Source organism: Setaria viridis, chromosome 7 (assembly GCF_005286985.2).
Source record: "Setaria viridis chromosome 7, Setaria_viridis_v4.0, whole genome shotgun sequence".
Lineage (NCBI taxonomy): Eukaryota > Viridiplantae > Streptophyta > Magnoliopsida > Poales > Poaceae > Setaria > Setaria viridis.
The window spans coordinates 20,429,640-20,701,476 of record NC_048269.2 but is presented as its reverse complement, the minus strand read 5'-3'; the positions used below and the strand labels follow the sequence as shown (position 1 = coordinate 20,701,476).

The 271,837-nt window shown below is 48.5% G+C and overlaps 37 protein-coding genes, 2 long non-coding RNA genes, 1 other non-coding gene and 4 pseudogenes across 75 annotated transcripts; 18 read left to right on the top strand and 26 right to left on the bottom strand.

Moving 5' to 3' along the window:
- Nucleotides 1–3,500: 3,500 nt before the first annotated feature.
- LOC117862482 (uncharacterized) lies at nt 3,501–8,656 on the bottom strand. Of its 4 annotated transcripts, none has more exons than XM_034745967.2 (14): nt 8,160–8,656; nt 7,331–7,396; nt 7,170–7,236; nt 6,915–7,054; nt 6,506–6,607; nt 6,363–6,422; nt 6,149–6,249; nt 5,976–6,057; nt 5,557–5,649; nt 5,365–5,429; nt 4,968–4,980; nt 4,800–4,880; nt 4,124–4,232; nt 3,501–4,055 (listed from the first exon to the last, which is right to left on the bottom strand). In XM_034745967.2, the coding sequence occupies exons 1-14, from the start codon at nt 8,292–8,294 to the stop codon at nt 3,976–3,978; spliced, it is 1,194 nt and encodes a 397-aa protein (XP_034601858.1). In that variant the 5' UTR covers nt 8,295–8,656; the 3' UTR covers nt 3,501–3,975. The 4 variants fall into 4 exon arrangements, with proteins under 4 accessions (XP_034601858.1, XP_034601857.1, XP_034601856.1 ...); XM_034745966.2 differs by having other exon boundaries at nt 3,501–4,026; nt 7,188–7,236; nt 8,160–8,645; XM_034745965.2 differs by having other exon boundaries at nt 3,501–4,026; nt 8,160–8,640.
- A 2,518-nt stretch (nt 8,657–11,174) lies between these two features.
- On the top strand, nt 11,175–13,867 carry LOC117863006 (uncharacterized). Of its 2 annotated transcripts, XM_034746573.2 has the most exons (3): nt 11,175–11,732; nt 11,964–12,123; nt 12,292–13,867. In XM_034746573.2, exons 1-3 carry the CDS (start codon nt 11,713–11,715, stop codon nt 13,789–13,791), a joined length of 1,680 nt encoding a protein of 559 aa, XP_034602464.1. In that variant the 5' UTR covers nt 11,175–11,712; the 3' UTR covers nt 13,792–13,867. The 2 variants fall into 2 exon arrangements, with proteins under 2 accessions (XP_034602464.1, XP_034602463.1); XM_034746572.2 differs by lacking the exon at nt 11,175–11,732 and having other exon boundaries at nt 11,752–12,123.
- A 5,237-nt stretch (nt 13,868–19,104) lies between these two features.
- On the bottom strand, nt 19,105–21,631 carry LOC117865331 (histone H3.3). The gene is made up of 5 exons (XM_034749498.2): nt 21,478–21,631; nt 20,161–20,254; nt 19,853–19,929; nt 19,666–19,756; nt 19,105–19,565 (listed from the first exon to the last, which is right to left on the bottom strand). The coding sequence occupies exons 2-5, from the start codon at nt 20,230–20,232 to the stop codon at nt 19,395–19,397; spliced, it is 411 nt and encodes a 136-aa protein (XP_034605389.1). The 5' UTR covers nt 20,233–20,254; nt 21,478–21,631; the 3' UTR covers nt 19,105–19,394.
- A 6,718-nt stretch (nt 21,632–28,349) lies between these two features.
- Nucleotides 28,350–31,292, bottom strand: LOC117865875 (uncharacterized). The gene is made up of 5 exons (XM_072295310.1): nt 31,237–31,292; nt 31,059–31,145; nt 30,886–30,953; nt 30,602–30,795; nt 28,350–29,536 (listed from the first exon to the last, which is right to left on the bottom strand). Exons 1-5 carry the CDS (start codon nt 31,290–31,292, stop codon nt 29,468–29,470), a joined length of 474 nt encoding a protein of 157 aa, XP_072151411.1. The 3' UTR covers nt 28,350–29,467.
- Nucleotides 31,293–33,882: 2,590 nt separating this feature from the next.
- On the bottom strand, nt 33,883–36,301 carry LOC117863057 (uncharacterized). The gene is made up of 5 exons (XM_034746638.1): nt 35,992–36,301; nt 35,780–35,851; nt 35,603–35,670; nt 35,333–35,526; nt 33,883–34,214 (listed from the first exon to the last, which is right to left on the bottom strand). Exons 1-5 carry the CDS (start codon nt 36,174–36,176, stop codon nt 34,131–34,133), a joined length of 603 nt encoding a protein of 200 aa, XP_034602529.1. The 5' UTR covers nt 36,177–36,301; the 3' UTR covers nt 33,883–34,130.
- Nucleotides 36,302–38,973: 2,672 nt separating this feature from the next.
- Nucleotides 38,974–43,686, bottom strand: LOC117863872 (uncharacterized). 24 transcript variants are annotated; one of them, XM_034747755.2, is made up of 11 exons: nt 43,372–43,686; nt 43,090–43,231; nt 42,703–42,804; nt 42,320–42,435; nt 41,674–41,942; nt 41,497–41,587; nt 40,322–41,413; nt 40,154–40,217; nt 39,644–39,979; nt 39,465–39,503; nt 38,974–39,380 (listed from the first exon to the last, which is right to left on the bottom strand). In XM_034747755.2, the coding sequence occupies exons 1-7, from the start codon at nt 43,483–43,485 to the stop codon at nt 41,042–41,044; spliced, it is 1,206 nt and encodes a 401-aa protein (XP_034603646.1). In that variant the 5' UTR covers nt 43,486–43,686; the 3' UTR covers nt 38,974–39,380; nt 39,465–39,503; nt 39,644–39,979; nt 40,154–40,217; nt 40,322–41,041. The 24 variants fall into 24 exon arrangements, with proteins under 24 accessions (XP_034603646.1, XP_034603653.1, XP_034603650.1 ...); XM_034747762.2 differs by having other exon boundaries at nt 38,974–39,371; XM_034747759.2 differs by having other exon boundaries at nt 38,974–39,365.
- A 920-nt stretch (nt 43,687–44,606) lies between these two features.
- Nucleotides 44,607–46,197, top strand: LOC117863871 (uncharacterized). Its single transcript, XM_034747753.2, has one exon. It carries the CDS (start codon nt 44,747–44,749, stop codon nt 46,022–46,024), a length of 1,278 nt encoding a protein of 425 aa, XP_034603644.1. The 5' UTR covers nt 44,607–44,746; the 3' UTR covers nt 46,025–46,197.
- Nucleotides 46,198–57,857: 11,660 nt separating this feature from the next.
- Nucleotides 57,858–66,052, top strand: LOC117865233 (uncharacterized). Its single transcript, XR_004642496.2, has 2 exons — nt 57,858–58,214; nt 65,749–66,052. It is a non-coding gene; the product is annotated as an uncharacterized lncRNA (long non-coding RNA).
- LOC117865232 (E3 ubiquitin-protein ligase ATL31) lies at nt 58,388–61,581 on the bottom strand. Its single transcript, XM_072294803.1, has one exon. It carries the CDS (start codon nt 59,986–59,988, stop codon nt 58,813–58,815), a length of 1,176 nt encoding a protein of 391 aa, XP_072150904.1. The 5' UTR covers nt 59,989–61,581; the 3' UTR covers nt 58,388–58,812.
- Nucleotides 61,724–63,915, bottom strand: LOC117865231 (pentatricopeptide repeat-containing protein At5g09450, mitochondrial). The gene is made up of 2 exons (XM_034749384.2): nt 63,546–63,915; nt 61,724–62,723 (listed from the first exon to the last, which is right to left on the bottom strand). Exons 1-2 carry the CDS (start codon nt 63,864–63,866, stop codon nt 61,818–61,820), a joined length of 1,227 nt encoding a protein of 408 aa, XP_034605275.1. The 5' UTR covers nt 63,867–63,915; the 3' UTR covers nt 61,724–61,817.
- Nucleotides 66,053–67,124: 1,072 nt separating the features above from the next.
- LOC117865352 (uncharacterized) lies at nt 67,125–73,834 on the bottom strand. Of its 3 annotated transcripts, none has more exons than XM_072294806.1 (6): nt 72,308–73,834; nt 72,122–72,235; nt 71,977–72,018; nt 71,708–71,861; nt 71,303–71,404; nt 67,125–67,476 (listed from the first exon to the last, which is right to left on the bottom strand). In XM_072294806.1, the coding sequence occupies exons 1-6, from the start codon at nt 72,734–72,736 to the stop codon at nt 67,403–67,405; spliced, it is 915 nt and encodes a 304-aa protein (XP_072150907.1). In that variant the 5' UTR covers nt 72,737–73,834; the 3' UTR covers nt 67,125–67,402. The 3 variants fall into 3 exon arrangements, with proteins under 3 accessions (XP_072150907.1, XP_072150905.1, XP_072150906.1); XM_072294804.1 differs by lacking the exon at nt 67,125–67,476 and adding an exon at nt 70,424–70,984; XM_072294805.1 differs by lacking the exon at nt 67,125–67,476 and adding an exon at nt 70,424–70,984 and having other exon boundaries at nt 71,708–71,837.
- Nucleotides 73,835–73,985: 151 nt separating this feature from the next.
- Nucleotides 73,986–76,277, bottom strand: LOC117865353 (dihydrofolate reductase). The gene is made up of 6 exons (XM_034749527.2): nt 75,865–76,277; nt 75,557–75,655; nt 75,413–75,454; nt 75,157–75,286; nt 74,488–74,589; nt 73,986–74,259 (listed from the first exon to the last, which is right to left on the bottom strand). The coding sequence occupies exons 1-6, from the start codon at nt 76,111–76,113 to the stop codon at nt 74,156–74,158; spliced, it is 726 nt and encodes a 241-aa protein (XP_034605418.1). The 5' UTR covers nt 76,114–76,277; the 3' UTR covers nt 73,986–74,155.
- A 5,464-nt stretch (nt 76,278–81,741) lies between these two features.
- Nucleotides 81,742–82,893, bottom strand: LOC117862999 (uncharacterized). Its single transcript, XM_034746560.2, has one exon. It carries the CDS (start codon nt 82,791–82,793, stop codon nt 82,233–82,235), a length of 561 nt encoding a protein of 186 aa, XP_034602451.1. The 5' UTR covers nt 82,794–82,893; the 3' UTR covers nt 81,742–82,232.
- A 2,923-nt stretch (nt 82,894–85,816) lies between these two features.
- LOC117864231 (polyadenylate-binding protein RBP47) lies at nt 85,817–90,492 on the bottom strand. Its single transcript, XM_034748261.2, has 6 exons — nt 90,046–90,492; nt 88,738–89,191; nt 87,482–87,537; nt 87,271–87,401; nt 87,084–87,180; nt 85,817–86,248 (listed from the first exon to the last, which is right to left on the bottom strand). Exons 1-6 carry the CDS (start codon nt 90,412–90,414, stop codon nt 86,093–86,095), a joined length of 1,263 nt encoding a protein of 420 aa, XP_034604152.1. The 5' UTR covers nt 90,415–90,492; the 3' UTR covers nt 85,817–86,092.
- Nucleotides 89,141–96,840, bottom strand: LOC117864736 (probable carboxylesterase 12; annotated as a pseudogene).
- Nucleotides 96,841–99,933: 3,093 nt separating this feature from the next.
- On the bottom strand, nt 99,934–101,183 carry LOC117865253 (probable carboxylesterase 13). Its single transcript, XM_034749410.1, has one exon. It carries the CDS (start codon nt 101,114–101,116, stop codon nt 100,157–100,159), a length of 960 nt encoding a protein of 319 aa, XP_034605301.1. The 5' UTR covers nt 101,117–101,183; the 3' UTR covers nt 99,934–100,156.
- Nucleotides 101,184–116,551: 15,368 nt separating this feature from the next.
- LOC117862387 (uncharacterized membrane protein At3g27390) lies at nt 116,552–121,530 on the top strand. Its single transcript, XM_034745844.2, has 9 exons — nt 116,552–117,157; nt 117,291–117,399; nt 117,668–117,863; nt 117,970–118,103; nt 118,442–118,730; nt 118,823–118,929; nt 119,037–119,214; nt 120,411–120,853; nt 121,044–121,530. Exons 1-9 carry the CDS (start codon nt 117,031–117,033, stop codon nt 121,210–121,212), a joined length of 1,752 nt encoding a protein of 583 aa, XP_034601735.1. The 5' UTR covers nt 116,552–117,030; the 3' UTR covers nt 121,213–121,530.
- A 2,600-nt stretch (nt 121,531–124,130) lies between these two features.
- LOC117864381 (probable protein phosphatase 2C 40) lies at nt 124,131–129,151 on the top strand. The gene is made up of 9 exons (XM_034748460.2): nt 124,131–124,868; nt 124,976–125,147; nt 125,372–125,522; nt 125,606–125,669; nt 126,239–126,346; nt 126,773–126,898; nt 126,984–127,231; nt 128,253–128,455; nt 128,540–129,151. Exons 1-9 carry the CDS (start codon nt 124,632–124,634, stop codon nt 128,572–128,574), a joined length of 1,344 nt encoding a protein of 447 aa, XP_034604351.1. The 5' UTR covers nt 124,131–124,631; the 3' UTR covers nt 128,575–129,151.
- A 3,160-nt stretch (nt 129,152–132,311) lies between these two features.
- LOC117865057 (probable fucosyltransferase 7) lies at nt 132,312–135,456 on the top strand. Its single transcript, XM_072295000.1, has 2 exons — nt 132,312–132,835; nt 133,061–135,456. Exons 1-2 carry the CDS (start codon nt 132,603–132,605, stop codon nt 134,532–134,534), a joined length of 1,707 nt encoding a protein of 568 aa, XP_072151101.1. The 5' UTR covers nt 132,312–132,602; the 3' UTR covers nt 134,535–135,456.
- Nucleotides 135,457–136,959: 1,503 nt separating this feature from the next.
- LOC117863405 (zeaxanthin epoxidase, chloroplastic-like) lies at nt 136,960–141,283 on the bottom strand (annotated as a pseudogene).
- A 3,541-nt stretch (nt 141,284–144,824) lies between these two features.
- Nucleotides 144,825–147,270, top strand: LOC117863403 (probable fucosyltransferase 7). Its single transcript, XM_034747093.2, has 2 exons — nt 144,825–145,154; nt 145,365–147,270. The coding sequence occupies exons 1-2, from the start codon at nt 144,929–144,931 to the stop codon at nt 146,834–146,836; spliced, it is 1,698 nt and encodes a 565-aa protein (XP_034602984.1). The 5' UTR covers nt 144,825–144,928; the 3' UTR covers nt 146,837–147,270.
- Nucleotides 147,271–150,871: 3,601 nt separating this feature from the next.
- Nucleotides 150,872–152,793, top strand: LOC117863404 (galactoside 2-alpha-L-fucosyltransferase). Its single transcript, XM_034747094.2, has 2 exons — nt 150,872–151,127; nt 151,212–152,793. Exons 1-2 carry the CDS (start codon nt 150,941–150,943, stop codon nt 152,687–152,689), a joined length of 1,665 nt encoding a protein of 554 aa, XP_034602985.1. The 5' UTR covers nt 150,872–150,940; the 3' UTR covers nt 152,690–152,793.
- LOC117863406 (mitochondrial uncoupling protein 3) lies at nt 152,783–155,539 on the bottom strand. The gene is made up of 2 exons (XM_034747096.2): nt 154,941–155,539; nt 152,783–153,549 (listed from the first exon to the last, which is right to left on the bottom strand). The coding sequence occupies exons 1-2, from the start codon at nt 155,307–155,309 to the stop codon at nt 153,013–153,015; spliced, it is 906 nt and encodes a 301-aa protein (XP_034602987.1). The 5' UTR covers nt 155,310–155,539; the 3' UTR covers nt 152,783–153,012.
- Nucleotides 155,540–156,191: 652 nt separating this feature from the next.
- LOC117863401 (zeaxanthin epoxidase, chloroplastic) lies at nt 156,192–163,289 on the bottom strand. Of its 2 annotated transcripts, none has more exons than XM_034747091.2 (16): nt 162,568–163,289; nt 159,617–159,779; nt 159,445–159,519; nt 159,269–159,369; nt 159,056–159,171; nt 158,718–158,929; nt 158,511–158,602; nt 158,204–158,318; nt 157,874–157,977; nt 157,642–157,687; nt 157,501–157,565; nt 157,300–157,389; nt 157,160–157,214; nt 156,983–157,071; nt 156,806–156,893; nt 156,192–156,651 (listed from the first exon to the last, which is right to left on the bottom strand). In XM_034747091.2, exons 1-16 carry the CDS (start codon nt 163,044–163,046, stop codon nt 156,556–156,558), a joined length of 1,986 nt encoding a protein of 661 aa, XP_034602982.1. In that variant the 5' UTR covers nt 163,047–163,289; the 3' UTR covers nt 156,192–156,555. The 2 variants fall into 2 exon arrangements, with proteins under 2 accessions (XP_034602982.1, XP_034602983.1); XM_034747092.2 differs by lacking the exon at nt 162,568–163,289 and adding an exon at nt 160,235–160,719.
- Nucleotides 163,290–164,364: 1,075 nt separating this feature from the next.
- On the bottom strand, nt 164,365–168,549 carry LOC117865530 (mitochondrial phosphate carrier protein 3, mitochondrial). The gene is made up of 6 exons (XM_034749756.2): nt 168,039–168,549; nt 167,308–167,669; nt 167,189–167,232; nt 165,112–165,326; nt 164,900–165,024; nt 164,365–164,803 (listed from the first exon to the last, which is right to left on the bottom strand). The coding sequence occupies exons 1-6, from the start codon at nt 168,333–168,335 to the stop codon at nt 164,755–164,757; spliced, it is 1,092 nt and encodes a 363-aa protein (XP_034605647.1). The 5' UTR covers nt 168,336–168,549; the 3' UTR covers nt 164,365–164,754.
- A 432-nt stretch (nt 168,550–168,981) lies between these two features.
- LOC117863256 (F-box protein FBW2) lies at nt 168,982–171,611 on the top strand. Its single transcript, XM_034746893.2, has 2 exons — nt 168,982–169,811; nt 170,740–171,611. The coding sequence occupies exons 1-2, from the start codon at nt 169,084–169,086 to the stop codon at nt 171,269–171,271; spliced, it is 1,260 nt and encodes a 419-aa protein (XP_034602784.1). The 5' UTR covers nt 168,982–169,083; the 3' UTR covers nt 171,272–171,611.
- Nucleotides 171,612–173,521: 1,910 nt separating this feature from the next.
- Nucleotides 173,522–175,446, top strand: LOC117865446 (gamma-glutamylcyclotransferase 2-3). Its single transcript, XM_034749646.2, has 8 exons — nt 173,522–173,784; nt 173,883–173,959; nt 174,254–174,304; nt 174,622–174,678; nt 174,759–174,799; nt 174,879–174,950; nt 175,065–175,144; nt 175,239–175,446. Exons 1-8 carry the CDS (start codon nt 173,661–173,663, stop codon nt 175,310–175,312), a joined length of 576 nt encoding a protein of 191 aa, XP_034605537.1. The 5' UTR covers nt 173,522–173,660; the 3' UTR covers nt 175,313–175,446.
- Nucleotides 175,447–175,877: 431 nt separating this feature from the next.
- Nucleotides 175,878–178,073, bottom strand: LOC117865443 (aspartyl protease 37). The gene is made up of 2 exons (XM_034749644.2): nt 176,961–178,073; nt 175,878–176,865 (listed from the first exon to the last, which is right to left on the bottom strand). Exons 1-2 carry the CDS (start codon nt 177,473–177,475, stop codon nt 175,992–175,994), a joined length of 1,389 nt encoding a protein of 462 aa, XP_034605535.1. The 5' UTR covers nt 177,476–178,073; the 3' UTR covers nt 175,878–175,991.
- A 146-nt stretch (nt 178,074–178,219) lies between these two features.
- LOC117865445 (aspartic proteinase nepenthesin-1) lies at nt 178,220–180,116 on the bottom strand. Its single transcript, XM_034749645.2, has one exon. The coding sequence runs from the start codon at nt 179,726–179,728 to the stop codon at nt 178,388–178,390; it is 1,341 nt and encodes a 446-aa protein (XP_034605536.1). The 5' UTR covers nt 179,729–180,116; the 3' UTR covers nt 178,220–178,387.
- Nucleotides 180,117–181,462: 1,346 nt separating this feature from the next.
- On the bottom strand, nt 181,463–187,833 carry LOC117864008 (uncharacterized). 3 transcript variants are annotated; one of them, XM_034747966.2, is made up of 6 exons: nt 187,246–187,833; nt 186,866–187,121; nt 184,708–185,399; nt 184,527–184,613; nt 182,088–183,059; nt 181,463–181,964 (listed from the first exon to the last, which is right to left on the bottom strand). In XM_034747966.2, exons 2-6 carry the CDS (start codon nt 186,960–186,962, stop codon nt 181,914–181,916), a joined length of 1,899 nt encoding a protein of 632 aa, XP_034603857.1. In that variant the 5' UTR covers nt 186,963–187,121; nt 187,246–187,833; the 3' UTR covers nt 181,463–181,913. The 3 variants fall into 3 exon arrangements, with proteins under 3 accessions (XP_034603857.1, XP_034603859.1, XP_034603858.1); XM_034747968.2 differs by having other exon boundaries at nt 184,527–184,595; XM_034747967.2 differs by having other exon boundaries at nt 186,866–187,106.
- A 1,276-nt stretch (nt 187,834–189,109) lies between these two features.
- Nucleotides 189,110–192,524, top strand: LOC117865157 (uncharacterized). Of its 2 annotated transcripts, XM_034749293.2 has the most exons (3): nt 189,110–189,303; nt 190,564–190,662; nt 191,291–192,524. In XM_034749293.2, the coding sequence occupies exon 3, from the start codon at nt 191,303–191,305 to the stop codon at nt 192,218–192,220; it is 918 nt and encodes a 305-aa protein (XP_034605184.1). In that variant the 5' UTR covers nt 189,110–189,303; nt 190,564–190,662; nt 191,291–191,302; the 3' UTR covers nt 192,221–192,524. The 2 variants fall into 2 exon arrangements, with proteins under 2 accessions (XP_034605184.1, XP_034605185.1); XM_034749294.2 differs by lacking the exon at nt 190,564–190,662.
- A 185-nt stretch (nt 192,525–192,709) lies between these two features.
- Nucleotides 192,710–197,316, bottom strand: LOC117865156 (uncharacterized). The gene is made up of 3 exons (XM_034749292.2): nt 196,007–197,316; nt 195,522–195,894; nt 192,710–192,988 (listed from the first exon to the last, which is right to left on the bottom strand). Exons 1-3 carry the CDS (start codon nt 196,868–196,870, stop codon nt 192,852–192,854), a joined length of 1,374 nt encoding a protein of 457 aa, XP_034605183.1. The 5' UTR covers nt 196,871–197,316; the 3' UTR covers nt 192,710–192,851.
- A 1,744-nt stretch (nt 197,317–199,060) lies between these two features.
- LOC140223351 (probable transcription repressor OFP9) lies at nt 199,061–200,386 on the top strand. Its single transcript, XM_072295048.1, has one exon. It carries the CDS (start codon nt 199,398–199,400, stop codon nt 200,046–200,048), a length of 651 nt encoding a protein of 216 aa, XP_072151149.1. The 5' UTR covers nt 199,061–199,397; the 3' UTR covers nt 200,049–200,386.
- Nucleotides 200,387–202,726: 2,340 nt separating this feature from the next.
- Nucleotides 202,727–205,045, bottom strand: LOC117862746 (glutamate decarboxylase 2). The gene is made up of 6 exons (XM_034746252.2): nt 204,845–205,045; nt 204,555–204,759; nt 204,045–204,460; nt 203,697–203,950; nt 203,550–203,602; nt 202,727–203,456 (listed from the first exon to the last, which is right to left on the bottom strand). Exons 1-6 carry the CDS (start codon nt 204,934–204,936, stop codon nt 202,965–202,967), a joined length of 1,512 nt encoding a protein of 503 aa, XP_034602143.1. The 5' UTR covers nt 204,937–205,045; the 3' UTR covers nt 202,727–202,964.
- A 1,573-nt stretch (nt 205,046–206,618) lies between these two features.
- On the bottom strand, nt 206,619–208,708 carry LOC117866001 ((1S)-1,7-diacetoxy-luvungin A aldo-keto reductase). Its single transcript, XM_034750285.2, has 3 exons — nt 208,209–208,708; nt 207,708–208,134; nt 206,619–207,012 (listed from the first exon to the last, which is right to left on the bottom strand). The coding sequence occupies exons 1-3, from the start codon at nt 208,544–208,546 to the stop codon at nt 206,782–206,784; spliced, it is 996 nt and encodes a 331-aa protein (XP_034606176.1). The 5' UTR covers nt 208,547–208,708; the 3' UTR covers nt 206,619–206,781.
- A 17,539-nt stretch (nt 208,709–226,247) lies between these two features.
- LOC117863547 (deoxymugineic acid synthase 1-D) lies at nt 226,248–227,725 on the bottom strand. 2 transcript variants are annotated; one of them, XM_072295414.1, is made up of 3 exons: nt 227,348–227,725; nt 226,829–227,261; nt 226,248–226,721 (listed from the first exon to the last, which is right to left on the bottom strand). In XM_072295414.1, exons 1-3 carry the CDS (start codon nt 227,686–227,688, stop codon nt 226,494–226,496), a joined length of 1,002 nt encoding a protein of 333 aa, XP_072151515.1. In that variant the 5' UTR covers nt 227,689–227,725; the 3' UTR covers nt 226,248–226,493. The 2 variants fall into 2 exon arrangements, with proteins under 2 accessions (XP_072151515.1, XP_034603215.1); XM_034747324.2 differs by having other exon boundaries at nt 226,829–227,252; nt 227,348–227,719.
- Nucleotides 227,726–228,072: 347 nt separating this feature from the next.
- On the top strand, nt 228,073–230,698 carry LOC117863548 (uncharacterized). Its single transcript, XR_004642248.2, has 3 exons — nt 228,073–228,349; nt 229,153–229,224; nt 230,472–230,698. It is a non-coding gene; the product is annotated as an uncharacterized lncRNA (long non-coding RNA).
- A 1,215-nt stretch (nt 230,699–231,913) lies between these two features.
- LOC117863544 (non-functional NADPH-dependent codeinone reductase 2-like) lies at nt 231,914–234,588 on the bottom strand (annotated as a pseudogene).
- A 5,064-nt stretch (nt 234,589–239,652) lies between these two features.
- On the bottom strand, nt 239,653–242,895 carry LOC117863543 (uncharacterized). Its single transcript, XM_072295309.1, has one exon. The coding sequence runs from the start codon at nt 242,893–242,895 to the stop codon at nt 239,653–239,655; it is 3,243 nt and encodes a 1,080-aa protein (XP_072151410.1).
- Nucleotides 242,896–244,122: 1,227 nt separating this feature from the next.
- Nucleotides 244,123–248,103, top strand: LOC117863537 (laccase-19). Its single transcript, XM_034747313.2, has 5 exons — nt 244,123–244,413; nt 245,114–245,265; nt 246,255–246,496; nt 246,582–246,704; nt 246,822–248,103. The coding sequence occupies exons 1-5, from the start codon at nt 244,306–244,308 to the stop codon at nt 247,985–247,987; spliced, it is 1,791 nt and encodes a 596-aa protein (XP_034603204.1). The 5' UTR covers nt 244,123–244,305; the 3' UTR covers nt 247,988–248,103.
- Nucleotides 248,104–251,970: 3,867 nt separating this feature from the next.
- LOC117863545 (deoxymugineic acid synthase 1-D) lies at nt 251,971–254,983 on the top strand. The gene is made up of 4 exons (XM_034747323.2): nt 251,971–252,413; nt 252,682–252,925; nt 253,265–253,435; nt 254,194–254,983. Exons 1-4 carry the CDS (start codon nt 252,070–252,072, stop codon nt 254,272–254,274), a joined length of 840 nt encoding a protein of 279 aa, XP_034603214.1. The 5' UTR covers nt 251,971–252,069; the 3' UTR covers nt 254,275–254,983.
- A 1,570-nt stretch (nt 254,984–256,553) lies between these two features.
- On the top strand, nt 256,554–258,036 carry LOC117863542 (deoxymugineic acid synthase 1-D). Of its 2 annotated transcripts, none has more exons than XM_034747321.2 (3): nt 256,554–256,938; nt 257,034–257,457; nt 257,562–258,036. In XM_034747321.2, the coding sequence occupies exons 1-3, from the start codon at nt 256,598–256,600 to the stop codon at nt 257,787–257,789; spliced, it is 993 nt and encodes a 330-aa protein (XP_034603212.1). In that variant the 5' UTR covers nt 256,554–256,597; the 3' UTR covers nt 257,790–258,036. The 2 variants fall into 2 exon arrangements, with proteins under 2 accessions (XP_034603212.1, XP_034603211.1); XM_034747320.2 differs by having other exon boundaries at nt 257,025–257,457.
- Nucleotides 258,037–260,290: 2,254 nt separating this feature from the next.
- On the top strand, nt 260,291–260,429 carry LOC117866075 (small nucleolar RNA Z247). The gene has a single exon (XR_004642768.1). It is a non-coding gene; the product is annotated as a small nucleolar RNA Z247 (small nucleolar RNA).
- Nucleotides 260,430–267,819: 7,390 nt separating this feature from the next.
- LOC140223539 (uncharacterized) lies at nt 267,820–269,618 on the top strand (annotated as a pseudogene).
- Nucleotides 269,619–271,837: the final 2,219 nt, after the last annotated feature.

The following is a 271,837-nucleotide window of genomic DNA, read 5'->3' as shown; positions in this document are numbered from 1 at the left end:
ACAAAAGAAAAAGAGTAGTACTACTACAGAATATTTTTTTTCAAAAAATACTACAGAGTAAATATGAATGAACAAATCCTATAGATAGTGCTGATCAATAGCCTCACTATCTATAACACTATTTCCAAAATTGATATAAGGCCACATATATATGATATGATATATATGCCACAAGCATATTAGAAGGTGGTTGTAAAACATCTATTGCTCCACTTCCGCTTTTAGATGAAATATCTTTGTTTTCAAATAAAATAAAAGCCACTTTTAAGACATCAAACATGATCATGTTTTTAATATGATACTTTAATTAAAAATATCTAGCGAAAAAATATTTAAAATGGAAAGTGTTACTATGTATACTCCAGTGAAAGCCCATTCCATGATTAATGTGTTAACATCAACCTATGTACTCCCTCGCTTCAACAATACAAGTCATAATTTACAAAAAGGTACAGGAAGAAATAATTTTGAAATATGAAAATAGTTTTATAAATTTATCCAATGAGATCCTTTGACAAAGTGTTTACCAAAATATATAAAGTTTGACTTGTTTAACACTTGAATGAACAGATTAGTTCGTTGTATTGACAGTCAAAGCTAAAAAAAGGTTTGGTCAGAAGATCTAAAATAAATTTATACATAATTTTTTTCCCGGGCGCTGCATAACAATTGATGCGGAAGAAAGTAAGAAACTGAGGTATAACGATGAAGAGCGTAAGTCAGGTATGTAACGCCAAACAGAGGTGCACCGGCACCGCAATTCTGCATGAATGTGTGTGCACAGTGCGTAATAACAAAGGAATTATACAAATAGATCCCCTGAAATACATTCGGCAGTAAAAAGATTCTAGACACACTAGAAACTGACGCCCTTTTGTGGGTCCGATCTGTAGTTGTGCAGGAGATCTTTTAATTAAAAGTACCTACTGAGCAAAAGGATAAGTCTTTAGTTGTATTGCTCTCTAATATTTTGCTGGTTGGCAAAAATATTGAGCAAAAGTGCTCCATATATATCCAACTCTCCTAGGCCATATAAATAACTAAATATAACAATGGTAGAATGTAGCATTTGGTCTTTCAACGTAATTAATATAAAATAGGTAAAGTCAGATTTTACAGATACTACATTAACTCAACAATTCATGATATCAGGAAAAAGAGCACACGAATTATCACATTGCTGCATCAACCAAGTACTCTAAGTTGGGGGCAAAGTTGAGACTGCTATCAGGAAAAATTGACGTTTCACGGTTTCAGTAACACCCCAATCAGAATTTCTGATGTTGCCCAAATTTGTTTTAGATTGGTGGACAGGAGAGGGCACTGACGCTCTATTTGATGGCAACATACTTGATTCACGCCACACTTGGCCGTGCAGAGTTGTGCATCAAAGAAACATGGTGGAGGAAGGGAGATCTGGGCGCATGAGAAAAAGGGACGAAGGCAGCGTAATTGGATGAAGGAGGCGGCGGTAGCAGCTGTGCGTGTTAGCGCTTTCTTGTTCAGACATTGATGAGCCATTTTCTCAATTTAATTTGTGCAAAGATTGCTGTTGATCAGGAGCAAACTTTGACTCTACTATTGGATTATCGATAGATTATTCATTCATTTGGGAGTTCCGGGGTTGTAATGAATGACTGCAACATACTACAATGCTGCGTGCTGTTTTGTTGTTTTGAGCAGCTTCTGCATGAAAGGAAGTTGCTTCTGAACCTCTGATGCTTGCTGTTCGCTGTTGCCGGGCGCAAAGATACAGGCTCTGTCCTCTGTGCCCCTGCAAAACATCGTGGTCCACCGCAGTTGCTCCGCCGCGAGACAAAACCTCGCACGTTCCGGCCACCGCGGCGGCGTCGCGCGAACGGAGATTTCACGCGAATTACCTGCGTCGGAGCCCCCGAGTGACGCTTCTCGGCCGCGCCCCGGATCCATACGCGCAGCTGAGCCAGAGCTCGTCAGCCAGCATCACACGCCTCTGCTTCCATGCGATGTGGCTCTTCGCGTGGCTTTGCCCCGGCGCCAGGTGCTGCGCCCCAGCGCCAGGAGCAAGCGGGAAGCTCCACTCGCCGGAGCCCCAGTCGAGCACTCGGGCCTGCCTCCGCGCGCATCCTAGGGTCAAAACTGCGGAGGCGAGGATAGCGAGGTCGAGGTGAGGCACGGGTCGCCGCCGGCTGCTCGTCATCTCACTGCTGCTCGCCGCAGCAGAGGAGACCGCCCCGCTGCGTGAGGTTGAGCCACCGTAGCCCACCTGCGACTGGATCCTCTCGATGCCATGCACGAACGCCTCACCTCCGCTTCCACCACGCTTGCCACCGCGTCGCCGATGCCCAGAGGCCGCGCTCGCTTCCGCGAGGAGACGCACATGGCGAGGGGAGCGGGCGCCGGAGGCTGCGGCGCCGGTCCATGAGTCTCTGCTGTGCTCGGCGCTCCCGAAGGTTCGCTAGGACCGCCTGTTGCTAGAACCGTCCGATCGAACTTGACTGCGATCTAACGGCTGCAAAAGGAGGGCGACGTGGCCCAATACTTGCCCGGGAAGCGTCCGCACATTTCGTCACGTAGAGATGGACCAACTGTTCATCTATATTTTGTGCGTGCTTGGAATCGAGTCACGAGACCGGCTACCATCAATCACTGAGTTGGATACACCCACTAAACTTTAGCAACTATCACATCGGATGTTTAATACTAATTAAGAGTATTAAATATAGTCTAATTACAAAACTAATTGCACAGATGGAGTCTAATTTGCGGGATGAATCTATTAAGCCTAATTAGTTCATGATTTAACAACGTGGTGCTACAGTAACCATTTGGTAATGATGGATTAATTAGGCTTAATAGATTCATCTCGCGAATTAGACTCCATCTGTGCAATTAATTTTGTAATTAGCTCATGTTTAGTCTTTCTAATTAGCATCCGATCATTTGATGTGACCCTACTAAAGTTTAGCACCTCGTATCCAAACCATACGGTGAGTTGGCGACGGTGGGCACAGAATATACTACAACAAGCAGCAGAACCCACAAAAAAAATCTCGAGAAAGAAAAACGATTTTGGATTCACCATCCGACTTTTGTCAAGATCTCTATGCGACTGTGGTGTAACTTCTGCGGTCCAACTCACATTAACCAGCACTGTCATGCACGTATACAACCAAACAGAAACGAAAAGACAATGCCCGATGCCCCTCCCGAGAAATTGATCTTCTTTCTCATTTCAAGGATGATTTGTGGAGGCTGTGACATAGAGAACACAAAAATAGTGATTTGATTGTGCTTAAGTTCATTCAGATGATAGAAAATGGCCAAAGCATTTGGTCAGCACCAAACTAATACTACATCCGCTCTTCTTTATTTGAAGCTGGCTGGCTCAAATTTGAGCTAATGAACATCAAATAAAAGAGAACAGAGGGAGTATTATCAAGTATGTATTTGCATATGGCAATGCCACTCATTGTGTAATGAGTTGCTACGAAAGAGCAGTTTGACATCACCACCGGTACTGACCCATCGGGAAAAGGAACAAGACTCTGTGCTTAAAATGTAGTGTTATATGGCAGACTACATAAAAGGATTAGAGGAACTTAAGATAATGACAGCTACAATGAAAGATAATGAAAGCTGTAAGGAAAAGTGAGGGAAAGTCAACTAAATGGTCAATGTCAGCTAAATGGCAATTCGACTTAGAAGTGGATATATCTATGACAACTAAGGGACCCAAGGTAAGGCCAAGGACTACTATAACCTCAACAAGTTCCGCACTAAATACACTCTAGCACGGTAGCACATTGCCTCAAGGGATGCAGGTCACTTCTTCATTTGACCTGTCAACTGACAAGAGAGGAAATATGCATCTGGGTAAGACGCTGTGTACACTGAGCTTCAGTTTGAAGATGCATGAAACCTATCGTCAGATGATTACAGTAGAAGCATCATGTTTGCTTGTTCTTTCACGTCGGAATGATTCTTCATCACTTATCACAGAGGGGATATTCCATGTTCCATATGCGTGACCTGATATTTTTCCACCTGCAATAGGATGCCAAACATGACAGTGGCTCCAAAAATAAAAACCAATCAGATGAAGAAACAAGCCATGTCTTCTATATGAATAGAGAAGACAAACCTTCCTTTGTAGCTTCCTCACATCTTCTCCAGTAACTACCTGAGAGACTAGGGTCCAATTTCTTTGAGAAACTCTCATACTTCTCTTCAGCTTCACCTATGCACTTGGCCTACAACCACGGCACATACCACCATAAAGTTTCTACATTTGATTCATGAGCATATCTAGTAACTTTTTTGCCACCAATACAATATGACCTATTTCTGTAATATGGAGATGGACACCTATTCCAACGCCCAGTAGTTATTTACTCACTGGATTTTTAAACCTCCTCAAATTTCACATGAGTTCAGTTCACAATTCGTATCCATAAATGATTGCTTTTTGGCAAAGTGAATGATAATGATACAGAAAGCAAATCCATGAGTTATTATTGAGGTAAACAGGATGCATCAAATCAAGCTGACAACAAAAGTTCTGGGGGAAATCATATGCATTATACTGAATGTTATAGCAACATTTGAAATTCTGTATGGCTCAAAATCTATGGTATTGATTTTAGTTCAAACCAAAGTGTTTGCAGGATCAGACATTTGGACCTAACTTTCAGTTTACAGGATATAATTCTTAATAAAAAATATCAATAGAACAGCATATGAAATTTAGGAATATAATAGTGATGTTATCAGGAGACAAGTGCACCATAAATCAAAGATATAGAGTGCTTGTTGCTCACCAGCATATTTGGTGCCTCTGAAGGTCCATATATTGCAGCAAACATGCGAAGGATATTAAAAGTATTGTTTATCACATCATCCTATGAAACAAAATTGAACTACGTCAATAGATAGGCTCGCATTAGTACAACTAAGTTTCGAGTGACAACATCGGTAACACAACTCACCTCATAATCATACCTGCAAGATATTTTAAAAAGTCACTGATGTCATAACTTAAAAAACGAAATAAAGAAACAAGTATGGAAAAGGTGATCTGAAGTTTTGATGTAATTTGATTTATTATAGGATTTATGATAGGTAAAGCACAATTTCGTTGATAACAAAACCATTGTTCCGAGATAAATATAACATCACTGTATCGTATGTACAAAATTTAGACACGAAGTCTACTTCTATTTACAAATCCAGCAAATTTAGACCCATACAACTACAATTCTAGAGCATTTACAATTCCAGCAAATCGTCAATGATATGTTTTTAGAGATAACATAGGCAGTTCATACCATCCTGTGTAGAATATGCAATTATGCATGTACTAGGAAAGATTCAGAGCATACTCACAGGTCATCAGATATCTCAACCAAAAATTCTGAAATTGACAAAAAGTCCATATGCAATTCATTGACCTAAAAAGTGAACACCAGAGAAAATAATCCAGTGTTTAAACAACAGAAGTATGACTCAAGGAGTACAATTTAGTAAATACTAAATAATCAAATGATTTGAGATGAATTGCTAAAAAGGCATGCCTACCTGCTGACCAGTTAGCTGATACATCAAGAGATTAAGAACTCGATAATCAAATGATTTGAGATGAATTGCTTTCATCACATCGTCAATTGAGATCTAGAAGAAAAAATTTTGAGCACTATATTTAAGCTTGCCTAGAAGGGGGGAGTATTTCTCTATGAAATAACAACAATAATAATGCTCATTTTCATAAGTTCAAGATTGGGGTTTAGTTTTAGTTTGCGTGTTCTGATACTCTGTTATTTAGCATCCATCACTTGCTCTTTGAAGTATCTAGAATGTACAACTTTGCCAAGAAAAACTATTGATCGATCCAGCAGGTTTGATGAAATCCAACAGATGATGTTAACTATAACTCGATATTATTGGGTATTTGTTTTCAATTACAGTAAAAGCATGCAGCAAGAAATGCCTCTACATACCTTTTCATTTCTTGTTAATGCTTGACAAAGCTTCCGCTCTAAAGACCAATACTGAATGCCTGATTTGAGCTCAGTTTGCAATCTAAAAAAAGGAGAACATAAAATGAGTAAATCAATCAAATATCAGTGAATATTTTACATATGCATAAGTGCATAGAGGAGATTGTTCCAACCGATCTGTCATTAACCCCTGATTCTGAAGAAAACTGTCAAGGGGTTCAATCATTTGAGACAAGGATGTTTCATCGAAAGCTTCCTTTTTCCTTTCCAACTCCTGCACGTTAAATATGGTCACTGGACATGCTATAAATCTATAATACAAGACCTCATTCTGTATTTTCTGTATCTTATTTTACTAGATAACCAAATCAAATGCCTAAGTCTTACTTTTGATGAACTCCTATTGTCTGGGATTAGATTCAAAGAGTCCTCATTTGAAGCATCTAACTGCAACAAGAAATTATTGAGTTTGTTCAGTGAAAAATAGAAGCCATAAGAAGCAAGTTCATAGAAGATTTAAGGAGTAAAACCTGATATATATAGCTCTCTGTGAAAGAAAGAACAGGCAGATATTTGAAAATGGATTGTGGATTGTTAGCGTCCAATCCATGAAACATAAAGTACGATCTGCACTGTTTTTTTCAAGAAGAAAAGATATCATTATCTGAACTTCCCCCAGGATAGATTCATAATTAAGACACAAGGAATAAAGACATGCTTGAACAAGAAAAAATAAAATTTACAACATCGCATGACACAGTTTCTGTATAAGGCTAATAAAGAATCCATGACAATTTGCCTTGGTTTGACATGAACCTAATGCCACTAATCAGTTTCAGTAGTTTTGTTGCACATGCATGGCAGGATGACAAATAAAAGACAGTATGGATGTGTTGCAATTATATATTTTAGGGGTAATAACTGACAGAAAACACATACAAAATCTTCAAGCGTAGACTTTGCTCTTGTCATGGCATCAAAACCAACCATAGGCACAGCCTGAATGGTTGATTTCTCAGCATGCATCTTGAACTTCTTATTTGGCTGTAGTAAAGCTCCAGAAGATATATTTTGATCAGCTGCATTCGAAAGGGTCCTAATGTCTCATCAGAGTTTATAGTCCCAATCAACAAGAAATTTTCCAGATAAAGTCATAAGGTACAAGGAAGATCATCATTACTTCACAACTACTACCTTCCAGATGGTGACTACCTTCCAGATGGGTGAGATGGTGCACTTCTTCCATAGTATCAGGAGTAGCCTAATAAAAAAGGTCTCAAATATAATTTTATTCATAGCAAACATATATAAAAGTAAGGATAATGAATAAAAGTGGAAAAGCATCATAAGATTACCTTTCCTAAAAGCTCAGAGACCAATAGGAACTTATTTTCCATGGTAAGAGACTCAGATGGTTGCACCTACATAAAAGAGTTTCTGATCAACGAACTAATTTTGAGAGAAGTTATAAATGCACTTAGTATCCCATTTCAATAATGCTAGACATGTCAGCAGGGAGGGAGAGGGGTAAGCAAACTACTGCGAGGAATCAGATCATAAAAACAAGGTAATCAAGCAGCTGCAGTGCATTAATAATTCTTAAACGGTCAGGTCAGATAACAATAAGGCACAACAACATTCAATAAATTATGCAAAGCACCTGCACTGCTCATGGACATTGGGGCAAATCCGTCAATCGACAAAACTATAAGTTCAGTTACAGTCAATTTATGAATTTCGACGGACCATGCCTGCACTAGTGGTGTAACCTCACTCCACCTAGCTAACTGAACTAGAGAACAGGTACAGCTGTTGCTTGCCAAAAAAATTCAGACCAAGCAAGAGCAGGCATCACAATCAACAGCACCTACAGCAGTTCAGCACAACATAGACCATGATATCAAATCGATTAGAACTCACACGGCAACGGGCCACGCGAGTACAACACACACAACCGAAACCGTCCCCATCGAATCAGCCCATCAAAAATTCAAAACGAACAGCTCATTCGTGCATAAACACTTGCCATAAGTCCTAACTAAAGCCTCCGCAAGGCCATCAGCGCACCTGCAAGGATCACGTTCGCTACACAAGCAGCAAGAGCACACATAGCATCCACATCCCGAGTTAACTGAATCCGTGGAGACGGAGGAAGAGGGGCAAAGGGAGCGGGGGGAAACGTACCATGAAGAGGAGGAACTGAGCGAGGAAGCGGTCGGCGGCGGCGCCGCCACCGCTGGAGCCGGTGTCGCAGAGGCCGCGTGAGCTCATGAGGGAGAGCACCCTCTGCACCCTCTCGAGCTCCCGCAGCGCCTCCATTCCCGCCTCCCCCGCCGCTCCGCCACTCGCGCTCGGTTCGGTTCCGCTTCGAATTTCTAAAGTTTCAGGCCCTTTTGCATAGCTCCCGCTCTGAGAAAACTGATCCGGAGAACTAAGGTCTACCCCAGACTAGATTCAGTATGGATCTATACTCTCATCGTGAAGTTGAGGAGAAGTATTTGGCTGAGACAACAATTCCAGATTCAAAAACAAGAATTTTGGTTGGGATTTCCACTAGTGCCCTTGGTGTTAATGGTGTTTTCTTTTTTTTTTAACGTCGTGTGCATGGTCATCGTCCTGTTTTCTGTAACGTCATCCTATTTTTTTTTTCTCTTCACATTGCCGGTGGTAGCATACTCGGACGCCGAGTACCTGACGAAGAACGAATCCATGTATCATTCAAACAAAATTCATGAAGAAATGGAGGAAAAAAAATAAGGAGGGGAAATAAAACGGAAACGAGGCAGAGGTTGGGCTTGGGCCCCCGACGAGGGAATGTGCTATACGGGCTTCGATCTCCACGACCCTCCAGCTGGGCTTGGGCTATACGGGCCTCAAGGGGAATCAAATGGCTTTTCTTTTTGTTGTTTAATAAAGTAGCAGTATAGCACGAACTGCTACGAGTCTGAAACCTGCAACATTGCAACAATCACTGTACCTCTGACCAGAACTTCAAACTGTACGTAGCTCTTAGAAACATGCAACAATTTGTAATGTATACAGTTTCTTTTTTTTGAAAGATAAACATACACAGGCCTTATTTAGTTCACCCATAAATCCCAACTTTGGCACTATGCAAAAAGAAGATTCCCCATCACATCAAACTTGCGGTACATGCATGGAGTACTAAATGTAGACGAAATTAAAAACTAATTGCACAGTTTTGTTGTACTTTGCGAGATGAATCTTTTAAACCTAATTAGTCAATATTTGGATAATAATTCACAAATACAAACGAAACGCTACAGTATTACTACAGTAATTTTGTTACCCTAAAGTTGGGCAACTAAACAAAGCCGCAATTTCTTTTCTGGAGACACGACGGCAGCGACGAGCGAATTGCAACGCTTGGATTCCACAGGTCCAAAGTCCAATCCAAACTCACGCAATGGGTGTGTGATGGTGAAGGCACCTATTTTTCAGACGTCTGACTTTGACGTCCGTTCTGGGAGACGAATTCCAGCGCACGGAGGAGCACACGCCACGCGCGTGATTCCGGTCCCAACCTGCCAAACACTCCTACTCCATCTGCACCGTGCGTCCGTGCCGCGACTGCCGGATTGGTTCGCTCTCCTTTTCTGCGAGGCGACGCATTCCTGTGATCCTGTCCTGGGCAGCTGGGCTGCCACTCATGAGCATTGCCGCATACGCGTGCTAAACCGGGGATCCCAGCATGGGATTCAGGGTTGCGGATCCGAACTTGCCGGCCCAGAAAGCAACAGCTGACACTGACAGCAGCACCGTGAGGCCGTGACCACCTGACTGAACTGGAAGTTTCAGCCAGCATGGCTCCTCACTTCGACGTGCACTGATGCACATGCACATGCTGCTCATCCTTCCTCGCCTGGCATTTGCATGCAGATTGTTGTCGCTTTCTCGGGGAAGGAAGATTGCGGTGCTCGCCTGCTGGCCTTCCGTCGCCGTCGTCATGCGGCGATTGCAGGGGCCGACAAAAATCAATGGGAACCTTGGAAGAGTATGATAGTAGAGGGTCTGACAAAATTTGGCTCCCGTCGACTTTTACTACTACGTTTTACGACTTACTGCTACTTTTACATAAGCTTCGACGAGCTGTTGGATAAGAGTGTCATACGGAACAACGGCAAGCTTCGTGTTTGGCTCACCACGAGCCATGTGATGCTGAGCAAACAAGGATGGGTATCCGTTTACTTCATTCACTGCGAGAGCAAACAACAATAACTAATTGTAGCTTTGTCTGATAGAATCACATGGGCACCCTTTTTTATTTTCTTAAGTCAACACGACGTCATCAAACATAACCGTTGTACGACAGCTACGAAAATGGTCATTGCACGTAGCTGTGAGAAGAGTTACGGTAGTAGCTCAGCTTAGCACTTGCCAATATCCGTAACTCTTGAGCTCAGTATGCTGCCAAGATCCGGCCTGTACACTTGATTATGGACCTATAATTACGGGCGTTACGACATGTCGGTTTCGGTTTGATTTGCGTCGATCGTTTGCAATAACGAGGCCATCAAACACGTACGTTGCTGGTTCGTCCCACGATTATCCGGCCATCAGCTGATCTGATCATGGTTGACGCCATCAGTCTTCCTTCCACACCTAAAAAGGCGTAATGGCTTGGCCTGCTCATTTACTCCTGGTCACACCCCGAGCTTGATGCTGTCGGTTGTCCCCCCGTCCGGCCGGCCTCGAACTCCACAGTTTCAACGCGAATCGGATCTGAGCAAAGCAGAGCTCGCCCTGCCTCCAAAATACTCGTACGCTGAGGTGGACGAATTCTTGAGGTCTACTACTGCAACTAGATCTACATATGTATAAAGCGTAGGAAAATATACATGCAGAATTAACAGCAGGATCACCACCATCCCATTGACCGATTCACTGGCCATTCAACGATGACCCATGCAGCAACGATCCACTGAAAAGTCCGGGCCTGCCTACCGCGTTTCAACGATCAACAGTCAAGTTCGCCGCCGACCGCTCTTTACCGGCTCACCGAGACGCGATCCACCATCCTATTCCCACACCTGGAACGGGGCCGCAGCTTCCACGGATTTTTTCCGCAGCCCCACCGCCGCCACCACCAGCACCAAATCCACCAGAGTCCCCGGCGCGCGCAGGACACCGAAGACCGAACAACCGCGCCCCCCGGCAATTTAAAACCCGGCCCTCCACGCGCCGGTCGGCAGCCGGCAGGCAACCCACGCACACGACTGGCCCGTTCCGTCCCGTGCCGTCCCGCGCAGTGGTGCCCAGTCGAAAAACACCAGCAAAAACCCAAAACCCCCCGCAGAAACCGAGCCAGAACCACCGCCGTTGACCCCCTCTCGCACTCGCACGAACGCGGCACGCCCCGGCCTCGGCGCTGGGATCCAAACGCACACGACCCTCCCGCGCTCTCCTCCTCCCCACGAGAGTCCACGACCCGCCATTTGCGGCCCTCGCCCGCGACGACGCGCGCCACACAAGTAAACAAATCCGGGCCGGCCCCGGTTGTTAATTCCATTCCCACTCCCGCGGCTTCGCTTAAACGCCCCCCTTCTTCTTCCCCATCCCTCTCCGTCCATCCATCCTCGACTCGGCGCGGCGGTGGCCAGTGGCCTGGTGGTATTAATTGCGCCATGTTGCGCAGGACCATCTTCTATTCCGTTCCCCTCTGACACGGATTTCTTTTCCTGTCCTCGGAGTCCGCGCCGCCCCCCGCGTGCCCGAGATGCTGTCCGCCAGGCCGAGGTGAGACTCCAGACCTGGCTGACCTGCACCTGGCACCCCTGCCCGCCCGCCCACGCACTGGCGCACGCGCCTTCCGTCCCTCGCTATAGATCCTTCTTTCCCGGCTCCGCCGCTCGGGGATCTCTCTCCCTCCCTCTGTTCCATTCCCGCTCGCGGCGTGCCTTCTTTTTTTGTTTGACTATTTAGCCCGAGACGCGATTTGGTTCTGATGAGCTGGGATTCGCCGCGCAGATCCGGCTCCTTCGAGGCCGGGCTCAGGGTCAGGGCCGCCACCGCCACAGCTTCGTCGTCCGCCTCTGTCTCCAGAGAGCACAAGCAGCCGTCGTCCCCTCGTCTCCAGCGCAGCCGCTCATCCGCCGGCGGCCCCTCCAAGGCATCCCCGTCCCCGGAGGTATACTGCACTGGCATTTTTGTTGCGATCTCTTTACGTTACATTACGTTACGTCCAAAGCTGACGGCTTTGGGATGGTGTGATCAGTTGATCACTGATCAGGAGGGGTAGGTGATTGGTAAGTTGTTGTTTCTAACGGCGAGCGGAACTTTCCTTGCTGTTCGGCAGAGGCGGCGCGGCGTGGGCGGCGCGGGCGCGATGCAGCAGCGGTTGGCGCAGCTGGAGGAGGAGCTCCGGCGGGAGCGTGAGGAGAAGGCGCGGGCGCTGACAGAGCTCGAACAGCTTAGGAGTGATGGCGAGGGCGCCGCAAAGGGTGTCGCGGAGAAGGTGCAGCTCCTGGAGCGGGAGGTGGACAAGTCCAAGGAGTCGGAGCGCAAGATGCTCGAGTCGCTGATATACCAGACAAAGCAGCTGGAGCAGACCAAGATCTCGCTCGAGGAGGCCAAGCTGGAGATCGCCACGCTGCGGCAGGCCAACAAGGGCCTCGAGGCTTCGGCGGCGGCGGCCGCCTCCCGGCGCTGCGGCGTGGCGGAGCAGAGGAGCGTCAGGGACCTCATGTTCGGTGGCGCGGACGAGGAGATCAGGGTCCTGCGCGGCGAGCTCCGCACGGCGATGCAGGGCGAGGAGCGCAGCCGGAAGGCGGCCGACGACCTCTCCGTCGCGCTCTCCGACGTCACCATGGAGGCCAAGCAGGTCAAGGTCTGGCTCTCCGAGGCGCAGGCCGAGCTGGAGGCCGCCAACGCCGAGGCCGGGAAGCTGCGCGCGGCGCTGGACGCCGCCGAGGCCCGGCTCCGCGCCGTGTCCAACGAGCACGAGCGGTGCAGGCTCGAGGCCGAGGAGTGCGCCGCGTCGTGGAGCGACAAGGAGCGCGTGCTCCTCGACTGCGTGCGCGCGTCCGAGGAGGAGGTCAACCGGGCCCGCCAGGAGAACACCAAGCTCGTCGAGTCCCAGCGCGTCATCCGCGACGAGAACGCGCGCCTCCGGGACATCCTCAAGCAGGCCGTCGCCGAGGCCAGCGTCGTCAAGGACTCGCTCGAGCTCGCCAGGGCCGAGAACGCGCGCCTCAACGACGCCGTCGCCGACAAGGACACCGCGCTCCAGAGCCTCCGCCAGGAGTACGAGTGCGTCAAGGTCAGCGAGGCCGCGGCGCAGGGCAGCCTCAAGGAGCTCAACAACCTCCTCGCCGCGACGACGACGACGACCACGACCACGGCGTGCAGCACGCCCGCGTCCGCCAAGACCGCCCCCGCGCCGGACTACGGCTTCGACCACCGCCTGCCGAACGGCGGCAGCAAGAAAGGGACGCCGCAGTCAGCGTCGCAGCGGTGGATGGCGGACAAGCCCAGGACGCCGAGCAGCCGGAGGTACTCGATCGGCGAGCCGGGCAAGCTGAATGGCGGCTTCTCGCAGTCGGCGCGGATGGGGAACCTCAACCCCAAGGAACGGGTGTTCGCGTCGCTGAGCAACATCGCCGACCTCAAGTCCGCGGCGGACGCGGCCATGGACGACTTCGACGACGAGTTCGATCACATCGACGAGAGCCACTACGCTGACATGGAGGATTCCATGAAGCACAAGAAGAAGAGGCCGATATTCCGCAAGTTCGGCGATTTGTTCAGGAGGAAAAGCTTCTACAAGCCGAATCTAGCGCCAGTACACACACTCTGAAAAGTTTTCCAATGTAATGCTTGTAGTTCCGTTCTGTTCATCTGAATACACGAGAAATGAAAAGATTATTTGATCAGATCGCTTGTTTTTTGTTCTTTCCAGAGCCGTTGGCATCTTCATTTTTTTCTGCTGAAAGTAACAAACAGTTTGTAGTCATGGTAGTATGTCTCAATGGCTGACACAATGCTTGGAAAAGGTCGAAGCTGAAGGTGATGTAACAAAAATTGGAAGAAGTTGCGTTTGGATACGTTTCAGATTTTGAGTGTCATCTTTTTGACACTTTAGTTTCTAGAACCACGAAGGCATAGTCAAGTCGAGTTTGCCTTGAGAGCAACTCCAAAAGGCTGCTAATCTTACCTCAATATCTTCTTTAAGGAAAAAGAGAAAAAAAAAGAACTCCAACAGTCCATCTAAAACTCTCCAAAAGATTGACGATACGAAAAAAACACCCCTCGCCCCGCAAATATTCGCGACGCCCCGATCTTCCCAATCCCGCCCTCCCCTCCCCCCCGTCGCGCGCGTTTTTATCCTCGGGCGCGCGCACCAAGGCGTCGGCCACCACGCGCCGCCCCCAGTCGCTGCCCCGCGCACTGGCTGCTCCATCTACGGGCTGGAAAGCGCCCCTCCCGTAATCCAACCACCAATCCCAAATTGATTCCGAGGCGCCATAGCCTCCGCTACGACTGCGACGCCTGCGCCTTTGCTCCCTGTGACCAACCCAGCGGCCGGTGGCGGCAGCTCCACACCATCCTCGGGCCCATCACCCACCACGGCCTCCCCCAGCACCCCTATCGCCGCCAAGCGCGGCATAGTCCAGGCCGCCGTCGCGGTTACGCTTATGCTATCTTCCGGCGTAGCATCGCGGCCCAAAGCACGTCCCCTACGCCGGCGGCGTGCTATGGCGGCTCAAGCATGTAAACCAGCAGTGTTCCCGCCGCGTGGTCCGCGAAGACTGCGAGTTGCGAGCCCATGGTGGCTTACGTGGTCTTATAGTAGCCGTAGCCGCTATCGTCTCCGACGCGGTGCCGGCGCAGACGCCAGGGGATGCTGGGGCGAGGCCAATTCGAACCCAGTCCCAGCGCCGCCGCTGTCGCTGATCCCAACGTCTATCTGGTTGCTGTCGCCGAGAACGGCCCAACAGCATCAGCAGCTCCAGAGCGCAAAGGATTGTCTTCTGTAAAGCACGAATGAGCCACGGCAAACTGAGAACCAACATCACGGACAAGCAATCAGTTGAGTATTAGAAATGAGATTTCGGATCTCTCCAAGGTCAACGATCTGCTATCCTACTGTTGCTCCCGTCGCTACTAATGCCCAACGCAAGATGGAAGATCAAAAGGCAACAGAGGAAGCAGCAGATGGAAGATGCAGAAGCCAACAGAGGAAGCCCAATTATGATGACGTGGTCTTTTTTGAATTATTGGGGGGTAGTTTTTAGCGTTCTGCTGTGGGCTGATATGTTTTTGGAGGAGAAATTTTTTAGCATAGCCCCCAATACCTCGTTTTGGGGAAGAATTTTTTGGGAAACTCTTAGAGTTGCTCTGAGGCCACCATTTGTCAGCGCAGATGTTAACGGGGACAACATATTTTTCATTAGAGAGAAAAACAGCGCCCCGCGTAGCTCGAGCTGGGCGACATGGGCGACTCCCCCATCCGCCCACCTCAGCCTCCGCCGGCCTCGCTCCCTGGCTCCGCCGCCGCTGGAGTTGCCCACCGGAAGCCCGGTGCGCAGAGAGGAGGGCAACGACGGGGCCATCCCACCCTTTTCCTACCTTTTCCCCTCTCTCTTGAGCTCTTCCTCCACAGGCATGGCTGGCGTGGTGGTGCTCCGGCGAGGTGGGCATGGCTAGCGGCCAGATCCATATGGATCTCAGGTAGACAACGGCGTTGGGGACGTTGTCGAGGCACCCTCCTCGCTTCGGTGGTGGAAAGTCCAGGTGAAAACCATGTCCACGGTCTCTTGGCGGGCGGTGATGGCGTGTCTAGCGTCGTGGTCCTTCTTGAAGGCGTCATCTTTGGAGCTTCTGTTCTACCTTCCCCATCTTCACGGCGGCTTATGTACGGTGTCGGCGGTGCTCCCGGGGCAAAGATGGGTGGGTGCGGGTGAGAGTGGATCCCTTCTCTCTCCCTCTCCCCCTATATCCCTTCCGTGGAGGTTTTTGGGAGACCCACACTTTGTTGGTGTGTTGCTTGGCGTCGATGGTGGTGGGCAGTGTGCTGTATACTTCACTGTTAAGTCCGCGCGGAGCCAACTCGGTGCTAGGCTCCGACCTTGGTGGAATGGGCCGTGTGGTGGAGTGGATGGAGTCTTAGTCGACGACTTGAGGATCGGTGCAGATGTCCACGGTGGTGGAAGGCAGCCACGAAAGGTGATGTTAGCGCAGTGTCTTGAGGGCATGGCTTCTGCTTGGCGTTTGCGGGCGACGGTTTGGTGGGGTCGTGCGGTAGTGGTGACTACGAAGTTGACATGGAAGCTGGGGTGGTAGGAGGTGATCAGCAAAGGCGATAGGCGTTTCGCATTATGCCACAAGATGGTCCTTTGTTGGCTGCCGGAGGCCCCGTGTGACACTTCTGCTATCTTGACGAGGCAACTAGATTTTTGGGTACCACTTTGTATGACCAGACCTTGTTGGATGCTCCCAACAACGGGATGACCAGAGGCAGCTTCTCATGTATCAGCTTGGCAGCTTGCAGCGATCTATGCAGCTAGCCCGGCTTAGCAGGTGTTAGTCCGGTGTAGGACAACTCCATGAGGCGGCGCAAGAGGATCCGATGGCATGGTAGCTACATAGCTGGCAGCGGATCACGACGGCTATCCCTGCATGGCAGTGGATGGCTCGGTGTGGGACATCGTTTGCAACGGCGCTGGTGGTGATGATAGTTTATCCTCTGACGACCTTGTTGACCAGGTGATGGCGGAGCAATATGGTACACAGGTGGTGGTGGAGTGGAGTGTTTTTTGGTTGTGATCCAGCCGAGGTGATCCGACCGATCAGAGTTGTTGCTGTTGCCTTAGTTGAGTTGAGTTCCGCTGGTGTCGATGTCCCAACCTGACCCATCGGTGTTGCTTAGTTTGTTTTTTTAGCTTCTTTTTCTTTTTGCCTGGTTATGGCCTTCTAGGGGTATAATCTTGTATTTTTCTGCTATATTAATATAAACGCACACATCACGTGCCGTTCGTTTAAAAAAACATATTTTTCATTATGCCCCGAGTGACAGAACCTCCACAGAACATAGCTTGGAAATGAATTTGCACAAAATTATTTTCGTTTGCTTGGCTCGTAATGCCAAGAAAGGAGCATATTATCAGAGTAGTCTCTGCTGATACGTATTCTTAGTCCTACCCAGTGACCTATTGTTGCTTTCATATCCATTGTTCTCCTGACTTTTCTCAATTCACTGGTGTTTTCCAATGTTGATTTTCCTTTTTTACCTAGCAATATGAATTTCTGATGCGGCATGCTTTGATGTGTCGCCAACAATCCTTTCAGTGCAGAAAGCAACCTCTAAGTTGAGCCGACGTTCATCGATCCAAAAAGAATTTGCGCCTTATTCATCATCGTTTCAGTGATTACACCACGTAAATTCTGGTTGCAGGCTTGCAGCAGATACAGAAAAAAAAAGGATCGAAACGGAATGGACCGCGCTAACCTGTTCCTAGCATTGTGGATTGTTTGGTTTTTTCAGAACCCATCTGCGTATCAGAATCACTATTGGGCAGGCAGGGGAGACAGCATGCGTTTTGGTCTTACTCCATGTTTCATTAGATCAGACAAGCTCACCAGCCAACAAGGTTTTCTTAGCATTTCATCTACTAGAAAGGCCTCTTTGATCGTTTCCGCGATTGCAAAAAAGCGCAGATCGCTCGCTTCTGCTCGAATAGTGATCGAGCAAATCACGGCGCATGGCTCCTGACGTAAACCGAGCGAGTTAAGCTTTGTGCGTTGCGTTCAGTGCTGCAGCGCGAAGTAAAGATGGGCTACTTTCGGCGTCGGCTTCTACTCAGTGGCCCCTTCGGCCGGTCGGCACTCGGCACGGCAGGTTACTGCCGCCTGTAAACAAAATTGCTCATCATTCTTTCGCCAGCTAGTTAAAAGAATCAATCCGCATCTGGGATCCGTGACAAGGAGTCAAGGATGCTGTGATCATTACCACCGAGTAGAGGCCCTTGGCGAGAGATGTCGAGGAGGACTTGAAAACAAAGAATGCACACTCATGATCCTACGCCCATTCCTAAAGAGTCCACTGTACTTTCAGCTAGCAGCCCAAGCCTGATGAAACTGAGAACGTCGTTGCAAGAAAAGCGCTCCTATTCAAATGGCAGCAAGAATCATGATGAGTGCAGGAAAATCAGTGGGGAATATATGATGCTGGCTGGCATCGTACTTTAACACACCTTTACTTCGTTTCTTGAAAATCGCCGGACACGGCGTCGCCAAGCAATTTAAAGGTAGTGAGCTCGCCAAGGAGCAAATGTTGTTGAATGTTGATACATGCCGATGACTCCAAAGGGTGCCAGTTTTATTTTGTTTTTAGTTTACCTGAGCACGCCTCCGTCGAGGCGTGACCAAACGAACACACGATAAAAACTTGATCCAGTTTCAACGAAACAGGCCGCTGACCAACGGGCTCCGAGCGGTTTGTCACGTTTTTCGTATGTTATTACTGGGTTATAGAAGCTGCCTGAAGGCCGCTGAACTCAGCTAATTGGTCGAACTTGACCCTGACCGGGTGCGTTTTTGTGAACTTGGCAAATTGGTGGTGCCGTCCCTGTCCCTGAATATTTGCGTTGGCGGGAACTTGTCCCCCAGGATAGCTGCAGCCGGTGGTACAAAACTTCAGGCAGAGTATCAGAGAAGGGGAAGGTGCGGCTCGAGTCAGAGCAGGGAAGGTGAACACGCGGTAGCAATTGGGATGGTGGAAGACTGGAACGCCGGCCGGTCAGGCACGGCTGCATGGGTAAAATGCGTTGGTCGCGGCGCGTGCCAAAAGGACGCCACTTTCGGGTCTTTTTAAACACGACGGCAGCCTTCTCGCGCTGCTCCCCGCGATGATACTCAGCGGTTTGCCGGCCTGCGCTCCGCCAATCCTGTCGGTAATGGGCTGTCGCCTGTCGCCCAGCTACAAGCCGATCGCATGAGGACATCAGGACACAGAGAACTGGCCTTGATATACCGAAGCATGCGACAAGGCCAGCTTTGCACAGTCGTTCATGACTGTCAATCTGGATGGAGCTGAGAGAAGAAAAGGGGCACATCGACAGTTCGACACCACAGCAGTCCACAAACAGAACAATCTCAGTGCAACCAGAACTAACAAAATCTAAAAGTTCACAACTTGCTTGACATATCAATTTAAGGTTCAGATAAGCCTAGATACAGACCCATCAGGTGGATGGATGAAAACCAGCCGTTTCAGACAAATAGTAGAAGACGATTAAATCCTAAAACATACTAGAAAATACTGCAGCACCACCTAGCACAACGAACGAACACTAACTATTTCAGGGTTCAAAACACTGACAGACGTTAAGCACCAACATCACAAAAGCAGCCGCATCGAACAGATGCACACCAGAGCTATTCCCTGGAGCAGCAGAGAACCTAAGCCCTCTCACCACGGATCCTCCTAGCCAGCTGAATGTCCTTGGGCATGATGGTCACACGCTTGGCGTGGATGGCGCACAGGTTGGTATCCTCGAACAGACCCACCAGGTATGCTTCCGCGGCCTCCTGCAGGGCAAGCACCGCATGGCTCTGGAAACGCAGATCAGTCTGCACAAATACAACAGGAGGTTAAGAGAAGATTCTAGGTGTACTTCAGTGTGGCATTACATGACTTAGCACAATAGCAGTATGGTGACATATATCTCACCTTAAAATCCTGGGCAATCTCCCTGACAAGCCTCTGGAATGGAAGCTTCCTTATGAGCAGCTCAGTGCTCTTCTGGTACTTGCGGATTTCACTGCATAATAAGACACAAGATTTAGAATTTGCCAATTCAGCACAGATTTATTTCAAGTATGCACAATAGAGAGTCAAATGAACAACATTCACACACCGAAGAGCAACAGTCCCAGGGCGGTAACGGTGAGGCTTCTTCACTCCACCAGTTGTGGGCGCAGACTTACGGGCAGCCTGTCATAGAACAAAGTCCCATAGTAAATAACCGTTTTGCAAACAAAAACAACATAACCAATTCATCGAAGTCAGAAGTTTCTAATTAGCTGATAGAGCTTTTCCACTATAAAACAGAATAGGCTGAGTTGGTTTTCTTTCTATATCAATGATAAAGTAAAGTAATATGCAGGTAATTGTGGACAGTAACAAAAAAAGAATTCACATAAGAAAGCACAAATCATTACAGACCTTGGTGGCTAGTTGCTTCCTGGGAGCCTTCCCTCCAGTGGACTTGCGAGCGGTTTGCTTAGTACGAGCCATGTGTCACTAAGGTCTCGTTTACCTGAAAGAGCAAAAGTTGCAATCAGTAAATTGTTAGGCATAGATTGTTCCTGACAAATCAGTAAATTCAGTAGTATTGTAAGATGGACCCATAGAATCACCCAAAAATGTTGATGAGCTTATAAGCTATATTCTACAAACATGATCATTCATTTCACAACTATATGAATAATAAACAGCCAATACCCCAAATATTGCAAATATAATGATCTCCGGATAAAAACATGACAAGCACCAAAAAAGTTTCAATCAAAATTGACAGACTGCTATCCCATCCCAGGTTCTTATCATCAAATATCATGCCCCAACATGACAAATTCAAAAGCCTACCCATCTTCAGTTTTCACCCCAAAAAATGAGCATAGCAAACTAGTGATTCATCCTAACATGCTAATTGGAACCACCCCAGATGTTATATATCATTACTAAGTTATATATGTCAATCTCACATAAACAGTTGTGGTCATGCTGAGGTTTCAGCAAAACAAGGCACAGTACATCAACCTCATATACAATTAATGCAATATTAACAGCTTTTCAAAACACATTTAAATTACAGCATTGACACTTGTTTAAGTGTACCAACATCAGTAGAAGCACTGGTAAGTTAATCATATTTGACAAAACATTTAAAGTCACACAACATAACATTCCCACAATCTACATATCTATACAGAGAATAACTGTACGTTGAATACAAAGTTCAGGCATGATATGATTGTATCAGCTAAGCCACATCTCTAAACATCAGCCTAGCAGGTAATCAGCCGAATCTCAGTGTTAAAAATTCTCTAAATAAGGACCTATTTACAAACAAGATGTGTGATGCACGGAAATCATTCAATTGATACTACTACAGGCACAAGGAATCAAATACTTGCGGCGAACGATTGAAGCCTAACCACAGACCATGTATAACCAGCCGATTCCCAACTACACAGATCGGTAATCGCTAGCTAACCGAATAACCTGCACTGAATTAGCACAGGTAACCACAAGTAAACGAGATTAAGCATGAGCTAACCAAAAATCCGTCCGAACAACCTACGCTAATCACCAAAACCTAATCGTGCCAGGTATTCGAATTCGCGGCGCCCCCGCCCTTTTCTAAACACCAAACCTAGCGCCGCAGGGAGAAATCAGCACGCAACGTCGAAACCTCGAGCGAATCGTCAACCACAGGGATCGAAAATTCGTAATACGGGATCGAGAGAGCATGATTACCTCGAGCGCCGCCCAAATCCCAAATCCGCGGAGAGTGGTTTGCGACCGGCGAGACTTTTTTCCCCCAACCTGAGATTAAGAACTGGCGATTAAAGGCGGCGGTTGGGTGGGGGATTATATATGCGGACGGCCCAGGGTCGTGGTTCAAACGGACGGCCGAGATCGGGCGCTTTTGTGCTTGGCTCCGCGCGATCCGACGGTCAGCAGCGGCGGTTTCGCTGCGGCACGGATCATGGCTGGTAAAACTCGCGATCTTATTGGTTGGGACCTGGAGGACGGGGATAATTGATTAGGGTGTCGGATTATGGCACGCCATGTCACACGCACACGGCTAAAAGGATAACTTATACCACGAGTCATCATTTAACTGTCTGTAAGCTATTTAATTCATGCATAAAATGATGATCAACTATTCATTTGTGTGCCATCTTGTTGTTGCTTAATGTGTTATTTCACTACAACAAATATCCAATTAAACACAAGGGCAATATCCAATTCGAGACAACATGAATTTAACTCTAACATGGTAGTTGATAATTTTGGATTGGAGATAAGTACATAGAAAAACTACTGAACAAGTTTTAGAATTTTTAGATTTACCATTAATTTTCTAGGGATTATGGGAGATCCATTGAATGAATAGGTACAAGTATGATTGAGTTAACTAGCTTCTTCACTGTTCATCTCTTCCTTCTCGCATAATAGCAAAACGAGCAGCTCGCCCTCCAAGCAGAACGCCGGGGAGGAGGTCGACGGAGCCAGGAGCACACGGGTCTGCTCCTGGATCCAGGCCCTCCGATGCTGGCTAGTCTGATCTGCATGCACGATGTGGAGTGGTGCTCGGCCGGTGCGGCGAGGAGCAGGGCGTCACCAGGAGGCGCGGAACAGAAGAATTCCTCACTCGATCCGGAGGAATCGTCGCTTGGAATCGACGGTTCGTACAAGGGGCGATGTATTCGTCGGTAGGCATGGGAGCGCGAGCTCGAGCCGTCGACGGACGAAACGCCGGCAATCTTCTCTTTCCTCGGTTAATGACGTCCACGTCGGACTGATTCGCGGACGTGGCGCTAAAAAGACGAGGATCGGCTAACCGCCGTACGTGCCCTTAGTGGGATTGGCTAATACGAGGATGCCGTGTACGGTGGAGATTCCTTGTACGTACAGGAAGGCGATGTTCTGCTGCTCGTGTGGTGTCGAGAGAGAGGAACTTCCGGGGCGGCCTGCTAAGCTTTTGGGCTACATTCCTTTACCCGGCCGAGCCGAATACGCGAATCAAAGCCCAACCCAGAGAAGCACGGTGCCGGTTTTTTTTATTTTTTTATTTTTTATTTTAGTATTTTGCAAAAATATATAGCTAAATAAAAAAATTGCAAATCTAGACATGTACCGCAGAATCAAGCTACCGCTGGTTGAACTGGCGGTAACTTCCCTCCTTGCGTACACTTTCAAAATATCATAATTAATTCATATGAACTCGGATGGAGATAAACTTTATATGAAAATTGTAGAACTCAAAATATCATAACTAATTCATGTGAACTCAGATGGAGATAAACTTTATATGAAAATTGTAGATCTTGATGAGATCGAAGTTCAAATTTTTTTCATTTAGTATCATCTTGGTGCTCAAATAATCAACTTCTAAAATTTAGATCTGAAAATTGTGTCGATTATTGGAGCATAAAAATGGCACCAAAAGAAAATAATTTGAACTACAAAGTTGTAAATCTCATCGAGAGCTACAATTTATATATAAAACTTATCTCTATTCGAGTTCATATAAATTAGTTAAAATTTTTTGAATGTGTGCTGCCTAGTTTTAATCTAAAATTTGAATTTTAGATCTGAAATTTGTGTCGATTATTTGAGGATTAAGATGATGCCAAATGAAAAAAAATTTGAACTACAAAGTTGTATATCTTGTTAGGATCTACAATTTTTATATAAAATTTATCTCCATCCGCGTTCATATATCCATCCGAGTTCATATATAATTTTTTGAAAGTGTAGTGGAAGTTACCACCGGTTTAACTGGCGGTAATTTGCTTCCGCCATTTCAAACGGCGGTATCGGTTTAGATTTGCAATTTTTTGTTTGGTCATATATTTTTGTAAAATACTAAAATAAAAAATAAAAAAACTCGCAGTGTGCCCTTTTTGCTCGTAAACGCCACTTCGGGCTGAGATAGAACAAATGGGCCCCCGAGTCGAGAAGCGAGACAAACCAAAATGGGCCATCTGTGTGCCAATATCTCCAGAAGATTAATAAATAGCGCACAGTAGTAGTGAGGTTATCCTTTGAATCTTTGATGATTGCTGTAGTTGTCAACTTGTCATCAGGTGCAACTGCCCCCTACCTCCTGAGTCCTGACGGCTGGCATAAGTAATCGTATATAGACAGAATATGTCTAGAGTGCAAGAATGATACTGTATGATATGTTTATTTTTGCATGCCATCTGGTATCAGTAGAGTATCTGCTAACCTGCTGGAAGGTTGGCATGTTGGAGCTGTTTTCATATTGATACCTTAATTAAATTTTTCATTTTTTCCTCTGCGATTAAGTGCTTTCTTTGCTACACCACTCTACGACTAAGCTTGGCACTCAAGACTACTAGTACTCCTTAGCTTGTTTAGACGGCATCAGTTGCTTTTGCTGACATTTCGGTACATTTATAATTGTGTTTGGCCATTTGGCCTGATGAAGTGGTATACAGCCAAAAGGAAGCTGTCAGGAAGGTAATGGCAGACAGATCCAAGGAGAGCTGTATTCTTAGGATTGCTTGAAAAAAAATGAGTCGGCTCTTACAAAATAAACAATTAAGCACAACCAGCTCCTAAAGGACATCGACTTTACTATACCATTATATTTCTATGTAATGAACATAAACAGACCAATTTCTTTTTTCCCCTTTTTGCGCACAGTAACATCAGCATGCCATGCATTCAAGAACATCTGCTCTGCCTGCTCTCAGTTTTCAGCATCTCATCATCAGGACGCAGCAGCAAACCACAAACCACTACATCATTGACTTGGACCATTGAGTAGTATGTGATGCTATTTTCATAGATGTGTAGTAGTTAAGGAGGTGTTTGGATACGAGGTGCTAAACTTTAGCAGGGTCACATCGGATGTTCGAATACTAATTAAGAGAACTAAACATGAACTAATTACAAAACTAATTGCACATATGGAGTCTAAGGGACTGTTCGCTTCAGTTTATAAGCCGGCTGAAAAGCCGAAACGGCTGATTTGTTGTGAGAGGAAAACACTGTTTGATGGCTGATAAGCCAGCTAAGTAAGCTGAAGCGAACAGGCTGTAAATTCGCGAGACGAATCTATTAAACCTAATTAGTTTTGTAATTAGATTATGTTTAATACTCCTAATTAGTATCAAACATCCAATGTGATAGCAGCTATCCCTAAGTTTCCCTAAGTTTCATGAAATGCGATTTACTTTTGGAGCACATCTCCTCATTTGACAGGACAGAAAAAGGGAGGAGAATCTGATCTTTTTTCTCCCTCCCCCATTCCCCTAGCTGTCTCCTCCTCTCTTTCTGATCTCTGCTGACAGCAGGGACAGGTGAGGCGAGGCGCTGAAGCATCTTTTGAGATGACAGTATTCTCTTATCGCAACGAACCCCACCCTCGGTCCAACTCACGCACATGCCCCAGTGGCGCCGCTAGCACACAAGGGTCCACCTGGCATGTGGCCAGCACCGATGATAAACAGGGCGGACACCGTTCCTATTTCCTGATCTGCGATCACCAGGTGAAAGTGAAACCGTGAACGGCTTGCAGTTACAGAGAGCAGGTACAGTAACAGTGAATCGACCGCCATGTCAGCTTCTTGAACGGGGTGGAGGAGAGAGAATTGCAAGCTTGTCGCTGTCCCACGTCCTAGGGCCAACCACGTCCGGTCTCTCACGTCTCAATAATGGGCCGGTTCGCTTCAGCTTATAAGCCGGCTGATTTGTTGTGAGAGGAAAATACTGTTTGGTGGCTGATAAGCCGGTTGAATAAGCTGAAGCGAACAGGGCTAATGTCTCCCTAACTTTCTCCCTCGCTTCAGCAGTAAATTATTCATGTATAGGATCCAAGCTATCGTATGAGTTAGGCACGAACTAATCAGAAGTATTAAATATATAAAATTAATTGCATAAATGAAGACTAATTCGCGAGATGAATCTATTAAGTTTAATAAATTTATGATTAGCATATGGTTACTGTAGCATCACATTATCAAATCATACACTAATTAGGTTTGATAGATTCGTCTTGCGAATTAGCCTCCATATGTGCAATTGGTTTTATAATTAGCTTATGTTTAATCCTCCTAATTAGTATCTAAACATTTGATATGAGAGAAACTAAATTTTAGTCCGTGGAAGCAAATACCCCTTACTCTCTGTAAATGACGACTATTGGCTAATAGCCAAGCATTCAGACATTCAGTCTGCTGTTCCATTTTCTCATTTTCTTTTTGAAACTTAGTTCCAACTTCTCATTTCAGGGATGCCTTTCTTCACCTGGCAAATGGCAACAATCAAATCAACTAAAGTACGCAACGGTCGGCTGACAAGCTGGCCCCACCACGCCGAGGGCCCACATTCCAGAGAGCCTTGGCGGCTTGGCCCCGGTGTTCCTATGATCATGTACGGCACGATGTAGAACGGAGGAATCCGCGGTTAGAAAGCTCATCATTGATCCATTAGCGTTACCAGCAGCGTTGATTCCTCATAATTAATCAGGTTCCCCAAGCATAATTCCAACCGTGAAAACCTCTCAATAATGGAGCTCCAGACGTGCGAGGCAATCATGCTGGCAGGCAGGGGCAGCTGCATCGGCGCTGTCCTGCACTGCACAACGGCACAGCGGCCGCACAGCTCCGGGGGGGGGGCCTCGCAGCAAAAGCTGCCACCTTATAAGCCCCACGCCTCCGCACGTCCTCTTCCCCCCACACACCCCCACTCGCATTCCCTCCCACGAGCTCGATCTCACCGGAGCACAACCAAGGGAGGCCGAGAAGCGAGCCAGGGGAACCAAACTCCTCCAGTCTCCACCAACGATGGCCGCTTCTCACCTCGCCGTGCTCTCCGTGCTCGCCCTCCTCGCCGTCTCCGCCACGGCGCAGGCGCCCAGCGGCGCCCCTGCCGCGGCGCCCAAGGCGGCCCCGCCGACCCCTGCCACCCCGCCGCCCGCGATGGCGCCACCGACCCCGGCGCCGGTCGCACCGCCGACCCCTGCCCCGACGGCCGCGCCCACGCCGTCCGCGACCGCGCCGGCGCCCGAGGCCCCTGTGTCCTCCCCTCCCGCGCCCACCCCCGACGCGTCGTCCCCCGGCCCCTCCGCCGAGCCCCCGGCGTCCACCCCCGCCAACGGCGCCGCCGGCCTCCGCCCCGCCTTCGCCTTCGCCGCCGTCGCCGTCGCCGCGGCCGTCTACGCCTTCTAGATGACCCAGTGGTCCTGATACCCCTCTCCTGATGTGTTTCTTGATTGATCTCCCCCTCGCTGTTGTCTTGCTCCCCGCTTCTTTTCCGTCCTCACATTGGTGTATCTTCTCCGTACGAGCTGTTGTAATTATGATCATTGATTTAATTTATCCATTCCTCCATTCTTATTTTTAGCATGGTATACTTTCATAAGCTTTGAGATTTTGTTTTTGCTTCGACCTTTTGGTTCGTGATGACTAGCTAGACAGTTTTAGAAAACAAGAGAAGCTAGTCAGTACTCAGTAGTGACGTCTCACTAGCTCGGTTTAGAATCCAGACATTTTAGGCATGCGATCTGCATACTATGCTGTAGATCACACACAGGATCGAATTAGCCCTGCCGTGAATTAGTAGTACTGACTTCACTTGCGGCCAGGTCGGCACAGTCAAATTAACAATGGTACTTAAGGCCCCCTGAAGTTTAAGATCATGGCCAGCGACGTCCAAAAGCGCAGTCTTGTGTGGCAGCAGCGATCCGCACGTGAACGCAGGACGCCAGGTTCTGGTTCAAGCGAACTTGATCAGATCCGGTTCGGACGGACCAGAGGGTAGAAGAAAATAGTGTTCACAATTCACAGGTCACTACAGCTAGGAATTTGGTCCGTTCATCGGCAAAGCTGGTGGCCAGCACCGGATCCTTGTGCATGAATGTGACGGTTGGCCGTAGAGGGATTTTCAAATTGAAATCCGCACCAAATGACCATCGGCGCCGCTTCACGTTCGTTCGAGCCCATGAACTTAGCTTAAGCTCAGCAAATGATCGGATTACGAAAGAAAATTCATACGCAGTCTGATCCATCGCCACTGGTTTTGCGCTACAGTCTACCAGGAGTACTACACAGTACACACGTAGATCGCCCAGGCTGTCCTGCGCTCCTGTAGCCCCTGTCCCGTCCCTCTCGCTCCCGAGCTGGCCGGCGACCAGCCACCCGCGCGCCCAGTCGTCGTCCACGATCCAAACGGCAGCGACGACCAAGTAGATAGTCCAGCCGTCCTGAGGCCTGAGCTTCAGGGATGTTGGGTTAAGGTTTAGTCATGTAGCATCGGATGTTTAGATACTAATTAGAGTATTAAACATAGTTTAATTATAAAACTAATTACACAGATGGAGTCTAATCCGTGAGATGAATCTATTAAATCTAATTAGTCCATGATTTGACAATGTGATGCTATAGTAACCATTTGCTAATGATGTATTAATTAGGTTTAATAGATTCATCTCGCGAATTAGCCTAGAAGTTCCGCAATTAGTTTTATAATTAGTTCATATTTAGTCATCCTAATTAGCATCCAAACATCCGATATGACGGAGCAACTTTAACCCCTGTATCAGGCTATGTTTAGTTCACTCCAAAATCCCAATTTTGGCACTATGCAAAAAGAAGATTCCCCATCATATCAAACTTGTGGTATATGCATGGAGTACTGAATGTAGACGAAATCAAAAACTAATTGCACAGTTTTGTTGTACTTTACGAGACGAATCTTTTGAGCCTAATTAGTCAATATTTGGACAATAATTCACAAATACAAACGAAACGTTACAGCGTTGCTACAATAATTTTGATTGCCCAACCTCCATCACCCCCTGTAAAACTCGAAAGCTTCAAGCTTGCGAGCTACTGCGACGCGCAGTGGTAGGGCCGCGGCACGCCCAGGGCTGGTCGGCCCGATCAGGCGACAGCTGGGGTGATGGAGCGAGGCCGGAGCGGAGGAGAGGGAGAGGGGCACGCACGCATGTGCTGCTGGGCTGGGTTCGCTGCAGCTTCGTCTGACAGCACGTGCCAGTAGGACGCGCTGCCGGCGTCGCTCAAGGCGATGCCGTCCCAGGCGGCTCCCAGCGGCCAGCAGACCCATCACCCATGTGGGACGCGCCGCGCGGATCAGGGGCCGTTGCTTGATTGGCGCGAGCGCGAGCGCGAGCTCTGGCCTTTGTTGTGGCCTCGGGCCATGCGTCGCGCGTCAGCTGGAGACGCGAAGATCTGAGATTCTGAGCGACCTCCTGCTGCGGCTTCGCGTCGTCTAGTGTATATTGTGAAATGGGAACTGCTGCTCCATCGATCCGTGGTCCACTTGTAAGGTTCAGCCGCTCAGGGCATTCGCGCTCTCGCATCATTAAAAAACCCCCCGGCATTTTACCAATCCACCGTTTCACACTTTCACTCCAGTGGCAACGAATAAATAGTACTATTTTTATGGCGAACGGATGAGTAAAACTATTTGTCGGCAAAGTGGCGAGCAAATTTGCTAGCTCATGGTTCCTAGTAAGGTCTTATTTGGATCTCGTCATCTAAAATTTAGCTGTTTAGCTGAGAGCAAGCTAAACAATTAAACTTTAGCTGACAGGTAAGATACTGATTAAACTTTAGCTAGGGATCTAAATAGGAGCTAAAGTTTGGTGGGATTCAAACAGGAACAAGTGTCTGCAATGTTCTACTAAACAAAAGCTGCCTGATTTTCTTTTATTTCTCTCCTCTCCTTGAGCTCTGCTTCTCCAAGGTTACTCCTTGACGACCTTGTCGATTACAGGATCGACTATGGAATCGATCTTTTCCTTTATCTCGTCAACCTGCTCAATGATGTAAGTGATAGAGCTAGTTAACCTCGTACATACATATTGGCAAGGTGTAGTAAAGCTGCACATTATTATGAGGATATTAGTACTACAAATTGGTGCTATGGAAATGTGGCTACCTGTCTTTTGAAAAAAAAAAAGAGAAAATGTGGCTACCTAAAGAACTGGTGGTGAACTGAACATATGAAAAAAAAATCCACTTGATGCTCCTAGTTATTCTCGCTTTATTCAGCTTATACAAAATAGTTTACTTATTCCACTTGCAGTGTCCTTCACGACTAGCAACCTAGCTAGTGGTGACATGCAATGCAAGTCACTATCACAATGCTAGGAAGATTACAATCTACAAATCATCACGTATCTCCAGATACCGAATTCAGCAAAGAACAGCAGTAGCTGGTCCCTTGCAAGGCTGTACAATGACTCAATGAGCTCTAAGCAATAGCAAGTTAGCAATATCAGCAGCAGTCGTAATCGACGGTGAGGGCTTGTTTAGTCGACTGCGACACTTTGCCAATACGAGTGAGATGTAGCGAAGCCTGGCAAGTAACACCTTTTATAGCAAGAAAACTGTTCACCATAGACCAAACATGTTTATATTTTAAGGCTAGGAAAGTTAATTATTTGAGAGGATGAAAGAAAAACCTACAAAAGTTTGGCGAGCCAAAGAACTGGTAATATATTGAACACGTGCAAAGTAAATCAAACTACCCCACTCCTAGTCCATGCTCGTACTAAGTTATTCGACTTCTCACACTATTCAGAGGAGAATTTTTTTTCTCTCTCATAAAATGAATTTATCGTACCCAGTGACCAATTTTTTCTACATTTGAACTGAAATAACATGGTACAGTACTTGACATGCAAGCTGCAGTCACATTGCTAGGCAGATTACGATCGTTTGACTTGCAAGAACATATCAAAGAACAGCATCAGGTATTACTAGCTCGCAAAACCGTATCATGAGTTTTTAAGTAATACTCCTATATGGCGCAGCAGCAGCGACTGTAATCGAAGCCTAATTACTAATGTAGCAATAGATTGCGTAGTTAAACTAACCTTCTCGATCAGGGCCTCGGCTTTATCGGCATCTTCCTCGACCTCATCTGCGACCGCCTTATTCTTGGAGGCTGCCTGCTTGAGCATCTCATTGCCGGGGAAAGCGTCAGCGACCTCGTCGGCGATCTTCTCCGTCTCCTCTGCCACTTTGTCGATCACCTCGATCGCAGCCTCTGCTGCCTTCTCCACCTTATCTATCACGGGGAAAGTTGCAAAAAAAGTTTAGTCATATCATGTTGAGATGACTTGAAAAGGCGACGAATATTTGATCTCGGGTATACTACCTTTCATTGCTCTGAACTGTCTGTAAGCAGGTACTGCAATTATGGTAGCAACAACCAACCATTGGACCTGAGGAGGAGATTGGTTTTGAAAGCGAGAAGCCAATTAATCAAACAGATTCAGAAACACCTGAACAGTGATGGAACATGCAGCGATGTAACTGATCTTCCCTTACCACTGAGGAATGCCCGGAATGGGAAGATTTCCTCCTGACAGATCATTAAGGCCTGCACTAGCACTACCAGGATCGATTGCAGATATTCTGAAACAAAAACAGGTGAAATTTGACACGCTCACACGCAGCCGTTGTAGCTTTGCTGTACATGCCAAGGATCAAGGCAAGTTTGAATGACCGTTTGGTTGATCTTTTGGTCGGGAAGCGGGCATTGTTCATGGCTGGAGAGTTCATCGTTAAGCCGGTAAGACATAGCCGCTGATGAAGAGCCGATGTGGTGGTCACCGGTTTGTTCCGGCAGCGGCGAGGAGGAACGTTGCCCGTAGGCTAGGAGAGGGAGGGGGTAAATTAGGCAAACTTAAAATCCTTAACCTATGGCTTCCATTATTTGCTTCAAAATATAAACTAGATCATACTATCTAGATGTACAATCTATGGTTGATCTAGTGATTCTTCCCACCCAAAATAAGTTTTACAACCTAGAGCTAATTTTAGCAAGATACTCCCTCCGTTTCAAATTATAGGTCGTTTTGGCTTTTCTAGATACATAGATATTATTATGCATCTAGACAGAGGGTATATCTAAGTGCATAACAAAGTTTATGAATCTAATAAAGTCAAAACGACCTATAATTTGGGACGGAGGGAGTACTACTCTAGAAAGTAAAGCACCCAAGTTGCAAATATGAAATGCGGAAACGTAATGGAGTGGGTTAGAAAGAATGCAAACTCAGCGCGACGATTTATCTCGTGGTATCGGTAGGCAAATGCCACCCCTAGTCCACGTTGAAGCTCCACCAAGGATATGCTTTCGGTCACCAAATCTCTCCCGGTCAAGGTCCTAGACTCGCCACAAAAGCTTGTGCCAAGCCAGATGAGAAGTTTGCTACTGAGGCAAGGCTCACCACTCTCTCTTCCGGTCATCTTGACGCTGTATCCACTACGGAGCTTCTCCACGAAGAAGAGGGTCTCCTCATCCCCTGCACACAGTCGTCGACGCGCGTTCCACATCAAGCGGCGAGCCACCAAGGCTCCAAGGCGCCGGCACACCTTGTACACTTGTGGTTCACTCCTTGAACCTATCACAAGGCAGGCACACCTTGCACTCTCTCCTCTCTAAGCCTATCCTAGCACTAATCACTCTTCTAAGCTTGTGCTAAGCCTTTGATAGTATGTATTTTGCAGCATCGGAATAAGTGGTGCTACCGTATGCCCCTCCGTATTTTGGCCATAACTTCCAACTCCGAACTCCGATTTAAATGACCTCATACTTGTTGGAAAGCTTATGAAATTCTACACAAGATTCTCAAAAAATCCAGACCTTTTGATCAACTTTTAGCATCGGATAAATGACCTAAAATTCCAACACATACAAATTTTCAAGCATCGGACTTTCTGGTGCCCCCCTCACCCATTTGTCAACCTCTCTGAAGATTTTGACAAAGTAAATATGCAAACTCCGATGGTAGCATCGGATGATCCTGTGCATGCCCTTATATGTTCATCAAATCATCCGTTGAGTGTATTTTTGTAAGCGCTGGATGTTCCTCTGCTTAGTCCGATGGTACCATCGGAACTTCCTGTGCCCATTTTTTCGTACATCTTATTTTGGACATAACTTTCTACTCCGGAGTCCAATTTTGTTGATCTTGTACTCTATAGAAAGCTTGTGAAGTATTATATATGATTCTGTAGAAATACAAACCATTTGATCAACCTAAAAATAATTATTTATGAGACAAGTCCTATTCATTCCTCTCTTTGTTCCAGCTTCAGTATCTTTCTTTGTGATGCATCAACCTATGAAACTCTACAAGTGCTCATTCTTGATACATATGTTAATCCTAATAATAATATTGTCATTCAATTATCAAAATCACAATCATGACCTAGAGGGCCATTTTTTCTTACAATGAAGTGCCCAAGGTTACGGAAGGAACAGAAGAACGGAGCGTGGCCATGGGATCCGCTACGGATCCCCTTGTTCGTTTCTGCGTCGGGTCGTCATTCAGGGGTGTTTGGGAACACCCTATTAAAGTTTAACACCTATCACATCGGATGTTTGGATGCTAATTAGGAGTACTAAATATAAGTTAATTACAAAACTAATTGCACATATAATTCGCGAGACGAATCTATTAAGCCTAATTAGTCCATAATTTGATAATGTGGTGCTACAGTAACCATTTGCTAATGATGGATTAATTAGGCTTAATAGATTCGTCTTGCGAATTAGCACAAGGTTCTGCAATTAGTTTTATAATTAGCTCATATTTAGTCCTCCTAATTAGCATCCGAACATCCGATGTGACACTGTTAAAATTTAGCATCTCGTATCCAAATAGCCCCTCATTCTTCTGGACCTGCGATTCCATTGCTCTGTACGTGCGTCACAGTAGGCGGTTGTGTTCGACTGTTCGTCCAGGCCGACCCCCCTTGTCCACGAGCGGTGTGGTGAATAGCTTCGATCAGTAGGGTCGCCATGCTGTTTGGACTTTGGTGAGTACCTTCCCTAGCTTCTTCCATGTCGTGTAAAATGCCACACGGCCTCCACGCCACTGCTAGGCGCTGAATATGGCCGCGACAATGTATACATAAGCAGTGAGACTTTGAATTAATGATCAGCTCCCTAGAATAGATTTCTGTTGAGATACGTTTTGGAAAGGGAATTGTTGTTTGTGTAGTTGTGTGCAAATTGCAAAACAAACGATCGTTCGTGTTGTTGTGTCGTTTTCTGCATATAATGTGGCAGCCACACAGGTTATGAGCCAATGCCTGGTGACCGGTGAGGAGCAGGACATCGTCATGACTTAGCACACCCAGATGAGTATTGAACGCCACATGCACTGCTACGAGTAGAATTTGCATTCTTGTGGTCCGTACAAATTAGGTCAGCACTGTACAAGCACGTGATCAGAAAACATCAAATGAGGTAGACGGGCGCCATTTTTCACTCCTAGCTGCTTCTGCTTACTGAGATGACCAAACTAGCACGTGCTTTTTTGAAACATAAAAGGAGTAAAAATAAATAACAAGGAAAAGTGTGCGCTTCTTTAATTTGCGCATGCGAGCTTATTTATTCCTCTCCTCCTCCTTCACGACCTTGTCGATTATAGGATCGACTATTGAATCCACCTCTTTCTTTATCTCATCAACCTGCCCAATGCAATCGAGGGAAATGGTTAACCTCACTGTTTGTATACGATAATCTCAGGTGTAAATGCATTCGTCAGCCACCATAGTTGGCTACACCTCATATTGGCAAAGTGTGTCTTAACAAATGGCGCTTTTTATAGAAAGCAATGCAAAATTGTTCACTGCAACATGTATCAAATATGTCTGTATCACAAGCGGGGCTATGAAAATGTGGCTACCCAAAGAATTGCTAATAAACTGAACACATGAAAGAGAGAAAAAAACAAAGTTAAACTACTACACTCCTACTCGATGCTCATACAGTTACTCGACTTCCAACACTATTCAGCTTGGAATCATTTTATACTGTCCTTCCAAAATGAGTTTATTCATTTTACTTATTCCACTTGTCCTTCACAACCCGCGACTAGTGCTTAATATGAAAGTCACTATCACAATGCTAGCCGGACTACAATACTAGCAGGTATATCTCCAGATTCCAAGTACTGCAAAGAACAGCAGGTACTAACTAGCAAGATTGTGCAACGAGCTTTAAGAAATATCAACATCAGCAGCTGCCGTAATCCGAGTGACACGTTCTAACGTCCTATCTAGTTGACGACCACACTTTACCACACCTCATATTGGTAAAGGGTGGTAACACCTTCTAAGCAAGCAAACTGTTCATCATAGCTATTAAATTGTCTATAATTTTAAGAAAAAAGACTACAGAGATTTCGGCAAGCCAAAGAATCGGTGATTGCTGAACACATGCCAAATAAAGTCAAACCACCCCACTTGTATATATCCATGGCAGTACTAAGTTATTCGCTTTACGCGCTATTCAGCGTAGAAGCAATTTAATTTGGTGTTGCAAAATGAGCTTCTATATCCATTCCACTTCATAAGTCATAACCCGACGCTTTAGTTCCTTTTTTTCTCTTTTGAACTGTCATGACCCGGTGCTTAACGTGCAAGGTGAAGTCACTGTCACAAGTTGCAAGGCAGACTACAACCTACAGACCAGCACGTATCTCCAACTACCAAACATGGCAAAGAACAGCAGGTGGTTATAACTTGCAAGACTGTACCAAGCTTTAAGCAACTTGAAGCCTAACGTACTGCATAATTAAACTAACCTTCTGGATTAATGCCTCGGCTTTCTCGGCATCTTCCTCAATCGCATCGGTGACCGTCTTAATCTTCGAGGCCGCCTCCTTGAGATTTTCGTTGCCGGGGAACGCGTCGGCGACCTCGCCGGCAACCTTCTCCGTCGCCTCTGCCACCGTGTCGATCACCTCGATCGCCACCTCTGCCGTCTTCTCTATCTTATCTGTGTCGCCGCAAAAAGTTGCAATCAAAATGAAATTCACGCTAACACGAATGGTGAATATACGATCTCGATTTACCTTCCAATGTTCTGAACCTTCTATAAATTGGTATTGCAACTATGACAGCACCAACCAACCACTTGGCCCTGAGAAGCCGATAGGTTTCGAACGTGAGAAGGAAATCCGTCAAACAAATTTGGAAACATTAGAATCAGAACAATGAACAAGCAACTCATGCATCTGTTCTTAACTCACCAATGGGGCATGTTGGGAATTGGGAGGTTTCCTCCAGACGGATTTGCTGGGCCAGGACCAACTGCAGGAATTCTGAACCCAAATAGGTGAAATTTTATACACAAAGCCATCGTGCAGTAGCTGCATGAAACTTAATGTGCATGCCAAGATACAAGCTACTGCGAAAACGTAAAGTTTGGAAAAGAGGAGCTTTAGACGAGAGATGCACTTACCCTGTAGTCGTTCCTTTCATTGGGAAGGCATTGTTCATGCCTGAAGAATTCATCATTAAGCTGATGAGGCTTCGGCGGCGATGACACGAAGCGGAGATCACCGGATTCCCGTGGCGGCGAGGAGAAACCTTGGAGGTGTGAGGTGCCAAGCCTCCGGAAATAACAGAAGAACTTAGCGCGGCCATGGGATTTAAAGGATCACTACAGGTTTCTTCTACGTTGAAGCTACTCCCTTGTGATTATCTAACAAGGCTGTTGCTTGGGGCAGTATGCTTGTGTTGCTGTGTTCTATCTATATTCTGGGAGGCCAATAGCAGTATATGTAGCAACCTTGACAAGTAGGTTGCTTGTAAAGATGAGGTTGACTTTGAAAGGAGGTTGAACAAAACCTTACGGTATTTGTGACTGAAAATCAGCCGGGTCTTTCCTTTTTCATATAAGAGATAGTAGTTGTGTTTCCTTGTTGAAAACCATCAGGAATGAGAACCTAGATTTTTCAGAGGTAAAATTATTCTGAAAGATAACAACTGTGAACAGTATATGAGCAAGTCAAGATTCAAGAGTGTTTTCGACATGAAATAACTAAAATTAATAGGTGCGTGGAATGGGCAGATCTTACTATTATTTATTGGAGAGCCTCCAGGTGAAGTCACTAGAATCGTAGGTGGACATTCTAGAAAAAAAGAAAAATCCTAGAAATTCTCACAGAAAAGCAAAACATCTGGCCATCAATCGGTAGACTCAAATCATCATAACCATTGGATCTATTATATTTTCAAAAAAAATTACCCACCTATGCCATTATGAAAATAGCCTAAAATAACCCCCTAAATCTATATCTAAATTACCCACCTATGCCATTATATAAAATATACTAAAATAACCCCCTAATCTTCATCAAAATTACCCAATTATACCATTATAAACAATATTTAAAATAACCCCTTAAATTTGTAACTAAATTGCCCACCACTAATACTTAAAAAATAACTTAAAATAACCCTTAAATTTACATCTATATTACCCACATATGCTATTAGTAAAAATAAATGAGGTAACCCTACATTGGAATCAAATCACTTTAATTAAAAATATACATCAATATATGATTCTAAATCGTCTATTTCTTACGCTATGGTATATGATATAATAATTAAGGTATATAAGCATGATGTGTGTCACCATTTATAAAGATATAGAGGAAGTGAGGGGAATATAAATTCTTATGTTAAAATTATACTTCAAACTTAGAGTCCATTAAACAAATTCAAGCGCATATCTACGATGTAAAGTGAAAACTTAAAGATTATAAATGTGTATGAAAATATTATAGAGTTTGAAGTATAATTTTAACATAAGAATTTGTATCTATATCTTATAGATATATACTAACTAATCTATCACAATCGGATGAAGATAATAAGTATATATCTATATAAGTATTATGTTCAAATATTTAACAAATGAGAAGTAGCTCAAGATAATAGTTTTGTAGCAGTGTGGCCTTATTTTTTCCATTGGATACTCCACATTAGTTTTAGTTCTCACGGGATGCTAAAAAAGACAAATACTAGAAATTCTCACAAAAATCATAAATATCAAACATCAATATATCTTGTAAACTCTATTAATCATAGCCATTGATCTATTGTATTTTCTAAAAAGTTACCCACCACCATCATTATAAAAATATTTGAAAATAAACCCTAAATCTATATCCAAATTACCAAGCTCTTCCATTATAAAAAATAATATAATGTAACCACGTAATCTTCATCCAATTTACTCATGAATATCATTATAAAGCATAACTTAAAATGCCATTCTAATTTTGTATCTAAGTTACCCACATATATTGTTATTGAAAATAATCTAAAGTAAACACCTAAATCTTAATCTAATTATCTTCATGTGTATCATACAAAAATATCCAAAAGTAAACTAATATATGATTCTAAATTACCTATTTAAATTATTGTTAATATAGAAATACTAAATTAAGGTATGTAGGCATGACAAGTGTCACCATGTAGACCATTTATACATGTATGTGAGGAAGTGATGAAAAATATTGATTTTTATACTAAACACAATGTATGCAGGTGCGATACAAAATGAAAAAAGTGTGAATATGGATGAAAAAGTGTACAGAGTGATTACTAATTAAAAATCAATCACAACTGGACAAAGATAAGTGAACATTATATGAGTATTATGTTGAAGTATTGAAAAAAGAGAGTAGTAAGTAAACAATTTTGATTATTAGCTAGAAGTTTAATTTCAAAATAATTTTTAAATATAATAACTTTAAAATGTTGACCTGTGCGGGAGCACGTGTTGATGGACTAGTTTCTGCAAATTGAAAACCCAACGGTCAACTAATCTAACCGAAATGACTCTTTGCACTTGTATTTGTTCACGTTGCTTTTTATTAGAAACTGCAACCTAAAAACAAAATTGAAAATTCCATGGATGTGTGGTTGAAGAAAATCAAGCTAATGGCAAGAAAGGGTACAACGTGAATGAAAAGGCATATCTCGAGGATAACAGATGCAGGTAGATGGTTACCAGCAAGCACGTGCTTCTGTAAGAAGCCTGAGAACTAAGATAGGAAGTTGTTAAGACATCTTTCGGAAAAAGAAAAGGTTGTTGAAGACGAGGTATACAGTGTAGAAGAAATGAAAAGAACTAAAGAAGTGAGAGATCCATGAAAGTGTCGTTGCAAGCCAACACTTCTGCCATATAAAGTTTGAAACCCAAGGCAGTCAGGCAGATAGATTAAAATGTTTGAGGAATAAATCATCATGTCAGTTGAGCACATGCATCTCCTCATCACATATCATCGCTCGAGTAAAAACTTTGCCAAATTGTCAACAGATATTTCAACCACTATGATCTTCCCGCTTCTCAGTGTTGGACAAGCCTTTTCAGTTTAAGGATAGAGCTGCAGATAACCATTGGTACCTGTAGGGCAGTATGCTATTAAAGTAAGAATGGCATTGGCATTTGGCAGTACAGCCTTTATTTGCAGAGGAAAATAAATTTCTATGCAGACAGTTTTTTTTCCGTGACTACAAATGAGAACTGTGTATCTAAGAAGGAAAAATGATTTCGAATTTTACAACACGGGCGATCGGGCGCACTCACATGAATATTACACAGCGATACTATACGGCAGAATAGAAACCACCCTAGGCAGAGCACGACTAGGCCGCGCTAGTTGTACTAGAGATCGCTGTCATGCAACAGGCCATCCTAGGCCGACCAGCTTCGCTCCACCCTTGATCCACACACCACAGCAGCCCCTCTTCCATGATTGAGCTGACCATCCGGCTCATGTTGGTAGCCGGCTGGTTTTCAAAGACCCGGCCGTTCTGTTCCTTCCAAACCTTCCACGAGATGAGCAGACAGTATATAGCAATGAAAGGAAGCACTCATTGTTTCTGAATGTTGATGCAGCTTAAAGTCCTTACCATGCACAACAGTACTGCATCACCCCTTGCTTCTGTAATCTGCATGTCGCCATTTAGATTTGTGAGAATGGGATTCAGACAGCCCCAAGATTATAATTTACTGGGGCAGGTACAGTTTCTACTAAATTTAGCCATGCTTATGCTGAATATTCTAAGCCTTGTGGTCCTGTCCACCTTACCGTGTTGCTGTGCTCACCAGTAGATCGGCAAGAGCGCTTTAATCCATTTTTTTTTGTCTCTCTCTTCCCCTCTCCCTTCCCAGCTCACCTCCCTCTGCCTTTCTGCTGGCAACAAGAGACAACTGCGTGCACGGCCCTAAAGAGGGTGCCTGGCCACAATTCCGGCCCAAGCCTCATAGTGCTCGCCGCGAGCCATCTCCAATGCAACACGGCTACGTCTCCATCCCCATTATGCCTTCGCCTAGCCATATAAATTTCCCACTCTTCCTCAATTGCAGGCTTCCAAGCTGGATTCTATATTTCGGACTGCGTCTTGTGAGGATTAAATTGGAGGCTCTAATAAGTAATAGTAAGATTGAGGTTAAGTTTTAATTAACTGAAATTACTGCCTTAGTATTTTTCAATGCACTTTTAGAAACTGCAATCCAAAAATAGAATTCCATTTAGGTGAGATTGAGGTTGAAGCAAGTTAATGAGAAGAAAGGCAACAAAACGAATGGAAATGCATACCTAGAGGATATCAGATGCAGGTAGGTCGTTGCCAGAAAGCACACTTCTGTAAAAAGCCTGAAAACTAAGATATTGAAAGATAAAGAATACAGTACACACAAGCCTGAAAGGCTGAAAAAAAGATAGAGGTTGTTGAATGACAAAGTATACAGTATACTGTATACCTACCAATCAATGAAGCCAGCTCTTTTTCGAACAGCCAAGCCATCATCTTGTAAGCACAAGTAACAAATCAACATGTTTAGCGCATACAACACCTCATTACCGTTTCACTGATTGAGTAAAAACCTTCATATCAGACATTAAACAATCCTTCAACCACCACAATCTACCTGTTACTCAGTGCTGGATAAGACTATTCAGTTTAAGGATAGTGCTGCAGGCTATACCTAACCATGGTAATTACAGGGCAGGATGCTATTGAAGTAACAATGATGTCATCCCTCATCAGCACAAGCTTCTTTACTGAGTTGAAAATCAGAAATTTCTGGCACAGTATGGCATCGGAAGAAACTACTTCCTGTTTCTGAAAGAAACTACCTGACCCAGGTTCAGTTTTTTACCATCATCACACTGCATCACTCTTTGCTTCTATGCTACTCCTGACTTCATGTTTCAATTTTGTATTTGTGAAATGGGTTTCAGCCTGCCCCAAGATTAGTATTAATTGGGCCAGGTACAGTTTCAGCCAAGCTGAACCATGCTCATGCTGATTCCAAGACTGATGGTCTTGTCGGCCCAACCATATTTGCAGCACACACCACTAAATCAGCAAGAGATCAATTGATGCAAAGATCAAGTAACTTCTCTTGGTAAAATGTCCTCTGTTTTTCTAGGGAAGATGACTCAGATCAAACTGAACCATGTGTTGCATGAAAAATTGCTATCTCATGGTATTGGCATGGTCAAGGAAAGCAATTCAAAACGTCCATCCTCAACATTCTTCTCAGGATTGATCAAAATCTGGAAGCAGAATGGACTATTGCTGCCTTGGTTCAGCAGACATTTGATCATAATAAGCCAAATTTGATGGAAATTAGGCTTTTGTTCAGTTTTTCTCCTTTTTGCTATCTCTTTGTTGCCAGCGTCATCAATTGTACAAGAAGCGCTCATGCTACCTGAGTTAACATAGGTTTCTAACAGCATTTGGCTCTTGTAGCATTCAGATACATCATCTGCAATGATATTGGCAAATAAGATCTCCGCAGCTTTATTCCTTACAAGCAAAGGAACTTGTCCAGATTGGTCATAGACATATATCTGCATATGACGGTAAGATACTAAGATAGTATTACAAATCTATTTAACTACAAAAGAAAATTTCAGGCTGAAGGAAGTCTTACCATAAATGGCTTGTATATCTGCCCAGGAACATGGAGATACTTTGGGTTATTTGGACAATCTATTGCAAAAGTGTTTTCCCCTTGGAGGTTTCTGTACAGACATTCATTATATCATGAGAAGAGCAATATAATTCTTAGATGTATAAGAAGATGGCAGCATGAGAATAAGGTGCCTACTTGTGATATAGAGGTGAACCACATAACTTGCAGCCGGCAGTAATGAAATCTCTGACAATATCATTGTGCTCTTTCAAAGAATGTATGTCAATGACTGACAAGTGTCCCTTAGAGTGGGAGGCTGGTGAACTCAATAAAACCATCTTGGCAATACATGCATAAACATTCACATTACGTAATTTTCTCTGAGAGAATAGTTCTGATATACACAAGAAGTCTGTTGATTCCTTCTCTTTTGCTTCTTTCCAGTTCTTCGATGTCACCTGCAGCTGCAGCATAACACAAGAGTAAACTATGTAAGTGAGTAGCTTATATGCCGTATGGTACCGTGTAGACAGATTGACAATATATTCAACTTCATTCATACTAACTTGGGAACTTATCTACTAAGAATCATCAATGCCCTGAAGTTGTGGTTGAATTTTCAATTCATAATCATTGTAATTCCAAGGTGAGATGATGTAAAACACGAAAACCAAATGCAAAGCACCTGTATCGCCAAAATCTATAAACAAGTTCATGTAGATGATGGAAACTCATCAGTTGAGCCCCTAAGTGAAAATGCAAGGGCAGGTTCCAAGATGATTTGGGTGTGCAGTTTGACATACAACAGTTAAAACTGAAGGATAGTTACAGCAGATTTTACCTGCTGATTACTTTCGCCAAGAGCGCATTTAGTGCGTAGCGTCCATTCTGTCACTCTTCTTAGCTTTGCTTTTGGAACATCCCCCACTTTAGAACTGGCTATTAGTTCATCTATTCCTATATAGGAGTAAATTGCTTGGTTACAAACTAGAATGTTGATTCAGCAACGTGAAGCCATCAATAATTGTCAGTAACAAACAGAACTATGTATCCATTCAATCAACAACAATGTCAACAAAAGCCTTCCTCTCACAAGGCTAATGTATGTTTTCATGTTCCCCGTATGGTACAGATGGATATAGTTGCTTTGTGGTCAGAACATTGTGTTAAGGAGTGCACCAAAAAAACTTTCAGCGAAGAACTAAACCATCTGCAACTCTATACCTTCAGGGTTCATCAAGTCTTTAGAGTTCAACAGAACTTGGACTGCAGATATCTGAGAAGCTCTTCCCTCCAGGCCATTTCTAAACTCCACTATCTTAATATCTGAAACAAGATAACCAGAGGCTTCCAATGAGCAGCGGAGAGCAGCAGAGGTGTTGGGACATACAATGATACAAACAGTAGACGAATTCACAAAGCTCATATTGAATTCCGAAATAAAAAGGACGATCAATCAAAATCAAAGGGTGTTCTGGGAACAGGACCACAGCGAGTCACAGACTCACAGAAGCACATGCGGAAAGAGGAAACAGATTGCCATTATATTGATGCAGAGAAGCTTTTTTCATAAGAAATGTAGATATGCATAACCGACGATATGATCCTTACTTTGCATTAGTAAGACATCGCCAGCGATTATGTCCGAACTCTGCTTGGACGACCACATAGAGACACAGAAGCTGGACCGTGAATCGTCGCCGACTTCAACAATGGTCTTCTGATACGTCCTTCCAGTTGCAGCATTTTGCTCCTAGGAACGGAGAAAAACGAGATCGCCCCTCAGGATGCGTTCACATACAGAGCAGCACGGCAACACCCATCACTCAAATGCTGCTCCACCCTCCCCAAACACACTCTAGCGGAGGTGGATGTAGCATTGAGAAATACTACCTGGTGCGGAAGGACGCGGCGGACGGCCGCCAGCAGCTGCACGAATCCGCCGACATGGCTGGCGGCCGCCGAGAGGTCGATCAGCGGGCCGTACCAGCTCACAACTGCCGCCATGGTGCCGCCGCCGCTGGCCCGTGGACTAGGTCTCGGTACTGAGCTGTACCGTAGATCGGGCTCTGATCCACAGGCGGTCGGAGGGGACGGGCGCGGGGTGGTTGCTGCGCCCCTGTGCGAGCCGCCGCCGCCGCGAAAGGCCGAAACGGCCGGGGGAACCGGAATTGGGGGGACGAGAGAGAGAGAGAGAGAGAGAGAGAGAGAGAGAGAGAGAGAGAGAGAGAGAGAGAGAGAGAGAGAGAGAGACGAACAGGAGAGGCGTGGGCTTCGGCCTTCGGGGATCGCGGTGCGGAACAGATTCCGGATCCGGCCACGTTTGGGCCGGCAGAGACGGATTTCTGGGCCCACCGAACACGCCAAACCGGGAGGCCGGGAAATTGGGCTGTCTGACGAAGCTTTCTCGTCTAGAATTAAGGCCCGTTGAGTGTTGACTTGAGCTAATCTCAGCTACTCAAGCTTCAGCAGACTGACGTATAGTTGGTCAGTGCTGACGCGACCGCGGTAGGCCTGGGGTGGGGTGCGAGTGCGAGGCGGCAGGAGTGAAGCGTGCACCGTGCAGGACGGCGCTGGCGGCTGGCACGCAGACGCAGGGATCGGGGAGAAAGCTGGCGAGCACTCGGCGCGAACGGTAGTGGAGGTCTGGAGGAGCCTGCGTGGCTGCGTTGGGGTTTGGCCACAACTTGGCCAGGCTACCGGTGCGTTGAAGCCGTCCGGTGGGAGTGGCAAAGGTCCGACGAAGTGACGAACCCCCTCACATCGCAGCATGCCCGGCCACGTCACTCTTCCAGTCATCGCCCCGTCACCGTCAGGTCTACCCTCCGAGCTCACCGAGTCAAAAGTGGATTAAACGGAGGATGAAATCAAGGTTTATCCTTTCCGCGAGAGGGGAAAAAAAAAGCTTACTCCATGCCAGCACCAACAGTGACAAGCCACTGGCCGCCGGGCGTGGCAGGTTTTTCCACGCGCCCAGTCCAACTTGGCCACCAACCAAAGCCCCCCGGCCCCCGCGGCCGCCCGAGCCCTCGGCAGCCAGCCAGCCTCCCCCAGTCCACGCACCGGCACCGCCGTGCCGTCCCCGTCCACGCACTCGCGCGTCGCGTAAAGAAACCGAGCCCCGCACGCATTCCCGCGACCTTCCGAGCACTTTCCCCTCCCCGACTCCCCCTCCCCCGCCCCAGGTCTCCGCCTCCACCACCAGCGCCCCGCGGGCGACCCACAGATGCCGCCGCCGCGGCCGATCTGACGCGATCGATCCCCGGCGATGAGGCCTCACCGCCGGAGCCTCTTCCCGGTAAACGGCCCGGGCGCCGTGGAATGCGACGGGTACATCTGCACGCCGCCGTCGCCGCCGGTTCCCAGCTCCCCCTATCACGGCCCCGCCCCTTCCCCGGCGCCGGCGTCCTCCCCGATCCCAGCGTGCCCTCCTATCCACTTCCCGCCCTCGCCTTCTCCCTCCGCGCATAGGGGTCGGAGGAACCAGGGAGGAGGGATGCACGGGCACGGGCCGCCGCCGCCGCCCTCCGGCGTCGGCGGCGGAGGCGACGACCACCGGTGGCACTACGTCAGGTACGTGCTCATCGCGGTCGGGGTGATCGCCTTCGTCTCGCTGATCCTGCTCGGCGTCTCGGTCGCCGTGCGGCGCCGGCAGGTGCGGCGGAGGCGGCAGGCGCTCCTCGCACCGGCCGCCCCGCCGCCGGGCGCGGGGGAAGCCGACGACGGCTGGAACGACCCCGAGGGCGGAGGCGGAGGCGGGGGAGTGGTGCACCACGTCTGGTACATCCGGACCGTGGGGCTCGACGAGGCGGCGATCAACTCCATCGCCGCGACGCGGTACCGCGCCGGGGCGGGGCTCCTGGGCGCGGCCGACTGCTCCGTCTGCCTCGGCGAGTTCCGGGACGGCGAGCTCGTGCGCCTGCTGCCCAAGTGTGGCCACGCGTTCCACGTCCCCTGCATCGACACCTGGCTCCGGGCACACGTCAACTGCCCGCTCTGCCGCTCCGACGTGATCGACCCCGCCGTCACAGCGGCCACCGGGGACGGCGGCGGAGGCGGGGAGGCCAGCTCCGACACGCCGACTGATCAGGATGCGAACGACAACGTCGAAGCCGAGCAAGCGGCTGCGGCGAGCGACGCAATCCCGGATCACGAACAAGAGGACAGGGAGAGTGACCACCAAGAAGAAGAAGCTTCACCCGCAGTAGAGGACCAGCAAGAACGATCCAGCTCCCCGGATCCGCCGCCGCCGCAGCAGCAGCCGTTCTGTCCGCTGCCTCGTAACGTGAGGCGCGCGGCGTCCATGGACGCGGCCATTGTGTCAACCGCGGCAGAGGTCGCGGCACGGGAGCGCTTGCCGGAGGCAGCTCCTGAAGAGGAGCAGATCGGTGGCAGGCGGAAGCGGTCCTGCGCGAAGGCATCGGGTTCCGGCCATCGGAGCAACCTCAGCATCGACAGGCCGGCTTCAGGTGGCATCCCCAGGTCGTTCTTCTCGCGGCATTCGCGTGCTCGGAGCTCGGTGCTGCCGCTGAGCTCCCCGAGCTGAATTTTTGCTCGCTGCTAATAATGTTTCTCCTGTCGTTGATCCACGGCGCGATGTATTATGCTTCTGAAGCTTATGATCTCAAAAGCGAGGTTACAAGTAAAAAAACAAAATACGGTAAATGGAAGTTTGCAATCTGAGAAATACAATACTGTACAGCTCCGTTCTTCTCTGCAGTTTGGATTCAGGAATCGTCTTGATGGTGATGATCTGATTCTGTCTTGGTCTCCTTCGAGCGAAATTAAATATAGAGGTTCATGAATCTCCTGTTTATAAATGTGTGAGATATTCTTGTGTAGGTAGGAGGCAGTGAGGCACTGCATTCTGTCGGTTCCGTCTTTGTTTTCAGGCTATCTTTGTCCGAGCAGCTCTGGCCCGAGGCGATCGTTGGCCTGTCTTGAATCGCATGAAGAAATGCATCTCCGCATCTGGATTGGGCGTGCCTGATCGATCATTTGAAAAGCCATTGCGTTCCAGATGGCACCGGATTAGGCATGCCTGATCGTTTCCTGTACTTGACAGTATCCTCTCCTGGAGCTGGAAGTACAGGCAACGATTATCCTCGAAATGTCACATTCAGAGATAGGTTTGATTCCGAAATTTTGTTTCTGGCCCGGAGCCCCAATGTCACATCCTCGAAGTACTGCACTACTGCGCTGCAGCTGGCAACGACGTCTGAACTCTCAACTGCTGGAAGAATAGAATGGAAAATGCGGCGGCCGCCGGCAGAAGTCCCTGACTCGCATCGGATCGACATCCATCAGATCGCACAAATAATTCATGAATTGTTATTCAATTCCGAGGTCAGTACCAGAACAACTTCCGCGTGATCCGCACTCCGCACTCAGCGGATCAGCAGCTGGAACTGGAACTGGATGTCGGAATGCCAGACGCAATGGCCGGGTGCAATGGACTCCAAATGCGGCAGTGAAACATATCTCCAGTATGCTCGAGGATCTAATGTGCTTGGAAACAAAAGGAGCCAGCAATGTCACCGCTGCCTGACACGGTTGGGTCAAGGTTCACAAAGGCTGCCTTCGATGGACGACCCTCGGAAGGAGGTACCGGATGGGCAGCAGGGGCGGAGCCAGCCGCCGGAGTCACCGGTGTCAGTTGTATTAAACACCGGTGTTAACTCTATAGATAAACAGTGCATGACAGTGTTTTACCATGAGGGCTGTCGAGGAGGACGTTTGGGCAAGAGGGGGAAGGTTAAGAGGCTCCGGAGATGAGGACTGAGAGAGGGCGCTCCCCCTGCCGGTGACCACTTTGGTCCCGGCGTCCACTTCCCATCCGACGACGGTTACTCCGGCCTCGTCGGCCATCACAAGCTTTGCTCCTCCTCACCGACGAAGGTCACTCCGGTCCCGTTGGCCACACAAGCACTTCGTTTTGAGGTGATCGTTTCATCACCGCCCTTCTCTCTCCTTACCTGCTCTAGTTTGTCAAGCTTTGTTTCTTGCTGGTACTTGCTTTCATGGATTTCTCCAAGTTCAATTATGAATTAGGCAAAGCATTCAGCCAATCGGTCCTTAGCACTTTGGGCTCTCAAGTGAATTTTGATGGGAAGCTAGCAGGGCAGGGCTTTCACCTGCTAGCATCGTTTAGCAGAAACAGATTCAGGCTCTCAGAGGAATCAGTAAACACTTGCTTATTATCAGTCCTGGGGGCAAAGCTCACCTTTTCCTCGCAGAGCAGCTTGAAGATCAAATTTTTAAGTCTATGTAAGTACTCGAAATGTGGGTTTCATGGTCATTAATCATAGCCCCGTGAACCGTGAGCTTTTCAGTCTTTCCTTCTTTCTGCTAAATGATGTTGGCTTTTATAAAGCTCTTAAATTTGTCAAGAAGGATTCGGGTCCATATTTCACCTGGCACAAGGTTTATTCCAAAAATAACAAGAATTTTTTCAATGGCTCTATGAGGTCTTCTCCTGCATATCCTGCCGGGGCTAATAGCATACATGAGAGTTCATAGTTCTATCAGACCTGGAGGAAACCTGGTAATTTTAAAAGTAATATCTCTTTTGCTGATGCGGTAAAAAGACAATGCCTCTTTCGGGTGCTAATTCCATTCCTTTGGGTTCCCGGTCCTGGGATGTTTCACGAAAGCAGCTTCTGCTTCATCAGAATAATGAAGCTCAGTCTTCACTTCCCAAAGGTTTGCCCACCTTGAGAGTTTTAGTCTTCAGCAGACTGAAACCCCCCCAAACCCGGCATGCTGATTTCAAATTTGACCAACGGGCTACCTCTGGCCTGTCAAGAAATCCTGCTCTAAGATCTTCTGGAAGGCCTTTCACCAAGCCCGGTGCTGTTGTTGCAGGCCACCAAGTCCACCTTAAGAAACTCCCAACTGCTAACTACCCCAAGCATGCACGTATGGATGCCAGTTTGCCGACACTGTAATCAAAGGGGTCATTGGTTTGACTCTTCCCTTGGCGTCAAAACCTAAAACGGTTCACAAATGCGTTTACTACGCTGCCAAGCAGTAACTTCTCCTCAAAAATTACAACCGCTTTATGGCTGAAAGGCGCTGGGCTCAATTGGTTCAGGGATTGTTCACAAATGACAAATAGGCCCTCTCAAAGCCCACCAGTGTCCCCCTCTCTCCAAGTGCTGGATCTGGAACTACTGAGCACACGAAAGGTCACTACCCCTTCGTCTTCCTTCCACTCCCCTCTGCCACTGTTCCAGTCGCAAGTAAATCCCCTTCATTCCATTGACGAGTGCGGTGAGCAAGAGGATCAGGAAAGGGACATGACTTCTCTGAATGTCGACCCATCGCATTTGATGTTCCCCAGGTTCGCAAGAGTCATTATCCAAGGGAGACCCAAATTTGCAAGGGTGGTGGTTCCTAGGGCGGCACCGGCGAATGAGGATTTGGCAATCGTCACTATCTCCGGTTATCCCCCTGGTGAGATTCCATTTGCTGAGGTTCAAGCCGCTATTGTGGGGTTAGTTGAGGATGATTATGAACTTAGGCTACAAGAAATCCAAAGATGTCCTTTCCATCGGGCGCAAGCATTCGTTCGACTCAATAGAGCCACCGATATGGATGCCAGAGAGGTGGTCTCAGTTATACATTTGTCAATCACAATAGGGGACCAAATGCTAGGAGGGTGATGTTCAATAGGGAGTGCTAGCTCTTGCTGATTGGTTTCCTAATTGACTCTCGCAACATAGAGGACATCCGGGATTCTATTAAATCTTTTGGTAGGTTGATCTATTGGCAAAAAGATAGTGTTATGGCAAGGGTAGTAGTAAAAGCTAGGGTCACTGATTTGGAAGATATGCCTCACTACCTAATTATGTCGGAAGGGGATGACTTTGAGAGGGTTTCTATCACAGTTCAATGTGAAATTATTCAGCAAACTCTTCTGGGAGGGCAGCTTCGGGATGAAGACATACCTCATCCTGGATTCGAGGATAATTTCAATTTTCCCGGCATCCCGATGAACCAAAATGAGAACATTGGGCATCAGCAAGATGAACATGAACAACAGAATAACCTCATTGAGCTAAACCATCAACACCATCACGAACACATGGTGACTGACCTTAATAATGAACCTTTGGAAGAAGATCAGGTGTTTGATATCCAACAAGATCAAGACCTAATTCAAGAGGAGCCTTAGCAGGAGGAGCAACAGGAGGAATTGGACTTGCAATTGAGCCTTTCTGTGCCATTACCATCAGTCTCAAGCCCAGAGAATGACTCCTGTCACCAGGACAAGGGATCGGAGAAGAGTGTGGACCAACCAGAGCAAGACTGTCTTTTGGTCCCTGCAGTACTGGAGCATGACCTACAAGCTAATCAGCAGGAGGCTCGGCAAATTATCTTCGCCCTTGCCACCATCCCGCAACAACTTGCCTTTCCAGATTTGAATGAGATTGGACCTTTTCACCAGGATGGGGGCCCTGTGGAAGTGCAACAGGGCTTGATCCGCCAACAACCTTAGCAGCAAGAGATGTCTGGCCCAGAAGGGAACCTCGGACAAGCTAATATGGAGATTGATAACCACCACCTACCTGAGTTCCTCATGCCCATTCAACCTCATCACGACATTGAACAGGGACCGGATCACAATTTGCAACACCAAGTCAACTTGATTCTGACTGACATTGGCTCCAGTACAGAGGCAGATCCTGGATGGGCCAATTCGTACCGTAATAATCAGGACGAGCTTCCTGATCTTCGCCAACATTGGGCTCAATTCTTCTCTCCAGTGGGCTCCCCACAACAGATTATTCAAATCCCTTATGACTGGGCTCCTTTCTTTATTGCTAAGCAGCTGTCTCCAACTCACTTTGAATGGGCCAAATGGTTTCTGTCATCCCATGCATGGAAGTTTATGTTATCATACTTTAATAATCCATCAAGCAAGCCTTTCATACTACCATTGAAATGTCCTGAAAATGCTCAACCAGTTTGTACAACAGAGTTTTTGTCTATGCCTTAAGAGCATCAAGTCATCTTTCATTACTTTGCTACCAAAGATAGATAATCCAATGGGGGTTGGGAATTTCAAGCCAATATCTTTGCTCAACTCAGCCTTAAAACTTCTCACAAAACTTCTTGCAGAGAGACTACAAAAGGTAATAAAGAGATTAATCCACATAATACAATAAGGATTCATCAAGATGAGAACCATACATGATTGCTTGGCATGGGCTTATGAATACATTCACATTTGCAAATCATCGAAGAAAGAACTGGTAATTCTCAAACTGGATTTTGAGAAAGCCTTTGATAAGATAGAACACAAGGCAATTCTTGAGATCATGAAACACAAAGGTTTTGGACAGAGATGGGTGAAATGGATAGAATGCTTATTAAACTCAGGAACCTCATCGGTTTTGCTAAATGGCGTTCCTGGAAAAACCTTTCACTGCAAAAGAGGGGTTAGGCAAGGCGATCGATTATCACCCCTAATCTTTGTATTAGCAGCAGACTTACTGCAAACCATTCTGAACAAAGAAAAAGATCTGTCACATTTGAACTTACCAATCCCGGAAAGAGGCAGGTTCAGACTTTCCAATTGTACAGTATGCCCATAACACCTTGCTCATCATGGAAGCATGTCCAAGGCAGATGAGTCACCTTAAACAAGTATTAGACACCTTTGCTATGTCAACAGGTTTGAAGGTGAATTATACCAAATCGGTGATGGTACCTCTCAACATAAGTGACCAAACCTTACAATGTCTAGAAACAATTCTAGACTGCCAACAGGGGTCCTTACCTTTCACCTACTTAGGCCTGCCTTTGGGGACAACCAAACCAAAAATACAAAACTTCTTACCCTTAATTCAGAGAGTCGAGAAAAGGCTTAATTCCACATCGATCTACCTGAGTCAAGGTGGTAAATTGGAAATGGTCAACTCAATGCTATCCTCTTCGGCAGTTTTTTGCACATCAACAATCAAGTTACCCAAAGGTGTCATCAAACAGCTGGATAAATATAGGAAACATTATCTCTGGAGAGGGTCGGATCTCATCGAAAGCAACCTGGACGATGGTATGTGTTCCCAAAAAGCAAGGAGTACTGGGAGTGGTAAACACTCGGGCTCATAATGATGCTCTGCTACTCAAATTTTTGCACAAGTTCTATTCCAGAGCAGATATCCCATGGGTAAATCTAGCATGGGATAATTATTATCAGCAAGGAAAGCTTCCAGGACAGCAGCGTAAAGGATCATTCTGGTGGAGAGATATGGTTAAATTATTGGACAAATACAAAGGAATAGTGTCTGCTTCTCTGGCAGACGGCTCTACTATCTTGTTTTGGCAGGACTTATGAAATGGTATGATACCGAGTCAATACTATCCTAAATTATACGCCTTTGCCACCAATCAGAATGCCACATGCCGAGTTGTGTTCAACAACACAGAATTGATTAATGATTTTAACTTACCTCTATCAACACAAGCATATGAGCAACTCTGTCACTTACAACAAAAAATCTCTAGCCTTGTCATGGAAAGGGAACAAGATCAATGGTCATACATTTGGGGATCGACATAATTTTCCACGAATAAAGCTTATAAAGCAATTATGGGTCAGAGAAGGGTGCATCCTTCCTTCAAATGGATTTGGAGATCCAGGTGCCAAATGAAACACAAAGTTTTCTTTTGGTTACTGCTTATAGATCGTTTGCCAACAAGGGATATCTTGGGAAGAAAATGTATGAATCTGGATTCATTTGTTTTTGAACTGTGCATCCTGCAGAAAAGAGAAACAGTTAATCATCTATTCTTCAGATGCAACGTTGCAAAAATATGCTGGCAACACGTCGGTGTCACATACATATCCACGAGATCACACCGGAATATTATTGAACAAATCAAACGAAAACTGGGAGTTCCTTTCTACATGGAGATTATTATCTTAATGTCATGGAGGATCTGGACCACAAGGAACAACTGGTTGTTTAAATTAGACCCCTCAATCACAATCTGCAAATAGAAGTTCCTTGATGAATTCAGCTACTTACTGCTAAGGGTCAGACCAAATTTGGTGCATCTAATGGAAGTCTGGTTACATTCTTTACAAACGATCTTGACAACCGTGGCTTAACTTTCCTTTCTTTCTTTCTTTTTCTTTTCTTTCTTGTTGTTTCTGCTCTTTTTTTGTTAGCTTACTTTGTGAGACCTTTTTATTTTAATATATAACAGGGGTACTTCACCCCTATTGTTTTATCAAAAAAATAGTGTTTTACCACTGATTTTCAAGAAAACTATCGGTGTTACTCCTAGCTGACACTGATAAACAAGCCTAGCTCCGCCCCTCCGGAGCTAGCTCAGGAATGATGTTGGCTCAGTCCAGGCGGCTAGCGCTCGTTGGTATACATACTTGCCAGATGTGCTGATATCTGAAGCACTCGTTGCACGTGATGGCCTTCTGATAGCAGTGGCACAAGGCTACAACAAGGTTACATTGAAGTTGGATAATCTGTCGCTGGCCGATCTCCTTAAATCGGATGCTGGTGGAAACTCTATGATGGCTGATTCATGGCATGAGATACAATAGCTTAGTACGAGGTCATTTGCTCACTTTAGGCTTTCTTTTGTAAGGAGGGAGGCAGACTCTCCTGTATGTTACTGCCTTACTGGCTTGACCACGTTCCATCATGGCTGAAGGAAGTCACGGATAGTGATTGTATTCCTACTTGGGTTTGTTTGGATTGGTTTGAAACTATACCCTACCAATCCTGGGTGCACCCTCACGTCATTGGCTGCTGCTCGGTTCAACTGGCGAGTGTTGGCAATAGGATAAAAATTTTGGCTTAAATTTTGGTATTTTTCGACCGTGACCTACTACGGGAAACAGTTAAAATGCCGAGTGTTTTTATTTGCCAAGTGCTTTATTTCGGGCACTCAGCAACGGTAGTGTTTGCCGAGTGTTTCCGTGAAAGCACTCGGCAAACATTCTACACTTGGCATAAATTCTCCTTCCCGAATGTCAAATGGAAAACACTCGGCAAAGCCATAACCGACACTCGGCAAATCTTCACCACGTGACCGGCACGTGCGACATCCGTTAGGGGGCGTGCCGGACATTAGGCCTTTGCCGAGTGTCCATCACAGACACTCGGCAAAGTTCCAGGTTTGCCAAGTGCTTCGCTCGACACTCGGCAAAGTCATATGTTTGCCAAGTGTTTTCTTCCGGCACTCGGCAAACGCCTATGGTTGCCGAGTGTTTTTTGCGACACTCGGCAAAACCAAAACTATTTTTCCCTCCTCTACCCTCCACACTTTTTCTACTCCTCATGTACAACATTTGGCACTGCATGTTAGAAGGTGGTCTATTTCTTGGTCTGTTTGCTATATTTAATGAATTAATTTCATTTAGAGTAATTCGTTGATTTAAGTCAAATTTGAACTGCAAGTGATTGAAATAATGGAATAAAATGAGTGAAAAAATCATATTCATGTTAATGAGTCTGAATTGAGGTCTCATCCAGTAAATGAAAAGAAATTTCGAACATTTTGTTCAGAAAACACGACCACGAACGTGTGGCCGAATGATTTTTAAATTCTCAAAAAAAAACAAACAAAGTCTGAAAATCATGAGGTTTGTCAAGATGCCATGATATCATATGTGGAGGCTGTGGTAAAAAATTGAGAAGGTTTCGTACCATTTTTGACGTATGATGCTTACAAATCGAAGCATCTCCGGAGAAGATTCGTAGAAGTTGGAAGGATCCGGTAAGATTTTGAGTCCAACTGACACTTGAATTTGGGTTTGACTTCAAATTTTTTTTGTATAGGTAATAGACAACATAGATTGATTCATGTCAAATTTTGGGATCCGTTTGATAATTTTTATTTATTAACTGTAATTATATAAATTTAATAGATATAAATTCAATTTGAGCTATAACTCCATGAAATAATGGAATAATATTAGTAGAAAAATGAAATAGGCATTGTTTAGTGATTTTGACTAGATTTTTTCAAAGTTTATGGGGAAAAATTAGTAAAACATGTTATTGAAGGTTTACACATGAAATATAAGCGTACTTTGCCGAGTGTAATATCAAAACACTCGGCAAAGTAGCTATTTGCCGAGCATCTACTATTCAACACTCGGCAAACGTTTCCGCGAGCCCACCGCCAGGCGAAGCTACCGTTTGATAATTCAAAATAAAAAATAAAAAAGGGACTTTGCCGAGTGCCGGCGATCTAGCACTCGGCAAAGCCCCTAAATTAACCCCCGGCCGCCCGCCCTAACTCACGCGCACATGCACACACCCACACTCATGGCCGCGCCTCCCTCACCCTGTCCCCGGTGGCGCGCACCCGGCACCGCCCCGGCCCCGGCGTGCCCCGCCCGCTCCACTGATTCAGGTACTGTCATTTGTTATCTATACTAGGCATCAGTTTCTCCAAGCATTTAATTTTAATCTCCTTTGCCTCACTGTGTGGAGATCTTAGAGTATTGATGGGTTGATCATTTGAACAATATGCTTCTGTCAATAGATAAATAAATATATGTTGCAAAGAATTATTTGCTTCCTTTTGAGCTGTGTGTGGTTGGCGGCCATCGTGCCGTTAAATTGGAGTGGACCAATTCATGAGGGTAAGTAAATAATGTTTATACTTACTTTATTTAAGATTAATTAGGCTCAATTTCTTTTTTCATATGTCACACGCTTGATGATGTAGGTGCCTCCGTGGTGGTGCCGTGCGCATATCTGGTGCTGGGAAATGATGGTGGACGTGTGGTTGGAGAACCACCTTGCTTGCCAGCAGCGGCGTTTGCAGATGCCAAGTGCACCACACCATCAAGGCAGCCTGAGCCTTGATGAATATAGGGAAAATTGGGTATGCGACTTCAATTCTTTATTCTAACACTCAATTCTGCATAATTTCTAATCATTTTGTATTTTTTTGCCGCAGTCGTCGTCACATGATGGCCGACCTTGCTCCCAGCTCAAGGCATGGGTTCTGTCCAAAGAGGGCAAGGTGACGGCCGACATCGACTTCAACCCGGACGACCTGTCCGAGGCTTATAGCAATCCTAGCATCCACAACAGCGTCATCGAGTATACAGCGATGGCAATGGAGGTTCACGGGCAAGATTTCGATCCGAGCTTCGAGGATATTGATGGAGAAATTGTGATGAGGGTGGGAGGAGGCAAGAAGCATGGCCGGTATTGGATTGGCGACGGCGTAATTGACACGGCCTCTACTCCCACTCTCTCCCAGATCCGAGCAAGGAGCACGGACTCGAGCCCGGCGATACGGCCACGACCAACCACTGCCCAATTCCAGATGGAGGCTTTCCAGGTTCTTTCTCTTTCATTCATCGTTCGTTGGTTGTTATGTACTTTAGCTTTACATTGTAACATTGCAATGAAATATTGTAGGCCCAGGTGAAAGCAGCAAGGAAGCAACAAGAGGAGATGGCGGCGAGGATGGAGCAGATGGTTCAGCAGAGGATAGAGGTCGAGCGGAAGAGGATGGAGGAAGAAAATCAGATGAGGATGGACCAGATGTTCCAATACATGTAGAATTTTTCTTCGTGCATGGGTCAATCTTTGCCACCGCCACCGATGCTATTCCCTCTACCTCAGCCACCCACAACTACTCCTGCGAGTCACTTGACACATTGTGCTTAAGATATAATACTTTAACTTAGACAACTTTAGATGTTAGCTCAGAATGTCCTATCCTATGTGCAGAATCAATCGGCGGCTTCGAATACTCAAGACCAGGATTTATCGCAGTGGTCTCCTTGGCCTCCACGGTTTTAGGTTTTGCATTTGTGACTTGAACTTGGATGAAACTTAGTTGTGACTTGAACTTGGATTTATGGCTTGTTTCATGCTTACTTTGGATTATGTCTCTGACGTTTATGAATAATGCTTGTAATGGTGGTCGTGAATTATGCCTGTGATTATTTATTATAAATGCCTGTGATGATGTGTATTGTGAATTGAGTGGGGTCCGTTATACGTGACAAAAGAGGTAAAAAGGGGGTTACTGCCAACTTTGCCGAGCGTTACACTCGGCAAAGAGGGGCTTTGCTGAGTGTTTTGGCTTTAACACTCGGCAAAGGGGGCAGTTGCACCACGTTCTGGTGCTTTTTTGCCGAGTGTATTGGCTTAAACACTCGGCAAAGAAGCCATTAAATGCTGCGGTGACCCATGTTTGCCGAGCGCTAAGCCCCCGACACTCAGCAAACTTTAACGTGTTTGCCGAGTGCCAAGCCACCGACACTCGGCAAACTTTAAGGTGTTTGCCGAGTGCCATGCGGTCGGCACTCGGCAAATTTTAATGTGTTGCCGAGTGTCTTCCGTCTGACACTCGGCAAACTAGCCGTTACCCTGGACGCCGTTAACGTCCTTTTTGCCGAGTGTTTATCTTCGCCGAGTGTTTTTTACCTTCGGCAAACCTGTTGCCGAGTGACCGATGTTTGTCACTCGACAAACACATGTTTGCCAGCGGAAAATTCGTTGAATGCTAAATGCCGAGTGTTTTTGAGTCTACAGGCACTCGGCAAACGGCAAAGTTAATGTTTCCCGTAGTGACCGAAATTACTATTTCAGCTGACCCCCATCTTCCATAGAGAAGCCACAAACTGACCGCTCCTTTACACAGGAGAAGAAGCCGCCGTGGCTACTGCGACTATTGTCGATTGTTTTCTTTCGAAGACCAGTGGCTACTGTCTGTCAGTTTGAGATGCCCGAATGGCTTTGCTTCCCTGGCTCCCTTCGTCGTTTTGGGCTTTGGAATTGGGCCCCTAGTACTCTTGGCATGTGTTGTTGTGGACCAGCAGTTGCTATCGCTGGACGCTGGATCTGTTTGCCTGCACCTGCAGCAGTCCCGATCGCGCTGATCCAACCGAATGCGCTAGCCTGCAGGCTGCAGCCATCCTGACCGACGTAAGCGACAGTTCCGAGTGTGCCGTCAGCCACTCTCAGCCGGTTACGCTCATCAAACAGTCTAGCTCGTCAAAACGTAGCTGGGCATTCCTTCACACCGTATGAAACAGCAGAACAGGTTGACGTTGCTAGCTGCCATTTGTGAGTGAGTAGCCCGGTTCATTGGTGCATTCCAATTTTGTGGACGTTGGAAATGCGTATAGAGAGCTTCCTATGTCGCGTCGCAATGCCGAAAGGACCGAAAGCAGGACCGATCGGAACTCCACTGCTGATTGCTTCGCATCGCGATGCCAAAAGGACCAAAAGCAAAAGGGCATGGGCTGTGGCACGAAGAATCCCCCAAAATCGCGCTCACTTCGCCAATTGTTTTAGCATGTTGTGAGGGCCGAGGGGGCCGTCAGAGCGTCTCGCCGTCTCGACTAGCCAGTAGCCGCCCAAACACACAAATTTTGCACGACGGACGCGTGACCGAGTGGAGTTTCTGCTTGGCGCTCACCACCGATCGTTTCGCCACGCGTGCGCGATGCGTCCACGGCACTCGCACCTCGCCGCCGGCCGGACACAACACAACAGATGGCTTCGCTGCCGGCTTCCGCGCTCGTTTCACACATGGAGCTCGTTGCTACCTGTCTTCTCTCTTAAAATAAACACATCCCTGTGCCACGGACTCGCTGCCCCGGCGCCGCTGCCAAGAGACCCCGATCCGTCCTGGAGGTCGGGGCGACGTCAAGCGCGGCCGGGCCGTAGCCACTACGCGACGCGGCGCCTTTGAAAATGGCGCGACGGACGCGGGGCCCTCAGTCGGTCAGTCCTCTCTTATCCTCTGTTATTTCCTTGCCGTTTCTTTATGCCCGTCACTACTCATTGCACGGACCTTCCCCCTCCAAGCTCGCATTTTCTTTTCTTTTCTTTGTCCCCGCATGAATCTTTCAAAGTCAGATTGACACGAACCCAAACAAAAAGAGGAGGGACACATGTAGCACACTATACCTGCATGATTTTGCAGTCCCATTGCTGGGAAAGATCCTCATAAAGAATGGTTAACAGCGCAAATGATCTGGCTTAAAGCTGACGCTCCCAGCATAATGCTTCTCCCACTAACAAAAAGAGAGGCTATCGTTTAGGAGGATATCGGCCGTAAAGAACGGCAGTCCAAAGAGAAGTGAGAACCCTCCATGGTTCTTTGAACTCTTTACCCTCTCCTTGTCAATTTTTCAATCCCACAAAATCTACAGGCCACGCAAATCGCGAAAGCAACAAGTTTGCGAAATTCAGGCCGCTATCACGCTATCGCCAAATATTCCTAAACATAAACAAATACAAACGATTAGGAAAAAAAAAAAGAAGCACAAACTTGTCGGATTTTACAGGTCAAGCATTCCGACCGTCCCGCGGTGGGCAATCACGGCCGTCCCGCCGGCGGCGGCGTGGCCGAGCCCTTCCTGCTGGACTCGCCGCCGTCCCTTGCCCCCCTCGTGGACCCGTCCCACCCCTTCCGGACGGAGCCGTCGCCCCCGCCTCGCGCCCACGAGACCGTCCGGACCAGGAACGAGTGCCACCGGCGCCCGCCGTGGCTGCTCCCGCCGCCGCCGCCGCCGTTGCCGAAGCTTCCTCCCCCTCCTCCTAGGCGGCGTCCGCCTCGGGAGCTGCCCTCGGAGCTCATGTCGGAGAGGTTGATCAGGCTGGTGGCGTGCCGCAGGCGTAGGGACCGGAGCACCTGCTCACGCACGTGCTCCGGGAGCCGCAGCGTGAACCTCTCGTGGTCGCCCTCCTCCGCGGCGGCGGCCGCCGCCGCGGAGAGCGAGTGGCCCGTCGAGTGCGACCGCGGCATCCTCGCCGCGCGACGCGCGCTGCGCAGCATCTCGAGCTCGATGGCCTCCTCCTTCCTGTCGTCCTCGTCGCTGTCCTCCTCCTCGGAGTCCTCGTCCACCACGGGTATCGACACGGCCTCCTGCGGCGGCGAGGGCTGGCGCTGCTCCTGCGGCGAGGGGGGCGCCACTGCCACTGCCATCGCCACCGCCACCGCCGGCGCCGGCTTCTCGAGGTTGGCGCGGCAGAGCGGGCAGGTGACCCGCGACTGCAGCCAGGGGTCGATGCACTCCGGGTGGAAGGCGTGGGAGCAGTGCGGGAGCAGGCGGAGGTCGTCGTCGTCCTCGAACGCCGTCAGGCACACGGCGCACTCGAGCACGCCCTTGCCAATCTTGTGCGCCACCACCTCCCTGTAGGAGACGATGGGGAACGTGGCCACCACCGCGGGGTCCAGCCCGCGCTTCCCCCTCCTGGACGGGCCCCCGGCCCCCGCGGCCGCCGCCGCGGCCTCCCCGTGCGCGCCGGGGTCCGCGAGGCGGCACTGGTTGACGTACGCGCAGATGAAGAGCAGGAAGAAGAAGACGCTGATGGCCACCGTGATGAACGTCGACATGGTCCGCCCGAACGCCGTCTGCTGCTGAGGCGGCGGCTGAGGCGCCGGCGGCGGCGAGGAGAACGAAGTCGAATTCGGGGACGGCGCCTGCGCGTCGCAGACGGCCATGCCGGCGCCGAGGAGGCAGAGGACGAGGAGTAGCTCCCGCGTCCCCATCGCCCCTCGCGGAGCACACAGGAGCACGGAATTGGGTGGAGACGGCTCCACTAGTGCCAACGAGGTCTGCTGCGGTGGGATTCTCAATTCTGCTTTGACGACACGAGGAACCCTGTGTGCTCGCCTAAAATCCCCGGCCCGAGCTCGCCCACGCCGAGCTCTTCTTTCTTTCTCCTTGCCGATGGGTGCTCGCCTCTTTGCTCTTTCCAAACGTGCCTTTTCTTCCCCTTTTTCTACACCTGGACTGCTCCTTTTGACAATTTTAGGCGGCCACTGATGTGGTGCAGGCTTGGAGTTGAAGCTGCAGGCACTGACTGCATTCGCAGGACCAAAGGAGGATGTCAGGGCGTGTGCCGAGTGCTTGACCTTGGCAATATCCTATCCTACAGGTTTTGAAGGTTACCATTACCAAGGAGGTGTATATGGTGACGGTGCCAATGTGACGCAGCTGGAGAAAGGCCTGGAATGCTTGAAAAAAGCTCCGGTCAGTTGTAACTTGGAAAAAAACCGTCTCACTGGTCACTGCACGGGGAGGGGACAACCGGACAAGATCACAAGAGGGAGGATGCGAAGCGCGAGTCAAGCCGATTTGCCGAGCCGATGATGCCTTTCCGACAGCGTGGATTCGCTGCGCACAGTCTACGTGAAATCGGACAAAGGCCAAGAAGGTTACAAGAAGCACACACTGACTGGAGCACGTAACTGGGGAAACCGGGAAAGGACACTGCGAATGCGGGTCTGCCGCGATGGGATTCTGCTTTGACGACACGAGAAACCGGCGTGCGGATCCCCAAATCCCACACATATGGGGGTGTTTGGCACATGTGAGCTAAAATTTAACCCCTGTCATATCGAATGTTTGACACTAATTAGAAGTATTAAATATTGATTAATTACAAAATTAATTGCACAAACTCTAGGTTAAATCACGAGACGAATCTATTAAACCTAATTAGTCCATGATTTGACAATGTGGTGTTACAGTAACCATTCGCTAATGATGGATTAATTAAGCTTAATAGATTCATCTCGCGATTTAGCCTATAGGTTCTGCTATTAGTTTTATAATTAGTTCATATTTAGTTATCCTAATTAGCATCCGGCTGATAGCCCGCCTATCTCTTTCTTGCTATCCATGTGCGTTGGCTCTCTCCAAACCCGTTTCCCCTTCGTTTCTCGCTTCCTTCTGGATGCATCTTTTTGACTAAAATTTAGCGGGATGCATCTTTTTGACTAAAATTTAGCGAGACACTGCGTCACTCACTCTGATGCAGGGAAGGCACGTTTTTGTATTTGTACCGAACAAAGACTCGGCTATTAGGCGTGTGCAGTGTGCTAGTGCATGACACCGGGAATATTCTGAAGTTTCGGGGGTCATCAGAGCAGGTGTGCATGGTGATGATTGACAACGCATGAAAGGCCTCGAAACACTTGAAAATTCCCTCTGTCGCTTGCAACCGGTCTCGTTACGCACAATCATGGAACAACTCGCACCATCACCATCCTCGTGGCGAGAACGTGGAGCGTGAGACAAGCAGTGTGCGATCAGCAGGCCACAGGTGGTGTGGCTTCCGCCAGCGTGCAGTCGCTGTACCTGTCGTCTACGTGAAACTAAACAAAGGTGGTTAGGCCAGGAAGATCACAAGAAAATGTCGATGACCATACATAGTCTTCATGTGTCATCGTGCCACGGTCCTGGCAAATATATAATCAGATACGTACCTTGCCAAAAAAATAGCGTGCAAATTGCTTGGCGGGTCCATCATTTATTCCTTCACACAACAAAAACTCTCTGGCGATATATGATCAAGTCAGAAAGAAACTCGTAATCACGCGGCAACAGTTGCCCTGCTTGTCAGTATACAACTCTTTTGCAGCATCAGTTCTCTAAAACTCTCTGCAGTGTCGGTGAGGCCGGCATTCAGAAGAGCGTCGAACAGCCTGTTGCAAGCGGAGATGTCGAACTCCGGAGCTTTGGACCGCTGCCACTGGTCGACGATCTCCCCAGCGTCCTTCAGCCGCTCGCACATCAGGTAGGAGGAGATCACGCAGATGTAGTTCCGGCTCGTCATCCGCTGAGAAGTCATAAGCATCGATTTCCATATGTCCTTTATCCTCTCTAGGTTGCCCAGGCCGGCATGTAGAAGGACGAGGAAATCGTAGGTTATCCACTCCCTCTGGCTGATCTTTGCCTCGGCTTCCACCAGTGAATTTCCAGAGCCAACAAGCTGACTGGCGTCAACGTAAATAGAGGCAAGTTTCCGGTACAGTGACCATCCTTCTTTGGACTTTGGATCCTTTGACATCTCGTCGAGAATTCCTTTGAAGCCCTCGAGATCCATGGAAGCAGCAGCTGCACTGACCCGGAGATTGTAGGTGAAGAGATCTGGAGAAACATTTTGCCTTTTTAGTTCTTCAGCAATGACCTGAACTTTATCCAGCTCCCCGACAGAAATGTACAAGGTCATCATTTCATTGTAAACCAGGACATCCATAGACAGGTTTGCATCCTTCATTCTGCCAAACAGCCTTTCAGCTTTGTCTGTCATCTTTGATCGGGCATAGGAATGCAGAAGTGCTGTATAGGCTTGTAGAGATTTAGCTTCAGGTGGAAGCTTCTCAAAGAAATCTTCAGCCGCATTGGCACCAAAAACTCTGGTAATCAAGTCAATGCGCATTCCATAGTCACTCTCAGATAAATCAGATTCGTGATGTGTCTTCATCCAGTCCGCTACCTGTAAAATGTGCAGTTAATAACTGATGCTGCAATTTGCAAATTTTTTTCTAGAAGGGGGAAAGATAGCAACAATTGACAAAACAGAACCCTTTGCTAGAGTATCAGCAGAAACAACCAAATAAAACAAGGGAATGAATATGTGCATCTACAGCGAGGTAACAGTCTGGAAGAGGTTTCTTTTTCAGGGTTAGCAAAAGTTACCATATAAGATCATGACACAAACCCATTTGGCTATTATGTTGCCAAAAAAACATGATAGCTAATACCAATTAGCATTAAAATGGCACAACAAATGCAAAGATAAATTCAATTGACGAAATGTTGTTTCCTAGTTATAAGATCATAGCTGTAGCCTCTGCCATCATACCGAAGTCTTAAGACTAGATGCTCATCTTCATAGCCACCCTAATCAGTAACAGCCAACAAGGAAGGAAGCTAACACAAATACAATTGAAATGCTAAAGCTTCCTAGACCTAGAGTAATAGTGCCCAATATGGCAATATGTAGCATCAAATTCCTGTCAATTGTTTAAACTAACCCACAGCAAAACCTACTTAGAAAACCTCGACCTGTTTAAGGAGACAGATGCATCTGCCGCGACAGTATAAGTCTGCAATCAGGCTACCACACAATCTTAATTATCCAGCTAAATAAACCTACATCGCGTGCACGTCATAACCATTTCCAGAACAAAGGAACATATCACATCAGAGCGCTCCACAAGAGCGCTCGCTGCACGGACAACGCACTAAATCCTTGCAGGCAGAGGCAGGCAGAGCAATTGGAAGGGGTCAATGGTTCTGCGGGCGGGGACCGAACCTCGAGGGCGTGCTTGTACCGGCGGACGCGGCTGAGGTCGCGCGCGATGCGGCGGAGCTCCTCCGCGGGGGCGGCGCGTCCCTCTCCGGACCACCTCTCGAGCGCCGCCGTCGCGCTCCGCTTCGCCAGGCCCAGCCGGAAGATGCGGCTGCGCAGGTCGTCGCCATCCTCCTCGCCCGTAGCCGCCGCGGCCGCGGGGGGCGGGGTCGTCGCGGCCTCTGACGAGAAGGGGCCGCGGCCCACGAGGACGGAGCGGAGGGGCATGCCGGAGCCGCCGGATCGCTTGGCGCGGGCGGCTGCTCGGGGAAGCACCGCCGCCATCTCGTCGTGCGCTCCGCAGCGTGTGATGTGTTCCCTGTTCGAGCGAACCCGTGCGAAATGGACAGTGATTCCATCTTGCAGGGCCGAGCCGTTGTATGGTTGGGCAGTCTGGGCCGCTATGTTGGGCTGGACTGCAACCACGATGGGCTGCCTAGACGTCCATCTCGGGTGGGCCTAGGCAGTGGGCCCCTGCTGCTGTACACGGCCCGGCGATGCTCATCTCTGTCCTCTCCTCCGCCCGGTCTCTTCGTCTGTCATCTCCTACGCCTGCAGTCCTCCCGGTCTCCTCGCCATGGACGAAGATCTCCAACCTTGATTATGCTTTACGCACACTCCGTCCCTAACCGAGGCGAGGTCAGCGTTCTTGTACCCGCTGTCGCGGCACCCGTTCTTTCCCCATCCGGCCGTCGCTTCGCCGCTCCCGTAGCAACTTTTAACGCCACCGTACCGGCCCGGAGCCCACTCGGTCCTGCGAACGGCCTTACGCGGCTCACGACTCCGCCCCCAAGCCTCATCACGCCCTTGCACCGACCGCCGCGAGCCAATCCTCCGATCCACTCCATGGAAGACGGGTACGTCTCGGTCCTCTCTCACCATTCCAATCCCAGGCAGGCAAGCTAAGCAAAACCACCGCCCCCGCGCCATGCAGCGCTCCTGTCACTGTGCCCTTCGTCACCCACGAAAACCCCCGTCCTCGGGCCGTCCTGCGCACAGTGCGCACGTCGACGCGACGCTGCACCACGCACCCGGGTCCCGGCCGGCACCACCGAACAGTGCTGCCGCCCGGCCGCCCCGAGCCACTCCACTGCCGGAGCCGGACCAAACCTCTGGGCTATAAACTGATGCCATGTCCTCTGCTCTCTCCACACCAAAGCTCAGAACCCCTTTCTTCTTCCTCTCCGGTGAGAGATCAAACATGACGAGGAGCAACGTCAGCAGCCCAGTCTCCATGGTATTCATCGTGTTCGTTGTGTTCGGGTGCCTAGCGCCTTGTAAGAATACAGGCACCGTGCACATTGTGATATATGTTCTATAGTTAACGTTGTTATGCTAGAGTTAATGACGTGTCATGGACTCATGTACGCATATATACGATCAGTGCACATCATCAAGGATTCAATGGACGTGGTGAACAGGTAGATATTTGCATAAAAATGCATAATTGGTTTATGCCTTCAATAACCACACGTTGCCTTTTGATTTTGAGTAGGCTCGCAATTCAGAACACATCAGTTTAGAATAATGGGTACCTTCCACGGCAACGTTGCCTTGTTTTTAGGTCTCCAGATACAGGTATATCGCTGGAGACGACGCTCTTATTAGCAAGCTATGGGCCTAGGAGAAAAGATCCATGCTTTGCCTTTGCGAAAACACAAGTAGTACATCCACCACCGCAGCTACATCTACCTGACGAAACGGCATTCCCATAAGGGGGAGAGGGAGAGAGATCGAGAAGCTGTTCAGATGCTTGAACATGATCAATGATTGCAGTTTGTATTACAGTAGGACTCCATCAAAAGGAACACATGATTTTTTTCCCTCTATTTACTAGAGTTTCTATGGGCCGCGTTTGGAATAGCTTAAATCCTACTTATATATGGTCAAAATAAGTTAAAACTAGCAGCCAAACGGCTGCTCCCATTTATACTAAAACGCAGAAGTTGGATTGAACTCGCTTCTCAGAAAGCGCTTCTTTCATTTTTGTGCGGCTTATTTGAGAAGCACCTCTCCCCCCACTGATGTACCAAATAGGGCCATGATTTCCCGTTTATGTCTTCTATTTTCCTACTTCTAGGACTAATTTGGCGCCTCTAGTTGTTTTTACACATATTTGATAAATATGCATATATATCATTTATTGATGGGCAAAATAATCATATAGGTTCTTCAAGACTACTAGAGGATGGAGATACAAGAAGCTGTCAAAAAAATCGTACCTACGGTCGACAACGAGTCATCGTTAGATCAGAGCAATGTCTACTTGAAATTTTGTTCGTTATTTTCTTGTGGGAAGTATGACTGCTACTGCTGCATGGGCAAAAGGCCTTGTTACGGCTCGTGGGATGAGTGTAGGGCCGCGTGCCCTACGTGTAATCCCCAATGCCCACCTTAGACATTGCTTGTCTCAGTATTTCGCCAATACTGTATTGCTGCATAATGCAGATAATGTACAAGTAGTTTTCGTCCATCTTCAATGCTTTTATCTCTATTTACATAGCGCACCATGAAATACTGTGACGAGTCATGGCGGAGAAAGAGAAGGAACCTTGAGAAAGAAAAAGAATTGGCCATGGCAGGAATACGGTGACTAGATCGTTGGATGTCCATCCTACAGTCCACATCGATCGACTATATAGTTTGGCTCATTTTCAGTTGCTTCAGGACACAACAGCTCTTTTTTTCCTGCCTACTAATGCTTTTTTTATGAATGCAAGTGCAAAGCCGCATGACCAAGTGAAAATTATGCGATGCGACTAAAATATGGCCAAACGGTTAGTCCTGTGGATGTAAAGCCAAACGGTCAGGCCCCACGCATGCATGCATGTATGGTTGTGTGAGTATGGCACTATGCCGTGTGTTTGTTGTGTAAGTCTTTCATATACTCTATCAAGGAAATTGTTAATCCTGGCATACACTATGTTCCTTGATGAATTGTGGTACAATAGGAATTAGAGAAGAAAATAGAATTCATGTTAAAATCATTCTATTTAGATGATTAATTTAATGAAGGGAGTATTGCGTTCTTGCCCCTATTTTGAACCATAATTGTGATTTTACCCTTGTTTTCTCCCACTTTGTGATTTTACCCCCCGCTTTTTGAAAATGAAGCTTCTGTTTACCCCATTCTTAACTCTGTTAGTGGCATCCTAAATAAACAAAATAAAAAAAAAGAAAAATCCTTCATAATATGGCCAAAAGATATCGATGCCCCTTATCCCTTTCACCCCATTACTGCCATCTCTTTCTCCTTTGGTTGTCATTCTTATCTCCACCGAACGAACCCTAGCAAGGCCGTGTGTGGTGGCGGGGCACTGGGCGAGCGGCAGCTGGCCACCGGGTGTCATGCGGTAGTGAGGCACGCGGGCCCCACAAGGCTCTAGGCGGCCAGGCGGGCATGTGGCCCCGCGAGGTGCTAGGTGTCGGTGTTTTATACCCAGCAACCTAACGAAGGGTATCTTGAGGTAGTAGATTGGTTGGTGGGAATCGCACTCCATATGGAGTAGCCCCCGAGCCTTAGGTTGAATCGAAGAATCAGGCTAAAGGTCAATAAAATCTTGAATCTTCTTCTTTCATCTTGAGAAAATCAACTGTTGGGTGTAGCTTATCAGCCCCCGAGCCTTGGAATGATTAACTAATCAATCTGAGGGTCTTTAATCTTCACACAAGTCATCATCCGAGTAGTTTTGCAGCATCCAGCCCCCGAGCTTATGCGTCAGGTGAGCCGTAGGAGCCACGTCGAGTAGTTATTGGCACTTAGCCCCCCGAGCTTGAGAGCTAGCGAAGCTATCGGAGGTATTCCGAGTAGTAATTGGTGCTTAGCCCCTGAGCCTGGGAGCGGAGCCATTATAGGTACGCTGAGCGTCCTGGAGAGTTATCGTCGAAACTTGACCTGAAAAAAGAAATGTATACATTATGTGGCATATTTGTAGAACTTGCAACTACTGAAATTTATTCAGTGATGAATATAATATAAATGTTGTATGTCATGCTCTTGTTTCGGCCATATTTCTCCCAAGTAGTTAGCTTGTTACATTTAGGTTCTCAGTCCCTATTTAACCATTGCCATTGTGTGTGTGAGATCTTTGTCTCGTGTACGCGTATTGGCACTGCTACTACGAAGATCTTTGTCTCACGTCCTAGCATTTAGGCATGACACAAGATCCGAGGCTATCACAAATTGAGGTGTGTTCTGCTCAAGGATATTGACGACCGCTAAGAGAAGACATTGAAAATAAGTAGTCGGCATTGCGACAAAAAGAGAGTGCGATTGCGCTTAAAGTAGTCGTTGAGACTTTTCTACCTTTCGGCAAGAAGAGCGCGTGTTGTGCGCATAGTATTTGTACCTCCTTAGGGGGTAGCCATTTGTGAGCCTCCAATATTTAGTGCATCAAATTTGAGGCTATTGCCTCCATAATTCGATGTACCAAACCCATGGTGGAGCCTCTGAAACTCAGTGCACCAAATCCATGACCGTAGCCTCCATAATTTGATGTACCAACCACGTGACTATCGGTCAACATGCCCCAAGAGTAATTGGCAAAGTGTAACTCTGGAGGGTAATTTACGTTGAGAGACATACACAAATAAGTAGTATGTGCGTTGTCCTGCATGTGGAAAATAAGCCAAAAAATTTATATAAAATAATTAAAAAAGTGACTTAGCTTGATTCGTGGACGATTGTCGACAAAGCTGTGTCGATTATTGATGAAGCTAACAAGTCGAAGTCGATTCCGACTAGTTGTTGATCACGTGGAACCTGCCCTCAACAAGTTTTCTAGTCGAGATGAGTAGTCGAAGTACACCGTCCTCGACTAGTTTTCTAGTCGAGACGAGTAGTCAAAGTAGTCCGTCCTCGACTAGTTTTCTAGTCGAGATGAGTAGTCAAAGTAGACCATCCTCGACTAGTTTTCTAGTCGAGATGAGTAGTCAAAGTAGACCATCCTCGACTAGTTTTCTAGTCAAGATAAGTAGTCGAAGTAGTCGTCAGCGACTTGATCTGCACGTGACTTGATCGACGAACCGTATGTAGCAGCCTGTGGTGGACACCGACTCGGTCTTCGATTGGAACACGGAGCGCATCAATTCTGTCTCGACGTAGATTTGTCTGCTCGGAACTTCGACTCGACGACTTGCTTCTTGTTGAGTAGAATGATCTTGATGATAAGGTCCTTCAAGCTCGCTCGATGATCTCGACGATCACCCTTACCTGGCATGCCAGATGTCGGTGTTTTATACCCGGCAACCTACCGAGGGGTATCCCGAGGTAGTAGATTGGTTGGTGGGGGATCGCCGGACCTGTAACTCGAAGGTAAAAGCGAGGATACAAGACACAGGATTTATACAGGTTCGGGCCACCAGAGTAGCGTAGTACCCTACGTCCTGTTTGGGGTGTTGTATATTGCGCCCTACGCTTGGGTGTTGTGTAGTCTGATTGTTGGCTATTGATGATGGTTCTGAGTTGCCGATCTAGGTACCCCTGCCCTCCTTTATATACTCCAGGGGGTGGGATTACTAGTCGGTTTACAAGGTAGGAGTCCTAGTAGGATTACATGGTACGAGTCCTAGTAGGATTACAAAGGAATCCTAGTAGGAGTTCGTCTTCTTCCTTCCTTGTGGGTACTAGGGATCTATCCCCGATACCAGGTGTGCAGGTAGGAGCGTGAGGCGCCAGGCGCGTGGGTGGGTGCGCGAGCTGGCCAGGAGCGAGGGCTCGCGGCCCCACAAGTGCAAGCAGCAGGAGCGCAGGTGGCCAGGGCGCAAGACAATCAGGTAAATTCGAGTTCTTGTGATCCCAATGTCCGATTTGATTTCGATTCGACTTGGAGGAAGAGGAAAGGGAAGAGGAAGAGGAGGGAGGAAGAGGAAGAGGAAGAGGAGGGAGGTTGGCTGCATTGTTAGGAATAGATGCATGAATTTGATGCATTGCCAATGGACATGTAATATTGCAATACTAGTTGCTTTTGTTGGACATGTATGTTGGGATGTGATCTGGTGGTGTATGTCTCTACTAGCTATTGTTTTTGTTGGACATGTATGATGGGATGTTATCTATCTATATATGCATGTGGTTTGGACCTACTTTTGTTCCATTATGCTGTCAAATTTTTTTCAAAGTTTAGTTGGCAAAGTAGTGTTCATAATTGCAGGAATTTATTAAAAAATTGTTTGCAAATTTTTGTTAATATATGCTGAAATTCTATCTAGATACATGTGGTCAAATTGGGGTACAATCACAAAGTTCTCAAAAAAGTAGGGGTATATTCGCAAGGGCAAATTTGTCTTCTTTCAACTTTTTTAATACTGTTACATGTTGTTCACGAAGTAGGGGTAAACTGAACCTTCGTTCTCAAAAAGTAGGGGTAAAAACACAAAGTGGAAGAAAGTGGGGGTAAAATCACAATCAAGGTTCAAAATAAGGGCAACAACGCAATAGCCCCTTTAATAAATTATGAAACCAGAGAAATGTAAAATGTAGAGAAGAAACAAATGCATGTAAAGTTGGTCTTCTAGCTTATTCATATGGAGGCCAGCATAGTAATACAAACAGTTCTCATGGAAATCTCCTTGATTTTTTCTGCTCTGTTTGGAAACGGATTTAGGATCCAAAATCTTAGGATTTAATTAGTACAAATTTTAACTGAATTCTAAAATTTCCTAGAGCGATCCTCTTCTTTCAAAATCTTAGTGCTTTACTTTTCAATTGCATATTTACCAATAATCCACACACCAAGAAAAAATGATAAGGGTCCCTAATCAAGTAGGGTCCGATCCAGACACCAATCAACACACGCATCTATCGATTGAAATCAGTTGACTCTATAGCACACCCCTCTCGATTATGCAACCATTCATTGAGTCCATGTCCAATACCCAAATCGGCGGCTTTTGCAAGAGGTTTTAGCAGTGGCATTGTTTTCTTTCTTTTTTCTCGGTTACACAAGCACCACCAGGCACACATCATACTCGCAACATCACACCTACTAGGCACACATGACACGTGCTCATCACATCTAGCAAGTCATGTAACATGTGCAGCACACGTTTTCAACACCGATGAACACACTCGTTCTTGTGCGCGCGCTTGTGTAAATATATGGGTATTTTGCCAAAGTGGCAATGATTTTGGTCCATTTTAGATGATCAATGAAACAGGATGGATGGTTCTTGATATGAAGGAGTTAGGTAAGGGAAAGTTCCTAGATATGACACTCAACGTCTTACCAAACTCTCTGGATTTGAATTTCTTTAGAACATGTCAATTCTGTGCATTTTCTAAACTTCAGATATTTGAGCCTCCGAATTTGAGACCATGATCTTAGTATCGGTCGATGAATGTTCCCATATTCCCCTCTCAATCTTGTCAAGGAAGGTGAGCATAGTTTGGAGGCCCTTCTCATCTGAGAGTTACAAGCACATAGAGATTCATTAAAAAGTAAAATAATATAGGTTGTAATAAATCAAATACTCTTTTGTAAGTTGCATGTCTTGTTAATTGCTAGCTGGTAGTTGTGTACAACAAAAATGGTTTGCTTGGTTGCATCATTTGCTTGAGAAAAATCGCTTCATACATCGAGTCTACTCATTCACCGACGTATTTACTCTTTACTACTGAGATTGTCATGTGCGTGCTCAGACCTTCTGTTTAATGAAATACGCGCCAAGCTGAAACATTGTCTAAATTTCTTACAAGGTAGGAGAAAGTAATCTGATCTCACCAAGATTAGGTATAGTATGGCCGCAGGGATGACGTATAACAAGTGGATCCGCAAATGCTTCTACAAGCTCTTCACTGTGAACCTTCACAAAGTCATCGTCACCTGCACAATAGTATTCCGTATGTCAAAAGAGAGCACGTTTGGAACTTGGGAGTATGACTTTTGCATGAAAGGAGTTGAAACCCCAGCAGAAAATAATGACGACTGAAGAAGTTCAGGCGTTCGAAACTATTTTTTGTTTCCCCTATCGCCATTGATTTAATAAACAACGCTAGCAGGAAAATGGACACTCACCGCACACTGAAGTCGACCGACAAAAATTGTACGGACAAGAGACAACCAAGAATTAGTAGGTCTGTGGTCTTCTACAGACAGAGAGAGTATGAAGAAGTGTGAAGGATTTACCAATGAAGTGAAGCGACGGGCACAAGATCTTGCTGTTGAACGCCCTTGCGGCGGCCACCGGAGCCTGGATCTTCCCCCCGGATATAACTATCACGCACTTCACCTTAGCAACCCCAGTGAAGGCCAACCCCTGCCGGAAAACGCAGAGACGAGTCTGCAAAATCAAGCTGCGACTGTAGCAACCGTGACAAGCAACAGACATCGCACAACCCGCTGAATATTTTGCTCATTTTACCACACCTGGCACCAAACGCCACAACTCATTTTACCTGTTCCTGGAGCCCTGCAAGCACTGCAGATACGACGGCGCCCTGGTAAGAATTTGGCATCCACCACGGTCATTTACCCATCAATAGCGGAGGAGTGATCATGCACCGTGCACGGGGAATTACTAACGGGAAGGTAATCAAACACCTGGGAGAATCCTAGCAGCCCGTCGAACGGCCCTTGTCTGATCATCAGCTCCTCGACGTAGGAGAAGCACCTGTCCAAGTTCCTGCACTTGATGGGATCCTGTCCCCCCGAGATCTGAAGCAGCGGAGAGGAAACTTGTCAGCAGCCAGCGTTGCTACTTGCTGGTCAATGCGATGGGGAACGGACCTCGCCGGCGAACTGGAACCACTCGTAGTAGGGCGGGTCGAAGATGCCATCGACGTCGGACTTGCCCTCGGCGGGGAAGGGCGCGTCGGCGAAGACGAGGTCGAGGCGCGCCGTGACGTCGGCGGGCCATCTCCCCACCACCTGCTTGCGCAAGATCTCGGCGCTGGTCCGGAACCCGTGCAGGCACAGGAACCGCGGCCGCCGCCGCCCCGCTAGCGCCGCCTCCCCCTCGCTGCCGGCGTTCCGAAGCCGCAGGCCGCGGCGCGGCCGGCGATCGCGCTGGTGGGGGGAGGGCGCGGCGGCGTAGGCTGGTAGGTGGCAGGGGAGCGCTGCCCAAGAAACGGAAGCTGGTGGCGCCGCGGCGGAGGGTGCGAGCTGCCGCGGCCGCAGCCGCGGGCATCTCGCTGGAGGAGTACGGATCAAATCCATGGGGAGCAAGGACAGAAAGGGGGGCGTGGGACTCCGGGGGGCGTGCCACTGTTTTGTTCTGAAGATCACGGGAGGATCAGCCAACCATAGCCATGATTGGGGTGCGGATGCCTTCGTGACTTCTGTCGCGTCTTGTTTTAAGCTGGCCAGCCGGCGAGGAGACAAGTGCCGCCTGCCGAGATTAACGATTGTGGAGCACGGATCCAACCAATGAACCAATCTTATACAAAGGGAAAATGACTGATCTAGCGTACTGACGTGGCTGTTGCAGTTTATCTGCAAGTTGATCAACCATGCCCCGCACAGATTCAGCAGGGCTGTCTGAGCTTTCTTCACAAAAAAGGAAGAAGAAGAAGAATTTGCAGATGAGTTGTTGTACAGGTTTTATTTCTATGCAAGTAGCTGGTTCGTTTGAATGGCCTCAAATAATTCGTGGGAGTGGTATACTCTGCGCTCCACAGTTTTTGATGAACTTTAACGTGAGCTTAACCCTCGTTTCAATTGTTACGGGCGTCATTGTGTTTTAGGGCTGCTAAAATGCACCCCGGACGTTTCTCACCGTTCCGGCACGCGGGGTTTTTTTTTTCAGAACACCAGTCAGCTTCTCCTTTTTCTTCTCCAAGGTTATGGGGTTGTTAATCAAAGACGTTTGTTTTAGATTCAAAGGCCTAGATGGACCTTTGTGTTTTTGCTTGAAGTGATATTCTTTTCTCCAGTACCTAAACACTGAGATAATTTTTTTCCTGTCACTTCTAATTTTCAATCGTGTGTGTTACTTAATTCCCCATGTCGAACTAATTTCTTTTTTATTTGGACATGAAAACGAACGCATTCCGCCCACCAACCCAATTGCATTCGTCTCAAACAGGACCGAGGGATTTTAAATTCCACTGCATGCATCTCTGGCTGGCCAGTGCACAGTTGCTCTATTAAAAATCCAGCAAATAGGATTATTGGAGTAGTTTTTGTTTGGGATAGCTCACTCTATATGTCTGCGAACTATATATTTTTCTGTCCATATGCACGGAAGCCAAGTTAGTCAAATTGGCCTAAACTTTGTACAGGCCTGAGCTAACTACAGCGATGTAGCATTTCAATGTGTGATATGCGCTAGCTCCGTGTCATGAACCTGTGGATCAGATATTACCCCTCCATTCCACTGTGCACCTCCATTCCACTGTGCATATCTAGTCTATATCTAGATGTATAATAATATCTATAAATCTAAAAAAGATAAAACAGCCTGCAGTTCAAAAGGGAGGGAGTATTCAGCAAATTGAAGTGAATAGAAGATACAAAATGATTATTCTTCATTTAGGTACAGAATAGTCGTGCCTCAAAATAACGAGGCTACAGTTGTATGTTTATTTCTACAATACTAGTCTCATGAGTATTCAGATGCTAATAACCTACGTCCTATCACAAGCACACTTCTTTTTCGTCAACATCGGTGGACGCATGCTCAGATGTCTCCTTCTCAATCTTATCAAGGAAACGGAGCATGACTTGAAGGCTCTTGTCATCTGCGCGACAAAGAACAGTCATACATTGTGGTTAGTTTGGTGGTCAGGCGCCGTTAATATTTCGGCAAAAACATTAATTACTACTGGAAGGCTCGGTTAGTAAAGGTCTGGTCCACATCCACACAAAATCAAAGGGTGCTGAACCCTGGATTAGACTGAATGAAGAAGAGAAATTTGGTTCGGTTGAAAAGCATTAGCACCGAAAATTGGAAAGGCGTAGGAGCTTACCGAGCCTTGGAACTGTGTGGCCCTTTGGGTGACGGATGACGAACGGGTCGACGCATGATTCTATGAGCTTCTCACCATGGGTTTTCAGGAAGTCGTTGTCACCTGCACAGAGCATGGAAACGTGTTCAGTCTTCACTGCTGCTTGTGCTTCATTGTATACTAACCACCGGTTCACCTATAATACATCTACCAAATTAAATAATAATGATGAACTGAAAAGACTTCTAGAATTGGACCATGTGCATCTAAAGTTTAGCACGACAGCACTAGTTTAAATGCATGATGGAACGTCAAGGGGTATGGCAACCATTACTTTGTGGACGAGAAAAATAATCTCGACAATGGATGCAAGCGGGCATACTCGATAGTTTTTTATTCACGCATTACTCTCTCTTTCTAGAGGAATTTTTATGCAGTGTATCGCCTAAAGCAGACCCTACATGACTAGACAAGAAGACGCCGGTCTAAACATAAAGCCAAAGCAATAGCAGAATGCAAATATGCAATGCCGTCTCCATCAATTAAGCTGACATGCCGGCAAGAGCAAAAAGATGCGGAAACGGCAGCACGCAATGACGTCCCTACCAAAGCAACAACGCTTTGGACGCAACCAAGCAACAAACTAGCATAGCAATGGAAATGGAATGACGCGCCAAGTCCTTCGGTTACCGATGAAGTGAAGCGAGGTGCACGCGATCTTGTTGGCGTACGCCTTCTCGGCCACAGTCGGCGACAGGAACTTGGCGCCGCCGATGATGATCAGGTACTTGATCTTGGGAACTCTAGTCAGGGCCAGCCCCTGCCATGAAAAAGAGCACAAAGCAGGCGATATGGTTAGTGAAAGATGCAAGCACTAAGAACTAGCAGCAGAGCTTAACATGCTCTGCTTTGAAGTATATATAGCATATATGAACCGTGAACTCACTTGTTCTTGGAGCCCGGGAAGCGCCGCGGATAGAATGGCACCCTGGTATCAACATCATGATTCACAAACGTTAATCGCGAACCTTGTTAATCAGTACAGTATTTGAAGGAGAAGTGGTCTCAATTCTCAAACTGAGCTTCGTACCTGGGAGAAACCCATCAATCCGTCGAAGGGGCCATCCTTGATCATGAGCTCCTCGATGTAGGCGAGGCACTTGTCGAAATTCCTGTACTCTGTAAACTCCTGTTTCAATAAGCAGAGATCGGTGATGAGCACATGGACAAGCTGACCAATCTCAGATCCACACAAATAACGGCACGCGCATGAAAAGGATTATAAAGAAAAGGACGGACCCAACCATAAATTTAATTTGACGAGTTATAATCGGGGAAGGATCGGATTCGGATCAGAGGGGATGGGAGAGGAGCAATGGCCGGGCGCGCGGGGCGGACCTTGTCGAACTGGAACCACTCGTAGTAGGGCGGGTCGAAGATGCCGTCGACGTCGGACTTGCCCTCGGCGGGGAAGGGCGCGTCGGCGAAGACGAGGTCGAGGCGCGCCGTGACGTCGGCGGGCCACTTGCCCACCACCTGCTTGCGCATGATCTCGGCGCTGGTGCGGAACCCGTGCAGGCACAGGAACCGCGGCCGCCTACCCCGCGCCTCCGGCTGCCGCCGATCCTCGCCGCCGAGGCTGCCCATCGTCCGCGGGTCCGGCCGGGCGCCGAGCGAGCCCGTGGATCAGGAGAGGAGACGAGGGGTGTGTGCGGGCGCGCCTGGTCGGGGGCTCCTCGATCGCCGGTGGTGTGTCGAGGGGGGTCGAGGGCTCGAGGCGGCCGGCTGGCTCTGGGCTCTGGCTGGCTGTGGCCGGCAGGCCGCGGCGTGGGGCGGGGTATATATGATGGTTCGATCCCGCGGCGTGGTGGGGCCGGGCGGGCGACCGCCTGTTTTGGGCGTGCAGGTGGGGCGTGGGCCGCGTGCGCCCCACGTCCGCTGCTGTTGCCTGTCCGGCCTGTCTACTGGCTGGCCGGAGCGCCCGTGTCGTGGCGCCTGCGGGAACCGCGTGGTCGGGAACCAAGGTCAGGTCCGCGGTGGGCACGAGCGCTCCAGCCTCGCGTTGCCGAGGTACGCGATGACGTCCGCCCCGCTGCGCCGTCCGGCGGTGGTTCGCACCGCACGTGGGGTTGGGGTGGGGGCAGGTGGATCGGACGGCTCACGGCTGGTTGGGTTTTGATGCGGGTAGGTGCGGTGCAGGTACGCGTAAACATCGGGAGTAACAGTGTAGTGTACTCTGCGGGTTGCTGTTGCTACGTGGAATAGTCGTCGAACGGTTCAGGATAGGATGGCCTGTGTTGCTTGTGTGCGTGTGTGGTATCGGGCTAGTAATGTTGTCGGTGTCTCATTCTCTGGGCGTCAAGAAGTTCTACTAATGACTACTACGAAAAGAAGAAGAAAAAAATGAGCAGTCAAAAGGAGTCGTCGTAGCTGCGACCTGTGGCTAGGAGGAGGGATCGTGATCGTTGACGATCGACAGTTGTTTGGTTTGGTTTGGTGCAAGTGGTTGACGGACAATCGGACATGGTGTTCGTTTGGTTGTTTGCTCCGGGCCAGGCCTGGCCGAGGACGGACCCACACCACTCGTTTTGCGTCGGATTCTTCTCGACCTGAATTGTGCGTTTCCAGGCGGCGCGAAAGGAGGTCAGAGAACGGTAGCGCGTGCTGCTGTCAAGGAGGGACGGACCCCCGGTCGCAACTCGGTGACGGTTACTCGCAACCGGTACGGCTAGCCTTGGCAGCGGTCGTAGTGAGCCGTGACGCGACCCCCGGCTCCTATCTTTTCTGCCGTCCATATGTGTAGCTTGGAACAACGGATTTGCGGCACGTTTTGCGCACGGAACGAGAGTAGAGGGTGCCTGCTCGCTCTGGTGCTTTGTTGGGACTCGTGTACATGCATGCGGACCCACGGCCAGCATTTTTAACTCCACGTGCATCGGTAGCTGTGCCGGCCGCCTCGAACATGAGTACATGCAAACCGATTTGCATCAGACACACTACACATTTTTCTTTAGATTTTGGAGAAAGCTGCATGTACTTATACTACAAAGTATGTGTATCATAGGAAATTTATTTATTAATCTTTTTATAAGATGCATGCATTTATCTTCATGTGCTGTTGCAAGACTAAAACTTGAATGGAAATGAACCTTTTTTAGAAAATCTTGCAATGGTAATCTTCAAAATGGGATGCACAACATACTTTTATTGTGCATCTGCCTAACGTGATCTCTGGAATATGTGCATCACCATTTATAAAATAATTTGAAGTATTTTTAGTGTAAAAGACGTAGAGGGGATGAGAAAACACATTACGAAACAAATCAACTTTTTTTAATGCTGGATGATGACGCAGTATTAGATGCTACGAGGGCCCACACGAACGCACCTGTGCCTGGTCATCCATTTCCCTCGAGGGCCGGCCGCACACGCAGGGACAGAGAGGGAGAGCGTGCGGGTCCCGTGGTGCGGATGACGATGCATCGTGATCTGTGCGTCCTGAGCCGGTAAGAAAAATCGAATAGGAAGATGGGCGCCGGGGAACATGAGTTCCGTAGTTGATTAGGTGACGCCAGTGCAAGGCTACAAGCAACCGTGCAGGGGGGAAAAAACTGTACTCGTACGCCCGGACGTGCTACGGCCTACGGGGAAGGCCGGGGGGCACGTCGTACAACGGATCCATCGTCGTGGAGAACCAAGTCGTGGAGCGCGTGTCGTGACCCAACAGGTCCTACGGACTACGGTACAGGTACAGTGTCATACACTTAGGGGTGTTTGGAAGACAGGGGCTAAACTTTAGCTCCTGTCACATCGGATGTTTGACACTAATTAGAAGTATCAAACATAGACTAATTATAAAACTAATTGCACAACCCCTAGGCTAAATTACGAGACGAATCTATTAAGCCTAATTAGTTCATGATTTGACAATGTGGTGCTACAGTAACCATTCGCTAATGATGGATTAATTAGGCTTAATAGATTCGTCTCGTGATTTAGCCTAGAGGTTATGCTATTAGTTTTGTAATTAGCTCATGTTTAGTCCTCCTAATTAGCATCCGAATATCTGATGTGACTAGGCTAAAATTTAACCCCTAATATCCAAACGCCCTCTAAGTTCCTTCTAGTGGATCGCCTTTTTCGTTTTCAGCAAAGAAACGTGAATAGACTATCCATTTTCTCTTTCCACCTACTCTGGAAAAAAAATTATCTTATATTAAGTTGCTCATTCCACATGTTATCTATTTTTCACTCTCCAAATTCTAATATCTCCAAATTCTAATAGCTAGGTTGCTCTTTGAAAATATATACTCTCCATCCACTCCAACAGACTATCCATTTCACGCTACAACGGACTTTTCATTTTGCACTTTTCATTTTGGGCATGGGATCCACACTTAGCAAGCTAAATCCACTTGCCAAGTTTGGAGAGTCTATGTGAATATGTGGCAAGCCGGATGGGATAGCAACTCTGTTGGAGTAGACTTTTCCAACGGACTTTCCGAAATTTGGCTTAGAGAATGGGGTAGCCATTCTCTTGGAGATGTTCTTACGATGTTTCTTCCCGAGACTCTAGTTTTGGCCGGCCCATTCGACAGTTTGTGCTCCACATTCCTTCACCTACTTGGACAATTAGCTGAGTTTACGTTTCCTCCTGCGACTCAAAAACCGTCTGACTCCTCTACTCCTAAAACCGGACACATGACCTCCCCCATCTGATTTCGCCCAGCTTCTGTCCGACGTGGTGCTGATATGGCAGCAGTTTTGAATCGACGTGGAACGGGTCCACATGTCATCCTCTAGCATCTTCTTCTACCACGCTTCAAGTGCGCGAGTAGTGCCATTATTGCCTTCCGCGCTGCACAGTCACACCCGTCCTCCAACCCGCATGCCCACCGACGACCTGCCCTGCATTCTCCATCCGCATGCCTGCGGATGAGCTCGGCGCTGCCCTGCGTTCTCCCTCTTGCGGCCGGATGCGGCCACTCAGGGCTCCCCCAGAGATTCCATCAAGCTCCGTGCCATAGCAAGGGGAGGCGCCTGTGGGCGATTCACCGTTGGGGCCTCCCACGGCAGGGCACAGGTGCAGCCTGCCGAGCCCGTTGCCGCAGATGCAGAGACAAATCAGTCCATGCGACCGAGGTAGAGAAAAATAAAGGACTGATGCTTCAATCTTCTAGAGAAGGAAAACAGAGGTGGAAAGGTGGATGCTTGAGCTGCCAGTTTGCTGTGTGCTCTCGAGAAGAAGATTCGGAGAGAGGGAGATACATGCCTGCTTGGATTTGGAGAGGATTAAGTACTGAATGCTTCTTGCGTGTAGAGTAGGAGGGAGAGGAGAGGTACTGCTGCTTTCTTGCTCATGGAGGTGAAAAGAAACTAAAGCAAAGAGGTGTTTCTTGATTGTTTTCTCTGTGAAGAGAGAAAGGAAACGAGCCGCTACGGTGCGCTGTGCTTGGCCATGGGAGAGAGGTGGCGCAACAGCTACCAGAATTGGAGAGAAAAAAAATCAGAAGATAGAGGAGCTAGCTGGTTCGCTCTTTGGGGGAAATTAAGATGGATTGGAGAGGAGGAAGGAGATCTGCTACTCCCAATCCGATCCCCTGTTCGTCCCACCGTCAGAGCTCCATGCCCGAGCAGCAGTAGCCTGAGCGGATGAGACCCAACCCAATCCCCACCGGCGCTGAGAATCCCACGAACAGGACCCCCACGATGCCTTCTCCCCGTTACCGCACCTTGCCGTAGCAACCGACGACCAAATTAAGCATCGGCGAGGCGAGCCACCGGAGCTGCCGCCGTCGTAGTCCACTGATTGACGATGTTCAATCCGAACTCGCAGCCCGAGCGTCTTCGTGCAGATCGAGCTCTTGAGGTGGTCCCCGCCGATGGAGACTCGAGAGCAACTATGCCTCGTGCGGCGCCCATCAGCTGTAGCGGTGAGTGGCGGCACAGCTCGACGGCAAGAAGCGGCGGCGGGCCGGCGGCTGGAGGCGGGCGGAGGAGGGTGGTGCCGCGTATCAGTGCAGAATAAAAGAGAAGACAGGCCCTGCCACGTCCACTATCTCTGACATGTAAGCCCGCGCCACGTCGGTTCAAAACTGGTGCCACGTTGGACAAAACTGGAGCGGAATCGGATCAGGGAGGTCGCATATCCGGTTTCACGAGTACAAGGAGGTAGAACGGACGGTTTTGCAGTTGTTGGAGAAAACGCGGATTCAGCCCATTGTCGAGGGGGCGAATAGGACTTTTTTCCTTCCTCCTATATCAAGTTAACAACGCAGCAAGGCCCCCGTATATCATTATATCGCAAGCCCGTATTGTAGCCCAAGAACAAGCTCCAAGCCCGTCTCTGCGTCCACACGGCCCGCAGCAGTCAAGCACACCGCAAATGTATTATTGGACCATCAGGTCCGTATCCGCTATGGGATCGCGCTAGATCGACATGGCTGGCACCTGGCAGGCACGGAAGATCTGCTCGACTCGATCGATCCCCAAAAGCAAAAGGCACCGCGCATCTGCACGACATGACCGCCGAGCGAACTGCTCGCTGCTCGTACCCCACCCAACATATTCCATTCCGCCAACGAATCCTCCTGACCGCCGCCGTATTCCGGTCGACGTTAAACAATCGGGGTTCGTGCGGCGCGCCGATGCCAACCGCCGATCGGCGACGGCGATCCACCGAGATCGTACGAGCTGGCGTTGTGCGTGCCGTACCTATTGCAAGCTCGGCAGGACGCCAGCTACCCGCGAGCTGCGTGCGGTCGAATGATTCGCGCGAGAGAAAGATCGCGGAAGCACCTCATCACCAGCTGCAGGCCGCATCGCGCTCAATTCGGTCTGTTCGCCGTGTGGGGCTCCACCCGCGCGCCCGGACAGCCGGTACACACGGTCCTACGTGCACGCCGTTCCGGTTGTTCAGTTCAGTTTCGTCGTTCAGCTCAGATGAAACCGGAAAAGCGAACCAGCTACCCACGGTGGCCGGCTTGATTGGCGTGGCCGGAGCGCGGCAGAGCCACACGCTTGTGCGCGAGATTGATCAGCTTTTTTTTTTTCGTTTCATGCATGGTTTCAACACGCGATTTTGAAATCCTCCTCGCCATTAGGTTAGTTTAGACGACGACACTGAGTTTGATTTTGTGTCGCTATCACTCTTTTCAACTTCTGAGTTGAGCTTTCTGAACGAGCGACTGATAATAATGAACGGAGAAATTAAGGGCAACTGGGGTTGCAGAATGCAGAGTACTAGTACGCGCTGCTTGGAGGGGTCACACTCCATCGTTAACCTTGGCGTTACTGATCGATCGAGCAGTAGTCAATGTTAGTGCTCGCTGATCGTGTGATCTTTTGATTCCGCGTACAAGCAAAGCTTTTCTGGATACACAATGCCTTTGGTTCTGACTTCTGAATCTACACGCAGCAGGACGAAACGGTGACCGTGTGGCCTTGCATCGCACGATGATAGGCAGTCCTGCTGGTGGGCTGGTGGCGACTGGCGAGTCGGATCTGGGATGCATGCATTTCGGCTCGTCAGCTGCCTGGCCGCTGGCCGCTGGCTAACTCCCAAATCTATCGTAAAGCTATAGCAGTCCAGCGATATGCTAGATACAGTAGCTACGATCGATCCTTCTTACAAACTTGGTCTATGTACATTGGCTCGGCCATTAGCGATCGATCGGTCGGTCGGTCCATGGCGGCGCCATGGTTGCTTCCTCTATAACTTAATTACTCATCGACCTTCCTGGGTGATTAACGCAGCTAGCTAGCTACTAACAGCTGATGACCTCCGCCAGGAGCTTGTACCGGCGCACCTTGACCCTGCTCGCCCGCGTCTTCCCCGCCCGCATCACCTCCTTCCTCCCGCTGGCGTCAGCAACAATCTCCTTCCCTTCCGCCGGCGGGGGCGGCGGCGGCGGCGGCATCTTCTCCTGATCGGCCTTGTGCTTCTTCTTCACCGGGTGTCCGGGCTCCGCGGGCGGCCTCCTCGACGAGAACCCCTCGTGGCGCTGCCGCTGCCGCCGTTCCTCATCGGAGGACGACGACGACCCCGACGCCGCCTTCCGCCTCTCCTCGGCCTTGTTCGCCACCGCCGCCGCGGCGTGGCCGGCTCGCCGGCCCTGGTCGGACGCCGGCTCCCGCAGGCACCAGTTGCACCGCCTGTACGCGGCCGCCCTCGGGTAGAGGTCGCTGCAGTACCTGTGCTGCAGCCGGACGCGGCAGCGCCTGCAGCGGACCAGCTCGCCCGGGAGGCCCTGGTCGCCGCACATGCAGCACACGGCGCCGGCGCTCGCGCCCCCTTCGGCGTGTGGAGGAGACGGCGGCGACGCCATGGCTGGCGGCAGCGTTGGTGGTAGCTAGCTGAGGTAGTTTTGGATCGTGAGGCACGGCCGCACGAGAACGGGAAGAGACGATGCCGAGGGTCTATTTATGCAGACATGACTACAGGAGAGAGATGGAGAGGTTTTTGGTAGCATTTGTATGTGAACACGGCTGTCGTGGACCGGGGAGAAGACCGTCCTGTTCCTGTCTTGCTTGCGCTCATCACAGATTCACAATCGGCCAGGGACCCACGACCTCGCCATCGGTCCCCGCACGCTTGTCCTCTACCGTACCCGCGCGAGCGAGCGAGCGATGCAGACGGAAACGCTCGCTCCGTCCAGCACGGCCGACTGGACGACGACATGGACGCCGAAGCGACGCGATCCAGCCTCCCTCTCGAGTCGCGATCCGATCACTACTGCCACAGCAACGACGATTGATGCGACGACGTTACAGAGCGCAGGGGGCGGAAAAACATGCCCCCTGGTTTGTCTCCTTGCTTTATCATGCGCTGGCGGCAGGCAGGGACGTGCGACGAGGAGCCCCGTTTGTTCCCGCCGTGTGTCTCGAGTCTCGACCTGTGTGTGTTTCGCAATGGACGAGCTGACGAGCATGCATGAACCATGGCGCGTTGCCGTCGGAGTGACACCGGCGGCGACGGGCCGGGCGCGGCAGGATATCTGGTCGTCGGCGGAAAAAAAAAATCTCATTCGGAATATCGAGCCGCAAGTGAAACCGTTTGTCTATGCGGTGTGACGAAGGATGTGCCGTACGAGGCGTGGCGAGAGGCACACGGCGGCACGACTTGGACGGGGACGACCCGGACTTTCGCTTGCGTCTTCGTTCAGGTCTTCCTTGCGCACTAAGACAAAGCGGTAGCGGCTGCTATAGCTTAGCCTTTGCTGCTAGGGATGATGTATCCACTTTGATAGGCTATCGATCGGTGTCCTGTTCTGACGCCATCTTATGGTGATCTGGTTTAATTAATTAGCAACAACGCCGCATGGTGTGAACTGGAGGAACGGTTTGCTTGCTTCATCGATCCCCATCCGCGTTGGGGGCCGGAATAACTTGACTTCATCGCGTACCGGCGCTAGTACTACTAGCCCATGATGTGATGTCATGCTAGCTTTGTGCCTTAGGGGACTCTCAAAGTCTATGGACCCGGCAAAGGTGCATTCATTTTTTTTAGAAGAGGAGGGATAGATGTTGCGTTGATTATTGCGTGCACCGTTGCTTACGGGGGCGGAGTTAACAAATGACCGTGGCACTTTCTGAGCAAATTCGATCGTCACCTCGGCAAAAGCGCGGCAGCGCCGCCGCAAAGGATGCGTGTATATACGGCCGAGGGCCGACGAAGCTGCCGGGTATTTGCCTATTTGGCTGCATATAGATCATCGCGCGCGCGTTTTCGCCTGGCCACGAACCCATATCCAAATTCGAGATAACCGAGTACTGCACAGCGCACCAGACCAGTGCTTGCTTTCCGTGTCGACAGTTGATGAGCGATCAACCCACCCCCCCCCCCCCCCGAATCACGCGGCATTCCCGTAGTTTTTTTCAGACAAAGCAAGCTCCCGCTAGGCCCTCTCGAAGCTATACTACTGCATGCAGTAGCATGGTGGCGTGGCCGGCCGGCGTCGGTGAGGATCGGCTCCTCCTCCCCCTCTCTCATGTACCCTTTGCTCCCTGCCTGGTTATCCAGACACGCTAATCGTGCTCCGCACGGAGGAAGGCTAGCTGCCTAGCTCAGCATCGGCGGGCCTTAATCTGTGCCCATCCACGTCGCCATAAACCGTGGGCCCGTGGCCACGTTCTCGCAAAGCTACCTCTGGCTGCCGCGCGCTCTCTCCCCGCAAGGTTGAGCACACCAGATCCCAGGTGGCGCATCGCCCTGCTCCTCCCCACCGGATGGCTCACGCACCCAAGCATCGCGTTTTGTAAAGGCCGTCGCTCTATGCCATGTCCCGTCGTCCCGATGTCCATGCTGCTGCAGACCTGCAGTGCTGCTCCTGTTAGTTGATCGCAATAAGATGGCTCAGCCTCGGAACTCGGAAGGCCATGTTTTGGAAGGGGTGGCCAGTTGCAACGGCGACGTCTGCTAGGTGGCATGGGAGTTTGTTTGCCACTCAACAGGATGAAGGTGGCATGGCCTTGAACGATCCCACCGCGCGTCCTCAAGAAGAGCCTCTTCTTGCTCAAGAACGTCCGTCCACACGCTCTTCTGCGACAAAGTGGTGACTGTAGCCCAGAACGGGCTGGGTTCGGTACTGTTACAACGACAACGATCACCGATGGGAGGATGGATGGCGACTCACCCTCGTGCTCCATGGCTCCACCAAGGCCTTCATCTCCCCCATGCCTTTGGGATCCGCAGAGCGGCAGAGCTCCTTGTTGCTCTGGCATCGCCCGTCTCTGATGTTACATGAAGGAAAGGTGCAGTGGTTGTCCTCTCCCCGTTTCTCATTGTAACCGAGTGTTGCGCTAGCTCTTAGAAATTCTTTTTCTACTTTGTTTTCCGGACGAGTTTCGACGCGTCTGAAACACTTTGTATTTAACTAATGGTCAATTGGTCCTTATGGTTTGTCTACCCGGATAGAGGCTTCAATTTGCAGCCATAGTGAGTTAGTGACCATTGGGTTAGGCCCAAGTTTATTATTAAATTTGGCCCAAACCTAGAAAACCTAACCACCACCGCGCGGGCTCAAGCCTGCAATATTGGCCCGACGTTGGACATCAGGTATGATAATCAGGATGTTAACTAAGCCATAGATCAAACACGGTGTAAAAACTCAGCCAGATGACTCGGCCTGCCGTACGAATAGCAACTCCCCTTTCTATTCCTAAACAAGCAAGAACTATCTAGTTGTAAAATGGGTTGTACAAACAGGTTGTACGCAACAACACTGCTTGTGCAAAACTATCCCAAACTCAAATCCAAACATAAAAATCACATGCCGCGAAACATAGAACTCAAAATATATGTATCCAAAAGCACGAAACTGATTGCCACGCACGATCGAGGGAGCAAAAATGGACGCACAAACAATAGTTTAATTTATTACCAAGTCAAAATTTCTTGAAAGAATACCGACACGACTCCCTGGTGTACTACCAGCCACGAGTTCCATCCAGTTCTTGCGACACGCGCACACAACTACAGGCACCATACCATCCGTTCCACAACACATCTCGCCCACTTTTTTAGGACAACCTATAAGGCTATAACCTTCTTCTCACCTGACGCTACTATGCTCACCGGACCAAAACCTTGTTTCCCGTCAGAGGGGACGGAGCGGAGAGAGCCTCTCTAGCTCACCAGCTGCTGGTTGCCGCCGTAGAATGGGTATGCGCCATATGCAGCGGCGTACATGTTTGGGTGTGGCACTGGGGAGGCGTAGCCATATCCTCCGTAGAATGGCGTGCCGTAGTACATGTTCCTCCGATTGCCGGAGTCACCCCTAGACTGGAAATATTAAATGAAATGGGTGTAAGGGGAGGAAGGGGAAAATAATTGCACAAGTACAGTCATATACCTTTTCAAAATTGCTGAGCAAGCATAAACATGTCAAATATGCAATTCGAAATAGAAAACACTCAAGCTAAATTGTAGTATCTCACTATCTCCAGACAACTAGTATTTAGTCTTACAAAGGTTAAACAAAAGGCGAGAGGGAGAGAGGAGCAAATATGCTGCAGATGAATCTATTTAATCGTCAACAACATGATATTTTATGAATAGGTGCTAAGTGGAGAGTACAGCAACACCTAGTACACCGCTTCTTATAGTCAACTTATTCCTGTACCAACCAGATGAAAATTATGTGCTGAGAGCAATTGCAAGGTAACAAACTGCTAGTGAAGCTTAACACCAGTTTATGGATGTGGAGTGGTGTTTCATATAGCTAGATCGTGACCAAGCTAACCAAGAAAACCCATCAAAATAATACTAGGCTGAGGAGGAAGTTGGAATGTATCAAACCCAACATGAGGATGCTGGTACTCACTAGTCAGTTAAACACTACACAGTAGCTTCATGTGAAAGCATATTACATTATGAACACAATCTTGTACTTGTAGTGAAAAGGTTAGTTTCTGGCACACCCAAAGTTAGGATGCTCAATAAGTTATTACTGAATTGCTGAAGTCAGCAAGTCTAACTAATGCAATGCTGCACCTTAACAAACTGATTGCATCAATGGAAACTGATACTATTAACAAGTAATTACACAAAAGAAAGAATAATCCACACCAAAGAAAAAAAATGAAAATAAAGGAACGCGATGTCAAACATGACAAACCTGCTTATGCGATGGGCTGCGACCCCATGAAAGGCGAACTGCCTGCTTTCCAATTACTGATCCATTTAATCCTTGTAGTGCTTCTTCGGCATCAGTTCTAGAAACACAGTCGCATATCTTAAATATCACTTCAACCAAGTTATGGAGAAAATAAGCAGCGAGACATGTAGATGCTTCAGGTACATACCTGCTAACAAATTGAACAAAGCCACACTGTTTTCCTAGAGGAATTTTTACAGAGGCAAGATCGCCATATTTGGCAAAGGCTTTCCTAAGTTCATCCTCACTGACATTTGGGTCAAGCCCACCAACATATACCTAAAGCAGGTCGACAGCCACAGATTAAAAATTATCATACTTCAAGGTGACAAACACCACAGAGGAAGAGTACCACACACCGTTCTGTTAGAAGAATCACCATCTGAATGACCAGGAGTCGAGGAGCCAGAATCACCTGAGTGAAGTAGTCATCAAGTTGAATGAACAAATGATCAAAACCAGAGTGATTACAGAAAAGAAAGAGCAGCATCCCAAGGCTCTCTACAAAGAAAATGCATGATATATAACATGCTCTGGACACATTAACTTGATTTCAATCAATGTATCTGAAACATAACATATAGCAAGCTAGGAATATAGCTATTAAAGGAGTATTGTGGAGGAATTACCGAATTAATGCCACTGCAGTACATGCAGTGCTAGCTCTATACTTAATTTTTCATGAACTAGATTTTTAACATATGGTCCTCAAGGCAAAATGTACATACTTGTAGATAAATAGAGGGCGGTAAACTGGAGAGAAGCACGGTTCCATGGTAACGGAGCAGAAAATCAAGGATATCTTGTGTTGTGGCACAAAACCGCATGATTTATGGTCCTAATGTGACAAGATGCATCAACATTTTGAAACACTATGGCCATAAAAGCTGGGCTTATGTACCACAAGTCAATATACCAGAACTTTTCTATAATTACAAACATAAAACATGTGTTTCAATAATTCACTTTTAAATATTATCAGAACATGGGAGGTACTTCACAAACCTAGTTAGACTTTGGGAGGATGGACAAACAATTGAACTACTTTAGGGTATTAGGAGGTGAAAAGGGAAAAAAGTGACTTTCAGAATGTGGTCATCAAAGAATAGCTACCAATAAGCATAGACCAGGAAATCAGTCTATGCAGAATGAAAGATAGACTCCGGTCAGGTACAGGCTGTTAAGTCACTCAGGTGATCAGTTTGGGCCAGATGCTTGCAGACATTAACAAAATTACATGACTGTAAGTGCTCAACTTGCATATGCATGAAGGGACTAAGCATCCTAGCAAACCAGATATGGATGGGTAGCTAGTTCTATCTCTGCTGAGAAGAACTACTTAATGATGGTTCCATTTTAATCAGAAAAGGTTGATCTGTAATATGCATGCCACGTGTAATTAAAAAATGATTTCTATAAAATACAGTTCGATGGATGATACAAGGCCTTGCCTGGATTGGTAACCAGGTCAGGTCCAATAACATTCCATTCCATAGAATAAGTCAAACTGAGTACTAGTTGGACCATTCATGGAACAAGTAGTATAAATCTATAGCCGATTGAAGAAAGACTATACAATTTCAGATTGTGGAAAAGTAATGAAAGATGAACATACCTGAAGATCTTCGGGGAGTCGCAGGTCCTATACGAATTGGTCTAGTAGAGCAATATACACCATTCATTTCTGACATTGCATGAGATTTGTCGTTGTCATCTCCAAACCTAACAAACCCATAGCCCCTAGAACGGCCTGTGTTTGCATCAATAATAACTTTAGCTCCTTTCACCGATCGGTACTTGCTGGCAAAAAGCTCCATCAGCATTTCATCAGTAACATCAGCAGCTAAATCACCAACAAATATCGAGTGATCAGAAGCTACTTCAGATCGCTTTTCACCCATGCTATATGATGCCCAGTTTAACTTAAATGCCCGATCAGTGTTAGGCATCACATGACCAGTAAAATTCTGAAGAGCTTTCTCTGCTGACGCGTGAGAAAAGAACTCCACAAATCCATACCCCTCTGATTGTCCAGTTTGCCTATTCCGGATAACTTTTATTGTCACTACCTACAAAAATGTGAAGTAGCAAAAGCCAATAAGATTGCTAGCCAGAGAGTTCTGTAAGCACAAACACTCACAAACAGAAATAAGAACAGTGCATATACTTATTCATATTTGATAAACATATCAAAGTTACCATTTTAGATATGTTTAAAGAAAGGTTCCAGGTAGCGATTACTAACTAGTACAAAAACAAGAATGGATACAAGCTGCTTTGTCCATTTATCTCTGTTCCTAAAGAGGCATTGTATCAGTATCCATCCTATGATCAGGCATCTTTTCTCTTCCTGTCAACATCAGGGAGCGTATTCCAAAAAAGATAATTGGGCAAGGCGGTAATTATTGCTTCCTTGTGCTCCTCCAAAAGTTTTTATACTAATACAGTATCCACCAAAGTGAAGCAACTAGCTTGGCTCATTTAAAATGTTTATCAACTATCAAGCATCGAGACCATTTCATCTGAGTTAATTATAGGCATAAATCCTACCAGAGGTCGGCACGTTTGTCACCTCGCACACACCAATTCTAAAGGAATACGAGACTCCTTCTATAGTGAAAAAAATAACATTTTTAAGTGGCAACACGGCTCTAAACCAAACAACCAATATAAATGACCAAACAAACAGGAGCATTCCATCCGTATGAATTGAATGACCTCAAGTTGGCGCCTTAAACATTTTTGCACGTCTAATTCTAAAAATATCACACCTTTATTCGCACCAAGCAGCAATTAAGCGCAAATTTAAGCTTCTATATAAATCTGAGGCAAAAACACACGAATCAACGCGCCGAAATAGTACGAATCTACCCGTATTCATGAGATCTAGTACGGAGAAGTCCGGATCGGGAGAGACGCAAACCTCGCCGCTGGGCCCGAAGCAGCTGTGGAGGTAGTTCTCGTCCATCCAGTACTGGAGGTCACCAACCCAAATCGTCTTGTTCTCCTCGCACGCGTTCCCGCCGGATCCGGCCGCGGGCGGGGTCGGCGTGCGGCGCCCTGCTGCTTGGGGCGGCGGTGGCGGCCCAGCGGCGAAGTGCTTGGCGAACTGCGGCGGCGGCGGTGGCGCGGCCACCATGGGCGGCGGCGGTGGGTACGGGATGACGACCCACCGCGGCTGCGGCATGTGGTGGTGCGGGTGCGCGTGCTGCGGAGGCGCGTGGGGGTGCGCATGAGGATGGTGAGGCGGCACGGGCGCCTGGGAGTCGGTGGTGGTCGCCGCCATCTGCATCGCCAACGCAGCCGCCGCCGCCGAGGAGGTGGGTCGTGTGGGGTTGGAGGGCTCGCAGGGGGTGGAGGGCGGAAAAGAGAGGGAGCTCGTGGTTGGGGTGAGGCTGAATATATACTGGGTCAGAAATGGATCTGCGCCGTCAGATCTTGGAGTTCGTTATGGTGTCGGCCGTCTGATCTCGGGGGTGGGTGGCTGACGTGTGGGGCGGCATGTGGGCTCTGTGGTTCCGGCGGTGAGTGCGTGAGGGAACCACATCACTTTGCCTTTTTGTGTCTGTTTTGCCCTACCTATTTATTACTGCAGACACAGTAGTATTATTAAGCTTCATTTAACCAGTAACATAATTAGGTGATTTGTGCAGTAATTATAATTAGACCAAAACATAACACGGTGGGACGTACCTAAAAGTTGTGCGTGTGCTTATATGTGAGCTTATATAGGTTTTGAGACAACCATATGCAATCTAATGTTGATGAGGATCCACAAACTTCTACCTTAGTTCTACCGAACTCTTATGGGGGTTGCCATTTTGAGTATCCAAGTTCCACAATTAACCTCACAAACATTGCAGTTACACATAAATCGCTGGTATGCTAGTATTTATCACGTAGTAAGTTTTTTTCTGCTTTATGGATGTTCGGACTTCTATTTGTATACCATGTGTTCTCATGATGAATCACTCATATTATATTAATTCTACCAAATCACTTGTACTATGCCATTTATGCTAAAATCCTCAATTTTACCCACCTTACTTTGAAATCTTATTTGGGTTGTCATTTTTTAAATCGAGTATGCACTTCTCTAGCTTTTGTGCTCTGTTGTTGGTTTGTTTTGATGTCTCCCCCTTTAAACAGTGTATTTGTACTTTCTTGTGCTTTTAACATCACATTTTTTTCCTAAAATTGTAATGTGCAAAAGTTAGCATAAACACCGCAAAAACCTCCCGCATAGGTTGAATCACTCTAGGTTTTAAGTAGAAGATCATAAGCACCTGATTCGAAAGTACATGACCAGTGTTTAAAATCTCTGGCTAAGCCTCTTAGCGGTTGAAGTTTGCAGCAGCTACGAGCAGCTATAGCTGGCTATAGCTCAACTAAGCCTTTTAGCGGTTTTGACGGTTTTGAGAAAAAAAAAGGGGCACAAATCAATAATCATTTCACATATTATTAGCTACCACTCGTCAGTTCGCAAGAACATGGCTCCATGGCCTATTGATCAGTTCAAAAGAAGTTTGGCATAAACATATTCGATATTCATCAGTTCAATAAAAAATACAATGACACAAACTGTAGGCAAATTAGGAGCCAAGCAACTTCGCACAGCTTCATGTATCCTCTAATGAAGCTTCCACTCTGCATTTGTGAAACAAACGCGGTTGGATGAGTGGGCTGCGTGCTGGCAATTGGATGAGCCTGTGCTTGATTTCGGTCTAGCAAGGCACTTAGCGGCCACAAAAGTAGTCTCATTTAGCAACTATAGCGGGCTAAGTACAGCTATTAGCGGCAGCTAAATCATAGCAGCAAAAGTGAATTATCCTAACGGCTTGTCTTCCCAGCAGCTATCTCCGGCTATAGCGGCAGCTATAGTTGAAGATTTAAAACCTTGTACATGACATATTATCACCCTTTCAAACATCAGGAGTCTATTTTTTCAATATATAAAATTCATCATTATGGTCTATGCATTTGTGAATGCATGTAGACAAAGAGGAGTAGACTTTATTTAGGCAATAAGATCAACAAGTTTCGCTATTCGCGGATGCTATTTTTAGCAGTACAACATTTGGCCGACCAAAACATAATATTTGTTATCAGCAAATGGTTATTAATCAAGGCACGACGGTATTATGCATCTATACCTATGATGCGTAACGCCACAAAAATATTCAATGGTGTGCAGCTTTTGTTCTTCCCGAGTGATCTTAGGAAGCAATTAAGTAAAATGAAAAAAAATAATGTACCTTAAAACTAATACTGTATGTAATCACCATGTTTAGTAGCATTTGGCCAAAATATGATGGCTTGTTATCAGCAAATGGTTGTTAAGTATAGCATGACAATTTTAAGTACCTAAACCTAAAATTATATATGTATAATCACCTTGTTTACTTACCCCCTTAGGGTTGAGGAAGTTGGAGCCTAGAAATTGCCTTTCCCCTCGTAGACGTGGTCTTCCATTATACTACAATACAAGATCAACACCAGCTAGAGAAGGGGGGGGGGGGGGGGGGGGAGGGCGTGCGTGATCGTGACAGACTGACAGCCGGCCGGGCCGCGCTTTTACATCGAGCTCACGAGTTCACGACAGCGCCCCCACGCGAGCACACCCGCCCGCCCGCGGCCGATGGATGGACGGAATGGAACAAGCAAACGTGCGCTTTGCTTCTCCCCGTCCGTGTTGCTTGACTTTTATGCGAAGGCTTGTCCCACCCCACCTGTCGGAAACTTCCGTGGTCCACGACCACTTTTCCCCCGTTCGTCCCAGCGTCTTGGACCAAACCCAACCGATGGGTGCCGTGCCGAGCCTTGCCGTGTTGCCGACCCGGCCCCCCCTGCTCGGCTGCTCCCGTCCACCAACCGGGAGCACGGAGCACGTAGTCGCCATCGCCGGCTGCGCAACCACCTCGGGATCCAGCCCTCGGTCACGTAGCCTCGCCGCTGGGGAGGGAGGGACGAGCGGGTTGACCCGGCCCGGCTGCTGCGAGCGCGGCAGGAGCCAGGAAGGGAAGCGGCGGAGAGGGCGTCCACGCCGCGCACCACGTCTCGATCGAGTACGGGGATCCGGTGTGCCCGTACGTTGTCGGGGCGATCTGCTAGGATTCTGCGCGGGAGTCAAACGGATCTAGCTAGGGATCGTTCTCTGGTCCGAGGTTCGCGGCCCTGTGAACGTGCTAGCCTACGCGGATCCTGCGTGCAGGCACGCACGACGCGGGGTCGTGATCGTGGTCTTTGCTAGCGCCAGGAGCTCATGCCGCTGTCTCGTTTGTCGAGTATCTAAGATTCAGTGAAAGCAAGCCTGGTGTGTGCCCAACCCAAGGCGACGCAGTTTGTCTCTGGCCTGTCATGGCCTGTCCCGCGGGATCGATCGCGCCAGTCCGTGCCCAGCTGCCCACCAACCTGGAACAAATAATTAAATATGATGAACAAATAATAATATACTGCGAACAAAAGCTTTAACGTTACGAACAAATAAGTTGACATCGCCGAACAAATTTTTCTACAAAACGAACAAATTACTCTTGGAGAAGAACAAATATGTACATATGAGAATAATACTCTTGAAAAGTGAACAAATTATTTTTCGAAGGAGAACGAGTTATCTCTGAAGGACGAACAAAATATGTACATGTGACAAACAAGTTAGTATGTAAAATTAATAAAGCAGTTTACATCACCAACAAATCGATCGAGTACTGTAGCGTGTAAAATTTGGAGGTGCTAAAGGAATCTTTTAAGCTTGGCCTCATGACTATACGCTGGAGGGGAGGGTGCCAAGGAAATCTTCAGAGCACCTGCTGCTCAACTGGGCTCCCAATGTCATGGAATAGAAAATAATTGTGGTCAACTCACTCCCTCTGCTCGGAAGCATGCTGGAGCTTGCAATAAAATAAAAAACAACATGCTCTAACTATTCAATGTTTTGACGAGTCCCACAGTTCGGTGCCTCGTGTTGGAGCAGATTTTACAAAACTAGCTACTTCGTGCTAATACTACCCCATATACTTAAATACTGGAGCTGCTCTTACGGGACAATGAAATGTAGGTTTGTTAACTTCCAATTATATACGAAAATAATGATGGATGATATGCATTAAAAATATAAATTATAATTCAAGAGAAAAATATCCAAAAGTAATTTAAAAAATAAAAGTAATAAAAAATAATGGATATGCATAAATAAAGAAGGGAACCACCGTAATATATAAGAAAGAAAACGAAATAGAAAGGACACGCAGCACCGCAGTCTGCAGGCAGGAGGCACCCAACCGCGGCTTACGAATTCGGGCCTGGCCATCGAGCCCTTCACCATATATGGCACCATGGCATGACGAGAACACGTACGCACGCGTGCATTCAAGTGCCGGACCAACGTACACCGTGGTATACATGACTCACTGGTTGATACGTGGCCATTTCTATCAACGTACATACTCCTACATCCATGCACGGCTGGTCGGCGGCACGCGGCGGTCGGTCGACGAACAGATCGACGCACCGCGCGCCACGTGTCCGCGGCGTTCATGCATGCATGCATCTTCCCCAGCTCGCTTACTTCGCACTGACGAACGCCGCGATCCTGCCGAGCAGCCGCTTCGCTTCCTCCATCTCGGGATCCAGCAGGTAGAAGACGTGGCCGAGACCCCCTCTGACTCGAACAGCTCCACCGCCGTCTGTGGCCCGCCGCCGCCGCCCTCCGCCCACGACTTTGCCGCCACCACCGGCTCGTCGGCGCGCTTCTTCTTCCTCGCCCGCACCACGGCCGCGTACGCCTTCCCGCGCCAACGCAAGTGGTCCCCCTCGGCCACGCACACCATCACCCTCTCGCACGCCAGGCTCTCCAGCCCCGGCGCGCCCGGCGCCGACGGGTTCATCCGGGGGTCGTCCATGCCGTCGGCCGCGCCGGGGCACACGAACTCCCACAGGTGCTTCCTCTTCCTGGGGCTCCTCCGCCTGTGCTCCTTCGCCCAGCCGACGGGCTCCCTGCCCCAGAACCACGGGTGGATGAGCACGGCGCCCTTCAGCAGGCGGCCCGCGCCACCACGGACGTCCGGTGCATGGCGAGGTTGTGGCAGATGTTGCCTCCCGTGCTGTCGCCGGCCAGGAACATGCGGGCGAGGTCGCCGTGCGCGGCGAGCCACCGGTCGGCGCCGGAGAGCACCCACTTGAGGGCCGCGAGGGAGTCATCGTACGCGGCGGGGAGCACGTGCTCCGGGGCGAGGCGGTAGTCGACGGAGACAGCGACGGCGGGGCTTGTTGGATTTAGGCTCATATGTGGCCCAATCTGAAAATTTTAAAGCATGCACAACCTTTAGTCCCGTATTGCTAATTCAAGGAAAGGTTGTCTTGCTTAAATATGGGAGTCTCCTCTCTATGCAAAATAGGTGCAAATGAGAGAGAAGGAAACTGTTGCTACACGCATGCGTAGCTCACGTGCATATTTTTGCGTGAAAATTTGCGTGACTTCTACCAGCACAACAGGTTATTGTTTGTGCAATTACTATTTTTTTATACTGAGCCTAATGGCGAAGGTCTATAACACCAGGAGACATCCTAGTTGAATGGACGCTGTCGCCTTCCCACTCACTGCGCTGAATCTCTTGCTGCTGCGCCTCGTCACCCTTTGAGTTCGGCATGCACTGGATTTGAAGGAAAGCGGGCAATCAGATTTTTGGGCAGCGTCTACACGCGACCGCTTGGTGCTTTTGCGGGAACTACTTCAACGCAACCGACTTCGTTCTGCGCAGGATTTTTGGGTAATTTCCTTGCACATTGCTGTTTTAGTCAGTATGTTGCTTGTTGACATGTGTTATATGCTTGCATCATATTTTGTCTATGTATTTTTCTTCAAATAAAATTTGGATTATTTTTAGGCACATAATTCCAACAGGGCTGGCGGCGGCAAGGTCGCTGAGGAAGCGGTGGTACACGCGGGAGGCCGCCGACCCGATCTCGAAGCCGCCGCCGTGGAAGTAGACGACCACGGGGAGTTTGGCCTTCTTCTTGTCATTGTCACCGCCGCCCGCGCTGGCGCCGGGCGGGAGGTACAGCCGCACGAAGGTGGAGGGGGAGAGGGGCACGTCCTTGGACTCGACGCCCGTGGCGGCGTCGAGGTCGGGCGGGACGAGCGGCACGATGAGGGGCCGCTCGAGGCGGCCGCTGGCGTAGACCAGGAGGAGCGGGGAGAAGTCGTGGACGACCTCGTCGTCCTCGCCATTGCTTCCGGCAGCGACCGTGGCGCCCGGCATCGCGTGCGTGCAACGGTGCCAGAGGGTCACTGACTACTCGTCGGAATATACTTCCGCGCGCCGCTGTAGGTTTCTTGGTTTCAGGCTTCAGTGCGTGGCCGCTACTTGTAAACGCCACCGAGAAGAGAGATGGGTCTTGCTCCTGCATGGCGACGCATGTGCTGGGGCCTGGCTGAGCGGCGGGTGTGTGTACTGTGTCGTGGTGCTAGTGAGCCATGAATGTCGTCAGTCGTCAGTCATCGTTTCATGTCCGGTTAATGTCAATTGCCAACCCGTGGATATCGAAAATATCTGGGCGCAAAGGTCGCTAACTACGCGTGGGCATGCATGCAGCCGTGAGATCAACAACATCACGGTCCGTGCCGATGAAATTCAGTGTCATGAGCGCGGTGATGCCTGACGACTACGCGAGTAATACCATATGGCCTTAAGACGATGTCAACGGTTTCAGAGATGAATGCAGAACAGTAATACCGTACTCCTAATGGTCGTACTTCAAGCTGTCGTCGCCGCTGTGCGGGATGGCAGGAAGTGATTGATGGAGGCAGGTTGACCCGCCATAACTTTTCATCCAGGGACGTGGGCAAACAAGTCTTCATCGAGCTTCCCCCTATCGATGACACATGCAGTCTTTTTTGCAACTCTCCTGCAGCTAGCCTCGTCGTCACTTCTGTGTTGTGTCTAAAGTTTCGGCACGTATGAACGCAGAACGCCTCAATGCCTGATCAGCATCGGCAAATGGAGCCTTTCTCCTGTAATAACGACTGCTGCAGTACTACACGACCTCGGCGCGCGCGTCGCCCAAATTTTGCAACACCTCGTCGTTGCCAACGATGACAAGGACATGGCACCCATGTGACCATGATCGGCGCATGGGGTGGGGAAGGAGTCTAGCACCGAAGTCCAAGTCAAGAAGGAGGTTCGAGGCTAATTCAGTTCGAATTGTCAAGGTGAAGGTGGAGATCCAAAGTAACTCAAGTCCGAGCCCACCTCGAAGTTCAGAAGCAGCACGAAAAAAAACGACGTCCAGGTTGCATACGGAGTCCATTTTGAACGTTCTTTATATGGATGGAAAGAGAATTTCAATTCCTAGACCTTCCAATGGTACCGGTCCCACATCAAAATTTCATCCGAGTCAACGGGAATTGTCAAAACAAGTGGACATTCAGAATCTGTCAGGGTGTTGTGCCACCGTTTTTTGCGCCATTGGCTTGTTTATCATGTTGGAGCCCATAGGGGTGCGTCCATGGGGTCATCCACGATCTAACCCTCATATATTCAGTAGCCGTCACCACATTAGGGTTTGGATTTTGTTTAGTTCTAGTTTTTGATTGAGAAACTAAGATTGATTCATTGTAACTGTGGCAACAAGTCTTTTTACTATAATCCAGAACCTCTATTTTTGTTCTTCTCGACTGTGTCGATTAGTCCTTTCGAATTGAGAACTTGAACCTCTCATTTCAGATCTATTTCATATACATATGCAATTTTAGATTGCGTGTTTATACTTTCTTACTTGTGTTTTTCGATTCGTTTGCAGGGAAAGCCTTCTTAGCGCGATCAATCGAGTTGTGCGTGGTTGATAATCAATGGAGCAGCGGTGTAGCGGTTGCAGGGGTTCGAATCGTGTCTGATTAGAAACCCGGATCGTCAACGTCGAGTTCTCCACCAATCGAATTATCCATACCTATCGGAAGATTAGGTCAGTGCTACATCAGAAGATCCAGCGACCAAACTAGTCGTGACGACGTGTTTATCGGCAATTCATGATTTCAGAATCCACTCTAACCAACGCGTCATGGACTCATGGCGCAAGGAAAGAACGTCGTTGGCGCACATGCAGCATTGCAGACAACGGGGCGGCAGCGGCACACATATGGCGCATGCACTGTTAATTTATCTCACCCCTCCAGTCCTCCTTTCTACTCCTAGCATGCATGCCATATAGGGCTACTTAGTAACATGGCCACCGCCGGGCGCCGGCGACGGGTCTTGTGTCGTTTGTTCCTGGCCGTGCAGGGCCTCATGCTACTTCTCTCATCTCGCCATGACGCTGGTCCCCGTCAGATTTTAATCGTAGCCCGCCCTCGTCACATTATTTAGACTGCGAATGGTGGGGTCGGTCCTAATATCACTAAGCAATGAGGGTTTGTTCCGAGGCAAAAGTAGAGGCCCTACATTCTTTTTTGAGGAAATGCTAGCACTACATTGAGGGCCTGTTTGGTTTACCTTTGCTTATTTATAAGTTGCTTATTTGCTTATTGTAGTTGCTTATTTATAAGTCTAGGTGTTTGGTTTGGGTTGCTTATTTGCAATAAATGAGACTGTGACACATTTGCCCCTGCCATCTCATTTCCCTCTACCCTCACATTTGCCCCTGCCTTCACCGCGCGATGAGCTCCTGCATCAGCGACGCCCACTGCTCGCCCATGCCGATGTCGAAGTCCAGCACGTGGATGCGCCCGTCAGGTGCGCGAACTGGAGCACGGGGGAGACCTCGGAGAAGGCCTTGTACGCGCCGAGCTTGAGGACCACGTCGTACGGCGTCGCCACCGCCGGCGCGGGGGTCTCGCCGGTTGGGGAGAGCGCAAGGCGCAGAGCCAATATCTCGCGGGCGCCGAACGCTTCACCGGCGTCGGCAAGCTTGGCCGCCTCGAGGAGCTGGTCCACCGCCGCGGCCGCCTCGTCGTTCGCGGCCTCCGCCTTGGGCTTCATGGCGGGCACGAACTCGCCCGCCGGGGCGGTGGGGCCAGGGAAAGACGGCAGCTTCGGGCGGGAGGGGCGGCGGCGGCGGGCGCGCGCGGGAGCGGCGGCGGCGCGCGGGAGCGGCGGCGGCGAGAGCGACGAGAGGGAGCCGGAGATGCGGGAGAGGTTGTCGGAGATGGAGTCGGAGGACTGCTTGATGAGGAGGATGGAGTCCGCGGAGTTGAGCAGGTCACGGTAGCTGCGGCCGACGAGCTGCCGGAGCTCCTCCTCCTTGGCGGAGATCTCGCGGCGGGTGGCGCCCTCCGCTGCGCGGATCTCGGGGATGCGCTTGGTGCGGAACAACTCCTCGGCGTCGGCCGCGCCGCCGCCGCCGGGGACGGCCGCCGCAGGCATCGCGGCCGCGCTTGCCTTGGAGCGCGCGGCGAGATCCAAGAGGGGATCGGGAGGAGGGGTTGGGGAGGGAGAGACTGACTAGTGAAGAGGCACGTTCGTTTGAGCGGCGGCGGCGGGCGGGAGGGGCGGCGGCGGCGGCGGGCGGGAGCGGCGGCGGGCGCGAGCGGCGGCGGCGGGCGGGCGGCGGGGAGGGACCGGCGGGCGGGGTGGGAGCGCCGGGCCGGGGGAGAGAAGGAGAGAGAGAAGGGGATCTGGGGAAAAGAGAAAAGTGGGAGGAGAGAGAGAAAAGTGGGAAGGGTAGGGGGGTAAAGAGTACCCCATAAGCAAAATAAGCCACTTCAAACTTGCTTATTTGCTTATGCAAAAGCAACTTATAAGCAAGTCTATAAGCAAGGGTGTTTGGGTCATAAGCAACTTATTTGCTTATTTATAAGTTGCTTATTTATAAGCAATGGTAACCAAACAGGTCCTGACAGTATTTTTTCCATTCAACTATAATTGTAACATTTAATACATACTAAACACAAAATTCCATAATGCGTGGAAAAATTCTTGTTACTCATTCGCTAGAGTAGTGGGTCTAACGACCACTATGTACCAAACGTCAAGCGTGCACGCCCGCTTCCTGCCAAATTACCCACGACGTCCACGGACCATAGCCGCCCTCCTCACTAGTCACTCCGCTCTGACAAACGCCGCGATCCTGTCCAGCAGCTCCTTGGCCTTCTCCGCCGCGGGCTCCAGCAGGTAGAACACGTGCCCGACCCCCTTGGACTCGAACAGCTCCACTCCCAGCTCGGAGCAGCCCCTCGCCCGCGCAACCGCCTCCGCGTACAGCTTCCCGCGCCACCGCAGGACGTCCCCCTCGGCCACGCACACCAACACCTTCCCGCACGCGAGGTTCTCCAGCCCCGGCGCGCCCGGCGCCGTCGGGTTCATCCGGGGGTCGTCCTCGCCGCCCACCGCGCCGGGGCACACGAACTCCCACAGGCCCTTCTGCATCTTCGTGGCGCTCCTCGGCTCCCCGCCGATGGGCTCCTTGCCCCAGAACCACGGGTGGATGAGCACGACGCCCCTGAGGCCGCCCGCGCCCCGGCGGATGTCCGGGTGCATGGCGAGGTGGTGGCAGATGTTTCCGCCCGCGCTGTCCCCGGCGAGGAACACGCGGGCGGGGTCGCCGTGCGCGGCGAGCCACGGGTCGCCCGCGGCGAGCGCCCACCTGAGCGCCGCGAGGGAGTCCTCGTACGCGGCAGGGACCGGGTGCTCCGGCGCGAGGCGGTAGTCGACGGAGACCGCCACGGCGGGGCAGGCCGCGGCGAGGTCGTTGAGGCAGCGGTGGTACGCGGCTGACCCGGCCGATCCGATCACGAAGCCGCCGCCGTGGAAGTAGACGACCACGGGGAGCCTCTTGCCGGAGCCGCTGGCGGCGGCGGGCGGGAGGTAGAGGCGCGCGAAGGAGTGCGGGGAGAGGGTCACGTCCCTGGACACGACGCCCGTGGCGGCGTCGCGGCCGGGTGGGACGTGCGGCATGGCGATGGGCCGCTCGAGGCGGCCGCTCCTGTACACGAGGAGGAGCGGGGCGAAGTCGTGGATCACCTCGTCGTCGTCCCCCGCAGCGCCCGTGGCGCTCGACATCGTGTTTCCCGCCGGTTGTGTATGCCCGCGCGCGACCGCTACGGTGCTCTACGCCTCTACCGGCGCGATCGAGAGCAAGCGTCGTCGGTTCCTCGGGTCCGCTACCTATTTGTAGACCACTTGGGGGCGGGTATTACGAGGAGATACTACGCGACTTGCGCGGCGATGGCACGCCTTCCTGTTGTTGGGGAGTTGGTGTTGGCGCGCAGGTGAGTCACGAATGCCGCCACTTGCCAGGGGCGCCGGTAGGGCACGCATTTTGTGGTGGGGGAATTGGATCTGAGGGAGTAGAAGATAGATGAGCCTGGGCACAGCGGCACTGCGCAAGTGCACAAAACCGCCAAGCCCCCGGGCGCGCGAAGCCAGGACGACCTGCTGCAGTGGGCCCGGAGGCGGATCCGCTGAGTTTTTTATGGGCCGGCCATTTGAGTTTAAGCCGACTGTACATTTCAATTAAGGCCCATGGGATACCCCTCGTGACTAGACTTTGGGCCTTGCCTTTTTATGGTCCTCGTGACTAGACAAAATGGCAAGTGTCGATTGCTCTAGTGAACGGTAGTAAGGCCAGTCTTATTTCATGGTACCGTTCCAAAAGTGGCATGTCACCTTTCCACCAAAATAAAACTATCACTCTCAATGCACAACTTCATTGTCCAGTTTTGTAGATAGTCTACATTCTTTAATTCTTACATGGTGTTACGATCAAATGTATCATGCCATGAAGTGCAAGTTTCATTAGATTTCGTAGGACTTGATAACTATGCCAAGTGGATTTTATGGGGATGAAACTCCCATTCCTCTCTCAACATAATTAACCTGTCAAGTCAGCAATTTCACTGATGTGGCATGGGATTTAGAGCCTGATTGGTTTGCTGCTAAAATTTTAGCATGTCGGAGTTTTGGCAAGCTAATTTTTAGAACACCGTTTGCTTTGTTACCAATTTGACAACTTCTCCTATTTATCGTATCAAAATCTTGGCAAAATTTTTGCCAAGAAACCGCTCTTAATGTCCATAAAATCCCATGACATTTTTATTGAGATTGGCCTTAGCAAATGGTGGTAGCACGTAATCTTGTCACAGTTGATGCTCGTCTAGAACCCAGAAATTCAGCCGAGTTCCAATCGGTTTTATCGCACGTGTAGCTGTGGGACGGTGGGGACGAGTTGGTGTTCCAACGCAGATGAGCCGTCTTTTTTTTAACCTTTTTGAAAGATTCTCACAAATACGTTTCTGGCGGAACCATTTCAAAATCTGGACCCTTAGCTTGGCGCCATCCACGCTGGCGCCAAGCGTACACGTCTCGGCGCCAGCCATCCTGACGCCAAAGTCCATGCACAGCTGCTGACCGGATGCTGACGTGGCGGGGCCTTGGCGCCATCCATGATGGTGCCAAACCTTGGCACCGTGAATCTTGGCGCCAAATTTGGCACCGTAGATCTTGGCGCCGAGCATTTACCCCATACCTCTCGGCGTTTCGAACGAAATAAGTATTATTATTTCGAGGAGTGTGCAACAAACTATGCTGCGGTTCAATTGGTTAGGACGTGGGCTTTTTATCTCAGAGACTTGAGTTCAAACCCCAGCATAGTTTGTTGCACACTCCTCCGAATAATTATACTTGTTTCGTTCAAAACGCCGAGAGGTATGGGGTAAATTGCTCGACGCCAAGCCCCCGCCACGTCGGCATCCGCGTCAGCAGCTGCGCATGGACCTTGCCGCCAAGATGACTGGTGCCGAGACGTGTAAGCTTGGCGCCAGCGTGGATGGCGCCAAGCTAAGGTCCAGATTTTGAAATGGTTCTGCTAGGGCGTATTTGTGAGAATCTTTCGAGGTAAAAAACAAAAAAGACGGGCAGATGAGCACCAACACTGCCGCCCTGCCGGCGCTACCAGCTTTTGACGGGCCGGACTGTGGCAGATGAACAGTATGTACCCGGAATTGAGGCCCATGGGCTACGATAGACAAAGGCTGAGGATTGCTACCCATACTAGTATTGGGCCTTGCGTCCATTGTACTCCTCCATGGGCGTAACATATTTTTGAGTTTGACCGGCGTCAATTGCAGTTTCAGTTGTGATCGTCCTCGCGTCAGCGGCTGGCTGGCTGCTGGGCGCGCGTGGAGGTAGCAACTTGCAAGTTGCAACCAACCTAACTTGCGAAAGACTCTTCCGGTTCCAGCATGATGGAGACAGGAGAGCCACGGCGTAGTAACCTCTGATCGATGCCCCTGGCCGGAAACGTGCGTTCTCTCTAGCATCGGGCTGACAAAACGTAGGCGCCCATCTAGAACGGAAGAAATGCAAAACCCTACCTGCAGCTGGCTTCTTCCATGGCATCTGCTTCTGGAAACATTGACGGGCTGGCTTCCTGCCCGTCCTGACTCTTGACCCGCCGGCCGTGTGCCCGCGCCGCGGCGGCTTGCGGATGCATGACGAAGCTGCAAACGCACGCGGAGATGATTGCCAGATGCGCGCGCCATAGAGTTCACACCTCATCTCTCACTCTTCCTTGCGATCGATCCCACGCATGTCCTGAGAAAATGGGTTTTGATGACCGGTTGATGGAGCTGAGGACGACGGCCGATGTCTGTGATGCAGACGTCTGTTCTGACCTCTCGATCGGCGGCGTACGTGTAGACGGAATCACGGGACGCACCCGGCACGCAATTCACTCGACACGTACAACTGATCTTTGTTGCCAATTAACAACGTTTGCCCCGTGCTACACGACACGACACGACACGCACGTGACCACGTATGCACAGCCGTAAATAAAGTGAAATACGCAAGCCACGGGGTAGTACGAGCGAGCGTCTGAGCAATCACCAGCGTAGCTCTAGCAGTCCCAATTTTTCTCATCCCCCTGTGATGGAAGCCGTGACACTAGGCACGCGCAGCTAGCTCGGCCTAGCACTAGCAGCCCGTGACATCGTAAGAGGAAGACGAGGGTCCTTTCGGCTTTCTTCGCGCGCAGCCTAATCAATCCGGGCACTACTAGCATCACCAGCAGAGTTACATGTCAGCGTCCAAACACGGGCGTCAACAATCGTCAAGCCATTGAGGAGAGCACCTGCGAACGAACCATGCATCACTGGATTAGTAAAAATCCTCAAAAGCAGCTCGAGCACTCCCCATCACGCATTCACGCCCCCACCCCATGCATATATGGGCACTTGGACAGCATGTGGTGTGGCGTCGCAGGAGCTCCACATCTCGCTGGGCCAATCTCCTGTTCCCACTGGCCCTCGCCTGCGCCCTCAAAACTAGAGTTGGGAGCAGCTCCAAGCGCGGCCCGTGACATGCCGAAACGTCTTCACGCCGCGCCAGCCCAATTATAACCCTCGTAATACATGTGTATTAGTGCTCATTTGCTTGCGCATACTTCTATCTTTACCTATTATTAAAGCATGTAACGTTTCTGTCTGGATTTTTCGTCCGTCGGGCTATTTTTCAAAACTCCCCTGACATTTCGTGATATCAACCCGCAGTCCAATTCTGAGTATAGGGGGGCTCGAGTGGAAAAAAATAGGAAAACGAGGGATTAAAGCAAAAAGAGTTCCGCTCCCTCGTTCCCCTCCCCTCCCTCGGGGGATCGAAATCCGCCGCACTCCGTTCGGCTCCGGTCCCGTCCCTCGGGGGATCTAGCCGCCGCCGCTCCGTCCGGCCCTCCACCCAGCTCCCTCGTTCCCCTCCCCTTCCTCCGCTGCCCTCCCTCTGGGGATCTAGCCGCCGCTGCTCTGTCCGGCCCTCCACCCCATGTCCACCGACGACCTCCCGCCATCCTCCGACATCGACGTCATCATCCTCCGTCGACTTCCCGCCGCCGCTCCGTCCGGATCCGGGGCCTGCGGTCGGTTCCCACCTTCGCCCTCCTACCCATGTCCATCGACGACCTCCCCCCGTCCTCCGACATCGACGCCATCATCCTCCGTTGACATCCCACCGCCGTTCCGTCCAGATCCAGGGCCTGCGGCCGTTTCCCACCTTCACCCTCTACCCCATGTCCACCGACGACCTTCCGCCGTCCTCCGACATCGACGCCATCATCATCTTCAGGGACCCACGCGGCGCCGACCGTGTCGACCCGGTAATGGCCAGCGCATCCTCGAGGCGGCAGCGAAGCGGGCAGCGATTGGAGTGGAGGCTAGACTGCCACGAGAGCTCGCTTCCGATTCGGATCGGAATCGAGGCTGAGTCGGGGCCAGACTGCCAGGAGAGTTCGCTGCCGAACCGGATCGGAATCGAGGCCGACTTGGATCGGAATCGAGGTTGCGTTCTTGCCTGTATACATAGCTGCGGGGTTGGGCATCTTCGACGTGTTTGTGCCAGACTGCCCGCCGTCGAGAAACTGCTCTGCAACACGCGCATAGATCACCTCCATCGACGCCAACAGCTCGTGTGCCCTAGCGTGTTCGGCTTATTACTCTACTTCCACAAAAGGTACGTACCATCAACGCCAACAGCTCGTGTGCCCTAGCGTGTTCGGCTTCTTACTCTACTTCCACAAAAGGTACGTAAGCATTTACTTAATACGAAGGTATTTGGCCTCTAAATTCTGTCAAGCTATTTGTCCTCTCTGAATTTTCTGCTGGGCTGGATGCTGTAGTTTTCAATAGAATTATGTTATTCAGCTACTTGCATCTCTATTTTAACATATTGCGTTTCTTCAATTTGTGGTTAGTCATAAAAGTTGCTGCATGGGATTTTAAGCTGTTTGTGTTTGTGTTATTACTTGAATCTATCAGATGGTATTTTGATCCGGAAGGTTCATTATGCTACTTTGTGAATTACAAGCCTGCTAATGTGGCTTTCAAACTGCATTGCCTTTTTGCTGCTAATTGTGGATAAAGTTATATGCAGAGAGTCACAAATTAATAAAACTCCAGGAAATTAAATGAACCAAAACAGTGCACTGAAAATTTTGATAAACAAATACAACAAACATATTACTCTCATGACTATTGTCACATCGTATGCTTGTTTAGCGTGTCACACATGGCTAGACCTTATCGTGGTCCAATATCCTAATGTATTGTCTCGGAGATGATAGAATTGAACATTTCTTACGACCTGTTAGATTCAGTAGACTTAACTATTTTTTCAAGTATGTTTGTCTCACTTTACCCATTTAGTTAATACGAAGCTATTTGGCCTTCAGTAGACTTAACTATTTATTCAAGTATGTTTGTCTCACTTTACCCATTTAGTTAATACGAAGCTATTTGACCTCTAAATTCTGTCAAGCTATTTGCCCTCTCTAAATTTTATAAATTCTGTCAAGCTATTTGCTCTCTCTAAATTTTTGCATAAATCATCAACTGCTACATAATTGATGAGGTTACTAGGAACATCCCCTTTGAGGATGGAACTCCGCCTCGCCCGACCCTTGGTCCCGGGGTCGGATGCGCCCGACCCCTTGAGGGTGGAACTCCGCCTCGCCCGACCCTTGGTCCCGGGGTCGGATGCGCCCGACCCCTTGAGGGTGGAACTCCGCCTCGCCCGACCCCGAGTGAAGCTCTGCCTCGCCCGACCCTGAGTCCTGGGGTCGGGAGTGTCCGACCCCTGAGCGGAACGAAACATATGGATTTCCTTGCTGTCTGCTTGCTGTAAGGGAAGAAGAGCATTGATGGGAAATATGTAAAGATAGACAAGAAAAGTGTCCCTGATGGTAATTAAAGTGACAAAAAGTTTTTATTGGGAAAATTACTTCCTTATGTCTGAAAAATACTCCATTGATTGTTTTCGATTATTTATTTGTGCTAAGCTTGATGGGCAACATTGGGCACAGAGAGCGCAGGTCTTGCAAATGAAAATTCTTGTTCAAAGTTCAAAAATGGTATGAACAAACGTATAATAACGTGACAGCAAGTAATGACCCGTAGCAACGCACGGTCATTTCTGCTAGTAGAAAATAATTTCTAAAACGAATGGGGAAAGAAACCGTATTATATTATATATATATATATATATAATGTTGTAGGTAAATGTTATGACTACCAATGATCATATGAGAACACAACATTATTACGTTATGAATGATCATTATCACGATTCCATCCGTGTAAGGTAGATTTTGTGGTTTTCTTCTATAATAATAGTTATGTTAGGCTCTATGACACATAGAACGAATGATGTTGGGATGATATAATCTACATATGTGCTAATGGGTCAGTTTCGTTCTATACTGGCCCAAGTACGGACCAATATATATATGACGTGCCACGCCACCTGTCGCGCCAGATCCTAAGCACGGCACAGCCCGTATATTACCTAAAATTTATCATATGGTGCCGTGGTTTAGACCGTGCTATGCATCGTGCGACTCACAAATACCACGGTGCGAGTTCCAACTCTACTCAAAATGCCGCCATTTCCCTGTCGTGGGGCCGTCTCTCGCCATGGCCGTCAACCCATCCTCCTCCTCCACTGTTTGTGAGCTCTCCTGGGCCCGATGGCCTCCGCCATCCCCAAGAGAACGCGTGTGATTGACTGATTGACATCAGGAGCGCGGCACCCCATGCTCTCTCCTTCGCGCGATCACTTGGCCGGCCAAGCAGCTGCCAGGTAGCGCTACCGATCTGGCGTGGTCGGTTGGCAACCTGTGCCTGTCGCAGCGGTCGGTCTAGCAGCCACGGAATGGAATGGGAAGCTTTTATGAGCCTGTGGCCCGCCAGTTAATCTTATCCGAAATCAGAATTCGAATCCAAATTTTACGTACAAGGCAGTCCCGACCAATGGAATTTACAAGTAATATCTAGAGGAGAGAGATCAATAAATTTATACGTAGATACTACCTTCTCATTGCATAGTTTCTATATTAGTTGGCAGTCCTAACCCATAATGTTTACGGGTAGTGTCTAGAAGAGAGATCAATAAATGTATATGTAGACACTACCTTCCAATTGCATAGTTTCTATAGTAGTTTTTACTAAAAAGGAAATTTAATAGCTCCTTGCATATTAATAGAGTAGGATCAATTGTGGTTTCTTTGGCGTGGCTTTCCTGTGTTCCCACTAAGCATAGGCAGATCAATATCCAATTATGCAATACAATGATTCACGTAGGCATGAGCAGCAAGAAATATATGTAGCAACATCGATGTAAGGTAACGTAGCTACGTCAAATGGCAAGACTCAAAACTGTTAACCGAGAATACATAATATTTCATATAGTCCCATGATACTGGATCAGCAAAAGACAATTACGTACTCCCTCTGTTCCAAATTGCAGGTTATTTTGATTTTTTAAGTGCATCTAGACATAATAATATCTACGAACTTAAAAACCAAAACGACCTACAATTTGGAACGAAGGGAGTATATATGTCATCATACCATTAGGCAAAGAATTCAAGCAGAGAACATCAATCTCTAGTTTCTCTTCCTGTTAGTAAAAAATAATGTTCATTATAAACTAAAACACCACTCAAGCGTTTTAATTTGCCTACAATCGGTGTATACCACCACATCACAGTAGAAACTTGAGGCAAACAAATGGAACAAATTAATCGACATCATCCACGCCTAGAGACGTCACAGGCCACCACGCAGCAGCAGCAGGAGCGCCAATTTACCATCAGGTGTTGGAGCAGCGGTGCTTGGACTGCCGCCAGAGCACCACCGCCTGGTGGAGAAGCGGCGGCAAGAGAACCAGTAGATATCCTGGAACTTGAAGTGGGCTTCTTCGATCTTGTCTCGTTGCACGTTTTTTTTCCCGAAACGAAACAGGCAGAGAGCTGCCGATTATATTAAAAAGAACAATAAATTCAGACTGGGTAAACAACAAAGAAATAACACCGGCCAGTTGGATTGGGGTATCAACCCGTACCGTACCACGCCAACGCATAACTCAAACTCAACTCAAGCACACAATATCTACCGGTTGGATTGGGACATCAACCGTGTCTCTCTCAACTCTGCCCAGTCGGATTGGGACATCGACATGAGCCTCAACAAAGATTCCGCCCGGTCAGATTGGGACATTGACCCGAGCCTCCACGAACTCTACCCGGTCGGATTGGGCCACACCACCAGCGCCACATGCGGGAACTTTTTGTAATAAGGAAAGAGAAAGAAAGGAAAAGAAAGAAAGCACCCCCTCGGAAGCCACCATCACCGAAGCAAGCCACCTTGCCAGGAGTGCCTGACATAGCCTTCAAGAAGGTCGAGACGTCGAAGATGTCGTCGATGCCAGCCCAAACTGGGTTGGGTTTTCACCTACCTCGTCAGATAGGGAAGCCAGACAGGAGCCAAGGCTCGCGCAAGAGATGCCCGACGTCACCTTCAGGAAGGACATGACGCCAACGGCGCCATCGACGCCGTCCCAAGGAGGGATGGGTTTTCACCTGCATTGTCAGCACGATGTAAAGAGACGGCCAACGCCACCAGCCCTACCACCATGGCGCTGCTTGTGAGCCTTCGCTCGGTCGTAGTCAACGACACCACCACAACGATGCTGGAATGCGCCCGAGCACACCGTTGTTGGCCACACCACCACGGCACCACCGACACACCGCTGTACAGCACCTTGGAGTCCGCCCACCGCAGGGGCAGGCCGCGACGCCACTGCGGGTGCCACCGCAACCAGTCCCCACGCGCTGGTTGCACGCGCTGCCGTGGTTGGGGACATCCGCTGATGCCTGGAAGGCAGCCGCCAAATGCCTACAGCGACGCTGCATCCGAGCCACGCCCGCACCGGCCGCCGACGCCGTCGTAGCCGTGCCACGCCGCTCGAGCCGCACCCACAGCGCCGCCAGTGACCAGGCAAAGCTCCACCGGCGTGGAAGGCCGCCGTAGCTGGGCCCGCCGCCGTCGTCGCAATATCCGACGCGCCAAGACCCTGGGGAAGCAGATCCGGTGGCCTAGGGTGCGGATCCGTCTGCGGTCGGCCGACGATCGCCGCCTTCGCCATGGCTGCCACCAAGGAGGGCGCGAGGGGGAAGGAAAGGAGAGGAGGAGGGAGGTGGAGCCCCGCCGTCACCTTCCTTGCGGCCACGCGGGCTTCCGGCAGCCGCTCGGGTGACGGCGAGGAGGGGAGGTGGCAGTGGAAGGGGCGGCGGCGGCGGCTCTCGGTTCCGCCCGAGCCACCCAAGGAGGGTGATGCGGGAACCTATCAGGTTCACAACCTAATAGCCGCCTCTTGTTGCTTGCTTTGCTTACCCGATTGATCTATCCTTCCATAGAGATAAGGGACGAAATATGTGGCTGTGTAGATTTTTTCTTTTAGAGTAATCCTTCGGTGAATTAAACCCTTCAGCGATTTGTTGGCCTCTCCCGCTTCGAGAAAAGTCTTTAGGCCATTTATGAAAGGCATGGAGTACCGGTCACCGTACATCCATTGCTGGTCCATCTGTAAAAAGTTTTTAATTTACTTCTCCATTTGTAAAGCAACAAATGTAAAAAAAATTCTAAAAAATATTGCTCACCTTTTATGGACCACTTTCGATGAGCAAATTAAATCCTTACAAATTTTGTGGAAAATCTTGGCAGCAACTCCTTTTATCCCAAATTGTCGTCAGTTTGAGCTCAACTATGTTATTTATGTAAATCCACAAAATTAGTTGATTATTTTTGTTTCAACATGGTACATAAAGTAATTAACACAAAACCTATTTGTCAACATCCAATACGATTTCTTCGATATTGAACAGACTTTCATGAGTAAAAAATCTACATTCTCCATGCATGTATAAATGAAAAAACTCTACATTCATCCTCACTCTAAAAAAAATCATAAATTCTCTAGCTACAAAGCATAAAACATAGAATACTAATCATGAGAGGAGTGAGGATGAAGTCGCTAACCTTTAGGACAATTGGAAGGGTGAAATCCTCACAAATCATGGAAAAAATAGGCAGCATCTCCCTAGGTCGCTCATGGAGTGAAGAAGCCCGAGCTCTCGGGCAAATGGTTGAGTTCAGGCTCGGGGAGGAAGAAGGAGCTTATTCTATAGGGTGTACGTTAGTACCGGCTGGTGGCACTAGCAGGTACTAAATTGTGACATTTAATACCGGTTGAAGCTACCAGCCGGTACACACGTGCGTGAATACCATTTAGTACCGGTTGAAGCTACCAGCCGGTACTAAATGGCTTCCAGGAGAATCTAGCCGTTGACCATCCGGTTCTCATACCGCCATTTAGTACTGGCTTAGACTTCAAACCGGTACTATAGGGGTTCCGGTGACACTGTACGTGACGATCAGTACTAACACCGCGCGTTAGTACCGGATGAAATCGTGCGGTATAACGTGTTGGACGAATAGTGAGTTTTTTCGGTAGCGCCGGATCGTTACGGAGTACAGTAGAGTGGAGTGGAGAGGAGATCAGCTGCATGTCACACAGTTAGCTATCGAGCAGGGAGGAGGGCATGGTTTGCGAGTCTTGTACGCTCAGGCAAATTGGTGACTAGCTGACAAGTGACGGTTACAATTTAATATGGCATCCACGCTACCGACCGAGCACGGTAGCAACATGAGAAAAAGAGAGAAAGGGGGAAAACATCTTTTAGAGATGGGGTCTGTGCACACGAAGGCATCTGGTACTTAGCATCCAGCAACAGACTGGAAACGTCAAACGTCAGTTAGCACCGCCCTTATATCCAATCTTTCCGACGAGTTCTTATTTGCAAGGAGAGAACAAAAAGGATACGAATCTGATTATAAAAAGGGGGATACGAATCTAGATTTTAAAAAGGAATTAAAGGGGTACGAATCAACTCGCGTACTGATACGAGATACGGCGTAGAGGACTCGGGGACCAGGTCGCTGTAGCCGGCGTTACGCCACTCACCACCAGCTCCCCGGCGACGCGACAGGACACAGAGTTCCCCTGCCGTCCTTGATAATTTCCTGAGCGGCGGCGGACGTGACCATTCCCTGAAGCCTGAACTGAGCAACCGACCATTCACTCACTTTGATCCTCCTCTTTCCCAACCGCTGCTTCCATAGTTCCATCACCAGATCACCCACCCACGCCCTAGCGTTCTTTAATGCATGCCTGAGTGCCTGGGAAGGCTGGAGTGCGCAGCAAGGCAGCAGCCTCGTCAAGTCGCCAAGTCATCCCGCGCTAGCTTGCTTGCTTCTCCACGGTCCGAGCGTCTGACTCGGGTACAAAACTAATTACAAAACTAATTGCACAGATAGAGTCTAATTCGTGAGACAAATCTATTAAGTCTAATTAGTCCATGATTTGACAATGTGGTGCTACAGTAAATATGTGCTAATGATGGATTAATTAGACTTAATAGATTCATCTCGCGAATTAGACTCCGTCTATGCAATTAGTTTTGTAATTAGTTCATGTTTAATCCTCCTAATTAGCATCCGAATATCCGATGTGACACTGCTAAAATTTAGCACGTGGTACCCAACCATCCACTAAATAGAAAAGATCGTCGATCCGGGGACGAAGAAACCGAACGGGAACTCTTGAAAAAAATCTATCCCCGACCAGACCGAGGAAAGTCAGCTGCGAAGTTCCTGCAGGGGCTAATGATCGATCGTTGGACATTTCCGCGGAAACTTCTCTGCGATATCCGGAGGTTTCTTCCTGCTCGCGCTTTGTGACACAAGCAGCCGGAGGAGGAAAAATCCAGTGGTCTAGTGCTTGGAATCGTAGCGGGTAGTTGTTGGGTACTACGCTGGGTTTGTTGGGGGCCCAGTTTTTGGTTCATTCTTCGTGCTGTGGCTGCTGACAGTTTATTTTATCCGCAACGGATTCTGGTGGTTACCTTCGTATCGTACGCATCATTTAAATTTCCCTGTTCCAGAAGGCCGGTGGGGTGACGCTCTAGAGTCTTGACTTCCACGGAGGAAAAAAAGGGTGTCGCCAGTCGGAAATGGCGCATGTCAGTATGTCACATGTGACGGCTACGACGATTACATATTGGTGGGAGGAGTCAGGTATTACTTCGTTTTCTTCTTTATGACGAGGGAATGTTGTTTTTTTTTATGAAAATGATGAAGGAATGTTACCTGGGATCTGAGTTTTCCATTTTCCAACACAAGTGTTCGAGGGTCCAACTGGCCTTGGCCAGCTAGTACGTTTAACTTATGCGCGTGGCAGGCCTGGCCTGGTCTGGCCCCTAGATCTCTGTCCCCGTCCTGAATCGTGTGATGGGGGGCGCATGCTGCTGCAGCACAGCAAGGGCGCGCAGCAAGTTCCATGCCACAGTGGAGGGAGCCAAGAGACGATGCACGTGTCAGCCGCTTGTGGATACAGCGCAGGCCGGAGCAGGACCGGCCACCAGAGCACCTGGGTAGCGGAAGCGGAGGCTGCTGAGTGCTGACACGGGCCAGCCACACTGCCACAGCGCACAGCTAGAGCCCAGGGGAAGAGTAACGAACGGAACAAGGAAGCGTGCGAGGCCAGGACAAATCGGGCTCCAAGGACGCGGGGTGACGAGCCGGACGGACCCCCTTCACGCCGTTTACCCGCCAGATGAGGCGACCCGGAGCGGACCCCGGTAATGACAAACTACTAGACTACTAGTGCAACTGAATTGTTTTTTCAAAAAAAGCAATACGACCGGTACAAGCCTGTAGAGGCTATTAAGGCGGTTATACGCAGCACCACCAAGCTAGTGGCGGGCGACTCATCACACAACAAGAGCAGCAAGAAAAACGGAGGGAGGGAACACACTCAAGCACACAAACTCAAACAACCCATGCCACCTAACAACAAAACCTGCAAAGAATAACAACACCACTGTGGTTATCCAAACGAGAAATGCCAAAACATGGTAACGGTGGCAAAGCATCCAGCCGAGGAGATCGACCATCGACCATAGCGGCAAAGCATCCGCTAGAGTAGTAGAACCACGGCGACAAAGCATCTGCCAAAGCTGAAGAACCACAGCGCAAAGTATCCGCCGGAACAGAGAAGTGGTGGCAAAGCATCCACTCGGATAACACGACCGAGACGACAAAGCATCCGTCCGAAGCTAATCTCACCAGCATGACAGGGGTGGCAAAGTATTCGTCAGACAATAGCGACCTAGGCAACCAAAGTGATGGTGAGCAAGCAACGTGAAGGCAGGTTCAGAGGAAGCATCTTCCCACATGAAGAAGACAAAGACCACCATCATCGAGGACCCAAAAGTGCTAGCCGTGGCAGCAGGCGCGGGGGGGGGGGGGGAGGGGGTACGGATGACGCCTTCAAAACGGTAAACATCATCCTAAGGCATCGCCGTCATCACCCGCAAGCAGGCCAAAGCTTTCGCATGAATCCCGTTCCCTCGAGCACGCAGCTGACCGCAGAGCAGTCGGGGACACCGCTTAACACGAGGTTGAGAACCCCACGTCACCGACAAGCCCTGCCAACCGGCCGGCCGGCCACCCCTGCAGGCAGAAGAGGGCGGGCTAGCCACCAGAGGTCGACGCGGCCACCAGAGAGGACCCCTAGACTAGTTGCCAGTGAGCCAGGGCGTGGCTTCCCGGCCACTGACACGGCAGCGGCGCACCACACCGCGCGCCCGACACAGTCGTCTAGGGGGTGTGGCGCCCACCAAGGCGATGCCGAGGTGGCAAAGGAAGGGGGCGTGTCTCTACCTGGGACGCGCAGATCCGGCGGTGGGAGGAGTAGATCCGGCCAGGGAAGGCACGGATCTAGCCTTCGGCAGCCGGCAATGGGCCTAGCCACGGCGGGAGAAGCGACATCGGCGATGAGATGTAAAAGTTTAGGGCTGAGCATCGAGGGAAAGGGATGGGAGAAAGAGAGAGGGACGAGGGAGGGATGGTGGGGCGCCACCGCCGCCGACCGGCGGCGGCGGCAGCGGCAGACGGAGGCCTCCGCGGGGGTGGCTGGGTGAGCACGACGGCGCCCCCCGAGTCGCCTGTGAGAGCGCTCGGGGGTCACGAGAGTCCGCATCCAACAATTATAGTGCAACTGAATTGTACCTGTCGATGAAGGCATTCTCTCTGGTAGCTAATGCAAAGGGAGCAGTAGTTTCGGGAGGAGGTATTTGACGACGGAAAAGAGATGAAACAGATACAGTCCAGCAGGCCAATTCGCCAAGTCAATGAGGAGATTGATTTATTGAAAATGGACGGGATGCAAAACACCATAGGCCAACTCTGGCAACTGAAGAGAATCAATTAAAGGCCAGAACGCAATAGTTGGCAAAAACGAATAGGGAAGTGACGGTGTGATCCTCAAGGCTAATGAACTAGAGAAATGACAAAAAAAAAGTTTGACAACGACTGAAAGAAGATATGGTGACAAATGTAGCTGTGTGGTTCATATGCCCCCCTCATATATAAATTATTACCATCACATGTAGACTGTTAGGTTCTTTATATTAATATACATGCCTGTAAATTTGATAAGTAAGAACATAAAAGTCATAACGTTGTATTTGTCCTTTAATATAGACTTTGTTTTTTTTTGAAAAAAGCAGGAACACTGCTATTCATTTAAGACAGGGAGTAGAAATGTTGTAGGGTAACGAGCTAGATGTTCTTTCTTTCTTTCTTTCTTTTTTTATTTTTAGAGTGTGAATATATTTTCACCATTTTATCCATCACCTCTAAAAAAGGAATCGTAAGTCAATTTAAATGCTCTTGTTCTCATTGAGCAGATTAACATCTTTATATCTATTGTCTTTTTTTTTTGTCAAGACATAGGCGACCTAGGCTAGGTTCGAAGTTAACACGTGCATGTTCAATGAAGTTCTTAGTACCATAGTTTAGCTGGTTAGATTCCGGTAGCAAGGGCAAATCCAAGCAGGGGTCTCAAGCCCCCCTCCATAACTAGATCTGAACTTCAATAGAACTCCCCCTTTTCTATTAAAATTAGATTGTGTTTTCTCACCATTTTTTTAAAAGAATTAAAATTTAATTTTTAAAAAAATTGTGCTTTCTTGACTGGAAATATATATGAGTACCTAGATTCGTGTACGATATAGTCCATTCATTCAAATTGAAGGTCTTTTGATTTTTTTTACATAATTTTTTTTATACATCTATATATATACATGTTATATCTAGATTCATAGTAAAATTTATGTATCTAGAAAAAAATAAAATAACTTGCATTTTGGAAGGGGGTACGATGGACATATACATATAAGTGCTTAGATCTTACTCGAAAAAAGTTCTCACTTTCTTTTTTTAAAAGACAAAAGAAAAGTTCTCGCTTTCGTCGACATTCAGAGTCAGTGAAAGTTTTTGGGAGAACCTAGAACCAGAGATTAGTCCCAGCACGCAATATAAGATGCCTGTCAATTCACCATTGCTTGTGGATAAACGAACCCTGGGCAATGGATGGTGTCATCTCACCCTTTTACCTGCCGTGCCGTTAACTCCGACCTCTATCGGTCTCCCCTCCTGGCTGAACGCCGTCAGCTCGTCAGTTGCCCCGGGGCCCACCGAGGGCTCAGACAAAACTACCCAAACCAAAAGGCTGCTTGCAGCTGGGCAGTTAATCCCAGAAAAAAATAATCCCAAAAAAAAAACAAGGCAGGCAAAACCCCTCGAACCTTCTCTCCCCTCCCCCTCCTCTGCTCCCGCAAGAACACCCAACACGAACGCGAGCGCGGCCGCCGGTTTGACCCGCCCGCGAGCTTATAAGCGGTTTCTCCGGGAGCGTCTAGTCGCGCAAGTCGCTCACGTTGTCCCGCGCCGGCCGCCTCCTCCGCCTGCTTGGCCGGTCTCGGATTCCCGCCAGCGAAAGCGAGAAGAGGAGAGGAGAGGGGGCGCTTCTTTTCCCTGTCCGCCTCTTTCTCTTGTGCTCTCCGTCCGTTCCGCAAAAGGGGCGCGGCGATAGTTTGGGGGAGTCGCTTCGTTTTCTTGATTCCAGCGGCGGAGGCGTGGTTCGCCCGTTCGTTCTTGGCGGCGACGGAGGCGGAGGCGCGGGGGCCGTGGATGTGAGGGAAGGCCTCCGACAGAGCTGCAGTCGCCCGACGGCGGCGACGATCGATGGACTCGGCGAAGGCGTGGGTGGCGGCCAACTACGCGGAGCCCATGGCGTCGATGCAGCATTCGCTGCGCGTCGCCTACGTGGTCTTCTCCTTCTGCGCCGCCTTCTTCCTCGGCGGCATCAAAGGCACGCCCTCCTTGTAAATTGAAGCCGCGTCTTTGGTCTTGCCATGTTTTGATTTTGGAGCCTTGCCGTGCTTTGGGGGGTTCTGCGCCTGCGTGTATGCTTACCTTTCTTGGCTCCTCGAATGGATGAGCAGCGATGGTGGTCGGCCCCGTGGCCGCGGCGCTGATGATCCTGGGCAACGTCGGCGTCATACTCGTGCTCTTCCCGGCGCACGTCTGGTGGACAATCTACTCGCTCATCAAGTAAGCCTCCGAACAACTCTTGTTGCTCTGTTCTTGGCTTGTCCCCTGCTGTTTCATCATTAAAAAAAAATCAATTCGTAGTTTTCCTCCCGTTGCAGTGAGATCCTTCTTGTCAATATTTTGGTGGCAAGTACTAGTATTTCTTTTGTCTTTCCCTCTGTTTCCAAAATCCGTTTTTCTGTTGCCAATCGCATTTTTTTCGCGAAGGATAAATGGTCAAACTGCTTGACTGATCGTTGTTGCTCTGCAACCCGCATTCTTTATCCAGGACTGACCGCATCAACGCGGGCTTGAAATTAGCCGTACTCCTCGCGCTGCCGGTTTTGTTCGGCCTCTGGTTGGGGCTCAGCATCTTCGGCGGCGCGCTGGTGGCGCTCGGCTACGGCTTCTTCACGCCGTGGATCTCCACCTTCGAGGCGTTCCGGCAGGAGAGCGAGGCCAAGAAGTTCGTGCACGGCATTGTGGTAAGGCAATGCATCAGAGCAACGCAGGCCGAAAGCATTCAGGTGCTGCAGTTGTTAATCAGGCCTCTCTCAAGAGACAACTCTGAGATGTTTCTGGTTCGTGCAGGATGGGACGTGGGGCACGATCAAGGGCAGCTGCACGGTGGTTAGGGACTTCGCGGACATATGCTTCCACTCCTACCCCGTCTACCTCAAGGAGCTGCGCGAGAGCTCCCATAATCGTGAGCCTCATTCAATAAGGTATCTGTCTGTCCTCCCACTACTTGCCAGTTGCCACCGTTTGGTTGTTTAGGATTAGCTCCGTATCGTGTAATCCTTGTGACAAGGATGGGTTTTGTCATGACAAGGACGTGCTTAGCCTTTTTTTGCCATAAAATACCCTGTTCTGGCAATGTGTCATCTGTCGTGTTAGACTGTTACTGAAGTATATTCTGCACAAATCCTGTCATCGTGATTGTTGGCAACGCACATTGCCTGCATTTTCTTGAAATCAATATGGCAATTGGCAAATTAAAAAATGAGGGAAAAATGCAACTTCTGGATGCACATTGTAAAATTACCTTGAACATTGTTTGCAGGCTGCTGGATGTGCCTTCATGTATAGTTGTTGCTCTCCTTGGGCTAGTCGTGGACATACCGCTTTACACGGTTATCGCGCTGATCAAGAGCCCCTACATGCTCTTCAAAGGCTGGCAGAGGCTACTGCACGACCTCATCAGCCGTGAAGGCCCGTTCCTTGAAACAGTTTGCGTGCCGATCGCTGGCCTGGCCATCCTTTTCTGGCCACTGGTGGTGGTTGGGAGCGTCCTGTTGGCTATTGTCTCGAGCATTTTCGTGGGCCTCTACGGAGCAGTCATTGTCTTCCAGGTTACTACACTGCCAGTGATGAATTATTGCTAATCTGTGAGAAAGCTTATGTGATGTAAGTAGTTACAAATGTTCTTGCATTACTGTCGCAGGAGAAGTCGTTTCAAAGGGGAGTTTCATATGTGGTGGCCATGGTAGCGGAGTTTGATGAGTACACCAATGACTGGCTTTACCTTCGTGAAGGAACAATTCTCCCTAAGTACTAGATTTCCCCTTGACCTTTCTGATCTGAACATCCTGATGTCCTTTGTCATGTTCTTCTTCCTCACTAACTGATTGTTTAACCTTGTATTTTTAAACATTTAGGCCTTCCTACAGAAAGAGGAAATCATCCAACTCCACAGAGTTCTCAGTCAGAACAAATGCCTCTGTCAAAGGAGCTGAATATCCTTCTGGTTCCGGTGAAGCACCAGCAATGTTGGTTCCGAATTTGGCTCCTGCAAGATCAGTAAGAGAGGCTATACAGGAAGTCAAAATGGTCCAGGTATGTTCCTTTCATATGGCATTCCCAGCTTGTCTGCAGCCTGAACACAATTTACTCTGACACACCATTATTCGCACTTTCACCTCAGAAAACTTTTCTGACAATCCCCGCAAACTTGTTAAAAATGCGTCTCATGTTAGGAACTTCTGTGTAATTTACTATAGTTCTAGTTATAGTTCACACATTTTTCTACTTAATGTTTGCAATACGTCTTCCTATGTATTCTGAAGAGAGGAAATTGCTGCTACCCATCAATGTTGCCCCTGTCTTCAGAGTAAAGGCAGTGTCAAGCTCAGAAATTTCAAAGGCCTATTCCTTATTTCCTTTGGCAGTAAATTTATGTGTGCTAATATCACGAAAGAAAGAAGCACTTTTTCAGATGTTGTGTCCATGCTATCTTTTATTAGGTTTGCTCGCTCCATGTAAGGTACCAGTGTCATGAATGGGACTATACTGTGAACTATACTGCTCCATCACCCAAGTAGCCAAGTAGGCGATAGCAAGACAAATCTGTGTTGCTGTGGTCACGCTTTCTTTGGTAGGTGAGCTAGTTCTAATTGTGGAAATGGCATAAATGAAAGGGGCACACAAGAGTAGGTACAGGTAGACGTTTTAATTGTTGCATTGATGGTATCTTAGATTAGGTGGGCTAGTTCTAAGCGAAGCAATATCATGATTCACCAACGAAAGGAACCTTACAAAGGAAACAACTGCAAATTTGCAATGCTTCTTTGTATGGGAGTCTGCCTTGTAAAGCAAAGCAATATCATGATTCACCAACGAAAGGAACCTCACAAAAGCAGCAGTTGCAAATTTGCAATGCTTCTTTGTATGGGAGTTTGCCTTGTATTGTGGCCACTATAAAGAAATTAGACAAGCCTATCCCAAGTGGCAGTTAGTTTATTAATAATCAGGCTAACTAGTTCTTTTATGATTGCTAGTTTATGCTGGTAGATGTTCCTATCGGGTGGAAGATTAGGGAGTTCAGTGTTGATAATTCAGTATCGATTTACTGCATCAGAAAAATCTTGACAATGGCCAATAGTATGTAGATCATATTTCCGATGATTCCAGCAATTTGGCTTATTTTCTACCAAAGATAGATGATTATACAGCCTCATATGTTTCTTACTTGCATTTCATCTTGATCGACTTAAATTATGTCTGAAGTCCTAATCTGGCTCCTTGTTTTGCAGATATGGGAGGACATGATGAAGGCATGCGAGCAGAGGGGCAGGGACCTTCTGAACCTGAATGTCATTACGGCCGTCGGCCTGAGCGAGTGGCTAAGGGCAAAGGAAAGCGGCCATGAAACCATAAGCCTGGGCCTGCCTTCTTACTCCCTGCTGTGCACCGTGCTGCAATCGATCAAGGCCGGCGCCGGAGGGCTGTTGCTGGGCAACGTCGAGGTCAACCAGCACAACAGGCCCCAGGACCGGCTGCTGGACTGGTTCTTCCACCCCGTGCTGGTGCTCAAGGAGCAGATACAGGCGCTGAAGATGACCGAGGAGGAAGTGAGGTTCCTGGAGAAGCTGACCCTCTTCGTTGGCAACGCCGCGAGCACTAGCGGGTGGGATAACGGCGCCGAGATGCCCCAGGATCCTGTGAGGTTGGCACAGATTCAGGCCATCAGTAGAAGGTATATATGCCGCCTCTTGATGCTGTTTCTTCAGAAAACCATGCTTGGTTTGATTGATTTCTGTTCATTTCATTACAACGGTTACATTCAGTTCTTCATGAAGTGTGCGATGAATGAGAACAGATACCTTCATCTTCCTCATCTGTGTCAGTTCTCCTTGTTGTATTGACTAATGGCTACGTATTGGCAGGCTGGTTGGAATCGTGAGGAGCCTGTCGAAGTTCCCGACGTACAGGAGGAGGTACAGGCACGTCGTGAAGCTGCTCATCGCGTACTCCATCGAGCGAGACGGCTCGTGCAGATCCTCGGCGTCGAGCCACTCGGTTTCATTCTTCGAAATAACGCAGCTCGATGTGTAATTTCCACAGCAATCTCGAAGTGTAATTAAGCCATCTTTAGGATCAGATAGCTCCCGGTTTTTTCGTTCCTTTTCAGTAAATATCGCACGCCGTTTTGTCAGTGCCTTTTGTGTATTTCAAGCCTAGCAAGGAGGTTTCTGTACACTAGAGTAGTCGACTAGTCGCATCAACAGAAAGGCGCCATTTGCGCAGATGCTGATCAGGCGTTCACGTGCCGAAACTTCAGACAAAAGTCAGCCGCTGCACTGCAGAATTGTACATTTCTTTTTTGTTTATAGCTTGTCGATCCAAATCCAATGCACATGTGTTGTTCTCCTATCCCCTGCAAAGCTGCGACCTTTTGTCACACGGTTCATTCTTTATCTACACACGAGAAAAGTTTCGTCGAGTGCCTGTCGAAAGCTGGCACGGTGGCACCTGGCACTACAAGAGAGCAAGCAAGAACTCCTAGAGCCTGCCGTTGCCGAAACCAAACAAAAATCTTCAGAAAAAACACGTACGCGCATGTGCAGTGCAGGCGTGCCTAGCAGCCTTCGGAAGCAACCAGCTGCCATCCAAAACCAACAGCCGGATCAGTCTCATTCTCGGATTTCCTCCTCCGCTCGGCCAATCCGGGCGAGATTCACGGGGCGTTAAGCCCGTCGCCTGTCCTCGGCTCGTCTGGTAGCAGAAGTTTCTTGTCTGCTCATTCGGCCATTTGGAGGCTACCAGCTGCGTTGCTGACACCAGCTGGAGGACTCGGATTTGTCGTTGAAACTGGGGCACGGGACCGATTATCCGATCTGCAGGCTTCTTTCTCGGACCATTGGGTATGTCCGGCCTGCTGTCAGTCACTGATAAATGTGTTTCGGATCAGTTCGTCGCCTGAAACTCCAATGAAATTTCTAGTGCAATGGCTTATTAACAGCTTGGTGACATTAAGCGACGAGGTCTCGTGACTCTCGCCGGTCGTCACCTCGATCCAATCGCCGTCGTCCATCAGACCTGAGTGGCAGCTGCGAGCAACTGCTTCCTCCGTTCCACGTAGCACCACGGAAACGTTCCGCGCCGGTGCAGTCGGCTGCCGGCCAAGCACGAGCTCCGTCATCGTCTCTCCACCCCACAGCAACCAGGTCGTGGTAAGCAGAGACACCAACTTGGGAGGAAGACAACAAGATTAAAATCAAATAGGAAAAAAAAACAGATAGAGCCCTTTCATCGTTGTAGAATATATAAGAGGAGAGTTTAAACCAGTTCCAAGCTCGAAAGCGAGGTGACAGGAACAGCCCAAAGATGTTGCTGTGTTGGATCGGGTCGTGGAGGCAGCTCGCGTCGATCCCGCCAAGTTGACGCGCGGTAGGAAACAAGGATGAGTCAGTCGATGATAAGGAGGGGGCAAAATCAGACCGGCACTTCCTTGGTTGCACCCACGCGAATGCACAAAGAAAACCGAACGAAATCTCTTCTCGAGCGATTACCGTTTGCTTTCAGCCTTGGGTCATCAGTTTTTTGTTTTGTTCTATAGACCTTGTCTTGTTCGAATCACAATCACAGAAAGATTCGTTGTAGAAGTGAATATTAATATGGGAAGGTCAGGCTCTAAAGCTGCCATAATCAATTTTTTAGTCATTGGATTGTGCAAAAGCAAGAGCATGGAGCGGAGAGACCCTCTCGCATTTCCTGATGCACCTCCCTCGCAGTGACGTATTGAAGAGTGAAGACTGCGTGTTTGCTTTCTCCCTTTCACATTTGATGGCATAGAACTAGCTGTACCTCGTACCGTTGGAGATACGACGAGCTCTTAGTTTTCAGTTGGTGCACACTATGACACTGATGAACCAGCATACAACGTATCAAATGTCAGTAGGAGTAGGCAATGGAAGAGCCAAAGTGTAAAAAAGGGAGAGCCGATTTCATATATACCAACACCAAAGAAAGTTTTGAATTGGTCGCACGAAAGACATGAATCTTTTGTGGCGAATAGAAGATTTTATGGGGTGTCTGGTTTGAGAAATGGAGTCATGCTTCATCTTCTTACTCATCACTTTTGTTGTTTGGTTTGTGGAATGGAATGGGTTGATCCCTCACCACATCCCTCACAAACTAATAATAATATAACCATGAAAAATGAGGTTATCCCGCTAAATTTTGTAGGATCAACTCATGATGGACAATCTCATCTAGGATAAGGTGATTCCTCGAACCAAACACACCATTAATATTCTCCGTCGCACAAAAAGGAATATAATAAAAAAAATAAACATTCAGCGGCATATACGTGCTGTTTTGTGACCTCAAAGATTCGTGCAATGCAAACCACTTCCATTTAGCTGACTCAGCTGTCTGCGTATTTTTTTAAGGAAGGTGGGAGCACTGGCGATTCATTTAAGGAGATAGAGAATGTTGATTGTAATAGGTTCGATATTATGTAAATGGACCGACTCAAACTCGAATAAATTGACTAACATTAATAACTAATAATAACTCTAACCCAATTCTAGGTTACCCGTACCATCCTCTTCGTATTGACGTCTGCGTATCAGATCCTGTCCTTGTAGGACAGTAACGTTCTCGCAGCCACAGTCCACATGCAAAGGGTGCAGAAAATTCATGCTGTGTACAGCAACAGGCCACTGCAGAAGACCTGGACGACCGGAGATGCAGAGCCTTAAAAAAACCCACGACCTCGTCCGCGGCGAAGACCGGGACGGCGAGACGGACGACCGCGCTGCTGCTGCTGGGCTCCCACTGCCCGGGTCGGTCAGGTGCCACCAGCCTACCACGCCAAGGCATTTTCGCGGGCAGACAGCGCGCACACCGGCTCGTCCTCGTCCGTTTCCTCCTTCCCCACCTGGCCGCGGCCCGCCTGACCCACCACCCACCTGCCGCGTCCCGGCGTTAAAAACGCACGCGCCCCCGCCCGGTCATTAGTGCGCCGCGCCCGCGCGCTCCCGCTCCCCTTTGCCGCTCTCCGCTTTGGAGGGATCATTTCCATTTGGTTTCGTTTCGTTTCACCCGAGGGCGAAGCGCGAGTGCGAGGCCGCCGCGCGTGGGAGCGGGCTGGATTTGCGCGTCCTGTACCGCGCGCCCCATGTGACGGGTCGCTCGCTTGCCCCCGCCCCCCCGCCGCTCTCCCCTCTCCCAAGTCCCTCCCATCCCGCAAAGCAACAGCAACGCGCCGAGCGCCGAGCTGCCAGCCCCGGGGTCCCGGCCAGCCAAACCCACCCCCCACCACCCCTGCCCCGCCCCAAAAAGTCGAGCGAGCGAGCGCGGCACGGCAGGCAGCCAGCGGGCGGAAAGGCGAGTGCGCGCTCGTGCTCGTGCTCCCCGACCAGACTAGCTAGGCCAGCGTGCTAGCTAGCGCCAGCCAGCGCGGCGATGCTGTTGCTGCACGCCCGCGACCGATCTACCGCCGCTGCCGGGATCTGACCGGGGACACGATGTCGTCGGCGCCGGCGCGGGGCGTGAGGAGGCGGGCCGGGAGCGTGGCGCTCGGGGACCTGCTGCGGCGGGAGGCGTCGGCGGAGCGCGTCGCGGCGGCGGGGGCCGGCGTCGAGCGGCCCACGGTCGCGGCGGGGCAGGCCGGCCGCGCCAAGAAAGGCGAGGACCTCGCGCTGCTCAAGCCCGCCTGCGAGCGCCGCCCCGGCGCGCCGTCCACCTCCTTCTCCGCCTTCGCCGTAAGCGTCCCCCCTCTCTCTCCATCCATCCGCGCCTCCTCCGGTGCCCCACCCAATGCTGCTCTGCTCCGCTTCGTGTTTCTGAGACCGGCCCCCGCTCTCCCCAGCTGTTCGACGGGCACAACGGGAGCGCCGCCGCGGTGTACGCCAAGGAGCACCTCCTCGGCAACGTGCTCGGCTGCGTCCCCACCGATCTCAGCAGGGACGAGTGGCTCGCCGCGCTCCCGAGGGCGCTCGTCGCGGGGTTCGTCAAGACCGACAAGGATTTCCAGACCAAAGGTGATTCGAATTCCTTCCATTCATGGAACCAGCAACTATAGCAAGTACCTCACGGTACTACATGGTTCAGTAGAGTACCGGCACATCTATCTATCATTACTCAACGTGTCATCTCTATGGCGAGGCGGTAGTTATGTGATTCGAATTGACCGTGTACATGGTCTGGTGGTAGTACACCGTACTAACCAGTACAAGAAGAGCTGAGCTTTGGTTGCCAACTGCAGCTCACTCCTCGGGGACGACCGTGACACTCGTCATAATTGATGGCTCCGTTGTAACTGTTGCTTCCGTTGGTGATTCACGCTGCGTCCTTGAGGCCGAGGGATCCATCTACTATTTGTCGGCCGACCATCGTTTTGACTCTAGTGAAGAGGAGTAAGATTGCTTTCTCACGGACGGTACTGTTCTCTGCCTGTTATACGTTTGGCCCTTCTCACTGGTTAGTTTTTGATTTGAAGGGTTGGACGTGTAACGGAATGTGGAGGTGAAGTTGGAAGGCTAAATGTCGTCGGTGGTGCTGAGGTTTGTTCTTTGCCTTTTTGTGGTCACCCAAAAGTTTCCCATCTAATGTATGCAGTTGGTAGCCAAAGAGCTTCCTTTAATGAAACCAACATGCTTTCTATTGTTGATGTTTTTGGTGCAATATTCAATAATTTTTTTGTTAAAGTTTCCGAGGTGGTGCCCTTTTTTTTTCTTCGAAAAGCAGCCTTGGTCTGTTTGCTGTCTATTAGTGACTAATTTGGCGTATGTCAAGCTATTCAACATGTAGTGTTTTCATTAGGTGAGTGGGGCTTTAAGTCGTGCTAGATGGCAGCTGGATGCAGCTCTTGATTTTTTTCTTTTGACTGAAATGTTGCAGCTCTTGAATTGACTGACAAATCGGTGCTTCTGCAACTAGTCTCCATTCTATTATTTTATTTATTTTTGAATTTATGTGACTGAAAGTCAACCTGTGTGTGAGTACCGCCCTGGACATTTTAATGGCCGTACATATAGATATTTCCATAGTTTTCCTTTACAGTGCTGTATTTTGGTTTGTAGATCTGATTTAACCTTTCTATTGATCCTTGATTCCTTTTTCCCCCATCCAGATTGGTCCCCTTAGATGTTGGCCAGGTGGTCTATGCCTGTCAAGATCAATTGGTGATCAGGACGTAGGTGAATATATCATTCCTGTTCCTTATGTGAAGCAGATGAAGGTACAATGTCCTAAAAGTTACTTCACATACAATTTCTGGAAAAACCGGACTCCACACTTTTGCAGATTTACTAAATGTTACTGTTTTGATGTACTTATTATTCTATCATCTGTATTTTGTTGCTATGCGACTGTCCTTGTAAGTTGGCTAATGTTTGAGGTCAAACTGTACTCTCTTCTGTATCTTTACCTGGTTACATTCAGAAGTTAGATCATTTTGTCAAGCTATATATCTTGCAGTATATATGAAGTGACCGCCAGTTTTTATTCTTGCTTCATTAGTTCCAAAATTTGTTCATTGCTGTAGGCTTATAACTATGTTTTCTTTACGACAGGATTGTTATGTGATTGTCTCTGAAGTATTTTTTTAATTCGTTTTATTTTGACCATATTTCGAAAAATTATAGTGTTGTAATGCTTGCTGTAGTTGTCTAATTCTGGAGGGCGCCTTATTATTGCAAGCGATGGTGTTTGGGACGCTTTAACTGCCGAAGTGGCTTTTAGTTGTGCACGGGGACTTTCTCCAGAGGCTGCAGCTGATCAAATTGTCAAGGTACAGTACTAATACCCTACTTGACCCTCATAACATGCCCTGAAATCCTCTGTTGTGCTGTTTCTAACTTGTCCATTGTTTCCAGGAAGCAGTGGAATCAAAAGGATTGAGAGACGATACCACTTGCATTGTCATTGACATAATACCACCAGAGAAACCAAAATCCACTATAGAATCTCCAAAAACACCAGGAAAAGGCCTTGGCCTTCTCAAAAGCTTCTTTTTGAGGAAAACAGCATCTGACTCATTATCTCTTGCTACCAAAGATAATTATCCCGAACCAGATTTTGTGGAGGAAGTCTTTGAAGATGGATGTCCATCCCTTTCAAGGAGGTTTGTACCCTTACCTCATCTGGATGATGGATGCATAACAGTTGGCAAATAATTATACTATGAACTTAAACATTCCAGTTAATAAATTGACTATCATTTAGGGAGCACTCTTTCACTACTGTTGCTAAGATGCTTGTAGTTAGTAAAGAAGTATGATGTTTCCTGCTATTTGCTTGGTTCCATTTAACTGGAAGTATCCACCTTTTAATGGAATACCTTGTCATGTTCAACTGAAAGTGATCTTTCTGCGATGCAGAAACTGTTTGTGCTCGAATACAAACTATTTTAGATCATATTATAATGGCGCATGCCATGCCTTGACTGCAAAAGTTTAGTTCCTGAGAGGGCATATCAAATGCTGTTGTATGTTGCCAAGTATAAAACACCTTTACAAAATATTGGGAGAAACCACGGTGTTATAATTTGGGACTCTTGGTGGTATACTTGTCATTAATTAAGGACGTGCTGTTCTGTTGACACTTAAGCATGTTGTTCCCCACACATTTCTCAATCTGTGACATATCTTTAACTGCTTAATGTAGTGTTTTCATTTCCATTTATGTTAATTTATAAATAGTAAAGTGCTCCCAGGGTCCTTAAACTTTTCTGTGGTTCTCATCTAGGTCCATGAAGTCTTAAAGTGAACATTTGGGTCCTTAAACTTTTTAATTGGTTCATTCTAAGTGAGATCTAGGTCCATAATTGGACCTGAAGTGAACATAGAGTGAAGTGCTTGAAAAGTTTAAGGACCCAGATGCCCACTTCTAGAGTTTATGGACCTACATAAGAATTAGATAAAATTAAAGGACCCTTGGTGCATTTCACTCATTTATAAATTTCTCAAACTCATCAAGAAGCAACTGTTAATCATGGTGATTTATCATGTGAGAAGACCATGAGGTGATGAAACAAGTGATAACAAATTTGTCTTCTCAAAACGTCATGTTTAGTTGGAGCTCAGAAACATCCAAAATTTTAGATCATGATGCCATGTCTAACATTTGATATCTGGTGAATGCAGGCTTAATTCTGAATATCCAGTCCGGAATATGTTCAAACTCTTTGCATGTGCAATTTGCCAAATTGACTTGGAATCTGGTCAGGGGATATCCATACACGAGGGTTTGTCAAAGCCAGGAAAGCTGCGCCCCTGGGATGGCCCTTTCCTTTGTCACAGTTGCCAGGAAAAGAAAGAGGCAATGGAGGGGAAGCGTCATTCACGAGGTATAAATTTGTTCTAGTTCTATTTCATACCTTTTATCAAATCCAGCAGTATCAGCAATCAAATCTTTAATATTACATATGTAGACTCCTCATCAAGAAATAGCGGGTCAAGTGAATAGTGCCCAAGGCCAAGTTATCTTGAGGCAACTACCTAGCGGTGTGCACAACCACACAAGGGCTAATGCTTGTTGCAATTGGCATTATCATGGTCCTGAAACAGATGTTGGAGGCGCTGTGCTTATATACATTGAAGAAGTTATACAGTTCTGGAGTGTAGTTGCAATCTGATAGACTCTTGATACCCAGCGTCTTTGGTGGGACTTCTGGCAGTGGCAGACATGTATAATGCCAAGAGATTGTTAGCGAAGCATGTCAACAATGGCCAATAGTCATGTATATCATTCATCGTATAGAGGTGTGAGTGACAAATAGCTGCGGTTTTGTAATTCTCGACTAGAATTAGGTATTGAGACCCTGTAATTCATCTGAGCAGACCTCAATTAAAGGTCAACGACAGTGTAGCTCGTCCTCGTCGTGTAGAATGTATGATGCCCTAAAATCTTCATGATTCAACACACTGTAATTACTACATCTAAGAAGATCGTTGCAGATCCTATGATTTTGTTTACATATGAACATTGTAAATACTATGCTGATATGCGAGGCTGTACTGAAATGCTGCATTTGGTATGTGAAGCTAAGCTGTCCGAGTTCAATGAGGTGTGGACTACAGAAGAGAATTTCAATTCACAGATCAGTTGTTGACTTATAAGTATTACCATTGCCATATTTCTTACTCTTCAGTTCATATCACATCCATTTCTAACGATACTACAAATCTCCATCAAAATGAGTAATTTCATAATTGCGTAAAAGGATAGTATGTTTGAAAGCTTTCCTCATGGTTATCTAACTGCCCCTCTTGTTTCCCTTGATGACCTACTGTTTTGATAAGGATTATGAGGTTCCCGTGGCTTGACACTATGCCGAGATTGCACCAGGACAAAACTACTCATGGGCCTGTTCCTTCATGGACCGGAGCCGGCAGGCTCGCACAAGCTTATGCAATATGAAAACAGCACCACCGAAATTTATACCTAAGTTATCTACCTCTTTCATAGTTAAAGAAGGGTTCCAAATTAATCTTGGAAATAAAAGTGCCTGTGAAATTAAATTCGACCCTGCAGGAACAGTACCCTTAGGGCACGTACAACGGGGCTGTAAGCTCCGTCTCCGTAGCCTCCAAAATGCAAAAAAACCCCCGCCGCTCAGCAGTAAAGGAGGAAAGAGAAGATGAGCGTCGCCTCACCACGCGACGGCCCGAGCTCGTGCTCCCAGGCCAAGACGCCGGCTCGCCGCGCGTTGTACGGAGGCGTTGCCTCGCTTCGTCGCCTCGCGGATCCAGCTGCGCGCGAGAGAGAGGTGAAGATTGCCGAGCATTAAAACACTTGCAGACAACTAAACAGACAGCCTCTGTCTGTGGGTTGTACGTAGTGTCTGTTTACCCGTCTGTATTGTTGATCCCAATAACCTATAGACAGGAGGCTGTCTCACCGTTGTACATGCCCTTATTTGTAGGTCAGCACCTCGCCTCTTGATCTTTTATGGCACATATATTAAAAGACAAGAGTTAACAACATTGAATGATTTGCTTCCATGAATTGCTAACATTGCATTGAATGATTGGGATGAGACGTTGGTTCGAAGGTTTTTTCACCAATGTGATGCGGCTGAAATTCTGAAAATCAAATTACCATCGAGTCATTGTAGTGACTGGTTGGCATGGAATTTCGAGAAAAGCGGACTATTTTCGGGGAGAAGTGCTTATAGATTGGCAATGAAGTGGAAGTATGAGATGGGTGACATTGGCTCCAGTACCATTACAGATGGGAGCCGAGGATTATGGAAGAAAATTTGGAGTGCTCAGGTTCCATGTAAGGTAAGAGTTTTCGCTTGGAAGGTCATTAATAATGGTTTGCCCACCAGAGCAAATAAGTGTATTTGCTTCGGACACCTAGACCAGGAGAGTAGCTGCGAGCTTTGTGGTCACCCGACGGAAGATTGTTTCCATGCTGTCATTGCCTGCCCACATGCTCGTGCTCTACGTCTTGAACTGAGAAGCCAATTGCCGTTACCTGACGAGTCAGATATGATTTATACGGGACCGAAGTGGCTCCTTATGCTATCGGATAGGTATGACACTGAAACTATTTCAAATTTCCTTATGCTAATATGGAATAGAGTGCTATAAGCTGGTGAATAGATATCGATAGCATGCTCTGTGCTCTTTCTAATGAGATACATTCATTCACTGCTCCAAATACGACAACAAACGCCGGCTGAGGATACTCGAGGGAAGCAGAAGATTTCAGAAACAAGCCAAGCCCGCCCACCAACGAATATGCTGAGGAGAGCTACTAGATGGATTCTGCCGGGAGGGGAAGCTCTCAAGATCAATGTAGATGGGGCTTTTATCATTCATACAGGGGAAGTAGCCATCGGCGTCATCATCAGAGATTGCAAAGGGCAGCCTTTGCTGATGGCTTGGTGCTGGCTGCATCATTGCAGAGATGCGAAAGAAGTAGAGGCGCTAGCATGCCTGGAAGGAGTTAGACTGGCAGCGAGATGGCCGGATAGGGATATGATCTTGGAAGCCGATTGCTCGATAGTTATTGATAAACTGGGAGCATCTGGTGTTGACAGGTCTCTGATTGCACCAGTCATCCTTGATATTCGACGGGATAGCAGACAACTGCATAGTCTACGTTTTGCCAAGATCAGGAGAGAGCAAAATAAAATTGCGCCTGAGCTAGCTCATCTAGCCATTCGCTCGGGAGAGTGTCGCTCGGGAGAGTGTCGTGTTTCTTTTGTTTCAGTTCCTACACTCTAGTGTGTAATGAATCGCCTTAAGCAATAAAGTTCTCCATTTTCGCAAAAAAAACATTGCATTGACTCAAGAGTAAGACGGGTTTTGCTGGAATCTACAGCTAAATAGATTTTTCTTGGTGAAATTTCATCATCTGGTGCTGATTCATATTGATGTCCCTAAGATTAACAAGACTATAAATTAAAAGCCCCATTGAAAATTAGGATATTTCATGATATTTACGCATGGGAGTAGTGCTGACACAGGAATGCAATTTGGCTTGCGATATTTGCTCTATAATTTAGGCGGTTTTGGTTCTTTCTTAACCTCGTAGTGTGCACATCATTTTAGCAGTTAGTTACGGGAAATTAGAAAGGAAATAAAACCACTAGTCTTGCTAGGGCCTACTGTTTGGTCATTATGGTTATGCATGAATATTGAATAACATGGCAAGGGCCTACTGTTTGGTCATTATGGTTATGCATGAATATTGAATAACATGGTATTTGAAAAGAAAATATCTCTTCTAACCTGTAGACTATTTGCCCGGTTATCCACTTGTTCCGCACCTGGGCTTTCCTCTGCCGCGGCATCTCAATAATTGGCATAGGTGGTCACAGTGTTTCTTTTCAAGTACACAGATGACGATCTAGTCTACATATCACGGTAGTCATTAGCGTGCATGTGCTTTTCTAAACTTTACTAGGCTATGTGCATCTTAATTTGCACAGGGTGAGAGTGATTCAAGACTTTTTTTGTGAACTTGATGTAATGATCCTGAAAAATCAATAAAATCATTTTATCCAAAAAAAACCCTTTGTGATTTATTTAGAATTATTAATGGGCCACGTATAATCCAACGGTGGTGCCTGCGTTCATTGTCCCTGGATGACTGGCCATGGTCTTCGGCACGATCGAAGCATTTATTGACCCAGCAAGCGCGTGTCCTGCATTTGTCCGTGTCGTTGGCGCGACCTATTGGTGCAGGTAATCATGGTGTGAGAGTGGTGGCCGCGCGCTGTGCGCAGAAATTAACCTGGGTCTTGGCGGAGTACGCGTCGTCCTGAAAGCCGGTACGCACGTATATGCTCGTAAGCCCGGCGGCCCTGCAAGCGATCGCACTGTTTCATAGGCACGTACGCCGATCGCTAGCTACATCAGCAGGCAGAGAGAGCCAAGCCGGCCGGAACAGGCCGAAGTTGTGAACCACACGCGTAAAGGTAGCCAGCCAGCAAAGTTCGTTCGTTCCTAGAATCCTAGGCACTAGGCAGCCAAGTAGTGATGATGGATCAGCTGTCACTGTGTCGTGGACTGGTGGCACGGCGGCGGTGGTTTCGAACGGCCGCGTGTCGTGGACTGGCGGCACGGCGGCGGTGGTGCCGAACGGCCGCGCGGCCGGCGGCGCTGGCGATCACGGCGAGCGTGGTGACGGCCGCGGTGCTCTTGGCCGCCGCCCTCTTCGGCGTCCGGTTGACGCCCTCGGACGGAGGACGTGCCGTCCTGAAAGCCGGTACGCACGTACACGCTCGTACCTCGTATAGTCCCCGGACGTGAGAGCTTAAACAAGATTCGTTGCGATTATTGTGCTAAACATGACGTAATTAAGAGACTGCTATTCCGCGTAGATGAAATTCAAGAAGCATCTGCAGGCATGAATGAACGAACTAGCTAAGCAACGTGCATGATGCAACGGCTTCTTTTTTGTTAATGGTTTGATCTCCTTTATGCATGCAATGAAAATCGTCCAACCAAGGCACCGCTCCATTTGCGACGGTGCCGGATCCCCGCGACCCGACTCTGGGCGGCCTCCTGTCGCCGGACTTCAATGACAGCTCCTGCCTCAGCCGCTACCGAGTCTCGCTCTACCGCCGGCCGTCACTGCACGCCATCTCCTCCTACCTCGTCTCCGCGCTCCGCCGATACGAGTCGCTGCATCGCCAGTGCGGCCCCGGCACACCCGCCTACGCGCGCGCCGTCGAACGCCTGCGCGCCGCCGCCGCGTCGAACGCCTCCGCCGCCACTTCGTCTTCCCCCGGGTGCAGCTACCTCGTGTGGAACCCGGTCGAGGGCCTCGGCAACTGCATTCTCTCCCTCACCTCTGGCTTCCTTTACGCGCTCCTCACCGACCGCGTCCTCCTCGTCCACAGCGGCGGCGACGCCCTCGACGACCTCTTCTGCGAGCCGTTCCCGGGATCCACGTGGATCCTGCCAGCGGACAAGGACTTCCCTATCCGTGGCATGGAGCAGCTCAACCTAGGGCACCACGAGAGCCTCGGCTCCGTGCTTAGGCGCGGCGAGGACCCCGGCGTGGCGCCATGGCTGTACGCGCACCTGGTGAACAACTACGACGCCCAGGAGAAGCAATTCTTCTGCGACGACGTGCAGGCCCAGCTGCGCCGCGTGCCGTGGCTCGTGTTCCACTCGGACAACTACTTCTTGCCAGCCCTGTTCCTGATCCCGCGGTACGAGCGGGAGCTCGCGCGCATGTTCCCGCGCCGCGACTCCGTGTTCCACCACCTCGGCCGCTACCTGTTCCACCCGAGCAACACGGTGTGGAGCATGGTGATGCGGGACCACGACGAGTACTTCGCCAGGGCCGACGAGCGCGTGGGCATCCAGGTGCGCACGTTCAGCTGGGCGCCCATCTCTACCGACGAGCTCTACGGTCAGATCCTCAACTGCTCGCAACGCGAGGACATCCTGCCCGCCGTTCCCAGCGTCGGCGAGCTCGCGGCGAACGCCGATGGCCAGCCGGCGAAACAGAAGGCCGTGCTCGTCGTGTCCCTGCACGGCGAGTACTCCGAGAAGCTCAGGGACCTGTACCAAAAGAACGGCTCGACGGGCAGGGAGGCGGTGAGCGTGTACCAGCCGACGCACCTGGGCGCACAGCGATCCGGGGAGAAGGAGCACAACCAGCAGGCGTTTGCGGAGATGGTGCTGCTCGGTTTCTCGGACGCGGTGGTCACCTCCGCCGTCTCGACGTTTGGATACGTTGGTCACGGGCTGGCAGGGCTCAGACCTTGGGTGCTCGGGAGCCCCGTCGATGGGAAGGCGCCTAACACGCCTTGCCGGCGCGCCACTAGCATTGAGCCGTGCTTCCACTCGCCGCCGAACTACGAGTGTCGCGCAAAGGGCGATGGTGACACAGGCAGGATGGTGCGGCACGTCCGACACTGCGGGGATTTCCCCCAGGGTGTGCAGTTGGTGGAGTGATGAACTACATACTGCTGTTATTAGGTTCTGTACATCATCCTACAAAGTTTTATATCTGCATGTGTGCATCGGTGTAAAGCCACCGCGGGCACCACAGTAGTTCTCGTTTGATACTATAATGAAATGTAACTGAGGACCAATGGTGGTCACCCTTCGATAATGAATGATTGACAACATTGTGTTGGATAGATGTTGCTCTTGGCTGGTGATGTGCAGGTGTAGGATGCGGTGTGATGGCCGACAGTGTGCGGCGAAGGTTAAGCGAAAGGTTCATGCTAATGGACTAAGGGCGGTGAAGGATGAACGCGAGTAGGCTTGGACCGATGGACCCGAGGAGTCCGGGCGGAGTCATGGGTGGTTCACATGGTGCATGGAACGGCAAGAGAACATGACGGGATGGAGACGGCGTCGGTCGAGTCAAGCGGGAGGCCTGGCGGAGGCCGGACATGCGTCGACATCGAGGAGGTTGCGTGGCGGCCAAGTGAAGATGGACGGTTTGGGAGGTTTCGGCCTCAAAATCATCACGCAGGCAGGTTTGCTAGTTTGGACCTCAAAACCGGGGGTGAGCCCGGTGCGGCTGGAGCTTCGAGAAGGAGGGCACGTGGCGTCATCGTGAAGGTTACATCAAGGCGAAGCAAAGTCGTGAAGGCGGCGTGTCCGTCCGATGAGCGTAGAAAAACTTGGACCAAAATGCCCCTGCGTGGGTTGTTATCCTGGTTGTAGTTGTAGGGGTAGTTTAGTCTTTCGTCCTGGACTATAAATAGGGATAGGGGCCTGGTTATTTCAGCACCTCTTCCATCTCTCTAGTTTAGCACTTTATTAGGGTCTAATCTCTCTCTAGTTTATCTCTCTAGAGGTTCTCGGATGATTTGAGCACCTAATCCATGTAATTGAACCGAAGTTTGTTGCGGGAATGGAGGCCCTAACCTCCTCGTGTCCTCTGGGATTTGGGGGATGATCTCTTTGTGCAATTTCCGTTGTGTTCTTTGCGTTCTTATTTCTTCCTTTCCTTCCCCTCTCACGTTTTTATTCGATTCGTGATTTGTGGGATGTTTTGAATCAAACCGATTGATTTGAATTGAACTAGGATGTGAGTTGATACCTTTCACTGAAGGATTTCGATTGAAACCTCACAAGTTCATAGATCGGAGCGATTCAAGTTTCGGGGTTGAAAAGTGGTGTTCTTCACGAGATTTGATTTTCCTGTGGCTTGACAAATCTTTGAGCGATGATCTCTTAGGAGTAGCTTGTCTACCACCTTGTGATACCTTGGTTCGATTTTGGTGGCAGTTGGTGTTGATTTGGGCGTGAATCGAGAAATTTGTGTTCGTGAGTTTCTGGGAGGACTCTGTCTCAAAGCATGCGGACCGTCTGCCCCTAGGTCTTGGACCGTCAGCCTGGTCTGGATTGTCCGGCTCTCTTGCCTCGGACCATCCGCATTTCATCCGCAGACTGACAGAAACTGTCTCCCTGGTCCGGACCGTCCGGCCCTCTTGCTGCAGACCGTCCGCCCTAGGCACACATAAACTGTCCCAACCGATGCAGTGTTCTTGTTTTTGAGTTGTTCTGTCATAGTTTTCGCCCGGATTGTTTCTCGAGGATCTCGCTGTGTTTATTGGTCATTACCATAGACACCCAGCCACCTAGTTGGCTCGTGGATCTCTTGACTTCTGCTAGTTTGGATTTGGGGTTTGATTTTGGGATAGCGGTCTAAGTTTTTGAAAGGATTTCCTCTGGTCGCCGTTTCGGTCCTTCAGTAACAGGCAAATATAGCACTATAGCAGTGCGCTGTTATGCGTGAGGGCCATATGTTTGTATTATCAAATCACACTATAATGGGTTTTTTTTTGCAAAAGTATGATATATTATATAATATTTGTGTATTTTTATGTTATTCTTTGGATAATCAAAAGTTGTTGTAGTCTCACCACTATGATGGCGTGATTGCAAGAATCGCTATAAAACGTGAAAGATATAGGCTCATAAAGGTTACATGGGCTTAAACATAAAAAAATAAGTTTAGGGTCCAACATGGAAGATAACTATAAAGCATAGGATTGCCGGAGGATTCACGGATAAACCAGGAGCTTTTCTATAAAATCCGGTGGTTTTACTCGGTTGGGGTGGCTTCCTATTACGTTTACAAAATGGCATGTTCATTTGGTTCTTCTGTGGTTTTGAGTGGAGTTAGTTTTTGCACGGTTTTCTATGTGGTGTTCTTGTTTTGTCACATTAATGCATGAATTGCTATTCCCCGTGGGTGATTTCACTGTTCGTGTACGGTCATAGCTGAACCCGGGGGTGCAGGGGGCTGTTTCGAATATTAATTACATTCTTTTATGATTTTTTCTAGAATATATTATAGTGAAATAGTTCGACTTCCACATGATTTCAAAGAAATTCCAGTGTTTTGACTCAAGGCTAATTACAGTAATGCCTTCTCGGGGTATAAATGTATAATGTTTTATTTGATGGTACACAATTCACACAGTCCCGCAATAGCTAAATTGCTTATCCCTACTGTACTACTCAGCTCTTCTTCGTAGAGCTGCTGCTAGTATGTAAAATCCCTTTTGGCATCTAGATGGATGCAAAAATCACATCTGGTCTACGTATCTTCTATCACCTTTCCCTGATGCAGTGATGCAGTATCGCGTGTTTACTGTATGCTGTAAAGTATATGTATTGGCTGATGATGACGTCAGGAGTGGTGGCTAGTGTCTCCATTCATGCAGCCTGAAGAACTTGCTGCTGCAGCTGCTGCTTCCCTTTTTCTTGCGGATTCATATGGGAGTGTGTTCAAAACCTTCAACCGGAACATGGCCTGTAGGTTTGTCGATCAGAACATGGAAGAAATTATGGTTAGTCGATCAGAACACGGAAGAAATGGTTACACAACAATTCAGGGTTCAAATGAGTCGATGAGATAAAATTGACTAGCTGAATAATTGGATGGAATTGAGCTACCTTTTTATCGTAACCGAACTCAATGACATCAGAGGGATGGAAATGAACTGGGAGGTACGGTGGCACGCGGCTAAGTCTACCTACATTGCTGGATAGTCACATGGAGGTGAGTGAACAAAATCCTGTTACTGAAATTCTAGAGGAGGGGCATAAAACCATGCTATATTTTCAGGGCTTACTCGGTAATCCATGTACCATGTTCGCTTCCGAGATCAGTCACATAGAAAGCCTTATTCTTGCACGTGATGGTAGCATGCCTTTCTGATATCTGCAAGGAAGTTCATAAACTAAAGGCTTGTACTAATGGTTTATTGGCAAAAGCACGAGAAGTTGGTTAAAACCCTGTCATCATTTGGCTTAACTAATAACCTGTGGCAAGGACAATGATAGGGAAGACCCGTAGTCACAGTGATCTGACTGGCTCCTGCATAATCAAATGCATTTATTCAAAAAAAATTCCAAAATACTAGATTGAGTGCAATTAGGATAAAAATGATTTTGCTATTTAGACATACCCAACACAGAGTGACCATTGTTCATTCCTGAATAAACGAACGGGTTGCAAGCTAGTGTTGTTTCCTCCGCTTGCGGGGAAGAGGTACCACCTGCAAATAGTTTTTTTCTAATAAAAATCTTTTTCTGTATTTTTTTGTTAAAGGTGCTGTCATCAAGGAATAAATGAAACATTTTGCTTAACTAAAATCAAATTAGAGAAGACACAACGCACTCTCCACACATGGCTTCTTCCAATGCATCGTCATCCTCCAACCATCGATAAAGCTGGTCATTTGCCTTCAACATGGTGCTAAGTTTCAGTAAAAATTTCATGATGGAATCAACCAACCATCTTTATTCGTCATATAGAAATATACCTTGTCAGAAAGTCGGCAGCTCAAAGGTCTTCCTTCTAGCTTTGAGCTGTACACCATGAAAAGATTCAATTGCATCACAAATAACATGCATAAGTAAGTAGGAACTAATGCGAGAGTTGGGCTGGTGTTTGTTTGTTTGTTTTTGGAATGGGGCATCGAAAACCACCGGAAAACCTACTACTTTGCATGTGCTTGAAGCCTTGAAAAGTTGAAATGAGACCGTTCGAAGTTTTTTGTATGCACCTGTTGCCACTAAGCACCCAGCTCAGCATCATGTCCACTCCGTACTTGATGGAGAATTTGATCCACTTGGTCAAGAACTACAAGCGAAAAGTAACCTCATAACGATCAAAACAATTTAAGTGTGCAGTTCAAGTAATTTCAGTATGCAGTTCTTCAGTGATGCTCCTACGGGACGATAATGAGATAGTCTAATTCAGACCCTTGTTTCAGAAACCCAATAAAATTGTTGGTAGCATACCTATAAAAACTAATTTTAAGTTTGGATCACCAACAGAATCAACTCTATGCATTGAGCGATATAAGGCAGTTACGTTTATGACATACCGATAAAGGTCCCATACCAACACCCAAATATGGTGTATAAATGGTAGCCATGATTGCTGCCATTCTTGCGAATCCATGTATAATAGCAACACGCAGCCTTCTTTCTTTCTCGTAACTGTAGGTCCAATATGCAAAAGAAAAATAAAAGCCTGCCAGTCAACTTCCTAAATACCAAGTACGGACACACCTCAAATCCATATCATAAAAATACTAATAGCTTTGGAGTTGAATTCAGCTGAAACATTGAAATATAAATCGGTGTACGCAAAGAAACGTTATATAAATACAGCTAACACATGCTACTCCTAGTATTTCAAAATGAATGTAAGATGTTTTAGTTTGTTCTAAGTTAAACTTTTCTATTTGAGTATTTTCACAAAAAAAAACTTTTCTATTTGACAAGTTTATAAAAAATTACATCAATATCTACTATGTCCAACCAGTTATAAGAAGTGGTTACCGCTTCAGGGCAGAAACTATATCCACACGAGTTCCAGAATTGACGCTCTCCTGCCAAGCATTCTCAAGCTCTACAGCCAGCTGGTAACCATCCTGTGGTAAGTACCAGATCTTAAAACAACATATCCACCGTGATGATAGTGATTCCATAGCCATGGCAAACTAATTGAACAGCAAACCTCAATAGCCATGCAGCCAGCTTGGCCCAGATTTGGCTGCATAGCGTGGACAGAATCACCAAGCAAGGTCACACGACCTCTTCCCCAATTCATAATTGGCGGACGGTCATATATATCTCGGCGAAGAATGGCTTCCTCTTCAGTTGCATTGATCAGGTCTACAACAAAGTCACACCAGCCGCTGAATATCTCGAGCAATCTTTTCTTTTTGCCTGTTAGTGTTTAGCAGATGGTAAGCATGTGGGGGTGTATAAAAATATTATCCTCATTTTCATCACAACTTACTACGAGATACCGTTAGTTTACCTAATGAAACATGGAAACTTAGCTCTAAGCACTAACCATTTTCAGGGTCAGTTCCTCCAGCCACTTCTTTGTGAAAAGCATACCATTGCACTTTACTAGCACCAACATCTGAAAAGCCGAAGTATTGATTGTGACCAAGAAATAATCGAAACCTTCAATAGAGAAAAAAAGTGAAACACGATGTTATACCCCCAATGGAAGTTCAATATCTCTAAAGATAATGTTAACAATTCTGGGATCCATGCATGCAACATACCCAACTGTGTCAATATCAGGAGGCACAAAGTCTGCAACTCCCGTGTAGCATGTGTAACCTGAATAAGTGGGTTCTGAATGCCCAAATAGCTTCTTCCTCACCTATCCAGTGAAGGAGACCTTAGGCAAATCAGGTCTTTTATGTGCTTGTTTCTAACCAAAAGGAGAAGTAATCGCATTACCTTTGACCATATTCCATCGGCTCCAACCAAAAGATCACCTTCAAATCTTCGACCATCCTCCAATATGGCAGTTACCTGCATTCATCCGCAACAATTTTAGCCAAATTTCTGCTGACATGGCCACAAAATAATACCATTTCCGTTCACCTTGTTGCCATCATCTATAAAATCGACAACGTGGCTTTCATTCAATATAGCATCATCACCAACCGCACGAGCAAGAATCTGTTGTAGCGTCATGCGGCTGATGATCCTTGTGACGGGCAGCCCTCGCTCAGCTGCAGGAGTGAACATATCGAATTTGATGTACCTGAACACAAACTAGGCACTGTAAAATGGATGCCTCCAGCAAATGAATGGAAACGCAAACAAAGGTGGTAGGATAAGCACGAAAGGATTTCTACTACACAAAAAATGTGGCGGAGTTTCCTTATGGTGGAATATACCCGCTCGGTTTCGAGTCTCGTAGTTGTAGTTTTGGCTGGGCGATGCATTTGTCAGTAGCCATACATCTGTGGTGACTTTCTAAATTCAAGAATTGCCAATCCAGTATCTAGTAGGTGTTCGCAGGATAAAGTGCGTGTACTACCTCTTGTCGATGATTCAAACCCACATATTGATTACCGGATATCAAAGAGCAAGGAGTATGTAGAGACATGAGATTTATATAGGTTTAGAGATACCCCTTAGTTGGTCGTGGATCTCTTCCTCCTTCCTTTGGGGTATCCCTATACAGTGGGCATACCTATACACCAGCGTCCATTTCAAAAGTGTTAGTGCACGTACGCTAATATGAGCTTCTGTTGTTATGTCTTCCAAAAAGACGCACCAGCACAAGTGTTAAAACAAACACTTTTTTCCTTTTTAAAACTAACCTCTTTTTTGAAGATCTTGTGCGTCGAGCACCGCCGTTGAAGGGCTAGCCATGGTGGCGGAATGGAGCCCGGAATGTTGGCGCACACAAGGGCGATCGGCGCAGGGGAAGATGAAGGGTATTTGCAGCGGCAGAGTGGAGATCGGGATGGCGCGGCGTCGCGTTCGGCCTGTAGAGCATGGGGCCGTGCTGTCGACGGCGTGCACACGTGATGAACCAATTACATATCACGTTTGCGATCGTGACGATGAGGTCTCGGCAAACGTCGTGATCGGATCAATTATACATCACGTCCCAACAAATCCGACAAGGGTTCTTGTCGTTACGACGTGGTAGTCGTGCGCACCAGGCAGCGGATGCGAACAATACAGCAAGCGGACAAAGTTGTCAAGGCTGCAGTGCTGCACAGAGAAAGATGACGGGCGGCGCAGCCGGAGCCGGAGATGCCGTCGGCGAGGCCGTCGACGCGGTCGACCGTGAGGTTTGCCAAGGAGGAAGCCTTGGCCTTGGGCGAGTGAAATTGAAGCAGCCGAATGAAATTGGCCTAGGGAGTGTTGAGTTAAGGCCATGCAGTGCAGCCGAATGAAATTCCCCGTTCATTTACTCCGGAAACTACCCATTTTAATAGCCCACGAGTCCAACATCACACGGCCCACAACCAGCAGCCCACCGAATTAAGCAACCAGCGGCAACAAATGTTTTCTCCCCGCAGCCCACAACGATCGCTCCTGACGTCTAGGAATTACCACATTAATTAAAAATATATAAAATAGATTTTATGATAATCCAACTGTCTAGAATAAATCAAAATATTCCCTTATAAAAACCACAGTGTCAAACTCATGACCTTGTTAGGCTCTCATCGGAGATGGAGTAGAGGGTGATTGGGTAAAGAGGTTGGATCGAGAAATTTGGGTGGTCATGAGGTGAGAACGAAGTTCCCATTTGATTTTAGCTTTCTTCTTTAAAAACCGTCTAACATGAGATTTTGAATCACCTGAAATCACTCTTTGTATGGTAGCGAACGCGGTTACAATAGCCCGTTTTCCCTTGCATGCAGGATCATAAAATGTTTTTTGAAGGAACTATGCAGAATCATAAATTACAGGTCATCACGAAAGCCCATTTCCTTATCAGAATATACCTTGCCCTTGGATTCTCATGATTGTTGAAATCGTCTAGTATCAAGGTTGTTGAAATCTTGAAGTGGGCAGCTTTGATTCTCGGGCAAGGCAGCCTTTTTTTACATGTGCACAATGTAAAATACGCCAAGTCGCCAACATGCCAGTAGGTTGCGCTAACTTCCACCGCATTTGTTGTGCGAGGCTTTGGGGCAGTACGAGTTCAGTAAAGGTGCCTCTTTGGTTCTTGTGTGTGAAGAAGATTTGTCCATCGTTATCCCTTCCTCGAATAATTTGAGCGAGGTTTCGAGCTTCTCGATGAGGTTTGACAATTTGGACGATATGCTATGTGCTTCCTCTTTGCTGGTTCGCCAAGCCGCGTAAATTGGAAAGTCGCCGTACATTTGAACAGGTCCAGCCACCGGAATCACGCTCGGATTGCGTATAGTTCACAGCCCTGTATCGATGGCAGGCTGCCAGGCTTAGTAGCTTACTAGGCCTGTACTGGTGGTGCCTCCGGCTTCGCCACGGCCGAAGCATTGACCCTGCAGCCCTGCTATACTACAGTCGCTTGCTTCACTCGAGGTGCAAGCTATGTCGTCGCGGCGTCGCAATCCATAATTAGGCACGCCGGTGGCTTGGCTCCTAGCTAGCAGCGGCCGTAAGCCCGGAACACAGATGGTGTGCCAGCAAATGTTCCGCGGAGCGGTGGACACAAGAGGCAGAGTCGCGGCACTGGCACACCAATACACCATGGCGGCACGGTCGCAGCTCGGCGGCAGTGGCAGATAGGAGTCGAGTACGTGACATGGGACGAATTGAAGACAGGTGTAATCAGTTCGACGAGCTGCCTCCTTCGATGTTGACATAAGTGCCCTACAGATTTGTTATTTTTGACCCATTTTGAGCGAAATGTAAATATGGAGGTGCTGCATTACTACTCCTCGAGATGGTGAATATGAACTATGGATTTGTTATATTTAACTCCTTTTGCACGAATTTTAATCATGAAATTTGTATAGACATTCAATAAAACTTTAGCTAATTCAATTGTACTGATGTTTTAAATAAATTGTAACACTTTAGCTATTTGACTACTGGATATGATGTTTACCCCTATATAACCTAAGCATCGAAAACCCTCCCTATTCTTTCAGTTCCGCTCATTCGTCTTCACCTCATCGTTATCATTGCACCAACTTAGAGCACCAATCTAGGTGATCTTTAACCCCCTACCGCCCGACTAGCATCAAACCCGCAGGTCATCGACCCTAAAACTTTGTCACGTGCCCATCCTTGAGGTCAATCTATCCACCCAAATTTACTCTGAGCTCCGTCTGCCCTGTTGTCATGCCCTGCACCGAGCTCCATCTGCCCAGATACAATGGCCCTCCTCCCATTGGCGGAGCTTAGTGATGGCCTAGCTAAAATTAACCCCCGCTCTCTGGTATTATTCACCCTCCAATCTATGCTAGGCCCGCCCTCTCAATTTTGCTTCAAGCTCCTCCACTACCCTCCAAAGCTTCGCCCACGACCCTCCTCCTGGCCATTGTCATCCTGCCCTCATCCTCTTCATCCTCCCCCACCTTCTGTACCATGCCACCACTTTCATCCTCAACATCCACAGCCATCTTGACCTCATCGTCTCCGATAACCGAGCACCACCAGCCTCGGGTTCTCTCCTCCTGAAATCAGGCCACTCCACCACATGCGCCATTGGCCCTAGGCCCTCCTCATTGTTGTTTTGCAATCGTCACACTCCTCTCCGACCGCAGCCACCACCCTCCGATCTCCCAAAACATCCAGCCAATTGGTTGTTTTTTCTTTTCCTTTTCCATTTTAATATTTAATCTCTAATCCTTAGTTTGGTTATTATTATGTGACCTACGATATAATTAGTTAATTATGTTCTTATGTAATTACTAAAAACATAGTTATCATGTAATTAGTAAAAATGTAGTTTGTGCAATTGGTTACATTGTAGATATGTAACTAGTAAAAATGTAGTTATTATGTAATCAGAAAAAATGTAGTTTATATAATTAGTTAACATGTACATACGTAATTAGTAAAAATATATGTAACTACAAAAATTGTAGTTATTATGTAATTAGAAAAAATATGTTTGTGTAGTTATACGCAGATTTTCAATTAGTAAAAAAGTAATTATGTATATATGCATTTTGGTGGACAATAAAGCACTTTTGTAATTTGGACTTCATTGTAGACAGAAATTCGGTTACAAAATCGTGATAGAAAATTACAATTCAACTCCTCTAGGAATTCAATGGTGCTGGCGATCACGGTGATCAGAGAGCTTGATGGACGAACTGCGCGCAGAAACCTGGTCTCGGCCGGAGTACACGTCGTCCTGAAAGCCTGTACGCACGCATATGCCTCGTATGCCCTTGATGGTTAGCCATGGACTTTGGCACGATCGAAGCATTGACCCAGCAAGTGTATTCCTATATGTTGCTTCCCCAAGCTGCAAGTGCAAGCTGGTCGAACCCCATAATAAGCACGCCGAACTCGCTAGCTATATCAGCACGAGGAGTGAGCCGGAACAAGCCAAACCCAGCGAAGTTGTTCGTTCCTAGGGAGCCAGCCAAGTGATGGATAAGAGCAAGGTCATAAAATCCCACTTGTCACCATGCCGTGGACTGGAGGCACGCCGGCGGTGGTGCCGAGCGGCCGCGCGGCCGGCGGTGCTGGTGATCACGGTAAGCGTGGTGGCCGCCCTGCTCATGGCCGTCGTCCTCTTCGGTGTCCGGTTGACGCCCTCGGGCGGCAACAGTAGTTCCTGGGTCTCGGCCGGAGTACGTGACGTCCTGAAAGCCGGTATGCACGTATATGCTCGTATACTCCCACGATTTAAACATGATTTTGTTGCGATTAGTGTGCTATAAACATGGCTGTGAGTGAGTGCTATTCCACGTAAATGAGATTTAATAGGCATCTGCAGGCACGATCTGGCTAAGCAACGTGCATGCAAGGACTTCTGTTTTTTTAAAAAAAATGATTTGATCTCCTTTTCTTCGTGCATGGTAGTATCCAACAACCAAGACACTGCCGGTCCATTGGCGACGGTGCCGGATCCCCGCGACCGGCTCCTGGGAGGACTCCTCTCGCCGGACTTCGATGAAACCTCCTGCCACAGCCGCTACCGCGCCCTGCTCTACCGCCGGCCGTCAATGCACGCCATCTCCTCCTACCTCGTCTCCGCGCTCCGCCGTTACGAGTCGCTGCACCGACGATGCGGCCCGGGCACCCCCGCCTACGCGCGCGCCGTCGAACGCCTGCGCGAGCCGCCGAACGCCTCCGCTACTTCGTCCTCCTCGGCCGAGTGCAGCTACCTCGTGTGGAACCCGATCGAGGGCCTCGGCAACCGCATGCTCACCATCACCTCCGGCTTCCTCTACGCGCTCCTCACCGACCGCGTCCTCCTCCTCCACAGCGGCGGCGGCGACGCCCTCGACGACCTCTTCTGCGAGCCGTTCCCGGGCTCCACGTGGATCCTGCCGGCGGACGAGGACTTTCCTATCCGTGACATGGGGAAGCTCAACGGAGGGCACCACGAGAGCCTCCGCGCCGTGCTGAGGCGCGGCGAGGATCCCGGCGTGGCGCCGTGGCTGTACATCCACCTGCGGCACGACTACAGCAAGGTCCACCAAGACCAGCAGTTCTTCTGCGAAGACATGCAGGCCCAGCTGCAGCGCGTGCCGTGGCTCGTGTTCCAGTCGGACAACTACTTCGTGCCGGGCCTGTTCCTGAACCCAGGGCACGAGCGGGAGCTCGCGCGCATGTTCCCGCGCCGCGACGCCGTGTTCCACCACCTCGGCCGCTACCTGTTCCACCCGAGCAACACGGTGTGGGGCATGGTGACGCGGTACCACGACGAGTACTTCGCCAAGGCGGACGAGCGCGTGGGCATCCAGGTGCGCAAGTTCGGCTGGGCGCCCATCTCTACCGACGAGCTCTACGGCCAGATCCTCAACTGCTCGCAACGCGAGGGCATCCTGCCCGTCCCCAACGCCGCCACCGGGGGCTCCGAAGGCCAGCCGGCGAAACAGAAGGCAGTGCTCGTCGTGTCCCTGCACGGCGAGTACTCCGAGAAGCTCAGGGACCTGTACCGAAAGAACGGCTCGACCGGCAGGGAGACGGTGAGCGTGTACCAGCCGACGCACCTGGGCGCGCAGCGATCCGGCGAGCAGCATCACAACCAGAAGGCGCTCGCGGAGATGGTGCTGCTCAGTTTCTCGGACGCGGTGGTCACCAGCGCCGTCTCGACGTTTGGGTACGTTGGTCAGGGGCTGGCGGGGCTGAGACCGTGGGTGCTCATGAGCCCCGTCGACAGGAAGGCACCGGACGCGCCGTGCCGGCGCGCCGCTACCATGGAGCCTTGCTTCCACGCGCCGCCGAGGTATGACTGTCGCGCGAAGGCAAATGGTGACGCCGGCAGGATAGTGCGGCACGTCCGACACTGCGAGGACTTCCCGCAGGGTGTGCAGCTGGTGGAGTGATGAACTGCGGTTGCTAGGTTCCATACATCATACTCACGTTTTCTGTTTTATAATTCCATTCTTATCCACAGATCAAAGTTTTAGACTGCATTTTTTTTTGTGCATTGGTTATATATATAAAGCCACCGGGCACCGGTACTAGTTATACTATGAATCTATGATTAATTGTAACTAGCGAATATACGGGAAAGGTCATATATTTGTATTATCACGTTATAATTCTATAAACGTGATTTTTGGAAAAGTGTGTCATATATTATACTCCCTCCTTCCTTTGGGTACAAAAGGAAGGAGGGAGTGCATTATTTGTTTTGCTAATCTTTGGACAACTAGAAGAGTCGCTACGGCCAAGTGAGCACAAACATTATGCATTTTATATGTATTTTTATGCTATTCTTTGGTAAAATAAAAGAGTAACAAATATAATATCATTACTACGATCGTGTGAGTTTTAAGAATTGCCCTTGAGCTTCGCCTCGCAGGATTCACTCGCCCACACTGCCCTCGAGCTTCTCCTCACTTACCTCGTCCGCGTCATGGCATCTCTGTACGTCAAAGTAGGATGGATCGCCCCGATAGAATTATTTTTGGGACCGAGCCATGGCATATTTTTTTTTATCATCCTTGCAGATGACCACAGCCCCATACTATATATATAAAAGTTTGGAAAAAAAAATGGCTATGTATAAAGTTTGGAAAAAAAAATGGCTATGTATAAAGTTTGGAAAAAAATGGCTATGTATAAAGTTTGGAAAAAAACACTAGGTTTAATAGTAGAGGGAAAAAAAGGGCCAAGCATGCTTGTCGCATGCTGCAAGCAATGGCAGCCATATTTGAAACCACTATCATTTTGGGTTAGTAGCTAAGCGTGCATTCCACACGCGGCTGCCGTTAGGCATGACATGTAGTTTTCTTTTGTGATGGGAACCACGTCCAAAGCTTTTCCATCTGGTACTAATAAAAACTGTCTTCTCCGTGTCTATGTGATTGGGCCAAGGCCGATTTTGCACAGCGTGACGGCCTGACGGGCATGATGTATGCGGGTGGGTTGACAATGCAGCATTTGCACGAATTCTTTCGGCCATGGATTAGAGGCCTATATGGTTTTGTGCACCAAAGAGGCTGGGCACCGAGACCTTCCCTTGCACGGCAGACCGCCTCATCTTTAATGCGTCCACCAAGATTACTGTTGACAATGGCAAGAAAACTCGCTTCTGGCATCATAATAACTGGTTAGATGGTGAAACACCGAAGTACTTGGCGCCCCACCTGTTTAAGCTCACCAAAAGGAAAAACAAAACACTGGAACAAGAAACGAGGAATAACGCGTGGATAAAAGCCATCCAGGCATCCTCGGCATACAGAGCATTCTTTGTTGGCCAGACGGTTATTCCCGATGCAAAGATCCTGCTGAAAGTAAAAGGCTCCTCCCACCCCTCACCCCCGTCGAAATGCAAATTCTTTGAATGACTAGGTTGCATGATCACTTCTGGACTGCTGCTCGTTGTCGTCAGCACAACTTGCAAGACAACGATGATTATGCACTCTGTAGCCAGGGAACCATGGACCACTTGTTGGTGGCTTGTTCTTATAGCAGGGCAATGGTGGAGGGACGCCTATGACCACTAGGGCCACGGCTGACGGCCCAGGTGTTGGACCAAATTCTCTACCGTATAGCACTGTAGCTATAAGAGGCTCAGCCCAGCTAGAACATCATCTTCACTGAATGGTTCTAGGCGTGGGCTTGACTCAGCTCCTCCCCTGTAGTAGGGTAGTCTGGTATGCTCTGTTGTGCCATTGGGGACTTGAATGTTTGTCGCCTATGGCTCAAGCTAACAGCTTCGTTGATTGGTGGTCTAGATCTCGTAAGCGCCTTCCAAAAGATGATAGACGGATTCTACTAACAACATGGAGAATCTGGAAGGAACGGAACGCCGGGTCTTTGGTAGAGTAGCGTTCATGCCTTGGGCGCTCATCGACAGTATCCTTAAGGAGGTCAGATTGTGAGCAAATGCCGGATTCATTGTTCATCACGTGTTTTTTCCCCTCCAGTTAGGTCGCAAAACAATTTAGATATAATAGTTGTTTGACTGCCTATTCTTCCCTTGGCTCGTGCTTCGGCGTGGCCTTGATCTAGGACGTCAAGGCACAATCTGTAAAAACAAAATAAAAGCCATCCGAAACAAAATCACACACAATGCAACTGGAGGAAGAAGTCTCGCCATGGATAAGGCTGCAAGGAGTGCATTTGCAGCCAGACCTGAACGGTAAAATCATCTAGGGTCTAGGGGCGGATCCAGCGTGGGGGTTGGAGCCCCCCTACCCCATGGTTCATGGAGCCTCCCTGCAACCCTCCCAATAATTTTCAGCTATGGATGAGGAGGAAGAAGAAGAAAATGAAGAGAAAGAATAAGAGAAAGAGAGTTGGAAGAAAAAAGAAGGGAAAAATCAACCCCCCTAGCATGACGTCCCGGATCCACTTCTTGTCTGGGGATGGAATCCAGATGGGCGGCACACCACACGCTCAGCTTGCAGAGTTACCTAGCACAATTGAGGGCTCATTTGGCGAATACAAGCCTCATTTAGAAAACGCACTGCCCTTTTGCACAGGCCGTCTGGACACAGGTGCTCTCCTGGGAGCATTCAGCTACGTCGCCCAAGCACAACAAAGCACCAATCTGCGACAACATATCTTTGGCAGGTGGGAAGCGACCTTCCGAGCATATTCACCAATCTGGGAGCATTCACAATTACTTCTTTACAAGTGGCCAACAGTTTCTAGTATGTACATTGTTGGTCATTTGAGAAGATTGATGTCCTCGCAAAAAGAGAGAGAGAGAGAAAAAAAATTGTTGAGAGATTTTTAAATTACGCTAGAACAATTGTCAGTCACTTCGGGAAAAATGATCAAAAGCACTAAAGTCGTGAAAACGACAGCTTCGATTCTCGAGCAGGGTGACACTCGAATAGTGCTACTTCAGTAGAAGAGGATGATGCACGGTGTTGGGAAACAGAAGGTGACCGTCTGGTGATAAAAGTTGGTGTTGGGCGCGAGGAAGCACTCCTGAAACTTCAAAACTCTCCGTTTCTTTTGTTTCTGATGGAGTGATGTTTTTACCTTAGTGGAGTTCCTTTGCTTTTTCTGGTAGCTACCTGTTACTCTCAGTATCTAGTTCTGGTGGAGGTCTTTGCACCTAGCCACATGTTGGGTTGTTAGTTAAGTTTCCCAGGGGGTGGATCTAGCGGTGGGGCTCAAACCCCCCTACCACCGTCGTGGCGAGATAACATCTGTAACTTCGTTGCTTATATGGTAATGAAATTTGGGTGATACCCTTGTGGAAAATGCCAGCAGGTTGCGCGAACCTCCTTCACCAAGTATTTGTTATGCGAGTCTGGCGGTACGAATTCAGTAAAGATGACCCTCTTCCTCTAAGATTCCCCCTTTTTCCTAACTTTGGCACTATGCAAAAAGAAGATTCCCATCACAGCAAACTTGCGGTACATGCATGGAGTACTAAATGTAGATGAAATAAAAAACTAATTGCACAATTTTGTTGTACTTTGCGAGACGAATCTTTTGAGCTTAATTAGTCAATGTTTGGACAATAATTCACAAATACAAACGAAATACTACAGTTACACATTTATGGCAAAATGCAAACTTTGCCACTTCCAATTTGGGAACTAAACAAGGCTAATTTGCGGCTCCTTCCTCTAATATGCGGCTTCGAGCTTCTCGTGGTTTGACAATATGGACGAGACATTGCTGGGATAAGGCACGAAATACTCTGCATGCCTCTTTGCTGATCAGCCAAGCTGCTTGTTTTGGGCAGTCATACGAACGGCTCTTGCCACGGAGATCACGATCTGATTGCGTAGTTTGCAGGCCAGTATTGATGGCCGGCTTCGCCACGATCGAAGCATTGACCCTTAAGCCCTGCTATACAGTCTATTGCTTCACTCGAGCGCGCGCACCACATTGTTGCGTCCTCGAGGTGCAAGCTACCGTCGCACCCCATAACTAAACGCGCCGATGGCCCGGAACAGACGGAGCCAGCAGAGACGTTCCGCTGAGCGGTGGACCAGAGGCCGAGTCGTGGCGGCATGGCGCCACGGTCGCAGCTCGGCGGCAGGAGCAGATCGGCCGTGCGGCCGACGACGGTGCTGCTGACCGCGGCGATCGTGGCGGCCGCGCTGCTCATGGCCGCCGTCCTCTTCGGCGCCCGGTGGACGCCCTCCAGCGCCGGCGAGACATGGGTCTCGACCGGTGTCCGCGTCGTCATGAACGCCGGTATGTTCTTTCGCGGTTTCATGATGGATAGCAAGGCTAGCAGACGTGTTATCGTGAGCGTTTATTCATCTTCGTACGCTACAGTGTCTGACCAGGGCGCGGCCGTACCGTTGGCGACGGTGCCGGACCCCGGCGACAGGCTCTTGGGCGGCCTCCTCTCGCCGGACTTCGACGACCGCTCCTGCCTCAGCCGCTACCGCGCCGCACGCTACCGCCGGGCGTCGCGGCACGCGCTCTCCCCACACCTCGTCTCCGCGCTCCGCCGCTACGAGTCCCTCCACCGCCTCTGCGCCCCCGGCACTCCCGCCTACGCGCGCGCCCTCGGACGCCTCCGCGCAAATGCCTCTGGCGACGGCGCTGATCCCTCCGGCACCCGGTGCGACTACCTCGTGTGGACCCCGAACGCGGGCCTCGGCAACCGCATCCTCTCCATCGCCGCCGGCTTCCTCTACGCGCTGCTCACCGACCGCGTCCTCCTCCTCAACGGCAGCCGCCACGAGGACCTCGACGACCTCTTCTGCGAGCCGTTCCCGGGCTCCACGTGGATCCTGCCGCCGAGAGACTTCCCCGTCCGTAAGAAGCTCACCATCGACACCGCCGAGAGCCTCGGCAGCACGCTGGGCCGCGGCGAGGCGCCCGGCGGGGCGCCGTGGCTGTACCTGCACCTTGTCCACAACTACAGAACCCCGGACCGGCTCTTCTTCTGCGACGACGTGCAGACCCAGCTCCGGCGCGTGCCATGGCTCGTGTTCCAGGCGGACAACTACTTCGTGCCGGGCCTGTTCCTGATCCCGCGGTACGAGCGGGAGCTCTCGCGCATGTTCCCTCGCCGCGACGCCGTGTTCCACCACCTCGGTCGCTACCTCTTCCACCCGAGCAACACGGTGTGGGGCATGGTGACGAGGTACCACGGCTCCTACTTCGCCAAGGCGGACGAGCGCCTGGGCATCCAGGTGCGCACGTTCAAGTGGGCGCCCATCTCCACCGACGACTTCTACGGCCAGATCCTCAAGTGCACGCACCGCGAGAACATCCTGCCCGCCGTCGTCGCGCGCGCGGCGGCTAACACCTCCACCGGGGGCGCCGACGGCCAGCAGGCGGCGAAACGCAAGGCGGTGGTCGTCGTGTCCCTGCACGGCGAGTACTCCGAGAGGCTCAGGGACCTGTACCACGAGCACGGCACGGCGGCGGGGGAGGCGGTGAGCGTGTTCCAGCCGACGCACCTGGGCGAGCAACACATCGGCGACAGGCAGCAGAACCAGAAGGCGCTCGCGGAGATGGTGCTCCTCAGCTTCTCAGACGTGGTGGTCACCACCGGCGTCTCGACGTTCGGGTACGTCATCCAGGGGTTGGCCGGGCTGAGGCCGTGGGTGCTCGTGCGCCCTGACCACGGGAAGGCGCCCGACACGCCGTGCCGGCTGGCCCCCACCATCGAGCCGTGCTTCCACAGGCCACCGAACTACGACTGCCGGACGAAGGCCAGAGGTGACACCGGCAGGACGGTCCAGCACATCCGGCACTGCGAGGATTTCCCGGAAGGTGTCCAGTTGCTGGAGTCATGAGCTACTGTTATTTAGTTCCATATATACATAACATATTCATTTTTTCTCTCTCATATACAGTGATTGATTAAAGGTTATGAATAAACCTCTATATAGATGGCAAATGAGAGTGACTCAAATTATGGGGAGTTTTGTAGAGTGTCGAAATACAATGTGAGGTATAGCAAGTTCATCTGCATTTTCCCTCAGACAGTAAAGGATACAAGTCCACAGTAAAGTAAATGTGCATAAAAAGGGTAGTATCCTACATGAAGTCGCTATGAAGGTGGTAAACTTCTGTGATCTAAGAGCCTCTCTATGACTATGAAACTTAGCCTCCATTATCAGAATGATGAAATACCGGATGCACAACGCAATTTCTCGTAGGAAACCCAGAACACAAACTGCCACGGGCCAAGCCTCGCCCATGTGGGCAAGAAACCCTTCCACAAAGCCGTTGCGCCCTCATGCCTGACGGTCTTGACCAAACAATCGTAAGAATTCCTGTATAGAGCTTTGCCCTCCTTCCCCTGGTTCATCATCCTAGTTTTGATCACATCTGCTGGACAGCTCAAGGTTGTCGCGGACAGTCCAGACACGACGGATGCCAATGTGTGGGCATACAGATTGTCATCGCAAATCTTCTTGCTAATGATGAGATGCTTTGCCTGATCATAGCATGTCAATTCACCCATGTTGACAAGGAATGCCCGTTGGGCGTTTGGACCAACCCCCTTCCAAAGTCCCAGAAAGCCCTCAGCTTGTATAATTTTTGTGAAGGCATCTGCCACTCCAGTGTACCGTGGTTGGATACCTTGGCTTAACAACCTGCCATCTGCTTGCATCCTTACCTTTATGAGGTCAGCAGGGCTTGACAACACCTGCACTGCAGAGAGGCAGGAACAAAATTACTAATGGTGTTATATAGCTAAGAAATTGTAGCAGCCAGAAACCTTTACATAAAGCATACAAATATATGGTTTTGGAAAGTCAAAGCCAGGCCATATTGATTTAGAACGTTACCCTTCTGCTAATGTCATGTTACCATTAAAAGAAATTGAGTATCTGATGATCCCTATATCTTACCAGTGAGCTTCGGAAAAGCCAAGTCAAGCATAGGTTACTGATGGGTATGCTTATGTGCTGACCTATTTGTTCCCATTCAACCAAAAGTACCCCTTCACATAAGGACCTATTCCAGTTCAATCTATTAATGAGGACTAATCTAGGCCTTAATAAAAAGTCATCTTTCTATAATTTGTCCAACGATATTCACTCACCATCTTGGGGATCACCAGCTCCTCCAGTATCATCCCATCCAACGCTATGTATGAATCACATTGAGGCACCTCTATACAAGGTTTAGATCTAGATCCTGACACTCTGTACCTTAGTTCTCTCTACAAGTATTGATCTAGATCTGATAGTCCAACGCATTGGCAGCAGTGGACAGGGACCTGAATGAGGTAAGTACCTTTGCCAAGATGGCCCTGTCAGCAGCTGCCAACTCCTGGAGAGGACCAGAGGTGTTGGAAGCAAATGATCATACTATGAGGGGTGAAGAATTCAAGCGCATATACTGATGTTCTAGGCTTGTCGCTGCTGCTATTATTCGATGCAGCCGCTGACTCATTGTGCCATACAAATACAACGACTGAACAACAAATCAAGACTAATGTGTGCTTCTTTATCATCGACCACACTACTTCAATATTGAGGCTTATGATGAATTGATGACAGGAATCAATTAAAAGTGCCTCTCTCAATCTTTCTCTTGGCATTGTTTGAAATGAATAGCTTGAAATTGAAAAGAAGCATGCAAATTAACCATGGTTTGGAGCTTTAGATCAACATGTTGCTAATCTTCTTGTCCATTTCAAAGTTTAGGACCTAGTAACCCGAAATATGCACTTAATCTCTCACTAATCACACTGATAATGACAACATCACGACCTATCTGCAAATCTCACTTCGAATTTCAGATTTGTTATTCAGAATTCGCCTGATTTCTTCATGTCACCTTTTGTGACCACTGCATTTGCATAAGGTTATTCGTCACTACTCAATTATGAATTATGAATGTGAGGACATCACAACCTATCTTACAAATCAAATGTAGAATTAGAGATTTCTTGTGCAGAACTCGTTTGATTTTTTTACGAGTCCAAGCCACCTTCTGTGACAACTGTATTTGCATTTAGAGCAATGGGTTGTTTGATTGGAGATTGATCCAACTGAAACATAAAGTGACTTATGCCTAAGAAAAGTTTACCTGCGCAGCAATGCCAGAGAGTCCCCCGGCGAGCGCCTTCTCGACAACGCCGACCTCCCGGCCTCCGCTGGCCAGGGTGGACCGGAGATGCTCGTACCCCACGATGCGGAGCGGGGTGTACATCAGGTGGCGGAGGACGGCGGGGGAGAAGCCCCGGTACACCCCGCCGTCGCGGGCGAGCTCGGTAGCGACGCGGATCACGCCGCTGCCCCCGCCCGCGCCGCCGTGGCCGCGGTGGAGCTGGAGGCGCGTCTTGACGACGTCCAAGGGGTAGGTGGAGGCCTCCGCCATGGCGGCCGAGACCGACGAGAGGGAGACCTTGGCCAGAGTCCCCCGGCGGCCGCCGCTGGCCTCGGCGTTGGTTGGCATCTCTCTGGGCCTGACTGGCACGGGACCGCGATTAGATGTCACTGGCCTGCTAGGTGTGGCCCATTATACATCTCGCGATATTGGTTGGCTTGTGCGATCCGTCCGGCCGCCGGAATTTGCGCCGGCGTTTGGGCCTCAGCTGCCACCGTCCTCGCTACCCCGCCGGCGGTGGGGTAGCCGGCGCCCACTGTGTAAATCCCCTTCTGCCCGCTCGCCAAGATTTTCTTGTCAGTTCTAGTCAGTGCTATGTGAAGAAAATATATATGAAATGTACCTTTTTCTTTCAGTAAAACATGTCTTCTTTACTTCATTACGGAGTACTGAAGATTGCATATGGCACCGCGGCGGCTCTGTAAAGTAACTTGTTTATTGTACTATTTTAGAGGTACAACAGCACTATTCTAATATAACAAGTGATTTCTCTAGTTTTCATCTCAGCGCAACTTGAAGTTTGAGTTGACAGCACCACAATAAAATTGGCAGGATCCATCTACAATTTTGGGTTTCTTAACTTTATGTACCATTTTCAGTTTGCAATTGTTACTCGTGAAAAATGAACTGCGCCGTGCTCATTCTATGAAGGAATTCCCTCCTCTACATGATGTAATGTATTACTGTCTTGTAATACATATGCGCCATTTTTTGCAGTCTTAAGGCTGATAGGAACAAATATGTGATCTGCATCGATTCTTTAAGAGTGAAATATACTTGTTTCATCATAGTCCAGCATGTTGTTATGGATTAGATGTTTTGTGTTACAGATGATGAGTGTAACTGTATAAGTGCTACTCACTTACTCGGGTAACCTTAGTATACATGGTGAGTGTAACCGTGTTGCGGGGAAGAGGCGAAGAACACACCGTATCTTATCTGACTCGATGCTAAAGAACTGGTGGCTGGTATCTCACTTATATATTACATTATCACAGTATAACTGTGTTCCTGCCGTAATTACAATATGCCTTCTTGGTGTACAGTATTTTCTTTGATGGTACAACAATGTACACAGTCCGGCAACAGCTAAATTGCCTATTCCTATTGTACAACTAAGTTATTCTCATAGAACTGCGACTTCAATAGTTAGGTGGTAGTATTCAAAATCATGTTTGGCATCTGGATGGATGCAAGAATCACATCTGTTTTTGACTGTTCTTCCATCTTCTTTCTCTGATGCAGTGTCGCGGGTTTACTGAATGCTGTACAGTACAGTGTGGCTGATGGTAGGAGTGGTGGCTGGTGTCTCAGTTTATGCTGCCTGAAGGACTTGCTGCTGCTGCTGCTGCTTCCCCCTTCTTGCAGATTCATATGGGAGCGTGTTCAGCACCTTCACCCGGAACATGGCCTGTAATTTCATGCGAATCCATCATAATTCAGATGAAAAGGTTTCACAACAATTCAGAGCTCAACGAGATAAATCATTCAGCTGAATAATTGGAACAATCCAAAATGTGAAGAAGAAAAAAAGCAGGTGGTAAGAGGGAGTGAAGTTAAGCTACCTTCTGATCGGAACCAAACTCAATGACATCAGAGGGGTGGAAACGAACCGGGTAGTTCGGTGGCACGCGGTAACGTCTACCTTCATTGCTGGATAGTCACATGAAGGTGATTGAGTACAATATTGTTACTGAAATTATATAGGAAGAGCATAGACCAATGCTGCTTGCAGGGCTTACTCAGTAATCCATGTCCCGTGTTCACTTCCGAGATCAGTCAGATAGAAAGCCTTGTTCTTGCATGTGATGGTAGCATGCCTTTCTGATATCTGCACGTTTATTGACAAAAAGCTTTACACAAATGCAAATTCTCAAAGAAGGTCCATAAAAACCACTTCATCATCTTGCTTAACTAACCTGTGGCATGGGCAATGCTAGGGAAGATGCAGAGTCACTGGGATCTGACCGGTTTCTGCAAAAGAAAATGCATTATTTTTATTCCAAAAACCTTGATTGCCTGCAATTAGGAAAGAAAATGATATGGCTTTTAGACCTACCCAAAAGAGATTGCCCTCTGTTCATCCCTGATTAAACGAACAGGCTGCAAGCTATTGCTGTTTCCCTCACTTATGGGGAAGAGGTACCATCTACAAATAGTAGTAGTCTAATGAATGATTTTGTCAAAGGTTCTGAAATCAAGGAATAAATCAAGCATTTTATTTTAACTATCATATAACTATAGAAAGCAAAGAGCGTACTCTCCACCCATAGCTTGTTCCAATGCGTCGTCATCCTCAAACCATCGATAAAGCTGGTCATTGGCCTTCAGCATGATACTAAATGTCAGTAAAGATTAAAGGATGGTACCAACTCTTTTTGTAGTTCATTCAGAAACATACCTTGTCAGAAAGCCGGCAGCTTAGAGGTCTTCCTTCTAGCTTCGAACTGCACAACAATAAAAAGTTACATTTCCATGACTAACATATAGTAAGCAGGAACTAAGGAGAGAGTTGGGGCAGGTTTTTTTTTTTGAACGGGGCATCTAAAACAAATAAAAACGTGCTGCTATTACATTATTACATATGTGCTTGAAATAGGAACAAATGATGGCAGTTAGATTTTGGTATGCACCTGTTGCCACCAAGGACCCAGCTCAGCATCGCAGGCATTCCAATCATAATGAAGAATCTGCCACCAACTCTTCCCGGATGTGGTATCCGCAGCTTGGTTAAAAACTACAGGTGAATAATCTTAGTATGCAGTTCAAGTAATTTCAGTATGCAGTTATACAGTGATGCTCTTAGGAGGATGATAATGACATCTATCTAATTCAGAACTTCATTTCAGAAATTCAATAAATTCGGTGGTAGCATACTTCAAAATTAACTTTCAGTCTGGCTGACATACAGAAAAGAACTCCCTGCATTAAGTAGTATAAAGCTGTGTAAGTTTATGACATACCGACAAAGGTCCAAGACCAACACCCAGATATGGTCTATAAGTGGTAGCCATGATTGCTGCCATTCTTGCCAATCCATGTATAATAGCAACACGCAGCCTTCTCTCCTTCTCATAACTGCAGCCCAAATATGCAAACAAAGGTCAGTCAGCTTACTAACAGTACAGAACAGGACCACACATCAAAAACTGTAAAAGAAAAGCATAGCTTTGTAGTTGGATTCATTGAAGCATTGAAATTTATCAAGTGTACATTTAAATCAGCACTACATAAATACACATAGCATGCTACAATGTACGAAGTAATTACCGCTTCAAGGAGGAAACAATATCCATAGGAGTTCCAGACTTGACACTCTCCTGCCAGGCATTCTCAAGCTCCACAGCCAGCTGGTAACCATCCTATAAAGATAAGAGCAAGGGTGTTGTTATGATTATCTTTGTACTAGAAATCTATCCACCATGATGATAGATTGATAGTGATTCCATATCCCTGGCAAGCATAGAAATTTCATACCTCAATAGCCATGCAGCCACCTTGACCCAGATTTGGCTGCATAGCATGGACAGAATCGCCAAGCAAGGTCACACGACCTTTCCCCCAATTAATAGTAGGTGGGCGGTCATATATATCCCGGCGAAGAATCGCTTCCTCTTCAGTTGCATTAATCAGATCTATGACATTATCGCACCAACCACTGAATATCTCAAGCAATCTTTTCTTTTTACCTGTCAATGTTTAGCAGATGATAAGCATGTGGGGCATGCAAAATTTGCATCCTTACTATCAATCACTTATAATGAGGAAGAATCCATTTCACATGTATGCACAAAAACTTCACTCCAGGCACTCACCATTTTCAGGGTCAGTGCCACCAGCCTCTTCTTTGTGGAAAGCATACCATTGCATTTTACCAGCGCCAACATCTGAAGAGACGAAGTATTGCTTGTGACCAAGAAATACCCGGTACCTTCAACAAGGGAAAAGAGGAGTGTGTTGTTACAACCCAATGAAAGTTCAGAATCTCTGAAAATAACATTAATCATTCTGGGATCCATAAAACATACCCAACTGTGTCAATATCAGGAGGCACAAAGTCTGCAATTCCAGTGTAGCATGTGTAACCTGAATAAGTGGCTTCTGAATGCCCAAATAATGTCTTCCTCACCTATCCGGAAACGTCAAGCAAATCAGATCTCTTTTGTGCTTGTTTCTGACCAAAAAGGTGAAGTCACTACATTACCTTTGACCATATTCCATCAGCACCGACCAAAAGATCACCTTCAAATCTTCGACCATCCTCCAATATGGCAGTAACCTACGCTCATCCGACAAACACTAGTGTGTAAGAAACTGGCAACACTTTAAACTAAATTTCATGTGGCATGGCAACAAAAGTATAACTGCCCATTCACCTTACTGCCATCATCTATAAAATCGACTACGTGGCTACCATTCAATATAGCATCATCGCCAACTGCACGAGCAAGGATCTGTTGCAGCGTCATGCGGCTAATGACCCTTGTGACTGGGAGCCCCCGCTCAGCTGCAGGAGTAAACGTATCAAACTTGCAGTACCTGAATACCAACTTGGCACTGTCAAATGGATGCCTCCAGCAAAGGAATTGCAATCTTAAAGCTAACCAGCAAAATGTCACAGCATGGAAATGCAAAAGAAATGCGGTAAATTAAGCATGAGCGGACTAACACCACAATGACATCAACATTAGTAAATAGGAACTGAAATTGTTTCAGCAACTGTAATATTTTTCAGAACAAGAAACTTCGTGTCAACGTTAGACAAGCTATGATCTACTAAAACAGGCGAGCATAACGACTAGTCAACTACCAGCTGGCTCGTACTAACTGCCAATACTACAGGCCAATGAACCCTTCGTCCGTCACACTACATTCTACTCGAGCTGTCAAAAAAAAACCAAATCTCTCTCGACGTAGCGTCAAAAACAATCAAATTCTTGGTGACTTAGTGTAAAGATTTTGCTCTGGTGCCGGGACGACCCTGCATCCCTTACCAGGAGCCGGAGATGCCATCGACGATGCCGTTGACGCGGTCCCCCGTGACGCATCCGGCGTCCATGACCTCGTCGGCCGCGGCGGCGTCGACGGCCTCGAGCACCGCGAGCGCGTTGCTCTGCAGCTGGATCGGGCCGCGGTACCTCCCTTCCCCGCGGATGGCGCTCATGTCCCGCTCCAGCACCAGCACCTCGAACCCCTTCCGCTGTGCGGCGAGCGCGAACACCAGCCCGCCGATGCCGCCGCCGGCCACCAGGACGCGCGCCTTGGGGCCCGGCGCCGGCATTGCGGCGCTGGCCACGGCCGACACCGGGCGCCTCGCGCGGCCTGGGGGAAGGCCGAGCCTTCGCCGCGGCGCGGGCGGGGTGGGGAGCGCGAGCAGGCGGAGCGTCCGGCTGCCGCGGCGGGTGGCCGGGGAGGCGAAGGGGAGCGAGATAGACGTCCGAGAGGACGGCATGGTGCTCGTCATGGTGGTGGGATGGAATGGAAGCTTTCCTCGGTGGGATAAGCTGAGCGGCTGTTTGCTACTGCGTCGCCGGTGGGTCGCACAGAGGTCGTAGCTGGAGTCAACCTCAGCTGTCAGCTCAGGAGCTCATGCCTTCATCAGTGATGGCGATTTGGCATTGGTTCTCGGGTTGACTGGAGAGCTGGGAATTGGAAGAGAGGAAAGCTCGTATAATCTATGTAGCACCAGATCAGAGGTGCGTGTCAATGGATGCTCCATGCGGCAAGATAAACGAGTTTTATGGTGGGAGGTGGAATTCGCAGCCCAGTGGAGCGGAGACCGAACTGCGGCGTCGCTTTCGGCCTCTAGCGCAGGTGGGGTGGGACCATGGGAGCCGTACCGACGGGGGTGTCAGCACCGCGGATTGGTGGTGGCTTCCCTCGGTGCGGTTGGGCGGCCGGGGTGGGGGACGGGACGTGGCGGCCGCAGGTTGCTTGCCGCTCGTCGCAGACCGCGCGGGGTGGCCGGGTGGGGTGGATCGGGTCACTGATTGGGAAAGGAAATGGAATGAGCGCCGTCTACCGGCCGACCAGGCGGCGCCGGCCGCGGTGGCCAGGGGACACGGCGCACGGCGCACCCATACTCCCCTGGCAAATTGGCAGCGTCAACTCGATCGTTTGGTCCCGTCGGGCGGGTCGGGTCGGCTGCATTTGAGCGCCGCCGCGCGCACCACGTGTGGCGATTGTGACGAGGTCGGCAGCGCGCTGGCACAGGTGACGTCGCACATGCCTAGTAAAATCGTGTGGTCGGACTAGATTGGCCCAAATAGCTGAAGGTAATTCTCTATTCTACATGATCCACGGAGCGGAGGGCAAGCAAAAGTGACATTTCTTTTCGTTTGATCGTTTTCGACCGCCACGACCCTACCTACCTATCGACGTGCTCTGAGTGAGGAGAGGAGATGCCCGCGCCGATCCTATTGACTTCTCGCCCGACGAGGCGGCGACCGGTAACGGCGAGGACACCGATCCGATTAGCAAGCATTAGTATTTTCAATTTTTTTTCTTATTAGTTTTTTATGAGCTATGCTTGTACCGATTGTGTTAGATTAAAATTTCTAATTCAATGTATTTATTTGAATACGATAGATGTTGCCTAAGAAGCATTTGTCGGATGCTCAGAAAAGAAAAAAAAAAGAAAACAAGAAGATCAGTTCATCGCAGGGAGGTGCTCTACAAAAGATTTTTCCAGTTTTAAATAATTCTGAAGTCAGTCAAGATCAGGGGCAGGAACAAGTTTCTTCAGTTTGTTAAAGCTGTGGATTGCTACCCAAATATCTCCATTGCATATTAAATTCTCGTAACTATTCCAATGACAGTAGCATCAGCTGAAAGAAGTTTCTCCAAATTGAAACTATTGAAAAATTGTTTGAGATCAACTACAAGAAAGATTGAATGACTTGGCTAAGTGCAGTATTGAGAAGAATGTTTTGGACGACATTAATCTTGATACTGTTCTTGAAGATTTTGCATCAAGAAATACCCAAAGACGATTTTTGCAAAGCACTGAAGTATTATATTTTTATTTGAGGTAATCATAATGGTTATTATTTTTAATTTTTTTATTACATTGTTGTTATGTTTTATGAGCTATACATATATTGCAAAGTAATTTTTATTATTCATATTGTATACTTTAGTTTTGATATTAAAAATTAGTTTAACGGCCTTATTTCTTGTCCGAGGACACCCTTGGACTGATCATCAGGAATAACCCCTTTTTTTTAGTTTGAAAAACAAGGGAAGTGAACGAGCACAGCGCACGCAGCAAGAGCGAACGAGAAGGTGAAGCTTCACGGAGGAAAGGAGAGTAAAATTGGCGGCGTACCAGGAGCCGGAGATGCCGTCGACGAGGCCGTTGATGCGGTCCCCGGTGACGCAGCCGGCGCGCATGACCTCCTCGGCGACGGACATGTCGATGGCCTCCAGCGCGGCGAGCGCGTTGCTTTGGATCTGGATGGGCCCGCGGTACTGGCCCTCCCCGCGCACCGCGCTCAGGTCGCGCTCGAACACCGTCACTTCGTACCCCTTGCGCTGCGCCGCCAGCGCGAACACCAGCCCGCCGATGCCGCCGCCGGCTACCAGCACGCGGGGCTTCCTCTTCTCCTCCTCCTTGCCCCCCGCGGGCGCCGGAGCGACGGCCGCCGACACGGACCACCTGCCGCGCGCCCGCAGCCGGTTGCCGGCGCCCGAGCACTGCGGGTGCGGGGCTGGCGGGAGCGCGTGCCCGTGCTGCGGCTCGTCGTGGCACAGCAAGAGCGCCGAGAAGTGCGCCTTGGCGGGGGAAGTGGCGGAGAGCAGCGCCATGGCCGCGCCTCTCGCGCGCGCGCGCAAACCGAGCTGTAGCTGATTAAGCTTAGCGGGAAGCCTAGAAGCTAGGACTGTAGGAGAAGGCGTTGGGCGGGAGGAACTGGAGCTGTGGATGGAGGTGTTATGGCCGTGCAGCTTTGCTTCTAGAACTCGCCATTGGGTTGGGGTTGTGGAGGGAGGCGAAGCAGAGCTGCAGAGGGAAGCTGGAGGTGGGGAGACTGGTGGTGCTGAGTGGAAGATGAACCGGAGCCAATCACCTGATCCCATTTGGAAAGTCAGATCGTGCTGGACCAGGATTTTATCTTGCCACGTCCTCTCGCCATCCTCTGCGGGGGTTCTCCGGTGTGGTTGCAACTCTGTAGCTGAACGTGCAACAGTAGAAGATAGGTAACACTTCACAACATCACAGTGCACTTGGGCTATACGACGGACGCCAGCAAAGAAGAAACCCCCGGTCATTTTGACAATACTCAAAAAATGTTAAAGATGATGTGTACGCAGACGCTAATAAGGTGAATTCGTCAAACGTATAGCAGGATTTGTTTTTAACGGATAAGATAATTCCACTAAACATATGTCTCTACATCACTGGTAACCCAGCACAGCAAAAAAAATTGCAATATATTCTCTAAGAATAAAAAAATCTGGCAACCCAGTGTCCGCAAAACATGCACAACCATTTAACATTCTCTATTAAGAGCAAAAACAATTCAAGCACACACAAATTTTAGGTGATCCAATTTTTTTTTAGCTTGCAGACTAGACCACCAGATGCAGCTTGCCATATCCGTGTGTTAGAATTCTCTAGTACTTGAGTACTAGTATGGGGGTAGTTTACCAAAGGACCACCGTAGTTACAGTGACCGACTTACCGAGATAGTATTCTCTCTGCATTTGCAAAATCTTGGATCACCTGGCTTTTGATTGTTGTAATCTTGAGCCTAAGCTCATGCAGGTAGCAGACGTTTATGTAGTATTAGGATGCCACAAAAGATCAGCAAGACAACTAGAGAAGCACGCGCGTAGACGTGGCAAGTTGCAACGACATAGGTGAGTTTGGAGATCTTTCGCCAGGAGGGCAGGAGGCGTAAGGCTCCATTGGTTTCCCCTGACGTTGGGCTCGGTACTGAGAGTGACAGTCCCAAGATATTTGATCTTGACCATGCGACTGGGAACTTTCCTCGCCATGGTCCGAAATGGCAAAAACCACCTTAGCATCCGCAGCAACTGGGCCTGGGCGCCAGGAGGCTGTTTGTTCGACAGCAAGGAAAGGAGTTCGCACGGGTACAAAGGGTACCAGGAAACAAGCAGAATATAGACACCAAGAGCTATATTGTGTTCATTCACAAAAGTATCAAATGGTAAATGTACTGGGCACATTGACAGCAAATCGAGCCAGCAAGACAGCTCTAGTCGAAAGAGTCTATACAAATTTGTACTTCCAGAATCATATCATGTTAAAAAGAAAAGGACGCCATGGTTTCCACAGCGATCACTATGCACCTGAGGACCATCTACTAACATGTTCCTAAATGTCTCTTCTTCGAGTTAGCATGAAGTATTGAGCTTGTGTCTCATCTGAAATTTTAGCAGGCACGCAGGTATGCCTTCCTAAAAGAATTATAGAACGACAGGGAAAAAGGAGCTGGATGGTCATCATCCTTGTTGGCGCCAAAATTGCTGTTAGATGTTCGGTAGTGTAGAATCAGGCCTTAGCAGCAGCAGGTGTTGGAGCAACACCACCAGTAGTTGGTCTGGACAAACAAAATTTAGCCCCGTTAAGTTGTCATGAACTATAAGACTAGTACAGGATTGACAAGGAGCAAATTTCAACAAAAAGAAATACTTACAGTCCAACCATGACTTTGAAAGCGTCATAGATACCCCACTGAGCTCCAGTTAGGGTGCCAATCATCACTATTCGCAATGGCAGGCCACGCGTAAATAGCCCCACTAGGCCAATCTTCTTCACAGCCTGTACAAGCAACAAGTTATATTGATATGGTAAAATATCCAAGATAACATGTATTCATGAGCAGAAGATGATATCTTGAAAACCTACATCGCCAACAGTTGCCCCCTTAGCATTGTTGAGGAAGGAAACAAGGTTGTCAGCTGGGTGAGAAACAATGGCGCAGAACACCCCAGCAATGTAACCCCCTGCAAAGCTCACTCCAAGCTGGAGATTCTTGCTGCACTCACTCTTGGGGGAAGGGATGGCGTATTTGTATATCATCTCAACAACAGTCTCGAAAGAGGCAAATTTCATCATAGTGTCTGCATTGAATAAAATCATAAGATGGTGAACAAGCATTCTTAAATATTGAAGGTTTACAATAAAAGTTGGGTGCTACAGCATACTGGTGCCTTAGTGCTCAATATCAATCAAAGCAAAAAAGGAAAAAAAGAAACACATGTGCCACAAAGCAAGCAAGATCATATGTTTCTGCAAAGTTAGGACGCAACCTACATGCAAGGAAAAACTAGTTATGCAATAAGCTTCAGTGGCTGTTGCAGTAATGCAAGCAAAATAGTAGTTCAGCTCCCACTATAATGGAGAGAAGTGGATTAAACACCATCCAAATAAACATAGAAGCAGTGTCTAAGAATCATGCATTGCGCTGCAGCCACAAGTTAATGTACACCACTTCATTGGAGTCTAGCTCCATAATAACCGAGATAGCTCAAGCAGTGTGGAAAATTTTTATATGCACACATAAAATCTTAAAGAATCATAATGTGATTCCAAGAAGAACTATGTGCATGAAAGTAAACGCCCTAGAATGCACCTACGGGTACAAGTAGCCACATCAAGACATAACTCCATTTGAAGCCTCATTGAAATATTACATGATAAAATGCCAATTTCCCATGACTGAATATCATTATGCAAATTTGAAATAAAATGGTAACAAACTCTCTACAACACAAACATATTAGGTAATTTTCCTAATGTACACCATTTCATTGGAGTCTAGCTCCATAACAACAGAGATAGCTCAAGCAGTGTGGAATATTTATATGTGCACACATAAAATCTTGAAAACCATAGTGTGGTTTCAAGAAGAACTATGTGCATGGGAAAAAACACATCCTAGTGTACAGATAAAGGTATAAATTGAGGAACATCAAGGCATAACTATGTAAAAATGATTATCATAATTTTACATCCATGGATGCAAATTCCTCATAACTGAAGATTAAGATGCAAATCTAAAACAGAAGAGGTGCTAAATCTCGACAACTTAACATTTTTATTAATGTACGCCACTTCATTGGAGTCTAGCTCTATAGTAGAGAAAACTCAAGCAGTGTGGACAATTTGTTTATGCACACATAAAATCTTGAAAATCATATACGATTTCAAGAAGAACTATGTGCACCAGAATAGCAAACATTTTATGCCATACGTTCAAGAGCATAACAATTTCTTAAGACAAAGAAATATACACCATCTCATTGGAGTCTAGGTCCAGATATAATTATGGAGATGACTCAAGCAGTGTGGAAAAATTATATATATGCACACATAAAATCTTGAATCTTGAAAACCATTATACGATTTCAAGAAGAACTATGCGCACCAGAATAATTGTATCAAAACTAGCATTTTACACATTAATAAAAAATGAGATATCGGCAATGATGAAAGATGATAAGACTTATCATCAGTAATAAATGATTACCGTTATAAAAGATACTCTACAAATTATAAACAAAAAGAAATTGATTTAGCAAGATACAGCATCTAATTGGACGCTAGTTCAAGTGATAACAAACATGACACATTGTGCAGATATTCATGTGCAGACATAAACATTGTGATCTCAAGAAATATATGCATTCATCCCATGTGTGTCAAACAGAACTATAAAAATGATCTTAAATATGCATGATATACATACGGGTGTTAAAATATCACTGGTAATGACACCATTAATATATTTCCACTGCATCACTGACATCACAAATAAGGTTAAATTACTGCAAATGTAAGCATATCTAGAGGAGCTGAGTTTATCCGTGAATAACAAGATAAGTTAAATCATCATGTCAACAGCTGATTCAGAGGGGGCACAAACATTTTAAAAAATAAAAAATAAAAGAGATTGGCAATAGGACAGGAAATATGCACTTACAAGGAATTTGTCGGCCCCAGAGCGGAACAATTCCTTTATACAGCCTGCATAAACCCACATATTGTTAGAAAAGTGAAGACATAGGTACATAAGTAAAGTTGATACACACTTCCACTCACCCAGAATAGCCTTCAGATTTTACAAACTTGGGGAGACCATCAGACAAACCTCTTGCAAAGCCAGGCTGTGTTTGCACGCGGACCTTCACAGCCTCCATTGGACAGAGGGCAACATCTGCAATGACTTCAGCCGAAGCAGATCCCGCGAGGTAAATCAAGGTCTTGTACTTGGCGGCATACTCAGGACCAGCAATGTCTGAGTAATACTTCTTGAAGAATTCATAGAAACCGAACTTGCATGCTCCCTGAGCACTGTATCCAAGCAAGGTGGGTACCCAGCCCCTGAAGAAACCCTTGGCACCTTGCTCTTTCAACAAAACACCAAAACCAGAAGAGATGCTCTTGTACTTAGCTGGATCAATCTGAAATTCAATCAATAAAATGTTTCATTAGTAATCAATGTGCATTGACAACTATCACAAATATGAGCATCAAAACGTGCAAGCAAGGCAACCAATCAGTCCAGGACTCCAACTAATGTCAAATTCAAAGCTAGACCTAGAAATCATGAATCATGAAATGGATCAAATGACCAAACAGAATCTCACGTGCAATGCAGTAAACAAACTGATGCGCAATAAACTCGATTATTTATAGCTCAGATGTGATAAATTGAGCGAATGTGAAGCAGGCCCACAAGCATTTGATTCGAATCGAAATCGAGCCAACATCCAGATAACTCAGGAATGCATATCAGCCACTAGAAGAACAAAGCCCCCAGAGACGCTCACCTGCATGTTGCACTTGACGAGGTCGAGCGGCGTGACGGTCATGTGCGTGAGCCCGCAGCTGGCGACGCCGCCGGCCGTACACGCTGCATAGAAAGCCGGCGAGTACATCTCGATCCTCCGCCCCGGCTCACTCGGCGCCCGCGCCCAAACCGCGGGCCCCGCCGCCGAAGCGGCAGACGGCGCGGCGACCGCGCGTCCGCCCACGCCACCGGCGGCGGCAAACGGTGAGGCGGCAGCCGGGGCCGCGTAGAGGAAGCCGGGGAGCAGCGCATTCCGCGAGCTCTCGGAGAGGGCCATGGCACAGCGCGCGGGCTGATTCCCTCGGTTCGTGCGCCTCCGTGGGCTCCGTCTGAGGCTCGGCGAGGCGGGCGTGCTTGTGCGTGTGCAGCGGCGAGCCACGCGAGCGCGGCCGCGCTGCGTTTGTACACGATGGCTTGAGGCCCGCCGCCATTCGCTCAGGGGAGGGAGAGACCGGTGGCTCCCCGGGTTGTTAGGGCAACCCCGCCCCTCCACCACCAGAGAGGAATGGGCTTTTATAGAGGTGATGACGACACTATGGTGTTTCAATGGGCCCAAATTTTTTTACAAGATGGGCCTAAATTGTTAGCCCAATGTTAAACAGAAACCCAGCAGATCCAGACCGGGTTTCTGCACCGAGAATAAAATTCCTGGCCCAAGATCCTCTCAAAAAATCAAGCCCAAGCAGTCCCACGTTATTGTACCCCACCTGTAAGTGAGATGTGGCATTAAGACCATTCAGACCTCCCGAACTGACAACTCGAAAAGGTGAAGTGCCTCGAACCGTCAGATGGTACACGCGTCGTGCATCGGTTCCTCCTCTGTACTGTACGAAGTGGTTCTGTGGCCAGTGGGTGGAGCCGCTGAGCTCAGCAGCTATAAAGGCTAGCTCCTTGTCCTTTCATACTTCAGTGGTGTGCGCGCTGAGACAAGAAACCCCCGTCGGCCCGTCCCTTCCGCTTCCCCTTCTCCCCAATTCGCAAAACGAAAACCCCAAGGGGTGTGCGGCGGGCGGCGATCGCTGGACATGAAGCGTAGGAACCAAAAATTGTGGGGTCGCTTGGGCGGAGGGGGAGGCCAGGGGTGGAAGGCGAAGAGGGCGAGGCCTGACTGCGGCTGGCGCGGCGGGGCAGAGCCCGTGGTGAGGTGGTCGCATGCTGAGGCCATGAAGAAGAGCCCCGCCGGTGGAGGCGACGCGGTCGTCGCTGGTGGTAGTGGAGGGTGGGCGAGGGGTGTTCTTGGTCCGGGAAAGGCGGGGCTTGGTGGGCCGAGCTGCGGGAGCGGAGGGTTTTGGACGAGCTGGTCGGAGGCGGCGGCGCCGGCTAAGGCGGCCGGTACGGCCACCTGCGGGGGGAAGGGAGTGCAGATGTGGGACTGGACGGAACCGGACGCGGAGAAGGCGAGGCCTTGGGGCGCCGGGGTAGGAGAGGCGGGAGGCGCTGAGGAGGATGTGGTTTATGAGTGGAGGTGGACGGAGGCGGTAAGCCCCGAGATCCTGGCGCTGGTGCTCCGCGGGCGGGTCGCCGCGGACGAGGTGGCGCGGGGCGTGGCGCTGGTGTGCAGGGCGTGGAGGCAGGCCGCGGCGTCGCCGGACATGTGGGGGGACGTGGACATCGAGGCGTGGTGCCGCCGCGTCAACTGCCGCGCCAGGGCCGACGCCGCCGTGCGCCGGCTCGTCGCCCGCGCGCAGGGCACGCTGCGGAGGCTCTCCGCCTACCGCGTCGGGGACGCCTCGCTCGCCTACGTCGCAGCCTCGTAAGTCACGTTGTCCTTGCTGACGCTTGGTCTGATTCAATCATGAAATGTTCATTCTTGGCTTGGGAAAATTCGTGTTAAGTTGTCTGATGCGCGTGAGCCACATTGGCATGGCATTTCACAAACGTAAGATGATAATGGTCTCTTCTGGAACCACTGTTTCCTTATAAGATTGCAAAATTGTCATACAATTTTTTTTGCATAAGATTGCCTAATGGCGTACAAATCAGCCCTGCCGCGGGCTACTTGCTACAATGCTGCTACCAGAAGCTGTCCATTTTTTGCATAACACTGTAAATTTTCTGAATCAATCAGAGAGTCTGTTTGTTGTAGGCTTGTAGCTCATACTTATTGACTTGCCTTTGTCAACTTAATTCCTAGAAAGGGAGGAACAGCTGATGTATCACACATCTCATGAGATGCTCTGCTCTGTATGTTTTCATCACTCTGTGTTATCAAGATTGTTAGAACTTAGAACGGTAATATACTGCATTGGTCCTCTGTGAGCATCATTATTTGAAATTTCTGGGTGTATCCCTGGTTCTTTGTAACTGGAGCTGACAACCTTACTCACTTAGTGACAGAAGCTCTGGCTTTTCATGATGCCTCTTAAGAGATGTCGATGCTTCCCTGACTGATGGTGCGTAATACCTTTGTACTATGGCCTAATTTGTTTGATTAAGGCTTGTACTGCTTCAGTGAGGACTTAAGGTTGCATAGGGATATGTTGGTCATATACTCAGACAGTGAACTTTTTTTTTAAAAAAAAAACTGTTCTGTGCTACCATGCTTTCCCATGTGCGTTTAGTGACTTATGCAGCTAATAGTTGTTACTTTAAATTTTTCAGTTCGGTGTACTCTGCAAATATGACATCCAAATCACATTTTTTGCAACTAATAGTGTTTGATGTTTGCTTCTGTTGGACAGCGGGAGGCTACTCAATGTCCTCCAGATCCCAATGAGTGAGATCACTGATCAAACCGTGGAAAAGCATGCAGAATGCCTTCCTGCACTTAAAGTGCTGGACATCAGTAATTGCCTGAATATCACGTCCAGAGGAATCGAGGCACTAGGCTGGCACTGCAAGTTGCTCATTCAACTGAAGAGGAACATGCCCCCTCCAGATCCTCCTCTGGGTAACAATACAGCTGCTAAGGTAGTTGAAGAAGAGGCATTGGCAGTCGCAAACACCATGCCGGTGCTGGAACAGCTTGAGCTTGCCTATGGCCTGTTCAGTGACCTTGCATTAAACGCCATTCTTAACAAGTGTCCCCTGCTGCGCGCGCTGGACATACTTGGCTGCTGGAACGTCAGGCTTGACGGTGATATTGAGGATCGGTGCTGTGCTCTCGAGTCATTCAGGGAGCCATGGGAGCCTGAGTACAGCACTGACTCGAGCAGCGGAGGTGACTACGACGACAACAATACTGACAGTGGTGATTCACAGGGTTCTGTTTAGAGTTTGGAGGGGTTGCAGCAGTGATCATTTGAGAGTACCAGCTGATGATTCTGAGGTAGTTTCGGTATTGTAGTCTGATGCCAACCTGCGCATCTACCATTGGTGACCATTGTTATTCCATACCTTACAAGACCTGCATTAGAGTGCCACTGCTTATGCAGAGAAGTAAATAAGCTTCAGTTAACAGTAGAAAAATAAAATATAGTAGTATTGGAGATAGATAAAGGTAGGTTCTGGCTTGAGACAATTTCTGAATGTGCTTGTGATGGCTTTTGTCCTATGAAACACCTATTCGAATGCATGTATCCCCCCTGATTGAAAGGAGGGTAGTTGATGACCCTGTCTTCTGAATTCCATGCTTTGTTTCCTACTTGGCGCATTCTTCACACTGTGCATAGCATGGCTTCTTGTACCAATTATTCAGATTGGTCTTGAATGATTTACTGATTGACTGGGTTCAAAAGTCAGGGGTTCCTGATTGTTCCGTTTATGATCTGCACAAGCTGGTGTGGGTGTGAACTGTGAAAGATGCTGTGCTGCAGCTGCTGCCTTTCTCATGTTTTCTCAGTGCCGCTTTGCCTGTTTTGTGTAACTGACACGCAGCATCTGTCTCCTGTTTTTCGTTTGGTATCTCATGGCTCTTTGGATGGGGATGCTGTTGACATTTGAAAACATACAGGGTCTTGTATGATTATAGTTGTTGACACGAAAATATGAATTTGGGTGTCAACAATAGTGGCTCTATTTGTATCCGCTTATTTCCCGCTTATCGGTGGAAATAAGCCATAAGCCCACCCAAACGCTTTGATTATTTCCCGCTTGCTACGTAAGCCGCTTACTTCACAAGCTGGGAAACAACTGAAGACCGGCTTATTCTGTACGCATGCCGGGAGGCGCTTCTGGGGCAAGCGACCAATTTTTCCCCCGCTACCCTCACCCACCGACGCCACCACCCGTCCGCCCCCGCGCCTCCCGCGACCACCGTCGGCTCCGTCCGCCACCAGGTCCGGTCCGCGGCCAGCTCCCGTCGCCGGCTCCCGCCGCCTACAGATCCCGCCGCCGCCGCCACTCCCGCGCCTCCTGTGACCGCCGCCGGCTCCCGTCCGCCGCCCGGTCCGGTCCGCCGCCCGCTCCCGTCACTGGCTCCCGCCACCGCCGCTCGATTCCCGTCCGCCGCCGCCCCCGCGCCTCCCGCGACCATCGCTGGGCTTGGCCGCCGCCGAGCTTGGCCCCTAGCAGCTTGGCCCCCGACGCCGGGCTTAGCCCCCACCGCCTGGCTTGGCCCCTGGCGGCTTGGTCATGTTGGTGCTCAATAATCAGTGTAACCCAAAACACATTAGAAAGTACTCCAAATTTCTATTTCTTGTGAAACCAAAAGAAAGGAGCAATAATGCACAAGCAATGCACTTCCAGGTCAACATTCATCTGCATTATAGTCTAGCAGTCAATTGAGCCCTGTATTCAAAAACTACAGGATATATTGTAAAGTATTTGCTATCATATGAATTTCGTATTATTGTAATGTAATTTCTATTTAACAAACTCCAAAGGTATTAGAATTGTCTTCTCCTCAGATTCACAATAAAAATGAGCTATTATCAGCCTTAGGGGCATTCAGGTCAATTTACCAACCAGGACAGACAATCGACACAAAATAATCAGGATTGTCAAACACCCTGCTTATTCAGACAGCAGATTTTCCAGACAGCAGGCTTATCAGATAAGCTTGCTTGTCAGATAAGCGAGTTCCAGAAAAGCGTATACAAACAGGGCCAGTGTCTTGTAGATGAGTGGATGACTCACCCACTAACGTGCCAGCCTGAGCGGATGATTTGCTACCTTAAATCCAGGTGTGACAGAAGAAATGGAACGGGGGGCCAGGAAGCCGGAGCACTTGCATTGCATTCACTGCCAACCTTTGAGTCACTGAAGCCAGTCCATAGCTTTTGAGTTGTTTAGGTGTTTCCATCTGTTACATGAAGACGTTACGACTTATGAGCAATTCTGCCTGGAAATAATCTCTCCAGAAACAAGACAATTCGATGGATTTTAGACAACTGCAGGTGGAAATCCACGAGAAAATTTTTACGTGAGCAGACCGTGACAGTTCCCGGACGTGAGCAAAAGAAAGAAAAATTCATTTCCAGCCACTTGTCACGTTCGACCACCGTCCAAAATGAATAGATCAAAAGGAAAGAAAGAAAATGACCAACAAGTTGTCATCAACCTCCCGATTTCTGCGTGATTCGCCCGCCTGCTAGCACGCGCGCACGCACCAACCACCGCAGCGACTCCCCTGCGTGGGCCCCGCCGCTCCCTATCCGCGCGCAACAAACCTGAAACCGCTCTCGATTCCACCGGAGGGAGAGGGGAGGAGACACCGGGAGGCATGGCGGCGGCGGCGTCGCCGACGTGGGTGTTCGGGTACGGCTCGCTGATCTGGAACCCCGGCTTCGCCTACGACGCGCGCGTCGTCGGCTTCGTCCGGGACTACCGCCGTGTCTTCTACCAGGGTAACCTCTCCTACACCCGCCTGCCGGTGCCGCGCACTCACACTGGCCTCTTCGTGCCCGCCCTCAGTTTTTCTCCGTTTCTTTTGGTCGCCGGACAGGGAGCACGGACCACAGAGGCACGCCGCAGTTCCCCGGGAGGACCGTCACGCTCGAGCACCAGTCCGGGGCGACTTGCGTACGCCCCCCCCCCCCCCCCCCCCCCCCCCCCCTCCGCCGCGTGTCTCTACCCTCTCTGACTTTGTCTTGTGATGAGCATGAGCATTCATACAGTAGGATGCGCTATGATTCGGTAGTACAACCACATGATTTAGTAAATTCATAGCTACCTGCAAAAGCTTTTTCATGATAGATGTTACTCCCCCATGTTGTCATCTTATTCTGTATGTCAGTATGATATGATAGCCTGCCAATCCTGTGCACGGTTCATGCATTGATTTTGCGAGTTAATCTCTCCATTTTACATCTGTAGTGGGGAATTGCCTACAAAATAAGGGAGGAAGATAAGCAGACAGCTTTGGAGGTGAGTTTATTGCAAATCAGCCAGATACTGTTCACCAATACAACTGTCCAAATGATGACACTAGAATGTTGCTGGTGTTCCTTACCTGTCATAATGGAAATAAACAGATTGGATGATACCCCTGAACTCATATGTTTTTTTTCCTACAGTCTCTCCAGAAATTATGATCAAGTCGTGAATGAGTTTATGGAATTGCCGTATATATGAACTTTAATGTGTTTATCTTGATGGTACTTGTGGCAGCAATCTCGGCACGAACTGATTTTGTGTTGCTTACCTTGCTTCTATTGGCATTTACCTTCAGATTTGAATTGCAGTATCTAGAAGTCAGAGAGAAGCAGTATGATGAGAAGGTTTACCTTGACTTGTATACAGTAAGATATGAGTGCTGGAACTGTTTCCCTTTTTGACAGTGTTCCTCGTGTAACTACTCATAAGCTGTAATAACTTTCAGGATTCGTCGCCCAAAGTACCAGCAGTAGCAAATGTGATGGTGTAAGTGGTTCTGTAATTTCGAATAAGCATTTCATGCATACCAAATTTTCACTGATGGAACTGAATACATGGATAACAGATACTTCGCCACAACGAATAAGGAGAGCAACAAAAACTATCTTGGTCCTGCACCTCTGGAAGAAATGACCAGGTATGATATCCCATTAGCTTTTGCGCTACTAGATTGTGCAACTGAACCTGTTGTTAACTTATGGTAAAACTTGTGCCATGTTTAGTTTTCTAAGAAAACTTTTGCTGTGTTTAGGCAAATTTACCTTGCTGAAGGCCCATCTGGACCTAACAAAGAGTATCTGTTCAAACTTGAGGATGCCTTAAACAAACTAGGTGAGGTTACCAAGGTTTTACTCTTCTATAGAATTTTTAAGAACAATAGAACAATCTGAGGCATGGGCTTCAAAGTTCAAATATTTGATGACAGGAGTTGTAGACCCACATGTCCAGGAACTGGCGAATGCTGTGCGTGAGTATTCCGACGCCAAATTGTCTGAGTGAATAACTGAATAACGGCATTTCCCCCTTCTTTCGGGGGTAAAGATTTCCAAAGAAAGTTAGAATTCATTCATGCCCAAACATTGCTATAATCTTGTGTAAATAAGCTGCTTTTTAATATGGCTGTCTTGTGATTATATTCCTGTGGCATCCTGTTCATCCATGAATGGTATTTTGAAAACTTACTTTAGAGATTTACCGAGGTAACCTTGGGGTTTTCCCTCCTCTTTGTTCTTTCTAAGCTGGAATGAAAATTAACGTTTTCTTGCTATCAGTACTTTCAACAACAAATAACAAGAGGAGGCTACCAAAGAAGAATGGACCAAAGAAATGATGTGCTATTGTTATGCTATATAAAATTCCAAAGTCCTTCAAATTTTCTAGGTCTGACCGGCGTTAGAAAAAAAAACAGATTTCATAAATTGACCAGAATCCTGTCTGGAAATGCTAGAACATTTTCCTGATCATTGTTATCTCCTCTTCACCTCTGGCTGACGAAAACTGAAAGGATGCACTTTTCTACGTAGTTCAGAAATTTCAGGCAAAGGCTAATTCACACCATCACCAGTATCTCTAATCTCCTGATGTCCAATTTCATTAAAGGTCTAAAATCGTGGCACGCAGTACAAGGTCATGCGATAAGTCCGAATCCACGTGGAACCAATGCGCAATTTCACTAAAATCACTGCATAGATTCGCAGCTGCCCTTAGCGAAGGTGATCCTGCCCCGGCGCAGGTTGTAGAGGACGTGCATGTTCTGCTGCTGGAAGTTGCCCAGGATGGACACCCCCCTGGTCTTGCCGACCATGAGGCACATCATCCGGCCGTCCTCCACAAACAGTCGGTCCCTCTCCAGCTCCAGCCACCGCCCGTCGAACGACAGCGACACCGTCGGCACGTACACCCTGTCCATCCCCACCCCCTCCGGCAGGATGAAGCAGAGGTCCAGCCCCAGGCGGCGCGACGGCGTGGCGCGGGGCAGCCTGATCTCCTGCTCCAGGTCGTCCGCCAGCTCCTCGTACAGCGACGCCTCCAGGAACGAGATCGTCGACGCGATGTCCACGATCATCCCGTACGCGTTCGCGCCGCTGCCGCCGACGTCCGTGGCTGGCGGCGGCGTCGCGGTGGTCCTGACCAGCGTGCGCGGGGTCTGGTCGCCCACGGCGATACCGTCGAGGTTGAGGTAGTAGTAAGACGGGTAGCGCGTGCTGGACGACATGGTGATGGTCACCCGGTCCGACACGTTCCGGACGGCATCGGCGCCGGCGCCAAGCACGAGCTTCCCCGGGGTCCGGGACATGGGCGGCGGCAGGCAGTACATGAACCGGTGCACGGAGAGCTGGGACGGCAGCGAGAGCGGCCCGCGGCCGAGGCCGACAAGCCCGGACGCCTGCGCCGGGGGGCCCCCGGCGCTGGTGTCGCTGCAGCCGAAGACGACGCCGTGGAACACGTCGCTGCCGACGGCCAGCTTGTCGATGGCCAGGGTGCCCTTGGTCATGCCGTTCCCGCTGTACCTGTACGTGTACTGGCACGCGTCGTCCTCCTCGGAGCGGCAACTGTAGCACACGCACACGCAGTATATATATAAGGTGTTTGTCAGTGAACGTGCAGGGTTGGTTCGTCCGTGCATGGGTACGTGTGCACGACGTGCCTGTGCTCGTCGAGCTGGCCGCAGGTGTCGCTGCTGCACGGCACGACGGCGAAGGAGGAGGAAAGCCTGGGGTTGAAGACGGGGTCGAGCTGGCGGTAGCAGCTGAGGCAGGGCTGGCACTGCATCCAGACGAGGTCGGTGGCCGTGTCGATGGCCGCCGAGAACGAGTGCTGCGGCGTGCCGATGCCGAGCTTGACCAGGTACTCGCCCCCGCCGGGCACCACCGGGGCCTCGCCCGCGGCGGCGGCCCTGAGACCCCCGCCTCCGCCGCCGCCAGGGCGCGCCACGACCCCCAGCTGGTTCCGGTCGAGGCTGCGCTGCACGGCGCGGCGGATGAGCTCGTGGCCCGTGAGGTTGGCGTCCACGCGGGCCAGCTCGAGGCGGACCGACCGCTGCCGCGGCGCTGGCGCCGGGCCGTCGCAGCGCGCCGGGAGGACCGGGAGGGCGAGGAAGAGCAGGAGCACCAGCAGCAGCCCCATGGCCAGAGCGCAGAGGCTGGTGCTCGTTTGCGGCATGTGTCCGTTGCTTGATGGCGAGATGGGTCAAGTAGATAAGCGACGGCGGCTTTGTTTCCTCGGCCATACAAAGAAGGTGCTGTGGCCTGTGGCAAAGGCGAACTGGTTAGTGTTAGCATCGCCATCGCGTCGCATGGCACGACATCCTTGTGTTCTTTTTGTGCGCGCGTGTGCTGCTATTTTTTTTCAAAGGATACGAATATTTTGAATGCTCCGCTAGAACGTTCGACTTCTCATCTTCTGGGTGGCCGAAATGCACGGCCCGCGCGTCGACGCGGGGGCTTGTGCACGTCGGGTCGTGGCCGCTCTCGAGTCACGGGCACGCCGCCACGGCTCTCACGCTCTGGGCCGCAGCCCCAGAATTCTGGGCTGCCGGGTCGGCGTGAAGGCGCTCCAAATGGCCCATTTAGCCGGAGATTCTGGATTACGCTGAATGTCCTCGTTTCTACTACATTATGAATTTCTGATTGGGATCTTAGAGCAATTGACAATCATCGTCAGGGTCCATTAGGAAAAGGAGAATCATCGTCTCCCAGAAGATCGCTGATTTCAGAAGCGCTAAAGCTCTCCGAAGTGATAGCCTTGAAAACCGAAGCGCACAGTTAACGCTGCCTTCGCGAGGTCTAAACGCTGCTAAAACGCAGGGATTTCTCAAGTCAATTCGAGGTCACCCCATGGACCAAATGGGTCTCCGTCTCCGTCTCCGTCCTAAACCTCCCCGCGACTTCCCCAGCAATCCAAGCAAAAGCAAAGCCCGCCCATTGTTCCAGCAGACAAATGAAATCAGCGCGTCGCGAACATGATATCTACAGGTCCACGTGACCAATAACCACCCATCAACATCCAGTGAAAATACAACCGCATACGTACACGCATACACGCAGGGCCACGAAGCCAGCACCGGCGGCGAGCTCACAGCTTGTCGCACTGCACGGGCGCGAACGAGAGCGTGTCGGCCGCGACGTCGTACACGAACTGGAAGTTCTGCTGCTGGAAGTTGCCGATGATGGAGAGCCCCCTCGACGCCGCCACGGTGAGGCACAGCGCCCCCGACGCCGAGTCCAGCACCATGTAGTTCTCCGCGGGGAGGTCGAGGTCGGCGCCGCCGTCGAAGTGGAACACCAGCTTCGGCACCTGCACCCCGTCCACGCCCTTGGCGGGGGCCCGGAAGCACAGGTCCAGCCCGATCTCCGACCCGTCGACGACCGGCAGGGACATCTGCGCCACGAACGCCTTCTTCAGGGCGCGGTAGCCCTGCAGCTCGAGGTACGTGATGGAGGTGCCGGAGTCGACGATGACGCCGCCCGTGCCGTCGTCCTGGATCGCGAACGCCGAGGTCGGGAGGGTGATGTGCGTGGACCCGACGGTGAGCCCCGTCAGGGTCACGTAGTAGAAGGACGGCTGGCTCGGGTTCTTCACCAGCGGGGTGCTCTGCACGGGCGCCGTCGCCGCGCTCTCGGAGATGCCGGCGACGGAGCCCAGGAGCAGCGGACTCTTGCTCGTGGCGTCGAGGGAGGTGAGGCAGTAGGAGAACTTGTCCAGGCCGAGCTGGGTGACGAGGGAGAGCGGGCCGCGGCCGAGCCCCACGAGCCCCGCGCCCTGCGAGAACCCGTCGCCCTCGTTGGTGTCCCCGCAGCCGAACGCGACCTCCGGGAGCTTCGACTTGGCCAGCGTGAAGGTCTCGGTGGCCAGCACCCCCTGCGTCGACGAGGCGTCGCCGTAGGTGTAGGTGTAGCCGCACCTCGACGCCGACGTGCAGCTGGACGAGGGGAGGTCGCCGCACAGGGCGCTGGAGCACGGCACGGGGGCGTAGGTGGACGACGACGACGGGTCGAACACGGGCGTGCTCTGCTTGAAGCACTCCACGCACGGCTTGCACTGCGTCCACACCAGGTCGCTGCCGGTGTCCACGATCGCCGCGTACGACAGCGCCGGCGTGCCGATGGCCAGGTCCATCAGGAACTCGCCGTTGCCCGCGTGCACCGGCACCTGCAGGTCGCCCCCCGATGCAACAGCCTTGCTGCTCGACGGGATCGGCACGCCGGTGGTCCTCGCGACGAGCCTCGACATGCGGTGGTGGCTCCGGCGCGCCGCCCGCTGCAGCAGCTGCAGCCGGGAGTAGTTGCCGTGGGCGTCGACGTGCGTCAGGCGCACGCGCAGGCCCTTGGGGTGGGGCGTCCCGGCCAGGGCGCACCTGGCCGCCGCGGCCACCACGGCCACCAGCAGAAGCAGCCGTGCTAGCGACGACTCCATCCTTTTGGGTTGGAGCTTGGAAGGGCAGCGAGAGAGGGAAAGCTAGTGTGGGGGTGATTCCTTCTTCTATTGGACGGAGGCCAGACTTATACCTGTGTGATCATGAATATAAAAGCATCATTTGGTAGTTATAGTTAGGTTTGCTCTACACGACCATATGCAAATAAAACTGTGGGAATCATCTGATTATTGTAAGCAAGTGTAAAATACAAGCTCTCAAGAAAACAAGAGTACACGACAGGGGAGTGGAAAGAGAGATGATGGAGGAGGTGAGAAAGCAGCCAGTGGACAGCAAGCCTTCCAGGGCGATGAAGCAACGGTGAACGTCTGAAGGAGACTGGGATGTGGATTTGGACCTACTAATTGGAGGTAGCTAGCTGCTTTATCGCGCAACAAGCTTCTCCTTGGCGCCTGTTTGGTTTGTAGTACTCGATAACATTTTTTCCTTGGCTGATTGTGTGCACCAACGTGGCCTTTTAGGTCCAAATGGTTACGAATTTGATAGCTGCGTTTCGCTTTGGAACGTTCCTCCCGAGTTATTTGCCTGTGCTGTCCTACATGATTTCTCTCTAGAAGCACTGCACTTTTCATGTTTAAATTCGAACTAACGGATGTGATTTACAGTCCGGTCTGCTACTAAAGTTGTGTGGCTCGTTTGCGAGGAAAGTAGACAGATTTGTTGTTTGACTCCTTTGAAAAGGGAGGAGCTAGGTAGCCAACACACGTATGATGCCTAAGTTGGTGAGCAACCGGCCGGTCCAACTGGGGCTTTTAGATTATTGCTTGGCCCCTGACCATGTTCGTCTACCTCGGCTAGCTTGTTTCCCTTGCAAGTAAGTCATGATTGGGATTGCACTTGTTTGGGGGTGATTAGGTGCATCGATCAGTGATCAAATTGATCATACTACGCTTATATCTTCTACCCCGTGCGCACCCCATGCGCTCTACGCACCCATCATCCAAAATACAAAGAATTAAACAAGACGGAGTCGTTCCATATGCACGCGACTAGTTTGTATGACGATGCTTTGACCCAAACCGTCGCGAGAGAAGGCAGCAGCCAAGACTTTTGCCACACGTACAAACCAGGTTGTGCATCGCAAAATCAATCTTCGCAAATAAGGCGAACAAGCCAACGTGTGGGAGCTTCTTGTGACGAGGGTGTAGCGTTCGGTGAGCAATTTTCTGAGCTGCTGCTATTCTTTGGGGAGTCGTCGATGGGTGTAGGTGAGAAAGCAACATTTTACCTGCAAAAGCATATATATATGATAGAGATCATGTTTCGTGACGACTGGTCCTACGAATCTGTTACGTAGATCAGCGCCGTCCACCTTCCTCTCTCTCTGTACCGGGGGCAGGTGCCGAAAAGCCCAACCATAAGATTCCGTGTCATAGGAGAATACTGTGACACACTACTGGATAACGAGAACTGTTACTCAGAAGACGTGGTAGCTTGCGGGATACCCGAAAGAATTGTGTACGAGCACTCGGAAAGAAGTTGAAGTTGAACGATCCAAACCAATCACGGGGCACTATGAGATAGACCTTGATGTTAACCCATCAGGAGAGCTACTGAGCTTTAGCCTTTGCAAAATTTGTTCCACGTGGAAATTTGGGATAAAACCTCCCGGTCACGCTATAACAGGAACCAAAGGGGAGATCGCAAAATTGAAAGAGTAAACGATGCCACGATAGCAAGAACGAAACCATAAAAAGACGCTAAGGCAAGCAAAATTCAAGACCAAGATAATTCCTGTGCACCTTTTTCATGTTAAGCGCGACCATTCTTTTTTTCCCTTCTTTTTTTCTGGAAAACAAAAGATAAGCGATGAAAAGTAAAAAAAAAAAAGACAGCCTATTCTTCTTTCGGAGCAACGCACACCTATGTGCCTCCAACGCCAGACAAGACTTACATTTGGTGTATTCCTTCTGGGAAAATGAGGAAGAAAAACCCTAAAACCTCTTTTAAGCGGGGGGGAATTATCGGCGCTACCCATGAAACCTCCCCCCACCGAACAAGCATTGGCAAAAACAAAACTCTTCATTTGCTAAGCTAGACAATCATTCCCTCATCAGTTGACTGAGGAAGTTACCAAAACTTGGCATGCCACGGCTTCCACAGCCACATGTTCTCGGCATGGTGGCCATACAGTTACGTTGCTCCACAGATCCACAGATTCGGAGATCAGCCCCTGCACTCCTGAAGCTTCTGTTGCAGCCTCACGTTCTGCCTTAGCTACAAAGCAAAAAACGTTGCAAATATAGGAAAAGTTTAGCAACCCATCTAGCACTCCAGCAAATTGCAAGTACATTGAAGTAAATTCAATCAGCTAGACTAGAGAATGTAGCAAGCACTTACACAATCAGCAATCTCCTCTTGCTGAAGAGGTTGAACTACTTCGTTCTCATCCCAGCCCATAGATCTCAGGAGGTTCAACTCTTCCTCCTCACCTGCCCCAATGGACTCGAACTCTTGAGCAGGACAGGGTTTCTCCTCCCCTGCTCCAGTGTGTTCGAACTCATGAGCAGGATGGGCTCCCTCCAGTGGCAAATCAGCTTCATTGTCAACAGAGTTGGAAATCACGGAACTATCGTTTATATATGCAGGTTTCACAGGCAGAACATCTTCAACGTTGTCTGGCTGGGGCTTCTTGGAAGCTAAATCTTCTGTGCCAGCAAATACTGGTAAAGAGTTGGCATCCCTGTCGTCAACTTGAATCCCCAGAGATCCCTCATCTAAAACATTATGAGATTCTGAAGGCGGAATGATTTCCTCATTGTCAGACAAGTGTTGCTGAGATCCCTCACAAGAATATGCTTCTTCACAGGAACTGCTTCCATTTTCAATAAACTCGGGACAAGAGTTCTGCTGATCATCAACCAGACTAGATGGAGATTCAGTAGCAGTGCTGGAACCATTTGCAGACTTGCTACGCAATGTCTGGAAAAAATCTTGCTTGCCTTTTGCACTTGCTTTTCTATCACCAATTGAACCTTGCAGCAGATGCAAAGAACGACCATTAATGCCAAAATTAAGCTTTGGGTTGACAACAGACTTTCTCATAGGTTCCATTGAAGAAGATCGACCTAGAACAGGGCTCACAGGATTGCTGGTGCTGTCTTTGGCAGCAGTATTTACAGTACCATTCTGTTCACGGGTAAGGACTTGAAGGCTGCCTGATTGAGACGGCTTTACAAGCTCAGTTTTGACTGGAGTGCGAATAGAGCTGATAGATGGCTGCAGCGACAGTTGCGGAGCAACCTTGATAGGACCATTAGAATCTCCAACTCTTGCACCTTTAGATTTTAATTTATCCAAGGAATTTGATGCCTGTACAGTATTCCAAATGAATTAGTTCAAACAACCATGCCACCAACTCAGTAGAAGAGAACATTACTCGACAAATATGTGAAACAAACAAGGAAATGCAGTCAGAAGAACATTCACCTCAACGAACTTTTCTACTGCATTTGAGTGATGATAGGAAATATATAACATTCCAATGCTGATGATGCAATGCAATAATAAACAGATGATTTTCTGATAAGCAATAATACTGGCAAACTGATTTAGACTTAACAGAACATCTAATCTCTTGTCAGTTACCAGGCATCATAATTTAGCGCGAGTATTTCAGTTGCCCACTAAATTCTGCACAGTAACTTACACTCCGCAGCCAGACTACTGATAGCACAAAAAAGATGGAAACATGTTGCTACGCTATAGCTCCTTTCACATGAGTGGATGGATAATAGAAAACTTACATTAGAAGGAACATTAACCATAATAAGTAGCTACAAGAGATCAGTTGGTGGTATAAATGAATCACAATTTCTAACAATAGTAATATCACCATCAATAGTACAACAGCATTGCTGCAATCAAGAGTAACTGAAAACTAAGTGCTAGCTATGTTTCTTGTATTTGTTGCCACAAAACCTATATAATTTCACCACCCAAAACTTTCCAAATGTTAGCTAATCAGTGCCAATGAAAATATCAAAGGCACAAAGTCCATATCAGGATTCAGGATGGACCGTGACAAAGCAAATCACATTGTAAACAAGTTGTGATTAATCAGGAACGCACATGTTAAACAAAGCATTTTCTGGTGCCATGTATATCTTTTGGTGACCTTTTAATTGTCCAAATCAATTTGGTAAAGCACTATCGACAGTTTGATAAGCAAGGTTACAGATGAAAGAAAAGAAGTTGCTTCCCAATTTAAGAGTGAAGCATGTACTTTGAAAATACTTGCTCATATGAAATTTTACAGCACTAAATAATTAATGTAGAAAAATATTCAGGATTCTACAATTTGAAAACAGGGAAATGCGTAGATCCAATTCCAAGCATGTGCGTTCAAAAAACAAAGCAATCAGTTCCAGTAATTTTGTTTGCGTAATTGACTATATCTCTTAGCGCTCACAAGGTAATTGCCAACACCTACTAGGTCATGGGTAAAATGAAGATTAAATAACATACAATGGGAAATCTTAGTTCAAATGCATTGACTATGATCGCTAACCAAATAGCATGGAACAAAATATGATCTTGTGATAATGAAGTTAGCTGACACGGTTGATTTCACTAATAAAAAGGAACTCAAAGGAAGTGTTAGTTGAAGCATTCTTTGCACATAACTGTACTCCTTGATTATAAAATACAAAAAAGATGATAAATATATTTGTAATGACTGTGCTGTCCTCAAAAGGCCATAATATTACCAAACAAGATGGAAAGAGACTAAAGATCTTAAGCATGCATTGGCACAAAGGCAATAAACTGGGTACTTACAGAAATTTTGTTCGACGATGGTGTAAGAGGTCTTAGAATGCACTGCCTCATAGTCCGTTCTTCAATTTTCTGAGCATCAATTGATAGCTGAATAAATAGAACCATACATGCAAGTTTTAAATCAAGAGAATGGAATGAGACACGAATGGGAAAAACATAAGAAATCATATTGATTAACTACCTGAGGTGCGGTGGAAATCTTTAATGGTGACTGCATTACTGTTTCTGCCATGCTCAGCGCACTCCCAGAATTGGACACTTCAGACTGTTTACTTAAACCAGCGGGTGATGAAGAAGTGGAGATGGAGTTAATGCTTGGATCGCTGAGTAAAGGTACTTCTGCTAGCACTGAATTCCAGCCTTCAGATGCAATGACTAATGGTATGCTCTGAATTGGGGTGCTAATTCCAGGAGATGGAACTCTACCTATGTCTTGCTTTCCATTTTTGTCCTCAGAACCGAGGTATGGGAATTCTCGCTCAAAGGAGATGCCACCAGTATCCTTTTTAGATATATTACCATTTTCCAAACTTACTCCTGCCCGATTTGATACCGACACCTTTGAACGAGTACGGTTAAGCCTATCCTTTTCAGACCTGCATGAGCTAAACGACTCGAAGCCATCACGTAAAGGGTCCTCTAGCTGAACCAACTTACTCTCCCGGTCACGAAAATCAGGGTCCTTTTCTTGCACCCTTTCCCTGTTGTGCCTTCCAAAACTAGAATAGCCTCTTGATTTCCCCGCACCATCACGATCATTCCGCCTTGGCCCACCAGAGCCTGAATTCCTCCGGGACGAGGACTGTTGGGAGCTCCGATCACGATCACGCCCTGATGAACGGTTTCTTGATGAAGCACCCCTGCCTTGATCATCTAAGTCATCCAAGGAAGATCTTCTTAGTACATAATGCCAATAAAAAAGCATCAAGATGCAAATCAGTGTAACTAACAAATAATGAACAATTCATGCACATCCATATGAACCGAGTATTAAACATCAACGATATATATTGTAAGAAGCACTAAAACAAAAGATCCCATAAGCATAGAAACGCTATTATTTTCTAATTAGCACAGAAACATAAAGGATAATCCCCATGCAATGTCTCCAATAAGCAGCCAAGACGCAACAAGCAACAAAATAAATGTACAAGCACACTAGGAGAAAGCTCAAATAATCTCCAACACGCTAATCATAACTGAAGGGACGTGCACTCATCTCCCCCAGAACCCATGCATCAAGGACTCAGTGATGCCGCGAAAGCGACAATTTGCCTTCGTATTGAATTCTTGATTTGCCACCTCTGCAGTTACATTCACCATTTGTGGAAAGCATGGCCTGGTAATGAATTGGTTTACTTGGTTATAAATTTATGTTTAATCATTGCCGTGCGCTTACCATTTGCTTTGTTTCTGTATATTAGTTGCACGTGGAAAACCAGGCTTTAAAAATCCCTAGTGTTCTCTACACAATACAATAGGCAAGAAAATGTTGGTGGAAACCCAAATAGAAAAGGCGCACGTGAGGATTATGTTTCAGGCTTTACGGATGTGATTGACGTCATGGATGATTGGTGTTCGAGTGCACTCTTACGTATACAGAGTTGCGTGTGTCCGCCGTTCCTAATCCTTACTCACTATTAGAAAGAGGTTGATGGATTGCTGCTACACAGACTACAAGAGCATCACTGAAACTGGACTAACAGACCAGGAAAAGAACAAATACTTTGAACAACCCCCCAAGGTTCCAACAAAGAACCCAGTACTCCAGTAAGAAATTTGCCTTACATGTGAATCCCAAACTTCACAATAATCATTGCAGTTACATTGTTACACAATAAACTGAGAAACGTCAGTTCCTCTATACAAGGCAAAGGCTCATATCCAAAGCAATGTCTCCCTAACAGCTTCCCTTTGATAGTGACCATAGTTAAGCACACTTCTAATGCAAGTACGCAACCAGGAACTGACTGAGGCAATGAGTTACATGGAACATAATAAATAGAACACCTCACCATGCAGACATTGCTCCTATTGCACAATGACAGAACAAAACAGCGCACCTGTGGAAGCCTTGTTTTTAGCTAGCATGAGTTGAAATGAGGCAGCAAATTCTCACCATAAAACTGAACTAGCTTCCGCCATGCATAAACAAAAGCCACCGCTTGGCATGTATAAAACTAGGTACTGGCGGGATAACTGCCGTATCCGGTGTCACTATAAGCCTATCCGTTACGACTTCTCATCATAACTGACATAAATTGCATGATAATTCTATCCATAGCGCTAGAGACTATAGCAGCACAAACAGATAAGTAACGTGCGTCGTGCGAGCTCACCTGCGCGGGGTGAAGTTGCGGGCCGTAGAGCCGTGACAGCTACCGTAGCTGGCCGCAGCAGCCATTCCGGCTTCAACGAGGGCTCAGCTCGCTCCATGCCCGTGACGAAATCAGCAGTGTCCGCCAATCCAGTCCACCACCACCAGGGGCGGACTTAACGTCGGGCATGGGGGTTCAGTTGAACCCCCGAATTATTGGGGAAATGAACCGTTCGTGCACCTTTGTGGATTGATCTTCCGCGCTGGAGAATAAAAACCTAATCAGGCCATGCACGGATTGGATTGGATTAGCAGGGTACCACGTCGATAACAAATCCTCAGGTCCACGAGAACAAAACGAAGTCCTTTGACAATCCACCGGAGCAAGCTAGGGTTACTCACCACCGAAAGAAGAGGATTCGATCCACGCCCGGGTGGATCTCCACCCCCACGCCACTCAAGCACCAACAGAGCGCGGGGGCGGCGAGAAAGGGGGCGCGCCGCCTCCCGACGAGGGGGGATTTCCGCGGAAGGAGCCCCCCGCCTCGCGGGCCCGAGAAGGTCACCCGATGACGGGCCGGTCGCGACAATTCGTGGCGGCAGTAGCAGGGAGGGGGAGAGACGAAACCCTCGGATGGGAATCCGCGACAGCGGCTGCGACGGGGGCGCGGGTCGGTCGCAGGGAGGCGGCGGCGGCGGCGGCGGCGACCCGCGGAGGATTGGGGAATTTCAGCGGGGGTGTGCCGGATTCGGGGACGGGCTCGGGGGAGGCGCTTCGGGGGCGGACGGATTTGGAGCGCCGGATTTCGGACGGGATTTTTCCTCCCACGGGAATTTCTGTGCCTCCGGTGGGTTTGTGAATTTCGTAGGGGGAGGCGCGTGTGTGGTGGTGTACTTGTCTGTCTCGGCGGGGGGAGAGAAACCCTAAGCAAACTGTGGCTTTCAGCGCCCTCCTCTCCTCCTCTCTCCTGACCTCTCTCTACGAGTTCGATGACGGTTGCTGGTGTCTGGTTGTCTTGTCCATTCCACTTGGGTTTATCTCTTCATCTCGTTCGGACACCGAGTACATTTTTGGCAATCCGAGTTTTCCCTTAGGATTTTGTTGGTTGAAAATTTATGTACCTAGATCTAGAGATAGGTGATAGAGAGTTCCAAAAGAGTGCTACCATGTTCCTCTTTTCTGGAAAAAAAACATTTTGAAAGTAGCGACAAAACAACAAAACAACAATTACGTGTAAAGAACACACGTGAGATAAGTATATGTATGGAATAAAACAAAATTGTATTTTGTATAGTCTCACTCGTAACGTATAAGTAACTTTGTCGTGTTGCGGTCATATATTCAAGGCGGTGTTTTTTAGACTCATACGATCCTTAGCATATTGTCCAAACTTTATAGTAATCTAACGGTTCACAACATCTAGTGGTGGAGTAATTGCATTTTTATTATATCTTTGTTAGGAAACACCATGACGTAACTGAGGGGTATTTGGATTTTAAGTATCATCAAGATGAAAAGTTCACTTAGCGATAAAAAGAACACGATTTGATGGATTGAGAAGGAAAACGGCGTGAAACAATATCTTACTGTTGGTGAACTAAAACTTAAAACCATTTTAATGAAATGCTTTGTTAGAATATAAATTTTCATTTTTTTTAAGGTAACGATAAGAGGGCTGCAAAATCATTTAAGAAGAAGAAACAATGCAGGTCTTACATAAGGTTCTATTACATAAAAGAAGATGAACTCGCTCGGACTAAACTGGTAGACTAACATGAAAAATAAATTACACAGTAGGTTCACTGAACACGACAAAAATTTGATCCTAAGAACAAATACTCTGCATAAGACTAAAACTATTCTTTCAACTAGTTCAACGAAATTTAAATGTGATCCTATGACTAAGTACTAGGAAATTGAAGCGCATAATTTGACTTACATACAGCAATTAGATGGGTCCTAAAATCTCTCTACTTTTTTACTAAGTCTCAATCTCTTTTGTACTAGGAAGGAATGATAACTCTAATCAGTTAAATGTGTAGATCGTTTTCCTCGATTAATTTACGAAGGTAAAAGAATGGAAAATGTCATTATGTTAGAGGAAAAATTATTAGATTGTTTTTAGCGGACTGTTTAAATGTAGTAGTTATTTCGGGCTGTGTGCGCCTAAGCCTAAAGGCCTGCCTACCCCGGCCCGGGGGGCAAAATCAGGCCCCGTCCGGCCCATCCAGGCCCATCCACTAACCTTAAACTCGACGAAGGGTCGCTCGCAGGCACACCAATCACATCGTGCACCTGTGGTCATCTCCGATTCTCCGCCGGCGGCCGCGCCGGCGCCGCCGAACCCGCCTCCAACCTCCTTCCACTGAAGCACGCCGGGTACGCCGACGAAGGAGCTCGTGGTCCTCCTCCTCCTCTACCGGATGCAGCTGGGGCCCATTTGGAGTTGGGATTGAGTGGTGAGGAACCCTAACTTGATTGGATGCATTTTTTTTTTCTGAGTCGGAATGAGTTTTGTGATGAAACATCGATCAATTCCGAATCATTATCATCCTCCATCGGATGCTAGCGTGGGTTTTTTAAATACATTGTGGAGCACTGATCTAATCCATCTATTCACTGGTCGTTTTGGTACGGTTCGTTAGTGTCTTGTTTAGCATGATCTCAATCGAGGCATAGGACTTGGGGCCTGAGGTGTGGATGCTTTACATATTACAAAAGACCCGAGGGGTTCAACTGAACCCGTGAACCCTCGTTCCTTGTATTAAGTCCGCCCCCGGATGAATGAGGATAAATGAGATCAGCTGGATGCTTGTTATTTTTTTCCAAACTGTGGTATGTGCAACCGTGTGTTGGAAGAATGTTGCCTTGCCATGGCTGTGTTATTCACTCAAAAAGTAGCATATTGATGTGTTCAATGTTGTATAGTTGTATATATGCCCCATGATCTCACTCCCATCCCAAAGCTTATGTATTTTCTTTATAGTTGTCTCTGAATTATGTAGGGCTTAACGGTATGTTTGGTTGGCTAGGCTGGACAGGAGAATGCAAATTTTGTGATTTTAGCTTTTGGATTAAATCACGTTCTTCAGATTTACTGCTATTGTTCATGGCTTAGTTTGTAGGATTACATGGAAAATACTTCTCCTTACATTGTTCAAACATTCTACCTTGTTGTATACAATTAAAGTCATGAAAGTGTCTGCTAAATTCTCCTAAGCGACTAATAGTAAACTAAATCACTTACAGTAGCTTGCTGCTTGCGTGTCCGATGTGTCCTTTTCTTTGTAAAGAATACCATCCATCTGTCCTGCACATTTGTAGTTGATGTGCTGACTTTTGATAATCAATTTGGAATTGCATTTATGAGGGAGACATTTTATTTTGTGTGACATCAAATTGGAAACCCGTGAAACTTGTCAGTGTGTGATGCAGTTTTCATGAATGTTAAGATGTGTTGTTAGCCATTGCTGGCTGTCCTTTCTGACCTGTGCTTAATCATATCTAGCTTGTCTGGCTGTCCTATACTGTTTGCTTTACTGGAGAATGAGCCAATCTGGTAGTATTTGCTTACTCAACATATCATGCTTTTGACGCTTATGTAACTTGTTGAAACTGCAGGGTCTGCAGCGATTCCATAATTACTGTGATATGCATGCTTTTAATTTTATTTCTTGTTTAAATTTGAGGTTCTGATGCTTTACTCCAATACTTCACAGGTTCCTTTCTCTCCTTATTAAGGGCCTGTTTGAAGTTGCTGTGCTATGCTACGTAGTATTCACTAATTACAGCAAGACTTTACTGGGAAGCATCTAAAGGTTCGCTTTAACTGAACAGAATAATACTAGGGGAAGAAGTGCTTTTGAAAGGCCATCCTTATGCCAAACAACCTTATCTGGTGTCTGTGCAACATTTTGAACTATCAGTATTTTACAAGTTTAACCATGAGTAAATGGAAGTGGAGAACTTACACCAGATAAAGTTAGGCCACTTGAAGTTTCTTGCTCATCTTTGTCATGCTTTGTAAATATTAGCTTATGCTTGGAATATATGGTTGAAAATATAAATAATCTTCGACGTCACATGATTTTAAAGCTTCAAAGGTACCGTTAAGCTAATTAATTGCTATCAAACTTAACCTAGAAGATTGCAAAACTATTGCTTACCTTACCTTTGTCACATACAAACTTGGAATCTTGCAAAAACAATTTGTTTGGATTTGTGTTTGTTATGTGCACAGCAACAAGACTACGATACATCATAGAACATCCAAAAGACAGAAGAGTATTGTTCCATTTGTATTATGATGTGATTTACTGATTTGCATAAAAGTATGGATCAATCCTTCATGTTTCATGAGAATGTAATGAAGAGTTCTGTCCTTAGGATTTGTAAGCTTAATGGAACTGTATTGTTTATGGTATTCTACCATCTCTATTTTCCCAGTGTTCCAAAGACATGGCAAGAAGTCCAAGAAACCGTAAGGTGACAGCTCAGCATCTAAGCTCAGCTTCCCATGCTGTGCCTTACGACTACAAGAAAATGAAAGAGTCAGACAAGAAAAATGAATTGCAATCAGCCTCAGAGGAAAAGGACTGGAAAAATGCCACCTGCTCTATATGCTTGGAGCGTCCACATGATGCTGTGCTGCTCCTTTGTTCTTCTCATAGCAAAGGTTGCCGGCCATACATGTGTGGTACCAATTATAAACATTCCAACTGTCTTGACCTGTTCAAAAATGCTTATTCAAGGGACAAACCAGCATGCGATGTCTTAACTGCAGTGGCACCAACTAACCAGAAGCCAAAGGCAATGCTGCTCGCATGCCCTATCTGCCGTGGGGAAGTTAAAGGGTGGACAGTGGTCAAACCTGCACGGCGGTTTCTGAACCGTAAAAGGAGAACTTGTATGCATGAGGATTGCTCATTTGTTGGGACATATAAGAGACTCAAAAAGCATGTCAAGTCCAGACATCGTTCATCAAAGCCACGTGAAGTCGACCCTGTGCGTTTGGCTGAGTGGGAGGAGTTTGAAAATGAAAAGGAGAGGCAAGATGCAATAAGCATTGTCAGTGCCTTGAATCCAGGATCTATTATCATGGGGGACTACATCATTGATCCAAATAGTGACAGCGATGACCCTTATTCCGATGATACCTTCGACTCTGACATGTCCTTGGATGGTGACGAAGGATCTTATCATAGAGATTTTGTGCACAGAGAGAGAGCTCATAGGAGAAACAGGGAAAGAGCAAGTCAAAGTCTCCGTCGTGTTGGGGTTTCTGGCATTCGCCGCAGTGTTTCAAGACGCCCTAGAATGCCATTTCGAGTTGGTTTTGTCAGAAGATCCGTGAGTCAGCCAAGCGAGTTGTTCTAGTTTGTTCATTTGCTGATCTGGCTGCACGGGTTGAGGTTAAAGGAGCTTTTTTTTGTTGGACCATCTTGCATTCTTGCTGTCCCTAGGATGAAGGCAGCACTGGATATGTGATCATCATCTGATCAGCATTTCTTTTTTCCATTGAAGTAATTAGGAATAGTTTGTGTTAATGCTAGAAGTCTGGTCAGGTCGTCGTCGTTGTGTTAGAGATCAAAATCATCTTGTAAATCTTAGTCTCACTTGTTTTTAAATTTAAACAATTTCTATATGGTTCCAATTGTTCCAATTTTAAATCTTAGTCTCACATTGCTTTTTTTTTGAACTGTTCAGTGTTCTATCTATATGAGCTGACTGACATTCTGGTGCTCTTTGCTAACTGGTTTGCTAACATGAGGGTGAAGCATATTGCCAGAAGCTAAGAGCTCCTGGGCGAGCAATTGATTGTCACATTTTTTACGTTTCTGCTCAAATGGACATTTGGAAAAAAAATTACTCTACTATCGCTTCAATTTTATACATGCAGAATGGCAGATGGAACCTACATGGAACTTTACAGTGTATGGCCAGCACAATCGCGATGAATTCTTGGTTACATAAATCATACACAGTAACACAGGTATACAGCCATTCCTCAAGATATGCCGATCGTCTTCCCTAGCAGCCACATCACCAGCGAGAACTCGATCATGAACAGCGCGTGCAGCCATGTCCGGTCGACGACGAAGCCGAACACCGTGATCCCCGCCCGGTTGTTCTCCAAGTAGGTCACTGAGCGCCATGGTGATAAGATGAAGCGAGTCACGAGTCACGATTGCAACACTGACGAAATATGTAGAAGTTGGAAACTAAGGGGTTGTTTGGTTCCACCTTGCTAAACTTTAGTTGCTAAAGTTTAGTAACTTTTAGTTGCTAAACTGCCAAACACCCTTGCTAAAACTTGCTAAAGTTGAGTCGCTAAAGTTTAGCACTTTAGCAAGTTTTTGGTTGCTAAAACTTGCTAAAAAATGGGCTGGACAACCTATACCCCTCATTTATTGCTTGTCTTCCCCCTCCTGCGCACCTTTAATAAGGGTAGATAGGTCTTTTTATAGCTCATTAAATACCTTTTAGCAAAGGGAACCAAACAGCCTTGGCTAAACTTTAGCAACTTTTAGCACCTAAAGTTTAGCAAGAGGAACCAAACAGACCCTAAAGACAATACAGCACCTCGCCCCGCGTCGTCTGCTCAGGGCGACTCGGGCGGCAACCCCATCCGCCACCGCCCAGCTCTGGTTCCCCTCCCTCCCTGCCATCGGAGCTGCCCTGTCCGAAGCCGGGCAAGCAGCAAAGAAGGCGGTGGCGGGGCCACGGCCACTTGCTCCTTCCTCTCGCCCAGGCCACTTCTTCCACCCCCTCCTAGTTTTTTGCCCCGGCAGTAGCACCATGGCTAACGGCCAGATCCTCCTCTAGGAAGGTCGGATCCGCGTGTTTGGACGTCGGATCTGTGCTCTGTCGGGTCTGATGGTGGCGTGCTCGCCGCATGCGGGCGCGGGGCTGCTCCTCTTGGCGTGGCCCGGCGGCGGCGGCGTCCACGACTGGCGCGGTCCGGCAGGGGCGCCGGTGTCCGCGGCTGCCTTGGCCCGGCTTCGCGGTGACGGCGACGTGTGCCCGGCAGCGGACGCATTGGGCGGAGCGGCGGCCGGTCACGGGAGCGGAGGTGTGCGGTGGGGCAAGGAAAAGGCCGCGAGAGATGCAGCCGGGAGGAGGCCGCGCGTGCGCGGAGGAGGCCCTGCAGCGCGGGGTGCATGCTGCCGGGCAGCCGCAGAAGAGGACGGCTGGCCTGGTGGGAGGCCGCTCGGCGGTGACCGGCATTGCGCGAAGGCCGCGCGGCTATGACGAGGCCCTGCGGTGGTGGCCAGGCTTGAGCGGCAGCCCGACGCGGAGCGGACGCCGCGAGGTGCGGCTGTGCGAAGGTGGTCTAAGCGCGGCGGTGGTGTCGCCCCGGGTGGGCTTCCATGGTTGTTGTCCGGGGAGTGCTAGGCTGTGTCCGTGCAGTAGCTAGGGGTGGGTTGCTTTGCTTCGGGTAGAAGCTTTGGCCGCCGATCTTGCTGGTGGCGATGGTGGCGGCGTCCTAGGGCATCGTTCTCCTCGTTGGGGTGTCATCTTGAAGCTCCATCCCTGCTGCACGGAGGTCTCTGGGTGAAAACCCTGTCCAGTTTCTGGACGAGCGATGGCGGCATCACTGGCGTCGTCCCCTCCTGGGAGGCATCGTCTCTGAAGACCCAACTCGGCTTGCGGCATTGCTGGTGACGCATTGATTGTGGGAGGCTGCAGCAGGTGGTGGCGGCCCTGCCGCGACGGGCTTGCGGCGCAACAAGGTGGCAAGCTTGACGGGGATTGCTGAGCTTACGTGGAGGCGATCACAGTTCTGGTGGTGGCAAGGGGTCGTCGCATTTTTATCGGGTTAGCTGCTTGCAGTGGACCGCGGCGACTGGCATTGCTTGGCAACCGTCAGTGCGGCGTGGGACTGCGTCGAAGGGCGGTGCTTGCAACAACGATATCGTGGGATGACTAGTCTTTGCAGCAGACTGTGGCAGGTTGTTTAGCTTTGCTAGGCTACTCCGGTGCGGTACATCATCGGAAGACGGCGCAAGTGACTACTTTGGCTTGCTGTCATGGTAGCGAAGGCTATGTGCGTGGGTGGAGCAACGAGGCGAAGGCAACCTGCGGTGACGGCTTGGCTGTTTGATGGAGATCCTGGGAAGCGGGGCAACATTGCTCACCATTCTGATGGCGATTAAAAAAATGGATTCATGACATGGAGTACTGTGGCGGATGTGGTGAGGTCCCCGCGCGTTTGTGAGGCATCCTGCGTGAGGTCCGGATCTGGTGCTATCACTCTGTTGGGTGGAGTGTGATGTTGCAGCGGCACTTCGGCGAAGGATCCTGCATGATGGTGGCCTTCTTGGTGCGGTACGGTCTGTTTCTCTTGGTCCCTATCAATGCGGGTCACGCCTAGAGGTTTTGGTGACTACGGGAGAGCGAGAATTTGGTGGATGTCGCGATTAGACTTCGGTTGGGCTGCCTTTGTCGAGTGGAGTAGTACGATCGCGTTGACGTTCCAATCCAACTGGTCGATGTGTTGTTGAGTTGAGTCGAGTATGATGGCGTGGTACGGTATGTGTTGATGATCCAATCCAATCTGGCGGTGTTTGTGTTGTTTTATTTCTTTTTATTTGTGAATATAATCGACAGCTCTCGTGGCGTGCCTAGTTCGTTTAAAAAAAACACTGACGAAATCAGAGCAGGTGCGCGTGCTTACCTAGCGCCTGCCTCTTCTGGTAGGAGATGTTGGTGACGTGGAAGTACGCGAACCTCGAGGTGTCGACGCTGTCCTCGCTCCGGGACTCGTCGTCATCGTCGGACTCCTCGCCGGAGGAGGCGCTCGCCGCCGAGAAGGGGCTCGAGGGCGCGTGCTGCTGCAGGTAGGCCTTGCTGGGCGAGAAGGCGTGCTGCTGCTGCAGGTACGCCTTGCTGGGCGTCCTGGGGTTCTCCTGGTCCCGGTCCAGGCTGTTGATGGTGGCGTCCGCGTGCCACGCCGCCGCGATGCTGGTGATCGACTGCGTCTTGTGCGTGATCTTGGCCGCGCTGTAGAGGCATACGAGCAGCCCGGTCACGAGGCTCAGGGAGCACAGCTGCAGCAGCAAGCGCATCGGGCATGCACAAATTAAAGAGCACGTTAGGGATTAGCTGAGAAGCAACGTCGTCGCCAATAACGGCACCGGCGGGGGCGCGCGTGGTACTCACGGCGAGCTCGCTGGCGGTGGCCAGGTTGACCTGCGCGCGGGGCCTCGTGGCAGCGAGGAGGGCCGTGAACTGGCTGATCGTGACGATGATGAGGCCGTACAGTATGAACGTCCGGTAGCGGTGGCTGATCCGGCGGAGCTGGGCGCGGATGCGGCGGTGCTGCCTGAGCACGGCAGCGACGTCGGCGCACTGGCCGACGTCCCGCGCGAACCCCGTCATGCGCAGGATCTGCAGGAAGCAGATGGTCCGGAACAGCACGCACGCCATGAAGAAGATGGCGGTGCGGTACATCCACGACGCCACCTCCAGCGCGCACGCCGCGGCGGACCACCAGAGCGGGAAGGGCCGGTTGGTGCAGTACCAGAACACCTTGTACGCGGCGTCGGCGAGGGAGCAGGGGAGCACGAAGCAGGCGAGGAGGCGGAACGAGCCGGCGAGCTCGACGATGTACCCGGCGCGCACGTCCTGGGAGTCGTGGCGGAGGCGGTCGAGGTAGAGCAGCCGGCGCAGGCCCCGGCGGCGGACGAGGGAGTAGAGGGTGGCGTAGGCGAGCGTCGCGGAGAGCGTGAGAGAGGCCTGCACCTGCGTGCCGTAGGGGCGCCAGGGCAGCGCGACGCGCGCGGCCACCGGGACGGCCACGGCGAGGGCCGCGAAGACGAGCCAGGAGACCGCGGGGCTGGAGTCGTCGGAGTGGTCGACGCACAACCACCGGAGGCAGGACCGGAAGCTGCGGAGCTCGTCGCGCGCGTGCGACATGGACCGCATGTAGGAGCCCCGCCGCCGGAGCAGCGGCGTCGACACGGACCCCGCCTCGGCCGAGGCGACGGCGGCCGCCCTCGGGGACGGCGACGGCGTGTCCGCCATCGCTAGCCGCGGTTATTCTCTCTGTGCACTCGTGTTCCTTCTCGCTCCCCCTCCTATCCTCTCGAATGGCTTCCGTTCTGATGGTCGCCCTGGAGTTTCGGGAGGTCGATGCATGCGCGATTGCGCGTGGTGAGCCGGGGTGGTTTATGACGATGGAGGACAGGAGATTTCGTGCGCCATGAATCTTGCTGCCTGTTGCTAGCTGCGATCGACGAGCACGAGTAGCTGACGACCTGTCTCAGATCTGAAAATTTTGGAACATTAGCTGTGAATTTAGCATGCCTGGAATGCCTAGTTGCCGCCTATGATATTTTTGCTTCTCTCTTTCCAAGTTCGAACTTCCAAGTTTTCCATTAATGTCTGACGGAGTGGAACAGCTACGAGCTTTCAACCAACCGGTTTCATGGCTGTGCACGTCTGCTGAGTTCTTTGCGGAACCTGAATTCCTTCCGTGTTGTACGAGAACTGAACCGAACCTTTTCCTGTGAAACCGACATGCTAAGGGCTCGTTTGATAGAAGAGTATTGAAGTGGAACGAAAGGGATTGAGTCCAAAATGAATTAAATTGCTATCCAATCCCTCTCATTCCACTTCAATCCACTACTTATCCAAACAAATCCTTAGAGAACTGAAAAGCATCCCTTCATCTTGTATCAACTGTTTCTTTACTGAATTGATCACGAGTTTAGCCTGAATATTTCTTACAGATCACGAGATTATCTGATTATACTGGTTTGGACGTCATTTCTCTGATTCCCGTTTCCAGTATGAAAACATGCCATATACCATGCTGTGCGACGTACGTAACTGATGTTTTATGACAAGTTCAAACGGCCCGTTGCTTTTGCACAGTAGCATGCAGGACACATTTCACACGAAAAATCACAGGGATGCCCACTTACAAATGAAGTGCTTCCAAAGCCATTCACCTGGTGTGCACATGACGCAGGTACGTATTGAGCACTGAGATACTTACAGCCACGTTCACCTGTCCTGCACTGAAAGCCTGAAGCATCAAGATGTTTTCTTTTTTTTCGATGATTTTATTTTTTATTTCTTTTCCTTGTTGGCACATAGGTACATATGTTTCTGAGTTTGTATATTTGTGCACTTAAACAAATCTAAAAAAATTGGGAGAAATGTATGGTACACTGAAGATAAAAAGAAGTGAATTTAGAATACAAGAACAAAAGAATGAGTTTCAACCTATTTTAATTAAGAACAACTGGAACATATATATTATCCTCTAGCTCTGATCCTAAACTTAATATACAAACTGAATTAAAGATGTATATATAGTTTGTTGCCCCATATTATTTTCTCTTTGCACAAGAAATATATGGTCATAAAATTATAACATTTGTTTACTCAGATGAATATTTTCTAACATGAAACACACTGATGTTTTTTCTAATTTATATATTTTTCATAGTGAATAAATGTTTGAAAATACAATATTTTGGGTGTACATGAAGTAAATTTTGATTAGGCATGGTTGGCGACACGCAACCAACCAGCTTGCCAAAAAAGGAAACAGGAAAAGAAATGTAAAGAACACGATAAGAAAGGGGAGATAAGAGCTTCCTAAAGCTGTTGACCATGGCCAAGCTTGATGATAGCCACATGACGGCCACTACACCAGCTGGAATCCTGTCCTTGCTTTTTGATTCTTTAGGTTCCTTTGTTTCCCCTTTTGGGAGATTGATTTGGTGAACAATATCTCATTTCTCAAGAACTCTGAAAACTTTGTTATATATATATAAATATATGACAAACGAATTTGAGCTAATTAGTACACATGCTCAGCAGCACTAGCATTTAGTTGTCTGAATTTGGAAGACACACATGCCGCTGTGCGCCTGTGCCGATCTCATGGAGCTGAACTGTTACTGAAGCAGCGCTAAGTACTCTGACGACTAAGAACAGCTCATCACAAAGTGAGAACCATCTAAGAACAGATGATCATAAGTTAGATCCAGTACTAAATCCTCTCTTCACTCAAAAGCTCAGCTCTGGATTCATCCGATCAAAAGCACTCAACCGCGTGTCGCTGTAATTATGATGTGCTGGCACCGCGCAATGGCTGGCGACTACGAAACATGATTGACGCCTAGGATTTTTAATAAGCAGTTAATCACGTTTTTAATTTGACAAGCTAGCTAACCCGAATTGAGAATTGGGCATCAAAGGCGAGCGGCAGCATACCAGAGATGCCAAGTTGCTGCTAGCAGGGGGACAGCATGATCCGGCTACATCCCTAAAGCGAGCTAGGTAGCCACCGTGGTGCATCCCTTTCCCGAGACTTGAAAATTTGCTCAATCAGAGAAGCAAAAGGCGGCGCCCGCCCGCCTTTGATCGCTTTACAATGGCGCACTGTCCTCTTCTAGAGCACGCCGCGCGAGCTTGCTCTGCATAACCTGCTCTGCCAGTTGCTTGCTGCCACTGCCCTCTCCCACTCGGGTGTGCCGCGTCAGCTGCTGAGCCGGAGCAGTGCAGCCAGGGGCTGTGGGGCGTGAGGAGATCAGCCATGCAGCTTTTCTCGGGCCGGAGCAAGGAGCACAGCAGCGGCGGCGGGGACAAGTGCCAGGCCGCGGCGGCGGCGGCTCGGCACAGGAGTGGCAAGTGCCGCGCGCTGTGCTGCGGCGCGTCCCGGCTGAGCGTGTCGTCGTCGGCGTCGTGCTCGTCCGCCGACGCGGCGCCGGAGCCGCTCCCCCTGCCGCATCCGCCGCAGCCGCGGGGCCTGTCCAAGCTCGCGCACGGGATGGTCCAGGCGCGGCTGCAGTCCATGATCGACGCCGCCGCCGAGACCGCTCGAGCACCGCCGCCGTCGCGCGGCGCGCCGGACAAGCTCGCGGAGCGGCACCGCTGCGGGGCCCCGCGTGGTATGGCCCGTCACGGCGGTGGCTGCTACGAGAAGACCGGTGGCCGGGAGAAGGTGGTCGCCAGGCGGACGTGCGTGGTGCTGCTGGCGGAGGACCGGAGGACGCACGACCCGCGGGAGGAGTTCCGGCGGTCCATCGCGGAGGTGATCGCGGCGAAGCGGATGGCTGAGCCCGCGGAGCTGCGGGCGCTGCTCAACTGCTACGTCTCGGTGAACGCGCGCGAGCACCGCGCCGCCATCCTGCAGGCCTTCCACGAGGTCTGCTCGGCCCTCTTCTCCTGCAAGCATCTGGGTTGAGCAAGCCGAGGTGTGGCTTTGTGATTTGGCCGCCATGCATGCGTGCGGTGTAATTAACCAGTCGTCCGACGAGTACCACACGGGGACGTGTGACTGTATTATTGTAGAGTGGTAATAAGTGTTGCTCTCCCCTGTGCTTTGTTCAAATTTAAAAATGTTGCTGCAAATCTGCAATACTTTAGTGAGCTTAAGGTGTATGATGTGCATGTTTTGGGTTGTGTTCATGTGAATCCTTCTCAGGGTTGAAATGTAAAGTCCAGTAGCAGTCCAGAATAAGCTGAAGCCTGAAGGCTCAATATTGATTTTTTTTTATTTTTAAAAAACATTTGTGTCTACAATTATCCTGGCTCCATATTCAGATATGCACACAGCCGTCAAGCTGTCAATACAGACTCTACAATCATATCTACATTCTACTCCATCAGTAGAATTGTACTAGTCATGTTGCGAAAATCCCCTACACATACTGATTTTTTTTTAGAGAAATGACACCCCAGGGCATCTCATACTATCCTAACATCTGCATAAAAGATCCCATTAAACAAAGAAAATTATAATAAAATTTAGTAAGGTCTTCTTCTCCCCACAGCCAAACTACTCCTTGGTCCTTGCTGGTCTTGCAAACATTAAGCAAACAATCATTTCTAGTTAGGATCACGAGAGGAAGTTTGCTATTAAAACGTATAATTTTTTTTCTGAAAAAAGCTAAAGGGTTTGACACAGGGATGAAGCTAGGATTTTAAGATGAGGAGGCCAGCTATATTAATTCATCGATCAAACACTAAACATGTATCTAATTTAAATATAGCTAAGAGGTAATCAATAGGAAAAATGAGGGGGGGGGGGGGGGGGGGCATGGCCCCCTGCCTACTGGCTCCGTCCCTGGTTTTACACGTATAATTTTCATGGTATACTTATGTTTAAATGTTTAAGGAGATCAACCATGCAACTTTTCATGGTATACTTATGTTTATGTTTAAGTGTTCCTCTCTCCCCTATGCTTTGTTCAAAGATTGTTGCTGCAATACTGTAGTGAGCTCAAGATGTATGATGTGCACGTCTTGGGTTGTGTTCATTTGAATCCTTCTCAAGGTTGAAATGTAAAGTTCCAGTAGTAGTCCATGATAAGCTGAAGGCTCAATATTGATTTTTTTAAATAATTGTGTATATAAATATCCTGTCATTTAGAGATGCACACAGCCGTCAATGTATACTCTTACAATTATATTTACTCCGTTAATGTATACTCTTACAATTATATTTACTCCATCAGTGTTGTTGTATGATCGAGCATGGTCTCATTTGGTAATTTAGAATGAGGATACGACTGGCAAGAACATTGACCGTACTGCTTTCTCATAACATAAATATAAGGGTTTGTTTGGTAGACCTTCATCTGATTCTGATTTTCTATGAGAGTTGATTCTCTGAGAGAAGTGACTCTGTGGCTGAAAGTGATTCTCTTTGATTCTCTAGTATAAACTATTAAAATCAGGATGAAGAATCACTTCACAGAATCAGGAGAAGCTACTTTTTTAAGCTCCCAGCCTCTTAGTTCATTTCAGAGAATCACTTCACAAAATCAGCGAAGAATCACTTCTCTTTGAAAAACTGTTTGGCATAGCTCCTGCTGGATTCTGCAGAGAATCAGCTTTGGAAAGTTTGCCAAACAGAACCTAAGTATCCATGTTTGTCCTAACTCATTTTTTTAGTCTAAAAAAACTCATTTTTTTTACATTGACCATACTTAGGACAAAATTGGATGAACTTCTATTTATGACCAGAAGTACTGAGTACGGGATAGCAGTACAAACGTACAACCCGGGAGTGATCCTACGAATAGTACTAGTTATGTTGCGAAAACGGAAAACCCCATACACTTAATGATGTTTTTAGATAAATGACACCCACGGGCATCTCATACTATCCACTAACATTTGCAGAAAAGACCCCATTAAACTAGGAAAATTACAAAAATAAAATAAAATCTTCTTCTCCGCCCCACAACCACAACTACTCCTTACTGGTCTCCATCACTCTGGCATTGCCGCCGGAAGAAAGAATCCAGAATCGAGAATCCTACGGTGGTTTTTGGGACATTTAATAAAGTTACCTTTATCTTCTAAGGGCAAATTGGTCTTGAAAACATTCAGATACATTAAGCAAACAATCATTTTGAGTTAGGATCACGAGAGGAGAGGGCACAAGAGTTTTGTTTTCCCGAAAAAAGCTACAAGGGTTTGACACGTACCATTTTCATGGTATACTTTATGTTTAGGAGGCACATTTTGATCATAAAAGGTAGGAGTAGGACCACGAATAAACTAGCGCGTTCGTCATTGCGACATGCTTTATTCCTTGCTTTTGTATCGCTAGTTGCTGTACCAGGGACAGTTGCTGCGTACTCAAGATTGTCGGCCTCGTGAAGCTATCTCCGGGGCGCTTTGCGGCTACCATCCAGTAATTAAACTCTCAGGGCTTTGCTACCTTTGGGTCGATCAACTACTATCAAGCGCCATCTCTCTCTGCTCGCGCAACTCGCCCTGCAAGCTCAAATCCATGAGCAGCGCCCTGATCCTAACCCTGACACCCTGCCTTTCGTCGTAGAGTTCACTGGAGATCAAGTAGATAGCTTGGATTTCGCCGGGGACAAGGAATCACCGGCGGAGAGGAGAAAGGAAAAAAAAAGTCGGGTGTTAGCGGGAGAGAAATACTTGCGTACCATATGGCAAGTCTGAATGTAAATTTTGTTGCGGTCTCGTGACCCAACAGATACTGGTACAATCAGTCGTGTAAACTGACAAGGGCGCCGCGGCGTCACGTGTTTCAGCCTTGGTGCCTTCATCGACGCCACTATTTATCCCGTGCGCGTACCACAGCCTGACAGCCGGGTGCCACGGCCGGACCCCGGCCGCTCTAGCAGACGCCCTTCGTCTTCCCGCCGGCGAGCGACACGCTGCGTTGCACCGCCACGACGGACTCCCGCTTCACGACCCTGGCCGTCGCCTCCTCGCCGGAGCCCTTTGCCGCGGGCCCCAGCTCGATGGTGACCCTCATCCTCGGCACGGGCCCGCCCTTGGCCTCGTCGTCGAGCTCCTCCAGCGCCATCCGCACGTGGGACAGGAACCGCTCCGCCAGGGGGCGCCCGAAGTCCTCCCGCACGACGACGCGGAGCACCGCCATGTGCTCCAGGTTCGCCGGCATCGTGTACGCCGGCACGATCCACCCGAACCGCCGCAGCTCCGACGACAGCCTGAACGCCAGCGAGGTGTCCTTGCCCTTGAACGTGAAGGCTACCAGCGGCACGCCCTGGTCCTTGGAGATGATGGTGAACCGGCCCGTGCGCTCCAGCCCCTCCCGCAGCGTCCTCGCGCTCTCCATGCAGTTCTCCATCACGTTGCGGTACCCCTGCGATCAACACAACAAGAAGACCAGACGCAAATTTGTAATACCAAATCATTCATGACTGAAACTACTGTTCCTGCAGACAGAGCGAGGTACCTCGAAGCCCAATCGAAGGAACTGGTAATACTGCGCGATGATCTGGCTAGACCCTGCACAGAGTTGAACATGTCAGAGCTCAGCATCTTAATTGGCAACGAAATGATGAATGTACATGTGGATCAGGCATGCGTGATGTCGCCGTGCCTTTGGAGAAGTTGAGCGTGAAGGTGGGCTGGTCGGCGCCGAGGTAGTTGATGTGGAAGATGAGGTCCTCGGGCAGGTCCTCCTTGTTGCGCCAGATGACCCAGCCGACGCCGGCGTAGACGAGGCCGTACTTGTGGCCGCTGACGTTGATGCTCTTCACCAGCGGCAACCGGAAGTCCCACTCCAGCTCCGGGTACAGGAACGGCGCGATGAAGCCGCCGCTCGCCGCGTCCACGTGGATCGGGGTGTCCCACCTGTGCCAGCGTCACAGGCGGCGGCCGGTCACCTCCTCTGCTGGGTGGAGGAACTAATCATTAAACTGGAGCAGTTTGGTTACGGATATCTCACCCTGTCCGCTTGTTCTTGGCGAGGAGGAGGTTGTTGAGGCGCTTGACGTCCTCGAACTCGCCGGTGAGCGTGGAGCCGAGGATGGCGGCGACGCAGATGGTGTTCTCGTCGACCATCTGCACGGCCTCGTCGGGGTCCATCACGTAGCACCCTTCCCGCAGCTTCACCTCCTTGAGCTCCACCTCGAAGTAGCGCGCGAACTTCTCCCAGCACACCTGCACGTTGGCACCGGTGACGATGTTGGGCTTGTCGTAGGGCTTCCCCGCCGCCTTCCGCCGGTTCTGCCAGCGCCTCTTGAAGGCCAGCCCGGCGAGCATGATCGCCTCCGACGACCCCACCGTGCCGACCCCGACGGCCTTCTCGCCGGCGCCCACCGGCGCGTTGAACAGCCGCGCGATGATGTTCACGCAACGGTTCTGCGTGCATAGATATAGGAGTATTTCGTCACGACAATTCCCAAGGTTCAACGCGATGCAAGAGAGAGGGATCAAAGAGTTTGCTCTTGATTGCCTGGATCTCGGTGGTGACGGGGTACTCGTCCATGTCGGCATAGTTCTTGTTGATGCCCTCGAGGATGAGCTTGTCGCACTCGGGCTCCATCCACGTGGTGACGAACGACGCCAGGTTCAGCCGCGGGCTGCTGTCCAGCAGCAGCTCGTCGTGGATGATCTGGTACGCCGCGTCCTTGGAGATGGACTTCTCCCCCAGCTCAAACCTGCAGCCAGGCAATCAAGCATGCCATCAGCAACCCCAAGTAATTGCTCACAACAAATGAGATCCATCAGAAGACGTCGCTCGACCTCGGAAGCGGTTCTTGGACGTATCTCGAGGCGAAGACGACGGCCGAGGCGGCGGCGGCATCGTCGAGCTCCTGAACATGTGTCAGAACCATGTCTCTCCGTGTCAGCTCGCTCCTGTTCCAACAGATTTTTTTTTTTGAAATGCTCCTGTTCCAAGAGATTGCTGTTGTTCGATTAAATTAGTCGTTCTGACATAGATCTTAGGACGTGTGCGCATATATACTGGACGGGGAGGAGGGAGACTTGAGCGACATCACTGTGCGTTGCTTGTCCCATGCTGTTGCCGCCACGCGACTCTGCTTCGCTCCCACGTCGAACACTTGCCTTGCTTGTCGCTGCTGCTTTACTTGTTAGCTTCGATTGCTTCCCGGAGCTGCTTAGTCATTCGATTGTTGTACCGACGCATCACGCATGGACCAATACTAGGATCTCAAGCGTTCCTGAGGATCTCTACAGATTAGCGCTAGGATGTGCTACCATGAAAAATCTATCTGTACTTTTTTTAAAAAGGAAAATTGATGCCCAGAAAAACTTCGAATGGCACTGGTTACCTCCTCTGGTAAGTCAGGTCAGGTGGCATCCTGTGTGCATGGAGTTGGTTTGTATAGATTTGATGTTGAAAATGTGGCTCTGGGTGAATTCCCAATCCATGCTTGATGTTTCAGTATTTGATAAACAATAATTAAGAAAAAGAAGGTCCTAGAAATAGTGTATGATCAGCTAGCTCATGAGAACAAAAGAGCAGTTGCTCTCTGATCTGTCTCAAATTTGCTCATCAAACAAAAGCAACCTCGATGCAGATATAAGAAAAACTAATATTTTACTGGGAATAGGAAAATTGATATGTTTAACTTTATTGGCAGTATTAATAACGAAATTAGGGAGACCTTTCTTACTGGGGAAAATACACTAGAGCGATAATCAATTGAACCCCGTTTCGGATAAAATAGATGGAGTGCTTGTAAATAGGGAGTGTTAACTGGAAACTGGGAATTTTAGGAAAATTTTAAGGTACATGTCTAATCACAACCCTTTTATCTGAATTCTGACCTTGAGGATCACCATCATTCAAAATTCTAAGGTACATGTCGAATCATTGCCTTGCTAGTTGCTGCTGCTTTACTTGCTAACTTCAATTGCTTGCTAAGGCTGCTCAATTATTCGATTACTGTACCAATGCATATCACGCATGGACCACTACTACTCTACTAGGATCTTGATCTCAAGCGTTCCTAGGATATCTTTTGAACGGAACAGCAAGAAATTTGCTGTAATTGTTGTTAGAAGAGAGCAAGAAGCACAACAAAAAAAGAAAAGAAAAAGGAGGGAGAGGAACAACTACACCTCATCCCCAAACAGCTCGGCCTCATCCCCAAGGCGACAACTGCTGCCAAAAACAACAATAACAACTAAATGCAGGAAAGGGAAAAAACTGGAAAAAAAGGCGCTCTCGGAGAAAAACAACAATAACAACTAAAGGCAGGAAAGGGGGAAAAACAACAATAACAACTAAAGGCAGGAAAGGGAAAAAATAATTTTTTTAATTCAGTTATGCTATCGCGAGTTTGTGGCCCGCTTTCATATTATATAACTTTCAAATAAGAATCGGTAAATAAAAAACCATGCAAAAAAAGAAAACTGACAACCAAATTTGACATTTTTTTATTCTCCATCGATCTATTACAAACCATACCGACACCTTGGACCCTGCTGCCAGGGGAAGAGGGGCAAAACAGACAACCAAGAAAAATTCGAATATGGCAACCTCTGAAAATGGTGAGCAGTTGCAATCTTTATTGAGATAAAACTTGCATATCGCATCATTAAAAAAGGGAATTACAGCATCAACACGAGCAAGACCGGAAACGGTGAACGCAAGCCTGCTTATTCAAATGCACAACATGTCTACCGGAGCCAGCGGGTACATTTCGCAGTCCCTATTCCTCTACGATGTCCAGGTCCGCTGGATCAACAGACCTGAATTCACCCTCTTGCAAGAACAAGTCACTGGCCTCAAAAATCTTCTTCTGTGGGATCTGGCTGATCTTGAGCTGGTCTTCGTCGGTCAGCTCCCAGTCGAAGATCTCCAGGTTTTGCTTGAGCCTCTCCTTGTTGTAGCTCTTGACGATGGACGTCACTCCCTGCTCATATATCCATCGCAACGCCACCTGAAGGAAGAGAATAATGGATGTGTATCAGACTATCAGCATCAAAAGGGGTTTGGAGCTAGAAGCCTAGATAACAGAGCTTTTTCTTTTTGAAATAAAGCAGGAGCACTACTGATTCATTTAAGGAGATAGAAGTTTATGTTTACAAATAAGTTCGATATTACATAGGATAGGATAATAGAGCTTTGATTCACGTAGGCTGCACGTACGCACAGAGCGAGAGCAAAACAGAGATTACTGATACTATACCCATGCACTGTAAGTAGAATCCTTTCTTATTTTATTTATAAAACAATACTCTATTTTCAGTAATACTTCATCCATTCTAAATTATAGATGATTTTGATTATTATAACTTGAAACAACTTATAATTTGGATTTGGAACGGAGACAGCTGTCCTGAAAACGAACCGAAGAGACTAGTGAACGGAGACAGCTTTCCTGAAAACGAACCGAAGAGACTAGTGAACGGAGATCTAGTGCGCTGGCTGTACTGGAATACTCTTCAGCAGAAGTTCCAAACTCCTCGATAGCGACACCGTACCAAGAGAAGCCAAAACCAAAGGCGTATGACCGAATACGTGATCGACAACGCCACACCGTACCTCCAAAAATGACCAAGCCTCTACCGCACCTCCGAAAATGACCAAGCGTAGACTACGGGCCAAAAGAAAAACCCCGGGCCAGCAGCGTACCTGCGCGACGGTTTTACCTCTCGCTTTCGCAATCCCGGCGAGCGCATCGGACTCCAGCACGGCGTTCCTCCCCGTCCCGTCCCAGTTCTGACCTCCCAGCGGCGAGTAGGCCGCGACGTGGATGCCCTTCTCGGCGCAGTAGGCCCTCAGCGTGCGCTGCTGCCACGCCGGGTTCAACTCCACCTGGTTCACGGCGGGAGGGATGGTGGCGACGGCCAGGAGCTTGTCGAGGTGCCTGGTGGTGAAGTTGCTGACGCCGATCGCCTTGGCAAGGCCCAGACGCTGGCACTCCTCCATCGCGCGCCATACGCCCTCGACGTCGAACGGCACGGCGTCCTCCTTCTTGTTCCGGGAAGTTATTGGCATGGGCTTGATGGAGACCGGCCAGTGGATCAGGTACAGGTCCAGGTACTCCATCTGCAGGTTCCTGCTCCCACGGCACGCACGAGGAAAGATTAGCTTTCAGAAATTTCACATGAATCGGCCCGGGAATAATCTTACTTGAGGGTCTCCCGGAGGGAGGGGAGCACGAGGTCCGGGTGGTTCTGCGTGCACCACAGCTTGGAGGTGACGAACAGCTCCTCCCGGGACTGGACGAGCCCGCGCCGCACCGCCTCCGCCACGGCCTCGCCGAGCGGCTTCTCCGAGCCGTACATGGAGGCGGTGTCGAAGTGGCGGTAGCCCACCTCGATGGCCGCCAGCACGGCGTTCTTGGTGGCCTCGGGCACCAGGGGGAACGACGCCGTGCCCATGCCGACCGCCGGCATCGGCGTCGCGTTGCCCGACCGCAGGGCCACCTTCGGCACCATCGCCGCCGCCGCCGCCGCCGTGGATGCCATGCTAGCTGGTGCGCCTGATCTGAAGGTCAGATGTGTCGCTCTGCAATGACTACGTCTAGGTGCGGACAGAACAGGGGCGCGCGCGGCGTGAGCCCGTGCTGGCCGCTTTATGTGAGGGCCGTGGACAGGTGACGCGGATCTGCTCGTATAGTCGTATTCGTGTTGGTTCCGCTTCTAGTAGGACGGAGAAGATCTTTGTGAAAAAATGATGCTGACAGACTCCAAAGGAATTGGTAACGGATCGGATGTGATTTCATTAAAGAGAGATCATCCTGGATCCCGTTTTATAGTAGGGAGGAAAGATTTTCCTTTTTTTTTTACCCTTGGCTACCTAATATATTCTCCGAATATACTTTAAATAAAGGTTATTATAATAGACGTATATTGAAAGATGAGATGATAGCATTTGCTGTGAACTGCTTAGGAGGAAATATCTGGGCCAGAAAAGCATTTTTCAAATAAAGAAGGTGTCAGGCTCACAATTTTGGAGGGGGCTACTATCAGTCAAAGAGTGGTATGGTTTTGGCAGACTTGTAACTGTAAGAGGGGGTTTGCAGACTAGATCCTTGTTTACTTCCCTCCAAAATCCCAACTTTAGCACTATGCAAAAAGAAGATTCCCCATCACATCAAACTTGCGGTACATGCATGGAGTACTAAATGTGATGAAATCAAAAACTAATTGCACAGTTTTGTTGTACTTTACGAGACGAATCTTTTGAGCCTAATTAGTCAATGTTTGGATAATAATTCACAAATACAAACGAAATGCTACAGTTGCGCATTTATGACAAAATGCCAATTTTGCTACTCCCAAATTGGGAACTAAACAAGGCCTAGATTCTGGAAGGATCCATGGATGGGGGAGTGCCCACTGAAATTAATGTTTGGTAAACTCTATCAAATTTGCTCTGATCCTGAGGTCTCTGTGGCTGACATCCAGAGTGGTGGAGCTTTGGAGATTGGTTTCAGAAGGTCACTTTATCCTGAGGACCTGGAAGAGTGGCATGAGTTGCAAACAAGACTAGAAGAGGTGTGCTTAATAGAAGGAAGAGATGAGGTGAAATGGATGTTGGAGAGATCTGGGAAATATACTACAAAATCCCTGTACAAAGAACTAACCTTTGGTGGGATCAGGGATGAGCAGATGATGGATGTATGGGGGTGTAGGGTCCCCCTGAAGATTCAAATATTCATGTGGATGGTGTTTCATGATAAAATTCAACCAGCGGTGCAACTGAAAAAATGCAACTGGTTGGTCGGGAGAGGTGAACTTTAAAATATGCAATACCCCTGAAACCACAGACCACATCCTCTTCCAATGTCCTGTTGCGAATTTCGTTTGGACTTTCCTTAGAAATGTGCTAGGCTGGGACACTACTCCAGTGGTATTATTTTTGACGGCTTGTTGAAGGGTAAATCAGCTAGATCAAGAAGGTTTCTGCTTTATCTATGTGCAGGTGCGCTGTGGGCGATTTTTTTTTGAAAGGAACGGCAAAAGCTTTGCCGTAAATTTTATTAGAAGAGAAAAAAAGGAAAAAGGAACAAGTCTGTACAACAGGCAGTATCTCATCTACTGCCGTCCAAACTCAACAAAACAACAACTCCCAAGCAAACTAGACAACTAAATTCCCTGAAAACTGAAGAACGAAAGCAAGAAACAGTGCTACAATTCCGGTGCTTCTTTCACCAGCTTTATATTTAGTTTGACGAGGGTGATCGAACCAGCGAGATGCTCGACTACTGATTTGTTGGTCCTTGTGTAGCGAAGCTGAATTGTTGGGCGTCTTCTTTGATTAAGTACGCTACCTCTTCAGTTGATTTGGATTCATGATTAAAGACTCTCCTGTTTCTTTCCTTCCATATGTTCCACCAGAAATAGATGATGAGGCCATCAAAGGTCGGTCTCGTTTGCTTATCCAATTTTGCTCTGCATTTCTTCCACCATCCACTTACCGAGGGGGTTGAATCACTTGCTGGTAGGCCTTGCAGGCTATACCAGGTTGTAAGCTTGGACCACACTGTCTTAGTGTATGGGCAATCTTTGCAAATGTGTGTTGGTGTTTCGGCTTCAGAGTTACATAGTTTGCATTGGGGGTCATGCGGCCAGCCTCTCTTTGCCAGGTTGTTAGCTGTGAGAATCTTCTTGTGTAGCAGGATCCATGCGAAAAAACGACATTTGGGTTCGGTCTTTGCCTTCCATATCGGGCATATATTTTGTGTCTTTGTCTTGCCCTGAAATTGTATGCGATAAGCACTCTTTGTTGTGTACTCTCCTGTCTGTGTCCATCTCCATGTGATTTGGTCCGCGCCCTCTGGGTCACGTTCTAGTAACTGAATTTCTTCCCATAGATTGACATATTCGCAAATTTCATCCTCGGTTGTCAGCGGGCAGACCTGCGCGATCCAGAAATTGTTTCGTAGTGCTTGTTGTACGGTGAAATTTTTTCTTCTTGATTTAATGAAAAGTGACGGTGCCAAATTTTTTGGTGCTCTCCCATCGAGCCAGCTGGAATGCCAGAAATTCGTCCTTGCTCCCTTGCCCACTTTGACTATTGTTGACGCATTGAATAGGTCTTTATCAGTTTTGTCACAAGGGATCTCTAGTCCCGCCCATGATTTATCGTTGTTTCTCCACTGGAACCAGAGCCATCTCATTCTGAGTGCCCTTGCTAGTCTTTCGAGATCTAGGATCCCTAGCCCTCCAAGGTCTTTAGGTGTACATACCGTCGGCCAATTGATTAGACAATGTCCTCCGCTTACTTTCTCTGGTTCCTCTCCTTTCCATAGGAAGCTTCTTCTTAGTCGATCTATTTGCTTGATGAGCCATTTGTGAGTAGGAAAAACGGTCAGGTGGTAAATTGGTTGAGCTGTGAGGACACTTTTAACTAGTGTTTCGCGCCCTGCTGATGATAGCAATTTTCCTTTCCATCCTGACAGTCTGGCACCGACCTTGTCAATGAGGGGCTGGATGTCCATTTTCCTTAGTTTACGTGTGTGCAATGGGAGTCCTAAATATTTTCCAGGAAAAGCCGCCACTTTGCCCGGGAAGTCCACCAAAGCCTCTGAGATTAATTCGTCATTGCAACGGATGGGGAAGATTTCTGTTTTGCTCAAGTTAACTTTTAGGCCCGAACAATTTCCAAAGGTTTGTAACAGTTGTTGCATGCGATACAGTTCTTGTCGATCTGGGTTAGCAAAAAGTGCTGCGTCGTCTGCGTAGAGTGAGCATCTCAACTTGGCTGCCCGCGGGAGGATTGGATGTATGATGTTTGTGTTTGCCGCAAGTTCTATTATCCTGTGGAGTGGATCTATGGCCAGGATGAACATCATCGGGGAAAGGGGGTCTCCTTGTCTCACTCCTCGCGCATGCCGGATTTTTTTCCCTGGAGTACCATTGAGTAGCACTCTAGAGGTTGAAGTGGCAAGTAGTATTGAGACCCAATCTCGCCATCGTTGTCCGAAACCCAGTGCCTCCAATACTTCAAGGAGAAAGGCCCAGCTCAATGAATCAAATGCTTTTGAGATATCCAACTTTATGAAGAATGCTGGCCTTTTAGCCTTGTGCAAGGCTTTGATTACACTTTGTACGTAGATAAAATTGTCGTGTATGCATCTTTTTTTGATGAAGGCGTTCTGGGAACCGGAGACAAGCTCATTTAGCCTCGGAGCCAGTCTGTCCGCTAGCAGTTTAGTTATGATTTTGGCGAGGCTGTTGATAAGACTAATTGGCCGAAAATCAGATAGGTTGGTGGCGTCCTCTTTTTTAGGCAGTAGCACAATGTTGGCTTCATTGATAAGGTCTAAACGTCGTGTTCGTAAGGAGTGGAAGGCCTGGAGTGCCGCGACTAGGTCCGCGCCTATGATGGGCCAGCATTTCTTATAAAATAGGCCGATGAAACCGTCCGGTCCTGGTGATTTCTCTGTCGGTAAGTGCTTGATCACATTTTTTATCTCATCCTCTTCAAAAGGATCTTCAAGTTCATTTAGATTATGTGGTTGGTATCCCAAATTGGTCCAGTTTAGACTCAACGTTCGTTCTTGCGCTTCCCCAATTAGGCTCGTGAAGTGTTCATACACTGCTTCTTCTTTTTGCTGATGATTAGTAGTTGGGCCCAGATTGGTATTTAACATGGGGATGTGTAGTCTTCTCTTCCTGTTATTTGCGTATAACATGAACAATCTGGTGCATGCATCTCCTTTTCTTATCCATGTCAGTCTGGAGTGTTGTCGTGCCCTGGCTCTTTGGATGGCCGCCAGTCCATCTGATTTTGCCTTTAGATATTTACGGAATTCAAGCTCCGCTAGTGTCAATTGTCGTTGTTCCTGTGCGGCGTCCAGGAGGAGGAGAGCCTCCTTTGCTATGGCTAATCGTAATGCTAGATTGCCCAGGTTTTGCCTTTTCCATAGCTTAAGTGCTTTTGATGCTCGGATGAGCTTAACATGCATTCGCAGAATGGCGTCCTGCGTGTTGACTGACTGATTCCAAACCCCCTGAATTATTTCCATGAATCCTGGCATGGACACCCAAAATGATTCAAATCGGAAACCAGTGTAGTGTTGCCGTGCCACGTCCCCTGTTAAAAATAATGGGCAATGATCTGATCCCATGGTCGGTAGAGCTTGCAGGTCGGAGTTTGGAAAGAGGGTATGCCATTCTGGTGTTCCGAAGAATCGGTCGATTCTGGTAAATGTTGGCGAATCTTGTTCGTTGCTCCACGTATATCTTCTGCCCCGTAGGTCTAATTCCATGAGTTGGTTTATGTCAAGAACTTGCTTGAATCTTCTCATGAGCCCTCTATTTAGTCTACCGTTGTTTTTGTCTTCGGCCTTGTATATCAGGTTGAAGTCTCCCACTATTAGCCAACGTTCAGGGACTTGGTCTTTTAGATTCTTTAATTCATCTAGGAAGTTCAATTTTTCCTGGTCGCTCTGTGGTCCGTAAACCCCCGTGATCTTCCAGGACGTATTGTCCGCTTTCATGGTAATGGTCGCGGATAGTGTGTATGTCGTAGTGAGGGTGTCATGTAGACGGAAATGCCTATCCGCTGCTGCTAGGATGATGCCACCCCTTGTGTCGTTGGCTGGTAGGGCGACAAAATTTTTTGCAAAATCTTGTCCCAGCGTCTCATTGATAAGGCGTGTTGTCCAATGGGCTATTTTAGTTTCTTGAAGACAAATGATTGTTGCCCCTGATGAGATGATCGTATTGCGCACACTCGCTCTACGTGCGGCCGCGTTTAATCCTCTGACATTCCAGCATAGTATGTTACAGTCTTTTTGCGACATAACAATGATTATCAACTTGCACAGCTTGAGTTGTTAAAGGGATTGTGCCGATGGGGCTAGGCGTAAAGGCCTGATACAAACCCACGATGGGGCTAGACGCAAAGGTCGGATACAAAGCCAGGCACCAACAAATCACCGTCGCGGGCAACTTGACGAGCTTCATGGACGTCGACTCTAGGCCCGTCGTGGTCCAAATACCGCTGAAGCCGTAGGACCCCATTAAAATTACACACCGAGGGAAGTTCTGAGTTTTCAATTTAAACATGCTAATAAAAATATAACGACTAAGAGACTGGGAGGTCGAGACTGGGAGGCGATGGTCATGCCTCCATTGTCTCTACAGGCGCCGGCGTCACCTTGCCTTTCTTCTTGCTCCTAGGCTTGTTTCCTTGCTCCACCAGAGTCTGGATCGCAGCCATCTTCATGCTTGTCAAAGGCTTCGGGAGATGCTGCGTAAAATTATCAAAGTCAGGTTTATCTTGGTGCGGTGCTTTTGGTGATAATTCCCCCAATTTGCTAATCAGAATACTCTGTGCAAGCTGAATGCTATCTTTGCCTGAGTGTAGCTTAGCTTTGTCTGCTAGGCGTGAGCTCTTCCTGTGGCTAGGAGCTGGAATGTTTCCATGGCTTTCTTGCTGGATGGGATTTACTCTCGGTGGTGTGTGCAAAATGGGAGCAACTGGTACATGTGAGATGAAATTAAGGAAGCTGGTCATGTCGTCCACCTGGTCTGTCTCCCTATCAGCTAGCACATTTTCAGAGTTATTTGATCTGTTTGTGGAGGTGGAGGCGTCTGCTCTGCTTGGTTCCTGGGTTTGCACTCTCACAGTATTAGCCACTTGTAATGTGCGTTCAGGAGGTTCAGTGGTAGCGACTTCAGGCGAATCGGATGTAGTGGCAGTGCTGAATGTCAGGTTTGTGTTTACTTCAGTAGGTTCTAGGATCGTTGGAGATGGCTGTGTAGGAGACTCAAGAGTTTGTGCTTGATTTTCTAATTGAATTATCTTATCCCACAAACATAATTCATGACTTGCAGTGGAAAGTTCAGTTGTAGGATTGTGCACCTCAAATGGCTTGAAGCTGAGTGTGCTGCTGTCAGTGTTGATGCCGCCAACTGGGGATGGGACTGGAGTCCAACCTGGCGCCTCCAGCATATCCAGGATGCGCTGCTCCTTGGATGGGAACCCTGCATAACAGTGAGTGATGAGCATTTCTTCTCTCATTGGATCACTCCTTTCCATTGCTTCCTCTGCTCTGTCCTGGGGGATAAGGGCCTCATCTGTGTAGCACTGGATAGGGAGATGCAAGGACTCACCCAAGATCTGTACCATTGGGTTGGCGAAGGTGACACTCTTGAGGGGGCCCTTCTTCTTGTGCCATGTCAGGTTGCTGCTGTCCGGTGGCCCAACCCTGCTACGGTGGCCGGTGTAGTCGTGGTTGCTGTCGCGGTAGCGGTTGGAGCTATAGCAGTCGTCCACTGTCCCCCGACAGCGCGTCATTCTCCCCCAGGCGGAGTTGCTGCGGTGGCGACGCACGCCACGCTGGAAGTTGTCATCGTAGTCGTCTCTGTCGTGTCGTGGTCGGTAGTCCCGTCCTGTGTGGTCGTCGTGGCCCTGGCCGCTGCGCCGTTCTCCGAGGGAGTCAGCTGCCCCGTAGTTCCAGAGGAACTCCCGGCGTGGCTTCCTGTAGTGTCCGCCGCCTCCACCCCTCCCGTGGAGGAAGGAGAGGTCCTCCACCACATCCAGATGAATGTGCAGCTTGTAATTGTAGGCCCCTTTGAAGCCCCTGGGTGGGTCAAGGTGCATCTCGACGAGGTTGCGGGGGACGTCAATGGGTTGCTGCTCCCTGTCAGGATCAGTAACGGTTAGCAAAACCTTCTTGGGTATCTTACTTGGGTTGGATGACCATGCCCACAGGTCATATGTCCTTGTGCGTTCCTGGCGGCGTGACTGTTCCTCGACGAAGTGGATGGCACAGTGTTGGCCGATGACTTGGGCTGCCACCGCCTCGGACCAGGCATGGACCGGCATGCCCTCAATACGCAGGCGGACTCTGTACTCCAGCTTGCTTTCCACCGCGTTTCGGCCTTCAGACCATGGCTCGAAGTTGAACACCCGTCCTCTGTTGCGGATGCCACGGTGATGGAGGACGCGGTTGTATGCTCTGCAGTCGGAGAAGAACACCAGGTACTGCTCGGGGAAGTGCTTGACGACGCGCACCTCATGACGGTTGATGTGGAGCTGCTCTTCGAGGGCTTCGACGACGTGGTGTGTTCCGGTGTCGTGGCTGTTGCCATTGAGCCAACAGACCGCCGACCTGCCCACCAACGCCTCCCTCCTGCGCTTGATTGATCCGGTTGCCGTGACCGCGCAGAAGGCCTGGTTCGGGCGAGCACGCGGGTCTCCCGGGTACGCCGCCATGGGGGTGGACTCCCCCTTTGCTGCTTGGAGATAAGAACGGTCGGCCGTGCGAGTGGCCTGGCCGGCCTGGGTTGAACGAGGAGGAGTGTGGCTGTGCTGTTGTTGCTCTGGTGAGGGTTGCTTATATCGATTTCTTCGGGATGGGCAGGAGAGGGCTTGGTGCCCTGGCTTCAAACATCTCCAGCATTTAGCTTGGTAGTTGCAGTGTGCTACTCTGTGCTGTGTGGAATAGCAATTAAGGCATTTGCCTTTGACGTGCTCCCTGTACTTCTTCCTTCGTTCTTCCTGGCCCGGTTGGTGGTGTTTTGAATCTTCTCTTGAATGTGTTCCAATCTTTCTCCACCAGTAGGGTGCTTTGACAATCTGGAAGCCGTGTTCTTCCAGCTGTGCCTCTGGCTGCCAGTGACGCTCTGTTCGCCTGGGACACTCTTGTTGGGAAGGTCGCTTGGATCGTTCTTGGTAATAGGAAGATTGCCTGCCTTGTGCCCCTGATACTCTCGAGCATTCACCACTCTGGAACTTCCAATTGCCTGTGGTATTACTCCTTTCTCTCGCTGCTAGCTGAATTGAATGTTGCCTCGGTCTTGCTTCAGCTACCTGCCCTTTCCCCTTCTCTGAACTGATGGACTGCTTCATCTCTCTCCCCATAACTCGCGTACCTTGGGGAGTCTGTGCCGTGGTGACGTCCGCTGGTGGATTCTGCGGGATCTCCCTACTGGCGAGCCGTTGGAGGAGATCCTTCACCAGGGGGTCTTCATCTGGCCCATCAAGTCTCGCCCCTGGTCTTGTCAGAGTGATGTCCGCCTGTAGGCGCAGATCTTGGGCGAGATCCGGAAGAATGCTGTCCTCCGGCCTTGCTTGATGATCTTGGGAAGGAGCATCCTCATCTTGATGGCGGGCCGCCGCTGGTGTCAGCTCCTGCACACCGGTGTCCTCGACTGGTCCTTGATACCTTGCTTGCTCTTGGCATGACTCGATCTCGGTCCTTCTCGGTTCTTCCGCTACAAAGGTTGGGTGGATTTGTAGATCGTCGCCAGGCGCATCCTGATCTGTGGTGGATTTGGTGTGGTTGTTGGCCGGGATGGTGGATTTGGGCGGCGAGTGGGTTTCTGGTGGGTGGTCGCCATGGGAGTCGCCTCTCATGCTGTTTCGCTACGTGGACAAAGGGCAGGATCTGTACCTTATCCCGCTGTGGGCGATTTGGAAGACGCGGAATGACATGCAGTTTTGGGTTGATTGGTTGCCTGCGCTAGCTATTGAGCGTGTCTCGCGGGATGCAAAATGCAAAAGGACTCCTCGAGTTCGGCTCCCGAGAACAAGCTCCCGAGATGCAATAAAAGTTCTCGTTCCCTCGAAGCCAGGCTCGCGCGGTGCAGTGGTGAGTCCTCGGGAGGTGCGCATAGACATAAGAAAAGCAGCCGGCAACCAATCAAGTTCTTTAGCTAGTCTGGCTCGATAAAGGCTTCAACCAATCAGATACCAATCAGATACCAGTTGCATGGGGAAAGTCTAGCTGCCGATATCCTGCATGTCAGGCTCCGCCGATCCTGAAACCAATCAGACCCCTAGAGGTTGGCTGAGAGATTGTTCTAGAGGGTGTTCTGTCCTTCTATGCTCTGAACCTGTAAAACTGGTGAACTGGTGTCTTTAGTGAACGGACGGCCTTATGTATCGCCCTGTTAAGCTATCTAATAAAGCTGGGCTATGCCTTTGGTCGAAAATTTGGCTTCTACTACAAAAGTGCCTGAATCTACAAAAGAATATAATTACGCAGTCATCCTGCGCTGCCGTGCCCAACTGCACCGCGCTGTACAGAGTTGGCGTACAGCAAGAAGCTAGCAAGTTGAGCCTGATGGGGAACGGAGTTGGTGTACAACACGCAGGGGTGTTCGGGAGGAGGGGACTAAATTTTAGTCCCGTCACCGTCACATCGAATGTTTGACACTAATTAGGAGTATTAAATCTAGACTAATTACAAAACTAATTACACAACTCCTAGGCTAAATCGCGAGACGAATCTATTAAGCCTAATTAGTCCATAATTTGACAATATGGTGCTACAGTAACCATTCGCTAATGATGGATTAATTAGGCTCAATAGATTCGTCTCGTGATTTAGCCTAGGGGTTCTGCTATTAGTTTTGTAATTAGCTCATATTTAGTCATCCTAATTAGCATCTGAATATCCGATGTGACAGGGCTAAAGTTTAGCTGGCAACACGTAGCTGGCAACACATCTTTTACGGTACACAATACTACGATATACTACTGTTCGAAAAGGAGATCCGACGGTTGAGATTAATTGTATACTACTAAAATCTTAAGTTGTAGTATATGTAGTATACATGAGTAGTATATGTGGTATAGGGATATGATGGGAAAGATGTGAGACGGTAGACAAATTCCCTTTCTTCCTCGTCTCTTCATCTCACATACCAGCGACGGCGGTGGTGATGCGGATGTCCTCGCGTGTGCCACGCACAGCCGGATCAAACTGCACGAGGGGCTTCGATAAGATCAGTTCCACGTACTCGTCATCCATCGGCGGACACACCAGGCCACACATGTTGTCGTCGTCGGTGAATGCACTCGGTGTGCTGCTTCGCTCGGGTGACAAGATCCTGATGGTGGTGGATCCTGCATCAACACATGAGGACCTGGGAGATCTGCTTAACTCCAGTGCAGAATTCAAATCGGCGCGCGTGGTGTGCACGAGTGTGCCAGTCAGTTTAACAATTCAACTGACAAGGTGGAGATAATCCTTCTTGTGAGCGTGAGTAGCTCATCGGCTATCCAGCCGATTCAACACAATTGGCGATAACCATCGGCTGGAGAGCCGATAGGAGATTGAGCGCCGTCGAGTTCTTGCTCCACCGTAGCCAGAGCTACAAGCCAATGAGATTCAAACTAACGTCGCTACCAATATTTTAAAGTGAAACCACACCCGGTAGTTGCAGCCTAGAAACACTCAATAGGACGTCAATTTAAACCCCGCCAGCCGATGAATCCAATCATAATGAAACTCAATTCTAACGGCACTCGAGCGGCAACCAAGATTAAGATGCAACAGGCTATTAAAAATAGATCTATCGTCTATTCCGACAGATTAATAACAATTGATGTGTCGTAAACGGCAAGACGATAGAACAGATAAATATCAGCCGATGCAAACTTAATCAAGGTGGGATAACTGGTGAATACCGTAGATCGAGACAAAAGCAATGCGCCGTAAGTCAAAGATTTAAGATACTCGATAACTGATAGATGAAACCAGACCCAATGACAGCAATGCGCCCGAAAGTTGAAGTCTAGTACACTTGATGACGGGGACTTGCAGCTTGCCAGAGATCAAGGTCGATGCAGCCCAGCTTGCTAGAAGGAACTCGTCGAGAAGCTACATTACTTCTACTCCTAATGCAATAGCATGAAGCCGAAAAGGTAAATAAAAGATAAATGTGTTGTATATTGATCGTGTGATGATTTACAATGGCCATGACACTTTATATTTATAGGGCGGATGGCCTTTGACGTTACATAATTGGCATCTAACCACATACAAGGCAAGTCACGTACACAATCTTTTCTAATAAAAAAACTCTATCTCTAACTAATCCAACTCTATCTCTAACCAAGCTTATCCCTAACCAACTTAATCTCCAGAATATTTTATTCAACCTCCCGTACGATCTCCTTCTTTTAATCTTCTAGCTTTCTTGCTTTCTCTTTCTTCATGCACATGTGTTCCTGATTTCTGCGGCCAGCTTGCAAATAGCCTTATTTAGGAGATTTCATCATTTTTGCATCATCGACCGATTCCTTCCTTTCAGAGCATATTTTCAAAATTTGGTGTCAACACAGGCTCCCCAGTTTCGGAGTATGAAGCTTCATGTTCCGAAACTAACTATAGAAGTCTAATAATTCGGTATCAACACAGCCCCCAGTTTTGGAGTATGAATGCTTCATGTTCCAAAACTAATTATAGAAGTCTGATACTTGTCTTTAGAGCCAATAACGTCTGATTGCAATATTCAAAGTCACATCGACTCCTCTTGAAATATAAAGAACTCCATCGGCTTGATGCCTTGATCCCACTCTAAGCCGATGAATTCGCAGGCAGTGAAAATAGCAGATCAGTCTGTTGACACCAAAACTTAGTGCGGCAACCAGCAAGCTTTTGTTGTCAACATGAACAGGTCCTCCAGTTTCGGAGTATGAATATTTCATACTTCGAAATTACTATCCGATATATTTAATAAGCAGCCGATACTATTCTGCTTGAACCAATCAGCCGATGCAATCTTTGCTTGAACCAATCGGCCGATGCAATTTTCTTTATTAACCAAACAATCAGCCGATGTTTTTTTTTTGCCGAGCAGTCAATCGGCCGACGCTTGCTCAAGCAGCCGATACTAAAGACTTCAACCGATGCTCTTTGTAGTCAGCCGATACTTTTATATCAGCCGATATTTTTTCTAGAGCCACCACGTAATCAGCATATAAATTACTATTTCCGTTGGCTGTCAGGCGAGACTTCTCCATCGGCCATTCCATCGGCTATTCAGGTCAGCCTTTTTTTTTTGAAGCCGATTCACTCCATCGGCTGCCCTGAGAACACTTTGGCCACTCGTCTACACGTTGATAGTCCAGGCAACGAAGGATTATTTTGAGCTTCAAGGTACGTACCTTGCAAAAACTTCGTCTTCACTGCATATTCATTTATCATGATGGGATCTTCGACTATTCCATCGGCTTCATGTAAGCTCGACATCTTATTTTGCTTTGTTGAGAGGAAGTCACCTCCATCGGCTCTTTATAAGCTGGAAGCGATTAGCATTTACTGATACCTCCGTATCCTTTAATTAAATAACATGAACCAGCCGATTTGGTCGCAAGCCATCGGCTACCCTATCGGCTGAATAAACTAGCCCCATCATCTAACGCCAAGTATTATCTTGTCACTGTCTATCGGCCGATGATGATGTATAGTTTTTACCCCCCATCAGCTCATCTCCAAATAATAATCAATTTGTGTAAAGCCTGTAGTGCGAGCTAGTACTCTCAATAGCATCTTAACCGCTGACAGAAGTTCCCAACCGATTGGCTTGCATAATTTTTTTTTTATTGCCGATGACGGAAGTATCCAGCGGATTGAAATTAATCATTAGTTCTTTGTACCATCGGCTGAGACCATCGGCTGGCTGCTCCTCTTTTTTTTTCTTCTTTTATTTATTCCTTTGATATTCCATCAGCCGACTGCTCCCTTTTTTTTTAAATTCATTTATTTCTTTGCTCATCGGCCGACTGCTTCCTTTTTTTTCATTTGTTCCTTTGCCCATCGGCTGCTTTTCTTATCGGCTGCTCTCTTTTTTTTTTATTTCTTTCTTGTCCATCGGCTGAAGTTTCTATGGGCTGCTCTTTTTTTTATGTCCATCGGCTGAAAAGAGGCAATGGAAATAAAGAAGCCAACCGATACTTTTTTGTAATCAGCCGATATTTTCTGTAATCAGCCGAGACAACTCCCTTTTTTTATTCCAATTGACCGATGCAATTTTTAATCAGCCAATGCTTCCTCGTATCCCACTAGGCATGCCAAAATGTGTTGACGCAAAATTCTAGCGGTGGTGGACCATGCATCAGCACATGAGGACTTAGGAGATCTGCTTAACTCCAGTGCAGAATCCAAATCGGCGCGCGTGGTGTGCGCGAGCGTGCCAGTCAGTTTAACTATTTAACTGACAAGGTGGAGATAATCCTTCTTGGTGAGTGTGAGTAGCTCATCGGCTATCCAGCCGATTCAACACAATTGGCGATAATCATCGGCTGGAGAGCCGATAGGAGACAGAGCGCCGTCGATTTCTTGCTCCACCATAGCCAGAGCCACAAGCCAATGAGATTCAAACTAACGTCGCTACCAATATTTTTAGGTGAAACCACGCCCGGTAGTTACAGCCTAGAAACACTCAGTAGGACGTCAATTTAAACCCCGCCAGCCGATGAATCCAATCATAATGAAACTCAATTCCAACGGCACTCAAGGGGCAACCAAGATTAAGATGCAATAGGTATTAAAAATAGATCTATCGTCTATTCCGATAGAATTAATAACAATTGATGTGTCGTAAACGGCAAGACGATAGAACAGATAAATATCAGCCGATGCAAACTTAATCAAGGCGGGATAACTGGCGAATACCGTAGATCGAGACAGAAGCGATGCGCCGTAAGTCAAAGATCTAAGATACTCGATAACTGGTAGATGAACCAGACCCAACGACAGCGATGCGCCCGGAAGTTGAAGTCTAGTATACCTGGACTTGCAGCTTGCTAGAGATCGAGGTCGATGCAGCCCAGCTTGCTAGAGATCAAGGTCGATGCGCCCGGAAGTTGAAGTCTAGTATACCTGATGATGGGGACTTGCAGCTTGCTAGAGATCAAGGTCGATGCAGTCCAGCTTGCTAGAAGGAACTCATCGAGAAGTTACGTTACTCCTACTCCTACTCCTAATGCAATGGCGTGAAGCTGAAAAGGTAAATAAAAGATAAATGTGTTGTATATTGATCGTGTGATGATTTACAATGGCCACAACCCTTTATATTTATAGGGCGGATGACCTTTGACGTTACATAATTGGCATCTAATCACGTACAAGGCAAGTCACGTACATAATCTTTTCTAATAAAAAAACTCTATCTCTAACTAATCCAACTCTATCTCTAACCAAGCTTATCCCTAACCAACTTAATCGCCAGAATATTTTATTCAACCTCCCGTACGTGAGTTGATTTCCTTCTTTTAATCTTCTAGCTTTCTTGCTTTCTCTTTCTTCGTGCACACGCATTCCTGATTTCTACGGCGAGCTTGCAAATAGCCTTATTTAGGAGATTTCATCATTTTTGCATCATCGGCCAATTCCTTCCTTTCAGAACATATTTCCAAAATTTGGTGTCAACAGGCGCTTTGGCGCACGAGGCGGCGGCGGCGCTTTCCATCTGAGCAGCGCGTGGCGGCACGGCGCGGGCCGCCGAAAAACCCAAGAACTCGTCGAGGCTGATCTCCATTACATCGTCGTCGTTCGGCTGGTCTTGGTACTCCGATGCTGCGGGCTCGCTGCATCCCGGCAAGTTCTCTGTCTCGAAGTAGCTTAGGAGCTCCAGCTTGTCCTCCAGCATCTGGGCGAACGACATGGCATCGTCGTCCTCCTCGTTCGTCTCATATAGCTGGCGCTGCCACGCTCTGGTCTCTTGCGGGCCGGCGACGCCAAGGCGCAGCGGGGGAAAATGGCGTGCGAAAAAAATCCCCGAATAATATATATTGTGCTAATTATAATTTTACCCATACCAAAAAACAACCTATACTCTATACTACTACCCAGTAGTATTGTGCACCGTAAAAGAGCTCGCTGGCAAAAGGATCGGATTCTCTTGTTGCCGGATGGGGAACATAGTGCGGCACAAGAGAAGTACTCTATTGGATACCAGTGCGATACAATTATGCAAATGCATACTAACATTATTTTCAGGTATACTGACAATTCAATGTGAAGATGTATGGTTTGTAAGGAATTATTGGCTGCATTCGTAACAAATTGAACACACTAAACCACCAATTCTTATTCCACTAATTTTGGATGGAAGCGACAACTGTGTTTGAACAATACCAAGCTCTCCAAGGTGCACAACAGGTACACCTTTAGGGTGAGGAACACCTGAAGCTCTTGAAATTTCTAGATGCTTACAAAGGACTTGCATCAGTGATAGTTCAGGATCCCAAATCCTGCTTCCTTTGGACAGATCTTTGGGATTGTTGAGTCCCTTGCCAAGCCTTCTTGAAATTATTCTCTTTTTTTAGAAACAGGAACATATCAGTCAATTAAGCCAAGGCAGCAACCTCTCTTAGCCAGCCTTTTCATTTACCCTTTTCCCCTTTGCAGGAATTACTTCGGATCCTGGTGAATTAGGTCAATCTAGAGGAGCATGGTCTTTGGTCAGATACATGGGGATCCCATCTTTTCTCATCAACAAGGCATGTTTCATAAAATAAAATGGCTGTGCTATGCGATATGTGGTTTGCCCGACCGCAGGGTCACCTCCAGCACCGCCGCCGCCGCCATAGCCGTGGATGCCATGCTAGCCGATGCGCTTGATCTGAAGGTCAGATGTGTGTGTGTCTCCCTGCAATTAATATTGGGCGTCCTCAGCCAGCCGCTTTATGTATCGCACTGCACGGTGAATTGAGGGACGGTGGACAGGCGACGTGGATGCGTTCGTATCCTGACTTGCTGCGTTGGCTGAGCTTCTAGTACTAGGATAGAGCGTTCTTCGTGAATAAGATGTTGCGCTGAGTTGGTGACGTCACGCGTTACGCTTGCACTTGGTGAAACTTTCGTTTTTCTGTTACAAAGAAATTATACTTTTGCAGGTGAATACGTAACAGGTGACGTCGTCAACCACTCATGAATGACACGGGCGTTGATTAGGGCAAGGTCTTTTAGTAGTGCTTGGAAGAAAAGGTTTCAATGTAAGAGACTCGTTCAACAAGTCTCCTGAAGCTGCTTGACGAGGGCGATTGCGCACCGGCTTGGGAGGTTAGGGCCTCTTTGGACGTCAAATTTCAAAACGTGCGAATTACAAAAAAAAAATTATATGATTGGAATGGCTTGGCACCTTGAATCCTAATATGTCAAACATACCATTTTTTAGAGCATCTAGTGATGAGAAAAGTATATAAACAGTGCCTCAAGCTAAAAAAGAATATATGCTAAAAAAGCTAAAAAAGAATATACTTACACAACCATTTGAGCTGAACAAATTCTCCACCCCTGTGGTCCCTATAGGTTGGACAAAGCCATGGAGTTAGTGTTGGACAAAGCACCGCGCAGTCAATGTTAGGGCGTCTCCAACGGCCGGCTACGTCACCAGCTGAAGAAATTTTTTACTCGATGAACAGTAGAACAAGCGGTGCACTAGCGCGGAGCGAAGCGCATGTTTCGCACGGTTTCCCGCGCTACTGTGCCGATTTCTCTTTCCATTTTCTATTCTCTCTCACCTCCGCATCACCTGGCGAAATCGCCAGCGCCGTTGGAGACGGCCGTAGTTGGAACCTAAATATCCTGCGATGCAGTAGTGCACAAGTGCGCTACACTGTCCAGAGTTGGAGTACTACCTCCAGCAAGTTGAGTCTTATCTGTACAGGTAGCTGTCACTATACATATGTCAGGGCCAGGCGGGCATCCTAGTTCAGCTGATTTGGTCTTAGTCAGAATAGTCGCGAATCCTGTCCATCTTTTGGAAGGAGGAATCTTATTAAACTTTCAAAGCTCTCCTCTGTCGGATCCAACATCGTCTTCCTCCTCCGCTCCTCTGCCTTGCTCGTTTTCTCGCCCCGCCGCTGTTCCGCACGCGCCACCGCTTACTCCTCCGGCAACATCCACTCGCGCCGTCATCTGTTGTCACCATAGTCCGCTCCTCTGCCACTTCGGGAATCCGTTTTAGGGTTCGGGGTTGTCGAGGGCTTCTATTCCCCGACGGACCAGAGGGAGCAACGGGGTGGCCGGCCGGCCCGACGGTGGTGGCGGACGCGGGGCGGGGAGGCAAGGCGGCGGGGACGCTGCCAGCGGGGCGGTGGGCGATATCCGATGGGCAAGGTCGGGGCAGGGGCGTTGCGGTGATGCCACGACGAAGCCGCCCCCCGCCGGAGACGAAGGGAAGCCGGTGGGGGCGGGGGCGTCGCGGTGATGGTCAGAGACAAGGACGAAGCAGCGGCGGTGGCACTAGGATCTAGCGTGCGCGTGTTGGGCCGTACTGGGCCATGCGATGCTTGGCCGTTCTATCTTCCATTCGATGTATAGGAGCCCCAAAATAGTGGGTACGGTGGAAGAAAACGAAGGAAAACTCACTGTCATTTCTGGGAAAAACAGCGACATCTCTGGAGGAGAAGAAATACTAGTACTAGCCAGCACTTATGGTCGCCAATCATTGAAGAACTAGTGCTATATGAATTTACAATGAATTCATATTTTTATATCAAAATGAAGTCTGGAAATGGTGGCTACAATATTCACTGAAATGAGTGAAGATGGGAAATGACACCGACACGCAGCGGTACAAACGATGAAACTACCTTATTCAAATGCACTATATATTACATGTTAATAGTGACACTTGGGTTTATGATGCGTAGTTCTCCCCCATGTTCGAGAAAAAAACAGAGTGATGCCGGGCGGGGCATTTTTCAGTGCCCCTACTCTTCAACGTCCAGATCTGCTGCATCAACTGAAGTGAATTCGCCCTCTCGCGAGAACAAGTCTGTACCCTTTACAACCTTCTTCTGCGGGATTTGGCTGATCTTGAGCCGGTCCTCGTCAGTCAGCTCCCAGTCGAAAATCTCTAGGTTTTGCTTGAGCCTCTCCATGTTGTAGCTCTTGGCGATGGACGTCACTCCCTGCTCATATATCCATCTCAGTGACACCTGAAGTACAAGAAGATCGAGCGCACTGTAAGCAAGAAAGGGATACATGTATAGAACTGGAACGGAACTGTCGTCGCAGGATTGCAGCAGGCTTTTACACAGCGTACCTGTGCGATGGTTTTCCCTCTTGCCTTGGCAATCCCTGCGAGCACATCGGACTCCAGCACGGCGTTGCCCGTCCCGCCCCAATTCTGGCCGCCCAGCGGCGAGTAGGCCGCGACGTGGATGCCCTTCTCGGCGCAGTAACCCCTCAGTGTCCGCTGCTGCCACACCGGGTTCAGCAACACCTGGTTCACCGCCGGAGGGATCGTGGTGGCGGCCAGGACCTTGTCGAGGTGCTTGGTGGTGAAGTTGCTCACGCCGATCGCCTTGGCGAGCCCGAGCCGGTGGCACTCCTCCATCGCCAGCCACACGCCCTCGAAGTCGAACGGCATGGCGTCCTCCTTCTTGGCCGGGAACGATGGCGGCACGGGCTTGATGCAGATCGGCCAGTGGATCAGGTACAGGTCCAGGTACTCCATCTGCAGGTTCCTACATGCTCTTACAAGTCGCATCATGATCATCAAGGGGAGATGTTAAGATGATCAGGTTTAATTGCAAGCGCTACCGGGACGGGAGACTCTTACTCCAGGGTTTGACGGAGGGCCGGGAGCACGAGGTCCGGGTGGCACTGCGTGCACCACAGCTTGGACGTCACGAACAGCTCCTGCCGTGACGCGACGAGCCCGCGCCGCACAGCCTCGGCCACGGCGTCGCCGAGCGGCTTCTCCGTGCCGTATATGTAGGCGGTGTCGAAGTGGCGGTAGCCCACCTCGATGGCAGCCAGCACGGCGTTCTTGGTGGCCTCGGGCACCAGGGTGGGTGCCGCCGTGCCCATGCCGACCGCCGGCATCGGCCTCGCGTTGCCCGACCGCAGCGCCACCTCCGGCACCGCCGCCGCCACCGTCGCCGTTCCCTTAGACGCCATGCCGATGCGCCTCTCGGATGGAGAGCTCTTGTGGATGCTGCTTGGTGTGATAATTTAAGTATTAGATGGTCTTGAGCTTGCTGCACTTGGTTACACTTTCGCTTTCTCGTAGTAGGTGATCAAGCACTGTCGTTGATCAGGAAAGGTCCTTTTTGAGTAGTTCCTAGTAGCGACTTTGTAATAATATTCGATCAATCAATCTCAAAAGAAACGATGAACCAGAGTGAGGTTGTCACACCATTTGATGGCGGCAGCACACCATCATCACTTTGGTAGCTTTTACAAAGTTAGTCAAACACTTCTTCATGCCACTGTCATGGCTCCATGGAAACACATGATCGAAGCAGGCATTTGGTAGGCTGGACCACCCTTCGGCTAGGCCAGATGGTGCAGTGGGTCATGATTGGTAGCCACGACGGAGTCGGGGGCCAGGCTCAGCATATGCAAGAGAGGCTTCCCAGCCAGCATTGCGTGGAACGCCAGAAAGGAAAGAGGAAGGAGGAGAGAGAAAGGAAGCGGAGGAGGAGAAGAGGAGGAGGGAGCGAGGAGGAGATGGCGCCCGGGAGCCCGAAGCCGCCGCCACCTGAGCGCTGCCCGAAGCCGTCCGAGACCACCATCCACCGCTCGCCACCGAAGCCGTTCCCCTGCGCCAAGCCTCGCTGTGAGCTCGCCTTTCCTCGCCCCCTTGTTCTCTAACCATAGACGCCGTAGGAGTAGCCGCCACCGCCGTTTGCTTTGCCGGCCCTCGGGGGCTCGGACTAGTCAAGCCGCCGCACGTCGTTGCGCCGTGCCATGGCTGGGAAGCCCCGGGACCGCGCGCGCGCCGTGCCATGGCTGGGGAAGCCCCGGTACCGCGCGCACGCGCGCGCGAGCTCGAGCCTGCCCGCGCCGCGCGCCTACGGGCGCCAGGCCGGGGGCCGAGTGCCGGCCGGGCCGCCTCGTGTCCGCGCCGTGCACGCTCGCTCGCCCGCTCGCCACTGCGCGCGATGTCGCTTCGCGCCGCGACACCGTGGGCGCGGTCACCGCGCGCCATCAGCCGCGCCGCCGCTGTGGCCCACGTGGTAAGCTGGGCCCACTAACAAGCTAACCCATGGTGCCCATTGTCGGGTGGGGCCCACGTTGAGTTGACCGGGTCAATGCTGACATCAACATGACGTCAGCGAGACTCGTGGCACCCCACGGGCTGCCATGTGGATTAATTCCCCGCTCACACGTGTCCCTTTTAATAATATTATCTGAAATTGTTAAATAATTAAATAAATCCTTTAATCTTTAAAAATTCATAACTAATTCATTTTAACTTCAAAAAATATGAAACCAGTTGCATTAAATTCGTAAAATCGAGCCCGTGCTGTTTGTAGCTAGTTTGGTATTATTTGGATCTTCTAAATTTGGCTTTTAAGGAGTTTTTGCCTAGATGTAATGCTATTAAATTTACGCTTCGTTGTATCTTGTTCTGTTCAGAACCGAGCTACGACTAGAAAGACCTTTAAGACCCCGACTACGCCGAGGAGAACCCACTCGACTATGGACAAGGTATCATGTCACTCCCAATCATATAGATCATGCTTAGTTGCTAGCGCTTTACTTATATTGCTTGATGATGATGCATTGCATAGCCAATGTTTTTAGCTATGCCTTGATAATTGTTTATCCTATTTTCCTTGTTTACCTACTTTTGTGGACTAGCTACAGACCCCTAGCTAGTCCACTGCTCATTTATCCATATACATGCTTTTGAGTTATGGATGTGCATTTGCCATGGATTCGGTGATGGAATTCCTTGAACACTCGCGCATGTTTTGGGTGAGTGTGACTCTTTGATGTGTTCTTGGTGGGAGCAAGCCATGGTTGGTACTGAGGAGTGCCTTGCCGGGAGAGAGCTTTCTGGACTCTCTCCATACCCCATACCTGTGGCGGGTATCTTGTTTGCTACTGAGGAGCAGGTGGCGTACTTGTACGTTGCAGTTGCCTTGGCATATACTTGTTGGTAGAGTGCTTCCTCTCAGCTGCTTAAGGACCGAGTCAGTTTACCACCAGTCACGGCAGCTACTTTTCGTACTTACCACTCGCTTATGTTATGGGCGGGGTTTGGTCCGAGACTAGTAGTGGATAGTGCTCTGTCTGTAAGCGGATTGGAGGATCGTGTAAGAAGTCCGAGACGTTGGCCTACTCTGACCAGACTGCACCCCAGCATGGGTAGGTTTCACAGCTTCGAGATCCTCACTGGTGACGGCGTGCCCTACAGCTGAGGACGGTTCCAGACTCGAAGAAATAGGAGAGAGCTATCCACTTACTAGGGCTCTAGCTGTTAGGTGGGGTTTGGATGGATCGCTACTTTTCAGGCTCCATCCGTGCGGCTACAGTTGTACAACCTCTGCAGAGTGTATAAAGCTATAGCTATAGTCCGTGTCCACTGGTTATGGACAATGTTGTTGACTACTGCTACTTTTGACTAGACTTCTCTTATGCTTCTACCTTCCCCTTTTTGAGATAGGCCGGCATTTGCTGTTGAGATGTGAAGAGAGGGAGCTCTCACATCGCCTAGTGTGTATGGGTGTTGGACCCTTGGGTGATGGATCCGGTGATTTGTGCTGACTTGCTTGTTTGAGGTGTTGACCTCGGAGATGATGTTGCTTTGCTGCTTCCTTGATTGCTGCTGCTGCTGTTGCATAAACCCCTACAGTTATATATAGGTTTTACTCATGCATATAGTATAATTCCCCCATTTTCTTAGCTTGCTGCTTTTGGGAGTTGACATGAACTACCCGCTTCTCGGGTAGATGGTGGTTTTTTAGGGTCGGAGCCCGACAACGATGACTGGGAAGACAAGGGACCATTCTTCGCTCGAGTCACCTCTGGAGATGGAGTTCGCCATAGCTTATGTTTCCGCTGCGTAGATGTTTTACCTTTCTTGATTCAACCCTGATGGACTTGTACCGGCATGTGCCGCTGAGATGTACTCGTTACTCATGTTATCTATGATATTTGTACTCTGTTTCTCTTTCTATTTCTGTGTTGGTATAGATTTGTACTGTCTGAGATAGGGATTCACACGTGATAGCCTTCCTAGGACTATCACCGAGGTGCGTGGGCTTGAATTCTCAGAAATAGGAATTCGGGTTCGTTTCAGCCGCCGTGGGCATGAAGTTGCGCAGGGCCGCAACGGTTCGAAGGAGGCGGCCTGCAGTGGCCGCGTGGGTGCACGGAGGAGGCAGCCTGTGGGGGCTGCGGCGGTGCTCCCCCACCAGCTCCCGAGGCTGCCGTCTCGACCACCGCCATTCACCATGTACCCACCGCCGGCGCCCGCAGCCCCATCCCTACTCGGCGCTCATGGTCCCGTCCCCTCTGCCAGCGCCCAAGGCCACCATTCCCGCCACACGCTCGAGGCTGCCATCCCACTGGGCACCTGTGGCCGTCCTCCCAACCACGTGCCCGCGGCTGCAGTCTCCACCATCGGGCGGCCGCCATCCCCTACGTCGTTCCTCACGCCCCCCTTCCCCACTACCGGCCAGCTCATGCTCAGAAGAGATGGTGGTAACTCTAACACATCCACAATACAGGGTTAGCCCACTTCATCGTACAACATATCAAACAAAATCACAGCTCGGTGCAATTTCGAAACTGCACCAGCCAGGCTCAGAGCGAGCTTGGCTGAGAGGCAGTTCAGGCTGGCAAGCGCCCGAAGCTTCAGAAAGAATGCCAACACGGAAGCATCAATGTTGGAACGTATGCTGTGGTGCACTGCTACCCACGGCACCAGTACGTGCATAGCGCGCTGCACCGATAACAGATGCTACAAACCGAGCCTTATCTTGCAGTAGGTTGTTGCCGGGCTATGAGCAGAGCAACGCACGATCTAGTGCCGGACGGAGAGCAGTGCAGCACCGGACACATTCGAACAGTAAGAGGTTTACATGATACTCGAAGAATGGACCTTCCATGAAACAACAAAATCAATTCTTGTCACCACTGCAATGAATGTAAAGCGACTCGAGAGACATCCAGTCAATTTTATGCTGGTTTGCATTCATTGTATATTCTAGATTTGTATGCAAACCACATTGTATATGCTGCCATTTTTATTCTGTTCCGCGAGGTGTACTGACAATTCAAAGTGGCAGTATGGCTTTGCAGGAATTCCTACCTGCTTTGAGTACATACCTTATCAAACAACCAGTACCACCAAAATTTTCAGAACACTGCAACTAGATGGAGATTGTGGTTACATTTCGAGAACATCAATCTCGGCAAGGTCCACGCTGGAGGCGCGATCCCCATCTGTTCCTCTTGTGCTGCGATATCTGATTAATCTTGAAACGGTCTTCATCGCTCAGTTCCCAATCGAAGATCTCCATGTTCTCCTTGAGCCTCTCCCTTTTTAGGCTCTTGACAACCATGCTGGCATCTTGCTCGTAGATCCACCTCAGAGAAACCTAGTGGGAGAACGGAAACTAGTTATGCTGCTAGGTGCTAACATCGCGGGAAAAAAAATCAGGGGACTCCAACACATTAACAGTGTTGAGTCCATAATGTTTTCACCTTTTATTCTATCATGTATTAGATGGTTTGCCATGCTGCTGCCTAAAAGGTTAGTAGTTTTCTAGTGCTTCTACGCTCACACAAGTCTAATTTTCCTCTCTTTTTCTCCAGTAGTTGAGATCGCAGGGTCCCTCGGTTTAGGTTCTTTTCCTTTTGTCCTTTCCTAGTTGTGCTCTCCTGTGGAGTTGCTTTTTTCTAAGTCGTGAATTGTAAGTTGCTTTTGTATCTTTTTTTTTTGTTTTGCTCTCTCTTCTAATAAAAAATCGGCAAATCTCTTGCCGTCCATTAAAAAAAATTGAACAAACCTAGTTAGGACTATACCAGCAGCTACATGTGTGAAAGCATTCTCATTGAGAGATGTAGTTCGTACCTGAGCCACTGACTTTCCTCTAGCCTTCGAAATCTCTTTCAGAACATCAGAGTGTAGTACTGCATTTGACATGCTTTGGCCTCCAAGGGGAGAATATGCAGACACATGAATGCCCTTGTCTTTGCAGAACTCAATCAGTTTTTTCTGCTGCCAAATCGGATTCATTTCAACCTGCAAAGGCCATAAACACCAATGCTGACATGCCAAATGATATGGTATAGGTATACTTGAGGCTATACAAACTCGTTCTTAATTCAGGTCATTTTTAATTGATTTCACATTTATGATACCGTTTCCAACATTTTCTGATTTTAAGAAAACATAAAACTTGTCAATTGGCTTGCTTCCTTTACTTAAATAAAACTGCCACTGAATAGTCCATTTCAAAAATATGGGGAAATCCCATACCATCCATAACCATTTTCTATTTCGCCTTCATCCCGTCCATATACAAAAGTTATTTAGAAATGAGAATTCATTAAACAGCATTCAAGTTATATATCTCCTAAGTAAACTACTATCCTGTTTTTTTCCTTCATATGGAGTATAATTTTGCACTTTTACCAATCAAAAAAAGGATTGCAAAAATCTGAAAGCAAAGATTGACAACTAACGACAGGTTTTTGAAATTGTCACCATTAATTATCTACTTGACCAATACAAACCTGATTAACTGCTGGGGGGATTTCAGCAATGGCAAGTAGCTCTTGCAGCTTCGTTGTCGTGAAATTGCTGACACCAATCATTCAAGCAAGGCCAAGCCGATGGCATTCCTCCATCGCCCGCCACACGCCGCTCAGGTCCACGGGCATTATGTCCTCCCTTTTAACTGGAACTTGCCGGGCTTCACAGCCATTGGCCATTGAATCAGGTACAAATCAACATATTCCATTTGAAGGTTCCTACAGAAGAGGTGAGAATCTTGATTGATTGCCACCAAACGAAACCAGTTTCAGTTTATGAGTTTTGGTACTCCAGGCTTCCCGGGGTTGGATTGCAAGAATTTTGTTACCATTTTCAAATTGTTTTCGCCTATTATTTCAAGAACCGAGATTTGAACCATAGAGAGTTTAGTAGATTCTATTCTAGTACTCCCTCCATTCCAAATTACTATTTGTTTTGACTTTTCCAGATACATCACTTTTGCTACGTATCTAGGCATACCATATATCTAGTTCCATAGCAAAGTTATGAATCTAAAAAAAGTCAAAACAAATTGTAATATACGACAGAGGGGAGTAGTTGATACCGGATCTCTAAAAAAAATAGAGGCGAGCAAATTTTAAGCGGCCCAGGAAACTTACTGCAAGCTCTCCCTGAGGGACGGGAGCACGACGTCCGGATGGCACTGCGTGCACCACATCTTGGTCGTGACGAACACGTCCTCCCTGGATGCCACGATCCCGCTCCGTGCCGCCTCGGCCACGGCCTCACCGACGGCCCGCTCTGAGCGGTAGAGCACGGCGGTGTCGAGGTGACGGTAGCCGAGCTCCAGCGCGGGCGAGGACGGCGGCCCTGACGTCTGCCTCCACGAATGGGGACGATGCCGTGCCAAGACCCACCGCCGGCACCCGACGACCGGCAGCGCCAGCCAGGAACTCCGGGATCTTGGAATAACCGGTGCCGACCCTCCCTGCTTGTGATGCCATGGCCGGCGCCGCCTGCGTGTTCCGCGTTCTATTGGGGATATGGACAGGAGCTATAAAAGAAAAGGAGAAAGAAAGTGGTCTCGTGACGCGTGACCAGCGAGACCCGACCGGTGTTAGCCCAACTCCAATCCAACCGAGCGAGATTAGGGGTCGTTTGGTTCGTTGAAGAGTTTGGTTGACAGGTAAGCTTGTTTTGAGGCTTGTGCTGGCAAATAAATTCCTTATTATCACGGAAGAGCTAATCCAGCTCGTCTAGACCAGCAAGGCAAGGCTTGCTCTACGCTGGCAGTGTAAGGCAAACTTGCCTTAGAACCAAACTGACTTAGGCCTGGCTAGAGTTTGCCGGAGGCCTGGCCCATATGCTTAGAACGTTGACGGTGATCAAAATCCATACTTGTGCGACTAGCAATAGGAAGGGGTCTAGACCTCATAAAGCTGTTGTGCGTGTGAGAAGATGAAGTAGTGCCAGCTGTGAATTATCTGTATTCAGGCTCCTGCAAAACTAATTCTCGTGGTCCATATAGGTATATAGATGGAAACTAATCATATTGTATCATAATACAATCCTTCGGATCCGTATCCATATACTCTAGCATCCCCTGCAGACTAGAGTGGAAATCGATCGATGACTACACTCAAATAGATATATGGTAGTCTTTTTGTTGCTAAGATAGCCAAGAACGTTGCATTGTGGATTTCGCGGCGACATCTGCTCCAACTCCAAGACCTGTAAAGCGTGTGTCAGAAGGGAAGAAAACTTAGCAGAGCAGAGCTCTCAAGGGCTTAGAGCTGATAAGCTAGCTGCGACCGGCGAGCGGTTGATTAAAAGCAAGCAAGTATCGTTGCAAGATATTCCTATGAAGCGTGCACTATGGCGAGCACCGATGATCAGTGTTCCGGCGCCCTGAAGCCCTTGCCGGGCGGCTACGGGCCGCCGGTGATCGGAGCCGTGCGCGACCGCGGACCGCCTCGACTTCTACCACTTCCGGGGCCAGGACAGGCCGACAGGTACTTCGAGTCCCGCGTCCAGCGCTACGGCTCCACCGTCGTCCGCATCAACGTTTGATGCCGCCGGGCCCCTTCACGGCGTGCGACCGGTGCGTCGTCGCGGTCCAGGACGCCAAGAGCTTCCCCGTCCTCTTCGAAATCGACGAAATTCGTGAAATTTCGTGAATTTTTTTTCGGTCGAATGGTATTTGCTCAAATTTATGCCTGTGTTGATGCTTGAGGCAAGTAGCATAATAGATTAACACAGGCAGCAGACCTACTTTTTTTTTTGAAAGGAACGGTAAAAGTTTTGCCGTAAATTTTATTAGAAGAGAAAAAAAGGAAAAAGGAACAAGTCTGTACAACAGGCAGTATCTCATCTACTGCCGTCCAAACTCAACAAAACAACAACTCCCAAGCAAACTAGACAACTAAATTCCCTGAAAACTGAAGAACGAAAGCAAGAAACAGTGCTACAATTCCGGTGCTTCTTTCACCAGCTTTATATTTAGTTTGACGAGGGTGATCGAACCAGCGAGATGCTCGACTACTGATTTGTTGGTCCTTGTGTAGCGAAGCTGAATTGTTGGGCGTCTTCTTTGATTAAGTACGCTACCTCTTCAGTTGATTTGGATTCATGATTAAAGACTCTCCTGTTTCTTTCCTTCCATATGTTCCACCAGAAATAGATGATGAGGCCATCAAAGGTCGGTCTCGTTTGCTTATCCAATTTTGCTCTGCATTTCTTCCACCATCCACTTACCGAGGGGGTTGAATCACTTGCTGGTAGGCCTTGCAGGCTATACCAGGTTGTAAGCTTGGACCACACTGTCTTAGTGTATGGGCAATCTTTGCAAATGTGTGTTGGTGTTTCGGCTTCAGAGTTACATAGTTTGCATTGGGGGTCATGCGGCCAGCCTCTCTTTGCCAGGTTGTTAGCTGTGAGAATCTTCTTGTGTAGCAGGATCCATGCGAAAAAACGACATTTGGGTTCGGTCTTTGCCTTCCATATCGGGCATATATTTTGTGTCTTTGTCTTGCCCTGAAATTGTATGCGATAAGCACTCTTTGTTGTGTACTCTCCTGTCTGTGTCCATCTCCATGTGATTTGGTCCGCGCCCTCTGGGTCACGTTCTAGTAACTGAATTTCTTCCCATAGATTGACATATTCGCAAATTTCATCCTCGGTTGTCAGCGGGCAGACCTGCGCAATCCAGAAATTGTTTCATAGTGCTTGTTGTACGGTGCAATTTTTTCTTCTTGATTTAATGAAAAGTGACGGTGCCAAATTTTTTGGTGCTCTCCCATCGAGCCAGCTGGAATGCCAGAAATTCGTCCTTGCTCCCTTGCCCACTTTGACTATTGTTGACGCATTGAATAGGTCTTTATCAGTTTTGTCACAAGGGATCTCTAGTCCCGCCCATGATTTATCGTTGTTTCTCCACTGGAACCAGAGCCATCTCATTCTGAGTGCCCTTGCTAGTCTTTCGAGATCTAGGATCCCTAGCCCTCCAAGGTCTTTAGGTGTACATACCGTCGGCCAATTGATTAGACAATGTCCTCCGCTTACTTTCTCTGGTTCCTCTCCTTTCCATAGGAAGCTTCTTCTTAGTCGATCTATTTGCTTGATGAGCCATTTGTGAGTAGGAAAAACGGTCAGGTGGTAAATTGGTTGAGCTGTGAGGACACTTTTAACTAGTGTTTCGCGCCCTGCTGATGATAGCAATTTTCCTTTCCATCCTGACAGTCTGGCACCGACCTTGTCAATGAGGGGCTGGATGTCCATTTTCCTTAGTTTACGTGTGTGCAATGGGAGTCCTAAATATTTTCCAGGAAAAGCCGCCACTTTGCCCGGGAAGTCCACCAAAGCCTCTGAGATTAATTCGTCATTGCAACGGATGGGGAAGATTTCTGTTTTGCTCAAGTTAACTTTTAGGCCCGAACAATTTCCAAAGGTTTGTAACAGTTGTTGCATGCGATACAGTTCTTGTCGATCTGGGTTAGCAAAAAGTGCTGCGTCGTCTGCGTAGAGTGAGCATCTCAACTTGGCTGCCCGCGGGAGGATTGGATGTATGATGTTTGTGTTTGCCGCAAGTTCTATTATCCTGTGGAGTGGATCTATGGCCAGGATGAACATCATCGGGGAAAGGGGGTCTCCTTGTCTCACTCCTCGCGCATGCCGGATTTTTTTCCCTGGAGTACCATTGAGTAGCACTCTAGAGGTTGAAGTGGCAAGTAGTATTGAGACCCAATCTCGCCATCGTTGTCCGAAACCCAGTGCCTCCAATACTTCAAGGAGAAAGGCCCAGCTCAATGAATCAAATGCTTTTGAGATATCCAACTTTATGAAGAATGCTGGCCTTTTAGCCTTGTGCAAGGCTTTGATTACACTTTGTACGTAGATAAAATTGTCGTGTATGCATCTTTTTTTGATGAAGGCGTTCTGGGAACCGGAGACAAGCTCATTTAGCCTCGGAGCCAGTCTGTCCGCTAGCAGTTTAGTTATGATTTTGGCGAGGCTGTTGATAAGACTAATTGGCCGAAAATCAGATAGGTTGGTGGCGTCCTCTTTTTTAGGCAGTAGCACAATGTTGGCTTCATTGATAAGGTCTAAACGTCGTGTTCGTAAGGAGTGGAAGGCCTGGAGTGCCGCGACTAGGTCCGCGCCTATGATGGGCCAGCATTTCTTATAAAATAGGCCGATGAAACCGTCCGGTCCTGGTGATTTCTCTGTCGGTAAGTGCTTGATCACATTTTTTATCTCATCCTCTTCAAAAGGATCTTCAAGTTCATTTAGATTATGTGGTTGGTATCCCAAATTGGTCCAGTTTAGACTCAACGTTCGTTCTTGCGCTTCCCCAATTAGGCTCGTGAAGTGTTCATACACTGCTTCTTCTTTTTGCTGATGATTAGTAGTTGGGCCCAGATTGGTATTTAACATGGGGATGTGTAGTCTTCTCTTCCTGTTATTTGCGTGTAACATGAACAATCTGGTGCATGCATCTCCTTTTCTTATCCATGTCAGTCTGGAGTGTTGTCGTGCCCTGGCTCTTTGGATGGCCGCCAGTCCATCTGATTTTGCCTTTAGATATTTACGGAATTCAAGCTCCGCTAGTGTCAATTGTCGTTGTTCCTGTGCGGCGTCCAGGAGGAGGAGAGCCTCCTTTGCTATGGCTAATCGTAATGCTAGATTGCCCAGGTTTTGCCTTTTCCATAGCTTAAGTGCTTTTGATGCTCGGATGAGCTTAACATGCATTCGCAGAATGGCGTCCTGCGTGTTGACTGACTGATTCCAAACCCCCTGAATTATTTCCATGAATCCTGGCATGGACACCCAAAATGATTCAAATCGGAAACCAGTGTAGTGTTGCCGTGCCACGTCCCCTGTTAAAAATAATGGGCAATGATCTGATCCCATGGTCGGTAGAGCTTGCAGGTCGGAGTTTGGAAAGAGGGTATGCCATTCTGGTGTTCCGAAGAATCGGTCGATTCTGGTAAATGTTGGCGAATCTTGTTCGTTGCTCCACGTATATCTTCTGCCCCGTAGGTCTAATTCCATGAGTTGGTTTATGTCAAGAACTTGCTTGAATCTTCTCATGAGCCCTCTATTTAGTCTACCGTTGTTTTTGTCTTCGGCCTTGTATATCAGGTTGAAGTCTCCCACTATTAGCCAACGTTCAGGGACTTGGTCTTTTAGATTCTTTAATTCATCTAGGAAGTTCAATTTTTCCTGGTCGCTCTGTGGTCCGTAAACCCCCGTGATCTTCCAGGACGTATTGTCCGCTTTCATGGTAATGGTCGCGGATAGTGTGTATGTCGTAGTGAGGGTGTCATGTAGACGGAAATGCCTATCCGCTGCTGCTAGGATGATGCCACCCCTTGTGTCGTTGGCTGGTAGGGCGACAAAATTTTTTGCAAAATCTTGTCCCAGCGTCTCATTGATAAGGCGTGTTGTCCAATGGGCTATTTTAGTTTCTTGAAGACAAATGATTGTTGCCCCTGATGAGATGATCGTATTGCGCACACTCGCTCTACGTGCAGCCGCGTTTAATCCTCTGACATTCCAGCATAGTATGTTACAGTCTTTTTGCGACATAACAATGATTATCAACTTGCACAGCTTGAGTTGTTAAAGGGATTGTGCCGATGGGGCTAGGCGTAAAGGCCTGATACAAACCCACGATGGGGCTAGACGCAAAGGTCGGATACAAAGCCAGGCACCAACAAATCACCGTCGCGGGCAACTTGACGAGCTTCATGGACGTCGACTCTAGGCCCGTCGTGGTCCAAATACCGCTGAAGCCGTAGGACCCCATTAAAATTACACACCGAGGGAAGTTCTGAGTTTTCAATTTAAACATGCTAATAAAAATATAACGACTAAGAGACTGGGAGGTCGAGACTGGGAGGCGATGGTCATGCCTCCATTGTCTCTACAGGCGCCGGCGTCACCTTGCCTTTCTTCTTGCTCCTAGGCTTGTTTCCTTGCTCCACCAGAGTCTGGATCGCAGCCATCTTCATGCTTGTCAAAGGCTTCGGGAGATGCTGCGTAAAATTATCAAAGTCAGGTTTATCTTGGTGCGGTGCTTTTGGTGATAATTCCCCCAATTTGCTAATCAGAATACTCTGTGCAAGCTGAATGCTATCTTTGCCTGAGTGTAGCTTAGCTTTGTCTGCTAGGCGTGAGCTCTTCCTGTGGCTAGGAGCTGGAATGTTTCCATGGCTTTCTTGCTGGATGGGATTTACTCTCGGTGGTGTGTGCAAAATGGGAGCAACTGGTACATGTGAGATGAAATTAAGGAAGCTGGTCATGTCGTCCACCTGGTCTGTCTCCCTATCAGCTAGCACATTTTCAGAGTTATTTGATCTGTTTGTGGAGGTGGAGGCGTCTGCTCTGCTTGGTTCCTGGGTTTGCACTCTCACAGTATTAGCCACTTGTAATGTGTGTTCAGGAGGTTCAGTGGTAGCGACTTCAGGCGAATCGGATGTAGTGGCAGTGCTGAATGTTAGGTTTGTGTTTACTTCAGTAGGTTCTAGGATCGTTGGAGATGGCTGTGTAGGAGACTCAAGAGTTTGTGCTTGATTTTCTAATTGAATTATCTTATCCCACAAACATAATTCATGACTTGCAGTGGAAAGTTCAGTTGTAGGATTGTGCACCTCAAATGGCTTGAAGCTGAGTGTGCTGCTGTCAGTGTTGATGCCGCCAACTGGGGATGGGACTGGAGTCCAACCTGGCGCCTCCAGCATATCCAGGATGCGCCGCTCCTTGGATGGGAACCCTGCATAACAGTGAGTGATGAGCATTTCTTCTCTCATTGGATCACTCCTTTCCATTGCTTCCTCTGCTCTGTCCTGGGGGATAAGGGCCTCATCTGTGTAGCACTGGATAGGGAGATGCAAGGACTCACCCAAGATCTGTACCATTGGGTTGGCGAAGGTGACACTCTTGAGGGGGCCCTTCTTCTTGTGCCATGTCAGGTTGCTGCTGTCCGGTGGCCCAACCCTGCTACGGTGGCCGGTGTAGTCGTGGTTGCTGTCGCGGTAGCGGTTGGAGCTATAGCAGTCGTCCACTGTCCCCCGACAGCGCGTCATTCTCCCCCAGGCGGAGTTGCTGCGGTGGCGACGCACGCCACGCTGGAAGTTGTCATCGTAGTCGTCTCTGTCGTGTCGTGGTCGGTAGTCCCGTCCTGTGTGGTCGTCGTGGCCCTGGCCGCTGCGCCGTTCTCCGAGGGAGTCAGCTGCCCCGTAGTTCCAGAGGAACTCCCGGCGTGGCTTCCTGTAGTGTCCGCCGCCTCCACCCCTCCCGTGGAGGAAGGAGAGGTCCTCCACCACATCCAGATGAATGTGCAGCTTGTAATTGTAGGCCCCTTTGAAGCCCCTGGGTGGGTCAAGGTGCATCTCGACGAGGTTGCGGGGGACGTCAATGGGTTGCTGCTCCCTGTCAGGATCAGTAACGGTTAGCAAAACCTTCTTGGGTATCTTACTTGGGTTGGATGACCATGCCCACAGGTCATATGTCCTTGTGCGTTCCTGGCGGCGTGACTGTTCCTCGACGAAGTGGATGGCACAGTGTTGGCCGATGACTTGGGCTGCCACCGCCTCGGACCAGGCATGGACCGGCATGCCCTCAATACGCAGGCGGACTCTGTACTCCAGCTTGCTTTCCACCGCGTTTCGGCCTTCAGACCATGGCTCGAAGTTGAACACCCGTCCTCTGTTGCGGATGCCACGGTGATGGAGGACGCGGTTGTATGCTCTGCAGTCGGAGAAGAACACCAGGTACTGCTCGGGGAAGTGCTTGACGACGCGCACCTCATGACGGTTGATGTGGAGCTGCTCTTCGAGGGCTTCGACGACGTGGTGTGTTCCGGTGTCGTGGCTGTTGCCATTGAGCCAACAGATCGCCGACCTGCCCACCAACGCCTCCCTCCTGCGCTTGATTGATCCGGTTGCCGTGACCGCGCAGAAGGCCTGGTCCGGGCGAGCACGCGGGTCTCCCGGGTACGCCGCCATGGGGGTGGACTCCCCCTTTGCTGCTTGGAGATAAGAACGGTCGGCCGTGCGAGTGGCCTGGCCGGCCTGGGTTGAACGAGGAGGAGTGTGGCTGTGCTGTTGTTGCTCTGGTGAGGGTTGCTTATATCGATTTCTTCGGGATGGGCAGGAGAGGGCTTGGTGCCCTGGCTTCAAACATCTCCAGCATTTAGCTTGGTAGTTGCAGTGTGCTACTCTGTGCTGTGTGGAATAGCAATTAAGGCATTTGCCTTTGACGTGCTCCCTGTACTTCTTCCTTCGTTCTTCCTGGCCCGGTTGGTGGTGTTTTGAATCTTCTCTTGAATGTGTTCCAATCTTTCTCCACCAGTAGGGTGCTTTGACAATCTGGAAGCCGTGTTCTTCCAGCTGTGCCTCTGGCTGCCAGTGACGCTCTGTTCGCCTGGGACACTCTTGTTGGGAAGGTCGCTTGGATCGTTCTTGGTAATAGGAAGATTGCCTGCCTTGTGCCCCTGATACTCTCGAGCATTCACCACTCTGGAACTTCCAATTGCCTGTGGTATTACTCCTTTCTCTCGCTGCTAGCTGAATTGAATGTTGCCTCGGTCTTGCTTCAGCTACCTGCCCTTTCCCCTTCTCTGAACTGATGGACTGCTTCATCTCTCTCCCCATAACTCGCGTACCTTGGGGAGTCTGTGCCGTGGTGACGTCCGCTGGTGGATTCTGCGGGATCTCCCTACTGGCGAGCCGTTGGAGGAGATCCTTCACCAGGGGGTCTTCATCTGGCCCATCAAGTCTCGCCCCTGGTCTTGTCAGAGTGATGTCCGCCTGTAGGCGCAGATCTTGGGTGAGATCCGGAAGAATGCTGTCCTCCGGCCTTGCTTGATGATCTTGGGAAGGAGCATCCTCATCTTGATGGTGGGCCGCCGCTGGTGTCAGCTCCTGCACACCGGTGTCCTCGACTGGTCCTTGATACCTTGCTTGCTCTTGGCATGACTCGATCTCGGTCCTTCTCGGTTCTTCCGCTACAAAGGTTGGGTGGATTTGTAGATCGTCGCCAGGCGCATCCTGATCTGTGGTGGATTTGGTGTGGTTGTTGGCCGGGATGGTGGATTTGGGCGGCGAGTGGGTTTCTGGTGGGTGGTCGCCATGGGAGTCGCCTCTCATGCTGTTTCGCTACGTGGACAAAGGGCAGGATCTGTACCTTATCCAGTGTATGTGATACCAAAAGATTGAGTTGATTGCAGCAGACCTACTAATTGATGCCCTTTCGGAGCAAATTGGGCACACTGCCTTTCAGATTTGGCAGAGATATGCATATGCTTTACCTGTTTTACTGACCACAATTGTGGCATCGCTGGACGACCCGATGCCGTCGGCTCCATTGGACAGCCCAGCAAGTTCCTTCCCTCGCCTTGTCTCGCAACTCCTATGCCTCGTCCATCACAAGCCTACACTGTGAGTACATTAGAAATGTGATGTGATCTTTCTTTTGGATCCACACGTTATTTTGTAATCTGCAACGACTGTAATAATATTATCTGCTATTTAACTAAATGAAGCCACTATGGGCACCATAAAAGTTTAAGATGCCACTAAACACGTTTATGGTGTATAACACATATATATCAGGACGGGACTATCTTCTGTATACCGCGAGCGAGTACCGTCTAGAGGGAATCCTCGTCGTCTTGACCTCAGCAGTTTTGTTTTGTTTTTGTTTTTGGTTCCTTACCCTAGAGGGAGGCGCGGTAGAGGTGTAGGACCGGCGCTGGAGAAGACTTGAAATTAGAACATGGTGTGGCAAAGGGCGGTGCTGCCTGCTGCCACGCGCCGTCCGAGGATGAGTAACAGTGACAGCTGCTGGAACCATACAGAGATACAGGTTATTAATAGCCTCTATTTTCTCCATGATTTTGGTAATTCAGCAGCTTTGACTAGCTAACGGCACAACGAAATGGTCTGACGCGCGTGCAATGCAACTAATTGTTTTTTCCCTCCTGAATCCTGTTGCCAAAGTCATGCGAATTGACACCCTTATTAATAACTCAGCTGAAAAAACTTGCTACGACATGGACTTAATCAAAGTATTACTAACAATCGAGTTTCCGCACTGTATGCGTTTGGTTATTGACGGCTGCTAGCTTCCTGTGTTTTCCTAACCTAGTTCTTCTCATGTGCGTCACTTTGCTGGCCACGTACTGTAGCTTCCAGGGGCGTTGCACCCTTTCGGTCGTCATATATCTTTTTGACTGAATATATCACCCGCAAAAAAAGAAAAAAACAAATTCTGACTGAACATAATTTCAAAGTAGATGTCAAGGTTGTCATATATCTTTTTCAAGAATATGACGCAGCTTCTGACCGAACCCTAGTAATAACCTTTGGCTTTGTCTTTCCTCGGGATCTTCGCTTAGACGAGTACACGAGCGAGCAATCGAGCATCCACCTACTTGCGTCTATATAAGGCCTTGGGGTTTTGGTGAATTAAGCAAACCATGACATGAGCACGCTGGAGAAGAAACATTGTAGAGGCATAGAAGTAGAGACATAGAGGAAACAGCACCAAAGCAAAAGATGAGTAAGATGCTTCCCATTGCAGCAGCCCTCTTCTTCTTCTACGCCGCCGTGGCCCTGTCTGGAGCTGCAAGTAGCGAAGCGGCGGTGGTTGAGCACACGTTTGTTGTGAGTAGTAATGCCTTCTGCTCGGGCTTCTTTTCAAAATATTTAAGAAAATCTGAAATAATTCTTGAGTACCTAGAACACTTCTACAATTTTTTTCTTAATCGCATAACAAATATAATTCAGTGTGAGTAGCAATTTATATTTTTTCTACACAGGCCATGAATAGGCAAAAAAAATTAATTAAGAAAAATTCAAATGCAAACACAGTACTAAAACATTTTTAGGGGTGATTATTTGAAACCTCTTTAAACCACTCCTAAAGAATTTAAAACAAGGGGCTATAGTTATGTACTTCTTGGCGCTGACATACAGTTTTGTCCCATCCAATTAATTAAGATACAACCTCTGTTCCAAATTTTAGATCATTTTAGCTTTTTCCTAAGTTAAGCTGCTCTAATTTTAACTAATTTTTTTTAGAAAAAACATATTAACATATGCAAGAGCAGATAAATATACTATCAAAATATATTTCATGGTGAATTTAATAAAACAAACTTAGTAATGTTGGTGCATTTTTCTGCAGCTTTGTCAAAGTTAGAAAAAAATTGACTTGGGAGTTAGGACAAAGTTATTAGTTTAGCATAAGTCAATAAATAAAATTTTGATAAGACACTGAAAGCTACGCAGCCCTTTTCACCTGAAAGCCTGCTTGATTGTTTATTGACCTGAAAAGGGTATAATCCAGCGCAACTACTTGCAGGTAAAGCAAGTGTATATGCGACATCTTTGCAATGATACCCTGGTCACGGTTGTGAATGGTCAGTTTCCCGGTCCACCGGTAGAGGCTACGGAAGGAGACACGGTTGTTGTACACGTCGTCAACGAGTCACCCTTTGAAATAACAATTCACTGGTACGTATGTCCCCAAGATTGCAACATTACTTCATATCATGTGGAAAGGTAAAACAACTGATTTCAGGTAACAACAATAAGAATACTTCAGAATTCGGTTTAATTATTAGCTTATGCACGGTTACATAATCCTTTATTCCTCAGTTTAACCTATAGCACAGATAGAAATTAATCCAATGGTTTCCGCTCTCGACTAAAAATATAATAATTATATTAAGTATCAGGATGTACAAGACATGGTCAAATTATCTTTTTGTTAGGGATTGATACAATGCTTCATTCTGCCTTGAATTAACTCGAGGTATGTATGCATGATGCGTGTCACCATGTAGATCATGTATACATGTTCGGAGGAAGAGATGAGAATACCTATTTTCCATGTTAAATATGTTACTCAAACTCTAAACTTACATCTAAATTGCCAATACATGCTATTATTAAAAATAACCTACATATGTCATTATGAAAAATCATCCCAAAGTACACGAATATATAATTCTAAATTATATATTCCTGTCATGTTAATAGGCAACAAATACTAACTTATTAAGTTATATATATGCATCAGTGTATCTTTTGTGTCACCATGTCCATGCATACTTGTTTGGAGAAAACAATAAGAATATCGATTTCTTGTTAAACACGTAGCTCAAACTAAGGGTTCAATCAGTTAAACACATCTAGAGGTGTGATGCAAAGTGAAAAAAATATGAATATGGATTAAAAAGTATATAGAATAATTACTAACTAAAGTCTATCATAAATTAGAGAGAGCTCAAGGTAATAATTTTCATTATTAGCTACGGGTCTTAATATTTTTTGAATTTCTAAAATTATGTCTCCCAAAATGTCAAAATTGTTAGCTCGCGCTGGAGCACGGGATGATAGCTACTAGTTATCATAATCTGGATTAGGTCAATCTCTTCTCGATACTTGAGCTACCACCAAGTCAACAACTAAACATCTTCTTCTCTTGTAATAATACACAGGCACGGTGTAAAGCAGCGATTAACATGTTGGGCCGATGGCGCCGGAATGATAACACAGTGCCCGATCCAGCCAAACACGACGTTCACCTACCGGTTCAACGTCGACGGCCAGGTGGGTACGCTGTGGTGGCACGCCCACGTCTCCATCCTCCGGGCAACCCTGCACGGCATCATCGTCATCCGCCCAAAGTCTAGCTCCTACCCATTCCAGAAGCCTCACGTGGATGTTCCCATCATCATAGGTAATCGGGTATCTAGTAGTAGAATGATGCATCTCTAGCCAGTTTTTGCTGTATTCTGATCTTGTTCCATCGACCTTGCTTGCAGCTGAATGGTGGCAGAGAGATTTGATGAAAGTGGACAAGAACTTCTCCATGGGGGGCTCATTCAGTGACAACCCTGCTGCAGCTACCATCAATGGAAAGCTCAGTGATCTCTACAACTGCTCCGGTAAAATACTGTCCCAGCGCATACATATATGTTCCTGCTACATCTTCAAGTCTTTTAAGAATTTAACAACAAAAACATACAAAATAATGTACCCCGGCCGTGAGCCTTGTTGTGCAGGGGTACGAGAAGACAACTTCGTTCTGAACGTGGAGCACGGGAAGACGTACATGCTCCGGCTAGTGAACGCGGCGCTCTTCTCCGAGTACTACTTCAAAGTCACCGATCACAAGTTCACGGTGGTCGGCTCCGACGCCAACTACGTCAGGCCATACGCCACCGATGTCGTCGCGGTTGCGCCTGGAGAGACGATCGACGTCCTCATGGTCGCTGACGCCCCACCTTGCCGCTACTACATGGTCGCACTGGCCAACCAGCCCCCGGCCCCGGACCCCCAGATTCCGGTGTTCATGTCCAGAGGGATAGTGCAGTACAGAGGCATCCCACTCGACGCAGACAAGTGCAGGAACGAGCCTCTCATGCCTGAGATGCCTGATCAGCACGACACGCTCACGACGTTCTACTTCCATGGCAACCTATCAGGCCTGCCTGGTCACCCGTTGCTGCCAAAGATTCAAGGTCGCGTCGACGAGCATCTATTCATTTCGCTCGGCAAGGGCAGCATCTGCAAGGGGAACAAGCCATCCTGCAGGAGGGGAGGAAACCCCGAGTCCATAGAGGTGGCCTACATGAACAACGTCTCCTTCCGTCTCCCTGAGAAGATGTCACTGCTCGAGGCGCGACACTACGGCAAGATGAACGGTGCCGGTGCCGCCGTGGTGGTGCAGGACCTGCCTAGCAGGCCTCCAAGGGCTTTCAACTACACCGACCCGGCGCTGATCCCGGTCGTCCCCGGCGGCGAGCTGGAGCGGCTCGAGGCGACGCGGAAGGCGACGACGGTGCGGCGGTTCGCGCACAACGCCACGGTCGAGGTGGTGTTCCAGAGCACCTCGACGATGCAAAGCGACTCCAACCCGATGCACCTCCACGGGCACGATTTCTTCGTGCTCGCGCAGGGCCATGGCAACTACGACCCGGCGAAGGACGTGAGCAGCTACAACGTGGTGGACCCGCAGATGAAGAACACGGTGCAGGTGCCAAGGCTTGGATGGGCTGCCATCCGGTTCGTCGCCGACAACCCAGGGGCGTGGTTCATGCACTGCCACTTCGAGTTCCACATTGCCATGGGCATGGCGACGGTCATCGAGGTGGCCAACGGGCCCATGCTGGGTGACACTCTGCCCCCGCCGCCTTCAGATCTTCCAAAGTGCGAAAACAAGAACTAAGAAAATAGGGAAGTCCAATACAGTATTCGATGCTGCGAATAGGAAAGCAGAAGTTTAGTTACTACGGAGCTTGCAGGAGTTGGACATTTGACAGATCTGTTGCCTTCTTTATTGAATAATTCTGTTTTGTGACAAAAGTAATATAATTTCAAATAAATTGATTATGTTTGGTTTTTACTTTAAATACAAGAGTTATTTACATTGCTTTTTTATTATAAGAATATTTTTTTCGTGTATCAAATATGCATGGTGTATAAGCAAATCTACACTACTCCTATACTAAAACCCCAAGATTTGAAGCAATTCTAGGAGATTTGGTACTGTTTAATTATTTATGTGATCCATGTAAGTGATTCCCACGCACAAGTATACATGTGGCCCAAGATAACGAGCCCCATGGGATCCACGACCGGTAGTCCTACAACAGATGGGTCACCTGGACATTTATTTTATAGTTTGTAGAGTAACATTGTTCAAAACGACAACGGCTTATAAGTACGCTGATGGACCCATCTACTTACTGTCTATGGATTTTATGGAAAGTAACTCTGATTCAAAATAAAAAAAAGTCGGTTTGTATAGTAGGTTGAAGCCCATCCTCATTGAAGAAGGTGACCTGAAGGTCCATCTGGCTTCTAGCTGGACCATCATCGTGGCCGAGGCATCCCTAGATCTAGCTCACTGGAGAGGCAGCATTACGTCTTACGTGAAGTTTCTTTCTTAGGTCCTGTTTGGAAGAGGGGTGCTAAAGTTTAGCACTCCACTTTTAACACCATTTTAGCACTTGAGGTTCCAAACAAGTGTGCTAAAAGGTGAGTGATAAAGTTTAGCACACCCAATTTCATTAGCACATCAAAGGGGCGATAAAACCTGCTAATAGTGCTAAAAGTGGTCCCCAATCCCACATTTTCCCTAGTTGCCTCCCCCTCTCCTCTCCTCTCTCCTCCCCGCCGCCTGCCTCTTCCGCCTGGCCCCGCTGCCTCTGCCGGCCGTGCCTCCTCCGCCCGTCCCCGCCGCCTCCGCCGGCCCTGCCTCCTTCGCCCGGCTCCACCGGCCCTACCTCCTCCGCTCGGCCATGGCTCATTCGCCGGCGTGCCGATCTGAAGGGGGCGCGAGGGAGGAGCGGGGAGGGAGGCGGCGGCGGCGGAACTGGAGCTCGGTGAGGAAGTGGTTGGCCTTGACGACGCAGCGCGCGCCGATGGTCCCGAAGCCCGGCTGCCGAGGAAGGCATAGGTGGCAGCCATGGTGGAGTTCCGCTTCTTCGCCTGCGGCTGCTCCCCGACGGCCACCGGTTCCTCCCGCCCGCTCCGTCACCTGCGGCTGCTCCCCAGCGGCCACCGGTTCCGCCGCGGCCGCGCGGCCCTGCGCTGTGGGTAAGCGCGACACGCTTGATGGAGAAAAGGAAGCTAGCTAGGATTTGTTCAGTGGGGTAGAAGAGCAAAGGGTTATAATTGTCTTTTGGAAATTAATGTGCTATAATTTAGCACACCATCCAAACATTCCAAGGTGCTAAACTTTAGCTCTTCATTTGAGGGTATCCAAACAGGGCTAAATTTATGGTTGTTGTGGCTGCATCTCTCTTCAACTTCAAACATCCGATTTGAGTTAGTGTACTTGTTTCTTTTCGTTTGGGTTTTCAGCGTCGTTGAGACCGTACTGAACAACACGCGTTACCGGGCAAGGCCCGCCCAGCACCTCGAGTTCAATCTCGCCCGTCTTGTTTGGCCTCACGGACGCCGATGACCCACGCGGAGCTTCAATACATTGATCCTCTTGTTCTCAGCATCAATCCATCAATCGAGCCAAGACCTTGCTGGTTGGATCTCGGCTGTCGACGATGCGTAGCGGCGTGGCGCCAGAACGTCCTCGCCGCAGATGAACGCGTTCGTCAGCAAAGCTCGGCGCAAGGCGGCGACGACACGGCGGCACACAGGCTGCCGGCGATCTCAAGCAGCGGGTTGTAGGGGCTCCTGCCCTCCTGGAACTGAGCCGACCGAGTCAGACTGGAACTGAGCCGCATCCGGGCCGCACATGCCCGATCGAACGGCTGCAGGAACTCAAGGGGTGGACGGTATACCGTCCCCCACGGGCTTGGTAAAGGGGCCTCCACCGTCCACCCGCGCTTCCTCTGCTTGGGTCCTCGGCTCGCCGGAGCGCCGCCGCGTTCCAGCCGCTACACGCCTCCGTATCCTTGCTCCTGTGGTCGGCACCGCCGCGCTCTGTCCCGGCGGGGATCGTGAGGCCTCATCTTGCTCAAGGGCTAGCACCAGCGACATCTCCGCTGCTCTGCTCCCGCAGCTACGACCGGGTAAGCCGGAGGCGCGCGCCGCTCGCCGGTTAAGGTCCAGGCGCCTGCGTTCGCGCCGGCTGCCGGCTGGGCATGGCCGACATGGTACGCGCCTCGCAGTGGTCTCCTACTCTCCTCCCAGGCTGTACGAAGGCGAGCACGTACCGTGGCTGGTAATCGTCTGCAGCTGCAGGATGCTGATGGACATGCCTCGTCAGTGCGTCTGCTTCGGATCTTACCACCAGTTTTTGTTCTGAAGAAACCTTCTTCGTGCCTCCATTCCCCCGGACGTGCGCATAATCATCTACAGAAAAACCGGGCCGAATGCCAAGTGTGTTTAACAATGCCTCAAATCCTGAACATTCTGTTGGATTGCGTCCCATGAATGGAGCAAATCAAGTGATAGCAACTTCAGAGCAGCAGGAAAGCTAGTTGGGCTGAATCAGTAAAGACATGATAATATCTGGTGGTTAATCCACCAACCTTGAGTGTGGATTCCGGCAAAGTTTGTCGACGCCACCGCTGTTGTCATGGGCCATGGCAAAGGGAGTATGGTTGGCGTCACGGTAACAGGCGGTCGAGCTCAGGAAGTCCGCGTGCTTCATTGTATAGGAGACCATTGGTGATGTCAAGATTTTCGTACATGACACAGTCTCTAGAGAAGAAACATGGTAGAGCCGTAGAGGAAACAGTACCAAGCAAGATGAATACTAAGATATTCCCATCGCAGCAGCCCTCCTATTCCTCTGCGCCGCCGTGGCCGGCCCTGTCCGTAGCTGCAGGTAGGGAAGCGGCGGTCAAGCACACATTTGTTGTGCGTAGATTGCTGTCGTCGACCTTGACACGGAGGAAGCCGATCAACCCAGGAGTCGTGTTCTAACCAATCTTCAGAACAGACATTTGCCCAGTCATGTCTCTCCAACTTTCAGTTTTTTCCCCAGTCATGTCCAGCTTTGAACTTAACGGTTTAGCTAGTGTGGCAATCATGATTTCTCACTCTTCATCTGATTGCAGGGATTTTGAGCTTCATGTTCTGGATGCTTTTGTGTCATGCTGCTGGTTCTAAGGTGGATGCTGTACTGGACCTGTGGTTGGTTACTTGGCTAGTTGTTCCTTTCAGTCTAAGTGATCATACTTACCAGCTAGGATATTTGGCTATGCAGCCAGCTCAATTGAATGTCTAGTACTATAGTAGTCTGATGTAAGATGCAGCGTTGCCGCATACTTTTAGTAAAACTCTGGTTGTGATGTTAGCGATTGAACCGTTTGATCTCTACCTGAACTGATGGGTGGTTAATTACCAATTTACCATTTGGTTTGAGATGTGCAGAAGCTTTGTACGTTAAGTTGATGTCCTGAGGTCTGAAAATGAGGAAGGTTGTGATTGTATATGGTCCATGTGAAGCTTCACGAGCTTGGTTTGGGATTGGCATGGGTTAGAAATCATTTGAATGAGAGGAAGGTGGATTCGGAGCAGGATTGTTTAGCCATGTTTTCATCTGGTCAGGCAACGACGGGGCTGCAATCCATGTAGTGGAGTGTTAGCGATATGCCGATATGGAGACGAGCTAAGTAGAAAGGCTTTGGAACATCAAGCGCGCTGGACGCTTTACTAGCAGTCTCTTGTTCAGTTTGGCTTCTTTTGGTTTGCTGTCCTTAAATTTCTTCTCCGAGAGGGGGGCTCGCCGGACACGCGTCACGTCACGACTCACGAGACAACTTTCTTTCTCCTTTTCAATTTAGCTCTTGTCCATATCCCCAAGAGAGAACGCGGAACACGCAGGCGACGCCGGCCATGGCATCACAAACAGGGAGGGTCGGCACCGGTTGTCCCAAGATCCCGGAGTTCCTAGCTGGCGCCGCCGGCCGGCCGGTGCCGGCGGTGGGGCTTGGCACGGCATCGTTCCCGTTCGTGGAGGAAGACGTCAGGGCCGCCGTCCTCGCCGCGCTAGAGCTCGGCTACCGTCACCTCGACACCGCCGTGCTCTACCGCTCCGAGCGGGCCGTCGGTGAGGCCGTGGCCGAGGCGGCACGGCGCGGGATCGTGGCATCCAGGGAGGACGTGTTCGTCACGACCAAGATGTGGTGCACGCAGTGCCATCCGGACCTCGTGCTCCCTTCCCTCAGGGAGAGCTTGCAGTAAGTTTCCCGAGCTTAAAATTTGCTTGCTTCTATTTTTTTTAGAGATCCGGTTTTCAATTACTAGAATCTACTAAACTCTCTATGGTTTAAATCTTGGTTCTTTAAAGAACAGGCGAAAGGAATTTGAAAATTAAAACAAAATTGTTGCAATCCAACCCAGCAATTCTGCAGTAGCTGCTAGCTGGAAGCCTGGAGTACTAAAACTCATAAAACTAAAATTGCTGTTTTTTTGTGGCAATCACGATTCTCACCTCTTCATCTGTAGGAACCTTCAAATGGAATACGTTGATTTGTACCTGGTTCATTGGCCAATGGCTGCAAAGCCCGGCGAGCCCCAGTTTCCAATTAAAAGGGAGGACATAATGCCCATGGACTTGAGCGGCGTGTGGCGGGCGATGGAGGAATGCCATCGGCTTGGCCTTGCTAGAATGATTGGTGTCAGCAATTTCACGACAACGAAGCTGCAAGAGCTACTTGCCATTGCTGAGATCCCACCAGCGGTTAATCAGGTTTGTATTGGTCAACTGGATAATTAGTGATGGAAATTGCAGTAACCTTCGTTAGCTGTCAGTCTTTGCTTTCAGGATTTTGTAATCTATTTTTAATTGGTAGTATGCGTGAAATAATATTCCGTATGAAGGAAGAACAGACCAATATGATATTAAGTTTACTTCTAGATATAGAACTTGAAGACTGTTTAATGAATTCTCAATTGTTAATAACTTTTTTTTACACAAACGATGGGGGATGAGTATCCCCACCTACAACTTTGTATATGGTATAGCCTCGATCATACCTATGCCATATCATCTGACATGTTACAGCACTGGTATTTATGACATTTGCAGGTTGAAATGAATCCAATTTGGCAGCAGAAAAAGCTAATTGAGTTCTGCAAAGATAAGGGTATTCATGTGACTGCATATTCTCCCCTTGGAGGCCAAAGCATGTCAAATGCAATACTGCAGTCTGAAGTTCTGGAAGAGATTTCAAAGGCTAGAGGGAAGTCTGTGGCTCAGGTACGAACTATATCTCTCAATGAATCTTGGGGGGCGTTTTCTTCCCGTGTCTTATTTTTAGCACGTGTCACATCGAATGTTTAGATACTAATTAGGAGTAGTAAACGTAGACTATTTACAAAACCAATTACATAAGTGGAATCTAAACGGCGAGACGAATCTATTAAGCCTAATTAAGCCTAATTAATCCATCATTAGCAAATATTTACTGTAGCAACACATTGTCAAATCATGGACTAATTAGGCTTAATAGATTCGTCTCGCCGTTTAGATTCGTCTTATGTAATGAGTTTTGTAAATAGTCTACGTTTAATACTTCTAATTAGTATCTAAACATTCGATGTGACGGGTGCTAAAGTTTAGCAAGTGGAAGAAAACAGGCCCTTGGTCAAAGTTAACCAATCATTTCAGTTCATGTAATATTTCAGCATTTCCGAAGGCTTTCTCATAAGTAGCTGCTGGTGTAGCACCGCATAGTGTCTTAAGTTCTTAACTAGGCTTGTGCAATTTGTAATCTTAAAAAAAAAGAGAAGGTTTTAAAATTTAAAGTTTGGCAGAGCACATGATGTGCTCAAATTTAGCAAGTTTTTTTTTTTGAGCGAGTGTAGAAGCCCTAAGAGAACTCTAAACTTTTACACAACAGCATGGCAAAACCATATAATACAGTGTTAATATGTTGGAGTCCCCTGGATTTTTTTCTGCAATGATGTTATAGCACCTAGCACTAGCAGCATAACTACTTTCCCTTCTCCCCCTAGATTTCTCTGAGGTGGATCTATGAGCAAGGTGCCAGCATGGTTGTCAAGAGCCTAAAATTGGTGGACAGCTACGCTGGCTAGTCCGGTGGCCGGGGGGAACGGGAGAAAGGGTTGCGGACCCTCATTATCCTCGTTCTTTGGAAGATCTGGCTAGAGAGAAAACAGAGAGTCTTCCAACACAAAGACAAGACGGTTATCCAGATAACCGACGGCGTCAAGAACCAAGCTGCGATGTGGGTCGCTGCGGGAGCTAAACACTTGGGGGACTTTCTCTCAGGATAGGCGTCCGTTTTGTACTAGTTGTCATAACGGAGTTCTGCCTCCCCATTTTGGGGATGCGAGTGTACAACTTGTATAGTACGTTTGTATACGGCCTGTCGGGCTTTTCCTCTCTTTTAATATAGCAACAGCTCTCCTGCTGGCTCGTTAAAAAAAATGGAAGAGGCTCAAGGAGAACATGGAGATCTTCGATTGGGAACTGAGCGATGAAGACCGTTTCAAGATTAGTCAGATACCGCAACTCAAGAGGGTCAGAGTCATGGGATCCTTAGCCCCGAAGGCGCCTCCAGTGTGGATCTTGCCGAGCTTGATATTTTTGAAATGTAGCTGAAAATCTCCATCCAGTTGCAGTGTTCTGAAAATTTTATGGTACTGGTTGTTTGATATGGTATGTCCTGAAAGCAGGACGGAATTCCTGCAAAGCCATGCCGTCACTTTGAAATTTGAATTGTCAGTACACCTCGCAGAACAGAATAAAAATGGCAGCATATACATTGTCAAATTGACTGGACGTCTCGAATCGCTTTGCATTGCAGTGGTGACTGGAATTGATTTTGCTGTTTCATCGAAGGTCCATTCTTCGAGTATCATGTAAACCTCTTACTGTTCGAATGTGTCCTGTGCTGCACTGCTCTCCGTCCGGCGCTAGATCGTGCGTTGCTCTGCTCATAGCCCGGCAACAACCTACTGCAAGATAAGGCTCGGTTTGTAGCATCTGTTATCAGTGCAGCGCGCTATGCACATACTGGTGCCGTGGGTAGCAGTGCACCACAGCATACGTTCCAACAGTCCCACGGCACCACAGCATACGTTCCAACAGTGATGCTTCCGTGTTGGCATTCTTTCTGAAGCTTCGGGGCTTTTGCCAGCCTGAACTGCCTCAGCCAGGCTCGCTCGAGCCTACAGTTCCGAAATTGCACCCCATAAATCTGGATTCTGTTTGATATGTTGTACGTCGAAGTAGGCTAACCCTGTGGATGTGGCAGAGTTACCACCATCTTTTATGAGCATCAGCCGGGCGGTAGTGGGGAAGGGGGGCGCGGGGCACGACATAGGGATGGCGGCCGCCCGGTGGTGGAGACTGCAGTCGTGGGTGCGTGGTGGGGAGGACGGCCACAGGTGCCCAGTAGGATTGTAGCCTCGAGCGTGTGGCGGGGATGGTGGCCTTGGGCGCCGGAGGAGGGGACGGGGCCACGAGCGTCGGGTAGGGATGGGGCTGTGGGCGCCGGCGGTGGGTACGATGGCGAATGCTGGTGGTCGAGACGGCAGCCTCGGGAGCTGGTGGGGGAGCGCCGCCACAGCCCCCGCAGGCCACCTCCCCCGTGCACCGATGCAGTCGTTGCAGGACGCCTCCTCCAGGCCGCTGCGGCCCTACGCAACTTCGCTCCCGCGGCGGCAACCCCTGCTGACTGCCTCTTCCGTGCGCCGCCGTGGCTGCTGCTAGCTCGGCCCCCACGCTGTGCTCCTCTGCAGCCCCAGCACCTCTCCGCGACCGCACGCCTCCACCCCTCCGCGGCACGTCGCCGTGGCCTCCGCCCATTCCGGAGCATGTGTGTTGCTTGAGAAAAACGAAATAGGGTGACGCGAACTACTGCTTCGAGCTTGCACCGCGTGGAACATTGATCTTGGCGTTCCACGCGATGCTGGCTGGGAATCCTCTTTTGCATACACTGAGCCTAGCTTGCAACCCTGTCGTGGCTACCAATCATGACCACCTGCACCATCTGACCTAGCCGAAGGGTGGTCCGGCCTACCAAATGCCCGCTTGTTTCCATGGAGCCAAGATAGTGGCATGAAGAAGTGTTTGACTAACTCTGTAAAAGCTACCAAAGTGATGACGGTGTGCTGTCGCCATCAAATGGTCTGACAACCTCACTCTGGTTCATCGCTTCTTTTGTATTCTTCTCTCAAGCATCTTCATGAGATTGCTTGATCGAATATTATTACAAACGCGCTACTAAAGAACTACTCAAAAAGGACCTTTCCTGATCAACGACAGTGCTTGATCACCTACTACGAGAAAGCGAAAGTGTAACCAAGTGCAGCAAGCGCAAGACCATCTAATACTTAAATTATCACGCCAAGCAGCATCCACAAGAGCTCTCCATCCGAGAGGCGCATCGGCATGGCGTCTAAGGGAACGGCGACGGTGGCGGCGGCGGTGCCGGAGGTGGCGCTGCGGTCGGGCAACGCGAGGCCGATGCCGGCGGTCGGCATGGGCACGGCGGCATTCCCCCTGGTGCCCGAGGCCACCAAGAACGCCGTGCTGGCTGCCATCGAGGTGGGCTACCGCCACTTCGACACCGCCTACATGTACGGCACGGAGAAGCCGCTCGGCGACGCCGTGGCCGAGGCTGTGCGGCGCGGGCTCGTCGCGTCACGGCAGGGGCTGTTCGTGACGTCCAAGCTGTGGTGCACGCAGTGCCACCCGGACCTCGTCCTCCCGGCCCTCCGTCAAACCCTGCAGTAAGAGTCTCCCGTCCCGGTAGCGCTTGCAATTAAACGTGATCATCTTAACATCTCCCCTTGATGATCATGATGCGACTTGTAAGAGCATGTAGGAACCTGCAGATGGAGTACCTGGACCTGTACCTGATCCACTGGCCGATCTGCATCAAGCCCGTGCCGCCATCGTTCCCGGCCAAGAAGGAGGACGCCATGCCGTTCGACTTCGAGGGCGTGTGGCTGGCGATGGAGGAGTGCCACCGGCTCGGGCTCGCCAAGGCGATCGGCGTGAGCAACTTCACCACCAAGCACCTCGACAAGGTCCTGGCCGCCGCCACGATCCCTCCCGCGGTGAACCAGGTGGAGCTGAACCCGGTGTGGCAGCAGCGGACACTGAGGGGTTACTGCGCCGAGAAGGGCATCCACGTCGCGGCCTACTCGCCGCTGGGCGGCCAGAATTGGGACGGGACGGGCAACGCCGTGCTGGAGTCCGATGTGCTCGCCGGGATTGCCAAGGCAAGAGGGAAAACCATCGCACAGGTACGCTGTGTAAAAGCCTGCTGCAATCCTGCGACCACAGTTCCGTTTCAGTTCTATGCATGTATCCCTTTCTTGCTTACAGTGCGCTCGATCTTGTACTTCAGGTGTCACTGAGATGGATATATGAGCAGGGAGTGACGTCCATCGCCAAGAGCTACAACATGGAGAGGCTCAAGCAAAACCTAGAGATTTTCGACTGGGAGCTGACTGACGAGGACCGGCTCAAGATCAGCCAAATCCCGCAGAAGAAGGTTGTAAAGGGTACAGACTTGTTCTCGCGAGAGGGCGAATTCACTTCAGTTGATGCAGCAGATCTGAACGTTGAAGAGTAGGGGCACTGAAAAATGCCCCGCCCGGCATCACTTTGTTTTTTTCTCGAACGTGTAGGAGAACTACGCATCATAAACCCAGGTGTCACTATTAGCATGTACGTATATAGTGCATTTGAATAAGGTAGTTCCATCGTTTGTACTGCTGCGTGTCGGTGTTATTTCCCATCTTCACTCATTTCAGTAAATATTGTAGCCACCATTTCCAGACTTCGTTTTGATATAAAAATATGAATTCATTGTAATTTCATATAGCACTAGTTCTTCAATGATTGGCGACCATAAGTGCTGGCTAGTACTAGTATTTCTTCTCTGAATGTCGCTGTTTTTTCCAGATATGACAGAGAGTTTTGCTTCGTTTTCTTCCACCATGCCCACTATTTTGAGGCTTCTATAAATCGAATGGAAGATAGAACGACCAAGCATCACACGGCCCAGCATGGTCCAACACGCGCACGCTAGATCCGACGTGCCACCGCCGCTGCTTCGTCCTCGTCTTTGACCATCACCTCGACGCCCCCACCCCCTGCCGGCTTCCCTTCGTCTCCGGCGGTAGACGCTGTCGGGAGTCGTGCGAGACATGCGCTTTGCTCCGTAAAAAATTTCTTCAGCTGGCGGCGTAGCCGGCCGTTGGAGATGCCCTAACATTGACTGCGTGGTGCTTTGTCCAACACTAACTCCATGGCTTTGTCCAACCTATAGGGACCACGGGGGTGGAGAATTTGTTCAGCTCAAATGGTTGTGTAAGTATATTCTTTTTTAGCTTTTTTAACATATATTCTTTTTTAGCTTGAGGCACTGTTTATATACTTTTATCATCACTAGATGCTCTACAAAATGGTATGTTTGACATATTAGGATTCAAGGTGCCAAGACATTCCAATCATATAAAATGTGACGTCCAAAGAGGCCCTAACCTCCCAAACTGCCGGTGCGCAATCACCATCGTCAAGCAGCTGCAGGAGACTTCTTGAACGAGTCTCTTACATGCAAACCTTTTTCTTCCTAAGCACAACTAAAAGACCTTGCCCTAATCAACGCCCGTGTCATTCATGAGTGGTTGACGACATCACCTGTTACGCATTCACCTGCAAAAGTATAATTTCTTTGTAACGGAAAAACGAAAGTTTCACCAAGTGCAAGGGTAACGCGTGACGTCAGCAAGTCAGCGCAACATCTTATTCACAAAGAACTCTCCATCCTAGTACTAAAAGCTCAGCCAATGCAGCAAGTCAGGATTCGAACGCATCCATGTCACCTGTCCACCAGCCCTCAATTCACCGTGTAGTGCGATACATAAAGCGGCCGGCTGGCACGGGCTCATCACACCGAGGACGCCCAATATAATTGCAGGGAGACACACACACATCTAACCTTCAGATCGAGCACATCGGCTAGCATGGAATCCACAGCGATGTTGTGATGGCGGCGATGGCGGCAGTGTCGGAGGTGGCCCTACGGTCGGGCAAACCATATATCGCGTAGCACAACCATTTTATTTTATGAAACATGCCTTGTTGATGAGAAAACATAGGATCCCCATGTATCTGACCAAAGATCATACTCCTCTAGATTGGCCTAATTCACCAGGATCTGAAGTAATTCCTACAAAGGGAAAAAGGGTAAATGAAAAGGGTGGCTAAGAGAGGTTGCTGCCTTGGCTTAGTCGACTGATGTGTTCTTGTTTCTAACAAAAGAGAATAATTTCAAGAAGGCTTGGCAATGTTAAAGATAATATTTCGGTTGTAAAAGAGTTTTATGTTAACACGTCAAATGAAAGTGATGGTTTGGATGCATAGATATGTTGGTCAAACCTTGAGTTACAGATAGATGATTGTATAGATAGGAAAGGTTTAAACCAACTATATTTTGTGTCACATGTTGTAATCAAACTCTTGAAATTTGTTGGGAATTTCCCATATATTAGCATGAAGCCATAGGCTAGCCAATATAGGCATCCACGTTCACTTAGTTACCATTGTTTCTTTCATGGTATCAGAGCTACTTCCTCAAAACACATCTAAGCCGCAGCTATGGCCTCCAGTTCCTCGTCGTCGTCATCAAGTGCTCTCGGGCCGCCCATCTCCGAGAAGCTCACACAAGAGAACTTCATTCTTTGGAAGGCCCAGGTGTTGTCGCCGATTAGGGGTGCTCGTCTTCTTGGCATCCTTGACGGCTCGATCCCGGCACCACTGAAAACAATTCAAGATGACGAGAAGAATGTCGTATCCAATCCAGCGTACAAGATCTGGCTAGCGCAGGACCAGCAGGTACTTGTCCATCTTGTCAACTCCCTAACGTCCACAGTGTTGGCGCGAGTAGCTACGTTGACATCGTCGTCCGAAGTTTGGGCGGCATTAGAAGACATGTACTCGGCACAATCACGTGCACGAGTAACCAATCTACGGATGCAACTTGCAAGCCTCAAGAAGGGAAGCATGAACATCGCGACGTACTTCAACAAGATGAAGGCTATCGGAGATGAGATTGCTATTGCCGGGAAGCCTATCGACAATGATGGGATGATATCCTATATTCTGAACGGTCTTGATTTCGAATATAATCCTATTGTTTCTTCTGTTTTGGGTCGGTCAGATCCAATCTCTATGAATGATCTCTATGCTCAAATCATGGCCTATGAGATGCGTTTGGATATGTTTGATCAACGATCAGGAGGTCACTATCAATCCTCGACAAATTTAGCTTCTAGAGGTCGAGGAGGCTTCAACCCTCGTGGCCATGGAGGAAACCGTGGGCGAGGGTCAGGCGGCCGTGCTGGAGGGCGCGGTAATTTTTCAAGCAGCAACAACTCCAACAACAACAACTTCAAGTCCGGAGGATAGTTAAATAGACCCCGGTGTCAGATATGCGGCAGGACCAATCATACTGCTATTGAATGTTGGCATCGGTTTGAAGAAGATTTTCAGCCATCAAACAACAACAAGTCAAGCTTGGCCGCATATGGTGTTGACACTAACTGGTATATGGATAGTGGTGCGACTGATCATATTACCAGTGAATTGGACAAGATGACGGCACGTGACAAATATGGTGGTCAAGATCAAGTACACACAACAAATGGTTCAGGTATGAAAATTAGAAGTATTGGTCATTCAACTTTACATACCCAGCTCGCAATCTTTTATTAAAAACATTTTTCCTGTTTCTAGCGCTCATAAAAGTCTTGCTTTAGTTCATTATCTTGCCTCTGATAATAATATTTTCCTTCAATTTCATCCAAATTTTTTCCTCAAATTTCATCCAAATTTTTTCCTCATCAAGGACCGGGAAACGAAGAAAACTCTTCATCATGGCAGGTGTGAAGGAGGTCTTTATCCCCTAGTTTCTAGTTCTTCCGAAGCAAGCACAAATAAAGTAGCGTTTGGAGTCAATAAGCCGTCCATGTATAGATGGCATAGCCGTTTGGGTCATCCATCTTTCCCTATTGTTAAGCTTGTTTTGAAGAACAATAAGTTGTCATTCCTAGATGATACTAGCAATAATTCAGTTTGTGATCCTTGTCAAAGAGCCAAGAGCCATTAATTACCTTATGCAAATTCTAGTAATATGTCTACTTTTCCTCTCCAATTGATCCATTTGGACGTGTGGGGTCCAGCTCTAGAATGTGTCGGTAGACATACATATTATGTAAGCTTCATCGATGACTATAGTAAATATACATGGATCTATTTGCTTCGAAGAAATCCAAAGTTTTTCAAATCTTCCATAACTTTCAAAACCTTGTTGAGCGCAAGTTTAATAGGAAGATTCTATCCATGCAAACGGATTGGGGAGGAGAGTACGAGGGATTGCATTTTTTCTTCCAGAAAATTGGCATCTCTCATCGAGTTTCATGTCCTCATGCACACCAACAAAATGGCTTCGCGGAAAGAAAACATAGGCATATAGTAGAGGTTGGTCTTGCTCTTCTTGTAAATGCATCCATACCCATGAAATTCTGGGACGAAGCCTTTCTAACCGCTACCTATTTGATTAACCTTTTACCTAGCAAAGTCATCAACTATCATGCGCCAGTAGAGCTTCTTCTTCAGGAAAAACCCAGTTATACTTCCCTTCGTATCTTTGGGTGTGCATGTTGGCCAAATCTTAGGCCATTCAACACAAGAGAACTTGCTTTTCATTCAAAAAGATGTGCCTTTCTTGGTTATAGTTCTATTCACAAAGGATTCAAGTGTCTTGATATCTCCACTGGGCGTGTGTATATCACCCGTGATGTGATCTTCGATGAATCTGTTTTCCCTTTTGCAACTCTTCATGAAAATGCTGGTGCTCGTCTTCGCCAAGAAATTCTCCTTTTACCGGATTACCTTTTGAATAATAGCTACTGCTTTGCAGCTGGCTGCTTCTGGCTGCGCTGCATCTACTGCTTCTTTGTAGCTGGCTTGTACTGCGAAATGCCGCAATTGAATTCAAATTTTTGGCGGGAACGCGCACAATTGATTTCAATTTTTTGGCGCAAACGCAACCCAACCAATCAAATTAACCCGCCATCAGCATATCAATAGTCAATAAATCAGTGCTGTTCTACGTTCATTACAATAAAAAATTCCGCACAAAATACTTGACATACAACATATGGCAGAAACAAACACACATAGACATAAAGCATTACAGGGAGGTAACAGCGAGGCATCCAGTACCATTGTTAGGGTCTGTTTGCTCAAATTCCACTACCTGGCTGCCTAAATGTCAAAATTTGCTATCACCACTTGCATGTACCCATTTTGGTATAGCCATTAGTCATCACCAACATCTATGCAAACTTGTATAGAAGCAAATCCAAAACCAGTCATACCTGTTAACTACATCAAGGAGATTCCTGCCATAATCCAATCTCATACACTTGCCATATCAGGTGTAGCATTTGCTGCCACTCATGCGGACACGACGTAATCCGAAGTTCGCGCCATGTTCCTATCTGCAGTACTTGCATCGGCATGGTCCAACAAATAATCGTAGAGTGCAAAGCAAGTAATAATGATCTTTGTTTACCTTTCTCGATCATAGAATGGTACTTCTCGCAAAATATGCCACCTCGATTTGAGCATGCCAAATGCCTATTCCACAACATTGCGAAGACTCGAATGGTGGAAGTTGAATTTCTCCTCCAAACTTTCAGCCGCTCTGCGGCTGAACTCCTCTAGATGGTACCTCGTACTGTGATATGGTCCTAGATAGCCTTCACGAACTGTATAACCTGAGTCCACCAGATAGTACCTTCCTACACAACATAAAACATTACACTTTTACAATTGTTGCTTCATGAACGTAATTAGCCAACTAACGTACCTGGAGGTGGATTTGGGTAATTTGGTGTCTCCATACAGTCTCTCAACACCGCCATGTCATGACTGGACCCGGCCCTCCCCGCTCCTACATATGTGAACAGCATGTCCATATCCACTATGGCTAACACATTAAAGCTTGGCCACCCTTTCCTATTAATGAAGTCTAAACGTGACCCACGCCCAATTTGTACGGGAACATGAGTTCCATATAAAGCACCTATGCACCCATCAAAGAACGGTGCATATGGGTTGAGCTTATGATTAACCTTTGAGTACGACGGGTCCTTTGGAGCGATAACCGTCTGTGCGAATGAGAACATGACATCTGCCACATGAGCCATCTTCCTGCTAACTGTGTCCAATGACCGCTCAAATCTATCTCTAATTTGTCTAGAAGCCTGTTGTGTCCCACAAGCCTAGACAAACATAGCTAAAGTCTCGATAGATTCGACTCCTTGTGTTGATTCCAGCCCATGATAATTAACTAAGATATCATACAACTGAAGGAATGCATCAGGATACATACGAAAATTGTCGTAGCACCTCCAGCTTCCCCGCATATTCAGCTCAACCCATTGACATCCGGTCATTCGTGGCAACTCCATGAGCGGGTTCAACACAGGAGCTGGACTTCTGCTCGCAGCTGCATATGCTGCTACAGCTGCTGCTACCCCCGCCAGCTGGTATACGATGGAGCTAGCATCACTGCCAGTGTCGCTATTTGATTCCTCAGCGTTGCTCATAATGCAAGCAATCTGTGCATGGAATAGACATTAATGGTTCAATCATAAGGCTATAAAGTAAAAGTTCCACCACAAGTTATAGAACAAACTGTTTCAAACCTGTCAATATGGCTTCCTTGTCCTCCTCCCTGGATGGCTGAATAGGTCCTCAATGGTCCTCCACGCATTCCTGGTACAATAAAAAGCAAGATAAAACTTCTTTCAATAGATGCATATGCAATGTAAATCACATGCGTTTTCACGTATGAATGAAATAGATGCACATGCAATGCAAATCACGGACCACATTTTACTTGGAAAATTAGACATCACACACAACACATTGTTCAGGCCAGAGGCCACATTACATGCTAAGACATTGCTCTCAACCATCAGTACACAACACTACAATAAAACCAACGAATGCCACACTGCACTACTTGTTCTCCCTCTCCCAGTTGAATTGGATCCAATGCAGGCGGCCCTCTTTGGTTTTCATCTTCATGAAGGCCCTTCAATTCACTGCATTCTTGCATAAATATATTGCCATGCAGTACAGATTAGACCCCTCGTCAATATCATCTTCTTCTAAAATCTGCATTGCAAGGTCCAGCTCCTCTTACTCACGGCTGAGACGTTTTTGGCTTCTCATAGCTACAGTTTCAGAGAGTTCTCTGACGTAGTCCTCCAAGCTGTCACTCTTCTTTTTCGGAGGACTGTCAACAACTTCCTCCCAGGTTAGCCTTTTAGACATATTACGAACACTGCTAGCAGCCATGGGGTCTAGATACATGTCTGCTGGAGTGTCCTCGCTCCCAATACTGGGTGTTGCCTCATGGACACCTCCTGCAGTTAGCAAGGTCCCCCTATCTTGGGTGGTGTGGCCGACCAACGTGTAAAGTTCTTCAAGGAATGATGGTGGTTTAGCAGTACTCGTCTGGGCAGCACCAGCACTAATTTCCTGTCGGTCACGCAAGAACATGTTAGAAAAAAATTGTTGCTCGAATTGAATAAACAAGAAGTACTACAAAGGTGACAGCATGTACCCCTTCGTCGGTAGCCCAAAAATTGGAATCAGCTGCAACACCACCAGTATGTTCGTCACGGCCTAGGCCTGATTGGACTTGAAGGTCCCTCCAATTCATGAACGACCTTCGCATGGTGCTCAGTTTGTTCTGCAGCTGCTTGCTGTCTAAAGTCAGACCAGTCTGTTGTTTGAAGTTGCGGTAGACGTGTTGTCATCCCAACTTATTTAGGCACTTGTTGCTCCAATCAGTTGGTTCTTCTCAGCAATGCAGAGGTCGAGGAATGTTTTTGTTGTCGCCTCATCCCAATTGGCATGGCTGCTAGCCATCTGAGCCCAGTTGTACAATGCATAGTTTGAGTAGGTAGGAGCTGCAATTTTTTTAACAAAGAAGAAAATGCAGGAGACATAAAAATACACAAACTCAGTACGTAATGAACATGTCACTTGCCTTAGCAGTTGTCTTGGCGCGTTTGTAACGGAGATTGTATGGACAAGTTGGTGGGGGAGAGCACGAAGAAGTGGATGACGATTCCAGTGTGGGCACCGTTGCGAAGGAACAATGCACTGGAAGTAGGCTCGCTGCAGAGGATTGCATATGGGCAAAACAAAATATTGTTAGATCAATGCTTCAAATTTGCACTCAACATTGTACCAAAATTTAGTTACTAATCCAATAAAAATTCAGAGAAGTTTGTGTCAAAATTAGCAGCAAGCAAAACCATGAGGTAATAGTGTAGCAACAACAATGTAAAACATGTGTCTTGTATATTTCAGAAACAAGTTACTACACATTTCAATTCACCAAACCAGTAGCATATCAAGCTGCTTGAGTACCAGAATTTAGTTACTAATCCAATAAAACTTGCCTAAAGTTTGGGATGTTCTACTTACATCAAACAAAGACCTCAACAGGGAAGGGAAATCAAAATATTTGATCTTTTGTTATGAGAAAACACATGAGCTGCTCTTTCTATATGGAAATATCTGAAATTTAGAAACTGTGTTGTCATGACGCTGGATGAAAAATTAGCATCAAGCAAAAGCATGAGGTAGCACAATGGTGAAGCACCAGTGCAACAACAACATTGTAGAATCATGCTAACTTGTATATTTCAGCAAAAAAAATACTACACATTTCAATCCACCAAACCAGTAGCATTTGAAGCTGCTAGAGTACCATAATTTAGTTACTAATTCAATAAAACTTCCATAGAGTACCAGAATTTAGTTATTAATCCAATAAAAATTTAAAGAAGTATATGTCAGCATTTATTATGAAAAAGTATTTATTTGTACTAGGAATAGAGCATTTACTATGATTATAGTATAGTATAGTAGCCAAATTTCTGGTTATCCAGGCAATTTCAACCAAAAGAGCTTGAAATAGATTAAAACTAGGATAGAGTAGCATGGCACATATGAAACTAGGTGAAGCTGACAAAATTTAGAGAAGATAAAAGGTAGAAATACAAAAGGTCAGCACCCTGATACTAGAACCAACCCTATAGATGCTACAAAGGTTCAGAGATGTCCCACACTCAATCATAAAATTGAAAGTAAGCAAACGAACTCGAATCGAACATAAACGAGGCTTGGGCTTGCAACATGTGCGCCTTCGGATGCAAACAATAAATGCAACACACAAAATAGTGTAATATCCTCATCATTTGTAAACAAACCCAGTTGTTCTAAGCTACAAAAATATTGCAGTAACTGAAACATGGGGGTTACCTGGATCTAAATCGGGGGCGTCCTCGGGCAATGGCGGCGGCACGGCCTGGATGTGGCGTCTGCGAGATTTGAGAGAGACCCTCTTGCTTGAGTCGGCAGGCGGGAGGTGGCGCGGTGGAGACGATAGCCGCCGCGAGCCCAGACACGGTGAAGACGGCGGGAGGTGGCCCGATGGAGACAGTGCAGGCGGCGAGATGGATTTCGGACGGCCGACTTGTGCCTCGGCCGACAAGACGGAGGGGAGCGACGCTGGGGATGGAGACGGAGGGAGCGACGGCGGCGGAGAGCGGGCTAGAGGGAGAGCGGGTGAGAGGGAGAGTAGAGTTTGTGATGTGGGAACGGAATAAGAGAGAAAACAAGGCGAGATCGTTGGTAGGAGATTGAGGGCAGCCGAACGGCTGCAAATGGGCAGCCAAACGGCTGGGCTAGCCGCGTCAAAAAGCCCAGCCGAACGCGCTGATTTTGTTGTTTCATCGAAGGTCCGTTCTTCTAGTATCATGCAAACCATACCGTGCTGTAGTGCTCCCCGTCCGGCACTAGATCGTGCGTTGCTCTGCTCATAGGTCACAGCCCGGCAACAACCTACTAGTCCGTACAAGATAACTAGATAAGCCTCGGTTTTTATTGTATCTGTTAGCAGTGCAGCGCGCTATGCACGTACTGGTGCCGTCTGCGGTGCCGTGGGGAGCAGTGCACCACTGGATACGTTCCAACAGTGATGCTTCCGTGTTGGCATTCTTTCTGAAGCTTCCAGAGCACGTGTTTCCATGGAGCCATGATAGTCGCACTAAAGAAGTGTTTGACGAACTATGTAAAAGCAACCAAAGTGATGATGGTGTGCAGTCGCCATCAAATGGTGTCACAACTCACAACCTCACTCTGGTTCATCGCTTCTTTTGTATTCTTCTCTCAAGCATCTTTCAGGAGAATGATTGATCGAATATTACAAACGCGCTACCAAAGGAACTACTCAAAAATGACCTTTCCCTGATCAACGACTGGGTTGTTCATGAGTGCTTGACAGTTGACATCACCTACTACGAGAAAGCGAAAGTACGTGTAACCAAGTGCAGCAAGCCGCAAGACCTGATGTCAAACCCTCTCTGGCCTGCGTTAAATTAGCACGCCAAGCAGCATCCTCAAGAACTCTCCATTCGAGAGGCGCATCGGTATGGCGTCGAATGGGACGGCCGCGGCGGTGCCAGAGGTGGCGCTTCGGTCGGGCAACGCGAGGCTGATGCCGGCGGTCGGCATGGGCACGGCGGCATCCCCCCTGGTGCCCGAGGCCACCAAGCTAGAACGCCGTGCTGGCTGCCATCGAGGTGGGCTACCGCCACTTCGACACCGCCTACATGTACGGCACGGAGAAGCCGCTCGGCGACGCCGTGGCCGAGGCGGTGCGGCGCGGGCGCGTTGCGTCCCGGGAGGAGATGTTCGTCACGTCCAAGCTGTGGTGCACGCAGTACCATTCGGCCCTCGTGCTCCCGGACCTCCGCCAAACCCCCGTCCGTAGCACTTGCAAAATTTGCAATTAAAAATCAAAACCATTTAGTCCGCGATCACCTTAACATCTCCTCTAGATAATGATATAACGTGTGAGAGCATGTAGAAACCTGCAGCTGCAGATGGACTGATGGAGTACCTGGACCTGTACCTGATCCACTGGCCTGTCTGCATCAAAGCCCGTGCCGCCATCGTTCCCGGCCAAGAAGGAGGACGCCATGCCGTTCGACTTCGAGAGGGCGTGTGGCAGCAGCGGACACTGAGGGGTTACTTACTGCGCCGAGAAGGGCATCCACGTCGCGGCCTACTCGCCGCGCTCTAGGTCGGCTACGGCCACATCGGAGCGGTCTGTTGCCGAGGTGCCGCACCTCGCTGGATTGTGCGTATAGGGAGGAGCCGTTTCGTCAGGAGTCAAGAAGACTCAAGATCATGGTGGGCTGGCTGGCTTCACGGCGTAGCGGCCTGGGAGTCTGGGACTGAGTTTGGCGGGGTTTCGTGGGCTGAGATGGGCCACTCGGCCGGCCTGCGAGAGGAGTTTGACGGGTGCTGTCGAGGAGGGCCGAGTTGGCCGATCCCCCTCGCCAGAACCTCACTCCCGATTCCCACGTCGCCTCACCGGCCACCGGCCACCGCGATTCGCTATGGCGCCGCCAGCAGGTGAGGTGCTGAACCTCACCGACGACCTCCTCGGCGCGATCCTCATCCTGCTCCCGCTCGCCGACCTCGGCCGCGCATGCGCGTCCTGCGCCGCCTTCCGCCGCGTCATCACCAGCCCCTCCTTCCTCCGCCGCCTGCATGCGCTCCACCCGCCCTCCCTCCTCGGCTTCCGCACCTTCTTCGGAAGCTTCCGGCAGGTGGATCCGCCCCACCCGTCGGCGGCAGCCGCCCGCGCGCTCGCCGGGGCCGCCGACTTCCGATTCTCGTTCCTCCCCAACCCGGGCTTCTGGGTAGTCCGATACGTTCGCGCGGCCGCTTCCTTGTCGACTACGGTGAGGGCAATGACGCAGCCTTCACGACGCTGGCGGTTTGCGACCCCTTGTTCCGGCGCTACGTGCTTCTTCCTCCGATCCCTGAAGACCTTGCAGCCGCCGTCCAGCAGCCCATTACCACTGGGTGCTCCGTTTCCAGGCTTGCGCCCAGTAAACGCAGATCCGATGTCTTACTCGCTCCCTGCGGCGACGGAGGAGGCGGCGGCTGCTGCTGCTGCGGGGCAGCCACAGCCATTTAGGGTGATCTGGATAGCCCAGTGCGCGTCTAAGCTGGTCGCGTTCGTCTTCTCCTCTGCCAGCAGGCAGTGGCGAGCCATATCATCTCCCAGCTCGTGCGATCTGGACCCTAACATGCCTGCTCTGATGCAGTACCGATGCCTGTTACCTGGCGGCTACTATACGCATATGGCTGCTTCTACTGGTGCCTATCGAATCTGTTACCAGTCTTCAAGTTGCTTGTACTCGACATGAGCACTATGGAATTCTCCTCCATCAATTCTCTGCCTGAGCCTTGCTGCAGGTTTAGTGAATTTGCTATCGTTGAGTTAGGGGAAAGCAGACGAGGCATGTTCTTAGTTGCTCAAAGGAACGGAAGTGGACTATTGCAACACTTTTGTGCAAATGGGCAAAGCCATGGTGAGGATGCCAGCCAGTGCGTTTTAAAATACGAAGTTCCCCTGCCTTCGTCTTAGGGGCATCGGCCTCGCATTATTGGTGATGCTGATGGGACACGCATTATTCGTCTCATGGGCGCCAGCTTGAAAAAGAAGATAAGCCGTGCAAGCATGCTATAGATGCTATAGAGGACGAAATTAATGACATTACACCACATGCAAAGAAAGTTTCAATTAAAAAATCTATAGATGTTAAACCGTATATCTAAATTAAATTCTGATTCCACCGATGAGTCTTCAAGATAAAACCCCACTTGACTATGTTTCGATGAAATATTTAAAAAAAATATTTTTATAATACTCAATATTAATTTTGATTGCACCAAACAAATATAGAACAGGTAATTATCTCATGCGAAAAAAATAACATGGTGAACAAATGATTATAAGCAGCGAATAAAATATTGAACAACATTGACTATTACAAATAGGAAGGTTGATGATGCAAATAAAATAGATGTACAAATAATAATATAATGCAAACAAAAGTGACATGCAAAATTATATTTATTTTGTTTTTATTTTTCACCCTTATATTTATTATTTATTAATTTATATTTATATTTTCCTTTTGTATTCAGTTTTATTTTTATTCTTGTACAAAAATAATTTATTTGTAATGTGGATGTATATGTTCGCTATATAAAATTATCTATTCACGTGTTTATGCATTTTGTTCACATTTATAGATTTATTTGTTCTTAATGTTAAAATATTTGTTCGCTTTATATACTGAATTGTTTGACAGTAAAAATAATTTGTTCGTGATATTATAATATTTGTTCATGATGGTATAATATTTGGTCACCATATAAACTCAATTATTCGTCTATAATAATAACTAGTTTGCATGTGATTCTAGTTATTTAGACTGATTTATTCTAAATTATTTGTTTGGTTTTGTAGATTAAGTTGTTTGATGACATGGATTTATTTATTCACGATGATTCAGTTTTTTTCTGTCCTACACAATCAAATGTTCGTGATGTTCCATATTTTTCTTCGCATCGTACCATTTTTTGTTCGTAGGAAATAGTAATTTGTTCGTGATGTTCAAGCATTTGTTTGCATTAGTTAGAACTAATTAATCCGTATGTTAAAAAATATTTTTTTAAATATTATCCAAACATAGTCAAGTGGGGTTTTGTTTTGAAGATCTCGTCGTAATAAACATGATGGTGTAACTTAAATTTAATTTAATTTGGATGTTTGGTTTAGGAGTTATGACTTTTTTAGTTTTTAGATTTGCACGTGAATCACATCATCATTTTCGTCTTTTTTTACACGCTCTCTCCACTAACTTTTGTATTCACGGTGCATTTTCATGCTTTTTCATACCCTAATTAAGTAATTATTAGGCTGAAAGCGGTGGGTCATGCGTGCGTCCGGTCATACAAAAAGCGACAACCGCACCTGATGGGACATTACTACTCCAAGGAGGGCGAGAACATGTTAGTTCTTCAGGACAATTTTCGTGTATGTCATTTGATTTCAAGACTTCGCAGTTTCAGAAGGTCCGACAGGGGCTTGTCGGTGGTGAAGGTGATCGTGCCCTGCCAGCCCCGTATACCGGTTACCCACCATCATTGGCATCACCAACTATATGAAGTGGTAAGGTGGCCCTCCTAGTTTTTGCTTGCAGCCTCCTTTTTGCTAGCGTTGGGATCTCCTATGTGATGAACCGACTATTTGGGATTTTAAAGGTGTTTGGCTGCCAGTTTATTAAGATGTATAGATAGCTTGTTGCAATTGCACCGACACAAATTGTTTTAATAGTCTTTAGTGGTGTTATAGATAACTCTTTATTTGCTTTATGTCTTGCTCAACAGTGCATTACTATTTTCTGAAATCTAATTTAAGTTTCATTATAATTTGTATTTGACCGTGCCTTGATCCCTTGCTCCATAGTGTCAGGAATAGATCCCTAGTATCCGCAAGAAAGAAAGAAGACGGACTCATACTAGAATTCCCTTGTAATGACTCATACCATGTAATCCTACTATGACTCTCACCTTATAACCGACTAGTAATCCCGTCCCCCGGATATATAAAGAAGGGCATGAGTTCCTAGATCGGTAGGCGAAGACCTCATAGAA

Coding starts and splice junctions, on each gene's coding strand:
- LOC117863871 (XM_034747753.2), top strand. CDS start 44,747: ATGAGGCCTCACCGCCGGAGCCTCTTCCCGGTAAACGGCCCGGGCGCC.
- LOC117865446 (XM_034749646.2), top strand. CDS start 173,661: ATGGCGGCGGCGGCGTCGCCGACGTGGGTGTTCGGGTACGGCTCGCTG. Junction 174,800..174,878: donor GCAGTAGCAAATGTGATGGT/GTAAGTGGTTCT, acceptor CATGGATAACAG/ATACTTCGCCACAACGAATA. Junction 175,145..175,238: donor GGATGCCTTAAACAAACTAG/GTGAGGTTACCA, acceptor ATTTGATGACAG/GAGTTGTAGACCCACATGTC.
- LOC117863406 (XM_034747096.2), bottom strand. CDS start 155,309: ATGCCAACCAACGCCGAGGCCAGCGGCGGCCGCCGGGGGACTCTGGCC. Junction 153,550..154,940: donor TCTCTGGCATTGCTGCGCAG/GTAAACTTTTCT, acceptor TCTGCAGTGCAG/GTGTTGTCAAGCCCTGCTGA.
- LOC117864381 (XM_034748460.2), top strand. CDS start 124,632: ATGTCGTCGGCGCCGGCGCGGGGCGTGAGGAGGCGGGCCGGGAGCGTG. Junction 126,347..126,772: donor CTTATGTGAAGCAGATGAAG/GTACAATGTCCT, acceptor TGCTTGCTGTAG/TTGTCTAATTCTGGAGGGCG. Junction 127,232..128,252: donor TGTCCATCCCTTTCAAGGAG/GTTTGTACCCTT, acceptor TGGTGAATGCAG/GCTTAATTCTGAATATCCAG.
- LOC117862999 (XM_034746560.2), bottom strand. CDS start 82,793: ATGGCGTCGCCGCCGTCTCCTCCACACGCCGAAGGGGGCGCGAGCGCC.
- LOC117863547 (XM_072295414.1), bottom strand. CDS start 227,688: ATGGCGTCTAAGGGAACGGCGACGGTGGCGGCGGCGGTGCCGGAGGTG. Junction 227,262..227,347: donor GCCCTCCGTCAAACCCTGGA/GTAAGAGTCTCC, acceptor GCGACTTGTAAG/AGCATGTAGGAACCTGCAGA. Junction 226,722..226,828: donor GAGGGAAAACCATCGCACAG/GTACGCTGTGTA, acceptor CTTGTACTTCAG/GTGTCACTGAGATGGATATA.
- LOC117862387 (XM_034745844.2), top strand. CDS start 117,031: ATGGACTCGGCGAAGGCGTGGGTGGCGGCCAACTACGCGGAGCCCATG. Junction 118,930..119,036: donor GAAGGAACAATTCTCCCTAA/GTACTAGATTTC, acceptor TTAAACATTTAG/GCCTTCCTACAGAAAGAGGA. Junction 120,854..121,043: donor ATTCAGGCCATCAGTAGAAG/GTATATATGCCG, acceptor ACGTATTGGCAG/GCTGGTTGGAATCGTGAGGA.
- LOC117862482 (XM_034745965.2), bottom strand. CDS start 8,294: ATGGAGGCGCTGCGGGAGCTCGAGAGGGTGCAGAGGGTGCTCTCCCTC. Junction 6,423..6,505: donor CAGAGAGCTATATATATCAG/GTTTTACTCCTT, acceptor TTCTTGTTGCAG/TTAGATGCTTCAAATGAGGA. Junction 6,058..6,148: donor CAGGGGTTAATGACAGATCG/GTTGGAACAATC, acceptor TCCTTTTTTTAG/ATTGCAAACTGAGCTCAAAT.
- LOC117863542 (XM_034747320.2), top strand. CDS start 256,598: ATGGCGTCTAAGGGAACGGCGACGGTGGCGGCGGCGGTGCCGGAGGTG. Junction 256,939..257,024: donor GCCCTCCGTCAAACCCTGCA/GTAAGAGTCTCC, acceptor GCGACTTGTAAG/AGCATGTAGGAACCTGCAGA. Junction 257,458..257,561: donor GAGGGAAAACCATCGCACAG/GTACGCTGTGTA, acceptor CTTGTACTTCAG/GTGTCACTGAGATGGATATA.
- LOC117864008 (XM_034747966.2), bottom strand. CDS start 186,962: ATGGAGCGAGCTGAGCCCTCGTTGAAGCCGGAATGGCTGCTGCGGCCA. Junction 185,400..186,865: donor CGCAACTTCACCCCGCGCAG/GTGAGCTCGCAC, acceptor TGGATGACTTAG/ATGATCAAGGCAGGGGTGCT. Junction 183,060..184,526: donor CATCGTCGAACAAAATTTCT/GTAAGTACCCAG, acceptor AATACTGTACAG/GCATCAAATTCCTTGGATAA.
- LOC117863543 (XM_072295309.1), bottom strand. CDS start 242,895: ATGAGAGGCGACTCCCATGGCGACCACCCACCAGAAACCCACTCGCCG.
- LOC117865156 (XM_034749292.2), bottom strand. CDS start 196,870: ATGGCGGACACGCCGTCGCCGTCCCCGAGGGCGGCCGCCGTCGCCTCG. Junction 195,895..196,006: donor CCACCGCCAGCGAGCTCGCC/GTGAGTACCACG, acceptor TTGCTGCTGCAG/CTGTGCTCCCTGAGCCTCGT. Junction 192,989..195,521: donor CCAGAAGAGGCAGGCGCTAG/GTAAGCACGCGC, acceptor CATGGCGCTCAG/TGACCTACTTGGAGAACAAC.
- LOC117865057 (XM_072295000.1), top strand. CDS start 132,603: ATGATGGATCAGCTGTCACTGTGTCGTGGACTGGTGGCACGGCGGCGG. Junction 132,836..133,060: donor GCCGTCCTGAAAGCCGGTAC/GCACGTACACGC, acceptor CATGCAATGAAA/ATCGTCCAACCAAGGCACCG.
- LOC117863401 (XM_034747091.2), bottom strand. CDS start 163,046: ATGGCGCTGCTCTCCGCCACTTCCCCCGCCAAGGCGCACTTCTCGGCG. Junction 157,688..157,873: donor TGGGTCCTTGGTGGCAACAG/GTGCATACCAAA, acceptor ATTGTTGTGCAG/TTCGAAGCTAGAAGGAAGAC. Junction 157,215..157,299: donor CAGAGGGCAATCTCTTTTGG/GTAGGTCTAAAA, acceptor TTTCTTTTGCAG/AAACCGGTCAGATCCCAGTG.
- LOC117865231 (XM_034749384.2), bottom strand. CDS start 63,866: ATGGCGGCGGTGCTTCCCCGAGCAGCCGCCCGCGCCAAGCGATCCGGC. Junction 62,724..63,545: donor GGTACAAGCACGCCCTCGAG/GTTCGGTCCCCG, acceptor CACATTTTACAG/GTAGCGGACTGGATGAAGAC.
- LOC117863545 (XM_034747323.2), top strand. CDS start 252,070: ATGGCATCACAAACAGGGAGGGTCGGCACCGGTTGTCCCAAGATCCCG. Junction 252,414..252,681: donor TCCCTCAGGGAGAGCTTGCA/GTAAGTTTCCCG, acceptor CTTCATCTGTAG/GAACCTTCAAATGGAATACG. Junction 253,436..254,193: donor GAGGGAAGTCTGTGGCTCAG/GTACGAACTATA, acceptor TTCTCCCCCTAG/ATTTCTCTGAGGTGGATCTA.
- LOC117862746 (XM_034746252.2), bottom strand. CDS start 204,936: ATGGTTCTGACACATGTTCAGGAGCTCGACGATGCCGCCGCCGCCTCG. Junction 203,951..204,044: donor GCCAAGAACAAGCGGACAGG/GTGAGATATCCG, acceptor ACGCTGGCACAG/GTGGGACACCCCGATCCACG. Junction 203,457..203,549: donor TCCTTCGATTGGGCTTCGAG/GTACCTCGCTCT, acceptor TGTTGATCGCAG/GGGTACCGCAACGTGATGGA.
- LOC117865875 (XM_072295310.1), bottom strand. CDS start 31,292: ATGAACTCTCCAGCCATGAACAATGCCCGCTTCCCGACCAAAAGATCA. Junction 31,146..31,236: donor ACCAAAAGATCAACCAAACG/GTCATTCAAACT, acceptor TTTTTGTTTCAG/AATATCTGCAATCGATCCTG. Junction 30,954..31,058: donor ATTCCGGGCATTCCTCAGTG/GTAAGGGAAGAT, acceptor ATCTCCTCCTCA/GGTCCAATGGTTGGTTGTTG.
- LOC117865353 (XM_034749527.2), bottom strand. CDS start 76,113: ATGGGCAGCCTCGGCGGCGAGGATCGGCGGCAGCCGGAGGCGCGGGGT. Junction 74,590..75,156: donor CACCTCGCTTCACTTCATCG/GTAACCGAAGGA, acceptor TGCTCTGTGCAG/GTGACAACGACTTCCTGAAA. Junction 74,260..74,487: donor CCACACAGTTCCAAGGCTCG/GTAAGCTCCTAC, acceptor TTTGTCGCGCAG/ATGACAAGAGCCTTCAAGTC.
- LOC117865157 (XM_034749294.2), top strand. CDS start 191,303: ATGGCAAGAAGTCCAAGAAACCGTAAGGTGACAGCTCAGCATCTAAGC.
- LOC117863537 (XM_034747313.2), top strand. CDS start 244,306: ATGAGTAAGATGCTTCCCATTGCAGCAGCCCTCTTCTTCTTCTACGCC. Junction 245,266..246,254: donor TTTGAAATAACAATTCACTG/GTACGTATGTCC, acceptor AATAATACACAG/GCACGGTGTAAAGCAGCGAT. Junction 246,497..246,581: donor GGATGTTCCCATCATCATAG/GTAATCGGGTAT, acceptor CCTTGCTTGCAG/CTGAATGGTGGCAGAGAGAT.
- LOC117865443 (XM_034749644.2), bottom strand. CDS start 177,475: ATGCCGCAAACGAGCACCAGCCTCTGCGCTCTGGCCATGGGGCTGCTG. Junction 176,866..176,960: donor GGCCAGCTCGACGAGCACAG/GCACGTCGTGCA, acceptor CGTGTGCTACAG/TTGCCGCTCCGAGGAGGACG.
- LOC117863057 (XM_034746638.1), bottom strand. CDS start 36,176: ATGGCCGCGCTAAGTTCTTCTGTTATTTCCGGAGGCTTGGCACCTCAC. Junction 35,671..35,779: donor ATTCCCAACATGCCCCATTG/GTGAGTTAAGAA, acceptor TCGGCTTCTCAG/GGCCAAGTGGTTGGTTGGTG. Junction 34,215..35,332: donor CCGAGGCATTAATCCAGAAG/GTTAGTTTAATT, acceptor TGCATTGGGCAG/GTTGATGAGATAAAGAAAGA.
- LOC117866001 (XM_034750285.2), bottom strand. CDS start 208,546: ATGGCATCCACGGCGGCGGCGGCGGCGGCGATGGTGCCGAAGGTGGCC. Junction 208,135..208,208: donor TCCCTCCGGGAGACCCTCAA/GTAAGATTATTC, acceptor CCGTGGGAGCAG/GAACCTGCAGATGGAGTACC. Junction 207,013..207,707: donor GAGGTAAAACCGTCGCGCAG/GTACGCTGCTGG, acceptor CTCTTCCTTCAG/GTGGCGTTGCGATGGATATA.
- LOC117863256 (XM_034746893.2), top strand. CDS start 169,084: ATGAAGCGTAGGAACCAAAAATTGTGGGGTCGCTTGGGCGGAGGGGGA. Junction 169,812..170,739: donor CTCGCCTACGTCGCAGCCTC/GTAAGTCACGTT, acceptor TCTGTTGGACAG/CGGGAGGCTACTCAATGTCC.
- LOC117863872 (XM_034747756.2), bottom strand. CDS start 43,485: ATGGCGGCAGTTGTGAGCTGGTACGGCCCGCTGATCGACCTCTCGGCG. Junction 41,943..42,319: donor TTGGCGAAAGTAATCAGCAG/GTAAAATCTGCT, acceptor GTTATGCTGCAG/CTGCAGGTGACATCGAAGAA. Junction 41,414..41,496: donor AGATATACAAGCCATTTATG/GTAAGACTTCCT, acceptor CGTCATATGCAG/ATATATGTCTATGACCAATC.
- LOC117865352 (XM_072294804.1), bottom strand. CDS start 72,736: ATGGATTTGATCCGTACTCCTCCAGCGAGATGCCCGCGGCTGCGGCCG. Junction 72,236..72,307: donor GGTTCCAGTTCGCCGGCGAG/GTCCGTTCCCCA, acceptor CCGCTGCTTCAG/ATCTCGGGGGGACAGGATCC. Junction 72,019..72,121: donor GGCTGCTAGGATTCTCCCAG/GTGTTTGATTAC, acceptor AATTCTTACCAG/GGCGCCGTCGTATCTGCAGT.
- LOC117863006 (XM_034746572.2), top strand. CDS start 11,941: ATGAGCTGGGATTCGCCGCGCAGATCCGGCTCCTTCGAGGCCGGGCTC. Junction 12,124..12,291: donor AGGCATCCCCGTCCCCGGAG/GTATACTGCACT, acceptor GCTGTTCGGCAG/AGGCGGCGCGGCGTGGGCGG.
- LOC117863404 (XM_034747094.2), top strand. CDS start 150,941: ATGGCGCCACGGTCGCAGCTCGGCGGCAGGAGCAGATCGGCCGTGCGG. Junction 151,128..151,211: donor CCGCGTCGTCATGAACGCCG/GTATGTTCTTTC, acceptor CGTACGCTACAG/TGTCTGACCAGGGCGCGGCC.
- LOC117865331 (XM_034749498.2), bottom strand. CDS start 20,232: ATGGCTCGTACTAAGCAAACCGCTCGCAAGTCCACTGGAGGGAAGGCT. Junction 19,930..20,160: donor GGAAGCAACTAGCCACCAAG/GTCTGTAATGAT, acceptor GTTCTATGACAG/GCTGCCCGTAAGTCTGCGCC. Junction 19,566..19,665: donor AGATTGCCCAGGATTTTAAG/GTGAGATATATG, acceptor GTATTTGTGCAG/ACTGATCTGCGTTTCCAGAG.
- LOC117865445 (XM_034749645.2), bottom strand. CDS start 179,728: ATGGAGTCGTCGCTAGCACGGCTGCTTCTGCTGGTGGCCGTGGTGGCC.
- LOC117864231 (XM_034748261.2), bottom strand. CDS start 90,414: ATGCAGATGGCGGCGACCACCACCGACTCCCAGGCGCCCGTGCCGCCT. Junction 87,402..87,481: donor GTGATTCTTCTAACAGAACG/GTGTGTGGTACT, acceptor GACCTGCTTTAG/GTATATGTTGGTGGGCTTGA. Junction 87,181..87,270: donor TTTGTTCAATTTGTTAGCAG/GTATGTACCTGA, acceptor CTGTGTTTCTAG/AACTGATGCCGAAGAAGCAC.
- LOC117865253 (XM_034749410.1), bottom strand. CDS start 101,116: ATGTCGAGCGCCACGGGCGCTGCGGGGGACGACGACGAGGTGATCCAC.
- LOC117865530 (XM_034749756.2), bottom strand. CDS start 168,335: ATGGCCCTCTCCGAGAGCTCGCGGAATGCGCTGCTCCCCGGCTTCCTC. Junction 167,670..168,038: donor TCGTCAAGTGCAACATGCAG/GTGAGCGTCTCT, acceptor ATTGAATTTCAG/ATTGATCCAGCTAAGTACAA. Junction 167,233..167,307: donor AAATCTGAAGGCTATTCTGG/GTGAGTGGAAGT, acceptor GGGTTTATGCAG/GCTGTATAAAGGAATTGTTC.
- LOC140223351 (XM_072295048.1), top strand. CDS start 199,398: ATGCAGCTTTTCTCGGGCCGGAGCAAGGAGCACAGCAGCGGCGGCGGG.
- LOC117865232 (XM_072294803.1), bottom strand. CDS start 59,988: ATGGGGACGCGGGAGCTACTCCTCGTCCTCTGCCTCCTCGGCGCCGGC.
- LOC117863403 (XM_034747093.2), top strand. CDS start 144,929: ATGGATAAGAGCAAGGTCATAAAATCCCACTTGTCACCATGCCGTGGA. Junction 145,155..145,364: donor ACGTGACGTCCTGAAAGCCG/GTATGCACGTAT, acceptor CGTGCATGGTAG/TATCCAACAACCAAGACACT.